The sequence below is a fragment of the Triturus cristatus genome, chromosome 11, assembly GCF_964204655.1.
Source record: "Triturus cristatus chromosome 11, aTriCri1.1, whole genome shotgun sequence".
NCBI classification, from domain to species: Eukaryota; Metazoa; Chordata; class Amphibia; order Caudata; family Salamandridae; genus Triturus; species Triturus cristatus.
In genome coordinates this window covers 1116024308-1116278565 of record NC_140594.1, presented here as the reverse complement: position 1 = coordinate 1116278565, position 254258 = coordinate 1116024308, and the positions used below count along the sequence as shown (strand labels likewise).

The 254258-nt window shown below is 46.5% G+C and overlaps 1 protein-coding gene across 1 annotated transcript; it reads left to right on the top strand.

The window, feature by feature from the left end:
• The first annotated feature begins 13977 nt into the window (after positions 1–13977).
• LOC146786133 (cytochrome P450 2J4-like) lies at positions 13978–188457 on the top strand. Its single transcript, XM_085635637.1, has 12 exons — positions 13978–14039; positions 52446–52580; positions 94807–94941; positions 124090–124194; positions 127234–127396; positions 128864–129013; positions 160321–160481; positions 164800–164976; positions 170068–170209; positions 176003–176190; positions 177558–177699; positions 180575–188457. The coding sequence occupies exons 2-12, from the start codon at positions 52491–52493 to the stop codon at positions 180751–180753; spliced, it is 1632 nt and encodes a 543-aa protein (XP_085491763.1). The 5' UTR covers positions 13978–14039; positions 52446–52490; the 3' UTR covers positions 180754–188457.
• Positions 188458–254258: the final 65801 nt, after the last annotated feature.

Below are 254258 nucleotides of genomic sequence, written 5' to 3'. Positions count from 1 at the left end.
CAATCTCATGGCTACATCTACCAAAAACTGCCTGCACCACACAAACTAAGCCCAAACCAAAGTCACTGGACAACCACGCAGCCCACAAGGATGCCACCCGCAGACATCACCACCTCATCAGTAGAAGCAGGCCCCCCGCACCACCCGATGCTCAAGAACGCCATCACAGCCCATTTTGAGTCATTTGCAAACACAGATTACAAAAGATTCCTCCTTCAGCAAGCATGACGAAAGCACGAGGAGACTGTGGATATCTTTTACACTAGGCTGTAGGAACTAGCCAGCATGCGTACCCTGCCAGACGAGGATGCAATTCATACCAGGGTGTGCCTAAGTGAAGCTGCAGGACTAGATATGTCAATGAGGAACATTCTAGCCCTGAGGCCATCAAAGGAGCTGTCCAAGATGCAGCCTTACAACATCCTATCAAGGTTGAGCCCGGCAATGTTGTCAGGAAGAGCCTCACAAAGACCAAGGCCAAGGCTCCCAAGCTGCATAATCAACCATGCAGGGCCATCACCTTGACAAAAATACTACTCTGTGAGAGGTATAACGTGTAGTTCCTGTGGCCAACTGAATCATTTCACCAAAGTGTGCCAGTCGACTCGAAATCATCCAATCCCAGAACAACACAAACGGTGTGCACCGTGAACACTCACTCCAAATCTGCAGAGGGGAGTGACATGGATGATGATGGACAAGAGACAATCCATGTGATATATACCATTGAGCCTCACAGGATCGCAGCCTGCACCTTGCCCATGTGTGATACCACGCCAAACAATGACAGCTCTGATTGATAGAGGAGTCTCCATCAATCTCATGGCTACATCTACCAAAAACTGCCTGCACCACACAAACTAAGCCCAAACCAAAGTCACTGGACAACCACGCAGCCCACAAGGATGCCACCCGCAGACATCACCACCTCATCAGATTAGCCAAGAGATCCTCCTTCAAAGACCGCCTGGATAACAACGCACACGACAGCAAACAGCTCTTCAGCATCATAAATGAACCCTCCAACCCCAGCGCCAACACCAACGACATCCCGTCCTCACAAGAACTGTGCGACTCACTAGCCATCTTCTTCCACCGCAAGATGGCTGACATCCACGACAGCTTCAACACCACGACCACCCCGACTACACCAGACTCCACCTCCCCTGTGAACACCACCAGCGCCAACCGCCTGACCTCCTGTTCCAACGCCAATGACAACGAGACACGCAAGGTCATAAACTCAATCCACTCAGGATCTCCGTCAGACCTGTGCCCACACCACGTATTCAACAAAGCAGACGCAGCCATCGCACCCCAACTACGGAAAGTCATCAACGTCTCCTTCGAAATAGCAACATTCCTGGAAAACTGGAAGCACGCCGAAATCAACGCCCTCCTCAAGAACCCCAAGGCGGACCCCAAGAACTTCCGGCCCATCTTCCTGCGAAGGTCATCGAGAAAATCGTCAACATACAATTGGCCCGCCACCTGGAAGACAACAACATTTTGGACCCGTCCCAGTCCAGATTCAGACGAAACCACAGCACCGAGACAGCCCTCATCGCCGCCACAGACGACATCAGGCGCCAACTAGACAACGGCGAAACATCAGCCCTCATCCTCCTGGACCTGTCAGCCGCCTTCGACACGGTCTGCCATCGCACTCTAAAAACACGCCTCCTAGAAGCCGGAATCCAAGAGAAGGCCCTTGACTGGACCACGTCCTTCCTCTCCGGCAGAACCCAGAGCGTCCGCCTCCCACCCTTCCGATCTGAAGCCACTGACATCATCTGCGGTGTCCCCCAGGGCTCATCCCTCAGCTCGACACTGTTCAACGTCTACATGGCCCCCCTCGCACAAGTGGCCCACCATCACGACCTCAACATCATCTCCTACGCCGACGACACCCAGCTCATCCTCTCCCTCACCAAGGACCCACACACCGCCAAAACCAACCTCCACAAGGGAATGAAGGCCGTCGCCGACTGGATGAGGAGCAGCCGTCTGGAGCTGAACTCGGACAAAACTGAGGTCCTCATCCTCGGACCCACCCCCTCAGCCTGGGACGACTCCTGGTGGGCGACCACACTGGGAACAGCACCGACACCCACCGACCATGCACGCAACCTAGGATTCATCCTCGACTCCTCCATGTCTAAACAGGTCAACGCTGTCTCCTCCTCCTGCTACAACACCCTCCGCATGCTCCGCAGAATCTACAAGTGGATCCCGACCGAAACAAGGAGAATGGTGACACAGGCCCTCGTCAGCAGCAGACTGGACTACGGCAACGCACTCTACGCAGGAATCCCAGCCAAACACCTACGACTACAACGCATCCAAAATTCCTCCGCCCGACTGATCGTCAACGTCCCCCGCCGCAGCCACATCACCCCCCACCTGAGAGACCTACACTGGCTCCCCGTCGACAAGAGGATCACCTTCAAGCTCCTCACCCACGCACACAAAGCACTCCACAACGCCGGACTAGCCTACCTGAACAGCAGACTCAGCTTCCACACCCACGACCCGCCAGCTCTGCTCCGCCAGCCTCGCCCTCGCCGCCGTCCCCCACATCCAACAAACGACCTCCAGTGGCAGATCCTTCTCCTACCTCGCCGCCAAGACCTGGAACACCCTCCCTACCCACCTACGGCAGACCCAAGACCCACTCGCCTTCAGAAGACTCCATAAGACATGGCTCTTCGAGCAGTAGCGGCACCCCCCCTCCCCTCAGCGCCTTGAGACCCTCACGGGTAAGCAGCGCGCTTTACAAGTACTCTGATTGATTGATTGATTGAAAACATAGAGCAGGCTTCGGAGCAAAGTATGGTTCCCGGGTTTGGACTAGAGTGTGAATGTCATTGTGAGAGAATGCACCACCTGCCAAGTGAGCAATCCCCCAGACACCCCTGCTCTCGTCATCATGGATGAAGGACCGACAGCCCTAAGACAACAGGCAAGTGTAGATTTCAGGAGCCCACCAAATGGAACATACATGCTCATTGTTATTGATGACTTCTCACTCTTTCAGAAGGAGAGATTGTGATGTCAACAACTGCATCTGAAGTAGTGCAGAAAATGGAAAAATCATAGCCAACCGTGGCCTGATTGGGGAACTTCTCACAGGCAACGGTCCCCCATTCAACAGCCTTGAATGTGTCAATGACTTCAGTACCACAACACCGAACACCGGCCCATTACACCCCGGTAGCCCCCCAGGTAAGTAGAAAGGTGGAACGATTCATATGAACTGTGACAAAAGTCCTTGGATGGCCGGGAGAAGGAAGGAATGTGGGTGGAGCTACCTACTCTTTCCAGTGGGAACACCGAGTGATACCCCGCTCCACCACAGGGATAGCTCCTAGCAAACTCTACCTAGGCTGCACTATCACAGACATGATTCCTCCCCACCCAGCGTGGGTCGAACACCCTGACCCACTCAATCAATTAGACATTCGTCGGCCAACAACAATGAATCTTCCTCAAGGAAGAGGCGGGCCAAACAGCACCAAATCCATCCAGGAGATTCTGTACCAGTGAGAGATAGACATCCAACTGGGAAGTTCCCTCTGCTTGCTGAGCCATCCCGGGTGGTCACTGCTGTGGAAGTGGACCATGGTCACTGCTAGCAGAGGGGCTGAGTCTATCACCTGGATTTCTCACTTTAGGAAAATGGCTGGGGCTATGAGAGATAGCACGGGCAGGTCATCAAGGGGACCAACAAGCAGAAGAAGAGGACGCCATGTCAGAAAGGTCAGAGCACGGACGGTCACCCAGACCAGGCTTGCACAGGGCGGATCCGTAATCCACCAGTTTGGGTCTTGACTCTCACGCCGATTCCTTAAGTGCCAGCGGCAGAGCACCGCCCTGCAAGCGCAATGAGCAGGGGCCAGGCGATACCATCTTCGGGCCAATCCGTCAGCACCCTACATTTTCTATTGAGACAGAACTTATGTTTTCATAACTAGTTAATGGTTGTATTGAAGTTCGATCATTTTATGGTCCCAAAAGAAGAGATGGATGTAGTGTTATGGTGTTACATAGGTGTGTATGTGGGCCAGGCTCGTAGGGGTGGTCATTTGGGGGCATATCAACAACAACCGGCGATAATTATCTCTAAGCGCACTTAGCGCTAGGATAATTATCGCCGGCTAGCGTGAATTTTTATCGCTGAGATAGCGTGCTATTAGCAACGCTTATCTCAATAGCGATAAAAATCCTCACGCTAACAGGCTAACGTGAGATTATCGCTGGAAACCCAGCGATAATCTCACGTTACCTTGTTGATAGGGACAGGCAAACTTAGCCATGATATCCTCCTTCCATAGGATATCATGGCTAAGTCAGAAAAATACCAGATCTAAAAAAGCAGAGTTAACCGCGGTTAGCGCAACTTTTTTTGTCTCTAACAGGGTTGGCGACATTCTTGATAATAGGAGAAATGTAGCTTAGCGACATTTCTCCTATTATTTTACTCTGGAACGCCCCCTTTGCATCTCATTAGAGATGCAAGGGGAAGCGTAGAGTAAAAGGGTGCTAACATGCAAATTTGCATGTTAGCACCCTGTTGTTGATAGGGCGCTAGTTTTATCTCTCCTTTTTTGGCTTTTAAAGCCAAAAAAGCAGAGATAAAGCCCTTGTTGATATGCCCCTTAGTTATTTACACCCTGCAGGCCTCCAGACGTTAGAATCGTCTGGCGTCCCTACGTTTGCTCTCAAATAAAGATGCTGGCGACGCTCTAGGCGTGGCCAATAGACGAACGCAGTAAACAGTCTTTGGTGTATTTTGTACTGAGGGACCCCGCAGGGCCAGCCCACGACAGCAGCTCAGCAGCCTCATGTGCACCAAACACCTGAAAAGTATCCATGCGTATTGATAACAAGCCATGAACAAACATTCACAGGCCAATCTTGTAAAACTAAAAGCATTATCAGTGAAAGTAATTTCGGATCCCCGTGCCAAAATGAAAGGGTCCCTTGAGGAGATTCTTCCTCAACAAATTAAACATAATTTTTCTGGCTGATTTATAAAATGCTGGCGCCCCCTGCTGGTCGTTTTTTTTGTTGCTGCTGTAAACCACCTGGCATTAACGTGCATTGGCCCTAAACATTACTTCATTTTTTTAGGCATTTCCAGACTTTATTGCCTGCTTTGGGTGCCGGACTTCCCTCCCGCGCTCATTTTACTGCCAAAAGTTGGTGTTTTGGGTATAATTCACAAAAGCGTGTAAGAGTAAGTAAAAGAGTATGACAGGCGTATTGTTTGAGGTCCTTGTACATGCCTTTGTGAATCTGCACCATAATCTTTCATAACCACCAAGAAAACGAGAAGTGCTGGTGACAGGCCTGTTGTAGAGATGAAAGTACAAAGCAAAGACTCACACCTGACTTCAAACATTTAGGATTCACGTGCAACCTCTTACAACAGACACCCAAAACAATGTATCAAGACGTTCACAAAGGTAACTTTATTCTAGAGTAAATCTATCTACGCATGTAAAGTTACTCTTACACTTTTTAATAACTTCCCTACTTTTGGCTATTCAGTTTTGAGTTGTGTTACTGCTTTTGGCTAACAATGATTTACGTGGATAGAAATATTCAAAAGTGTGGACTTGCATGTCTCCACACTTTATGACTGTATTTTACATTGTGCACAATGGGCGGAGACCTCCATAATCAGAGATCTCCCTACGGTGAGGCATAGAAAAATGTATTGATGCTTATTAAAATTTTAAAAATATTTTAATAATTTTGTATGTTATGTAAGTTTATATTTGCATTTAAAACATAGAGTTTTATGTCTAAAATATTACTGCACTAATAACTACATTTTGCATGACCTTTTTAATAAATTTACGTATGATAAATTCAAATATTTTATTGAATATTTTTTTGTAAAAATAAACCCACCTAAAATAAAATATTTGTCCATATTAATTATGTATGCAAGTTTACTGAACCCTATGTATAACATTAAATTAATGTTAGTATTTTTTTTATTAAAATTACATACATTTTTAAATTCATAAAACTGACAATAATTTTTTGTAAAATAGACTATAATTTATATTATATTTTTTTATTTATTTTGAAATAAAATATTTTAAAAATGTTTATATGATTTATATATTATCTACTGGCGGTCGCCAGTAGATAGTTATAGTTAGGATCGTGTTTCCATAGGAAATCCGCAACATTCTATTTGGAATAACTTTGGCGCCGATTGACGAATCCTCGCGAAATTTTCAAAATAGGTGGGGCGCTCCGCTCCTTCCCTGAAAGTCTCGGGGGGATTCGTCAAGCGGGGGCTGAGAAAGAGGGGGGGCCCAAAACGCGTTTTCCCCATGCATTTTTCCATAGGACCTTTAGTCCAAGCTACAGCCCAAACGGCTGAACAGAAATACTTGAAATTTGGCAGAGAGGTAGTCCTCAGGTCAGGGATGTGCCTTTTGCAGGTCTGGTGTAAATCTGTTCAGTATTTCCTGAGAAAATAGCATTTAAAAGCATATATATATCTATAAGCGCGCTCCGTGCGCGTACGGTAAAACTTACCGTACGCGCACGCTGCCGTGCGCGAGCGCGATTCTGATTGGTTGTTAGATCTTAGTAAACATTCGAATCGGTCGAAACCAGGAAGTGTCGGCCGCCATTTTGTCTCTCGCAGTCTGAGGGGGTGAAAAACAAAGGTGGAGAACGTGAAAAGGGGGCAGGGTGGACAGTTCCTGACCCCCTAGCCTTTGTCAGGGGGTCCCAGAAGGACCCCCAAGGGCCAAAATTTCCTTTAATTCTTTGGCGAAAAATCGCGGAGTACGCGCAGCGTGCGCGTACGGTAGAAACGGAAAAATTCCGCGAACTGCGTAGCGTGGGCGCGCGGTCCGCGAAGCGCACCGTGCGCCCACAGCGCACCGTGCGCGTACGGTACGCGCACGGTGAAAAACCTTAAAAAATAAAATAAAATAAATACATAACTTAGCATTTAAAAAAACGTACAAATTCACTGAAAAAACCATAGGTTTCACACACATTATAGTTAGGAATTGGCATTTAAAAAACCTTGCAAATTCACTTAAAAAAACATAGGTTTCACACGTTATAGTTAGCTGGACATTTCACTCGTGAAAAACCATTGAAATTCCCCCGTTATAGTTAGTGCTGATGACGTCAGATATTACATCACTGATGACATATGTGTCTTTCTGAAAAAAAATATTTGTAATATATGTATAGCTAAAAATTAATGGAAGAAGACATGGGTAAATAAGTGTCTAAATACAGTGATGTAATATCTGACGTCATCAGCAGAGGATTGCGGTCGCGTGAGTTATAGTTGCCTGCACTAACTATAACGGGGGAATTTCAATGGTTTCACAAATTATAATTTTTAAATGTTATTTTAAATTAGTTCCCAATCGGATTATATTCTAGGTTTCTATCTTCATTATTTTCTATGGGACAGCATTGCAGTACAAATGAGTAGCCATTTGTCATACTGAACTAGCTCCATCTGAGGTTTTGGGTCATTGTTTGGCCATAGTAACTATAGAACAGTCAATGTGAATACCAATGGGCTTACTCTTTTGTGGGTGGGTGCAGGTCCCTTTCTAAACCCCTTTGTGGCCCTCCCTTAACCCCTCCTTACTACCTTCATAACCCCTTATTTTTCACCATTTTCCGGCCACTTGTCTGTCCCATCCATTTACAACCAAAATGCGTACTTACGTGGGCAGAGATCTTTTGTCGGAGCGGAGATTTCTGCACGTAAAAGACAGGTGTCCCTAAGAAAGGAAGGTGCTTGACCTTGGACAGCTGTTGTGTGCTTTATTGTTGTATATAAAAGACAGGTGAGATGGAGCAGGTAAGAGTGGTGGGGCGGTGGGGCTCAATGGGGAGGGGGGATTTTGACGAAAGATGACAAGGGAAAATTAAATAAATAATTCATTTTTCCTCATCATCGTCTGTCTAAATCCCCCCCCCCCATGAGTGCGTGGGCCGCGGCTAAGATGAAGGTGAAGAAGTTATGCAGGTATCACTTTGTAGTATTTGAGTAATACTATTGCAGTACTACCTAACATACTACAAAATGCAGTTTGTCAGTAGGGCCTATTGTATCCTAGCACTTCCCGTTCAGCAATGTCAGAAGCACAACACAACCAACTATACTTGTTACATATACTCTATATCATTATAAACATATACGCACAAAAGTACAGATCACTGAATCAGATCTATTTAACTATTTATTTTTAAAACTACCTTTTTAACAGCCCTCAATTAGAGGTAAAACAAGGGCTGTTGCATTTTAAAAATATACTGCCTCAGTTCTCAAATTGGATATTAAATTATAGCCCGAACAGAAAGCCAGAATTGTTTGATAGACCAGAGGCCATATCAACTTTGCATTGGTGCACACAAAAAAACAAGGCAATCTGTTTGCTTCCTTCTTCTGATTGTGCATCACTAAACTTGGCTGATAAAATTAGCTCCAGCCCATATCAAGGAATGATTTGTGCGCTTGAGAAAAAAAGCTTGAGAGAAAAAGAGAAAAGAAATTGTGGAACCATATGCAACACATGATTTGCTTCTACATGATTGTATGTTAGTCTAGATATTTTGAGAAATATTCCATTAATAATCCCTTTTAAAAGAAAATTAAGAAACCTGATAGTCCCTATCTTTCCTAAATAGGCCATACAAGTAGAACAACCTGAGTTGGACTCAAATGCAGTCCCTTGTTTTTTTGAGGGGTAGAGGAAATGTATTTCATCCACTTTAAAAAAAATAAAAATCCCCAAATTTGTGAAAAATGTTTGATACATGTTTGCCATTTGCTTGGTTTTGTACCACACATGCAGCAAAAATGGTGCACATGCATTTGCCCTGTTTTGCACGTGCATCAAGTTTCCATGATATGGTTCAATGCATAGATACATATGTCACAAATGAAAGAATCATAATTAATGCCAGATTGTTAAGGAATGTAAAACTACCAACTGGCTTTTAAACATCAGAAACTCCAGGACTGCCACTAACATTTGGAACAGCATCTTACAAGAAGAAAGTATAGATGTTTGACTTTGCAAATCTTTAAGAAGCAAAATCAATGTATGACTCTTTAATGTGGTCTGCAAATAAATTGATAAGCCTCCATTACACTGGGGATAATCTACATAGAGGGGAAAGTGTGGTCAGGGTAGGACCCTTAGATTGAAATTCCTAAATCCAATTTTTTACCATAAGAATGGGGTCCATGTCTCTCCTGACATATCTACTTCAGAAGGGTTTAAGATCAAAATATGGCTTTCCACTCATAAGTTACTCAGTAGTCTTTCATCACGTAGGAAATGAAAGTAGACACAATGGCGGCCCAATCACAAAACTCCAGTCAGTTACATTTAGCCCACCCTAAGCAATATGATTACAAGCAGTGATTAAGAAAATATTTATATTTACATTGATACTGACCTTTCTCAAACCTGCAACGATACATCTGCCGAACATCTGCTGCACCATCGACATATTAAGTAATCTAAGATTGACTGGATGGATTCCTACCTTCAGCGATTTCTTCATGACTATTGGAATGCGCTAGTGGCATCTGCAAACTGGGAATGGAACTGAGAACTTTGCTGTAGCCGTTATGAGTATCAGAAGGGATATTCATTTACTTACTATCCCTATGGCTGGCATTGTCACAAGCTAATTTGAGAGGTCAATAAATAAGGTCACAAGAAAGGCAATAAAGTTCTACTTGTTTGTATGAGATGGAAAGATCCACCTGCAATATTCTGTCCTGCACTCTTCTTGATATCACAATATTTCTGGCATTCTATTTGAGTTCCAGAATATTTTTCTAACAATATTAAGGTTGTGCACCTTACAACAGTAGGTAAATGTTGTCGCCAAACAGCAGCACAAAATGTTTAGACCTCAAACAAATTACCATTCACAAACGTATAATAAAAAGTGAAAAAATGTACCACTCAATTCAATTCAATTCAATAATTCTTTATTCGGTGGTTAAAAACCATCATAAAAGATTACACATATATACAATTAAAACAGTATTAAATCATTATACAAGAACATTGACTGAATCTATGTACATAAAATAATTCATTGTTCACAATAAAAACCACCATGAGAGCTTAATCGAGATAACAAATGGGGGATCCTGCAGGATTCACGAATAATTCTATCCTCTGGTTACCCTTAATCTTAGAGCAAATTTCAAGAAACTAATAACAGAACACAATGTTAACGGGTCACTAGCCCTTTGTAGATAGGTCAGTGCCTCTTTGGCTCGAGTAAACCTGGCCTTTTTTAAAATTTCCTTTAAAAATCTACGTCTTGGAATTGCATATAGAGGACATAGAAGTACAAAATGAAGGGTGTCCTGCGGAGACTTATTGTCGCAGCCGCAGGCACCCTTCTGCTCAATTGAGTGGCTAAAACCAGCTGGGTCAGCTAACAGGTATGGTAAAAAATTGAGCCTAAAACGTGACATTAAAAACCTTTCTTGAGCATTATACACGACACAAAGATACGGTTCCATCCCATCAGTGGTTTCAAGCTTACTGTGAACACTCACTGAGGGTTTGGCCCCTTCCACTGTAAATCTAACAAGAGATCTTTGGTCCATAAAACTTCTCTTAAGATTAAGCTTATCCTGTGAAGTGATCCCTGAGGGGTTTGAGTACAACTCCTTGCAGCCCATATTTTCCAAAATAGTTTTAACATACATGAGCCATGGTATATTCAAGCTTTTATCTCTCCCAAGGCAATCTTTTAAGATCTGCCTACTCAACACGGCTTCCGGGTTAGTCCAGATTTTCAACAAGGCCAGGATTGGTCTAAATTTAATCAGATCCTCTAAGTAGGGTCTTCCTAGTTCTCTATGGGCTATAACGGCTGGGTTGCAATTAGGGACTTTCAATATTGAACGAAAGATTTTGTTTTCCTCCTTTTGCAATAAGTCAAGATTAATAAAACCCCACACTTCTGAGCCGTACATGGCTTTGGGACAGCACGTTGAGCCATAAAGGTTCATTGATTGTTCCAGGCACCATCGACCAACTCTCCTCGCAAAGCCTGCTATGGCCCCCGTTGATGCCACCAATTTGCCACACCTTTCCTGTACCAAAGGGGCAAATTTGAAAGACTCGTCAAAGAGCACACCTAAGTACGAAAAAGAATGCACCCTTTCTAATGTATGTTTCCCAATTCTATATAGGAAGCTAGTCCGTGGTTTGTGACCTGCTGTCATTACATACGATTTTTTTAAATTGACAGACAGATCTAGCACCTCCATGAATTTAACGAACCCGTCAATTAGAGTCTGCAAACTTTTTGGGGTACGCGCCAAGAGGACCGCATCATCTGCGTACAGCAGCACCGGGATGTTACGTGTTCCGACCCTTGGGCAGTCTGTTTTTAGATTGATCAGGCACTGTTCTAAGTTGTTAATATATAACGAGAATAAAAAAGGGGCCAATATGCAGCCTTGCCTCACACCGCTAGTACATCTAAAAGACTCGGTCAGCCCCCCTTCCGTGTTATAACGTACTCTGGCAGATGTCTCTCTGTGCAATTCCCTCAGGGTACAGATTATACCTGGGTCAATTCCCAAATGATTCATCATTGCCCACAGCTTGTCCCTGTTAACATGGTCAAATGCAGCGGCCAAGTCCATAAACCCCAGGTAAATGGCTTCGTTACTGGTTTTGGTGTACTTGGCGACCAACATGTAGAGGTTCAAGCATTGGTCACTAGTGGACCTGCCGGTCCGGAAACCGTACTGAACGTCCGAGATGATGTTATTATCCTCGGCCCATTCAGTCAAACGATTCAAAATAACTCTTCCTAGAATTTTAGCTGTGACATCTATCAGGGATATTGGGCGATAGCATTGGGGGTTATCTCTGTTACCCTTTTTAAAAATCGGTACTATGATGGCCAGCGACCAAGACCGAGGCAGGCCAACCAAAATGGCCGCATTTATTACTCTAGTTAAGATGGGGGCCGATAATTCCACCTTACTCAAAAACAGGTCCGGGGGGGTCCCATCTGGGCCCGGGGCTTTATTTTTAGTTACTCCCTCGATGCCCAAAACAATTTCTTCCAGGGTGAATTCCAGTACCTGTCCCTGCATGACCACCCTCCTCTCCTCTATCCTGTCTCCCTCCCCGTGGTTATAAACGCCCTCAAAGTGGGCTGTCCACTGTTCCGGTAGGATGTTTGTGGCAACCTCTGGAGCGTTTTTATCCTGAAAACACGGAGTGTTTATTATTCTCCAAAATTCCGTTATATCCCTTTTTTCTGAGGCCTCCCTCAAGTCCGCCCACGCTTCCCCCTGCAGAGCTACTTTCCTTCTTTTTAGCTCCTTCCTATAATTTAGTCTGCTCGTGTGGACTTTTGTTGGGTCCCTGGGTTTACTGCTAAGGGCTTTTTTTAGCTCCCTCACAAACACAATACATCAAATATTCATAGATATAAATCAATGCAGATATTGTTTTCAAAATCAAATAACTTAATAGTAAAATAAATAATTACAGTATATACATTTATAAATAAATGGACACAACATGACAATTGGTTTTATAATTAAAAAGGCATATATGAAAAATGTACACAAATTATGAAAGAAAAAATATAAACAAATGTAGGTAAAGTTAATATTAAAAAAATTAAACACCGAATTTACTTATTCTTTTTTCAATAATTAATTTTTATTAGCATTTTGAAGAAACAAGCAAACAAATGTTCAGCACACCTCATACATGATAAAGCATGACAAAGCCTCCAAAAAGCAGTGAAAACCTCAACCTAAACGGGCGAGAAATCAGTATATTGTTACATGGAAGAGCCATTGGAAGGAGTTCAAAACAGTAGGTGCAACCATTTACCCCACACCTTGTGGAATTTTGCTGGGCAGCCACGTGCCTCATAGAAGGGTTCTTCCTGGGTCGCGCACCAGTCCACTCCCCGGTGCCATTTTCTCAGGGTAGGAGGGTTGGCCCCAGAAAACATTAATCCACTCTAGAACCATCCAAGCCATCAAACACGCCCAGGAGAAGTCATAGGGGGTCATGGGGAACCTGCCACCCCAAGGTCTGTGTAAGCTCAGGTTCCACCCCCGACCAGAACTGGGTGAGGCCCAGACACAACCATACCATGTGGTAAAAGTCAGCCGGAGCTCGGTCTCAACGTGTGCAGTCTGATGAAGGGCGCAGCCCTGCCCTGTGTAGGTGCGCGGGAGTAAGGTAGGCCATGTGGTGGTAGTAGAGTTGCACGAGACGGAGTTTAGAGGAGGTTGTGAGGGTTTTGGGAGCCAGTCCACCTCTTCTAATGGGCCAAGCCAGCCCTCCAAGCCAGCCGGCAGAGTCTAACGTGGTGGGACCATTGTTCACCAGGGAGCAGTATATCTGACAGGGGCGGCTGGTGTTAATGGGCGAGATGGGCGCCGCCCTGCCACTCTTGGGTGATTAAAAAAATGCGAGCTGGAACACCGAGCAGCTAGCAATAAATTGTGCTGGCTGCTCGGTGAACAAACATGGGCAAATCTGGGTTTTTCCCTGAGGGGGTGGGGGGGTGATGGCTCTTGGCTCTGCCTCTGCTGTGCATGCTTTTGGCTGGGCGAAGATTTCTTCAACCTGGAGCCAGAAAGCAGAGCAGTGACGACACAGGTGGGCAAGATCTGTGTATCACTGCCGGAATACAACTTTTAATTTGGGCGAATTTTGTAGAGCCCAGGGAGGAGTCAGAAGCTCCCCATTAATTCCAATGGCTGGGGGCAGGCCAGTTCAGCTTCGGGAAAGTAGTGGGCGTGTGGCAGTGGCCTCTACCTCTTCCTCAAGAGAGGCCCAGTAACAGTTGTTGTTTAGGAAGTGATTTGTGTGTTGGGGTTTGGGGGAGGGGTCAACCTAGAATATTACAGTTTGTTTGGGATCTGCGTCATTGCCACTCAGAGCCCGGCACGAGAGAACATGAGCTCGTCGCAGGATTCCTGGAGGTAGAGGCGAGCCACTGACTAAGTAAGTACAGCCGAGTGACCTGACCCACTAATAATGATTGATGGCTGCAGCTTGCTTCAGAAGCTTGAATTAAAGCGTGCGTTAGTCATGAACAATTTAGAAATAACACCGGTCGGTCCTTTCACAGGCAGACTCTGCCAGTGAAAGGCCCGGCCGGTGTACTTCCCTCTAAATAATTAGTCCCGCACCGTGTACCTTCATTGAGGCAGCCAGCAGGCAGAAGAAGCGACTCATGTACTTTTGATCTGCCTGTCGTTAAGTCACATTTTTGGTGGCTCGCCTCTATTACACAACATGTTTCTGCAGGCGCTCCCTTGGTGGCTTAGCAGTGCCTGTGAGTCTCAATGACCCCAGTCTTTGATCACCAACAGTAGTCTAGTCTGTATATTTGCATTTCTTCTGCCCGTATTTATTTCAAATCATGTAAAAGAGAAAATATAACTCTAGGGGTCTTTTAGCTGGAAATCGAATCTGGCTTGCACAAACACACATCACATATGGCACCTGCAACATTCAGGGAGAGGCTCAACGGCCATAGCTGACGTGACGACCATCGAGCTGGGGAACCAGGTTTGAGTCTCGGTGTCGGCTCAACAACATCCTGTGATTGTGGGCAAATCACGATCTCCCTGGGCCTACCAAAATTAAAACAAATGTGTCCATGACTGTGTAACATACCTGGTGCTCATGTAAAGCGGTCGAGTTCGCCTATATAAAACTGTAAAAAAGAAAATAAATTCGCCCAGGGTCACGCTCTTTGGTCACGTCGGAATGGAATTTCAAATTTAAGTCACTTAGGACAAAGCCACTAGACTACATCTATCTACTTTTTTAACCCTTTTTCGTTCAATATACTCAAATGCAGGCTCAAAAACACATCTTCAAACTTAGCATGGAATAGACGACCGGTGTATTTATTTGAACAGTTCCCTTCCTTTTGCACTGCGTTGAAAGCACCTCTAACGCCGTAGCCAGCGCGACCCATCATCCTCCTGCCAGTGCCAAGTAAACAAACCCAACAACAAAGGCACGCACTAATTATTTAAATATGAAACACGAACGAAGTGCTAATGAATTATTATTTTTAAAAAGTAATGTGAATCCTCCACGCGCAAGATTTGTTTGCATGCAGGTTCATTTTACGCTACCTGTCCTTTTTTTCTTCGACAAATTAATGAACACGCGCACTGACAAACAAACAGGCATTCCTACAAGGACACATGCTCGCTCTCTCTTGCAGATAGCAGCCCACTCTCTCGCACACATACAACACCCGTATAGGCACACACACACGCACTTCCTACAGAGACCCGCACACGTCAGCTTTTAAATGCCCCTCAGGAGGCACCTGGCATATACAGTTTTATTTCTGAGTCCTACTCCCACGATGCATTACTCCAATTTCATTTTGTGATACTCCTACAATCTTCCATACCTCTATTACACAATATATAACTCATTCCACACTCTCCACCTCATTCTTCTCCCAAAAACGTACTAATGTCTAAGAGTCTGATCTCAATCACGTGGTACTCTTCGCTTAGGCCCTCATTGTAAGGCATCTTAATATCGATGAAGCTGGTACACTAGTTCCTGACCCCATCAGAATTATGAGATTTATAGAAACATAGTTAACCTGCTTTCATCCAGTGAGGTTTGCTTCGTTCACCCAGAGAATCTGTCTGCTGAATGTCCTCTGGGTGAAAAGCGAGAGCAAAATGAGGAAATACTGGGAGAATTGGCCCTTAATAATTCCCAGTATATATCCACACTATTGTATGCAATATTGCTATCTTACTCAGAAAACCATAATGCCAATCGCAAATTAACACGGTGGCACATTCAACTCTAATGGCATTTTGCAACGTGAGGATCTCTCCTCATCTGCCCATGATGTCAACCCAACTACAGTCATCAAAAGCATCTTTAATGTGCAGCTGTCATTCTTTATCTCCCAAAACAATAATTAGTGCACGTTTTCCTGAACGACCAGGGCAGATGTGTTTTTTTTAATATTAGTTTGCCACTCATACTATTGATCCTGAAATGAAGGAACCGTCTGTACAGCGCTCCAGACTTTGCCTGTCTGCATGTGGCATTTCTACAGCGCTAGCCTGGCCAAAGGAAGAGCACTGTTCATGGTCCAAGACAAGCTTCTGTCTCGAGATTTAAAGCGCAGCAAAGCACCTGCTGTGTGAACATAGAGCGAGCAGCAGAGCATGTTACACGTGTTTTAGCCTTCAGTAATTTCATATCAGACAGACTTCTTAGCACTCGGTGCTTTCGGCCACAGACTTCTGGAATTACAAAAAAAGGACCTAAAATAACTTCTCTTATATAGAGTTGTCGTTTACACCTTCTGCCTGTGTAGGCTTTACAGCATGTTATGCATCTATGTACTCACCAGCGGCATACACCAAAGCATATCCTAGCACTAGCAGACCACACTGGTCTGCTAGTAAGCGCCTCTGTGCACGACACCATGAATTCTCACCTCTGTGCTACATCTCACGCTTACATGGAGCAACATTAGGCGGCCATGCTTGCACAAACCAGCCAACCTATGAACAGCGCCGTACCAACCATTCAATCTGTAGGGCATCCAGAAACCCAATACAAATCAGAGCGCTGCATGACTGCACCATGTATAAGAAGCGCTATGTAATAATACAGTTGTTCCACCCAGAAAGCACTTTAGCTTTAGGCCTACAAGGGGCATGAGAAGGGCTGTATAAATAGCAGTGCAATAGCTGCTGAGCCCTCCTAGCCCTTGTGTGTGAATCCAACCCACTGGTGCCGATATGCCCGGCGTGGTGGATACTGAGAGCTTGTGGTACTAGTCTGGATACATCTCTCCCTCAAGAAAGCAGTCGTATCCCCAGCCCCTGTAATATACAGTGAGGAATTTCAGGCACCCAGTCCCACTGTCCCAGACCTTACCTAATGTTGCACTGTGAAGTCAGATATTTCCATTACAAACCCCACTCCTACACAGTGAAAACAATGCCAAGCCCATCTTATATATGCTGGACCCTACAAAGGAATCATCAATGACTGCAGCATTGTTTGGATTTTCACTCTCTCAGTATATAGCGTTCGTTATATAAAGGTCTTCCCCATCGAACAGTTACACATATCGCACACTAGGAAAAAAGAAATAGAACCTTGGAGAAGACCACCCCTCTCACCCCCCTCCACCCTCCTCGAGCCTGTGAGCTGACTGGCAAATGGTGAGCACTGATCTTAGTAAAGATAACGACGATGGCTGTAGCTACAGCAGCTTGAATGAAAGCGTGCATGACTAATTTAGAAGGAACACCGGCCTTTCACAGGCAGGCTGCCTGGAGCCGGGAACAGGAAATGGGTCTCCCAGGCTGTGCTGGGTGTTTCTTGCTGGCGGGCATTTCAAGAGTGCTGAGGGAGGTGCGCAGTCAGAAACGGATGTCATGATAGTCGCATCACACCAGGTCCCGTAGTCACTGGAACTGGGTACTTTAAGGCATTGCTATTAACTTTGTGTCCTCTTCTACAACACTAGCACATACACTCAACCTATCCGCATATATGGAGGGATCAGTATAATTACAGCACCCTAAACCCTTTGTTAGTGAGTCAAAAACAAAAGGAACACAATCTGTGAAGAAACTGGGACCATTGAATGCTCATTTATTGTATGGTATCGGGTCTCAGACTCTAAATGAAATAATCACGGATGTAGCCATTGAATGACAGTCTTCTGTCTTTTATGTCTACTCTCCCTGGTTCTTTTATGTGATCTCTGTTTTAAATGATGATTGTATGAAATTTGTGTTTCTTGATAATGTTTTGATGTAACAAAGATACTGTATACCTATGCACTGCTAAGCTTATGCTTTTTTAACTTCATTCTGAAACAAGTATAGTAATAAACGGATATATATATTTTTTAAACTATTGTTTTTGACTCACTAGCAAAGGGTTTAGGGTGTGTAATTATACTGCTCCCTCCATGTATGCGGATAGGTTGAGTGTATGTGCGAGTGCTGTAGAAGAGGACACAAAGTTAATAGCACTTTAATAGCAATCTTTCCAAAGGAAACACGTTCTAGTAACATGACTGTCTAGTACCCTATTCCTTTGGTATAAGGGGTCCCGGTCTATTTCTTACAGTTCCCAAATGAAGCAGCACGAGCAAAAATGTTTACGAGAACCAAGGCATGTAGTGTTGTGTGCAAAAGCGGCTAAATGGCGGTGATGGAAAGCACTAACTAATGCTAACTTAGCAACGCCCGCTGGCACCCCTAAACCCTCACAACACCCTCCCCTTTGGCAGTGCTATTCACAGTGACCGGAATAGAACAGAGTCCAAAAAGTCTGAGCAATAAGAGCATATATCCAGGATAGGAACGACCTGTATGCGAAGAATGTCAACAGGGTGAGAAAGAGGAAAGTAAAAAAATATACACCCTGGTGGTATAAATGTGTGGCACGGCCAAATCAATCCATCAGTGGGTAAGCGCAGTAAATTGCAACAGCCTCCAACAGGAAATCATTTTTATCGTCTCAACAAGTAGACGCCATCCAGTTCAGCAATTCAAAGAAGCAGACATTAATTATGGGTGCTTCCAGCACTATCGTTGGGCAACTTGTGTGGTACTCGATGTAACTCTGTTGAAAGAAATCATGTGCAGCCGCACAGGTATCCCACTGAGCTAGCACTCCGAGCACAGCTGCACAGGCCATCAAACCCATACCAGAACATTCCTGCTCATGAGACATCAGAGGGCTCATCAGTAAGGCAAAATCCGGGTCAGGAGACGCTGTGTTTGTGAGGCATAGATCCAAAGCCCATTAAAAAGGACATTCCAAGCACGAGAAAATTGGTTGCACGCAAGTATACCATGGAAAGCGGAAAGACAGACTATAAGCCACGGTTAGAACGGCCAGTGGCAAGGTAACGTAGCATTCAAGCATGCGGTTACGAAGCATCTGTAGTAGGGCCGGGCTGTGAATGACCACAAGAGGAGCAGCCATTACTGAGCACACAAACCAACAGGTATACCCCGGCAGCTAAATCGAGTGCCAACCCACCGAAGACGCTGGAAAAAATAGAATGAATAAAAGGCTGGGATCACACCAAAAATAGTTTGAAAAGAGGTTACAAGGCCGGAGCCCACAACTTTAAAAAAATGCACCAGCCCTGTTGTATGCGAAGCATTAAAAATAGAATGAATTAGCTCACCAAAATGTTGTGGGAGGTCTGTGTTTAAAAGTGCTTGAACTTCTGTTCTTGTGTTAGCCACCTGCAGGACATAGGTCTCAAGGGCAGAAGTGAGTGAAACTTCTTTCTAGGACAATAAAGCTCTTATTCGGCTCAGATTGTCGAACTCAGCCTTCAAGGTCGGAATGGAAGGCCAAATTGAGGTATCGAGACTCCCATGTGGGGGAGGAAACAGCAAATTTTTACAGCAAACTACACGTTGTGACAGTCACAATGTACGGGATGTCTTTTAACATGCCGCAGCATTTTTCATTATTCAGAAGAAAATAACTGTAGCTAGCCAACAGTGTGAAAGTTGGTTTAATATAGGGGACGGGTCTTCCTTTTAAAATGCACGCCTAATTTGGCGCCCCCAAATTACAAGCACCATGCAACTGTATATTTTTGCAGACGAGGGAGTGTCTAATTGAAGAATCACAAGATTCACCAGTCAAATACACCTCTGTGTCATCCCGCAAAACTCTAAACGTGAAAGGGAGTGACCAAACTCCGTGAATGAAAGAGTTTCCTAATGGTTCAAAGTGGCCTAGGGGAAAATGTTTCATGCATGATGTAAATTTAAATAATGAGAACGGCAGTCGTATTACCCCATGAACGAGTCAAACAGCAGAGTTTGTTTCAGCTACTGAGAATAGCCAAGGGTCTAATTTCTCGATTTGTAAAAGGGTGTAAGTGGCATCTTTCATGGACATAGATTGTTGTCTTTTAGATAAATTAAAAGGCAAAAACAATGAGGACGAGTTCACATAGTCCCATGGCACTCAACCCATTTTAAGTGTCTGCAAAGTCCATGCTAACTGCATATTAGAGCGCAATTGGTTCTGACCATGATATAACACAGATACATCATCCTGTACAATATCAACCACAGACAAAACAATATTGTCCAATATGTGTATCCTGGAAGAAAGGGTATTAATACTGCTATCCACCACAGCAAGAAAGTTTTCAAGATTAGCTTGGCCTATTGCCCTTAAACGTGAAGCTGCTTCAATTTGAGACAATTTCCAAATTTCATTGTCAGTAGCATATATAAATCGTTTAGGCCTAGGGCCAATCGGGCCTTTTATAAAATCTGATAAATCCACATCATTTGATAACAGTGGCAAATGTTGTTTAACAGAAGCTAGGGTAGAGTGTTGTAACCAATTTTGACATAATTTACCAACAGAATACGTTGTTAACTGAATGTGTGTTTGAAAATCCCGGATCTGGCCTATCCTGTGTGTAACCAGGAGCCCTGTCATGGAAACGCATTTGACATGCATCTGCACTATCCTGCCAAACCAACCATCCCAGAGAGTCAAGATTCGAGATATTAAATGTCACATTTGTAAACAAAAACTGCAACTCCTCAACGGTGTAATTGGTAGTTATATTCCAGTTTGAATATTCAGTTAGTGTTGGAAAGGCAGGAGCATTCAGTTGTTTAGGTGTAGCTAAGCCCAAGCATGTAGTTTGATAGATTGGATCATTTAAAAACAATATTTGTGTGGGTATAAGACATTCACGATACAAAGCTTCTCTGCCCTGCACCTGCCAGGTTTTGGAACCCCAAACTGATTTTAAATCAACTGTATTTTTCCAATGATCATAGCCACCCACTGCCAATTTAAGGATGAAAGAATCCGAGTATACCAATTTAGTGTGGGTAAGCATAACTTTCGCAATCAATTTAGAATTTAATTTAAAATAGAAAGAATCAGGGTTTGATTTATCAAAACTTGTAAAATATGTACATTTATTCAACAGGGATGTTGATCTTCTTATTGATGAGGCGGGGCAATGTTCTCATTGAGTGTAATTAAAAACAGCTCTAAATGTACTAGCTTTATGTAAATAGTGGTGGTCATAATGCTGGTAGCAAAATAAGTCTGCATAATTTGCAGAATTCAAATACAAGTCTTCAGCGTCGAATGCAGCATAGTATTTTAAATCTGAAAATAGAGATTGTATTGCTCACACATCCCAGTCATGAGAGCGTATGTTATATTTAACCACATCACCCATTGAAACACAAAGTACATTTGGGAACATTAATAATCTTGGTGGGACAATGAATTTGAAATGGGACTGTATCTCAAACTATGCCATCCGCAACTGGCCAGGCAGTAATGTTGACAAAAGTCTGGTCCCTTTTCATGATGTGTGATGGAGTGTGGAGCCAAAGTTCCATCTACCAGTTCAACAGCAGAGCGTTCTTTAAGGTGATCAAAAGAAAAAACGCTGTCACGAATCCAATGGACATGAAAAAAAATATAAAGATGAGCACCAGCCAAATATATATCCAAGGGGGAACCAAACAAGTGCGTTTAAACCAGGAGATAAAACTTGCAAATGTTGAAGGGGTCAACATTGATGTTGAATGAGAGTCAAAGGAAAAACGTGACTGGTTCCTGGTTGTTGTATTTAAACCAGGCAACGACTCACTTGCATGGTAAGCATATTATGTTTCTTCATCAGCAGCTGAGGACTGTGGGAGCAGGGAAGGATTAGCAACAGAGTCCATCCCAATGGCAGTGTCCGGCAGTGTGTTGTCTAATGAGCACAACACAGGATTACCAGGAACAGAGGCATACGATAATGCAGGGGGCAAACTATTTAGAATCGGCCAGATGTTGTAGCTTGACATTGTCAATTGAGACGTATCTGTTGTCTTTGCGACCAGGAAGTGGTGGTAAAATGACTGTACGAGTTCCCTGCACTGGAACCGGAGCTCGATAAGATAGAACCAAATTATTTTTTGTTCTCCACCTTCTCTCTGACCAGGACTCCGACTTTAGGTAGCCAGACGACTACCGGAATCTGCAGTGCACCATTAGCAGCGGGTGGTAATTTTTTTTTGCAAGACTTTCTTGTAGGTTCTGTAATAAAGCAGAATGTTTATCTACTTCAAAAGGGACAGCTTGAGCAGTCAAGTCTAGACCATCAAGGTCTGGCACAAACCTTTTCATGCCAAAGAGCAATTCGTAAGGGATCCGCCCACCCAGAGGTCTTCCAGGGAGATTATTAAGTGCACACTGAAAGCTATACAACTGGGCTAACCAGTTCCTACCGGTACCTAGGACTCTAGCTGTTAAGGATTGCTTTAAGTCACGGTTCATTCGCTCCACAACTGAGTTGCCCTCAGGCCTGTATGGAGACGAAAATTTGACTTGCACCCCCTTAGACCACATGGATTCTTTGTACGCCTTAGAGGCGAATGCTGGACCCTGGTCTGAATGTAAGGTGCCCACAGCAAAAATTCCCACAAAGACACGCAAATCCCCGATTACAGTTCGAGCGTCAGCGCTGCGGCCAAACCCATAGAAAACGTGCGCACGAATCAACTGCAACTAAGATGAATTTATAGGCAGTAGCTGAGGAAAATGGACCGCAGTGATCCAAATAAACACAAGCAAATGGTCTAGTGGATATGCATAATGGTGTTTGTGGTGGGCGGGCCACAGTAGATGACTTAATTTGCTGACAAATGTCACAAGAAAGAACATAAGTACGTGTTTGTTTCTATAAGTCACGCCACCAGTAACATTGTTGCAAGATACAGACTGCCCGCGTGTGCTGCGATTATCAGTGTAAGCCTGCGGTCCGCGTTGGGAATCAACCTCTCACCAAAGTTGTTCATTTTCACATAAGTGATGTTATCGGGACTTAAATAAGAGTATTTGAAAGGGAATCCTTGTGGATAATTACCTCCCTTCTCTGTAGCAGCTCTAGCTGCCAAAATATCATCATCAATCTTGCTCATGGATCTTGTAACTGCTGCTACCAAGCACGTGGCTACTGCTGACTTAGCTGCTTCATCAGCCAAGCTGTTACCAACCGCGTGTACTCTTACATGTTGGTTGCCAAGAGTATGAATTACATGTGTGAGTAGCAGGTGGTCTTTAAGCTCTGCCACTCAAACCCATAGCATTTTATGCTTAATCGTCTTGCCTTTGGAATCACGGTAGTCATTCTGAGACCAAAAGAATAAGTTGTCGTTAAAGGACTACACAGTAAGAAGAATTGCTTATGATCAAAGTAGTCACATTTGGGTCTGCAAATTCCAGTGCGAGTACCAAAGCACGCAGCTCTGCCAATTGGGCTGCAGGCACCAAGCACTTGTGTGTGTATTACACTCGACTTAAATTCGTCATTGACCATAGAACCAGCCATAATTGCACTGGCTGCAGAATAAGAATGTTTAGATCCAATCACCTGTGCGCCGAATCGTCAGTGTAAATGATACAATGGTACTCCTCGAGTGGGCACATAGAAAGAGGAGCTGGATGAACGAATTCATATTGTAGGGACTCCTGAGTCTGAAACGAGGAATCATAGATAAATGTGACATCCGGGGAAGTCAACGATGTTGCCCATTGTATCCACTGTGGATGTAAAGCTTTGGAATTTGGAACACTCGCCTTTGTCACAGCTTCTAGAGCAGGATATGGTGTCACAACCAAAATTCGTTTTCCTTGTGCCAGGGTGCGTTCTTTCAGGATCGCCATCTGGACTGCAGTCAAGACTTTTTCGACAGAGGAAAACCGCAGTTCAGCTGAAGTGTACAAGTGTGACTTATAAGCAATGGGAACTGTGACACCTTCATTAAAAGTCAAGTAAGTGAAACTCACCACACCCGGAATTAACACGTTTTTAGAGTCAAGTAGATCAGACTGCAAAGACTGCAGTATATTCATATGTTCTGGAAGCCAGCATGCTTTCGCAAATGTGGGTTGTATCAAAGCATAAAGAGGCTTGATACGCTGGGCGTACTCTGGTTTGTAAGTATGACCAAAGTTCAAAAAACCCAGCAAGGATTGACATTTTTTCAGGGTTGTAGGAGGACACAAGCGTGCGCACTTCTCCAGGAAATGAGTTGCTAAACGTCATCCTTCATTATTGAGCTCGTAGTCCAAGAACAACTCTGTGAACTCTGCAATGTGTGATTTTGCAAAATTAAATTTTTAACCATAGTCCGTAAACAATACTATGATGCGGTCCACGTGAGAAAGATGCAGCCATAACTCATCGACCCGTATGAATAAGCATAAGGGTCGATTGTGTCCAACAATGAGACCTCACGTGCGGCAAAACACCCGGGCTGTTTTTATAGCCCATCGCTAATCTTTAATTGTTTGTTTGCCGCCGTGGGTAAATGCTGTCCACTGACTTGAAATTGGGGACAGATTGTGACTAGAAAGGCCATTGGATATATCCAGCGTTGTTTTATATTTTTTATGAACCAGACTGTCCACTAGGGCTGAACAAAATTGGTATTCTGGACCGCATTCGTCCGACAATGAGAGTTCAAATGTCGGTAATCCAAAACTATGCGGTACGACCCATCGGGCTTGGTCACGGTAAAATAACCCTTATTCATAGATGACAAACATGTCTCAATTACTCCCTGATACTCTAATTGGTTGAGTATTTCCGCTACGGGATTCTTTGCCTCCCGTCGGAGGGGATATTGTGGTTGTGCCTGTGGCATAGACTGCAACGGTATCTCGTGGTGGGGAGAAGTTTTATCCTAGCCCACTTGAGTACAGTACAAAGCCGGTGCAAGCACCAACGCCCACTGTTCTGCAAAAGTTTGTGCATGCTCCTTTGAGACACCGTGTGAAAAACTAGGGAGGATTACCTCCTCCCCTCTTGGAACTGCCAGAACAAAGGCGGGGACCAGTCTGCCTCTGCTAACAGAATGTCATAAGAAGTCAGATTTTCCCCAAAAACCCCTTTGATAATGCATTTTTGTCACCTTCAATGAGAACACTAATGTCATATAGTCTGTCAGGGGGAGCCACTCGGGTGTCAGCCGTTTAAACTGTAATGAAAGTGTCAGTTGCTCTTGCCTCCAGAAATAGACGCAGCACTTGTCGCACTACTGTAACCTCCGTTGCGCTGTCTAGCAGCGTTACCAACCATGTAAGATTCCGAAGCTGTGTTTGCACCGTTCGTGGCATATCTCGCAGTTAAAGCAGCCACATTCTTCTTCTGAAAAGGAGGGCGCTGATGAGGAAAGTCGTCTTGTTTTCCCTTTCCGTCACTTGCACGTGGCTGTTCACGTTCCTGCAGGGCACCTCGACCTCTTTCGCGCTCCTGGCGATCACCTCCACCAGCTTATGAGGCTGATACTTCCTGTAAAGAACAAGGAAAACGCGTATCAGGAACCTGAAATCAATTAGGAGATCTAATTCTTGCGCGGTCATGCAATTCATAAGTGCGTTCCGAGACTGAAGGCGCAGGGGACGCTGCATGCCCCCCTTGCTTTTGTTGTGACCGCCCCTGTTTTTTATTCTTCCAATTCTTTTTAGGGAATACCGGGCGTTCCCCTTGATCGGATTGAGACGTCTGTTGAGCCTGCGGTTGTGCAGGTACTCCAGCCAAAGGTTTAACACCCAAACTATTATACCCAACTGTTTTATAAGCCTGGGCTATAATCTTAGCTAATTTGCGTGGCCTATCTACGGCCGGGACAAGAGACAAAGCATTCTACACCTTAAAGTTGACTGCATCACCCTTAACATTAGCAAGGATTAGATCAGCAACTATGTCATACGCTCCAACTAACCTCATTCCTAATTCTACTGCCGCCTCTTGTGCGTGCTCATCCTGAACACGCTTGATCACAGAGGCGAGTACTGTCATGTATGGTGTGCCGAAACACTTCGCATGAACAGCCGCGAATATTTTACCCCAACTCTCACAATCAGGGATTTCAGGTACTAAGTTTTTCTGAAAACAAATTATTAAAATCCGGTGTTTCTTCACAGGAGTGGTACGAGGAAACACTGCTTCCAGCTGGTCAAATTTCTCAGCAAGCCAATAAGGTAAATCTTCCTTCTTTTGAGGAGGCTTGCTCATGACCGAATTAACCATGATGGGGCTAATAGTAACACCGCCAAAGTTCCAGCTGGTTGGTGTGCAACCCCAGGTGCTCCCACCTTGACGTTGCAGTTAAATTGAACCAGCGCTCTATACACACGGACTATCGAAGTGCGCAGAGGATGGGTCTTATCGACCCTTAAAATTGTTGGTTATTACTGGCATTTGTGACTGTTGCATGCCCCCCCTGCAGCACGCTTTTATATAAAAGTGTTTAAGACTGTGAAAAGTTTTTGTTGATTAAGCTAATATAGTGTGTGCCTCTCCAAAAATATTGTTTTCTCTGTTTAAGCAGTCCTAGGTAGAGAGTACCCAAACATGTCATTTGACGCAATCACGAGCTTAACAGATAATAGAGCTAGTACTCTTGCTTACACACCCGAACAAGCCTCAGAAATTTACGCATTAATACAGGATGTAAAAGCATCAGACCTACAAGGCAGCACAATCCCCCAACAACTAAAACAACTAGAATTTCTAGTTAAGAGAGAAATGAATCAGCGTCTTCATGCGTCCACCCTAGTACAGTATCATCGAGCCAAAAGGATTCCGCGTGGATTGAGGTTGTCTATTAAACCAATGTTATTCAGGTTTCATCAGACTTCATGGAGAGATGGTATTCGATCTTAATAAATGCTCACTGACCTGATCTTACTACTAGTAGAGGAACTATCAAAAGCCATTAATGAACTCACTAATGAAATTGAAGAGATCAAACAAAACTTATCTACACGGATGGAAGAAGGAGGATTAAAATAGTCCTTGGAAGATATTAACTTTAGACTAGAAAAATATACCAAAGAATTACAAGAAGGAAAATTACGGAAATACTAGAGAGACACTTTGGATTATAAGTTGAACGAAGTGTATACTTGGGCAGAAGTCTACGCACAGCGACGTTCATATTTCAAAAAATCTACAACCACCACTTCATCTGAAGAAAGTGTAGCTACTGAGACTGACACAACTAGGACTAGACCACCAGCGCAGAGCCAAATGAAAAGCACAGCAACTCTTAAGGATAACATTGAAAGTGCAACAACTTCAAGCTCCACTCATTTTTTATCCAAGGATCCAGATCCCAGTCAACCACCAGGAACGTTAAAAACCGGAAAACCAGGAGAAGTCACCGGAAAGTCAGGACAAACACGGAGCCAGAAACAAACTTACTGGTTAATATTTCGTCCAAGGAGTTCACTCCATCACAGATTCAAATTCTAAATAAAGGACTGGGCTTTGTCCCCACATATGACACTAACATTCTTGAATGTGAAATAGCCCTTTTTAAGTTTCTGAGAAATCTGCATCTTAGACATTTCTTCACGAACGTGCTACCACCTAAAAAAGAAGAAGAAGTCTCAGAATTTCTGGAATTTCGCCCAAAATCCAAATTCCAAGCACCTATTTCCCACAAAATACTGGATTCCTTTGAGAACCTAGTAAGAAAAGATTTCCATCAGTTGCATTTTAAAAGAACTAAGAAGACCAATCTAACCAAACATGAAACCTACACGCTTCGTTCTATCCAGAACAATGCTGAAGTGCAGGTGCAAAGAGTGGATAAAGGCGGCGCTATTGTCATAATGGACAGTTCATTTTACTTTAACGCTGTTCAAGATCATGTAGCAGATCTACAGACATACTTGCTGTTAAACAAAGATCCTATCAATGAACTTAAAACTACTCTCAAGAGCATCTTGGAACATGCCCTTGAGATGGGTTGGATTACCACTGCCACTAAACAATTTCTCACTGTGGATTACCCTCGCAACCTCTATTATATATGTTACCAAAAATCCACAAAGACCTGTACAACCCTCCCATGCGTCCGATAGTCACCGGATGTGGTACTATCTTTGAACCTCTTGGCCATTATATTGATTACTTTTTGCAACCTTTTGTCCAAGAATGGAGTTCCTATATAAAAGATACCAAGGACTTTCTACAAAAATTGGAGACTGTAGTTCTCACAGAAGAGATTTTACTTTGCACGATTGATGTTAAGTCACTGTACACTTCCATACCACACACTGCTGGTATGGAAGCTGTAGAGTGGGCCCTGCTGCGTCAACCTTCACTGCGAGCTGATAAAGTGTTTATACTTGAAATCCTACACTTCTGTCTGTACCATAGCTATTTTCATTGAAACAATAATTTTTTTCTTCAACAGCAAGGTACTTCGATGGGCTTTGCAGGGGCCCCTGCATACGCCAATACCTTTATGGCAAAATTTGAATCTGACCATATATAGAACGATGTTGATTGGACAAGGAATTCCCAGCTTTATTGCAGGTTCATAGACGACATTTTTATGCTATGGACAAACACCCAGGAACTACTAGAAGAAAAAATTCAAAATTTAAATTTAGTAGATGATCATATTCAATTCACTTATACCATTAGTGATACTACTATTTCATATCTAGATGTGACTCTTGCCATCAGCGGGAGGATTATTCAGACCGAAGTACACAGGAAACCGACTGATGTCAATAGTGCTTTGCACTTCCAGAGTTTTCACCCCATCAGTCTCTAGCATAATTTACCATTTTCACAATTTCTACGGATTAAAAGAATTTGTTCTGAACCCAATGATACAGAAAAACATTCTCTACAACAACAACAAATGTATCTTCAAAGAGGATACCCCTGTGAAGTGATCGAACAAGCTAAACAACGCACCTCTAAATATACGAGAAAGAGCCTGTTACAATCTCAACCTCGAAGACAAACATTTAGACAAGTTTTTGTCTCGAAGTACTCAACAAGCTCAATAAAGCTTAAAAAGATCATCAACAAAAGGTGGGAAATGTTACAGAATGAACCTGATTTCAATGATATCTTTAAGGATCCGCCCATGTATGCTTACACGCGATCTAAAAACTTGAAAGAACTTATCAACACTCCTAAAAAGTCACTTGGCATTAATTTCAAAGGCATGAGTAAATGTCATAACTGTGTTTAATGCAATAATGTCATAGTGGGGAATGTGTTACACCATCCTACCACTGGAGAAATGATCAAACTCTATCATGATTCTGATTGTAATTCTAACAAACGTATCTATTACATAAAGTGCCCATGTGGAAAACTCTACGTGGGTAAGACAGAACGAAAAATAAAAATGCGAATATCTGAACACAAAAGCACTATAAGAACACAGAATAAAAACAGTAGCTTAGCTACTCATTGGCTGGAGGAGAGACATAGTATAGCCCAATTAAAATTTTCAGTATTAGAAAGGGTTGTACACCATTCAGACATGGATCTTACCAGAGGTCTTTTGCAAAGAGAAACATTCTGGATAAAACGATTAGATACCCTGATAGACAGGGGAATTAATGATTACAGGCCTGTTCTGCATTATAACTATGCGCTGAATTCAGATGTATTTTAAACTCACGACATTTCACTTGGGTTTTTTTATTTGTTCTCTGCACTTCTTTTTTATATTTCTATAGCTCACTGATCAGTTCCACTTATTCTTCAGACGAACGTCAGTTGTATTAGCTACTTGGACTCTAGTCTCGCTTATGTTAATTATAGCGTTAAGATGGCAGCTGAATTTTCTCTCTACACTCTAAGATAAGCACTTTAGCGTTCGTCTTCAGTTTCCATGAAAGTTTCTTTCAGTGTATGATCAGTCCGTCTTTTATCTCTAAACTGTTCGCGTATTACCGTGTAATGGACAGCTGTTTCCAAAACCAAGCGGACCTGTGGCAGAACACTCCCAAGTCCGCCACGCCGACTTCGAGGGTCTTGGCATCTAGACTTTGAATTTCCCCGCACGGTATGATATGTTCATTTATCGTCTCCCACGAAATGAGATTACTACAGAGCAGTTTCTCAGAGTGATACATTAACCACGGTATAGATCTTTATTTAATCCGTAATCGTTTCAGGCATCTACTTAAACTGCTTGGCCACTAGCGTATATACGCATGAGAGCGAAGGTATTCCCTAATTACGCTTCAATAATCACGTTGGTGGACACCACTTGGATTGTTTTAAACAGTGTCTTTAAACTCGAGATATGCCTTTGACCTCTATAGATTACATAGCAGTCTCTTTGATTTTGGACTAAGCACACACCCTGACAAGCGTCACTCTTTGGTGGAGGGCTTTCTGTTAACTTACATGTTGTTTACAAATAATGTATCATGTAAATGCTGCTTTGATATTGATGATGTTAGTACTATTCCTGTATAGTATCATATTTTGCCGTTTATATTTTAGAATTTGATCCCCTGAAGAAGGGCCAACTTTGGCTCGAAATGCATTGGGCAGCAAGATAATTCTTTGAATTTACTATTCATTTTCGGAGTTGGAATGAATTTGATGAACTTATGGACATTTTTTGAATAAAGACTGAATGTATTTATGCAAATACTTTGGATTATTTTCTGAAGCTGCTGTGGAATTTACATCCAGGATTTCAGCCATGTCTCCACAAAGGTGTCCGTCTGGCCCTGCTCGACCCCCTCCGGAAAACCCACCAGGCGCAGGTTGGTGCGACGCACGCGGTTTTCAGCGTCTTCGGTTCTACGATGCAGCTCCACGGTTAGAGTTTGGAGGTGGGTCACCTCGGTCTTCAGCTGCCCGAGCTTGTCCTCAACCGTGGATATACTGGACTCTGCCTCAGAGATCCGTGCTGTAGCGTTACGCAGATCCTGGTATAAGAGGGCGACATCCACACGTACCTCGCCAATCCTGCTTTCAACCGAGGCCCGTGAGTTGCTAATGGCTTGAGGGATAGTTGAGAGATCGGTCCCTAGAAGGGGGGAGCTCCAAGGGTTTCCGTCAGCTGGGTTACGTTCAGCTGTAGCAAATTGGTCTATTTTGGTTTTAGTGTGGGTTGCAGGCGTCTTGGGGATGCGGTCCTTCCCTCTCCCTGCTCCAAAGTAAGGGGGGCCTCAACCACCAGGAGAGACAAGGCCCATGCAGGCGCGGGGCACAGGCGATCCTCTGTGAGATATACCTATGCGCAGATTGTCAGCTCTCAGGCCCCACGATAGAGGGGAGGGGGGACAAGGGAGAAAAGGGAGAAAAGGATTGGGTGGCAGGGCCCCCTCTCCCGGCCCCTGCTGCTCGATCAACGAAGCCGAAGTTCCCCACCGCAACCTCTCCAGAGCGGAATCCCAGGAGGATGCCAACCAGGGCTCTGGTTTAAATCAGCTCTCTTCCGCCCTGTGCCGCCGCTCTCCACATCCACCAGGGTCCCTGGGGAGTCGCCCCAATGTAGGTCAGATGGTAGAGGGCAGTCCCACCATGCCTGGGGGGACCGCGGAGACTGCAGAGACCCCTCCACACCCAGCACAGCAGGTCAGGCTCGTGTCAATCAGCTATGCCCACAGACTTCCAAGGTGGCCCTAGCAGTGGGAACAAGGGAGTCCCAAGAAGCTGCAAACTGCAGGGGGGCGAGTGTTGTAGCCGCCGAGTCGGGCAGTGTAGCAATCCAGGTGTATGGAGAGCCAGGGGGCAATCCATGCGGGGTGCATTAATACAGGAGGTCAGAATGGGCCAGGGCAGGCCGAGCCTCAATGGAAGGTCTCCACAGTGGTGGGCTGCAAGACAGGATGAAGCATCTCAGGCATAGACCCCATGGGCGGGGGGACAAGGCAAGGAATCACCCCTCATGCATCCCGGCTACGAGTGCACCGCAGTCACCCACCTCCACTCAGGTCCGCCAGACTGCAACCGGGAATCCACCACCAGCAAAAGGCAGGAAACCGGCCGGACAGGCCCAGCAGACCACGATGTCCGTTCACGTCCACGGTGCAGCTGAAGGGTGCAACAGTCCCAGGATTTCTGCTGTGGTGGTGCAAATCAGGAGCGCAGAAGCAGCGGACCCACCAGCAGCCAGGATAGGCCACGCTCACTCACACCCCAGAATCCTCAGGGTGAGGCAAAGGCAGACCTCACTCCCACGGCCCCAACAGCAGCCTGCCCCGTGAGTGTATGCCGGGAGGGGTCCTCCCGTCAGAGCGGTCGGCAGAGGGCCAGGCATAGACTGAGGCCAGACCTGGAGAGAGAGGGGGGGTCCAAACCTCAAGGACACGCCACCCGATATAGCGGCCGATCACCCGGTCGCAGGGTCTCTCGACCACCAGCCGCCACTCACCACCCCGGAGGCCACGTCGGCATGGGCAGAGATGCGGCCAGGCAAGGGGGGAGGGGCACCACCTTGGTCCCAGCAAGAGATGCCCCAGCCCGATCCCAACCAGGGCAGTACACAGCAGGTCCAGAAGGGCGCCGCACCGGAGGACCTTTGATGGCCAGCCGGGTGAGTCGGAGCAGCAGGCTCAGGCTAGGGCAGCAACGCCCTGAAAGAAGACAACGCCATTTTGGGCGCTGGGAGGCCGGAGATCAGGGCGGATTGTGCCCGCAGCAGACCACACCGTGAATTGTTTTGGCCCCGCTGGGTAGTCACCGCCACAGTAGGTACAGCAGATACTCTGTAGGGGTATGTAGAGGCACTGATGGTGGCGGATTTTGACAGATGACGGAGGGCCCGGAGCACTCTTAGAGTTCAACCGCCATCTTGATGCGTCAAGCCACACCCCTGAATTTACTTATTACACAATTTTAACAATAAGCAATAAAAAATACTAAAGAAGTATATTTGAAAAGACTTCTATTCTACCTCCCTACAAATCAAATGACCCACAAAAAATAATACAGAATGTATGAAAAAAATCCAAATAACTATAACAATTATTATAATAACCAAATTATGAATAATAATGGGATATTAAAATGTATAGTTAATCAATTTACAAAGTGACAACCTACCTATAGAATTTACCTAAAACATAGTTTTATTAACTTGCATATTTAACAAATGAATGAATGAATAATGTGATAAGAAATATAAAACATGTAAAATATATATTTTAAAATACCATCCCCTACAAACCCACTAACTCACCCAAACATTTTTATTAAAACCTCTTAACTTTTTAAAAATATTAAAAAGTCACTAATTAGTATACGCTAAAATCGATGCTAAATATATTATTAAAACATGGTAAATTTCATACACAACAAATGTATAAAACTTACATATATCATTAATTATTCAAATTATATTCACATTTATCAATCAAAGTTAATTAATTATTAAAACATTTATAAAATATTATGAGATAACATTTTACAACACTTCACACCACATTTTCCCACAACGAAGCTGCCAATAAATAAACTTTAAGTACAGTATATTCCCAATCCTAAAAATGTAATGTTACTACAAAATAATCAACAAAAAAATAATAACTTATATTTATAAAAATGATACAAATATTACAAAAAATACAGGTATACTATTTAATAATAATACATAGTACAATAAATGCTTTGATATTTTAAACAAGGTAAAAAAAAAAGATATTCTTATCTGCTATATTATATCTCAAAATATTATTGTCATACTATTGTTCAGTCATAGTACAGTCTCCTGATTATGGGTTCAATAGTTTAAATGAGGTTATGTCCCTTATGTCAAGTATTATTTGTTCCCTTTGTTCATCTGACAGGCCTTGATAACACATGTATGTGGGAGAGCTAAGAATAGTTTTACTGTTGTTTCCCTGTCACAAGAATGAAAACAGGAAGGATGAGCATTGGACACTACTTCTCTTTTCTGTCAACGTGTTTAAGCATTCCAAAATTGCCCTTGCAGTTTTTTGGCCGCTAAGGTGCGCCTCCCACTGGATCAAGTGGTGTTTGCTCAGATGGGTTGTTTGGCCTCCGTTACCATAGTTTGTACCACGCTTACCCCGACTAACACCTACTCCACAAATGGAGCATATAGCAATGTTCAACTCCTTCCTGATAATCAAAAAGAAGTACCAAACTGGGGAGGTCAACTTTCTGACACTGCTGGTGCCACTTGCAATGTCGGAGCAACTGGTAGGTGGGCGTGACGTTTGACTCTCTGCAGTGCCTACTTGTACTGAGGCGGTTGTGGTAGATGGAGGTCTCTGCCAGGACTTTGTAAATATGGCAGCTGGAGATGGTGTTGGTGGTATCTGTGTTGGTGGTATCCGTGCCACATCCCTCACAGCAATTTGGGATGGGGTTATGTCGGTCTCCACTGGGGTGGGGCTAATGTCCATGATGACTGGCTTGTCATCATCCTCCTCTTCTACATCTACCTCCATAACTAAGGCTTTCTGGAACCTTCCTTTTCCCTAGCCTTGTCTCGTGGCATGTCTCACTCTCAGACTGAGGTGGGATCCAAGTGGCGTCTAGATCATCAGAAGGGGGGCTTGCAGAAGAAGTTGATGGGCTAACCCTCCTTTTACTTGCTGGGGATCTGGAAGACAATGGATGTTCTGAAAGAGTGACTTGCTCTTCTTCCTCGGCAGGAAGCTCGATCTCCTGAACTGCCCCTACTTCAGGAGGTACAACTACTATTGGGGTGGTTGCGGCTGTTGTTGCCCACTTATCTGAGTTTCCTGCTTTGATTGGGTACTACTTTGCGATAGCGATAAGTCAATTTCAACATCACTGCTTGTCGGCATTGTCATGATTAGACTGGCTGCCTCTGTGAGACATGGGCATGGGCCTAGGTTGGTGGGGTGGGTCCATTGATGCGGGGGTGCTGCTCCCAGCTTGCTCCCCAGACACCTTCTGCTGCTGGTGCATATTTTGGTTTCCTAAAAGAGGTCTTGGGCGACATACCAATGGAGGTAAGTGGCAGTGCCTTCTTCTCACTGGCAACTTTCTTGGTGCTGTACCTGGTACCTTTCTTTGGAGCCATCTTGAAGATGTCAGTTAGCATGCAGTAGCACAAGTTGAAGAGATGTCTGTGGTCGCACGTCATGTGACAACGTGCGCAGGCCTTCTGTCTGGCAGTACAATGGGTGATGTGGTCTCCTCTTTTGTGAACCTAAAAGCAAAGAAGCAAGAAGAACATCAGTGAAATGAGGCATTGTTGTGGTTTAATTTCCAATATAAACAAATATATTATGATTTAGTGTGGGGTCACACTTGTCAGTGCTATTAATATTATTATTACCTCAGTTATTCAAATAATTAATACAGTGTAGCCATTTGTGAGACTTCTTTGACAACAACAAGGGCTTTCATGGTGTACTGTACAGTACACTCAGGAAGGATAGGAAAGAAGAAGAACAACAAAATACAAATGTAACGGTTTAGCATTGTGCCTTACTTGGGATGCAGCATTCAGGGAGCTGCAGCTGCCAAATGACAATGGATGGAAGCAATAAGCCAAGGGGAACAAAGTGAAGGCTGACATGCAGGACTATGGCAAAAGCACACTAACTGCCTCTACAAAATGGCTGCCAGTCACATGGTCACAACAACAACAAACAGGAGGCCTGGAAAACAATGAACTCAATCAGGCCTATATGGACACAGACTTTAGAAAATGGCCCCTGGCCACATGGGGAGGCTCAGCCAAGAATAATGCCGGCCCACTATTACAAACACACTCACACACTGGTCATACAAAGGAGGCATGCTAAACAATACATCTTTAAGGCGACAAAGCCAAAAAACGAAAATCCACAGGGCTAAAAAGGTTTGAAAGTTACAACCTCACACACATCCAACAAAGGCATTTAATTTAACACATGAAAAAAAGGTGAAATTCCACACAAAAAAAAACGCATTTGGTGTTTTTAATCCAATGCCATCCATCGTCAAAATGATGTTAATTCAACAGGAACAGTTGTTTCATGCACCCACAAAGAAGGCATGCAGGCCTATGGCAGAAGCACACTGGCTGCCTTCACAAAATGGCAGCCAGCCACATGGCCAGGCCATGACAACAAGCACTAAGCCTAGAAATGGAAGACAAAGCAGGCCTATGGCAAAAGCACACTGGCTGCCTTCACAAATTGGCCACCAGCCACATGGCCAGGCCACAACTACAAGCAATAATCCTACAAAGGGAAGACAATGCAGGCCTATGGCAAAAGCACATTGGCTGCCTTAACAATATGGCCAGGCCACCCCAACAAGTAGTAATAACCCAAGAGGAACAAAGGGAAGACATGCAGGCCTATGGCAAAAGCACACTAACAGCCTCCATAAAATGGCGGCAGCCACATGATCACAACAACAAGTAGGAGGCCTGGAAAACAATAAACTCAAGCAGGCCTATATGGACAGACTTTACAAAATGGCCCCTCGCCATGTGGGGAGGCTCAGCCAAGGAAAACGCTGGCCCACTATTACAAACTCACACACACACTGGCCAGGCAAAGGAGGCATGCTAAACACCACATCTTTAATGCAACAATGCCAAAAAAACAAAAATCCACAGGACTAAAAAGATTTGCAAGTTGCAACCACACACACATCCAAAGGCATTTAATTTAATACATGAAAAAAGGTGAAATACCACAAAAAACACATTTTGTATTTTTAATCCAATGTCATCCATGGCCAAAACTGTTTAAATTCAACAGAGACAGTTGTTTCGTGCACCCATGATGAGTAGCTCTGGGCCTACTGGCTGAGAAATGCTTATTTTTGGCAGACTACCTGCCTACATAGTGAACTAAATAAATATTGCAAATAGATTTAAAAACATGGAGAAAAATGTAGTGAACTGTGCAACATGTTTCTTATATAAAAGAAGAGATATTACTTACAAAGAAACTAGGCCCCTACTGAAACAACAGGACACTCACCACAATACATTTTTAAAAAGCAATGAAAAGTACAAACAAATCTAGGAGCATGGCCCCAATCGAACAAACACAACTTTACTTGTGAAATTTCAAAGGCCTCAAATTCAATGATATATATCATGCAGCAGACACAAAGAGTGATCCTTCCAGCTCCAAATCCAAATGAAAAGTGACCAGGAGATGAAAAATTTACTGGGAGGAGCCTGCTGAACAGGAACAGAAAATTGGAGACTGAGGCACTTCCTATCTCTGAAAAATAAAAAAGGAAAAAGGACTCCTTGAACAAAAACTTATAGCCAAATGTTATTTTGAGGAGTTTTTTAACTCCAAACCGTCATTTTGAAAAGGTTTTCATGCTGCTTGGTGAGAGAACCTTCTCCAGATTGTAGTCTGGATCAATCCTGCGCATTCGGGATTGCCTTCTTCAAAAAGAAACCACCGGCACTCTGCTGGCACGCTAGAATTACATGTTCGCAATCGCAAACACTTGCGGGACCATGCAGCCGACTAGTAAATCTCGTGGGGCTCACGAACGGCTCGTAAAATCTTGTCGCCAATCGCAGGCACTTGGTAAGTCGCTCCCATTTGCGCAAAAACGCATTTCGGGTACGCCAACGCAAATAAACTCCAGCCTGTTGTGGAGTGCGGAGTTTTTGGGCAACTCCCCCCCTCTAATAGGACAGCATGCCATTCCATATTTTTGTTATTTTATAAAAAAAATTGCCTGATCGTTTTTTGACTTCCAAGCAAGTAACTTTCCACAACCTTCCCCATAATTAAAATGGGCCAGTTTATTTGCTTGCCACCTTTCTTGTAGTCGTCCTTCCACTACCGCCAAAAGGTCCATTTTAAGAGTCTGAATAGATGTTTGACCCACCCCATATTTTACCTCATTACTTTGTAGTTGTTGCTCTAACCTTTGAATTCTGTTTTCAATATTCGCTATCTCAACCCTTCGTTGTTTATTTTTATAAGACTGAATTGATGAAATGTTACCCCTTATGAAGGCCTTATAAGTATCCCACACTATCCCAGTCAGTGCACTTTCCAAATTGTTTTCAAAGAATTCTCAAGATTCCAACCCTAGTTTATCTATCATTTCTTCATCAGACAATATGGTACGGTCCATAGTCCATCTCCTTTGTATTACAGTACTCGGAGGGACCAAGAGCATGGTTATGGCTAATCTTTATCGAATTTATTATCAGAGATCTTGATTTGTTATATACAATTCCTCTACTTTTAGTGGAACGATCTAAACTTCCATCCAAAACCACAACAAAGTCCCCTGCCATTATAACAGGATCGGGGAAATCCAAAAGTTCTGAAAGTAGATTGCCAAATGGGATAGAATCATCGAGGCTGGGCCCATAATATCCAACTACAGAATACAGTTGATCCTAGCATCTTACTTTACCAATCACACACCTACTAGCCTTGTCCACCCTACTTTCCACTATTATGATCTGAGGGTTAATTTTTACAAGAATCGCCACTCCTCTTAGTGAGTTGCTGCTCTGTACATACCACTTTCTGTAGCCATTTTCTGGTTTTGAACACCTCACTCATTTCCTTACTGGTTAGATGAGCCTCTTGGAGGATTATCATTTGAGCCGGGGCGTCTTTTTGATACTGCAAGATCCTTTCCCTTCTAGGTCTCACCCTGAGGCCATTAACATTCCACAATAGGAGTTCTATCTGTGGCTTCTGACTAGTTGTCATTTTTTTTATTCTTAACCTCATAACTCTATTAAATCCTAAGTTTCGACTTAGTTTGAGGACAATTTTTGGGGGGATTTTCTTCCATTGCTCCCCCACCCGTGCGCAGAATGCTACCCGTGACACCTCCCGCCCCCCCTTCCTTGGAAAACCCTCCACTTTCTTGATGGTCTAAGCCTAAGGAGGCCCTACGAATCTTCGAAGATCTATTTCCAAATTTTGGCACTTCATTTCCCCCTACAATTTATTTATGGCTTAAACCGTTCTCTCATTTAGTTTTTAAATCTAAACTGGAACAGCCTGTAGGCCCCGTGTTCACCTTCTTCAATAACCAAAGCAAGAAAAAAGGAAGCAGAAACCACAGAAAAAAATTGAGAGGTAGGATATAAAAGGATGAAGAGAAAGTAAATTCGGCCCTCCTCATCTTGTGCCTGCCCCTGATATTGATTTAAGAAATTACTCCGCTTCCTCTATTTTGCGAAAGGTTTGCATCCTGATGTTGTGCATTACATGTGCGCTGGCCGGGTATTTTAACTGTGCTGTCACACCCAGTTTCTTAAAAGGCTCAGATTGCCAAAGTCCCATTGCTTGTTTGCCGTGAATTGGGCGATATCTGATCTAATTTCAAAGTTAATTCCATCCACTGTCAGTGTTTTTTGTTTCAATGCTTTGGAGAGAATTTCTTTCTTGATTTTATAGGTGTGGACATTAACCAAGATTTTCTTCCGTTTAGCTTTGTTTGTACTCAGGCTATATGGACCTCTGTGGAGCCTCTGTTTATCTTTAATTAATTCCTCTTCTGTCCACTCTACATGCACTTCCTTGATCAGACGTACCACAAATACCTTTATCTTCCCCCTATGCTCCTTCTGGTATTTTTAAGACACGGAGGTTACTTCTTTGGTTGTTCTGCAATGACTATTTTTTCTTTCAATACCATCTCATTTCCCATAAGGACTCTGATCTCTTTCGTGTTAACCCCTGATTGAAGTGTTAAGTCTTTCACTGCGTTTCCAACTGTGATGACATAACAGCTATGTCGTCCAGCTTCTTTTCTAGACTACCACAGGCAAATCTAATCTTTTTGGTTAGACTCAGATATTTCAAATATATTTCTAACTTCAGAGGTTAGTAGTTGAATTAGATCAGTGACTGAGGCTGTAACTAAAGCTGAGGCTGAGATTGGTTGTGGGGTTGCTTTGTTTCTGTTAAACTCATTCCTCCCCCATCTTTAAGAAATATAGGTGAGTCTTCAAAAGGAGTTGACTGTGTCTCAAACTGGGACTGAGACTGTACCTGAGACTGAGACTGAAGTTGAGCGGAATGTGACTCCATATTTCCAAAGATAGAAGGCACCTCAATCCCTGCTTGGTCCTTCCCTTCTTTCTAAAAGATCAATTTCCTGGGGCTCGGAAATATTTGCCAACACCTGGAATTTGTTGGGACTTATTATATCCTGTCCTCCTAATGGCCTACTCAGGATTTACTAAAGCAGGGTTCTTTAACAACAGCATCTTAGGTACTACCTTGAAAAAAGTCCTCAATGAGGGGGTAATCTTAAGACTTGTTTCTTGTTTCTCTCCTCTCTTCCCCTTCGACCTCCTCTTTTTTGGGGTCACCCACTCTCCTGTATCCGTAGCCACTTGCTTCAAAGGGGCGGATTCTTTACCTGCACTATTCATTTGAGACTTGCTTTGTATACCCTTCATACAAATTTTCCCCCTTCCACTTCTCAATTTGTATCTGCTTTGCTGGGCCTTCTCTACTGCCCCTTCCGCCCTTCCTAGGAGTTGAGGTGCCCCTATGTTTAACTGCTCTACTCCTTTTTTATCTGGAAGAGCACTCTGTTTCTTCTTTAGTGCACTTGAATGGCTTCTGCTTTTAACCGCAATGCGGTCTCTCCCTGTCAACTGTCTCTCAGCATCTCCCCTCACATCCTCTTCTCTTTCGACTTTGCTCTGACCAGTACCTGTACAGCGTGATGTCTTCCATGGCCTCCCCTCTGCATCCAAGTTGTCCCGTAATGCGCGACCTGCATCGGGTACTGGCTCTTGCTGCATGCCTGCTCCGTATCTGCCTTTAACCTGGGAGTCTCCCGCGCTTGTGCTGACTCTGCCCAGATATCCATGGCTGGAGCGCTGAGCCACCACCCTCCGGCCCCTGCCAAGTCCCCGAGCAGCTCGAGCCCAGCAGGGGTTCTGGATTGGCAGCCCTGCGAACTCCACCCAGGGCTTCCACCACCCCCAGCCAGTCAAGCCAGCCCCTGCCTGTGAGCCCGAAAACACCAAGGGCGCGGAAAAAAGCCAAAAGACACTGAGGCACAACTCCACAAGGTAAAGCTTATTCAGTTGCTTCCTATTCATCTCGAAGCCAGAACACGGTTTCCGCACTTCTCACATTCAGCATTTTATCTTATTCTTTTATTTGGGCATTACCTCGCGTTTGATCTCCATGTATAGGGAGCCTCCGCGACCACGTCCTAAGAGGCCGCCATGTTTTCCCTCCTGAACCCCCTCCCTATTTTGGGGAAGTGTACTACGACGATCTAAGTTCGACAAGAGGGGAGGTGGAAGATTGGCTAGGCCAAGAAGTTACCCGTAGAGTCTGAGCTCCAAAAAGAAGCTATTAACAGTCCAATAACCGAGCAGGAAATTGGGAATGCCATCAAAGCAGGGCAACGTAATAAGGCAGCAGGCCCAGATGGCCTTCCGATTGAGATATACAAAAAGTTAGGAAAATATCTAGTGCCGGTTTTTGTTAGGCTTTTTTCAGAGGTTTTTGAAAATGGAAAGAGACTGCCCCCTCATGGAATGAAGCCACTGTCACTTTGATACCTAAACCTTTTAAACCGCCAGACTGTTGTGAGTCCTATAGGCTTATCTCACTACTAAATTCGGGTTATAAGATCTTAACAAACATATTAGCAGACAGATTGAATGGGGTACTGGGAGTGTTCCTTCATGAAGATCGGAAAGGCTTTGTGCAGGGTAGAGGTATTAAAGACCTAACCTATAGTCTAATTGGAGCCATAGATATAGCATCCGCATACAAACAACCACTAGCAGTCATTACAGTGGACGTGACCAAGGCTTTTGATCACGTAAACTGGACTTACTTGCAGGAAAACCTAAGACTGTCCAATCTAGGGGAGAACTTTTGTAGGGTGTTAGATCTGGGGATCTCTAGTTGGCTAGAGTTAGACCAAATAGGGACTCTTGCTTCTAGTCAGGGTACAGGGACACACACGGTAGATAACCCCTGCTCACCCTCTAGGTAGCTTGGCTCGAGCAGACAGGCTTATCCCCAAGGCAATGTGTAAGGTATTTGCACGTAGACACCACAATGATCCCCCCTCCGCACACCACAAACTTAGACCACACAGGTGAGTTATATCAAAAATAATATATCTTTATCTAGTTTCCGCAGTTGAAATCAAGCATCACAGGTTTACACAATAGTCGCTTTCTTAGTTGGTCGGAATCGTCAGACGATAGTCTCTAGTCTCTTGAGTGATTCGATACTCACTGAGAATGAATCAAATTGTAGGCTCTCGATGTTTTAGGCAGCTACGTTGCTCCGGCGGTGTCACTGCGCTCGTTATACAAGCGCTCCTCGGGCTGTTCGGTGCAAGGATTCCACAACTCCCTCGACGAGTTCCCTAGTGACGATGTCGACGTCACCGGAGTCAGCCACTCACAGCGCGGCTTCGTAGAGCAGGGAAATACGACTCTCGATCTGCTTCAGGCTTCCGGGTCGCGGCAAGGCACGTGCCGATGAGCACGTCGATCTTCTTGATGCGGCAACCGGTGTCGGGCCCGGCTCGGTGCGGTACTCTCTAGCAAGACAGAGAGCAGCCAGCCCACCTCACAGGCAGATGTTGAGAAGCTTGGTAGAACAGTCCACGGTCCCTGCGGCACACAGCAGCGCAGGTGGGACACAGCAGAGTCTTGAGTTCTTGGCAACCTTTCTATCCCTGGGTTGCGAAACAGGAGGCCAGCTCTTCTCAGGCCCTTGGAGATTCAGTTGAAGACACAGCACACAGCAAAGTCTTGTTTGGTCAAGTGGATAGGGTCAGCACACAGCAGGACCCCTTCTTCTCCTTAGCTTCAGTTGTACGCCAGAACAGGTCAGCCTTTAGAGCACACAGCACGGCAATCTTCCTTTAGTTCTTCAGCGGTCCGTCTTTCAGCAGAGGTTCCTCTCGATGGTCGAATCTAAAAATCTGTTGTCAGGGGTCTTGTACTTATACCCCTAGAAGTCTTTGTGCAAGTGGGTCCTGAGCCCGGTCTGATCCAGTTCTGGGTGTTGCTGGAGCACTTTGTTTTCCTGGCTCCTACATTCTTTTCAGAGCGAGGGGCAAGGTCGTCAGCCGCCCAGCAGGAGGTGGAGCCAGCAGAGTGGCAGGCAGGCACAGCCCTATTCAATCCCAGGTGCTATCTCCTCCCTCCACTCTCCTTGCGATTGTCGCCATTCAGCAGAGGGCTGACTCAGCCAACCTCCCGGGGGATCCCCAGCCCCTGTCACTCTCAAACCAGACAGTCAATCCACAAGCGCGCCCAGGCACACAGAAGGGTCAGACAAGAGAACAGCTACTCTCTAAAAAGTACTGTTCTCCAACTCAGGATTCAAAAACAATCTCTCCTAAAAGATGTGTTATTAAATGCTGAGCTCAGGGATATCAAACACTCATGTCTTATCTTGTTCGTATGAGAAGATAGGCGGATAGCCATTGGCACCCGCCTCCCTCATGTTAGCCTATGGAACAAGATAGCCTTGCAGTAGTGAACACACAAAATGGCCGGTGTTCACTACCAGAACATGTTACCTGCACTAGTACATGCTCTACCTTCTACATACACTGCACCCTGCCCAGGGGGGTACCTTGGGCCTTCCATAGGGATGACTGACGTGTATGAAAAGGGAAGGGTTAGGCCCGGCCAGTGTGGACACTGGCCAGGGGGACATGGCAGTCCGGGGACTGCAGGCAGGCCTGCGGCGGCAGGCCTGAGACACTGTTTTAGGGCCACACAGGTGGGTGGCGCAATCAGCGCTGCAGACCCACTAGTAGCATCCGTCATCACCAGCCCTGTCACACACAGTGCACTTTACTAGGGACTTCATGGTGATACAGATATGCCAATCAGGTATATCCAATCAATACGATATTTTACACAGGGAGCACTTACACTCTGGCACTGATTAGCAGTGACAGAGTGTCCAAAGCATCTAAACCAGCAAATCGAAATCCAGCACAGCATCAAAAATCCAGGTAGCAGAGGCAAAGATAGGGGAAAAACCCACGCCAAGGATGTCAGGTCTAACACGTGTCCCCTCCAGCTGAAAGCGGGGAGAACTACCCACCCTCTTGGGAGTTCTCATCGCTAAGGCGGAAAAACCTGGACAGACCATCAGCATTGGCGTGCTCTGTACCGGGACGGTGTTCCACCGTAAAGTCCATTCCCTGTAGGGAGATGGACCACCTCAACAGTTTTGGATTCTCACCCCTCATCTGCATTAACCATCTGAGGGGCCTGTGGTCGGTCTGAACACGGAAGTGAGTCCCAAACAGGTAGGGCCTCAGCTTCTTCAGGGCCCAGACCACAGCAAATGCTTCCCTTTCAATAGCGCTCCACCTCTGTTCCCTGGGAAGTAGCCTTCTACTAATGAAAGCTACGGGTTGGTCCCCGCCCTCGTCGTCCATCTGTGAGAGTACTGCTCCCACGCCTTGCTCTGAAGCGTCTGTCTGCACTACGAACTCACTCGAAAAGTCGGGCGCCTTAAGCACCGGTGCTGTGCACATTGCAGTTTTCAGGGCATCAAAAGCAGTTTGACAGGCCTCGGTCCAATTCACTTTCCTGGGCTGATTTCTAGAGGTTAGCTCCGTCAAGGGGGCAACAATGGTGCCGTATCCCTTGATGAACCGTCTGTAATACCCGGTGAGTCCTAGAAAGGCTCTCACCTCTGTCTGCGTCTTGGGGGGTTCCCAAGCCAGAATGGTATCGATCTTCGCCTGTAGGTTGCGCCACCTGGCCGCTCCCCACCTGGTGTCCCAAATACACCACTGATCCCTGCCCTATCTGGCACTTACTAGCCTTGATAGTGAGGCCTGCCTTCTGCAGCGCCCTCAACACTTCACAGAGGTGTTGCAAGTGTTCTTCCCAAGTGGAGCTGAACACAGCAATGTCATCCAGGTACGCGGCGCTGAATTGCTCCAGCCCGGTCAGTACCCGGTTGACCAGTCTCTGGAAGGTGGCAGGGGCATTTTTCAATCCAAAGAGCATGACTCGAAATTGGAAGTGCCCCTCTGGCGTTGAAAATGCCGACCTCTCCTTTGCCCCGTCAGTTAAGGCAATCTGCCAGTACCCCGAAGTCAAATCGAAGGTGCTGAGGTACCGGGCAGCTCCTAACCGATCCACGAGCTCATCAGCTCTGGGGATGGGGTGCGCGTCAGTCTTGGTGACCGCATTGAGCCCGCGGTAGTCCACGCAAAACCGAAGTTCTGACGGGCCACCGGGTGTAGCAGATTTCTTGGGAACGAGGACCACTGGGCTAGCCCAGGGACTGCTAGAGGGCTCAATTACCCCTAACGCCAACATCTTGGAAACTTCTTCCTTGATGCTGGCCCTGACCTTGTCAGCTACTCTGTAAAACTTCTGTTTCACAGGCAGGCTATCTCCAGTGTCCACATCATGGACGCACCAATTGGTGACACCTGGTGTCAGGGAGAACAGGGAGGCAAACTGACCCAACACCTGGCGACAGTCTCTCTGCTGCTCTGGGGTCAGGGTGGGCGAGAGGACCACACCATCCACTGACCCGTCTTGCTCCTTGGTAGCCAGGAGGTCAGGGAGAGGATCACTATCCTCTTCCCCACCGTCGTCTGTAGCCATGAGCATCGTCACTTCAGACCTCTCGAAGTGGGGTTTGAGGCGGTTTACATGCAAGACTCTAAGGGGCTGCCTAGGAGTCTTCATGTTGATCAGGTAGGTCACCTCACTCTTGCGCTCTACCACCTCATATGGCCCGGTCCACTTGTCACGGAGCGCACAAGGCTCCACCGGCGCCATTACCCACACTTTCTGCCCGGGATGAAACTCTACCAGAGTGGTATTCTGGTCGTACCATCTTTTCATCTCCTCCTGGCTGTCTTCTAGGTTCTCCTGAGCGAGCTTCCTGAAGTGCTGTGTTTGGTTGCGGATGGCCAGCACATAGCTGAACACATCCTGGGGGGTTCTCCCACGGGATTTCTCCCACCCCTCCTTCACCAGTGTGAGAGGTCCTCTAACAGGGTGGCCATACAGCAGTTCAAAGGGGCTGAACCCTAAGGACTTCTGAGGCACCTCCCTGTAGGCAAACAACAGGCATGGTAACAAGACGTCCCACTTCCGTCTCATGGGCTCCGCTAGACCCATAATCATACCTTTCAGGGTGCGGTTGAACCTTTCAACCAACCCATTTCCTTGAGGGTGGTAAGGAGTGGTGAACTTATAAGTTACTCCACACTCCTCCCACAGAGACTTCATATACCTAGAGATGAAGTTGGTATCCCGGTCGGAGACCACCTCTCGAGGGAACCCCACACGGGAAAAGATCCCCATCAATGCACGGCCCACCACGGGTGCTGTGATTGTCCTGAGAGGGACTGCTTCCGGGTACCGAGTGGCGTGATCCACCAAGACCAGGATAAACCTGTTGCCTAAGGCGGTCTTGGGATCCAGGGGCCCTACGATATCAATGCCCACCCGCTCGAAAGGGGTGCTCACTACAGGAAACGGCTGGAGGGGCGCCACGCACTTCCCTCCGCTCTTACCACTGGCTTGACAGGTTTGGCAAGACTTACAAAAGGTACCGACGTGCTTCTTCATCTGAGGCCAGTAGAAGTGGGTGACAAGCCTGTGATAGGTCTTGTCTTGCCCCAGATGTCCTGCGAGAGGCACGTCGTGAGCCAGACCCAGTAAGAAGCTCCTGAAGCGCTCGGGTACCACCAGCACACGGGCTGCACCGGGCTCAGCGAACTTAGGCTCACTATAAAGTAAGTCATCCTCCCAGTAAATCAAATGTTCCTTGGACCCTAGGCCCGCTGCCTGGTCTGCAGCCTGCTGCCGCACACCAATGAGAGAAGGGCACTCCTTCTGAGCCTGGCAGAATTCCTCCCTGGAGGGGCCACCCTCTTGCTGCCAATGGGTCAGCTCCGGCAACTCCCCCAGTTCGGCCACCTGCTCCCCCGTAGGTTCCAGGGCATCCCCCTCAGGTTCTGCTTCCTCCTGGACCGTGGGAACAGTGGGGGCTGGTTTCCCGCGCCCTCTGCCCCTTCCTCTCCTGGCAGGTTCCTGGGCCATTGTTCCAGGCTCCAGTTCTACTAATCCACCCTTACTGGCTGTCATGGCACGGGTGGATACACAGATCCACGCTGGCAGTCCTAACATTTCCAAGTGAGTTCTGTGCTCTACGTCCTTCCATGGAGAACTCTCCAGGTCGTTACCCAACAGACAATCTACCGGCAAGGCATCACTGACACAGACTTCCAAGGTACCAGAGACTCCCCCCCATGTAAAGGGAACACGTGCCATCTTGCAGAGGCGAACTGAAGTGTCAGCTGCCACTACTGGGCGGAGCACATTGGGAATTACTTGCTCTTCAGACACCCACTGACACCTGACAGATGTCACACTAGCCCCGGTGTCTCTCAGAGCCTCTATCTCCCTCCCATTGATGGTCACCTTTTGCCCGTATTTCTTAGTGTTAGCGGGTATCAAGGTATCCTGGACCATCTCTTGGTCTCCTAACGAGACAAGGGTCATCATAGCTAATCCCTCTTCCCCACTGGAAATCAAATCCCCTCCCAAAGCTACACTAGCTAACCCTGGGACTGGAGCAGCAGCTGGTGCTGGGGGTTTCGTGGGACATTTAGGGGCGATGTGCCCCACTTCCCTACAAGCATAGCAAGTAGGCGGTGGTCTGTTGCCCTTAGGGGGCCAAGACCTCTTCGGCTTGGGGGCTTGGGACTCCTTCTCCTGGGAACTGTTTTGGGGCCCTTTAGAGAACTCCTTACTGTTACCCTTGTCCTCCCCACCTTTCTGCTGGGGACCCTGTCCACCCTTGGCTGGCATACTTACCACCCCTTTGTTGACCCTGGTGCTAGTCCAGCGGTCTGCCTCTTTAGCAAGCTCACTGGGATCAGTTAACTTGCTGTCTAAAAGATGCTGGCGCAGCTCTGGAACACATAGACTACTCAAGTGCTCCCAACTAATCAAGTGACACAACCCCACATAATCAGTAACTTTGCTGCCCTTTATCCAACCTTCCAGTGCACGCGTGTACATACTCACACACTCCACCCACGTACTCGAATCAAGTTTCTTGAAGTTCCTAAACTTCTGGCGGTACTGTTCTGGTGTAAGCCCATACCTGAGGCATAAGGCCTCCTTCATCGTGGGGTAGGTTAAGGTCCCTGCTGCTTCTAAGGGTGCTAAGACATCCCTCCCAGAGGCCTCAAAATGCTTCCACAAACCCGCTCCCCAACTTTTCTCAGGCACTTCATTCATCTTCAAGGCAAGCTCATAGGATCTAAACCACGCATAGATATCCTCACCCCTCTGATAATTCTGCACCAAATCTTTCGGTATGTATACTTTACCCGCCTGTACTGGTTGTGCGCTGCCACCATTCGGACTGGACGCCACCTGTTTGGCTTTAATGTCCAGCTCCCTCATGCTCAACTCATGAGCCAACTGGAGTTTCTTCTCTTCTAAAGCAAGAGCATTCCTCCTCTCCTCCGCCTCTTTCTCACTGTCAAGGCGCAGTTTCCTTTCTTCCGCTTGAGCTTTGAGCTTAAAAAGTTCAATCTCATGGGCTCTAACCCTTTGGTTTTCCTCCAGCTCCTCTGGAGAGAGGCTCCTACTGGAATGGGCGCTGCCAGCCCTAGACGCTGGCCTATTCACTGGCAGATCATCGGATCCAAATCCGTTCTCCGGTGTGCCATCCCCTTCAGTAGTTTCCTCGGTTGCGCCATTCTTGGCCTCCCACCAGGCCCTTAGAGCTTTCTGTAGCTCCGTCTTGTTGGCGCTGCCCTTCGCTGGGCATCCAAGCTGCTTGCAGAATTGCTTTAGTTGCTCCTTCTTATACTCGAGCAACTTTTTCACTTCAAATTGCAATTCCGACTCCTCACCTACTCCATTCAGAGACATGATGCTTCGTCGATCCTCCAAGAATAGTCTTCGCAAAAACTTCGAGCGATGCAACTGCTCACTAGATTAGTGATGTACAAAGAATCACTGCAGGTCAAGTGCAAATACTGGTTCTAATCCGCACCGCTGACCACCAATGTTAGATCTGGGGATCTCTAGTTGGCAGAGGTATTCACCTTAGACCAAATAGGGACCCTTGCTTCTAGTCAGGGTACAGGGACACACACGGTAGATAACCCCTGCTCACCCTCTAGGTAGCTTGGCTCGAGCAGACAGGCTTATCCCCAAGGCAATGTGTAAGGTATTTGCACGTAGACACCACAATGATCCCCCCTCCGCACACCACAAACTTAGACCACACAGGTGAGTTATATCAAAAATAATATATCTTTATCTAGTTTCCGCAGTTGAAATCAAGCATCACAGGTTTACACAATAGTCGCTTTCTTAGTTGGTCGGAATCGTCAGACGATAGTCTCTAGTCTCTTGAGTGATTCGATACTCACTGAGAATGAATCAAATTGTAGGCTCTCGATGTTTTAGGCAGCTATGTTGCTCCGGCGGTGTCACTGCGCTCGTTATACAAGCGCTCCTCGGGCTGTTCGGTGCAAGGATTCCACAACTCCCTCGACGAGTTCCCTAGTGACGATGTCGACGTCACCGGAGTCAGCCACTCACAGCGCGGCTTCGTAGAGCAGGGAAATACGACTCTCGATCTGCTTCAGGCCTCCGGGTCGCGGCAAGGCACGTGCCGATGAGCACGTCGATCTTCTTGATGCGGCAACCGGTGTCGGGCCCGGCTCGGTGCGGTACTCTCTAGCAAGACAGAGAGCAGCCAGCCCACCTCACAGGCAGATGTTGAGAAGCTTGGTAGAACAGTCCACGGTCCCTGCGGCACACAGCAGCGCAGGTGGGACACAGCAGAGTCTTGAGTTCTTGGCAACCTTTCTATCCCTGGGTTGCGAAACAGGAGGCCAGCTCTTCTCAGGCCCTTGGAGATTCAGTTGAAGACACAGCACACAGCAAAGTCTTGTTTGGTCAAGTGGATAGGGTCAGCACACAGCAGGACCCCTTCTTCTCCTTAGCTTCAGTTGTACGCCAGAACAGGTCAGCCTTTAGAGCACACAGCACGGCAATCTTCCTTTAGTTCTTCAGCGGTCCGTCTTTCAGCAGAGGTTCCTCTCGATGGTCGAATCTAAAAATCTGTTGTCAGGGGTCTTGTACTTATACCCCTAGAAGTCTTTGTGCAAGTGGGTCCTGAGCCCGGTCTTATCCAGTTCTGGGTGTTGCTGGAGCACTTTGTTTTCCTGGCTCCTACATTCTTTTCAGAGCGAGGGGCAAGGTCGTCAGCCGCCCAGCAGGAGGTGGAGCCAGCAGAGTGGCAGGCAGGCACAGCCCTATTCAATCCCAGGTGCTATCTCCTCCCTCCACTCTCCTTGCGATTGTCGCCATTCAGCAGAGGGCTGACTCAGCCAACCTCCCGGGGGATCCCCAGCCCCTGTCACTCTCAAACCAGACAGTCAATCCACAAGCGCGCCCAGGCACACAGAAGGGTCAGACAAGAGAACAGCTACTCTCTAAAAAGTACTGTTCTCCAACTCAGGATTCAAAAACAATCTCTCCTAAAAGATGTGTTATTAAATGCTGAGCTCAGGGATATCAAACACTCATGTCTTATCTTGTTCGTATGAGAAGATAGGCGGATAGCCATTGGCACCCGCCTCCCTCATGTTAGCCTATGGAACAAGATAGCCTTGCAGTAGTGAACACACAAAATGGCCGGTGTTCACTACCAGAACATGTTACCTGCACTAGTACATGCTCTACCTTCTACATACACTGCACCCTGCCCAGGGGGGTACCTTGGGCCTTCCATAGAGATGACTGACGTGTATGAAAAGGGAAGGGTTAGGCCCGGCCAGTGTGGACACTGGCCAGGGGGACATGGCAGTCCGGGGACTGCAGGCAGGCCTGCGGCGGCAGGCCTGAGACCCTGTTTTAGGGCCACACAGGTGGGTGGCGCAATCAGCGCTGCAGACCCACTAGTAGCATCCGTCATCACCAGCCCTGTCACACACAGTGCACTTTACTAGGGACTTCATGGTGATACAGATATGCCAATCAGGTATATCCAATCAATACGATATTTTACACAGGGAGCACTTACACTCTGGCACTGATTAGCAGTGACAGAGTGTCCAAAGCATCTAAACCAGCAAATCGAAATCCAGCACAGCATCAAAAATCCAGGTAGCAGAGGCAAAGATAGGGGAAAAACCCACGCCAAGGATGTCAGGTCTAACATAGGGCAATAAACCGGTTATATAAAGACCCACAGCCAAAATATTAATAAATGGGGACATATAAAAAGCCTTCAATATCTACAGGGGGACAAGACAGGGGTGTCTGCTATCCCGCCCTATTTTTTAACCTTTATATTGAACCTTTAGCAGAGAAAATAAGAAAACACGAGAGTATGATACCCTTCAAAACTCGAGGGTGGGAGAAAAAAGTGTGATTATATGCGGATGATCCGATGATATATACATCAGATCTTATTCCTGCATTACCAGTAGTATATGATCTGACAGCATGTTTTGGGCAGATCTCAGGTTATGAGATAAATGAAAGCAAAACGGTCATAATGGCATGGAATATCGTCACACAGTTGAGCTGTGTTAAAGAGGAAATGAGGTACCTAGGTATTAGAATTGTTAAAAAAATTGAACAAATACCTGAAACCGACTTTCAGAAGATCAATAAGGATGTGGGGAACTTACTTGGAGGGTCTCATTTGCCTCTGTCTATTTACAGAAGAGTTAATCTTGTTAAGAAGTCAATACTTCCAAAGATTACCTTTCTATTTCAGAATATGCCCATGGCCTTTAAGGAAGATTGGCTTAAATAGATCCAGTCAAAAATCACTAGTTTTATTTGGGCCTCTAACGGTGTAAGAATATCATGGAAAAAGTTAGACGACAATATGCTAAAGTGGGCTTAAGGTTGCCTGACTAATCCTACTATGCCTGGGTCTTCCTATTAAGGAGGGAAATGTTTATTTAATGCACCAGATTGCTCAGAAGTTGGGAAGATGTTTACAGCAATGCTTAGTGATGTAAAAGGGGGAGTGTATGGCATTGTATATAAATATGGAGACCTGCGATATTTTAAAAAGGTGTGCCTGAAAACCCTATAAGGCTTTGCAACAACATGGTATAAAGTCAGGAGAGAACTATAACTTCATTACTATAGTGGAATGGCTCCTATTTTTGACTCTCCGGAGTGGTCTAAGGACAGCTTGGCCCTTCCATTAAAAGAAGCAGGATTAAATCTGGAGACAACTGATGGAGAACGGAGCTTTAATTTCTTGGGAAGAGGGTCAAGAGTTAGCCAGCGGCCGACTGTCAAGATTTAAGTATCTTCAAATAAAGAGTTGGAGCCTTAAGGATGGTCTTGGTGCGGGACTGTCTAATAACCTGGAAGCTCTGCTGACAAGTGGTTTAATACGGAAAAAAGAGGTGGCAAATTGGTACTGGCTGTTAATGGAGATATCAGACTCAGATTTTAATTTGCCAACAGTACTGTGGGAAAAGAACTTGCCAGGAGAGCAGATGGAAGACTTATTGCAAGTATCTTGCGACTTCTCATCCTCCACGGTACATGCTGCAAATTTAAGGCGGAACCACCTTTTTTGTCTCTACAGCGTTTACTGGACGCCACACAAATTATCAAAATTGGGAAAGGAGATATGCAAAGATGTCCCAAATGTAGTAAAGAAAAAGGTGACGATGTACACATGTTCTTGGAATGCCCGGTGATTCAAGGGTTCTGGCTGGATGTGAGTAATACGTTACTTTTAATACTTTGAGAAACGCTCCAGGTAAGCAAAACTTTTGTTTTCTTTGGGATCCCGAAAGATCATGAATTCTTGTTATAAATACTTAAAAATTTATATTTTATCTAATATTGCTTGCTCGTAGGAAAATATGTAAAAATTGGGTAAAAACTCCTCCAACTAAAATAGAATGGTTGGCCTCAATAAAATATATTAATCGGTTAGATAGAGGATACAAATACGAGTGAAATTAGTTTTGGCTTCCCTATGAGAACTGGAAACAATCATTCATATAATAGTCCAATGATTAGGCCTCTATACCGTATTGCTCAATTACTCTGGTGGTGGCTTTATAGACAGTCTGGAGAAACTAGCCACCTACAGTTGGGTAAAGAAAGCGAGGTGTAGAGTGAACCACCCCGGGTCTAAAAAAACAAAAGATCACCAGATGGGGGGGCGTGGCCAGGCGCCGAACGTAATGGCCGCCTGATTCCTGAGCTCCGCCGGGACCGTTGGTGTCCTTTACCATCTGCCATCTATTCGAGCTGCGGGGCTGGTCAGTGAATGCCCCCCGGCTCCCCCACGGCCCAGTGATCCAGCGGAGCGCTTTTGCGGACCCCGAGGACCCTCGGACGGCTCGACGCGGCTGCCGCGGCTGACGACGGCGGCCGAGTGCCTCGCTCCGGAGCTGCGGGGCCGCCTCCTTTCTACTTGGAGCCCCGGCTTCGGCCTGACGCGCGCGCGGAGGGGCGCCGCCGAGGACGGCGCTGTTCCCCTGCGGAGCCTAGGGGCCGTTGGCTTCCTGCAGCCTGCCATCGTTGACTGAAGGCCCCCCACAGCCTCTGGGGGCCGAAAAGAGAGGAGCGGAGTGCGGCGGCAGGGGCCCTGCTTTTCCGGCGCTGAGACAGGAGGCGCCGTGATCTCGGAGGTGGGCCGGCGGACCTCCGGATTGCTTCGGCAGGGGCAAGGACGGGAGACCAGCCGGGGCAGCTGCTGTGGTGTGACCTGTGTGGCCCGCCGGCTTGGGCCCTTGTTTCACTACCGTTGGTGCGGCCTGGGCGGACCATCTTCGGCGGCGGGAGGCGACTGAGGCTCCGGACCATACAGCGGACGCGCGAGGTTCGTCTGGGGGCCCCCCTACCCGGCAATTCGACCAGGGGAGTGCCGGCGGTGCCAGGGTTGTGCCCGACTACACTTGGGTGACCGGAGCTGGCGCGGCCCCCTGCGGGCGCCTCCGAGCGAAGGGGGCAGAAGGGACGCTGTCCCCGGAGGTACCGGCGGCGCCATGCGGCCTAAAGGAGGAGCCGCGACCCAGTCAAACAAACTGGACAACTACACAGTGGCCAAACCGGCGACGCAACCTGGAGGGACGGCGAAGGAGGCGGCAGGCCAGGCGGAACCCTCCCTGGCGTCCATTATGGCCGCGATTCAAACCCTGGGCACCAACCTGGAGACGAAAATGGACAAGATCACAATAGAAGTTAACTTGCTCCGGGCTGACTTGGGGACCACCACCGACCGCTCTAAAACCAATGCAGCTGACATCGTCACCCTGCAGGAATCCGAGAAGCGGCTCGCCGGGAGGGTTAACGAACTCATCCGCGGCTCGACGAGCAGGAAGGCCGGGCCCGGAGAAGTAACATCCGTGTGGTAGGTGTGGCGGAAGGACTTGAAGGGGACTGTATGGAACTCTTTATCGAGGATTTGATCCTTCAACACCTCAAACCCAAGAGACTGTCTAAACTGTTCACGGTCGAGCGGGCGCACAGGGCCCCGATCCCGAAACCTAAACCAGGGGCCTTCCCGCGAACGATCATCGCCAAAATCCTAAACTATCGAGACCGCGATGCAATTCTCCAGGCTGCTAGGCAACACGGTGATTTGAAGTACGAGGGCGCCACTGTTCGCTTCTTCCCAGACTTCACGCTCCAGGTTCAGCAGGAGAGGCGCTCCTTTCAAGGGGTGAAGGCGGCGCTCCGTAACCGCGGGATTCGGTACATGATGTTCTTTCCTGCCAAATTGAAGGTCATAGCTGGTGGCAAATCCCATTTCTTCACATCGCCTGCGGCGGTGCAGGAGTGGCTGGACTCAGAGGATACGTCGGGGGACCCACGGCGAGATGGTGAACAGTGGAGAAGCGTGGGGAACTCCTCCCCGGGGTTAGCGACGGGGCGAGTGGACAGGGGAGAGCAGAGCCAGAGGTCTTGGCGGTCAAGATCGAATAGTCCCCGTTGGGACACGCCAAGAGACGACGCAGTGAGATGAGCCACGGACGCTCGACATAGAAGCCATCGGACAGTAAAGTATTAAAGTTGTTAACTGTGAGACTGGTTTGCTCCATGAGGGGCTTAGACTTTATGCCCGCGGTTGCTTAGCCGGGCTCCTTATGTAGCAGATGTTTTGTGGACCTGGGGGCTGCGTTACCTGGGCACCACGGGCGGGCGGTCAGGATGGGGCTGGCCCACGAACTTCCCACGTAAGTTCCTCGGTGGGCTCTCACCGGGGTAGGGTTGGGTGACAGGCGCTCTGCTAATTGGGGCGGTGGGTAGTTTTGAGCCCACGGAGCAGGGGGCAGGGAGGGGGGGTCTGTTGGGCAAGGGGTGGCGGGGATGTTTGGGGTTGTTGAGTTTGGGGGGGAGGAGGGGGGAGTTTATGGTCACACGAACTAGGTCATCACTGCGTCAGCCGGAACATTGGGGTGGTGGGACGAGGCACCCTGCAGAGCAAGGGCAATGGATAGCCGATGGGAGAAGAGCCTAAAAGTCCTAAGCTGGAATGTCAATGGGTTGGGGGACAGGCTTAAGCGCACTATAGTCCTGCAATTCCTCAAACGGCACCAGCCGGACGTGGTGCTGCTGCAAGAGACTCATTTGATGGGTAATGTCTGTCAGGCCCTTAATAGGTATGGCTTCACGCTGGCGGCGCACTCTGGCTTTACATCTGGTTCCCGGGGAGTGGGGATCCTCCTGCGGCGCTCACTGCCCTTCCATATAGACCTTGTCAAAACTGATCCGCAGGGCCGTTTCACGGCTGTTTCTGGACGGTGGGAGGGACGTACACTTACCCTGCTTTCTATATACATCCCGCCTGGCCTCCAGGCCCGGGCCTTCGCGGATCTGGGTGCGCTGCTCCTTTCCCTTCCCGGGGGTCAGTTGATGCTAGGTGGGGACTTTAACGCCGTGGTGTCAGGAACCCGTGATAGGCAGCCTCCCCGCGACCTCCCTCGAGGGCAGGGGTGGTTGGCGGAATTTATTGACAACTTCGGACTCACAGACGTTTGGCGACTGCTTCACCCTACAGACACCCACTTTACCTTCTTCTCGGGGTCGCATCACTCATTCTCACGACTAGATTATATCCTTACCCTCCTGAACCCCGATATGACAGTCCGGGAGACGGAGCTACTGCCTAGGGGTATCTCCGACCATTCACCTGTCCGTACACACATCGTATTTGGCACTCACCGGGAGGGAGGTATAGTGCCCGTGAACGCTTGGCAATTGAAACATGAGGACACCAGGAAACATGTGTCCGACTCAATCTGCCAGTACTTTGATGACAATTTGGGCTCCGTAGACTCCCCGGTCACCCTATGGGAGGCATTTAAACCCGTGATTAGAGGGGAGGCGCTCTCGGTCATAGCGGCACGGCGTCGGGAGCGGCGCCTGCAGGTTACTACGATTGAGGCGGAATTGGAGGTTCTGGAGGGGGAGGCGACTGAGGGGGGGGATCGTGAAGCTAGGCACAAATTGCAGCTGAAGGCGGCGGAATATAGGGCTCTGGTTACCCAGGAGGCTCAGACAGTGGCTCAACACAAGCTTGGCACGATCTATGACCAGGGAGATAAAGCTGGGAAATTGATAGCCTGGCTGGAGAAAAAACAACAAGCCAGCAAGGTGGTGCCTGAAATACGCACCGATTCTGGGACTGTAGTGACAGAAACCAGGGAAATAGTTAGCCAATTCACGAGACACTTCCAGCGGGTCTATCGGAGTGAGTCTGACAGGCCGGAGGAGGACTCCAGGGTCCTCTTAACTGATATTCGCTTGCCCTCCCTCTCGGAAGAAGATCGTGAAGCTATGGATAGCCCGATCACCGAGGCCGAACTGCAGCGTGCAATGGGGGAACTTCGCCCGGGAAAGGCTCTCGGACCCAATGGCCTCCCGATAGAGCTTTACAAACTCTGTCCGGACGTCACTAGCAAATACTTGAAACTCATGTTCGATCGAAGCAAGGAGAGGGGGGTCCTACCCCGCGACCAGCGCATCGCGACTCTAGTGGCACTCCCTAAGGAAGGGAGACCCAAGGACTCCTGTGCCTCCTACAGGCCAATCTCGCTCCTCAATGCGGAGCCCAAAATACTGGCAAAGACGCTTGCCAACAGGCTTAAGGCAGTGCTTCCCTCGTTGGTCCATCCGGACCAATCAGGATTCATGCCTCATCGTAACACAGCCCTTAACATCAGACGGTTGCACGGTGTTCTGGGGCAGCGCCACAGACTGCAGGAAGACGCAGTGGTGGTCTCCCTAGACGCCACGATGGCCTTCGACACCTTAGAGTGGCCATACATGTTTGCAGTCCTGCATAAATTCGGATTTGGACCTCAATTTATAGCCTGGGTGCGTCTCTTATACACCGAACCCCTAGCGCAGGTACTGGTTAACAACAAATTGTCCGAGGTGTTCCCGCTTGCAAGAGGGACTAGGCAGGGCTGCCCCCTCTCTCCACTTCTCTTTGCCCTCTCCCTTGAGCCGCTCGCGGCCTGGATAAGGCAGGACATAGATCTCAGGGGTATAGCGTAGACGGAGGGGTGGGAGGACAGAATATCCCTCTACGCCGACGACATTCTCTTATACCTTTGCAGGCCGCGCAGGTCACTCATCGTGGCACTCGACATATTTGCGAGTTTCGGGCGTAATTCTGGCTTCCGGATCAATTGGGCCAAATCACATCTGTACGTCTTGCGGGGCGACCCCCCGAGGCTCCCTGACGCATGCCCTATCAGGGTGGCGGACGACGGTTTCCGGTACTTGGGAATATTCATCACGACTGACAAGACCCTGTTGTACGAGCGCAACCTCAAGCCACCGTTGGTTCGGCTGCAGAGGGAGGCCAAGGCCTGGCAGCGCCTGCCACTGTCGTTGTTGGGTCGGGCAGCCTTATTCAAGATGCTGGGGTTGCCACGGTTCCTTTATGCGTTACAAAACTATCCCGACTTAGTCCCTAACACCTACTTTGCGGCGATAGAGGCAGCGCTGCGGGACCTCCTATGGGCAGGGTCGCCCCAAATCTCGTTGAATAAACTCACGTTGGGGTGGTACGACGGCGGTATAGCCCTTCCCGATATTCGCAAATATTACTGGGCGGCCCATCTCACAGCGATCAATCACGGGACATATGGTGACGGGAACGACCCAGCCTTCGGTATGGATCGGTGGCTGCTTCCCGGTGCGAACTATGAGAGAGCACTCTACTCCAAACGAGGTACACATAACCTCACGGGTCCTACCCTTCACTCGGTACAAGTCTGGCGCATGGCCCAGAGGAAGCTCGGATGGGCGGGAGTCCTAACGCTAGCCACGCCGCTCTGGGCGTCTGAACAATTGGGCAATCTTGGACGCACTAAGGGCTTCCGCAACTGGGACCTGATAGGCATCTCCCAAATCAGAGACATCTGGGGCCCCACGGGGATCCGTACGTTTGCCCAACTGCAGGACACATATGAGCTTGCACACACTGAATACTTCAGATACCTGCAGGTGCGGCACTCCTTACAGGCCAATATTCCACCCGACACTAAGCCGCCGCAAGCCTCCCCGCTGGAAGATAGGTTACTGGATAGGTACCTCCCAGAACACGCCATCTCCCTCACATACAAAAAACTAATTAACAACCCCCCTGATCTGCTGCTGCCCCTTAGAGACAAGTGGGTCGCTGACGGGCTTGAGATAGACGACGAGGAATGGCTCTATGCGTTAGCCTCCCCTAGGGAGGTCGCGATATCTGCCCGGCTGTGCCTGATCCAACTCAAGCTGTTACACAGAATCTATTTCTCCTGTACTAGGTTGCACACCATGGGTAGGGTGGACACAGTTCTTTGTAGGAGGGGATGTGGGGGGACGGGTACCTTCTTCCACGTGTTGTGGGACTGCCCCCAGATTCAACGTTATTGGAGAAGGGTGGTAAAGTGTATGGAGGAGGTATGGGAGGTGGAAATTGGCCCGGAGGCCAAGAGGTGTCTCCTTAACATATGGGAGCCAACGGACCTGCCACCGAAGGGAAGGCTCTGGGTGACGCTTGGTCAAATGGTGGCTAAACGGAACATTGCCAGACTCTGGGGAAGCCCTACTCCACCAAAACTCTCGGACTGGCACGGCGACATGGACTGGTGCATGCTGCGAGAAAAGACTGTATATATTGCAAGAGGGTGCCCCAGGAAATGGGGGGAAGTATGGTCCAAATGGAATGACTTTAGGGGTGGCATTTGTGAGCCGCCTGCCGTCGAGCAGGATGATGCAGGGGCTATATAGGACATCCACGTTTTAGTGGCTCCCGGGGCTGAATTGGGTGCCGCAGCCGCCCATGGGTACGGAGTGTCTCTACGCTTAGAGTGGTGACTGGTTTTAGGGAAGTTTGGGGGGGAGGGGGGGGGGGAGTAGTTGCTCGTTCGGCGCCGTTGGGAGTTCTCCGTTTGTTTATGGTTGTACATAGAGAAAATGAGGCCTGCATTATCCTTCTTTAACTGGTGATACGAATGCACTTTCTAGCGCCGCCGTACCCCCGGGTTGACGGCACTGGGCTGTGTTAGATAAGACAAAGTGCATGAATGCAATATGCGGCCGGCCCGAGGGGTTGTAGGCCAAAGCTGTGTATCGTAAACATAACAATAGAGGTCTTTAAAAAAAAAAAAAAAAAAAAAAAAGAATGATACCCTCCCCTCATAATCCAGACCCCCGAAAAGTACTCTTGGATTCTTTATAGTAGTTGTTCTAGACACATCTAGTCAACTACACAAGGCAGTGGTTTAAGGGGTCCTATCTTCGGCACACTATCATGAATTCCTCTCAAGAACACTTTCTTCTAAGCACCAGATGGTTCATTGCTTTAGTTAACTATGCTGATAGTTAAAGCAGCTTTACCAGGGCAGGGTGGTGGGGAGGGACAGTTTATAATGGGTCAGTTTGTTATACAGAAAAATGTGTATGCTAACTCTTCATAAATGGCTCAGCACTGTTCTTCTGTAACTGTGCGATGGAATCTGTTGCTACGTACCTGGCTACTGCCATGCAATGTAACCTCTTTTGTCATACAACAATAAAATCTTTTAAAAAAGAAAAAAAAAAAAAAAAAAGATCACCAGATGGTGTCATCTCGAGGGATACCACAGTGTTTGGATTATTACCTTTTGTAAACCTGGGCAATGAGGACAAAAAAGACAACTCGTTCAAATTGATTGTACTTTGAGACAGTCATCAGACCCGCTTCTGTAACTGTGCTCCCGGCCGAAGTGTTCAATTAAACAAACTGTTCCGGTTTTGCCAAATGCCTCTTGTGTTTGTTTTTTCAAGGTAATTTCATATTCAAGCAACACCTTAAAGGCAGATCTCCACACAAATGTCCACCTTCCTCACCCAACCTAGTAGGATCCTTTTGCGTCTGTTCTTATTCAACACACTTGCCATTTTCAGGCCCTACTTGTCTGAGTTAATTCCTGCAGAAGAGGTCTTATCCTGCCCCAGAATACCAATGCAAGATGCCCTTCATAAATTGTTTAGGTTGTTCACAGCTGAACTTCAAGTCTACACCCTTGGCACACATGAAAATAAGAATTGTGTACTTGTTGGGGCCCAGCTTTCATCATATGTTATTTGGACTCTGAATACAATCTCATGCACAATACACATAATTCTCAATTTGAAACATAACCCACAAAAACTCATCAAGTTGTCAGGTTACTCTGAAATGAAGTACTGGGTATTTTAGACCCAGCGGTGCAGGGGCACACACCCTATGACTTCTGGGTTCACCCTGTTCCAGACCTACAGAAACACAGAGTCTTCTGGGTGAAGTCAAAGATTCATTTATTGGCTGCAGACCAATTACAGGTATCCTAGAAGTACAACAGCGTGTATGTTCTCAGGAGACTGCTGAAAATCATAGAAACGGACTTCATCTTAAATACGCTTTTTCCTGCCTCAAGCATACATTCCTAGGTTTTATAATACGGTAATAAACAAGTGTGCATTTCAAAAGAAAAGGCAGAGTCATGATGACCATCCCACATTCCAGTTCGGCCAGCCCACAATGATTTAGACAGTAAGGTTCAGATCCCACATCGGATATCAATAGACCCCCCCAATAAACATGAGCATCTCCTGTTTTGGGAAACAAGTCATAAAGCAGGAACAGTCAGGTGTGAAAGAGATTAGCCGGAGGCTCGTGTAGAATGAAAGGGTTTTATGACGGGTCAAGCCCTGATGCTAATCACAGGTGGACGGAGGAAGGGGAGCTCGTGAGACCAGTTTGACCCGGGGCAGCAGAGCCAGCTGCCCAGGTCACAGAGAAGTAAAAGGAAAAGCCCATGTACTGTGAGGCCTGTATTTGCTCCATTATAGCCTATGTGAGGGCAATGACAAGATGGCCACCGCTTCCAAAATGGAACCCGCGAAGTAACGTAAAACAACGTGTACACAGTGCATTCATAGCTAGAACGATATATAAAGCACTCGTACATACCGTATTAACCATTTGCGGTTTGCTAATACCAGGATAGACAGGGGTAGGGCTCTGTCCCCTATGCGGTGACAGAGATTAAAGTACGACAGACCCTCCTTTTGCCCTTACATAGGCAATCACTATACTCATCTTAATCCGAGTCTAGGTCAATGTTCACAAAGTCATGGAGATGTTGCTGTAGCATCATCCTATTACTTAGCTCGTCCCTCGATACAGGTTTCCTTACACATAAGGTAGCACAGAGGCCACATATCGCAGGAGCACACTGTATGCACAGACAGAACAGGAAAAGAATGGCTAAGATCATTCCAATGACCATCAGAACTTTCCAACCCCAGGCAGATATCAATTCCCAGAACCACCCCACCAGTGACCAATCTCCTTTATCCACGTGTATGGATTCAGATATTTTATGGAGTTTGGAGATGGCTTGATAGACTGTTGGAGCGTTATCTGGTATGAAAATGCAACAACTGGATTGGATAACCTTACATACCCCACCGCGGTCTGCAAGAATAACGTCTAGAACCATGCGGTTCTGCAAAGTCATAAGGCGATCCACTTGGAGCTCAGCTGTCAGATTACCAAGGGCACCAGCCGTTACATTAACAGTGGATTCAACCACACGTGTCAGTTGTCTCAGGTTCCTACTATTCACCATAGGTCCCCAAAACGGCAGGAAACCCAAAAAGAAGTCTCCCGCTTCTTGACCGGCAGTATCCTCCTTACTTATCACACCTCTCACAACTCTGGTCTTGTGATAATCAGAGGCAGCAGTAAATGTTGGCGGTAGCAAGCTCGCAATATAACATGTGCCCGAGAAATCAGGGGGCAGCCATGTATATGCTCGGTCATTGCAGATGAAATATGTGCCCTTGGCAGCCAAAAACGCAGGGGAAAACTGTGACGGGAAAGTGTACGTTTCAGTACAGTCACTTCTCCCCAGTTGAGCTCTAGGATTCTGACCATTACCCTGTAAGCAGAACCGACCTATGTGGGGTACGACCCAGATTGGGGATGAGATTTTCCGCTGTCTTTCACCCAGACTAATACTATACCCCGTCGCGTTCCACCCTACATAAGCTCTCAGCTCTTCTTTGGGAATGGATGAGTATGCATCAATATCCCTACTCATATCGGCAATACCTCTCACTAAGGCTTTATTATTTGTACCAGGTCTGATGGAACGCGGTTGTCGCGGGGAGTAAGCATCTAGAGCATAGAGGAACATGGTCTGGAATGCCCATGACGATCCATTGTAACTAAATGGCAGCACCAAATAAGGAATACCCTTGTTAATGGTATGTGGCATTAACCCACACACCCAGCAATTGGTCGTATTCATTACTAGTTGGTGCTGGTGCAAAAGCTGGATAAACGAGTTATTTACAAGCTCTGATCGTCTGGTCTGTTCGTGCTCAGGCAGAGGGTGAAAAGAGTGAGAGGAGGCAGTAGAAAGAGGTATAGGCTGTACAGTGGGCGCAATGGTCTTTTGAGAGGAGAAAAACACAAATCCTACGATGAACATTATTGTACTACACAGTGTAAATAGGCACAAAAATACAAAACATTTACTTTTTACAATTCTACACATCCTTGCTTTAAAGTTCATTTCCTCAATCGGTCTCTCCATCTTAAAAAACTCCATCCTCTAAACGGGCCGCTCGCGGCGGATGAGTTTCTTCTGCTAAGGAGTACGCCTGTCAGTCCAGGGAAATGCCCTAGACCAACCAGAATCGTTGACCTAACGTCTTCGGCCTGTACCCCAAAGTCTTGGCACCGCGACCCTGCGGCTGAACCCGGATGGTGGTTCGAAAAACAAAAAATCAAGAAAGTCCTTCAGATGGGAGAGCTAAAATGTCAAAAAGGAAATAGTAAGGAAATCTTTATTTGTCCATGGGCCTTGGTCTCAAATTATAGCGGAGACGGCCAGGTGCTGTTTGGTCTTGGAACAAAAGTTCAGGCTCAGTGGTGTCCAGTCGATTTGATGGTGGCACAGCTTCTTGCAGAATATTGTCACTCTCTTGGTCTGAAACTGTGCCTCTTATGCGTGCGTCACTGAATGGTACAAAACGAGGTACAGTGTCTGCCTCAGAGTCGGCAATACCCTCCTGGACCCACCGGTCATATGGCAGAGGCAAGGGGACTACTTTGCAGTGGGTGCCATGGATCCAGTGCTTCTTCCCTTTTACTCGCACCACTGATCTTGTCGATAAAAGCACAAGGTGAGGGCCGATCCAGCGAGGCTCGTCGTTGCTCTTGCGCTGGAAATTTCGGACCAGAACCCACGTACCAGGGTTGATAGGGTGTCCAGGAGTTTCAGAAGCTTGAGGAAGAGTATCATGTACCTGTTGGTGCAAAACACGCAGTTTAACAGTCAAATCATACAGGTAATCGAGTAGTACTGGATGCTCAATCTCACTAAATTTCGTAGGCCTCGGTACACCCCATACGTTGGCCGGGCGGCCAAAAACAACCTCGTAAGGACTAAGTCCCACTCGTGAGTGTACGGTCATTCTGGTGGACAGGAGTGCTAAAGGCAGAGCGTCAGGCCATTTAAGACCGGTGCTCGCCTGAATTTTGGCCAGCTTGAGCTTTAAGGCTCCATTGTAGCGCTCTACTAGTCCAGCTGATTGGCGGTGATTTGCAGCGTGGAACTTTTGCTTTATGCCTAAACCTTCACATACATTCTTCATCACTTTACCCACGAACTCACTTCCATTATCACACCACACCATTCTTGGCATCCCAAACCTAGGGAAAAATTATTTCACAAGGGCTTTGGCTGTGGATAGGGCAGTGTTATCTTTCAGAGGATAAGCCTCTATCCATTTTGAGAAAGCACAAACAACCACCAATACATATTTCAGGTTGTTGCATCTTTCCATGTGAATAAAGTCCAGCTGCAAAACTTCGAATGGACATGATGGGGGTGCAAAGTGACCAGCTGGAGTTGGGGTTCCCCTACCAGGGTTGTACTTCAAGCATACCATGCAATTCTTGACCACATTCTCTGCACACTTGGGAATTCCAGCATTCTGCCATACTGGAGCCAACAACTTGCAGATACCTTTCGTACTGATATGTGCCATTCCATGTGCCATAGTAACCACTGGGAGTACATATGCGTCAGGTAACAACCATCGCCTATGTTCTGTCAGATCAATCCAACAACCATTCTCATCCAACTTACCCATACTTTCTCTCCACTTGCTTAACTCTTTCTCTGTGGCTTCAGCTTGAAGCGACTTCACACTCTCTATTGTGTTCTCACACATTCCAACACTATCTACCCATCTTGCGGGGCCTGCAACATACATTCTAGTCTTTACATTCTGTGCTGTTTCCTTTGCGGTCTCATCAGCAAACGCATTCCCACGTCCAACATCATCTGTAACTTTCCTGTGCGCACTGCATTTCATGATCGCAACTTGCAACGGTAGGGTCAGTGACTCAAGGAGATCATTCACCAACTTGCCATTCTGAATTTTAGCTCATTGTGACGTCAGGAACCCACGCTCTTTCCACAAACGCCCAAAATTATGAGCCACGCCAAAGGCGTACTGGCTATCTGTATAAATATTCACTCTCATTCCTTCAGACAACACGCATGCTCTTGTGAGGGCGATTAATTCCGCTGCTTGGGCCGAATTATGTGGTACTCGTGCAGTTTCCACAACTGTGTGCAAAGTCGTGATAACATATGCAGCAGTCGTGTCACCATTAGGGAGCTTGAAACACGAACCATCCACCCACAGAGTACCATCACACTCAGTCAGGGGAGTATCTTTTAGATCCACTCTCCCTTTCGTCTCTTCCTCTGTTCTGAATAGACAGTCATGTTGCTCAATCTCATCTGAGTCTGCTGGAATTGGCAATAACGTAGCTGGATTCAGCGTATTGCATCTCTTTATGTGTATGTGATTTGCTAACAGTGTAAGCTCATAGCCCGATAATCGTGCACTAGTCAAGTGTTGTGTCTTGGTCCTATTTAATAATGTGTCTACAGCATGTGGAACCATAACGATCAATGTGTTGTCCATTACCAAACCAGCAGATTGTCGGATAGACATAGCTGCAGCAGTTGTCGCTCTCAGACAGCTTGGCAATGCCCTCGCTACAGGGTCCAAGGTTGATGAAAAATATGCGCATGGGCGCGGTCTGTCGCCAAAAGGCTGTGTTAACACTGCCAACGCACATCCATCTTTCTCGTGAACATACAATGTAAAAGGCTTACTGTAGTCAGGGGTACCCAACACAGGAGCTGAACACAATGCATTGCGCAATTCCAGAAAACTTTTCTGACACTCCTCTGACCATGGGATAGGATTTGGTGTGTCCTTGCATGTTAAGGCTAACAAAGGTTTTGCCAACAAGGAGAAATTAGGGATCCAGTGCCTACAGTATGAAGTGATGCCCAAGAAAGCACGCACTTCTCTCTGTGTTTTTGGCACACTCAACTGTGCAATGGCTTGAATTCTTTCTGGGGTCAGTTTCCTTCCCTCCTTCGACAAGAGATGACCTAAGTAGGTCACTTCTTGTCGACAATATTGCAGCTTAGAGAGAGACACCTTATGATTGAAAACAGATAAATGGCGCAACAATAACAATGTGGCTTCTTTACAGATCTGTTCAGTATCTGCGGCGATTAGTAAATCGTCCACGTATTGAATCAGAATAGCGCCACTAGGTAAAACAAGTGCATCAAGCTGCTCTTTCAAAGCTTGACTATATATGGATGGACTCTCACAGTAGCCCTGGGGAGCGCGTTTGAAGCGGAAGCTTCGGCCTCCCAGACTAAAGCCAAAAATGTCTCTGCTCTCTTCTGCAATTGGGATGCTAAAGAAAGCATTCTTTAAATCGATCACTGAAAACCATGCAGCAGAGGCTGGAATCATCGTTAACAAGGCAGTTATATCAGGGACAACCGGAAACTGTGGCACAACAATCTTATTAACCTCTCTAAGATCAATCACAAATCTGTAAACAGGTGGCTGTGAAGGGTCCGTTCGTTTTAAGACAGGTAAAATCGGACTATTGCAAACGTTGCCTCTTGTCTCTTCAATTACACCCTTATTAATCAAATCGCTGACAATGTCTAACAGTGCCTTCTGACCTTCATTAGAGATCTTATACTGGGGAATACGTGGCAGTCTGACGTTAGCCTTTAAAGTCACCACGTATGGCGGTATCTCCAAGAGGCCCACATCATTGGGTCCAGTAGCCCAAAGGGCATCCGGAAGGGATGACAATTCAGGCGGCATTGTATTTTTAGACAAGTACATTGGGGAAATCACTTTCCTACCTAATGTAAGTTGTACTCCTGAAGGAGAACAATACAGTGTAGCGTGCAATCTTTTCAACAAATCTAATCCTAGCAAATTCTCACCACAACCTGTTGTTAGGATCAGAGGTGCTTTCAGCTCGCAAGGTCCAATAGAAAGTGACATGGGACTAGAAATCGGATTCCTAACTGGGGCGCCAGAAAAACCTACTGAAACATTTATATCGCCAGACAAAGGTGCGCCAGGGAGTTTTGAATGCATGATTGAACTCTTTGCAGCACCAGTGTCTAGCAGAAAGGGCTCCGTTACATTTGCTGTAGTCACCTTAACATACGGTCCGCTCTGATCCACTGGCACTGAAACAACTCCCTCTCTCTGTCTACGGCTGTCCTAGTAATCATTATTTTCTGCATCGCCGTCCTCTGCATAATAATCATTATTGTAATACTGAGCTGTATTACTAGTTGTGTTAACTTGCTGATCAAAACTATTGATGGTATTTTGAGGCGGCAGAGGACGCGTGTTCTGGGGAGGATTTCCATGCCCTCTGCCTCTAGGAGCTTGCTGACCACCCCTACCTCTTGCGCCATACGCATTACCGTTCCGCTGCATTAATTTAGGGCAACTATATTTGAAATGACCTTCCTCTTTGCAGTATGAACATTGATTGGGACCTACAGGGACACGTGGTTGATAATACCCATTCATTTGCTGATTGCTCTGAAATTGTTGGGGTTGATGATAGACACCTTGGGGTTGCCTATAACTATTCTGACCTCCACGTGGCGGATAGGCCTGCTGTAAAAGGACCTTTGACTTTAATTCCTTCGTTTTCTTTTCTGTCCTATCTTTCTCGTCTTTATCTCTATTTTCATAATACTGTGCAGTAGCCAGTATTTGCGCTGAAGAGGAGACAGCCCAAGAACTCTCTGAATCTTTTAACTTTTTACACAGGTCAGGAAGTAGATTCTGCACAAACTTATCCACAAATAACCGTTGGCCACCCTCAGTACTCATATCTTGCCCACTGTTGTCAACAAACGTTTCTTCAAACCTGGTAAAGAAGTCTGACACTGTCTCATCTTTCTTCTGCTTACATGCAGATAGCTTGTCCCAATTTACGCGCATCGCGGGCATTATTGTCTTCATATACGTGATGATTCTACCAGGCAGTTCTGCTATTAAAGGCTCAGGTTTAGCACCACCAGTTTGTCTAGCATCAGCAGCGATGATATTAGCCCATGTGTCTCCTAGTTCTGCAGCATGATCCGTATTACGTATGGATACCCACAAAGGCTGTGGAACCACATTCCCAAACAGCATATCTACATCAGCCAGATTCATTACACAAGATTCTGCAGTCTGTGTCAACTCCTTATAATAACCAGTAGGGTTTTTACGGGGATCAGGCAATGACTGCTTGAGTGCTAACACCTCAGATCTTTTCCATGGGACATGTACCCAAATACGCTGAAAATGTGCTACGACAGGTGGAACGGCGTTTGCATCAGCGGGTCTCCAAACTGGGGGAACCTCACGCATCGGGTATTGGCGTGCTTTTACCCTCTTTCCCACAGGGACATCAGGTTCAAACAACGACTGTTGACAATCATCATTCCTGAAGGACAATACAACCGCAACTGCTTTATCCACCTCACGATCCACAATTATACCAGTTCCAAAATCAAACCTCACTCTACACAACTCCTGCTGGCTTGGGTCTTTACCACTATCCTCCAATTCTTCACAGAGAATTTCGCACATTTTCTCAAAAACATATCTCTGTTTTGGGGCATCCCACTGATGGAAAACGTTGACAACTGATTCCACATCATACAGTGAAGGGAAAACAATCCATCTACGCGCCATGCTATCTATTACCTTTTTCTCATCAGGGTTAGGCAACTGACTACGCAATTGCTTACGCTGTAAACCAGGAGTCGCACTGGATGACTCAAAGAGAGGCGACATTAACGTAGTAACCACATTAGCTAAGCGCTGTCGCGCTGAAGGAGAAGCTGAGGCGAAAACAGGGGGAAAAACAGAGGGGAGAAAAGAGGATGCAGAAACAGGTACTGGAGTGGTACAAGGAAGAGTGTCAGGGGAAGCAGCTGCTGAATTAGACAAAGTCGCCGGAAGTGCGGGGGCAGTTGGAAACACAACTGGCGGCCCTTGAGAGGGCTGCGCTATGTGGATTAGAGCCGGCTGTGCAGCAGCAGGCGGTAGCGGCAAGGCTTGCAGTATATTAACTGGAGGTGGCATATTCACAAGCTGGGGAGGTGCCGTGGCATTTTGAGCATACGGGGGTGGCGAACTCAATAAATGCGACATCAGGGGATCTTTCTCCTTTTCTTTGGACTCATTCTGCTTAGAGTGTGGTAAAGCTGGGTAACATTTGTCGATCCCTAACTTACGCTGCCTGTGTAATTGCTCATTCATCTGCTCCTCCTCATTGTCTTTGAATTGTACAGCTGCTTGCATTACTGTCATACCTCTCTCTTTTTTATTCTTTTTCGCTAGCTTAATTTCCTTCTGTTTGGCTTCCTTTCGCCATAGGCGGAAAGAATCAAACATCGCCGGCCGGGCTTTCTTTTTAAACAATTTAATTTCCAAATTATCTAAAATATCGGTATCGAAACTACCATTTTGGGGCCATTTTAAAACACCGTCTTTTCTGGTGTAGTGGATCCATACTTCGTTATATGCAATGGGGCCTACGCCATGTTTTACATAGAGCTCATAAGTTGGAGTTCCAACCGGAGGAACCGGACATGGTTCCTCCAGCTGGAAATCTTTTCCACAACCCAAACAAAACAATCTACCAAATATTCTAGAACCAGGCATCTTTGCTCACTAGTCTAGATCCAAACGTCAAAGGATTATCAATTACGATAGTCTCGTGAATACACGAGTCCTCTGGCTTTGGCGTTTGCAAACTCCAAATTCCCAAAATCAAAACGATCCCGAGGGATACCAAAACAAATGGGAGACGCTCCACTTATACTTAACTGAATATTGTTGATCGATGGCGTCACCAGAAGACTCTCTCGATTATTTCGCTCTCTCAAAACTCGTCAAGGGTCCAAAACAGGTCGATTAATCAGGGCAGCAGTCCTTCGTAGCCGTCGGGACGCGGAGAACCTCGCAGAAAAGACTTTCGGACCACGTCGACATGCAGGGGTCGATGAAGTGGCGGCCTTCCTCCGGAATTTCCACACGAAGCTCCTCACGAACCTCTGGCTTGGACTGGTACCGCTGAAATCGTCCCGAGTTGGGCGCCAAACTGAAGTACTGGGTATTTTAGACCCAGCGGTGCAGGGGCACACACCCTATGACTTCTGGGTTCACCCTGTTCCAGACCTACAGAAACACAGAGTCTTCTGGGTGAAGTCAAAGATTCATTTATTGGCTGCAGACCAATTACAGGTATCCTAGAAGTACAACAGCGTGTATGTTCTCAGGAGACTGCTGAAAATCATAGAAACGGACTTCATCTTAAATACGCTTTTTCCTGCCTCAAGCATACATTCCTAGGTTTTATAATACGGTAATAAACAAGTGTGCATTTCAAAAGAAAAGGCAGAGTCATGATGACCCTCCCACATTCCAGTTCGGCCAGCCCATAATGATTTACACAGTAAGGTTCAGATCCCACATCGGATATCAATAGACCCCCCCAATAAACATGAGCATCTCCTGTTTTGGGAAACAAGTCATAAAGCAGGAACAGTCAGGTGTGAAAGAGATTAGCCGGAGGCTCGTGTAGAATGAAAGGGTTTTATGACGGGTCAAGCCCTGATGCTAATCACAGGTGGACGGAGGAAGGGGAGCTCGTGAGACCAGTTTGACCCGGGGCAGCAGAGCCAGCTGCCCAGGTCACAGAGAAGTAAAAGGAAAAGCCCATGTACTGTGAGGCCTGTATTTGCTCCATTATAGCCTATGTGAGGGCAATGACAAGATGGCCACCGCTTCCAAAATGGAACCCGCGAAGTAACGTAAAACAACGTGTACACAGTGCATTCATAGCTAGAACGATATATAAAGCACTCGTACATACCGTATTAACCATTTGCGGTTTGCTAATACCAGGAAATACAGGGGTAGGGCTCTGTCCCCTATGCGGTGACAGAGATTAAAGTACGACAGAAATTGTCACACCTCGTAGAACTGATGTAAAACACAACACCATGTGATAGGTATCATCTCCAAACTTGCCAATAATTCCGGGTGATTAGTCAAGCACTCTCGCAGCTCTTTATATGTTAGAAATAATAATTTATGTCACTTCATTACACACTGCTATCATTTCATAGTTCCGAAAATAACTGATGTTGCTAATACCCACTCTAATACTACTCAATTTACCAAGCTCGGAAGGATGAAGCTGTTTTGTCAGGATTAGATATTGGGAATCACTTCTTTATCAGAGGTGGACACCTGGTCTTCTTTTTGTATGCATTTTTGTGGAAATATGTGTGCAATTGAGCTGATGTAGCAATCTACTAGAAACATTTGTGATTGGCCACAACAACCAGAACACCCAGGGATAGGCTGTTAGCTGAGCAGCAAACTCTACAATGTGTGCAAAGAGTGATGTATTCAGGGGAGCATAGCAGGCATGCTCAAGAGGGTATTGAAAAGCAGCGATTCAGAGGAGTTTAGCAAACAAATTATACAGGACACTTTACAGTTCAGAAGAGTTTGTAGAGATTAATAGTTTCAATAACCAGTAACTATTTACATTTTATAGATGGCTTCATTACATAACAAGAATAATAATTTCTCCAAGTCCTAGTCATTCTCATCACAGTCCACATGAGTTATTGTGGTACTGGAAGAATGGTATGGACCACAGAGCAAACTTTATAATGGTACCCATGCATACAGATTTGGTGGCAAAAGGCAGCCATAATTGAGGGCAGGGAGGCTTGACATTACTGGTCTTTGGTGCCATTGCACCTGTGAGGTGAACCCTGGCCCAAGACAAATAATATATTGTTTCAGAACTGGAAACTCACATTTTCCCAGATCTATTTTATGTACTTACTTAGTCCTTCCTATTCTAAATTTCATTCGTACTGTTCCCATCACTCAAAAAACACCTGTGGCCTGGCAATCATACTTACCAAGCACCAAAAGAGCCCTCCAAACACTGCCATGAAGATGGGAGAGATTAACAACAAAGGACACTGTGGGGTGGAGGGCTGGTGTCCTGGTCTGTGATAATGTAGATTAGGTCTTAAAGTCAGTAATGCTGGAACACTTTTCAGAGTAGGGTGCTGGTCAGCCTTTTCAGGTCTTCAAAATTATGGGGACCTAGGAAAATAGGAGATATTGAATGAGCAAGTCCAGAGAATGGGTAAAAGTTTCAAATGGAAGCATCAGGGCTTGTGAATCACAGGAAGGGATTGATAAGGCAGTTACCATAAGACATTTTTTATACAAATGGGATTAACTGATGCACTTTGAGAATCCTATTGCTAAATGTATTAATACAATGCAGTGTGGGATTCTATAGTCAAATCACTGAATCACCTTACCCTACACCCAGGAGGTGTTCCATGGACATGCCGTGGGTTTTCCCATGCAATATCTATGTAATTTGACGCTGCCCCAGATTTACTAAGTGATGTAAACCTGAGGAAACTTTCAAACCTGTATGCCTCCCGACGAGAGGTGTATCGAGGAGAAATATGCTAATTTCGCCCAATTGTTTACTCTTTACATGTGTGCTGCATTCTGCAGCACTAAAAGAAAGGGAGAACACCTTGTAGGGTGTTTTTATGCAGGAAGGTGTCCCTTCCGCCACAGAAACAATCCACCCTGCAACAGAGGCACCCTTGCACCATGTTGCAAGGGCACCCATGTTGGCGGTAGGCTGCCAAAACGGCACCAGCGCAGGCAGAAATGACAGGAATGCACCATATTGCTTAATTACGGTGCATTTCTGGACTTTCACTTTGGGGCAGGGCAACAAGGTGCCATCGTGAGCTGCCCTATGTCAAAATGCCAAAAAGGTGTTCCTGTGTACATAGTATGTAAGGGAGTATGTGACAATATTTCTTGCTTCATTTCTCAGGATAGTTGTCAACTGCAGTGGCAGCTAGCAGGACTAAAACATGGTACAGTGTGGTGGTGTTAAATTCGCTACATATGTTGCTCCCTGGTGCTGCACTTTTCCCTCAGCGTCCATGAGCAGGAATGGAAGGACTTCCATCCTGCTCATTGGAACACAAATCTAACCAATCCTGGAGCAACTCCACAACTGGTGCGAGCATGCTAACCCAGCACTTATTTGCCCCTGATCCCAGATGTTATTTGCTCTACATATTAATCCTTTAGTGGTTAAACTCCTACAGAGTCGGAATATTAAGCCAATAACTACGGGCGGGTATGAGACCAAAGTATTGGCATATGCTGATGATGTTGCGGTGTTAACCCCGAACCCAGCTGAAGCAATTATAGAGATACATAAAATTGCTGAGAACTATGGGCTTCTCTCCGGATATGCATTAAATAAGGGGAAAACTATTGTGTTATGCACAGATAACAGATTTTAATGACCCAAGGAAAGCAGATACAGCGGTCTATCTTGGGGTTCGAATAAGTGCTAAGGTGGATGAAATTAATAAATGCAATTTCGATCCTTTGATTAAAACCATAGGGAATGATCTAAGGAGAGTCAATGGGTTACATTTGTCCATAATAGGGAGGGGAAACTTTTTAAATGACCATGCTACCGAAGATATTGTATCTGTTTCGTGCTATACCGCTGGCCGTGAAAGATAGCATACTGAGGGCATTAGAGTCAACTTTCTCCAGTTTTATATGGCAACATGGGAAGGTCAGGAGGGCGATGAAATACCTAGCTCTACCACAAGACAGGGGTGGCCTTGCAATCCCTAACATCACCCTATAATACTGGGCGGCTCTTCTCCATCAAATGGTTACTCTGTCAAGGATAATGATACTAGAACAGAGCAAGGCCCAAAAATACCCACTATTTACGAACTCTCTATTGGGACGAAAGCTCCAGGGCTCTTACTGAGGCAACTGGAACCGAGTTATTACAAGAAGGTACGGTTTAAAGTGATCTTTAGTGCATGGAAAGTATGGAAGCATGTCTCCAAACTTATGGCAATCCCGAAAGTTTGTAGATATACTCCCCTTTGGCACTCATCTCTATTTCCATCCCAGGTTAACGATGCCATGGGGAAGGAGTGGGAAAGATATGGGGTAAGAACAATCGGGGACTTGTGGGGGAGAGCAAAACTTTCAATTTCCCATGTTACAGCGGGTTTTTGATATACCGGATAACCAATACTTTAAATTTGTTCAGATCAGGAGCATCCTCACCCTGTGCAGCCCTAAGATTAAGCTCGACAGGATTCCAATTTTGGATGCCATAACCAGGAAGTCCAGCAGAATTAGGAACTTCTATAGTTTACTTCTTGATAAGATCCCAGACGACCTAGAAAAAACAGAATCATATTGGGCAGTGAATTTGGGAAACCCCGATGTGGATATTTATATGAGTCTCTCCTTAACAGCCAAAATACTCTTATCCTCAAATTTAAAAGCTCAATTGTACAAACCTATTTTTAATCTCTTTTTTACACCTGCCAAACTGTACACATGGGGGAAAAGGATAGACGGTAAGTGTCCCAGATGTGGGCTAGGACCATCCACCTTGGTCCATATGCTGTATGACTGTAACAAACTAGCTATGTTAAAAAACAGGGCCGCTAGGGTATTGGAGGGAATTATTAGGCCATATATCAGAACTACCCCCTACTCTGTTGATCCTTGGTTATGATAGCACTATGGGTCTTAGCACTGAGCAGGAATACTGTTTTTTGGGGGACAGCGGTATATAGGATATTACTAGCGGCTAGATGGAAGATGCTGAACCACCAACCTTTCATATGTGGCTTTGCTAGGCTTCTCGGAATCTATAACCAAGAGAGGGCTATCTACACCTGTAGGGGCAAACAGCCGAGAATTCGGGGGCAGAAGGTCTGGGCATACATCGCCGATTGGAGCAGAGATGTAAGGGTGGCATAAGAGGAAGCTAACAGAGGTGGCATATAGAGTCATTAGGGTTAGGCTGTAATGAATTGCTTTACTCTTTAGATATTGCCAAAGTACTCTACAGATGTGGTTAATTGTCTTTTTAATGGAGCAAGCCGCTCTCTATCTGATGTAACATAACGTTTTTCAAGACTGCTTCTTCTGTATTAACTGCTTTTTATAATATTTCTATTGTACTGTATTAACTGGTTTCTTATGTTATCATTGATTGATATTTGATTTATTTGTGTTTTCTGGAAATGCTTAATAAAAATAAAAAATAAAAAAATAAAAATTAAGGCTGGCAACCTGTGCCAGCAATCCCTCAGCTGTTTCCCAGTGCTGGAATTGCTGGGTCTATAGTATGCATGTCAGACCGGCCATAGCAAGACAGCTTGCTAACCCAACATGCTCACTGAAAGGGACAGCAGTCATCCTGCAACCGCATGATTCAGTCCCACCCCCTGCCCTTGTGCTGTACAGAGCACGAGGGGTGGCGAAATAAAATGGAATCAAGCCATTTTATTTATTTATTATGCACTTGCAGCAGGTGGTGCAAGACTCCTCCACTCTAAAAGAGGAGCCACCACTGGTCACCTGTTTCCACTTGTTCTCCACCACTGGGCATGTCAGCATATACATAAATGCCTGACTAATTCTGTTGGTGTTTCTGCCTGGAGTACTGTGACCCTTAAAGGTTTGTTTTATTGGCTGATACCCAATTTGCATAAGTTAGCTTAGTCATAGGTCCCTAGGACATAGAACCTGGGGTACCCACACCTTGGAAGATAAAGGGACCCTCATGGGATGCATCACATATTGTGCCACCATGAGTGTGACAAAGCAAAACATGTCTCCCAACCTTCCACTGTGGCCTGGAGGAGCTGTTGTGAACTGCCAACTCATTTCTGTTATTTAAACTAATGACAAAGTCCAGAACTCCCTTTCTAATATATATGTTACTCCCAAGATAGGCCTGTCGAGCCCTAAGGCATGGAGTGTATATTAAAAAGATGGATGTGTGTTTTAATATGTTCTAACAATAAAGGCCCCATTTTTACTTTGAAACGGCTAGTATCCTCATTGGCTAACACACTGACAAATTAACTGTTCTAACTTCTGAATGAGACCACTTAAGTTGGTACTTAAACGCATTAGAAGAATAATTACATTAAACCTGACTTGATGCCCTAATCACATTTATTGCAACTTTTCTATAACACATTTTATTATTGCTTTTTCAACAAAACTGCAGATTACAGTAAACAAACATGTGCCAGCCATCCTCCCGTCCCTCCATTGGTTTACAAATTAATTAGAAAACAATGCATCTTGGTATACTATCATGTACTCTACCATCTTTTGACTCTAAATTTGGGTTCAACCTGTCCCAGTCATCGATTGGGTCTATCATCAGGTGGGAGGGGACCTGTTAGCCCATTGGCATGTAGTCGCCACATCCCCTGAGGCAAGTTGTGGGCATGAGTGTGGCACCCCTATCAGCTAGACCTCAGATCACGTCTCCACTGGAGAGAGGACTGAAAAAGAACTGCTCTGCTGTTCCTTGAACCCAGACTGGACTTGGGCTAGCAAAGAGAAGACTGTGCTTGTGGTGCCCATGAACCACAGACAGAAAAGGTCAGCTCTGAAAGTCAGTTGGCTGACTTCCTGTTACAGCCCCTGGGACTCAAAAGCTGAAGACGCTGCCTTGGCGAGTTAGTAGCTACAATTGCTTGATCTCCACTGACAGCTGGAGCACAGCCATGAGACCGAGACCTGACACTCAAAAGATGTACCCAATCCTGCTGGACCCAGGATACTCAAATGTGCAGTTTGGTCACCCAAGACTGACATTAGCCTTAGTTAAAGGAACGGCTGGTTTTGCTGTGACCGGAGACCAGTAGACCAGTGGCAACTGGCTCTTTGACTGTATTTCACCTAGACTTCGAGGGACATCAACCTTTGTGGCCAAAGTCACCCCACTGTGTTTGTAGAAGAAGGGATGGCCCCAGGAAGACCCTTGTTGACTTGATTGGCATCCAAAGCATTCTCAGCATCTTCAGCATCCCATATGTCTTGCATGAGAACCACTTCATTGATGACTTTGGCTTGAGGTAACTATCCTGCTACATCTTACTGGCCCATGTGACTTGCTTAATCCCAGAGATGGCCACCAAAAGTGGGCTGGACTAATCGAACACAACTTTACAAACGTTTTTCAAGATTTTTAAAGTAACAGTTAACTGCATTAGTTGCCATTGCTTGTTTGTAATTGGAGTGAAAACACAGTGATTTACAATTTTCATAATAATTGATATCTCCAAAACCCTGCAGTGGATTTTCTTCATTTTGGTGTCTAAAAAGTGATAAAAATAAGATATTATTTTATAAATTTATGATGGATTTTCACACAAGTTGAGGAGCACAAAATTCATAAACATGAGAGTTTAACTTCCAAAACTTGTATGATATTCAAAACATGCATGTGACAGCAAAACCAATACCTTAAAATAAAATGAAAGAATTATTTTTTCACATTGACTTTTTTTCTGTTTTCTTTATTCAAAAAAGTCTTTAAAGTGATTGGATTAGAACGGAGGGCTATCAAACAAAGAAAAAACGTATATATGGACATAACATTAAAACACAAACCAAACAGGCTACATTTAACAAACAAATGTTCATTCATGAAAAGGTAGTCATTTCTTACATGATTTATATACTATAAGTTAATTTTGTTCATTCTTCAAATCTCAATAGGCAAGAATGATTTTTTTACAGACAGTAGAAATACATTTTCTAATATATATAAACATTGTACACAAAAACATGTATACAAAAAGTGCAAAACAGCAATTTAATTTACATTTTGGTTTCAAAGGACCTTTTACCCTTACACCCGTTTGTATACAGGTTTAGTAAACTTGTATTACAGTGTTCTCAAGTGTAATGACTCAAGAATACCCTAGTATTTTTTACTACACTCCATCCTAAACTATAGATTCATTCCTTTACACCCTGTCTATAGTTTTGCTATCTCCGATTCCAATGTTCATGAACGGCAATATGACCATGCCTATAACTCATATTCTAGTGGCTAAGTAAACTAACACAACTACAGCTTCATGTATGTAGTGATGAGATGCACCAAATTCCAAAACCAGAGTACCATCTCTCCTCAAGCATAAACATAGCAATTTACCAATAATTCATACTGAGGTAATCCTAACTTCTAAGACAACATATGTATTAAGTTCTCCACGTAGAGCCTCTGTCAAATATTATATTCTAAAATTGAAAACTAGGAAAATAGCCTTGAATTCCAACCAGAAATCCTAGTGAACCTAATCAAAATTAACACCAGTTTAGACAGCCACCAAGAACATTGTTACCTCACATGTTTCCACTGTGAGTTCTTTGCATGCTTAAAATACCAGAGTAGCCATCTATTCTGGTCGCAGTGTCCTGTTACCTCTCACGCTGTCGGCAGAGTACAAAAGTATTAACATTGAATACCTCAATAACATGATTGCACACACTTCTTAAAACAGAAAATGGGCAAGTCATATATGCTCACCTTTCATTATAGTTCCACACTCAAGAAGTCCATAAAATTCATATATTACTTTCCATCAGGCCTAAATTTTAATGGCCCCTGCCTGTGCAAATACGCGCTTAAAGAAGTGTGCAATACCTCCTGAAAAAAAAAATGTACCTGAAGTCAGTACCGGCAGCGCAACATCACAAATTCAAACCGCGTTCTCTGATAAACCTATTTTTCAAACACCAAGTAAAGGTAAAGAAAGTCACAAGCGGATGTGACAAACGCGCCCTCCATTATAACAGGAGAGCTCACTTCTACGAGTTTAAAATCTCTCAAACGACGCAACAGTTGACAAAATGTGTCACATTCTAAGCTCCCAAACACACATACCCCCCACAGGTCAAAGCGTGAGTATCGCAAAACGTATGCCAACGCTCAAGTCCCCACATGTTCAATTGAGTGTAGTTATGCGCCAACCCGGCTCTAAAGAGGCTCGTAGCAAAACAGCGTGCTATGGCTCTATGCTGCTAGCTAGCCTTACATGCAACAGTTCAAATTACCACGTGTTCACTCTAGTATGTTACAGTCCCAACCACGCACTCAAAGATGCATGTAGGAAAACAGCGCGCCATTGCACAACGCTGCCAGCCAGTCTTACATACAACACGCTCTAATTGCCAAGTGTCACTCGAGTGTGTTCAAATGCCAATGCACCTCTCAACAAAACACTTAGCAAAAACAATGCGCCATTGCCTAACGCTGCCAGCCTGTCTCACCTATTTTTCACGGAGAGTAGCCATCAGTAACAACTTGGCCCAAACCAGACGACTGTTCTGCCAGTCTTTAAAAGTGCCTTCCCTACAGCTGATTGGTCCACATTGATTACATGTGAATAGAGAAAGGACCATAACTCCATTCAAAAAAGGTCGGCCATCTTGGAACTTGTACTTAATCAATATAGCCAATTATGCTACAGTTAACGTTGTCCCACACAGAACCTATTCGCATGACTTTATTCGACCAGAACCACAATTATATCAATTTTGTTTAATCCCAATGTCAACACTTTCATTTGATGCAAAAGGAAAACGGAAAGAAAGTTTTTTACCAGAAGCAGTCGGCCATCTTATAACATGTTCACAGTTTATAGAACCAATTTTACTACTATTCGCCTTGTCCTTCAAGGACCCCATTCACATAACTATGTTCAACAACAAGCCCAATTTAATCATCCTTACTCTATCCCTTGTCCTCACTTTTATTGGTCTCCGGACTTACTCCAAATCAAAATGACAAACACCGCATGATGAGAATAATAAGACTACAGCAGTGGCTGAACAGATAATAAGTTACTTTAGTGTATCCTTTCATCTAAACGGTGAGTGGAAAAACAACAACAGGGTAGCACTATACCCATTCCTCTAACCCAATCTCATGCAAGGCTCCTGCAGGAATTATTGTATTCATTCCTTTTACCCATTTCCAGCATTCTCACCTAAAGGAAATGGTGAAATTCATGTTCCACATTCAAGGCTGATTTCACAGTTCATAAACGCGTAATCCACTTGGATTCTGCTTGCCTCAATACATGCTCTCTGTTACCACCCTTTTCATTTGCTTTTATCACATCTATCCCATGAAACCCAGATGGAGACTCCTTCTTTCTGCCACAGTCGTGGGCTCATAATCAATATGATGTGTCCTTTTTTTATCGCTCTCCAATGTTCTGCAATCCTGTACCTCAATTCTCTAGTGGTACTCCCAATATATACTTTCCCACACGCACAGATGATTGCATACACAACAAAAGTTATACGACAATTGATAAAACTATTAATTGTGTATTCATGCTTAGTGTTAAACCTGAACTTAGTAGTCTTATTCATGCCCAGGGAACACATGCTGCAATTTGTACATGTGTAAAAGCCCTTTGGTTTTGGAGGTAACCAATTCTGCATGATAGTCTCATTTACATCTCGTGTATAGTTATAGGTGGTTATCAAGGCCAAGGGTTGCTCTTTTTTGCCTCTAGTTTTAATCTTCAACAAGTCCCCTCTATTGGTGTTAGTGACTTTTTTCCTAGCATCATTCAGTAGTCTTTCATCATATTCCCGTAAGGACAGCCTATTGGTAAGGCTACTCAGATTCCTCTCACACTCGCTCTCCTCACTGCAGTTGCAGTTGCGTTTCACCCATAGCATTTGGCCAAAGGGAATTGCTTTGATTGTGCTAGTGGGATGCACACTGTCTGCTTTTAAAATGCTGTTACATGCAGTCGGCCTACGAAAGAGAGTACTCTGAATCTTGTTGACTTTTATATACAATTTGACATCCGAAAAGGATATTCTCATTTTCCTGGAATTCATAGTGAATCTAACATTCAGGTCGTTGTCATTTAGGTATCTGAAATATTCTTCCATTTGGCCCAGGGTCCCTGTCCATATCATTATGATGTCATATATAAAGCCCCCCCAATAATGGACATATTGAGTCCATCTGTTGGATTTTCTTTGTGTTGTGTTTTCTTCTTGTTTGATTGTTTTGGTACTTCTACATGCTTTGCTCTTGTTCCTTGATAAATCCGAACTGCTCAAAGTCACAGTTAGCCAGGAATGAGCTAAGGTTTTACAAACAAGCCTCATTGGACCCAAAATCAGTTTGTGTGTTTAACTGGCATGTATATTTTACACAGTAATTATGGATATCTTTGTGCAAATTCTTAACCTGGGTAAAATGTAATCTTGCATTACTTGTCACAGTTGTATGGTAAATTAGCGTTTCACCCAATTCATCATAAACTGAAAATAAATCAAGGTAATTTCCCACTTATGGAAGATCTTTAGGGCAGTACCTTGGTGTTTTGTATATACCAGAAATCAATGTGCTCCCCTTTGTGAGATCATAAATGAATGCCAGTGTAGCCAATTCCGGTGGTTTTGCAAGGAATCCCTCCCATCTCCAGTGTGCAGCCCATGTAATGCTAGCATAGAACAGGATTTGATCACACCCTATTGCGAAATGAGTCTAGTTTCTTCAAATGTCACAAATCTGTCCCCATTATCTTGGTCACCTAATACACAACACCCACCCTGATACCATCCTGCTTCTTTAGCCTCACCCCACTGTTTGTGATAATGGGAAAGACCCAAATCTTGGCTGTTACCGGAAATGGGACACTTCGATTTACCTGAGGCAGTCTGAAATGGTATCTATGCCATTGTGAGTGAATGTTACCGGGACTGTTGAGCAATATTTGGCAGCCATCTTGACAATGTGGGATCCCTTGGAAATGCCTCTGCCGAATTTCTTATAGACAGCGCATTTTTGCATAATGTATATGTAGGCTTACAACAATGTAGATAAAAACATTTAATTGGTGCATTTGAAGGAAGCGTTTCACATGCTCACTAGTTATTCTATAGAACTCTATCCATGCCAGTTTGGGTATTTGTGATGAAATAGATAGCATGTCACAGAGGTGATATGCACACGAGATAGACTTGAATGACCTTTGTTGGCATCCACACCAATATAGAAATACTCGTGCATGTGTTTGTGATCTATTAATGTTGAGTGCTGAATCAGATTTGTTTTGATGATTGACAAACCATTACACTTGTGATCTATCAATATTGTCTACTTTCTTGGAGCCAAGATATTAGAGGCACTATTTCAAGTATAATCATCTGTCCCACAAGCAGCTTGGGCGGTCGAGGCACCACCTATGCCAACTCAGTGGTGTCTGGCCTCAAGGGTTTAGATTTTGCTGCTATTGTCATTACACTAATTTCCTCTGCCAAAAATGTGTGAGCATTATCATTGACGAATTACAATGCCAGTCTGCCTGTCATATCAATGCGCATTACAGACCGGCTGATATTTTTTTTTCAGTTTCAAAAGGCCACCCCAAGATGTCAAAGGATGTCAGAGAGGTATTTAGGGGTCATGGCAATGGTTTTGACAGACAGCAAACACTTGGTGATAAAATTATGATCGGAGCATGCCAATGGAGACTGTACAAAGTTCTGGTGTCCAAATGTAGGATCTTATTGAGTGGAGTGAAATAATATTGGGGGGGTCCACTCATAGACGATTAGATTAGCCATGTTTGCTGTGTACTAATCAGTTACATGTTTTACCTTAACTCAATTTTTAAATCTGGTCAAACACACAGCATGTAAGGCTCCTGCAGGAATTAATGTATTCATTATTTTTACCCATTTCCAGCATTCTCATCTAAAAAAAAAAAATGGTGAAATTCATGTTCCACATTCAAGGCTGATTCCACAGTTCGTAAACGCGTAATCCACTTGGATTCTGCTTGCCTCAATACATGCTCTCTGTTACCACCCCTTTCATTTGCTTTTATCACATGAAATAATATTGGGGAGGTCCACTCATAGCCGATTAGATTAGCCATGTTTGCTGTGTACTAATCAGTTACATGTTTTACCTCAACTCAATTTTTAAATCTGGTCAAACACACAGCATGTGCTGTCTCTTGCAAGCCAAATTGCTAAATGTTTTCTAACATCGGGCTTAGAGGCCTCCCATTGCTTAATATTGGTTGGCTTCATAGTCAGTCACATTTGATTACTTCGTATTGGTCAGCTGCCATGGGCTATCCTCCTCTTTGTGTGTTTGCCCGTCCCTTTGAGCATGGATACATTACTTGTGTCCTTCCACTGCTCCTTTATTAAATTCTATTTTTTCTTTGTGTTTTTGGGCTCTACTTGAGTGTGTGTGTTTCAGTTGCTCATGTGCTTCTCCCACCACCATGTTCGTGGGCTAGCCGACCTTTTGGTATCGGGATGTCTGCCCCGACCCCCCCCTCCATCCCTCCTGCCGTTGTTCATTTGGAGAGGTACTTGACCTGCTTTTAATTACATTTGGCAGTCCACGCGGCACCCCTTTACATTGACCTGCTCCCTGCTGACGAGAGGCAACTACCTCGAAACACGTGTCCAGGGATGGCTAACGCATACACATACTGTTCTATTTACACTTTGTGGCATAGGCGTACCCGCCGTCGCCACTACATTTCCCACAGTCCTTTGGGGCAACTTGCTGGTGTGACGAGCGGTGTGCGACCTACTTTTCCTCAATTTAAACGGCTTCCTTAAGCTAACGGGCTGACGAGCCTTGAGTCTGCACCTGCGCGCCAGGAGAGGTACTTGACCTGCTTTTAATTACATTTGGCAGTCCACGCGGCACCCCTTTACATTGACCTGCTCCCTGCTGACGAGAGGCAACTACCTCGAAACACGTGTCCAGGGATGGCTAACGCATACACATACTGTTCTATTTACACTTTGTGGCATAGGCGTACCCGCCGTCGCCACTACATTTCCCACAGTCCTTTGGGGCAACTTGCTGGTGTGACGAGCGGTGTGCGACCTACTTTTCCTCAATTTAAACGGCTTCCTTAAGCTAACGGGCTGACGAGCCTTGAGTCTGCACCTGCGCGCCAGGAGAGGTACTTGACCTGCTTTTAATTACATTTGGCAGTCCACGCGGCACCCCTTTACATTGACCTGCTCCCTGCTGACGAGAGGCAACTACCTCGAAACACGTGTCCAGGGATGGCTAACGCATACACATACTGTTCTATTTACACTTTGTGGCATAGGCGTACCCGCCGTCGCCACTACATTTCCCACAGTCCTTTGGGGCAACTTGCTGGTGTGACGAGCGGTGTGCGACCTACTTTTCCTCAATTTAAACGGCTTCCTTAAGCTAACGGGCTGACGAGCCTTGAGTCTGCACCTGCGCGCCAGGAGAGGTACTTGACCTGCTTTTAATTACATTTGGCAGTCCACGCGGCACCCCTTTACATTGACCTGCTCCCTGCTGACGAGAGGCAACTACCTCGAAACACGTGTCCAGGGATGGCTAACGCATACACATACTGTTCTATTTACACTTTGTGGCATAGGCGTACCCGCCGTCGCCACTACATTTCCCACAGTCCTTTGGGGCAACTTGCTGGTGTGACGAGCGGTGTGCGACCTACTTTTCCTCAATTTAAACGGCTTCCTTAAGCTAACGGGCTGACGAGCCTTGAGTCTGCACCTGCGCGCCAGGAGAGGTACTTGACCTGCTTTTAATTACATTTGGCAGTCCACGCGGCACCCCTTTACATTGACCTGCTCCCTGCTGACGAGAGGCAACTACCTCGAAACACATGTCCAGGGATGGCTAACGCATACACATACTGTTCTATTTACACTTTGTGGCATAGGCGTACCCGCCGTCGCCACTACATTTCCCACAGTCCTTTGGGGCAACTTGCTGGTGTGACGAGCGGTGTGCGACCTACTTTTCCTCAATTTAAACGGCTTCCTTAAGCTAACGGGCTGACGAGCCTTGATTCTGCACCTGCGCGCCAGGAGAGGTACTTGACCTGCTTTTAATTACATTTGGCAGTCCACGCGGCACCCCTTTACATTGACCTGCTCCCTGCTGACGAGAGGCAACTACCTCGAAACACGTGTCCAGGGATGGCTAACGCATACACATACTGTTCTATTTACACTTTGTGGCATAGGCGTACCCGCCGTCGCCACTACATTTCCCACAGTCCTTTGGGGCAACTTGCTGGTGTGACGAGCGGTGTGCGACCTACTTTTCCTCAATTTAAACGGCTTCCTTAAGCTAACGGGCTGACGAGCCTTGAGTCTGCACCTGCGCGCCAGGAGAGGTACTTGACCTGCTTTTAATTACATTTGGCAGTCCACGCGGCACCCCTTTACATTGACCTGCTCCCTGCTGACGAGAGGCAACTACCTCGAAACACGTGTCCAGGGATGGCTAACGCATACACATACTGTTCTATTTACACTTTGTGGCATAGGCGTACCCGCCGTCGCCACTACATTTCCCACAGTCCTTTGGGGCAACTTGCTGGTGTGACGAGCGGTGTGCGACCTACTTTTCCTAAATTCTATTTTTTCTTTGTGTTTTTGGGCTCTACTTGAGTGTGTGTGTTTCAGTTGCTCATGTGCTTCTCCCACCACCATGTTCGTGGGCTAGCCGACCTTTTGGTATCGGGATGTCTGCCCCGACCCCCCCCCCCCCTCCATCCCTCCTGCCGTTGTTCATTTGGCTCAGGTAATATTGAGTAGAAGTTTGGATATGCAATGTACATGGAAGCTCTTGACACAAGAAGTGGGTATGTTCACAAACAATAAAAAGAGATAAGGGGAGATCTGTGTCTCTGGAGGGGGGCTTCCCTCGTGCATTGCAAGGACTGTGATACAATAGCAAAACGTGGAGGGGTGGCGAATAGCAGTTGGTTGTATTGCCATCACTGTGGTACTGGGAAGCCCCATGATGTAATTCAGCCATGATGGTATTCTGTCACCGTTTATTTATAATCATGGTCCTAGTCATACAAATATATTTTAAAGCAAACATGGTGGGATAGGGAGCAGTGTTTTATGCACCAAAAAGTTTTCTTTGTAACAGTTTTCGGCTGAGCGCCACTGTATTAGCACATATTTTGCCACTTTTTCTGCAGCAGAAGATATTCAGAGCAGCTTGCATTTGTGGTATTCCTCTTGTCTCACTTCAATTGTGGTAGTTTGTGAATATGACTTATTTTGCTTTATGCTTACCATTTCTTTCAATATCATGCACATTGCGGTACCTGAGATAGCTGTGAAATGCTGTAAGTGTCTGTGTGTACAGAATGTGCCATTAGCAGCTCCTTAAAACCTGGCTAGAAGTCAGCTCCATAATCTGAAATTCAACAGACCTTGCATCAATGACGCAAAGTTGACAAGTTGACCAGAGGTTGCAGAGGGGAAACATTCAGGAGAGTTCAAACAAGGAAAAGTTCAGCAGAGTTTGAAGAGCAACGAGTTCACTGGAGTTCTACAAGGTTCAAGTTCAGCAGAGTTTGAAGAGACAGGAGTTCACTGGAGTTCTACAAGGTTCAAGTTCAGCTGAGTTTGTTCCCTTGAGATAATATTGGAGAGGAAGGAGTGCAGCAGAGTTTATACTATCAGAAAAGGTTGGAGAAAAACGAGTTCAGCAGGGTTTTTGAGCAGGAAATATTAGAGTTCAGCAGAATGTGTAAGGAGACATGGTCAGCAGAGTTCAGAAATATTAAACTTCAGTAGTGTAACTAAGGAAAAAAAGAACAGCTTTGTGAAACTGGCGAGCTTGGAGAAACCTTTAGGTGCAATTCAGAAGCGTGTGAAACTTTGTAGTCATAGTGAAGATGTGTAGCAATCAGTGAGTGTGCTGTGGTGAATTTGTTGGTGAGTTTGTAGGTGTAGATTTATGAAGTGATTAACTACCCGCTTGCATCTTGTCGCCATGTAAACAGGGATGGACCACCTTGCTATAATATCAATATGCGCCTTTTGGGAAGTAGCAGGGACAGGGCCATGAATCTAAAAAAAAATGATTTCCCTTATTTGACCTAGAATGCAAATTCAGTAAACAGTTCTTAGAGGAGTATGTGACAATATGTATTGCATCACTTCTCAGAATAGTTGTCACCTGTTTCCAGTTCCACCACTGGGCATGTCCGCATGTAAAGGAATGCCTCTCTTTGCATGATCACCCCAAAGGTTTGCACTGATGCCGTTGGTGTTTCGGCTCTGAGAGTGCACCGAGACCTGCTAACTAGTCCTCTATGCCAGTGCTCAGACCCTTAAAAGTATATGTTTGATTGGGTGATAGCCAATTGCAATAAGTTAACTTACTTATAAGCTCCTAGTATATGGAACATGGGGCAACCAGGGCCTGGAAGTTAAAGTGCCCCTCATGGGCTGCAGCACTTATTGTGACACCAAGAGTATGACATAATTAAACATGTCTCCCAGTTTTAGACCTGCCAACTTTTCTCCTTTTGCCTCCCCCTTTTTGCTGGACTTTTTGTGTTGGACTCTGGGCACTTTATCACGCCTAACCAGTGTTAAAGTGCAAGTGCTTCTCCCCTAAAACATGGTGACATTGGCGTGTACCTGATTTACATATTTACTTAGCTATAGGTCCCTTGTAAAGTGGTACGCCTTGTATTCAGGTCCTTTACTCTAAATGCTACTAGTGGGCCTGCAGTACTGGTTTTGCCACCCACTCAAGTAGCCTTTCAAACCTATCTCAGACCTGCCATAGCAAGGCCAGTGCTTACAGTTTACTGCTACTGCGACTTGGCATTTAAAACCTCTTGCCAAGCCTTAACCTCCCTTTTTACTTACACCCAAGTCACCCCTAAAGTAGGCCCTAAGTGACACTAGCTGCAGGGTGATGTGTGACTAAAAGGTAGGACACGTACTTTCAAGTTTTACATGTCCTGGCAGTGACAAACAGCTAAATATGTTCTTTACTGCAGTGAGGCCTTATAATTCCCTTATATACATTTTAAAGTGGCAATTCCTCATCAGAAAGGAGTAGCTCTATGATGTTTGGCATGGTTGGAATAGTAATGATAAACCTTTAATGGTAGAGCTGGATTTATCACTACTATTTAAAAAAATGAAACTTTTAGAAAATGGACATTTTTTCTCTTAGCTTGCTCTGTGTGCCTGCAGCCTGTTTCCAATCCACGTCTGGCCAGGGTGACAACTACACTTTTCTGCGTACTCTCTAGACAGCCACAAACACAGGAAGGATTGGGTGCCAGGGAACACATCTGCTTTCATCTACATACTGATAGTATTTATGGGCTGGGAGATGGAGAGGTGTTTCACACTTATAGCTGAATGGGCTGTGTCCTGCTCGCCCACAAAGGGCTAATCTACCCTCTACTAGTAGTCTCGAGGGGGAAGTCCAACACCTCCTGCAGAGCAGGCCGAACCTCTCTTCTCTGATGATGAAGGGGACCACTACACCTTCGACTCCGACACCCTCCAACAGCTCGTGGATATCCTTCGCAGCCCACTTCCAAGAGCAGGGCAGCCCAGCTGCTACGAGGAGAACCAAACCCCTGCACAGAACACACAGCAGGCAGCACCCACCACAAGGGCTACCCCCCAGGAACCTCACGACGAACACATGGCCTTCCAACACCGTGTGTTGGGGTGCCAGGAGAAGCTGGCTGAACAGGTGCAGGTGGGGTTCGATCGCATGGCAGCCAAACTCAAAGCCATCAGGGAGCACTCACAGTCCATAATGGACACCCACAGTCCGCTCCATGCTCTCCAACGAACCATGGCTGACATTGCTAGAGTCCTGACTCAGCGACAAGAACGACTGTCTGGTCCTAGTGCCTCCAGCGAGCTCGCCCGGGGGTTGGGACACATGCGGAGGATCATGGAGAGCATGGAGAGGACTCAGGTGGAAAGAGCGGCTGCCACGGCTGCACACCAGTGAGAGGCAGCTGGGTCCCTCAATGCCCTAAAGACCTTCCTCATGGCATTGCTGCCACAAGTCCTGGTGCTGATGCATGCTGCTACTGATGTGTCAGTGCCACACAGTTCAGCAGACCTAACACTACCACCCACATGTGAGGCACATGCCACAGCAGAGGACGAAGATGCAGATGAATCTGCCTCCGTGGTCAGAAGGACGCAGTAGCATTCATCTCCGCCATGTTGCCTGTTTCTGCCTTGTTCTGCCTTCTGCATCATCACCTTCCACTGTCCCCCGATGCACTCTGCGACACTCACCTTCGACCTCGACATGAACTGCCATATTCTGTTTTGTCACCACTGACGAAGCTATCACACTGTGGACTGAACTCTTCCTCTCCCAATGTTCCTGTCCTTCCCTGAAGGACACTGGCTGGTCCTCCACAGGCCGAGAATGTAAAGTGGGGTTTGCATGGCCTTGTACTGCTCCAGCTGCAACACTCCAATGAATGTGCAATAAACATTCATATTCACACAGCTGTGGCAAGTCTATGATCTTTCAAGTGTGGAAGTATGGCTGAACGTAGGGTCAGTGATTCCCCCCTACGTCCATGTTGCTCATGTTGTGGGACTACGGTCACAGGGTGACACACTGCCGATTGCGTGCCGGGTGGTGTCGACACTGGAACGGAGACACACGCGCTAGTTACTTCCTTGTCCAGCCATGGACGGAAACATGCCCAGAGCCCCGGGGTCAATGTTCACACCCCTATGCTGGACTGGCATGCGTCAGACCAGCCCACTCTGCTTATACTCACAAGGGGGGGGGAACAATGCTACATGTCCCAGGTCTTCCCTGTCGGGAGCTGCTGCTCTCAGGTCTAGTTGTCAGCATGCCACAGCCACTCCCTCACTGCTGGTTCACACCCCCACCACACCCATTCTGCACCGGCGTCATGGGACATGTGTCTCTGCCAATAAAAAGGGCCTGGCGCACGTGCTGGATGCCATTTCCACTCTGTAACTGGGTGTCTCCGTGTAGGTATCATTCATGCATGATGGCCTAGGGCTCTGCCACCTCGCATTGCCCAGTGCCAAAGGGTGACATGATGGCGTCCACACCACGGGACCCACTCATAAAGGGTCCATGGCTAGCGGGGCACAGACTTGGTGGCACAGGATACACTGCGGCAGGCACAGGCACACCGCCACGGGACGGTGTATTGTGGTGCAGTGAGATGGGGCACCTAAAGTGCTGAGCGGGTGTGCAGCCTGTGTTGATGCGCCGTCCTGGCGGTCAGGACTGGCAAGGATTGGTGTGAGCCCTGCTTGTCCGCAGTGTAGGCCTGGGCCAATGGGCAGTGCGAGCCCACCGACATGTGGTGCCGTCTCGCAGTTCACAGAGTTAGTGGCACCCCTAGGGCTGAGCGGGTGTGCAGCCTGCGATGAGGCCGTATACTGTGATATGTTCTCTGCCATGTCAAAATCAAGACCCAGGATCATGTGTGTGACCTGGTGACCCGCGGTGCATGGCTGCATGATGTGGAGGGTGCCATGGTCATGGGCCATGGGCTTGGAGCTCCCGCTGGCACGTGGTGGGCCCTCTTGGAGTTAAGACGGTGTTGCAAGGTGAGCAGTGAGGCCTGGTCACGCAGGGGCAAGCAGTCTCCGCTGGGCGGCAGGAGTGGCTGGGGTGCAGCAGCCTGTGTGCGCAGGGGCGGGAAAGCGATGATGGTGTGTGCTACTGTATGACTATGGACTCTGCCATTCATGTCTCTGGCAACTGTTTCAGATGAGTGACCTGGGGGACCGCAGTGTGTACCAGCACGTAGTTGGAGACACACCGGTGGCTGCAGGTGAGCAGTGGGACCTGGGTCCGCAGTGTCAGCACTCTCTCTCTCTCTCTCTCTCTCTCTCTCTCTCTCTGCATTTCTCCCTCTCTCCCTCTCTGTCTCTCTCTCCCTCTCTTAGGATTTAATAGAGTTATGAGGTTAAGAATTAAAAAAATGACAACTAGTCAGAACAGCCTGTAGGCCCCGTGTTCACCTTCTACAATAACCAAAGCAAGAAAAAAGGAAGCAGAAACGACAGAAAAAAATTGAGAGGTAGGATATAAAAGGATGAAGGGAAAGTAAATTCGGCCCTCCTCATCTTGTGCCTGCCCCTGATATTGATTTAAGAAATTACTCCGCTACCTCTATTTTGCGAAAGGTTTGCATCCTGATGTTGTGCATTACATGTGTGCTGGCCGGGTATTTTAACTGTGCTGTCACACCCAGTTTCTTAAAAGGCTCAGATTGCCAAAGTCCCATTGCTTGTTTGCCGTGAATTGGGCGATATCTGATCTAATTTCAAAGTTAATTCCATCCACTGTCAGTGTTTTCTGTTTCAATGCTTTGGAGAGAATTTCTTTCTTGATTTTATAGGTGTGGACATTAACCAAGATTTTCTTCGGTTTAGCTTTGTTTGTACTCAGGCTATATGGACCTCTGTGGAGCCTCTGTTTATCTTTAATTAATTCCTCTTCTGTCCACTCTACATGCATTTCCTTGATCAGACGTACCACAAATACCTTTATCTTCCCCCTATGCTCCTTCTGGTATTTTTAAGACATGGAGGTTACTTCTTTGGTTGTTCTGCAATGACTATTTTTTCTTTCAATACCATCTCATTTCCCATAAGGACTCTGATCTCTTTCGTGTTAACCCCTGATTGAAGTGTTAAGTCTTTCACTGCGTTTCCAACTGTGATGACATAACAGCTATGTCGTCCAGCTTCTTTTCTAGACTACCACAGGCAAATCTAATATTTTTCGTTAGACTCAGATATTTCAAATCTATTTCTAACTTCAGAGGTTAGTAGTTGAATTAGATCAGTGACTGAGGCTGTAACTAAAGCTGAGGCTGAGATTGGTTGTGGGGTTGCTTTGTTTCTGTTAAACTCATTCCTCCCCCATCTTTAAAAAATATAGGTGAGTCTTCAAAAGGAGTTGACTGTGCCTCAGACTGGGACTGAGACTGTACCTGAGACTGAGACTGAAGTTGAGCGGAATGTGACTCCATATTTCCAAAGATAGAAGGCACCTCAATCCCTGCTTGGTCCTTCCCTTCTTTCTAAAAGATCAATTTCCTGGGGCTCGGAAATATTTGCCAACACCTGGAATTTGTTGGGACTTATTATATCCTGTCCTCCTAATGGCCTACTCAGGATTTACTAAAGCAGGGTTCTTTAACAACAGCATCTTAGGTACTACCTTGAAAAAAGTCCTCAATGAGGGGGTAATCTTAAGACTTGTTTCTTGTTTCTCTCCTCTCTTCCCCTTCGACCTCCTCTTTTTTGGGGTCACCCACTCTCCTGTATCCGTAGCCACTTGCTTCAAAGGGGCGGATTCTTTACCTGCACTATTCATTTGAGACTTGCTTTGTATACCCTTCATACAAATTTTCCCCCTTCCACTTCTCAATTTGTATCTGCTTTGCTGGGCCTTCTCTACTGCCCCTTCCGCCCTTCCTAGGAGTTGAGGTGCCCCTATGTTTAACTGCTCTACTCCTTTTTTATCTGGAAGAGCACTCTGTTTCTTCTTTAGTGCACTTGAATGGCTTCTGCTTTTAACCGCAATGCGGTCTCTCCCTGCTAACTGTCTCTCAGCATCTCCCCTCACATCCTCTTCTCTTTCGACTTTGCTCTGACCAGTACCTGTACAGCGTGATGTCTTCCATGGCCTCCCCTCTGCATCCAAGTTGTCCCGTAAGGCGCGACCTGCATCGGGTACTGGCTCTTGCTGCATGCCTGCTCCGTATGTGCCTTTAACCTGGGAGTCTCCCGCGCTTGTGCTGACTCTGCCCAGATATCCATGGCTGGAGCGCTGAGCCACCACCCTCCGGCCCCTGCCAAGTCCCCGAGCAGCTCGAGCCCAGCAGGGGTCCTGGATTGGCAGTCCTGCGAACTCCACCCAGGGCTTCCACCACCCCCAGCCAGTCAAGCCAGCCCCTGCCTGTGAGCCCGAAAACACCAAGGGCGCGGAAAAAAGCCAAAAGACACTGAGGCACAACTCCACAAGCTAAGCTTATTCAGTTGCTTCCTATTCTCCTCGAAGCCAGAACACGGTTTCCGCACTTCTCACATTCAGCATTTTATCTTATTCTTTTATTTGGGCATTACCTCGCGTTTGATCTCCATGTATAGGGAGCCTCCGCGACCACGTCCTAAGAGGCCGCCATGTTTTCCCTCCTGTACCCCCTCCCTATTTTGGGGAAGTGTACTACGACGATCTAAGTTCGACAAGAGGGGAGGTGGAAGATTGGCTAGGCCAAGAAGTTACCCGTAGAGACTGAGCTCCAAAAAGAAGCTATTAACAGTCCAATAACCGAGCAGGAAATTGGGAATGCCATCAAAGCAGGGCAACGTAATAAGGCAGCAGGCCCAGATGGCCTTCCGATTGAGATATACAAAAAGTTAGGAAAATATCTAGTGCCGGTTTTTGTTAGGCTTTTTTCAGAGGTTTTTGAAAATGGAAAGAGACTGCCCCCTCATGGAATGAAGCCACTGTCACTTTGATACCTAAACCTTTTAAACCGCCAGACTGTTGTGAGTCCTATAGGCTTATCTCACTACTAAATTCGGGTTATAAGATCTTAACGAACATATTAGCAGACAGATTGAATGGGGTACTGGGAGTGTTCCTTCATGAAGATCGGAAAGGCTTTGTGCAGGGTAGAGGTATTAAAGACCTAACCTATAGTCTAATTGGAGCCATAGATATAGCATCCACATACAAACAACCACTAGCAGTCATTACAGTGGACGTGACCAAGGCTTTTGATCACGTAAACTGGACTTACTTGCAGGAAAATCTAAGACTGTCCAATCTAGGGGAGAACTTTTGTAGGGCAATAAACTGGTTATATAAAGACCCACAGCCAAAATATTAATAAATGGGGACATATAAAAAGCCTTCAATATCTACAGGGGGACAAGACAGGGGTGTCTGCTATCCCGCCCTATTTTTTAACCTTTATATTGAACCTTTAGCAGAGAAAATAAGAAAACACGAGAGTATGATACCCTTCAAAACTCGAGGGTGGGAGAAAAAAGTGTGATTATATGCGGATGATCCGATGATATATACATCAGATCTTATTCCTGCATTACCAGTAGTATATGATCTGACAGCATGTTTTGGGCAGATCTCAGGTTATGAGATAAATGAAAGCAAAACGGTCATAATGGCATGGAATATCGTCACACAGTTGAGTTGTGTTAAAGAGGAAATGAGGTACCTAGGTATTAGAATTGTTAAAAAAATAGAACAAATACCTGAAACCGACTTTCAGAAGATCAATAAGGATGTGGGGAACTTACTTGGAGGGTCTCATTTGCCTCTGTCTATTTACAGAAGAGTTAATCTTGTTAAGAAGTCAATACTTCCAAAGATGACCTTTCTATTTCAGAATATGCCCATGGCCTTTAAGGAAGATTGGCTTAAATAGATCCAGTCAAAAATCACTAGTTTTATTTGGGCCTCTAACGGTGTAAGAATATCATGGAAAAAGTTAGACGACAATATGATAAAGTGGGCTTAAGGTTGCCTGACTAATCCTACTATGCCTGGGTCTTCCTATTAAGGAGGGAAATGTTTATTTAATGCACCAGATTGCTCAGAAGTTGGGAAGATGTTTACAGCAATGCTTAGTGATGTAAAAGGGGGAGTGTATGGCATTGTATATAAATATGGAGACCCGCAATATTTTAAAAAGGTGCGTCTGAAAACCCTACAAGGCTTTGCAACTACATGGTATAAAGTCAGGAGAAAACTATAATTTCATTACTATAGTGGAATGGCTCCTATTTTTGACTCTCCGGGATCTCCAGAGTGGTCTAAGGACAGCTTGGCCCTTCCATTAAAAGAAGCAGGAATAAATCTGGAGACAACTGATGGAGAACGGAGCTTTAATTTCTTGGGAAGAGGGTCAAGAGTTAGCCAGCGGTCAACTGTCAAGATTTAAGTATTTTCAAATAAAGAGTTGGAGCCTTAGGGTTGGTCTTGGTGCGGGACTGTCTAATAACCTGGAAGCTCTGCTGACAAGTGGTGTAATACGGAAAAAAGAGGTGGCAAATTGGTACTGGCTGTTAATGGAGATATCAGACTCAGATTTTAATTTGCCAGCAGTACTGTGGGAAAAGAACTTGCCAGGAGAGCAGATGGAAGACTTATTGCCAGTATCTTGCGACTTCTCATCCTCCACGGTACATGCTGCAAATTTAAGGCGGAACCACCTTTTTTGTCTCTACAGGGTTTACTGGACGCCACACAAATTATCAAAATTGGGAAAGGAGATATGCAAAGATGTCCCAAATGTAGTAAAGAAAAAGGTGACGATGTACACATGTTCTTGGAATGCCCGGCGATTCAAGGGTTCTGGCTGGATGTGAGTAATACGTTACTTTTAATACTTTGAGAAACGCTCCAGGTAAGCAAAACTTTTGTTTTCTTTGGGATCCCGAAAGATCATGAATTCTTGTTATAAATACTTAAAAATTGACATTTTATCTAATATTGCTTGCTCGTAGGAAAATATGTAAAAATTGGGTAAAAACTCCTCCAGCTAAAATAGAATGGTTGGCCTCAATAAAATATATTAATCGGTTAGATAGAGGATACAAATACGAGTGAAATTAGTTTTGGCTTCCCTATGAGAACTGGGAACAATCATTCATATAATAGTCCAATGATTAGGCCTCTATACCGCATTGCTCAATTACTCTGGTGGTGGCTTTATAGACAGTCTGGAGAAACTAGCCACCTACGGTTGGATAAAGAAAGCGAGGTGTAGAGTGAACCACCCCGGGTCTAAAAAAACAAAAGATCACCAGATGGTGTCATCTCGAGGGATACCACAGTGTTTGGATTATTACCTTTTGTAGACCTGGGCAATAAGGACAAAAAAGAAAACTCGTTCAAATTGATTGTACTTTGAGACAGTCATCAGACCCGCTTCTGTAACTGTGCTCCCGGCCGAAGTGTTCAATTAAACAAACTGTTCCGGTTTTGCCAAATGCCTCTTGTGTTTGTTTTTTCAAGGTAATTTCATATTCAAGCAACACCTTAAAGGCAGATCTCCACACAAATGTCCACCTTCCTCACCCAACCTAGTAGGATCCTTTTGCATCTGTTCTTATTCAAAACACTTGCCATTTTCAAGCCCTACTTGTCTGAGTTAATTCCTGCAGAAGAGGTCTTATCCTGCCCCAGAATACCAATGCAAGACGCCCTTCATAAATTGTTTAGGTTGTTCACAGCTGAACTTTAAGTCTATACCCTTGGCACACCTGAAAATAAGAATTGTGTACTTGTTGGGGCCCAGCTTCCATTATGTGTTATTTGGACTCTGAATATAATCTCATGCACAATACACATAATTCTCAATTTGAAACATAACCCACAAAAACTCATCAAGTTATCAGGTTACTCTGAAATTGTCACACCTCGTAGAACTGATGTAAAACACAACACCATGTGGTAGGTATCATCTCCAAACTTGCCAATAATTCCGGATGATTAGTCAAGCACTCTCGCAGCTCTTTATATGTTAGAAATAATAATTTATGTCACTTCATTACACACTTCTATCATTTCATAGTTCTGAAAATAACTGATGTTACTAATACCCACTCTAATACTACTCAATTTACCAAGCTCGGAAGGATGAAGCTGTTTTGTCAGGATTATATGTTGGGAATCACTTCTTTATCAGAGGTGGACACCTGGTCTTTGTTTTGTATGCATTTTTGTGGAAATATGTGTGCAATTGAGCTGATATAGCAATACACTAGAAACATTTGTGATTGGACACAACAACCAGAACACCCCGGGATAGGTTGTTAGCTGAGCAACAAACTCTACAATGGGTGCAAAGAGTGAGGTATTTAGGGGAGCATAGCAGGAATGCTCAAGAGGGTATTGAAAAGCAGCATTTCAGAGGAGTTTAGGAAACAAATTATACAGGACACTTTACAGTTCAGAAGAGTTTGTAGAGATTGATAGTTTCAAAAACCAGGAACTATTTACATTTTATAGATGGCTTAATTACATAACAAGAATAATAATTTCTCCGAGTCCTAGTCATTCTCATCACAGTCCACATGAGTTATTGTGGTACTGGAAGAATGGTATGACCACAGAGCAAACTTTATAATGGTACCCATGCATACAGATTTGGTGGAAAAAGGCAGCCATAATTGAGGGCTGGGAGGCTTGAAATTCCTGGTCTTTGGTGCCATTACACCTGTGAGGTGAACCCTGGCCCAAGACAAATAATATATTGTTTCAGAACTGGAAACTGACATTTTCCCATATCTATTTTATGTACTTACTTAGTCCTTCTTATTCTAAATTTAATTTGTCCTGTTCCCATCACTCATAAAACACCTGTGGCCTGGCAATCATACTTACGAAGCACCAAAAGAGCCCTCCAAACACTGCCATGAAGATGGGAGAGATTAACAACAACAAAGGACACTGTGGGGTGGAGGGCTGGTGTCCTGGTCTGGTGATAATGTAGATTAGGTTTCAAAGTCAGTAATGCTGGAACACTTTTCAGAGTAGGGTGCTGGTCAGCGTTTTCAGGTCTTCAAAATTATGGGGACCTAGGATAATAAGAGATATTGAATGATTGAATGAGCAAGTCCAGAAAATGGGTAAAAGTTTCAAATGGAAGCATCAGGGCTTGTGAGTCACAGGAAGGGATTGATAAGGCAGTTACCATAAGATATTTTTTGTACAAATGGGATTAACTGATGCACTTTGAGAATCCTATTGCTAAATGTATTAATACAATGCAGTGTGGATTCTATAGTCAAATCACTGAATCACCTTACCCTGCACCCAGGAGGTGTTCCATGGACATGCCGTGAAGGTTTTCCCATGCAACATCTATGTAATTTGACGCTGCCCCAGATTTACTAAGTGATGTAAACCTGAGGAAACTTTTAAACCTGTATGCCTCCCAAAGGGAGGTGTAACGAGGAGAAATATGTTAATTTCACCCAATTGTTTACTCTTTACATGTGTGCTGCATCCTGCAGCACTAAAAGAAAGGGAGAACACCTTGTAGGGTGTTTTTATGCAGGAAGGTGTCCCTTCCACCACAGACAACAATCCAGCCTGCAACAGAGGCACCCTTGCACCATGGTGCAAGGGCACCCATGTTGGCGGTATGCTGCCAAAACGGCACCAGCGCAGGCAGAAATGACAGGAATGCACCAGATTGTTTAATTACAGTGCATTCCTGGACTTTCACTTTGGGGCAGGGCAACAAGGTGCCATGCTGAGCTGCCCTATGTCAAAATGCCATAAAGGAGTCCCTGTGTATACAGTATGTAAGGGAGTATGTGACAATATTTCGTGCTTCATTTCTCAGGATAGTTGTAAACTGCAGTGGCAGCTAGCAGGACTAAAACATGATAGAGTGCGATGGTGTCAAATTCACTATATATGTTGCTCCCTGGTGCTGCACTTTTCCCTCAGCGTCCATGAGCAGGAATGGAAGGACTTCCATCCTACTCATTGGAACACAAATCTTACCAATCCTGGAGCAACTCCACAACTGGTGCGAGCATGCTAACCCAGCACTCATTTCCCCCTGCTCCCAGATTTTATTTGCTCTACACATTAATCCTTTAGTGGTTAAACTCCTACAGAGTCGGAATATTAAGCCAATAACTACGGGCGGGTATGAGACCAAAGTATTGGCATATGCTGATGATGTTGCGGTGTTAACCCCGAACCCAGCTGAGGCAATTATAGAGATAAATAAAATTGCTGAGAACTATGGGCTTCTCTCCAGATATGCATTAAATAAGGGGAAAACTATTGTGTTATGCACAGATAACAGATTTTGATGACCCAAGGAAAGCAGATACAGCGGTCTATCTTGGGGTTAGAATAAGTGCTAAGGTGGATGAAATTAATAAATGGAATTTCGAACCTTTGATTAAAACCATAGGGAATGATCTAAGGAGAGTTAATGGGTTACATTTGTCCATTATAGGGAGGGGATTTTTTTTTTTTAAATGACCATGCTACTGAAGATATTGTGTCTGTTTAGTGCAATGCCGCTGGCTGTGGAAGATAGCATACTGAGGGCATTCAAGTCAACTTTCTCCAGTTTTATATGGCAATATAGGAAGGTCAGGAGGGCGATGAAATACCTAGCTCTACCGCAAGACAGGGGTGGCCTTGCAATCCCTAACATCACCCTATAATACCGGGCGGCTCTTCTCCATCAAATGGTTACTCTGTTGTGGATAATGATACTGGAACAGAGCAAGGCCCAAAAATACCCACTATTTACGAACTCTCTATTGGGAAGAAAGCTTCAGGGCTCCTACTGAGGCAACTGGAACCGAGTTATTACAAGAAGGTACGGTTTAAAGTGACCTTTAGTGCATGGAAAATATGGAAGCATGTCTCCAAACTTATGGCAATCCCGAAAGTTTGTAGATATACTCCCCTTTGGCGCTCATCTCTATTTCCATCCCAGGTTAACAATGCCATGGGGAAGGAGTGGGAAAGATATGGGGTAAGAACAATCAGGGACTTGTGAGGGAGAGCAAAACTTTCAATTTCCCATGTTACAGCGGGTTTTTGATATACCGGATAACCAATAATTTAAATTTGTTCAGATCAGGAGCATCCTCACCCTTTGCAGCCCTAAGATTAAGCTCAACAGGATACCAATTTTGGATGCCATAACCAGGAAGTCCAGCAGAATTAGGAACTTCTATAGTTTACTTCTTGATCAGATCCCAGACGACCTAGAAAAAACTGAATCATATTGGGCAGTGAATTTGGGAAACCCCAATGTGGATATTTATATGAGTCTCTCCTTAACGGCCAAAATACTCTTATCCTCGAATTTAAAAGCTGAATTGTACAAAACTATTTTTAATCTCTATTTTACACCTGCCAAACTGTACACATGGGGGAAAAAGATAGACGATAAGTGTCCCAAATGTGAGCTAGGACCATCCACCTTGGTCCATATGCTGTATGACTGTAACAAACTAGCTATGTTAAAAAACAGGGCCGCTAGGGTATTGGAGGGAATTATTAAGCCATAGATTAGAACTATCCCCTACTCTTTTGATCCTTGGTTATGAAAGCACTATGGGTCTTAGCACTGAGCAGGAATACTGTTTTTTGGGGACAGCGGTATATAGGATATTGCTAGCGGCTAGATGGAAAGATGCTGAACCACCAACCCTTCATATGTGTTTTGCTAGGCTTCTCGGAATCTATAATCAAGAGAGGGCTATCTACGCCTGTAGGGGCAAACAGGCTAGAATTCGGCGGAAGAAGGTCTGGGCATACATCGCCGATTGGAGCAGAGATGTAAGGGTGGCATAGGAGGAAGCTAACAGAGGTGGCCTATAGATTCATTAGGGTTAGGCTGTAATGAATTGCTTTACTCTTTAGATATTGCCAAAGTACTCTACAGATGTGGTTAATTGTCTTTTTAATGGACCAAGGAGTAAGAGGAACGGCCCTGAAGTGGCTAAAATCTTTCCTAGATGACCGCTCCTTTCAAGTCTGGGAGAACGGCAGCCACTCACCCGCAATCCCCCTCCGCTGTTGAGTACCGCAGGGCTCATCTCTTAGCCCGACGTTGTTCAACGTGTATATGTCCCCGCTGGAGAAACTGGTCATTCCGTTCGGCGTATCAATCATCAACTATGCCGACGATACCCAACTGGTGGTAACCCTCTCACAGCCGCACCAATCTCCCTCCTACCTTCACAGCTGTCTCACGGAAATCCACAGCTGGATGAACTCCTCAGCATTAAAATTAAACGGGTCCAAGACCGAGATCTTATTGCTCGGACATAAAGGGCCCTCCCTGCCGCCTCACCTCTGGCCCGACTGCTTGGGTGACCCCCCTGCACCCAAGGAAGAGGTCAAGAGCCTGGGTGTATGGCTCAAAAAAGACCTGAGCTTTAGAACACAGGCAAAAAAGACGGCAGGAATCTGCCACGGACTTCTCAGGGCCTGCAGAAAGATCTTCCCCCTGGTCCCCGCGACCGCCAGGAAACTTTTGATTCAGGGCCTTATTCTGGCAAGGCTTGACTACTGCAACGCACTCTATCTAGGAGCCCCCGAAGCCACTCTCAACACCCTGCAGAAAATTCAAAACGCCGCGGCCCGCCTACTCACTGACACCCCCGCCAGATCATCGGCAAAGCCAGCCCTCAAGCTTCTCCATTGGCTCCCAGTCAGAGAAAGGGTTGCTTTCAAGGCCCTCTGTCTGGCCCACAAGACTCTCTATAACATCGGCCCTCCCCTCCTCAAGGAATTCATCACCCCCTACAAAACGGAAAGGGCCCTCCGTTCCAGCGGAGAGAACTTCATCACAGTCCCCAGAGTTAATAAAGCCAGGTCCGGAGGCCGCCGCTTTTCGGTCCACACGGCCAAACACTGGAACAACCTCCCCCGGAGACTGAGAACTGAACCCAATCTCCTTCATTTTAGGAAGGCTCTGAAGACTCTTCTCTTCCCTGACCCTTAACCCCGCCACTGCTGACCCCCCCTTGAGTTCAGGTTCTAGCGCTGGGATGCTCTAGGGTTACTACGCGCTTTACAAAACCTTAAATAAATAAATAAATAAATAAGCCGCTCTCTATCTGATGTAACGTAACGTTTTTCAAGACTGCTTTTTCTGTCTTAACTGCTTTTTATAATTATTCTATTGTACTGTATTAACTGGTTTCTTATGTTATCATTCAGCCTCATGCGTCAAGCCAAAATCCAGTCGGTAAAATACCGATTCGCTAATAGCTCCCGGTATTGAGTTAAAAATACCCAATCCCAATGCATCAACCCAAAAGCAAAAATCGCTATTTAAGGAATCCTTAAATAGCGATTCCTTAAATAGCGATAGCATTTAAGGAATCCCAAATTGAGATTCCTTAATTTAAGGAATCTCAATTTGGGATTCCTTAAATGCAATGCATGAAAGTTAAAAAATTAGCGAATTCGCTAATAGGGGGAGCAAATTACCATGAAGATGAACTGCATGGTAATTTGCTAAAAGTTTGAAAAATGCACTTTTGTGCATTTTTCAAAGTTTCATGTTGCGCACACACATGCCCTTAGAGTGTGTGTGCAACATATGTGCACATATCAATTTCAGGGGTGCAATAGGGTGTCATTTTGACACCCTTGCACCCTTGAAATTGCATGAGCAATTTGCGAGAACCTACTGGTACTCGCTATTTGCTCATGCAATCTCAAATTCATTCCTATGGGCCTGGAGGCCCATAGGAATGATTGGGATGGCATTCCTTAATTGCTACTCGCAATTTGCTAGTAGCAATTAAGGAAAGTTAAGGAATCGCTATTTGAATAGCGATTCCTACATGCATAGCCTTTTGCTATTCCTTATTAGCGATTCCTTATTTTTCGCTAATAAGGAATCGCAAATGGCATTGTTGATGCATGTGCCCCATTGATTGATATTTGATTTATTTGTATTTTCTGGAAATGCTTAATAAAAAAAAATAAAAAATGTAAGGCTGGCAACCTGTGCCAGCAATCCCTCAGCTGTTTCCCAGTGCTGGAATTGCTGGGTCTATAGTGTGCATGTCAGACCGGCCATAGCAAGACAGCTTGCTAACCCAACATGCTCACTGAAAGGGACAGCAGTCATCCTGCAACCACATGATTCAGTCCCACCCCCTGCCCTTGCGCTGTATAGAGCACGAGGGGTGGCAAAATAAAATGGAATCAAGCCATTTTATTTATTTATTATGCACTTGCAGCAGGTGGTGCAAGACTCCTCCACTCTAAAAGAGGAGACACCCCTGGTCACCTGTTTCCACTTGTTCTCCACCACTGGGCATGTCAGCATGTAAATAAATGCCTTTTGCATGATCACCCCAACGTTTTGGACTAATTCTGTTGGTGTTTCTGCCTTGAGTACTCTGACCCTTAAAAGTTTATGTTTAATTGGCTGATACCCAATTTGCATAAGTTAGCTTATTCATAGGTCCCTAGGACATAGAACCTGGGGTACCCACAGCTTGGAAGTTAAAGGAACCCTCATGGGATGCATCGCATATTGTGCCACCATGAGTGTGACAAAGCAAAACATGTCTCCCAACCTTCCACTGTGGCCTGGGGGAGCTGTTGTGAACTGCCAACTCATTTCTGTTATTTACACTAATGACAAAGTCCAGAACTCCCTTTCTAATATATATGTTACCCCTAAGATAGGCCTGTCGAGCCCTAAGGCATGGAGTGTATATTAAAAAGATGGATGTGTGTTTTAATATGTTCTAACAATAAAGGCCCCATTTTTACTTTGGAAAGGCTAGTATCCTCATTGGCAAGTACAGGGTTACACACTGACAAATTAACTGTTCTAACTTCTGAATGAGACTACTTAAGTTAGTACTTAAAGGCATTAGAAGAATAATTACATTAAACCTGACTTGATGCCCTAATCACATTTATTTCAACTTTTCTATAACACATTTTATTGTTGCTTTTTCAACAAAACTGCAGATTACAGTAAACAAACATGTGCCAGCCATCCTGCCGTCCCTCCATTGGTTTACAGATTAATTAGAAAACAATGCATCTTGGTATACTAGCATGTACTCTACCATTTTTTGACTCTAAATTTGGGTTCAACCTGTCCCAGTCATCGGTTGGGTCTATCATCAAGTGGGAGGGGACCTGTTAGCCCATTGGCATGTAGTGACCACATCCCCTGAGGCAAGTTGTGGGCATGAGTGTGGCACCCCTATCAGCTAGACCTCAGATCACGTCTCCACTGGAGAGAGGACTGAAAAAGAACTGCTCTGCTGTTCCTTGAACCCAGACTGGACTGCACCTACCGATCCTTGGGCTAGCAAAGAGAAGACTGTGCTTGTGGTGCCCATGAACCACAGACAGAAAAGGTCAGCTCTGAAAGTCAGTTGGCTGACTCCCTGTTACAGCACCTGGGCCTCAAAAGCTGAAGAAGCTGCCTTGGCGAGTTAGTAGCTACAATTGCTTGATCTCCACTGACAGCTGGAGCACAGCCAAGAGACCGAGACCTGACACTCAAAAGATGTACCCAATCCTGCTGGACCCAGGATACTCAAATGTGCAGTTTGGTCACCCAAGACTGACATTAGCCTTAGTTAAAGGAACGGCTGGTTTTGCTGTGACCGGAGACCAGTAGACCAGTGGCAACTGGCTCTTTGACTGTATTTCACCTAGACTTCGAGGGACATCAAGATTTGGGTCTTTCTCATTATCACAAACAGTGGGGTGAGGCTAAAGAAGCAGGATGGTATCAGGGTGGGTGTTGTGTATTAGGTGACCAAGATAATGGGGACAGATTTGTGACATTTGAAGAAATTAGACTCATTTCGCATTAGGGTGTGATCAAATCCTGTTCTATGCTAGCATTACATGGGCTGCACACTGGAGATGGGAGGGATTCCTTGCAAAACCACCGGAATTGGCTACACTGGCATTAATTTATGATCTCACAAAGGGGAGCACATTGATTTCTGGTACATACAAAACACCAAGGTACTGCCCTAAAGATCTTCCATAAGTGGGAAATCACCTTGATTTTCAGTTTATGATGAATTGGGTGAAACGCTAATTTACCATACAACGGTGACAAGTAATGCAAGATTACATTTTACCCAGGTTAAGAATTTGCACAAAGATATCCATAATAGCTGGGTAAAATATACATGCCAGTTAAACACACAAACTGGTTTTGGGTCCAATGAGGCTTGTTTGTAAAACCTTAGCTCATCCCTGGCTAGCTGTGACTTTGAGCAGTTCGGGTTTATCAAGGAACAAGAGCAAAGCATATAGAAGTACCAAAACAATCAAACAAGAAGAAAACACAACACAAAGAAAATCCAACAGATGGACTCAATATGTCCATTATTGGGGGGGGCTTTATAGATGACATCATAATGACATCATAATGATATGGACAGGGACCCTTGGCCAAATGGAAGAATATTTCAGATACCCAAATGACAACGACCTGAATGTTAGATTCACTATGAATTCCAGGAAAATGAGAATATCCTTTTTGGATGTCGAATTGTATATAAAAGTCAACAAGATTCAGAGTACTCTCTTTCGTAGGCCGACTGCATGTAACAGCATTTTAAAAGCAGACAGTGTGCATCCCACTAGCACAATCAAAGCGATTCCCTTTGGCCAAATGCTATGGGTGAAACGCAACTGCAGTGAGGAGAGCGAGTGTGAGAGGAATCTGAGCAGCCTTACCAATAGGCTGTCCTTACGGGAATATGATGAAAGACTACTGAATGATGCTAGGAAAAAAGTCACTAACACCAATAGAAGGGACTTGTTGAAGATTAAAACTAGAGGCAAAAAAGAGCAACCCTTGGCCTTGATAACCACCTATAACTATACACGAGATGTAAATGAGACTATCATGCAGAATTGGTTACCTTCAAAACCAAAGGGCTTTTACACATGTACAAATTGCAGCATGTGTTCCCTGGGCATGAATAAGACTACTAAGTTCAGGTTTAACACTAAGCATGAATACACAATTAATAGTTTTATCAATTGTCGTATAACTTTTGTTGTGTATACAATCATCTGTGCGTGTGGGAAAGTATATATTGGGAGTACCACTAGAGAATTGAGGTACAGGATTGCAGAACATTGGAGAGCGATAAAAAAAAGGACACATCATATTGATTATCAGCCCACGACTGTGGCAGAAAGAAGGAGTCTCCATCTGGGTTTCATGGGATAGATGTGATAAAAGCAAATGAAAGGGGTGGTAACAGAGAGCATGTATTGAGGCAAGCAGAATCCAAGTGGATTACGCGTTTACGAACTGTAAAATCAGCCTTGAATGTGGAACATGAATTTCACCATTTCCTTTAGATGAGAATGCTGGAAATGGGTAAAAGGAATGAATACACTAATTCCTGCAGGTGCCTTGCATGAGATTGGGTTAGAGGAATGGGTATAGTGCTACCCTGTTGTTGTTTTTCCACTCACCGTTTAGATGAAAGGATACACTAAAGTAACTTATTATCTGTTCAGCCACTGCTGTAGTCTTATTATTCTCATCATGCGGTGTTTGTCATTTTGATTTGGAGTAAGTCCGGAGACCAATTAAAGTGAGGACAAGGGATAGAGTAAGGATGATTAAATTGGGCTTGTTGTTGAACATAGTTATGTGAATGGGGTCCTTGAAGGACAAGGCGAATAGTAGTAAAATTGGTTCTATAAACTGTGAACATGTTATAAGATGGCCGACTGCTTCTGGTAAAAAACTTTCTTTCCGTTTTCCTTTTACATCAAATGAAAGTGTTGACATTGGGATTAAACAAAATTGATATAATTGTGGTTCTGGTTGAATAAAGTCATGCGAATAGGTTCTGTGTGGGACAACGTTAACTGTAGCATAATTGGCTATATTGATTAAGTACAAGTTCCAAGATGGCCGACCTTTTTTGAATGGAGTTATGGTCCTTTCTCTATTCACATGTAATCAATGTGGACCAATCAGCTGTAGGGAAGGCACTTTTAAAGAATGGCAGAACAGTCGTCTGGTTTGGGCCAAGTTGTTACTGATGGCTACTCTCCGTGAAAAATAGGTGAGACAGGCTGGCAGCGTTAGGCAATGGCGCATTGTTTTTGCTAAGTGTTTTGTTGAGAGGTGCATTGGCATTTGAACAAACTCGAGTGGCACTTGGCAATTAGAGCGTGTTGTATGTAAGACTGGCTGGCAGCGTTGTGCAATGGCGCGCTGTTTTCCTACAAGCATCTTTGAGTGCGTGGTTGGGACTGTAACATACTAGAGTGAACACGTGGTAATTTGAACTGTTGCATGTAAGGCTGGCTAGCAGCATAGAGCCATAGCACGCTGTTTTGCTACGAGCCTCTTTAGAGCCGGGTTGGCGCATAACTACACTCAATTGAACATGTGGGGACTTGAGCGTTGGCATACGTTTTGCGATACTCACGCTTTGACCTGTGGGGGGTATGTGTGTTTGGGAGCTTAGAATGTGACACATTTTGCCAACTGTTGCGTCGTTTGAGAGATTTTAAACTCGTAGAAGTGAGCTCTCCTGTTATAATGGAGGGCGCGTTTGTCACATCAGCTTGTGACTTTCTTTACCTTTACTTGGTGTTTGAAAAATAGGTTTATCAGAGAACGCGGTTTGAATTTGTGATGTTGCACTGCCGGTACTGACTTCAGGTACATTTTTTTTTTTCAGGAGGTATTGCACACTTCTTTAAGCGCGTATTTGCACAGGAAGGGGCCATTAAAATTTAGGCCTGATGGAAAGTAATATATACATTTTATGGACTTCTTGAGTGTGGAACTATAATGAAAGGTGAGCATATATGACTTGCCCGTTTTCTGTTTTAAGAAGTGTGTGCAATCATGTTATTGAGGGATTCAATGTTAATACTTTTGTACTCTGCCGACAGCGTGAGAGGTAACAGGACACTGCGACCAGAATAGATGGCTACTCTGGTATTTTAAGCATGCAAAGAACTCACAGTGGAAACATGTGACGTAACAATGTTCTTGGTGGCTGTCTAAACTGGTGTTAATTTTGATTAGGTTCACTAGGATTTCTGGTTGGAATTCAAGGCTATTTTCCTTGTTTTCAATTTTAGAATATAATATTTGACAGAGGCTCTACGTGGAGAACTTAATACATATGTTGTCTTAGAAGTTAGGATTACCTCAGTATGAATTATTGGTAAATTACTATGTTTATGCTTGAGGAGAGATGGTACTCTGGTTTTGGAATTTGGTGCATCTCATCACTACATAAATGAAGCTGTAGTTGTGTTAGTTTACTTAGCCACTAGAATATGAGTTATAGGCATGGTCATATTGCCGTTCATGAACATTGGAATCGGAGATAGCAAAACTATAGACAGGGTGGAAAGGAATGAATCTATAGTTTAGGATGGAGTGTAGTAAAAAATACTAGGGTATTCTTGAGTCATTACACTTGAGAACACTGTAATACAAGTTTACTAACCTGTATACAAATGGGTGTAAGGGTAAAAGGTCCTTTGAAACCAAAATGTAAATTAAATTGCTGTTTTGCACTTTTTGTATACATGTTTTTGTGTACAATGTTTATATATATTAGAAAATGTATTTCTACTGTCTGTAAAAAAATCATTCTTGCCTATTGAGATTTGAAGAATGAACAAAATTAACTTATAGTATATAAATCATGTAAGAAATGACTACCTTTTCATGAATGAATATTTGTTTGTTAAATGTAGCCTGTTTGGTTTGTGTTTTAATGTTATGTCCAAATATACGTTTTTCCTTTGTTTGATAGCCCTCCGTTCTAATCCAATCACTTTAAAGACTTTTTTGAATAAAGAAAACAGAAAAAAAGTCAATGTGAAAAAATAATTCTTTCATTTTATTTTAAGGTATTGGTTTTGCTGTCACATGCATGTTTTGAATATCATACAAGTTTCGGAAGTTAAACGCTCATGTTTATGAATATTGTGCTCCTCAACTTGTGTGAAAATCCATCATAAATTTATAAAATAATATCTTATTTTTATCACTTTTTAGACACCAAAATGAAGAAAATCCACTGCAGGGTTTTGGAGATATCAATTATTATGAAAATTGTAAATCACTGTTTTTTCACTCCAATTACAAACAAGCAATGGCAACTAATGCAGTTAACTGTTACTTTAAAAATCTTGAAAAACGTTTGTAAAGTTGTGTTCGATTAGTCCAGCCCACTTTTGGTGGCCATCTCTGGGATTAAGCAAGTCACATGGGCCAGTAAGATGTAGCAGGATAGTTACCTCAAGCCAAAGTCATCAATGAAGTGGTTCTCATGCAAGACATATGGGATGCTGAAGATGCTGAGAATGCTTTGGATGCCAATCAAGTCAACAAGGGTCTTCCTGGGGCCATCCCTTCTTCTACAAACACAGTGGGGTGACTTGCGCCCCTCTCTTGTTAAGACTGCCTCTCTGAGCACCGCATTCAATAAATCTGATCCACCTGTCAAGTTGATAAATACTGCTAGCGATAACATTAACATTAAAGCCCCTCAACAGAAAGGGGAGATTTTGTCGGTGTCTTCACTGGAGGACCTGTCGGGGGGTAGCTTGAGGAGCGGTCGTTTGGGCCCAGGTGAGGACCCGCCTGTCACCTTTCCAGTACCCCCTGCTGCGCTGCTGGACTCCGCACCCGCTGTTTCTGCTGTTTCTGCTGATTTTCCAACTACAGAAGCTAATCAGGATATCGAATCTGTTGATTCAGCTGGCAATTTTTATTCAATGTCTGACCTCTCCAATGCACTGGAGTTAGGGAGTTTTGATGCAGAGGTGCAGGATTGGGGAGACGATACTAGTTTGAATACCTCACTCCAAGATGAGGATCAGGATTTATCTATTGAAGAGGAGGCTGGTAACGAAACCCCTTGTCAGATAGAATGGAGTGGGATGAGGGAGAGAACACAGTACGAAGGGCTCCAGTATCTTCAACAACAAAGCTCCCCCCCCTGCTCCTCGAGACCTGGTAATACCTTCAGCAGGAATATTGGATGATCAAACTAACCCACCAGAGGTCACACTTAATATGCTATACCAGCTCATGCTTCAACATCGAGAGGAGTCTAAGACAGAGAATCTGCGGATACAAGGTGAAGTCCGCCGTCTTCAAAATAATTTTAGGAGAGTGGTGAAAACTTGTAACGAAACATCTGCAAGAGTCCTGGAAGCGGAAGGAAGAATTTCGGCAATTGAGGACGTTATAGTAGAACAGAAATCTCAACTTTCTTCTTTTGATACATTGAAGGATGACATTAATTGGAAACTGATCGACTTAGAAAATAGGTCTGGGCGCAACAATTTGCGAATTCTTGGAATTCCTGAATCTAGTGAAGGGGCAAATGTGCGTCAGTTTGTAATCGACCTCTTTGCAGAAGCATTTCCTGAACTCTCTCAGTGGCAGTGGGAAGTTGAGATACAAAGAGCACATAGGTTCCCTTTTTCGCAGAGGAAGTCTAGAGATGCCTCAAAAGTGATGCCTAGAGCCATTCTAATAACTCTCAACGATTTTTTGGCACATGAAGCTTTATAATCTGGCTCGTCCAGATCGGAAACGTAGGGGAAAAAATCTGGATTTTTTTGTTCGACCTGATTACTGCCATGCCACGGTTCAACTACGTTGGCAACTATGCCAACTAATTCCCCTTTTTCAAGCCAAGGGTGCCCAGGCTTTTTTACTTAATCCTTCAAAGCTTAAAGTGGTCAATAAGGAGAAAATATATTTTTTGACTACCGAGAAAGCTGCTAAAGACTGCCTACATTCGCTCTGATGTTATTGTAAAGTTTTCATTACAATAGTTAATTATCTGGCTTATTAGGGGCATTATGGTATCATGAGTATCATGGGTATCATGCTTTATTTTGAGACGAAAAGGATAGATATTTGAAAAGATACAAGGGTGAAGTAGAAGGGAGGTAGACGGAAGGAGAAGGACAGGGAAAGCAAGTTTCTGCCTTTTCTCCTTTTACCCATGTAGAGATGAGGATTCCATCTCAAGTTATATATAGACTATCCTTTATTTTTTTTTTCTGTTGTTTTTTTGTTGTTTTTTTGTTGTTTTTTTTGAGATACCCAATGCAGATGGAAGCATACGGTGAGCTACATCTAGCTTCTCTTTTCATCATCATTATAGTGACCTCTCAGTCCATATGCCCTTTGTGGGTGGGTGTTGGGAAGGGTGGGGGGTGGGGTTCCAGTGGGTGGTGGGTGGCTGTGGTGTCAGGTGGGGGGGCAAGCAAGGACAGCTTTAGTAATTCTAAGAATTATTGTGATCATGATTTTGAAGGACTTTCAGGTCTATGCCTGTATCTATTTTTATTTTTTGATTGTTCAATACTTTCAGTACTCAATCTATATTATATGTTAATAGGCGATCTATTGTTTAGAGATAGATTAATTTGTCGTGATGACTAGTATCAGGGTATGTTCTTGGAACGTCTGTGGCCTTAACAATAAAAAGAAAAGGGGAATATGCGCACAAATAATTCAGAGTATGAGACTAGATTTTCTTTGCATACAGGAAACTCATCTTAAATGGGATAACAGAGCTTGGTTGGCTGACCTGGGCATGCATGTACTCGGCTGTACTAATCAAGGTACTACTACCAAGGGGGTAGCTATTCTCAGTAGAAGAAATCAGGCTGTTCTGAAACGAATCAAGACTGATCAATATGGTCGTTGGATAATAGCTGAAATTTTAATAGATTGTACTTCGTGGACTCTTTGCTCCATGTACGGCCCAAACACAGATGATCCTGATTTGCTTAATTTTCTAAGTGTAGAACTTGCAGACTGGCCCTCCACTCTTCTTTTTTGTGGGGATTTAAATATTCATTTGGAACCTGATTTTGATATTATTCATGATTTAGTGTACACAGGCTCAAAAAGGCAGATGTTTAAAGCATTACATTGCTTGGTTTCTGAATTTGGTCTTCGGGATGTAGGCTTTGTAAAAAGAAATACTCTTCCTGGCTATACTTTCTTCTCGGCACCCCATAAAAAATGTGTCCGCTTGGATTATTTTTTCATATCCTCTATTTTAATATTCAACTGCAAGTATGAGATATTTCCAAAAATAATTTCGGATCACAATCCCATAGTAACAGAGTTTAAAATAGACTCTATATTACCTGGTAAAGCAACAACATGGTCATTTGAGCGGAGGCTTTTAGTAGATCCATCTTACATTGCACATATGGAAAAATGGATTAAGGATTTTTTCGAACTCAATATGGGCTCAACGACTGTTCAGATGGTATGGGATGCCTTTAAACAGGGGTGAGAGGGGAGACTCTCTCCTATTCAATTAACAAGCAAAGAAAATATCAGCGCAAGTTAACAACTTATTATAATGCAATACAGGATTGTGAGGTAGCACTAGTTGAAGCCATCAAGAATTCCCTAGATACCGAGAAGATTAAAGCCACTTTAGCTATATCTAAGTCCCGGTTATATGAGAATTTTGCTTCTAAACTCGCAGAACAACTTGCTGTTTTCAATACACAGGTATATGAGCTGGGCGAGAGGTCTGGACATATTTTGGCAAAAAAAATTCGGCAAAAAGCAAGTTTAAATACTATAAATAAAATACAGGATGAATCTGGCCAGGTGCACGAGCAGCCTGATAAAATTCTGGAGGTGTTTCGTCTGTTTTATAAAAATTTGTATACGGACGAGGTGATCGCGTATTCACCGGATTCGTTTTCAAACTTCATTGTTAACAATGACATCTTCAGGTTGTCACCTATGCAGATAGCTTTATTAGACAAAGATATAACATGGGAGGAGATAGAAGCAGCCATTCTTTCTCTACCTGCAGGTAAGGCCATGGGACCAGACAGAATTCCTCTCGAATTCTATAAATTTTTTAGACATGTGTTAAAGCAGGCATTAATTTTAACATGTTTGGAAGCACAGAAAGGGATAACACCCCCTTCTTGGAGTGAATCAATCATTATGGCCTTCCTTAAAAAGGAGAAGCCACCCTTACAACCGGCTTCTTATAGACCTATATCTCTTTTAAATGCCGATAGTAAAATTTACTCTAAAATATTAGCAACACGTCTTTCTGGGGTTATCTCTACAATAGTCTCGCACTTACAGCATGGGTTTATTCCTAACAGAGACACCACTGACCATGTCAGATGAGTGATTGCTTTGATGGACTGGGCCCACGGCTCAAGCGTAGATTTGGGTATCACCCTGTTGGATGCCGAAAAGGCATTCGACAGGGTGGCGTGGCCATATCTCTGGGATCTTCTCATCCGAAAAGGCTTTGGCCCTAAAATGGTCACAGCCCTAAAAGCACTCTATGTTGCCCCTTTCTCTTGCATTAGTATTGGTGGGAAGAAATCTCTTCCCTTTAGTATACATCGTGGGACTCGGCAGGGTTGCCCCGTTTCACCTCTTCTCTTTGCCTTATATATTGATATCTTTTTAAACAGACTTAATAATACAGATGACATAAAACCAGTTCAAGTGGCTGCTACAATATATAGAGCTCTCGCTTATGCAGATGACATAGTTGTATTGACAACAGATATTAAGGGGGCAATACCAATAATACAAGACCTTGCATCTCAATTCGGTAACTTCTCTGGCTATAGATTAAATATACAAAAAACACAAATTTTGTTTGTAGGTCCGAATCCCCCAGAACAATTAAATATAGTCTCAGTAGCCACTTATTTGGGTATAAAAATTACATCAGCAGTTGCCGTTATTCCAGTACTTAACTTTACACCTATGCTTAAAAAAGTGCAGTCATCTTTAGAACGCATTGATCATTTTCACTTATCTTTCTTCGGCAGATGTAGCGTTCTAAAAATGATGATTTTACCCAAATTCCTATATATGTTTAGAACAATCCCATTAGCGTTCCCCCTGACTTTTTTTCAACAGCTGGAAAGAATGTCTGCAAGATTTCTTTGGGGGTATAGAGGTCACCGCAGGTCATACAAAAAAATGATCCTTCCCAAATTAAGAGGAGGCTGGGGAATCCCTCATTTTCTTTTTTACTATTTGGCTGCAGTGTTACAGTTTATTTCACCTTTGATAATTGGGCCTAGATTACGCATTCCAGCTAGCCATACACCATCTATCTATGAATTTGCAATGGGTACAGATTGTCACGGAAGTTTTTTGAGAATTATAGAGCCTAGTTATTTAAAAAAAACTAAGTTTAAGGTTTTGAGTGCTGCGTTCGGTACTTGGCGGCTAATTAAAAGGCAGATGGGTATTGACAAAATCTTGGTGTATACCCCATTCAAATTATCCAATATCTTTCCAGTAACTTTTCAGGATACAGTAATGATGCGATGGCGCAACTTAGGTATTAATTGTATAGGTGATCTTTGGCAGGACGGCCAGTTAATCCCCTTCTCACTGTTAGAGAGCAAATACAACTTAACCCGCAATGATTATTTTAAATATGTGCAGATACATAGCTTTTTTAATACTCTACGTCCGCAAGTTCGATCACGGCTGACAAGGATTCCTCTTATAGACAGTCTTTTCATCAAAAAAAAGATCGGCACATATTATAATTTACTTTTGGCTTCACTTCCTGATGATATTTTGCTATGTCAAAAAAAATGGAATGAAAAATTCGGGATCACTAATACTAAAATTCAAGAATCAATAGTTTTGGCCAACACTATACTAATAACAGGGAGAGCACGTACACAGCACTATATGGCTTTATTCGATTTATACTACTCACCCGCTAAAATTAGTAAATGGACAACTACTGCAGGTACATTATGTAGCCGATGCGGACTCTATGCAGCAGATGCTCTTCACATGTTTTTTGCATGCCCTCGTTTGTCTTTTGTATTGTCTGAAATCCAAACTTTTCTAAAAATACTGATGGGTCAGACAATTACTTTGTCAGGAGAATTAGTACTAATAGGTGTGCCATCACTTGATTTATCCGCAGGTCAGACAAATTTTCTTTTCATTTCTATGTCCACTTGGAGGGCATGCATTACTCAAGCCTGGCTGAGTCCAGACCCTCCCTCTTTCCCCACTTGGAGAGCATGTTTACTAGCTAAGTATAATTTGGAAAAGGCTATATATAGGGTTAAAGGCAGGAAAAGGAGAAGGTTGGGTGAACAACTTTGGAGCCCTTTATAGAATTGGATTAATGATACTATGAACTAAGAAGTTCTTCTTTTTTATGTATCTGGACGCCCTTCATTTTTCTTTTTTTAAATTTATTTATTTATTTATTTATCTTTTTTTTCTCACTATTAAGTATATCATGTGTACTGTATTTTTTTTTTACTTTCTACATTGCTGTACCTTGCTTGCATTAAATGAAAAATCTCAATAAAAAAATTAAAAAAAAAAAAGGGATGGCGAATAGCAGTTGGTTGTATTGCCATCACTGTGGTACTAGGAAGCCCCATGATGTAATTCAGCCAAGATGGTATTCTGTCACCGTTTATTTATAATCACGGTCCTAGTCATACAAATATATTTTAAAGCAAACCTGGTGGGATAGGGAGCAGTGTTTTATGCACCAAAAAGGCTTCTTTGTAACAGTTTTCTGCTGAGCGCCACTGTATTAGCACATATTTTGCCACTTTTTCTGCAGCAGAAGATATTCAGAGCAGCTTGCATTTGTGGTGTTCCTCTTGTCTCACTTCAATTGTGGTACTTTGTGAATATGACTTATTTTGCTTTATGCATACCATTTCTTTTAATATCATGCCCATTGTGGTACCTGAGAGAGCTGTGAAATGCTGTAAGTGTCTGTGTGTACAGAATGTGCCATTAGCAGCTCCTTAAAACCTGGCTAGAAGTCAGCTCCATAATCTGAAATTCAACAGTCCTTGCATCAATGACGCAAAGTTGACAAGTTCACCAGAGGTTGCAGAGGGGAAACATTCAGGAGAGTTCAAACAGGGAGAGGTTCAGCAGAGTTTGAAGAGACAGGAGTTCACTGGAGTTCTACAACGTTCAAGTTCAGCAGAGTTTGAAGAGACAGGAGTTCACTGGAGTTCTACAAGGTTCAAGTTCAGCTGAGTTTGTTCCCTTGAGATAATGTTGGAGAGGAAGGAGTGCAGCAGGGTTTTTGAGCAGGAAATGTTACAATAATATAGTTCAGCAGAATTTGAAAGGAGACATGGTCAGCAGAGTTCAGGAATATTAAACTTCAGTAGTGTAACTAAGGAAAAAAAGAACAGCTTTGTGAAACTGGCGAGCTTGGAGAAACCTTTAGGTGCAATTCAGAAGTGTGTGAACCTTTGGAGTCATAGTGAAGATGTGTAGCAATCAGTGAGTGTGCTGTGGTGAATTTGTTGGTGAGTTTGTAGGTGTAGATTTATGAAGTGATGAACTACCCGCTTGCATCTTGTCGCCATGTAAACAGGGATGGACCACCTTGCTATATAATATCAATATGCACCTTTTGGGAAGTAGTAGGGACAGGGCCATGAATCTAAAAAAAAGGATTTCCCTTATTTGACCTAGAATGCAAATTCAGTAAACAGTTCTTAGGGGAGTATGTGACAATATGTATTGCATCATTTCTCAGGATAGTTGTCACCTGTTTCCAGTTCCACTACTGGGCATGTCCGCATGTAAAGGAATGCCTCTCTTTGCATGATCACCCCAAAGGTTTGCACTGATGCCGTTGGTGTTTCGGCTCTGAGAGTGTACCGAGACTTGCTAACTAGTCCTCTATGCCAGTGCTCAGACCCTTAAAAGTATATTTTTGATTGGGTGATAGACAATTGCAATAAGTTAACTTACTTATAAGCTCCTAGTATATGGAACATGGGGCAACCAGGGCCTGGAAGTTACCGTGCCCCTCATGGGCTGCAGCACTTATTGTGACACCAAGAGTATGACATAATTAAACATGTCTCCCAGTTTTAGACCTGCCAACTTTTCTCCTTTTGCCTCCCCCTTTTTGCTGGACTTTTTGTGTTGGACTCTGGGCACTTTACCACGCCTAACCAGTGTTGAAGTGCAAGTGCTTCTCCCCATAAACATGGTGACATTGGCGTGTACCTGATTTACATATCTACTTAGCTATAGGTCCCTTGTAAAGTGGTGCCCCTTGTATTCAGGTCCTTTACTCTAAATGCTATTATTGGGCCTGCAGTACTGGTTTTGCCACCCACTCAAGTAGCCTTTCAAACCTATCTCAGACCTGCCATAGCAAGGCCAGTGCATACAGTTTACTGCTACTGCGACTTTGTATTTAAAACCTCTTGCCAAGCCTTAACCTCCCTTTTTACTTACACCCAAGTCACCCCTAAAGTAGGCCCTAAGTGACACTAGCTGCAGGGTGATGTGTAACTAAAAGGTAGGACACGTACTTTCAAGTTTTACATGTCCTGGCAGTGACAAACAGCTAAATATGTTCTTTACTGCAGTGAGGCCTTATAATTCCCTTATATACATTTTAAAGTGGTAATTCCTGATCAGAAAGGAGTAGCTCTATGATGTTTGGCATGGTTGGAATAGTAATGATAAACCTTCTTTAATGGTAGAGTTGGATTTATCACTGCTATTTTAAAAAATGAAACTTTTAGAAAATGGACATTTCTTCTCTTAGCTTGCTCTGTGTGCCTGCAGCCTGTTTCCAATCCACGTCTGGCCAGGGTGACAATTACACTTTTCTGCGTACTCTCTAGACAGCCACAAACACAGGAAGGATTGGGTGCCAGGTAACACATCTGCATTCATCTACATACTGATAGTATTTATGGGCTGGGAGATGGAGTGGTGTTTCACACTTATAGCTGAATGGGCTGTGTCCTGCTCGCCCACAAAGGGCTAATCTACCCCCTACTGGTAGTCTCGAGGGGGAGGTCCAACACCTCCTGCAGAGCAGGCCGAACCTCTCTTCTCTGATGATGAAGGGGACCACTACACCTTCGACTCCGACGTCCTCCAACAGCTCGTGGATAGCCTCCGCAGCCCACTTCCAGGAGCGGGGCAGCCCAGCTGCTACGAGGAGAACCAAACCCCTGCACAGAACACACAGCAGGCAGCACCCACCATAAGGGCTACCACCCAGGAACCTCACAACGAACACATGGCCTTCCAACGCCGTGTGTTGGGGTGCCAGGAGAAACTGGCTGAACAGGTGCAGGTGGGGTTCGACCGCATGGCAGCCAAACTCAATGCCATCAGGGACCACTCACAGTCCATAATGGACATCCACAGTCCGCTCCATACTCTCCAACGAACCATGGCTGACATTGCTTGAGTCCTGACTCAACGACAAGAACAACTGTCTGGTCCTAGTGACTCCAGCGAGCTCGCCCGGGAGTTGGGACACATGCGGAGGATCATGGAGAGCATGGAGAGGACGCAGGTGGAAAGAGCGGCTGCCACGGCTGCACACCAGTGAGAAGTAGCTGGGTCCCTCAATGCCCTAAAGACCTTCCTCATGGCATTGCTGCCACAAGTCCTGGCGCTGATGCATGCTGCTACTGCTTTGACATCCACATCTACGGCCCCTGATGTGTCAGTGCAACACAGTTCGGCAGACCTAACACTACCACCCACATGTGAGGCACATGCCACAGCAGAGGACGAAGATGCAGATGAATCTGCCTCCGTGGTTAGAGGGACGCAGTAGCATTCGTCCCCGCCATGTTGCCTGTTTCGGCTTTGTTCTGCCTTCTGCATCATCACCTTCCACTGTCCCCTGATGCACTCTGCGACACTCACCTTCGACCTCGACATGGACTGCCATATTCTGTTTTGTCACCACTGACACAGCTATCACACTGTGGACTGAACTCTTCCTCTCCCAATGTCCCTGTCCTTCCCTGAAGGACACTGGCTGGCCCTCCACTGGCCGAGAATGTAAAGTGGGGTTTGCATGGCCCTGTACTGCTCCAGCTGCAACACTCCAATGAATGTGCAATAAACATTCATATTCACACATCTGGGTCAAGTCTATGATCTTTCAAGTGTGTAAGTATGGCTGAATGTAGGGTCAGTGATTCCCCCCTACGTCCATGTTGCTCATGTTGTGGACCTAGGGTCACAGGGTGACACACTGCCGATTGTGTGCCGGGTGGTGCTGACACTGGAACGGAGACACACGCACTAGTTACTTCCTTGTCCAGCCATGGACCGAAACATGCCCAGAGCCCCGGGGTCAATGTTCACACCCCTATGCTGGACTGGCATGCGTCAGGTCAGGCCAGCCCACTCTGCTTATGCTCACAAGGGGGGACGACAACGCTACATGTCCCAGGTCTTCCCTGTCGGGAGCTGCTGCTCACAGGTCTAGTTGTCAGCATGCCACAGCCACTCCCTCACGGCTGGTTCACACCCACACCACACCCATTCTGCACCGGCGTCATGGGACATGTGTCTCTGCCAATAAAAAGGGCTTGGTGCACGTGCTGGACGCCATTTCCACTCTGTAACTGGGTGTCTCTGTGTGGGTATCATTCATGCATGAGGGCCTAGGGCCCTGCCACCTCGCATTGCCCAGTGCTGCAGGGTGACATGATGGCGTCCACACCACGGGACCCACTCACAAAGGGTCCATGGCTAGCGGGGCACAGACTTGGTGGCACAGGATACACTGCGGCAGGCACAGGCACACCGCCACTGGATGGTGTCTTGTGGTGCAGTGAGATAGGGGCACCTAAAGTGCTGAGCGGGTGTGCAGCCTGTGTTGATGCGCCGTCCTGGCGGTCAGGACTAGCACTAGCAAGGATTGGTGCGAGCCCTGCTTGTCTGCAGTGTAGGCCTGGGCCAATGGGCAGTGCGGGCCCACCGACACGTGGCGTAGCCTCGCAGTTCACAGAGTTAGTGGCACCCCTAGGGCTGAGCGGGTGTGCAGCCTGCGATGAGGCCCTATACTGTGATATGTTCTCTGCCATGTCAAAATCAAGTCCCAGGATCATGTGTGTGACCTATTGACCCGCGGTGCGTGGCTGCATGATGTGGAGGTTGCCATGGTCACGGGCCAAGGGCTTGGAGCTCCCGCTGGCACGTGGTGGGCCCTCTTGGAGTTAAGACGGTGTTGCAAGGTGAGCAGTGAGGCCTGGTCATGCAGGGGCAAGCAGTCTCCGCTGGGCGGCGGGAGGGGTTGGGGCGCAGCAGCCTGTGTGCGCAGGGGCGGGCAAGCGATGATGGTGTGTGCTACTGTATGACTACGGACTCTGCCATTCATGTCTCTGGCAACTGTTTCAGATGAGTGACCTGGGGAACCGCAGTGTGTACCGGCACGTGCTTGGAGACACACTGGTGGCTGCAGGTGAGCAGTGGGACCTGGATCTGCAGTGTCCACACTCTCTCTCTCTCTCTCTCTCTCTCTCTCTCTCTTTCTCTCTCTCTCTCTCTCTGTTTCTGCTTCTCTCCCTCTCTCTCTCTCCCTCTCTTCTTCTCTCCCACTCTCCCTCTCTTTCTCTCTCCCTCTCTCCTTCTCTCTCCCTCTCTTTCTCTCTCTCTCTCCCTCTCTCCTTCTCTCCCTCTCTTTTTCTCTCCACCTCTCTCTCTGTCTCTCGCTCTCTCTCTCTCTGTCCTTTAATGGGCACATGACACACCTTCTTATCCATATTTGTGTCTTGCAGGCTGTGACATACGGAATGCCCAGGGAAGACCCGCCATGCCTCTTCATGATTGTTGTTTTTTGTTTGGTGTTTATTGTTTAATTTGCAATTAAAGGTTTTATTTTGTTTATATGATATGAATGTATGTTTCCATTTTTCTGGCCACACCTGTATGTTAGGTGTTGTGATTGTGCGACTACAGGCGATTTGTTTGGTTAATGGTTTTGTGGAGTTGTTGTGCTTTCTCTTTGTCCATAGGGGGGGGTTGTGGGGTCCAGGGGGGGCGGCGTGTGATGTTGCCCTCTTGGGGCTCCGGGCTGTATGTTTAGTTGCTGTGGGGCATCTGTTGTTCCTCATGTTTGGCTATGGGCTGTGCTCCCTTGTCTGGTGCTGGTTGTCGTCCGACTTTACACCAGGTCAGCGCAGATGTTAGTTTCCTGCTTCAAACCCACTTTACCGCCTGTTTTGTTTTCCTATCTCAAATCTGACTGGTCGTTGAGAATGTTGTGGTGTGGTGTTTTCACTGCTTCTTACACAGGAATACCTACTCTGCATATCATTAGTGTTAGTTGCCGGGGTCCTCCGTGGCGATGTTTATTGCGTCTGCTTTCGCAGGTAAACTGGTGATATGGGCTGTTAGCACCAGCTTGTGAATAGTGTGATAAATGTATCGCAACTTTGGCTGTGATAAAGTGCTGTTAACTCGGCGATAGCTCCTTGAGAATATGGCTCTTTGTTTTTCTATGTCTGTGTAGAGTCTTTTTGGTGGTGCTTCACTGTTTGATGGGTTTGCATGTTACCCAGATACTGCAGGGGTAAACCTGCCTCCTTTGTACCAAGCTACCAGGGGGTGGACACAGGTTATCCTAGTGTATTTTTGACTTGCCCTGACTAGAGTGTTGGTCCCTACTTGGACAGGTTGTATACCTCTGCCAACTAGATACTCCATTTCTAACATTGGTGATCCACAGTGAGGAACACCCCTTTGGCTACTGCAGACTGGAGGATGTGTGAGGCCAAATGGAGTACATATGAGGTTTAGGAATTAACCACATCCCTCTCATTTTCTGTTTACAGAACCCAGTCATAGCCCTGAGGAGAACCCCGTGAATAAGATTGGGGCACGAAACGCATCAGCAATTTTTACTTCCTAGGGAACATCCACATAGGATTAGGATCCGCTTAGGGGATTAGTTAAAAAAACATACAACCCTAGCAATTTGAATATTAGTTCCCAGTAGTTAGCAGCACTTTAATAGATCTATCTTTGATAAAACAAATTATGGTAATTGCTGCTGCACTCTACAAATTGATGACTGGTTTGGTTTAGTAATTTATTATAGCAATGTATTTGTTATATATATTGTGGAATTTTATGTTTTAATGGGTTTTTTTTGCGTTTGATATTTGTTGATATTTGTCATTTTAGAAGTATTGTCACAATTGTTTACCAAGTTTGTATGTAAACCTAGAAACAATAGACAGTATTTTCCTTTTCTCTGACACAAAAGAGGATGCTAAATGTTCTAATAAAGTATAAAATCATGGTCAATAAATACAAAGGCCAATGTAATTAGCAATTGGTCTGAGTCTGTTTAAGTAGAGAACAGCATTAAGAGTGGCAGCCAGAGATAATTATTTCTCTCTACTTTTAGAAAGTTGGCATTTCCCTTCCTTAGCCATTTAGTGCCAGCAGCCTGTCTCTGTGTCACATGACTGGGTGTAGCTGACAGTTGGGATTTGTGTTTTCCTTTAAGTCAGTCACGTGCAACAGAGAGTTTAGGTGTGTCTGGATGGGCCATCACTGACAGGAGGGGATGGTTAAACTGGGCATAGTCCTACTTACGTTTGAATAGGCTGCATCCTGCCTCCACACAAAGGGCTGAATACGCCCTGTAGTCAATCTAGAGCAAGGGCAGAGAATGCAGGACGCCTGTGCACTTCAAAGGGAAACCTCTAGAAGCTTCTTCCACTTCAAAGGAAGGCCAGGTATAAATATTGGATCCCAAATGCCAACTCTTCAGTACCCTTCTGAACCTGAGGATACTCTGCCAGGAAGAAGGACAGCTGTGCAGCTAAAAGGACTGCCACTCTGCTGGACTGTTGCTCTGAATGACTGCTGCCCTGCTGACCTGCTGCCCTCATTTCTGGGTGAGAAGGACTGACCTGCATTTGTTGAACCCAGGACACCAGTATTTCGTCTAAACTGTAAGGAAGAGGGGTTAAGTGATGAAATTTGGCTAAAAGATGAGGTAACTTTGTGTGAAGTATTAATGACATAAAAGATCGGAGCGTTTTGGAGGTAAGGTAACATTCAGGTGAGAAAGCACCGGCACATATTAGTGCTTTGAAGGGTGTGAAGTAAAAGGGAAATAGAAAGAGTGCTAAAAGGATTAGAGGAACATCCTATAGCTGTGTCAAGCACAACCATATGGCCAGTTTCGAAGGTTGCCCAAAAGGGTATTTGAAACAAATGTAAAAAACATATACTTGTGTGTGCTGCAGGTCATTCATACAGGTAACAAAAATGTATTAAGTCTATGAAAGTTGCAGTCAAGTTATTTACATTTGTGTTGCAGCGTATTTGGCAACCTGTGTGAAGCCGTAAGTGTGAATGTGTGAAGATAAGAATGTTCTTCAACTCATGTTGATGATTGACAGCACTGTCTGAGAAAAACTATTAATGTTTGTATAGAGAATGTAATAAACCAAGAGGTTATGGTGGATGGAAAATCTCTATGTGGGGTTACTTTTAAGGTAAAGTAGAGTTTAGAGATAGGTTAGCTATTACAAAAATGTATGTTTTTGAAAGGGTGATAATGTACTTGGATTATCGATTGTCGATGATGGGAAACTTGAATAATGAGAATCATCAAGAATGCAATGGAAGAAGCAGTAATGGTAGAAAAACTCTGAAGCCCAACTTTCTGAAAGCATGTGATTAAAAAAAAGAGTTTTTGTTGGACGTATTATATTGCTTTATTTAATTTAGTAGTGTAGTGGTATCTCAGTTTAAAAAAGGGGAAGAAGAGTAATGTCCTGGAATGTTTATGTTCAAGAAAGTGATGTAATGGAATGTGGAGGCAATTCTCGACAGGTAGTCAGTCGGTTGATGAGGAAAGCTGGTGGATGAGGTCTGTTTGGAATAAAGCTCTGACATATTCATCCATATGCTGTCATTTGGGCTTATTTCACATTCTACTTTCAAGGACAATGTTCCTTGCACAATTTAAGTAATCTATCTTACAACATCCACAATCAATCCTCCATATTTGTGTCTAAAGAGTCATTCAAACTTAAAATGCATTTAACAAGGAAAATGGATACCCTTCAGCAGCCAGGTTCTCTGCAACAGCCAACAAGCACTGGGCCACAGCCCAGAGAGACTATTCTGTGGACAGACCTTTGCACTCCCTTTAGAGAGGTCTAATGATAAAAGAATAATGACAAACAGAAAATGATCCACAATGGAGGTGATTAACCGGTGTGTTATATAAAAGACTAACTGGAGAATATTCTGATTATCTTATTAGCAAGACTGTGGTCACCTTTTCCTGAGATACCCACAGTAATTATTCCTTATTAGTATTTGATGAGGCCATTTAAATGCGCTTGGCCCTATACAATATCGCAAAGTCATCAGGTGCTGTGACATAGATTCTAAGCACTGAACAGGAACCCAGGAATAGAGCTGTGTTTATTGGAAGCACATCTGCATGCACTTACAAGAGGTCAAACAGCAGGGCAGTGATGAAAGAGCAAATATTGCAACTTACAGGAGATAAGCATGCGTGTTACACAAACACAAATCTCTTATCTTTTACACTCCGAGGATATACGCCTCCTCTAGGGTTCTTAGACAAAGTATAAAAGGAGAGAGAACGTGAGAATGAATGAGATAGGAAAGGTGGCCTTTATTGAAATAGAAAGGGACAGAGGGGCACAGGCTAAGCTTATATACATGAAGATAGACATTGAGGCTGGACATAAAGGAGGAAAGGCTAAAAAAAAGAGGAACTGAAAGCAGGCAAAGGAAGAGAAAGGAGGTGAAATTGGGTAAAATAAAGGGTTAGCAGAAAAAGGGAAGGAAGAAGAAAAGACATTCAGGGCAGAGAAAGACATGCTATAGAATCAGTGTAAATAGGGAGATAAATAGAGGGATAGAAAGAGATAGATAGAGAGAGAAAGAGATATAGGGAGAGAAAAGAGGACAGGAAACAGCGAAGAGAAATAGATATAGGATTCTTAAAGAACGAGGAATAAATTAAAATAAGACAAGAGGGAAGAATAGTGCGTAGAGTAAATTGCAAATTCCACTGTTTAGGAGATCTGCTAGAAGCAGAGACAGGCGTCCACCATGCTGTCAATCACTGAGCTGTTGATTGCTCTGTTTCTTACTCTCTTCATTGCACATTACTTCAAGCTTCAGTGGTTGAGGAGAAGACACCCTCCTGGACCAATGCCGCTACCCATCATCGGCAACCTTTGGACCCTGAAATTTGTGCTTCACCACGAGGTCCTCATGCAGGTACTGTACACCTGGTTACAAGGTGGTTGCTACTTCCCTTGAGTTTGCAAGTGTTTTCCAGCTGAATGTATAGCTTATAGTGCTCTTGATACTTGGGCCTAAGAAAAAGTTGAAGGTGGGCAACTGGTCATAGATTCTTTGTTGCCCTATCACAGTGGCTCATGCCAGGCTGGAGTTTGTCTTTGACCACAGACACACACAGACACACACACACACATTCCTACATTTCAATCAGAATGTTTCTTCAACTACTCTTCCATCCGCCATAATAATGTTGCTCAATTATAATGATACCCTTAATGCTATGGGTGCCATTTTAGGTCTTCTGTGTACCAAGCATAATCTTTCCTGAACTAGTCTATGCCCAGTTTTACTGCAAAGTCACCTCAACAAAACTCCTAAAGGTGTTTTCAACTTGTCATTGCTCTGTGTTGCTTTATTTTGCTCCCCTTTTCACTTCCATTTAACAATAAACCAACTTATTACAAGAGCCAGAGGAGTTCTGCATTGGCCTGATTCTGTGGGCTTCACTCTGCCCACGGAGAGTAGTAAGTGAGCCCTCAGACGAGTTAGTAAGTTGATAGTACTTCCGGGTATGAGCTCATCAGGTGTAAAGGTTCAGAAACGGTTCCTGTGGTGCAGTTTTTAGTGAAACAAGTAAAAACATTTCTTAAACTGAACTACATTCACTTTTCCTACAAAGTTATCTCAGAGAAACTCTCAAGGATTGGTTCTGACAGGCTCTGTTCAAGGAAACCGAGGGCCTTGTTTGTTAGCCAGTGGTTGTTAGCCAGTGCTCTCTGATGCTGAATGTTGCTCCCCTTGTAGGTCAAAAGTGAGTCAGTTCATCAGCAGAGTGAGATGAGGCCTCATCCAGCATTGAACTGAGGTGCAAAGGATCAGCCAGGTTATTTCTTAGGAGATTCATTAGCATATGGTTTCCTATTGATGTTGGTTCAACACAAGCAGCTGCCTATTCCAGTATATGTGCTTGTTTGCATGACCTTGATTCTTTTGCCATGTGATTCTTTAACACCAACACTGTAGGGGTGTATATTCCATTAGGCCTGACTCCTTTTACCAGTAAAACTGTCCAAGTGTGAAGTGCTCGTGATTTTAACATAAGCAAAGAGGGCTGAGGCAAATAGATGGGCCTTAGCCCTCAGGGGCAGTCAGATTCAGGATGCAATCTGTGCATCCTTACAGCCAGGTCTCCCTCAGTGCCATGCTGCAGCAGATCATGTTTGTACGTGTCAGCAAATGACATACACAAGCAAAACACTAAATACTAAAAACACAAACACCTCTGCCAGAGGAAACGTGATGCCTGATGCATGGAATATTATTGCTGATCTGGCACTTATTAACCCATATAAATTGGTTGTTTTTTTCTGGAACACCACATTCTATGCCTTGTGCTGCCATCAAATGTCTGGGTAACTACATTATGCATCTGTTGCTCAGATAGTACACTGTGCTTCTTACATATTGCTGGGCTCTGGTGGGTGATATTCAGTGTCAGTCAACTTGTAAATGCCAGGGCTCAAATGGGCCACAGATGCTCAAAGTGCAGTGATGCTTCTCAGACAGGAGAGGTGCCATAGATTATAGGTTTTGGATGCTCAGGCAGGAGATTTACCCTCAAACTACTCAACATGTGCAATAAGTTAGTTGTAAAGTACGCCCCAGAGATCACGCATTATCAGACCAGCTTCCACATTGCCACAGTAAAGCTCATCTTGCTATGCCAGTTTCTATGTTGCCTATCAAATGACCATGGCGATGTCCACATTGGTCGAGTAAAACACAGTGCACATTGCCCCGCCACGCGAACAGAAAGATATGCATACCAATGGGGTGGACAAAATAGTGTTCTTTTTTCTGCAGGCAATTTCTCCAATGTTGCGTATTGCTCGTGAGTGGCCATCTCCATGAAAATGTTCTTTAACATCAAAAGACATGGTGTGAATGTTGCTAGAGCAGAGCATTTAGCTGCGGCACAGGTCTAACTTCATAGTTCCTACAAGACATTGTGTTTGTAACAAGTCCCTGGAAATTGTCTACTGTGTTTTTATGTAGCACTTAAACCTTCATTAAACCCAGGGTTCACCCAGGGAAGTAAGTGATATTGTAAGTATGTGGCATTGTCATTCATTTAGGAATTCAAGGACACTTTATGTGAGAAGGCCATCACTCTAATAAACTCCTGTATTCTATTTCCAGAGTAAAATCTTGAATAGGTGTATGAGAACATTCACAAAAGAGTCTGAACCATGTGAGGGAAATTCATGTGTGTGTCTAGCTGCCATTAAGACCAAAGTTTAATGCAGGCTAGAGAATTTGTGATTTACACAGCTTCTTCCATAGGTATGCATGTTTTACTCCTGCAAAATACATGGATACAAAATGCCTAGGCCTGGAGTAAGACACAACTACTCACAGAAAACTCTTTGGCCATTGGACACCAAAAGATATTTCTAAAATAACATTATTGTTGATAGATGTACGATCCATTATTAATGATGCAGATAATTCCATCCTTGAAAGGTGGATGACACTGATTTTGATCTGCAGTGTGTAATGGGAGATTTGCAATGTGCAAAGTAAAAAAGAGAAGGGAGTTCAGTTTAGGACAGTCATTTGGATCCTATCATGCCCCCATGTATGCATGAACTGTAAGCTGTGCACCTTTAAACTTGGTAGTTTTACACTTAATCATTTATACTACTTAGTTAAGACAATTTCAAATATGATAATTGGCTAACAGTGCCTTAATTTCTCAGAAGCTAAATAATACCTAGGAAGGGGCAAGGTTTGCGTGAGCCTCTATCTTCCTGGATGGTAGGCCAGTTTTACTACCCTTCATAAAGTAACATAAGTAGTACATGGGTAACATGGCTTGCCCAGGCTGCCCAGAGTCTGAAATGCATAATAGCTACCCTCCCCCAAGAGATCAGATATGTATTTGTTAAGGTAAGTACTTGCTTTCCTCTGTTTGCTGTTCCATTAAATCGCTCCATGATTACTTTCCACCCCCAGCTGGCCAAGACCTATGGGAACGTGTTCACTGTGTGGCTGGGGCCGAAGCCAGTGGTTGTGTTGAATGGATACCAGGCTTTAAGAGATGGTCTAATCAACCACTCCGAAGAGCTTGTTGGACGCCCTGCAATCCCAACGTTTCAGGAGCTGGCAAGGGGAAAGGGTAGGTAGCTCTCGCTTCACAACAGCATAGTTAAGCAGCAAATAACTTGTTTTTATATAGTGCTTCATGCCGCACTTCAATCATTTCTAAGCTCTGTGAATATTAGAAGTTTTGAGGTTAAGTTTAATGGCGCTCAATTTACCAACCTTGAAGAACATGAAAGTATTTGAATGTGTGATCTGCACAGCCTTTTCCAGCCTCAAAGGTGTACTCAAGAAGCCATTCATCCAGCTTTTCAGAGTATTAAAAAGCAGACAGGGGTCAGACATCAGGAGGTGCTATTGATTGGATTATGAATGGATGAAATACAAGCTGTGTGTAGATATTCATGACTGCTGTAACGCATCAGTTAGCGGAAGTAAACAGATTTCTTTGTGAGTTTGTGCGACTTACTCTTGACCTATTTCTACTCATGGAGTAAAGCTTTGTGAATTAGGTATACATTGTGTAAGTGGATGGATGGATGGATGGATGGATGGATGGACGGACAGACAAACGGATGGACAGTGGAGCAATAGTACCACAGACGAAGAAGAACTAGGGCTTTCAGGGTGGGCAGCTGGTGAACGCTGTGCATTAGTCACACAATACAGTGTTGCCGCCACAGGGGCACAGTGTGTATAGTGACCTGGCTGTCAGAAGCCTTCTCAGCAGCTTTTATCTCTCAAGTGGGATACAGATCTGTGCTCTCTCTGTCTAGGCCCTGAAGTGTGTGCTACTGACAGAAGGCTGCAGAGGTGTTACCCTGCAAATCTACCTATGTACACTGGTATGTTATGCAGATTTGTAGAGGGCACTATCACACAAGAGGGTGTCCTGGCACTGAGCTAGCTTTCGAAAGAGAATGGGCCCTGCGCAGTGGTGTGGGAACACATGTGCAGCAATCCGATTCTGAGAGCTGGCATTCTATAAGCAAACAAAAACAGAGTGAATCCACTGTGTATCCTGTGCTGCAGATACAGGGCTCCTGGATGTGCAGGGGAGGAAGACAACTGTGGATCCCACAGTGTGTGAGCGACTCTGTCTTCAAATTGTATTTTCTGCATAAAGACAGCAACAGGAGCTGAATGAGTGCCAGAGAAAGAGAAAGAGAGAGAGAGAATTATATTTGTAGCTCAAAAATGAAAAAGTCATTGACAAACCAGTCTCTCTTGCAGCCTTTTGTATACTGTACCTCTACCTGTACATGCCTTACATCAGCAGAGAGGACCAGAGCATTCTTCAGCCAGACCTAAAATAATAGCAAAGGCAGCAGCAAGAGTTGAATGAGTTGCAGGGAGAGCCTGATAATTGAAGCTCAAAAACATAAATCACTCTTGCAGCCTTTTGCACAGAACACTTCTACTTGTACAGGCTTCACGTTAGCAGCGAGGACCAACGCATTATTTAGCCAGACAAAAAAACTAAATGCATATGTTACGTTGAAGATATAATTAATTAAAATCTAACACGCAATTGTTTAATTAGGAGTTCTCTTTTCCTCTGGACACACCTGGAAGCAGCAGAGACGCTTCGGCCTCACGACTCTGAGGAATCTCGGACTCGGGAAGAAAAGTCTGGAAGCGCGAATCCAGGAGGAGGCCCACAGCTTGGTGGAGTTCTTTGCAACAAAGAAAGGTAAATGGTTTCAGGCCCAGGTGCCACTTCCATGATATTAAACATCTGACCCCATATTGGGCTCATTCAGTTTCAGCAATCAGCATTTATTTATTTTATATAGCACAAGCCAGACCTGAAGAGATCTCTAAGCGCTTTAAATAAACAGTATCTGCTGCGTACAAGCAGCATGCAAATCAACATGTATGGATTAGGATACGCGTGAACATTTTGCGTAGTTACATACATTTAAAGCACCAATTATCCACATTAACGTATTGCAACAGAAAGTTTAGCTGTGAGTATACATGGAGATTATCAAACCAAAGGCAAGAACTAAAGAAAAGCAATAGCACGCGGGCACCATTTATCTTCCAACATGGCCGTTGCAATCAGAACAACATGCAATGGCCAAGGAAACCAGACTGTCATCAGTCCAGTTGAAATTCACAATGGAACAAGTCACAACGTGGCAGTCACATAGCATCCCCAGGGCCAATATTTGCATGAAAGGGGAGGGGGACCATGCGGCCCTTCTCCGCAAGCCTCCAGAGTTCCCAAGGAGCCCATCCCCTGTGTCCAATTTTCATGATGAAGAGGAGAGAGCTGTGTGCCCCCTCCCTGAACCTCTAAACGCATCAGGGACCCCAACCCCGGGGCTACTAAAATACTTAAAAGGGAGGGGGCCACACAGCACCCCTCTCTATGCCATTAATGGACCTAGGGAACCCATCCCCTGGGGCCAGCTCACTGGCTGTGTCCTGGGAGACCACCCGCGGGACATAGCTGTTTCCCTGCCTAAACCGGCGTGGCAAGGTAAAACCTGTGAATGCTATGGCTTAGCAGGAGCATTTTTTAATCTCCCGCCAAGCGGGCGCAAACACAAAGTCTGCTTCCAGCTGGCAGGAACTTTAAAATGATGTGATGCGGGCAAGGAGACAGATCAAGCTATTGCTCCCACCAGGAGGGAGGAGCATCAGTAACTGCTCCCTCCGAGTAGGAGCCGTGCCGGCTCCTGCTGCATTTGGGTAGCCAACTGGGGCTCTGGGTGCCCTGGGGATCTCCCTGCGGCCTCCAACAAATATATGGTGGTTGCCCTGAGTGGGCATGGGGACACCCACCTTTCATAGTGCTGGCCCCAGGGATTGGGGTCCCATGGGTCTATAAAAGCTTGGGAGGGCGTGACCCCCTCCCCTTTATTTTCACTAGTGGCCCTAAGGGATGGGGTCCCCAGGCCCTACCAAGGCTCGGAGAGGGTCGTTGCCCAGTCCCCATTCCCTCTATTTGTGTTAGTGGCCGTGGGGAATGGGGTCCTCTGGGATTAAAAGGCTCATGGAGGGGGCCATACCTCCCTGTGAATTAAAAAAAAGGTCATGAGGGATGGGGTTTCCAGGACCTCCCAAGGTTTGGGTGGGGGGCACGTGGCCCCCTTCCCTTTAATTAAATGTAATATAATTGACTTTAATTTTTGTAAAACCTATACATTTACTGAAAAAAACAAAGTTTAAAGTAACCTTATAGTTAGGTGTGATAAAAAGATCTGTTTTTTTTTCTTTTTTAAACGTAGAAATTCACACAAAAAAAAGGATAAACTAATGTTATAATGTGATAGTGACAGCATTAACGCTCTGAGCTTAAAAAAAACGCAGAAATTCCCCAGCTATAGTTAGCAGAGCTAACTATAACTTACTCCAATGCCATTTACAGATTGGCCCAAGGAGGGGGCCATGTGTGCCCACTCCCCTTTATTTAAATTAGTGGCCCAGGGGATGGGGTCCACGGGGCTGATAACAACTCAGTGAGGTAAGCCCCACCGCCCCTCTGCCCTTTAATTTAAAAAAAGGCCCTAGAGGACGGGGTCCCCAGGCCCTATGGCCAACCCCTGCTGCTCACGGCCAAAGACGTGGGGTTGGCAGTATGGAGGTGTTGGCTGCAGGGCCTGGTGGGGGTTGCATTAACGTATGGTAATTAAGTATTACTATAAAACCCTGGAAATGCAATGAAAAAAACAAAGGTTAAAGTATCATTATAGGTAGGTGTGATAGAAGGATCTGTTTAAAAAAAAAATATTAGAAATGTACTGAAAAAAAATAAAGGTTAACGTAGCGTTATAGTTAGGTGAATTTGTCAGTGACGACATTAACGTTTTGAAGTAGAAAAAACACAGAAATTCACACCTGCCATGCACTGCTTATGACCTCACATATGACATAACTCATTACATGCTCTATGGCATCATTTATGACATCACTGATGGCCTCTCAAATAAAATCATTGATGACATCCATGATAACCTCACTGATGACATAATCCAAGTATTGTTTTCCTGCATATTGTTGTAACCATCACTATAGCATTAGAGGTCAGACAATAAATACAAAATAGTTCAGGAGAAGATGAGGCATCATTACTACCAACACAAAAACAACTACCGTAGGTGTTGATAACAAGCATTATGTGCAACATTGACCATATAGCATACACTTTACTGGTAGCATAGTTCACATTACCAGTCATCTACATATATATGGTCAACTCTCAATGAGTATGATGTTCAATCTGCATACAACTGTTCAGAGGAAGCCAAAATAGCAAATATTAATTTCAAAACGGATGCCCTAATACAGACAGCTTTTATTTGCATCAAAATCCTGACACTCACCGAACCTACAATAAGAAATGAAGTTGATATCTGTGGAGAACTGAGTACTGTAAACAGTATTTACTCTGTGGAGAGAGTTTATTCTATACCCCATTCTTTGCAAACAGTGAAAGTCTCATGAGAAATACACCACAGAGTTTTCAAAAGAATCTACTAAGAACAGTGTACATTCTATGCAACAGTTCTAAAGGCGATAAAGATCATACTACCTGCACCCTGCTTACTGTGGTGAAAACTGTACAAATAGCCTATCTTCTAAAGCAAAACAAGCACATGTGCATAACTTAGTATTCGGTGCACAAACTCTTCTATGTTAAGTATAAATGATCATGCTGACACGATTCTTTCTAATAACTCTTGGCTTTTTACAAAAGTTAGTATCTACTATGTAGAATCTTTCTCCTGTTGGAAAACATTTTCTACAGAACCAAAAAGTTGGGTGGAGCATAATGAATACAAGTCAACCAAGACTTGCAAACCAAGTTAGTCTTGAATGCAAACATTTATAATGTGTTCAATACCTCTACACAGCTATGGTGCATTAGGAGCACATGCGTTTTGTAAACACTTCACCTATTAGCTGGACCCAAGCAGTACAAAATTACGTAGAAAAGTAATATGGTAGTTACACACCACTATCTAAATTGTGAAACAAGATTGCAAACTCATTGTAAGTTGTCATCAGTGATGTCATCAATTACGTCATTTGAGATCTCAGTAGTGATGTCATTAACAATGTTATAGAACGTCATGAGAGATGTGACGTGAGGTCATAAACAGTGCATGGTGGGGGTGCAAGTTAAGGCTAGCGCTGGTTACTATAATTGGTGAATTTCTGTGTTTTTTATAGTCTGGAATGTTAGCATTGTCACGGACAAATTCAGCAAACTATAATGTTGCTTTAACCTTTGTTTGTTACAGTTAATATATATATATATATATATTCACTGAAAAAACCGTAGGTTTCAGGGGCGTTATAGTTAGCTGGACATTTCCCTCGTACAAAACCCTAGAAATTCCCCCGTTATAGTTAGTTCAGCTAACTATAACTCACGCCCCCGCAATGCACTGCTGATGACGTCGCATATTACATCACTCATGACATGGTCAATGACATCACTGATGACATCACTGATGACATCTGAAATGACATCACTGATGACATCACTGATGACGTCATCCATGTGATAAATTAGTGCATCTTCTCACACCCTTTGATATCAAAATTTCAGACGTCCATTCTCAAAACCATAGATACTCCAATACCAATAACTACATACCCACTCATTGACTCTTAGATCTACACACACATCCACTCACTCACCTGTACAGTCACTCATACTTACAGTCACTCAGCACAGGACTATCATATGCATTTATACACCTACATAGACACTCACACACCACCAATCATCCATAGAGGTACTCTCACACCTAGTCAGTCATGCAAATAATTAATCACACTCCCATTTACTCACCTATGCAGTTATACACACACAAGTTCACTTACTCATAAAAATAGTACCACATTCTTACGCTCTTATACAATCACTGATACAAGCACACACTCATCCATACAGCCTCTCTAACAATCACACACTCTCACATATACCCACTTATACACTCTTACACACATATATCCTGCCTTTCACATATGTAGTTACTCACACATGTACCACTGAGATATACATTCAATCACTAACACACCCATACATACACTCACCCAACCTTACACTCCATCACAGATGCACTCTTAAAACCATGCACCCAGAGAATCACCCACTCACACATGTATGCACAGAGTCACACACATCCCACCCACACAAACACTCAGGCACCCAAACAGATACTCAGACAACCAATCAATAACCCATAGAAACTCTCATATAGCTATTCACAAAACCATGCAGCCGCTTATACAGATACAGAAATTCACAAAGTTTAGTCACTAGTCTGGAGTAAGATACGTTTAATGACTCACTGAAAGAGTCAGTCACGCACCTACTAAATCATCCATTCACACACTTATACACCCACTCATTCTTCCATAGGTTTTTCCCTATATATATATTAAACATATTTAAAATTTACAGAAACACACACTCACTGGATGACGTCATCAGTAATGTCATCAGTGATGTCATTTCAGATGTCATCAGTGATGTCATCAGTGATGTCACTGACCATGTCATGAGTGATGTAATATGTGACGTCATCAGCAGTACATTACGGGGGCGCGAGTTATAGTTAGCTAAACTAACTATAACAGGGGAATTTCTAGGGTTTTGTACGAGGGAAATGTCCAGCTAACTATAACGCCCCTGACACCTATGGTTTTTTCAGTGAATTTCTAAGGTTTTTTAAATGCCAATTCCTAACTATAACGCCCCTGAAACCTATGGTTTTTTCAGTGAATTTCAAAGGTTTTTTAAATGCTAATTCCTAACTATATCAGGCCTGAAACCTATGGCTTTTTCAGTGAATTTCAAAGGTTTTGTAAATGACAATGTTGAATGTATTAATTATTATACAGATTTTTTTGATACTGATTTACTATATTTTTTAAACTATTTATTTTTAGATATATTTTTTTAACTACATTATAATTACATTATACATTACAATACAAAATATACTTTCTCAGAATGAATTACTTTAGTTTAAATACTTGGCAAATAGGCAACAGACTTTTAAGTACAGTAGTTACAGTTGTTGCAATGGGCAACACAATTTCAAACACAAAGCAACATTGAGCTCAATGTGAATTTCTAGTGAAATGCAATTATTTACTTTATGGATTACTTTTCTAACCACAGGACTGGATCCTAGATTCAGTCCTTGGACATCTCCTGTAAACAGTTGAGTAAAAGCGCTTTGGTTACAGTAGTTATTTTTAAGGAATATTATTGTATTTTAAAAGTTGACACTTAGAAATTTTTTCACATAGAATCACCAATGTTATCCTATGGCAGAAAATTCACTTAGCAGGTAAGTAGTGTTATCATTACTTGTTTTTTACTCAGTGGTGGATCCTGGATCCAGCACTGGCCAACCTCATGTAAACAGTTGAAAGAATGTGTTTAAGTCATACAGATGATTTTTTAGGAATATTTTTAGTTTGTGAAAATAGACACTTAGAAACTTTTCTGGTGAAAACCACACAATGGATTCCTTTGGAAGGAAATACAAGTTACTGGTAAGTACGCTTAGAATTACTCTTACGGGTCATTGCTGGGCTAAAAGATGCAGCCCTGGGTTCTCTCCTGATAACAGGTGAGTAAATCGGAATTCGTACTTCGGCTGATTTTAGAGAAATATTTGTACGTTTCAAAAATGGACAATGAAAATTTTCTGGTGAAAACCACACAATGGATTCCTATGGAAGGAAATACAAGTTACTGGTAAGTACGCTTAGAATTACTTTTCAGGGTCTGTGCTGGGCTAAAAGATGCAGCACTGGGTCCTCTCCTGATAACAGGTGAGTAAATCGGAATTCGTAGTTTCGGGGCTGATTTTAGAGGAATATTTGTACGTTTTAAAAATGGACACTTAGAACATTTTCTGCTGAAAACCACACAATGGATTCCTATGGAAGGAAATACAAGTTACTGGTAAGTACGCTTAGAATTACTTTTCAGGGTCAGGGCTGGGCTAAAAGATGCAGCACTGGGTTCTCTCCTGATTACAGGTGAGTAAATCGGAATTCGTAGTTCGGCTGATTTTAGAGGAATATTTGTTTGTTTCAAAAATGGACACAGAAACTTTTCTGCTGAAAACCACACAATGGATTGCTATGGAAGGAAATACAAGTTACTGGTAAGTACGCTTAGAATTACTTTTGAGGGTCAGTGCTGGGCTAAAAGATGCAGCACTGGGTTCTCTCCTGATTACAGGTGAGTACATCGGAATTCGTAGTTCGGCTGATTTTAGAGTAATATTTGAACGTTTTAAAAATGGACACTTAGCAAATTTTCTGCTGAAAACCACACAATGGATTCCTATGGAAGGAAATACAAGTTACTGGTAAGTACGCTTAGAATTATTTTTCAGGGTCAGTGCTGGGCTAAAAGATGCAGCCCTGGGTTCTCTCCTGATAACAGGTGAGTAAATCGGAATTCGTAGTTTGGCTGATTTTAGAGGAATATTTGTACAATGGTAAAGGAAGGGGGCGGGGCCTGAGGTGACATGTGGAAACACGCCCTGTGGCACGTTTTAAGTTGGGGAATTAATTCCTCTTCAATCCTGCGGTCCCCTGGGGGCCAACTAGCCCACCAGGTACCTCCAGTATGCGTCAGGGAGCTGCGTTGCAGAGCGGTGTTCAGAGGCCACACCCCTTTTTACACCTCTCTGCAACGCAGCTCCGTGGCGCTTCCTGGAGGTACCTGGTGGGCTAGTTGGCCCCTAGGGGACCTCTGGATTGAAGAGGAATTAATTCCCTAAATTAAAACGCGCCACAGGGCGTGTTTGCACACATATCACCTCAGGCCCCACCCCCTACCTTCACCACTGTGCAAACGCGCCCTGTGGCGTGTTTTAAGTTGGGGGATTAAGTCCCCTTGAATCCTGAGGTCCCCTGGCGGCCAATTTGCCCACCAGATACCTCCAGTATGCTCCAGGGAGCTGCATTGCAGAGAGGTGTTCAGAGGCCACGCCCCTTTTTACAACACTCTGCAACGCAGCTCCGTGGCGCTTACTGGAGGTACCTGTTGGGCTAGTTGACCCCTAGGGGACCTCTCGATTGAAGAGGAATGAATTCCCCAACTTAAAACGCGCCACAGGGCGTGTTTGCACAGTATCACCTCAGGCCCGCCCCCTACCTTCACCACTGTGCAAACGCACCCCGTGGCGCATTTTAAGTTGGGGGATTAAGTCCCCTTGAATCCTGAGGTCCCCTAGCGGCCAACTAGGCCACCAGGTACCTCCAGTAAGTGCCACGGAGCTGCGTTGCAGAGAGGTGTAAAAAGGGGTGTGGCCTCATTACACCTCTCTGCAACGCAGCCCCCTGGCGCATACTGGAGGTTCCTGGTGGGCTAGTTGGCCCCCAGGGACCCCCAGTATTCAAGGGGAATTAGTTTCCCCTCTGCAAACGTGCCAGGGGGCGCGCTTGCCGAGTGGTGTAAGGAGGGGGCGTGGCCTCCGGCCCGATCCCGATCTTTTTTGCCGGCATTGCTTTTCGACATGGGGAGCAGCTAACATGCTGCTCCCCATGTGGAAAAACAATCAGCTTTGCTTCATTGAAGCAAGAGCAGTTTTCCCTGCTCTCGCTTCAATGAAGCAAAGCAGTTTGCAATGTCAGGGTGGGAGACGCGAGGCTCCCGCCCTGTCATTGCAAACAGCAGTGTCCCGGGGTGGGCATCCCGGGACACTGCAGGAGCCGGCCCTGGGGGGTGGCGGTCCCCAGGGCCATCATTGGCTCCAGGAGGGGGGCCGCGTGGCCCCCCTCCCACATGGACAAGTTGCCCCGGGGGGTGGCGGTCCCCGGGGCTGGGGTGGCCTGAGAGCCCCCCCACCCATTTTTTATAAGCCCCGGGGGGTTGTGGTCCCCGGGGCTGGGGGTGGCTGTGAGCCCCCTCATACAGTATCGCTGAGCCCCAGAGGGGGTGGCGGTCCCTGGGGCAGTGTGGGGGGGATTGGGACCCCCCACACTTTTTTATTTCTGCCCCCGGGATTTGGCCGCCCCGGGGGCCAATTACCAAAGAATTTCGGGAGCCCCGCGCTTCTTTTTTAAAATTTTCGGCGGAAATTCGCGCTGGGTGCGCGAATCTCGCCGATTTTTAAAAAAATATATATACTTTTTTTGGCCCTGGGGGTCCTTGTGGGACACCCTGAGCAGGCCTAGGGGGTCAGGGTGTTTCTACCCTGCCCCCTTGTTGCGTTTTGCGCCTTTGTTTTTGTGCTTTCTTGTGCCTCAGTTCTACCGAGCCACAAGATGGCTGCCAACACTTCCTGATTCAGAGTGTTGGCAGCCAATTAGCATTCAGCTCATGCTCGGGAGGGTTCGGGGAGGGTGCGGGGAGGATCCGCGGATCCTCCCCGGCCATAGATATCACTAACTTTTAACTCTAATTTTCTCAGGAACTACTGAACTGATTTACACCATTTAAGCAAAAGGCACGAGTCTGAACTGAGGACTACCTCCTTGCCAAATATGGTGTAATTCCGTTCAGCAGTTCGGGCTGTAGCTGCGACAACAGGTCCTATGGGAAATTGCATGGGGAAAATGCGTTTTGGGACCCCCCTTTTTTCTCGGCCCCCGCTTGACGAATCACTACGAAACTTTCAGGGTAGGAGCGGAGCGGAGCTGGCCAAAAGTTTGGAAAATGTCGTGAAGATTCATCAACCGGCGCCAAAGATATTCCCAATAGAATGTTGCGGATTTCCTATGGAAAATAGGTCCTAACTATAACTATCTACTGGCGACCGCCAGTAGATAATATATATATAAATAAATATAAATATAAATATAAATATAAATATATATATATATATATATATATATATATATATATATATATATATATATTCAATGAAAAAACCATAGGTTTCACACATGTTATAGTTAGCTGTACATTTCACTCGTAAAAAACCAATGAAATTCCACGTTATAGTTAGTGCAGGCAACTATAACTCACGCGACCGCAATCCTCTGCTGATGATGTCAGATATTACATCACTGATGACATATGTGTCTTTATGAAAAATAAATATTTGTAATATATGTATAGCTAAAGATACAGTATTAGCATCAACAGAGGATTGCGGTCGCGTGAGTTATAGTTGCCTGCACTAACTATAACGTGGAATTTCATTGGTTTTTTACGAGTGAAATGTACAGCTAACTATAACATGTGTGAAACCTATGGTTTTTTCATTGAATTTGCAAGGTTTTTTAAATGCTATTTCCTAACTATAACGTGTGTGAAACCTATGGTTTTTTCAGTGAATTTGTACGTTTTTTTAAATGCTAAGTTATGTATTTATTTGTAATTTTTGCGCGCACGGTGCGCTTCACGCACCGTGTGGGCGCTGTGGGCGCCCGGTGCGCTTCGCGCACCGAGCGCCCACGTTGCGCATTTCGTACCGTGCACGCCTCGCCATTTTTTTCAAAATATCAATTGTTTTTTTCTCCTTTGGGGGTCCTTAGATTTATATATTAAATGTGATTGTTAATTTTTTTTATTTTTTTTTATTTTTTTTTACCGTACGCGTACGGTAAGCTTACCGTACGCGCACCCCGCAATTTTTAAAAAAAATTATTAAATTTATTTTTCTTACTTTTGGGTCCTTCGTGAACCCCCTGACGAACGCTAGGGGGTCTGCAACTCTCTTCGTTGCCCCCTTTTCATGTTATCAACCTTTTTTTTCCAGTGCGACAGACAGAAAATGGCGGCCGATACTTCCTGGTTTCGACCGATTCGAATGTTTACTTTGATCTAACAACCAATCAGAATCGCGCTCGCGCACGGCACCGTACGCGTACGTAAGCTTACCGTAAGCGCACGGTAAGCGCACGGAGCGCGCTTACAGATATATATATTGATTTAAATGCTATTTTCTCAGGAACTACTGAACAGATTTACACCAGACATACAAAAGGCACTTCCTTGACCTGCGGACTACCTCTCTGCCAAATTACAAGTAATTCTGTTCAGCCGTTCGGGCTGTAGCTGTGTCTAAAGGTCCTATGGAAAAATGCATGGGGAAAACGCGTTTTGGGACCCCCCTTTTTTCTCAGCCCCCGCTTGACGAATCACCCCGAGACTTTCAGGGTAGGAGCGGAGCGTAGCGCCCCATTAGTTTTGAAAATTTCGCGAGGATTCGTCAACCGGCGCCAAAGTTATTTAAAATAGAATTTTGAGATTTCCTATGGAAACATGGTCCTAACTATAACTATCTACTGGCGACCGCCAGTAGATAATATATATATATATATGTGTGTGTATATTACCTACTGGCGGTCGCCAGTAGGTAGTTATAGTTAGGACCACGTTTCCATAGGAAAACCTCAACATTCTATTTTGAATAACTTTGGCGCCGGTCGACGAATCCTCGCGAATTTCTCAAAATAGGTGGGGCGCTACGCTCCGCTCCTACCCTGAAAGTCTCGGGGGGATTCGTCAAGTGGGGGCTGAGATAAAAGGGGGGTCCCAAAACGCGTTTTCCCCATGCAATTTTCCATAGGGACCTTTAGTCCAAGGTACAGCCCGAACGGCTGAACAGAATTACTTGAAATATGGCAAAGAGGTAGTCCTCAGGTCAGGCATGTGCATTTTGCATATATGGTGTCAATCTGTTCAGTAGTTCCTGAGAAAATCAAAAGTAAAATCACATACATATCTGGGCGGAGCCTAACCACACATCTCATCGTGAGATCTGATTGGCTGTCAGTACTTCATCCAAGAAGTGTTGGCAGCCATCTTGGGACCAATATACATGATAGCACCTCATTAAAAAGCATTGCAGTTAATAGAAGGTTTTAAGACTTTAGTTACATTATAAATTATTTGTTGATGGTGCCATACTCATTTTAGGAATTGTGGTGTGTTCTAAGGTGATTTTACCATGTGAAAAAGCCTTCTGCTGTGATATCACGAACCATGTTTGAGAGAAAACTATTTTCTCATACTTTTCCCACAGAGGTTTGGAAGGTGATCTATAAGCTAAACTGAGAGCATATTTCTGTAAATTCACATTATCTTTCTCAGTCATGTAAGAATGAAGTCTGACATTCTCAGTAAAACATGTACATCCAACAAGGGCAGAGACTGTCAGTTGATTCCTTTGTGTTCTACTGCAGCTTCCCAGAGTGCTCTAAAGAACAACTAGAGCGCTAACAGTCTTACTTATGACAAAAGTATGGCACACCTGAAGCCATCTTGATTGGAATAAAGTGGTAACACTTAAAACATTTAATTTACAAAGGAACAAAATGAGGGGGTTCATTTTGCCATATAAATTATGATTAGTGCTGCAGAAAGAAAAACTATAGCACATTTTGACTTCTGAAATCCTCTTTTATTTCATAAAAACATTCTGACATGCAGACTGAAACATGCACTTTGAATACCAGCAGCAGACTTGCCTGGTGAGCAGTAGCTTTACTACAGTGATCTAATGAGCAACTAGAGTGCTAACATTCAGAATTTATGGAAAGTGTGTGACACATCTGAATGCCATCTTGATGGAATCAAAGTAAAAAACTGAAAGTATTTCCTACTGAGGAGACTGCAGTAAATGAGGAAATTAGGAAACTTCATAACAAATAAATCTCCCAAGATGGCCACTGTTAGACCCGGCCTTCGTAGCATAGTCAGACCTGACCCCTGCACCCCGCACCAGCCCCGAGCCCACGGCCTAGCCGATCCTCCCCACCCGAGCACACACACCCGACCCGGACTTCCCCCGTCCGTGGCCTTCCTCCTTCGGCCACCCGGGGCCCGCGTGCCCACTTCATGCACCAAGATGGCCGCCGGCCCCAGCGTGACTCTGGCCTAGAGGCGCCACTCCGGCTGGAGGACACCGTGCTCCCCTTGGGATGAGAAAGGGAGGAGCAGTTTCCATCACACCTCCGCGCTTCCCTGGGAAGGTGGGTTTCGATCGACCTGCAGGCCTCCCCGAGGGCTGGCTCCACGCCTGCTGGGTGTCTGGGGCTCCTCCCGACCCGGCCCTGAAAGGATCAAAGGACAATGGCAGGAACTCCCAACAAGCGACCCCCATGTGACAAGACCCCTGCCTGCACAGACTCCGGACATCAAAGAGGAGTCGCCCTATAACAAGGGGTGCTCTGGGACTGTCCGGCAGATTCGCCTTGGAACACCTGAGCCCTGCTGAGTGACTCGCGGCTCCCCGAAGATCGTAAGACCTCCGAACTTGTGCTTGAGCCCTGCTGAGTGACTCGCGGCTCCCCGAAGATCGCAAGACCGCCGAACTTGTGTTTGAGCCCTGCTGAGTGACTCGCGGCTCCCCGAAGATCGTAAGACCTCCGAACTTGTGCTTGAGCCCTGCTGAGTGACTCGCGGCTCCCCGAAGATCGCAAGACCGCCGAACTTGTGTTTGAGCCCTGCTGAGTGACACGCGGCTCCCCGAAGATCGTAAGACCTCCGAACTTATGCTTGAGCCCTGCTGAGTGACTCACGGCTCCCCGAAGATCGTAAGACCTCCGAACTTGTACTCGAGCCTGCTGAGGGACTCGCAGCTCCCACAGACTCTCATGGTCCCGCCGGACCCCACCACGACAAGCGTATCCCCCAGCTCGAGGATTGTGAGCTGTGCGCCGGGTATGCTCCTGCATTTGATTCCTATCCCCAAAGACTGTCCCACTACCTCCTAACCCTCCTCCAAGACTTTGTGAGCCCACGCTCTACTTGTATATATTGTGCCGTGCTGATCATAAAGATCCTACTACCTCGATCTGATAAAGATTTGCTCTCAAGACCTCCTCGTGTAGTGTCTCTCTGTCGTGTGGTGCCGAGTGTACGATCCTAGATACGAGGTTCCTCCCCTGAGGAATCTCCCGCCAGTGCCTGGCTACGATATCTCGAGGGTGGATCTCAGGGCAGTCAGGACCCCTTCCGGGCCCCTCTGAGGTCGCCTTCTAACATTGGTGGCAAGCGACGGGATTCGGGCCCATAATCTAGAAATCGTACCGTGAACGGCTGACGCACTACCGACAAACATGGCAGAAGGAAACGCCGTGGTTCTCAAAGAAGACGACGCCAGTACGGTGTTCCAGGTGGAACAGCTGGAAGAGTACACTCACAAAGAACTAAAGCAATTCTGTAAGGAACTCAAAATCGCTACCACTGGTCTCAACACCAAAGAAGATATGCAAAAGGCACTGAAAGCTTGGGTGGATTCGGGAGCCTCCCGCCCAGAAGGAGCGGGGGAGCCCCACAACGAAGCTGGACCCTCCCAAGGAGAACGCAGCAGCAACCAGGTGCGAGGCTTCATACCAGACGGGGGCCTATCCCCGGAGGAACTCGCAGACAGAGAAAAAAGTCGCCATCACAAGCTCGAATTAGCCAAACTCAAAATTGAGGGCGAGTTGAAATTGGCCGAGAAAAAGCTAGCAGTGGAACAGTTGCGAGTACAAGGAGAACTGGAAGAGAAGAAACTCCAACGAGAACACGAGGGAAGGAGACTTCAACTGGAACATGAACGCAGCTTGAAGAAAATAGAACTGAAAGCAAGAAGCGAAGAAGCGCGGCCCCCGGGGAACCGAGAGGCGGCCGCCCCTACGGAGCAGAAGGTCCACATCCCCAAGGATGTGGTCAAAGAATATTACAAAAATGATGACATTCAGCAGTGGTTCCGGGCCTACGAGGTCGCCATGACCTCCCATCGGGTCCCGCAGAAGGATTGGGGGGCTGGGTTATGGGGACGATTCCTGAGCGAAGGGAGAGACACCCTGCTCGACCTACCCACCTCCATGCAGACCTCCTATGAACACATGAAAGCGGCCCTCCTCACAAGATACGGCCTCACCCCGGAGATGTACCGCCAGCGGTTCCGGGACTGCAGGAAGATCCCGGGTACCACCTGGGTGGAATATGTGAATTTCTTCAGCCGCGCCTTCGATGGGTGGATCAAGGGCAGCAAGGTGACCACCCTGGAAGAACTAACCGACCTAATGTTGTGGGAACACCTGGCTGCCAACTGCTTTGTGGAACTACGCCAGCATCTGCTCGACAGCAAGCTCACGGACCCAAGAAAGCTGGCTGTCGAGGCGGATCGCTGGAACAACACCCGGGTCTCCCGGGGCCCTGTAGGAGAGTACCCCCGAGCCTGTCAGGGACCACCCCGCCAGAGAGGGGGGGGAAACCAGGGAGGGCAGAGAGAGTCCCAGGCCAGTCCCCCGAAGTCCCAACCTCCACCTTTCCCGGCACCCCCACCAGCTGTATCCGGCCCCCCCTGAGACGGGGGCACCGGGTAACCATCACTTGTTTCCGTTGCCAGAAGCCCGGGCACTACGCCAACGACCCTGAATGCCCCATGGCCCCACGCACCACCCAGGCAGCACCCCCCGTTAGACAGATAGCCAATGTAGCCCTGGGGGAGGAGGTTGAGGAAGCCGAGGAGTGGGAGCCCGCCGCTATGGCCCTAGTATCCTTAGGAGATAGAGAGATGGTCCCTGGGAGCCTCCTGCCCTCGAACACAAAGAAATATGGGCAGCTCGTAAAGATCAATGGCCACCAAGTAGAAGCCCTCCGTGACACCGGGGCCAGCATCACCGGTGTCCTTAGCCATTTAGTCCACGAAGACCAGGTCCTCCCCAACGTATTTTGCCCGGTCATTTCAGCCGACAACACGGAAAGCCTATGTAAAGTAGCCCTGGTGCCCTTTGAGTGGGGAGGGGTGGTCGGTAAACTGAAAGTCGCAGTGAGAACCTCCCAGCCCGTCGATTGTCTCCTGGGGAACGACCTGGAAAGTTCCCCCTGGGGACAAGTTGAGCGCAAGACCCACTTAGGGATGATGGGCCTCCCTGAGTGGGTATGCGCCACCACTCGATCCATGGCGGCTCGACTGACCCCCCTGAGGGAAGTCGACGACGCCCCGACCCCTGAAGATGGGATGGTCCCGGCCGAGGGTCCCCACATCACCCCACCAGTAGAATCGATCGTCAGTGACGAACCCCAGCCTTCCGACTCCACCCCAGACACCGAGTTAGGCGATCTGCCCGAATTAGCCCAGTGGCGCCACGAGGGGGGCCCCTCCCGAGAGGAGTTCTGCCGAGAGCAAGCTACCTGTCCCTCCCTGGTCGGGCCCCGGCAACAGGCAGAGGCCCAGGCCGCGGGCGACCAGACGGGGACGCACCGGGTGTATTGGGAGAATGACCTGTTGTACAGCGAACAGAAGGCGGTGGAGCTAGGGTCCGGCCGGATGCTGGTGGTACCCCTATGCTTCCGAAACCTCCTCCTGGGCTTGGTCCACGACGTTCCCCTCGCAGGCCACTTAGGTCAGGACAAAACATACAGTCGCCTCGTGACTCACTTCTACTGGCCCAGAATGAAAGCGGATGTGGAAGCCCACTGCAAGTCCTGTCATAAGTGCCAGGCCAGTGGGAAGAGTGGAGGGAAGCGCAAGGCTCCCCTCCAACCCTTCCCGGTCGTCAGTACCCCTTTTGAGCGGGTCGGGATCGACATCGTAGGACCTCTGGACCCCCCCACTTCCCAGGGGCACCGGTTCATCCTCGTCCTGGTGGACCATGCCACCCGTTACCCTGAGGCCATTCCCCTGCGCACCGTCACAGCCCCCGTGGTGGGCAGGGCGTTGATGGGGATCTTCTCCCGCATGGGTTTTCCCCGCGAGGTCGTGAGCAATCGCGGTACCAACTTTATCTCCCGATACATGAGGTCCTTATGGCAACAGTGCGGGGTGTCCTATAAGTTCACCACCCCATACCACCCCCTAGGGAACGGCCTGGTAGAGCGGTTTAACCGGTGTTGTAGGGATTCTGCGTATGCACAGAACTATGCGCAGGAAACCAGAACCTTAGAGAATTGTGTTGTACCAGAAACTCCCCTCAGAACTAAGAACCCCTTATCCGACTAGCTTAGTGTCACATTCGTTATCCGAGATTTAGCTCGGCGGTCCCAATGTATAGACAACCCAGAACAAGCAACTTAGTTATTCTCAGGAATGGTGGGAACCCGAAATACCCGTTTGCACATATATATCAGTCCACAACAGAATAACTAAGACACAGTAAAGTTTAAAGAATTTATTCATAAACCTCGAGTCCTGTTATACAATACTTTGGCTAACATAAGTAGACAAATGGTTAAGATCATTACCATTAACATTGTTACAATACCATAGAATATAAAAGGAGCGATCATATTATAATGACAGTGGAAAATAACCACCCTCCTTTCTCTAGTAACTAATAAAATATTATTAGACTATTGGAAGGTCTCATAGGCTTGCATAGGGGACCCCATACCGTATAGATCAGCTCAGGTGTATCACATCACAGGATCAGCTCAGTGTTCTCTGCAACAGCTCTTCTATCGAATGCCCCAACAATATGCTGCGCTGTGTTATTAAAGCCCTCGACTTTCTGGTATTTGCAGCTGCGTGCATGTTGTGACTAAACAGTGGTACGATCACCCTGAACATAATCAGCCGGCACCGTCTAGTGTCCTAGAACAGTTCTTTACTCGATGTACAGACCAAGGGCACTAGCAACTGTTAAGGATGTATAAATAACATTCACTTGAGACAAGAGCAAGTCTGCATTTCTCAAAGTAATAACATGTAACAACAGTGTCGGGTGCAAAGGCAGCAAAAGCAACAAGATGGTTTTCCAACAGCTAACGTGATTAAGCTAACTTAGCACTGTAAATAGGGAGTTGCCTAAAACCACGTGACACCGGACTCTGAAGGGGATGATCGCAAGCCTGGAAGAGCCCCTCCGGCGTAAGTGGGACCTCCTGCTCCCCTGCCTCTTATTCGCCTACCGAGAAGTTCCGCAGAAATCCTTGGGTTTCAGCCCCTTTGAGCTACTCTACGGGCACCCCGTCAGGGGGCCCCTCAGCCTGGTCAAGGAAGAGTGGGAGGCGGCGCCCCGGGGCCATCCCCGAGATGTGTTCCGTTACGTCCTGACCCTCCGCAATCAGACTAGGAGGTTCCGGGAGATGGCAGAGGCCAACCTGGAGGCGAGTCAGGAGGAGATGAAGCGCTGGTACGACCAGAACGCCGCGCTGGTCGAGTTTCAGCCGGGCCAGCTGGTGTGGGTCATGGCCCCCGTGAAACCCTGCGCTCTCCAGGATAAATGGACCGGGCCCTTCAAAGTAGTTGAGCGGAAGAGCCCGGTCACGTACTTGGTAGACGTCCAGTCGCCCCGGGACCACCTCCGGGTCCTCCACGTGAACCGCCTCAAGCCCCACTTTGTGCGGACGGAGCTGAGCCTCCTACTGGCCACTGATGACGGGTCCGTAGAAGAGTCAGATCCTCTCCCTGATCTTCTGCGCACCACGGAGAAGGACGGCTCCGTAGAGGGAGTGAACCTCTCCCCGTCTCTCACTCCCCAGCAACGTGAGGATTGCCGCCAGCTCCTCTGGCAGTTTCCGGACCTTTTCTCCCTGGTCCCCAAGGTCACCGACTGGTGTGTCCATGATGTGGATACCGGGGACAGCCCGCCAGTGAGGCACCGAGCCTACCGAGTCCCTGATCGGGTCCGGTCCTGTATCCAAGCCGAAGTCTCGAAAATGTTAACCCTAGGCGTGATCAAACCCTCAGACAACCCCTGGGCCAGCCCCGTGGTCCTGGTCCCAAAAGCAGCTGCCCCCGGGGTCGCCCCGGAGCTCCGCTTCTGCGTGGACTACCGGGGACTCAATGAAGTCACACGAGCCGATGCCCACCCCATTCCCCGAGCCGACGAGCTCATTGACCGGCTCGGGGCTGCTCGGTTCCTCAGCACCTTCGACCTCACCTGCGGCTACTGGCAAATTGCGCTCACAGAGGGAGCCAAGGAGCGGTCCACCTTCTCCACCCCGGATGGGCACTATCGCTTTCGCGTGATGCCCTTCGGGATGAAAAATGCCCCGGCCACCTTCCAGCGACTGGTAAATAGAGTCCTGGCCGGGCTGGAAAAATTCAGCGCTGCATATCTCGACGATATTGCAGTTTTTAGTTCCGAATGGAGTGAGCACCTCCAGCACCTCCGGAGGGTGCTAACCGCCCTACGCCAGGCAGGCCTCACCGTGAAAGCCAGCAAATGCCAGATTGGGCAAGGTTCGGTAACCTACCTGGGGCACCAGGTCGGAAGCGGGCGGGTCGCCCCTCTACAGCCCAAAATCGACGCCATCCTAGCCTGGGAACCCCCCACTACCCAAACAAAGGTCCGAGCCTTCCTGGGCCTCACGGGATACTACCGGAGATTCATCCGGAATTACGGCAGCCTGGTCGGTCCCCTCACGGGACTCACGTCCAAGAAACAGCCCAAGAAGGTGCAGTGGTCCCCTGCCTGCCAAGAGGCGTTCACTGCCATGAAAACGGCCATGTGTATGGCCCCCGTCCTCCAGGCCCCCAACTACTCCAGAGAGTTTGTGGTACAGACTGATGCCTCCGAGCATGGCATCGGGGCAGTCCTCTCCCAGGTAAATTACCAGGGTCGAGACCAGCCCGTGGCCTTCCTCAGCCGAAGGCTGTTGCCCCGGGAACAGAGATGGAGTACCATCGAGCGCGAGGCGTTCGCCGTAGTCTGGGCCCTCAAGAAACTACGCCCTTACCTGTTCGGCACCCATTTCAGGGTCCAAACCGACCATCGCCCCTTGCGATGGCTCATGCAGATGCGAGGAGAAAACCCCAAGCTTCTGCGGTGGTCAATCTCCCTCCAGGGGATGGATTTCACCGTGGAACATCGCCCTGGTACAGACCACGCCAACGCTGATGGCCTCTCCCGGTTCTTCCGCCTCAGCGAAGAGAACCCCCAAGAAGATGGGTAGTTCTCTCCGGCTTTCAGCTGGGGGGGACGCGTGTTAGACCCGGCCCTCGTAGCATAGTCAGACCTGACCCATGCACCCCGCACCAGCCCTGAGCCCACGGCCTAGCCGATCCTCCCCACCCGAGCACACACACCCGACCCGGACTTCCCCCGTCCGTGGCCTTCCTCCCTCGGCCACCCGGGGCCCGCGTGCCCACTTCATGCACCAAGATGGCCGCCGGCCCCAGCGCGACCCTGGCCTAGAGGCGCCACTCCGGCTGGAGGACACCGCGCTCCCCTTGGGATGAGAAAGGGAGGAGCAGTTTCCATCACACCTCCGCGCTTCCCTGGGAAGGTGGGTTTTGATCGACCCGCCGGCCTCCCCGAGGGCTGGCTCCACGCCTGCTGGGTGTCTGGGGCTCCTCCCGACCCGGCCCTGAAAGTGTCAAAGGACAATGGCAGGAACCCCCAACAAGCGACCCCCAGGTGACAAGACCCCTGCCTGCACAGACTCCGGACATCAAAGAGGAGTCGCCCTATAACAAGGGGTGCTCTGGGACTGTCCGGCAGATTCGCCTTGGAACACCTGAGCCCTGCTGAGTGACTCGCGGCTCCCTGAAGATCGTAAGACCTCCGAACTTGCGCTTAAGCCCTGCTGAGTGACTCGCGGCTCCCCGAAGATCGTAAGACCTCCGAACTTGTGCTTGAGCCCTGCTGAGTGACTCGCGGCTCCCCGAAGATCGTAAGACCTCCGAACTTGTGTTTGAGCCCTGCTGAATGACTCGCGGCTCCCCGAAGATCGTAAGACCTCCGAACTTATGCTTGAGCCCTGCTGAGTGACTCGCGGCTCCCCGAAGATCGTAAGACCTCCGAACTTGTACTCGAGCCTGCTGAGGGACTCGCAGCTCCCACAGACTCTCTTGGTCCCGCCGGACCCCACGACGACAAGCGTATCCCCCAGCTCGAGGATTGTGAGCTGTGCGCCGGGTACGCTCCTGCATTTGATTCCCATCCCCAAAGACTGTCCCGCTACCTCCTAACCCTCCTCCAAGACTTTGTGAGCCCACGCTCTACTTGTATATATTGTGCCGTGCTGATCATAAAGATCCTACTACCTCGATCTGATAAAGATTTGCTCTCAAGACCTCCTCGTGTAGTGTCTCTCTGTCGTGTGGTGCCGAGTGTACGATCCTAGATACGAGGTTCCTCCCCTGAGGAATCTCCCGCCAGTGCCCGGCTACGATATCTCGAGGGTGGGTCTCAGGGCAGTCAGGGCCCCTTCCGGGCCCCTCTGAGGTCGCCTTCTAACAGCCACCAGAGACAAAAGAGCCCAAATGTAGCCCAAATATCACCCAGATGTAGCCCAAGTATAGCCCAATGACAGAATGTCCCAGAGTGTTCTTAAGAACAACTAGAGCGCTTACTGTCTTACTTATGACAAAAGTATGGCACACCTGAAGCCATCTTGATTGGAATAAACTGGTAACACTTAAAAGATTTAATTTAAAAAGGAACACAATGAGGGGGTTCATTTTGCCATAGAAATTATGATTAGTGCTGAAGAAAGAAAAATTAGGGCACATTTTGAGTGACTTCTCAAATCCTCTTCTATTTCATTGAAAAATTCTGATACGCAGACTGAAACATGCACTTCTAATACTAGCAGCAGACTTCCGTGGTGAGCAGTAGCTTTACTACAGTGATCTAATGAGCAACTAGAGTGCTAACATTCAGAATTTATGGCAAATGTGTGACATATCTGAATACCTTCTTGATGGAATCAAAGTAAAAAACTGAAAGCATTTCCTACTGAGGAGACTGCAGTAAATGAGGAAATTAGGAAACTTCATAACAAATAAATCTCCTAAAATGGCCACCAGAGACAAAAGAGCCCAAATGTAGCCCAAATATCACCCAGATGTAGCCCAAATGTAGCCCAATGACAGAAGTGTGCCAAACACTTATTTTTTGTGTATTAGCAGTTTTATATAGTGCAGACTTGTCAGGTATTGGAGTGCTTTACATGAACATTGGTTACATCACACAAGATCAAATTCATTTTGGTTGTAGACATGGGGAGATTAAGTGATTTGACCAGAATCACAGAATGTTGAGCTGAAGCAGAAACTCCAACCTGGTTCCCCAGTTGCAAAGTCTGCAGCTCTGGAAGTAACACCACACACTCTCCCCTTGGATGCAACATTTAATCAAGTGGTCAACTGGATAAAAAAAACTAAGATTACAAATAATTTAAAAGTTCTTTGTCGCTATTTGAAAACTCAGAAAATATGTCCTCATTTTAGTTTTTTAGAGCACTAACCATCATTTTGATGCAAATAAGACCCTATATGTAATTTCTAAAGGAACTGCTCTAGGCATTACAGTTTTGATTACATCAAGATGACGTCAGGCATTCCACACTTTTGTAATAAATATAGAATGTTAGCAATCTAGTTGTTCATTGGGATACTGTTGAGAGGCAGAGGCCAGGGGTACGGACTCTGAAAATTGAAGGCAGGTAGGAGAGTGCAGAGGCAACAATTTGACCACACTAGGCAGGCAGGAAGGGCAGTGGCAGCACAACAGACTATGGAGGGCAGTGGAAAGGGGGGCAGGGGCAACAAACTAACAATACAGGACTGGCAAGAGAGGCTGTGGCAAAATAATAGACCATTGTGGGCAGAAGGAAGAGGCAGTGGTCATACAACCATAAATGCCAACAGACCCATTTCAGCCTGGAAACGTCCAATGTTTTTAAGCTCAAATGGGCTTTACTTGATCTGTTTCCTGTCTACAATCTTCTCTTTTTCAATGTAACTCAAAGGGGAAAATCAATACCCCAGTTTTATTTCAAAATCTCCCTCTTACCAAGTTCAAAATGTTCGCAAGTATGGTACATTGGATTATGGTAGGAAGGAGGAATTGGGGTAGGGACATGGACTCGGATAACAGAGGACAGGAGGGACATTGAGAGGTGCACCAAACTGACCCTACAGGGCAGGCATCAGGGTTTGCAGCAGCACAATACACCACACAGGGCATGCGGGACGGGAGTGCAGCACAACAATCCATAGAAAGCAATAGGGAGGGGACAGGACCATGCACATGGACAACAGACAACAGAGGAGAAAGAGGCAATGGTAGCTAGCTGACCATAATGGACAGACAGGAGAGAAAGCTGCAGCATAACAGACCATTAAGGGCAGGAGGGACGGATCAGGGGCATTACAATGGAACCGACAAGCCAGGAGGGAGGGAATAGGGGTCTGCACATGGAAACAGAGGGCTGGGGGCAAGGGGGCAGGGCTGGAGCAGCAAGATGACCATGGAGGTCAGGCAGGATGGGCACTAGAAACAAGACACACCATGGAGAGCAACAGTGAGACTACGATGGCATACACACAGACCATGGAGGGAAGGTGGGAGGGGGTCAGGAGCAGCTAGCTGACCACACAGAGAAGGTGGGAGGGGCCATGGCAGCACATAAGACCATGCATGGCAAGCGGGAGGGTTAGTGGCAGCACAATGGCTATGATGGGCAAGAAGGAGGGTGCAGGGGCATGCACAAAGGACCATGGAGGATAGAAGGGAGGGTCAGGACCTGGGCACAGACAAGAGGGTTCAGGGGAAGGGGCCTCACAACAGACCGCACGGGGCAGGCAGGAGGAGCAGTTGCAGCACAACAGACCAGGGAGGGCAGAAGGGTGTGGCAGTAAAATGGACCATGGAGGACAGGAGGAAGGGGATAGGGGCATGGCATGTGGACAGGCAGGGTGGAGGTGGCAGGGACAGGTTACAGTCATCTGACAATGCTAGGCAGGTGGTAGGGGAGTGGCAGCTTAACAGAACACTCAGAGTAGATAGGAGTGGCAGGTCCATGGAACATGGTGGTCAAAAAGGATGGAGCAGGGGCATGCACAAAGACATCGGAGGGCAGGGGGAAGGAGAATAGGGGCAGCAAGCAAAGCACAGAGGCTAAGCAGGAGGTCAATGATGGGCCATAGAATTGGGCAATGGAGGGCAGGATGAGTGGACTGGTACATCATGCTAAATGCAGGGCAGTGGCAGCACATCAGACCATGCATGGCAGGAGGGAGGAGGCTAGTCCATGGATTCAGACAACAGAGGATAGGGAGGAGGTGGATGGGGCAGCAAGCTAACTGTTCATAGAAGGTGGGTATTAGGAACTTTATTGTTTTTAAAATGTGTGTCTGTGCGAACTACTTAAAATATGAACAAGTATGCAGAATAATCTCACTTTTATTCAGGAAGAAGAGGACGTTTGGGACTGTGACTCTGGGCTCACTTGGCAGAAACATCCCCTGACCCTCCACCCCCCATCGCAAAATGTAATGCCCGTGAAAAGGGTAGGTGGACGCAGTGTTATATAGAACATAGTCCTGAGAGCACGATTGAAAATGAAAACTAGATATAGTATATGGTATAAACTATGCACCAAAAAGTGTGATATAAGATGAACCGGGGCGTGAAATATAATATGCAATACATTGTGCGCAATGACAGATTCATTGGAGAGCGCGAGATAGCACAGGCACTAGCGCTTGCTATGTGATATGCGCCTTGGAGTGTAAAATGCACAGGGCAGTGTTGTGTAACCTAAGTAGTCTCTAAAGTTGTAATATAAAATATGTGCTGGGTAGTGTAACATTGCATATGCACTGTGACAAAGATATGGATCCCAGATTGTAATATGTATGGCATAGCGCTGTGCTTTATAACATAGGCATCGAGGAAGGCACGTTAGATGGGGCAATATAACCCGTGCGAAGGCAAGTGTGGCATGACATATTCACGGGGTGGTGTTACAGTGCACATGGGCTAGAGAGTGTCATAGCATACGCACTAGCTGGTGGAATACAACACAGAGGTTTGTGGCACTCGGCGGGCACTGGTGGGTGTAACACAGCATCGGGCTCAGCCAGGAGCACGCTGTGACTCTCAAGTGAGGTTTGTCTCCTTTCCAGAGAGTAAAGTAAAAAGTATTACACATCCGGCGGTGGATGTGTGTTTTATTAACCGTGAGGGGGTTTCTTGCATGGTTTGGTTGAATTTTTGTCGAATCCCCTTTGAATGGCTTGGTGTGCATGTGTATTAAATGTGCCCGTCAATAGCTACCCATGTTTGTATAAATAAACGACAAGGGTGTCTACTTGGAGAGTACCCACCAGCGGGGGCGCCGGGATTAGGCACGGTAGGGTGTCAGACATGTCAGAGCTTCACTAGCGGTGTGAATACATTCTACGTGGATTCATTGTATGCATAGTCGCCTTTTAATGAATATCACGCAAATCGTCATGGTGATAGGTACATACGGTTTGTCCAGCATGTCCTAGGTGTTTCTATAAATATATACTTTTTTTTTTTAAATAAAAAACAAAGGCCGGCCCCGGGGGATGGGGTCCCCGGGGCCATAAGTGGCCTGAGGAGGGGGGCAACACAGCCCCCTCCTAAAGAATAAAAATTTAAAAAAAGGCCATGACCTGGGGGTTGGGGTCCCCGGGGCCGATTAAGGCCTTGGGAGGGCCAAATTAATTTTTTTCAACAAAAAAAATTAGGTTGCAGGCCCTGGGGGATGGGGTCCCCAGGGCTAATAAATTAGAAAAAGAAAGGGGGCCACACAGCCCTCCTTCTTAAAAATAAATAAATAAAAGACCGGCATCGCGCCGGAGGCCACGCCCCCTCCTTGCAGCACTATGCAAACACGCCCCCTGGCCAGTTGTAAGTTGAGGAATGAATTCCCCTGTAATACTGAGGGTCCCTGAAGGCCAACTAGCCCAACAGGTATCTCCAGTATGCGCCAGGGAGCTGCGTTGCAGACAGGTGTTCTGAGGCCATGCCCCTTTTTACACCTCCATGCAACGCAGCTCTGTGGCGCTTACTGGAGGTACCGAGTGGGCTACTTTGACCCTAGGGACCCTTAGGATTCAAGGGGACTTAATCTCTCAACTCAGAACGCCCACAGGCCCTGTGGCGCGTTTTTAAGTTGGGGAAATAATTCCCTTTCAATCCTGAGGGACCCTGGGGTCCAACTAGCCCACCAGGTGCTTCCAGTAAGCACCACTGCTCTGCGTTGCAGAGAGGTGGTGCAGGCCGTGCCACTTTTTACACCTCTCTGCAACGCAGCTCTGTGGCGCTTACTGGAGGTACCTAGTGTTCTAGTTGGACCCTAGGGACCCTCAGGATTTAAGGGGACTTAATCTCCCAACTTAAAACGGCTACAGGGCGTGTTTACACAGTGGGGAAGGGAGGGGACGGGGCATGAGGTGACGTGTTCAAACACGCCCTGTGGTGCGTTTTAAGAGGTAGTTTTGATCCCCTGCCCTATTATATACTAGGGGCTTACAGAGAAGGTCATGCTAATCACAGGGGGACCCCAACACATAGTGTGCCCTAGTGTATGTAGGTGTTTTCACTGTATTCTGAGTGTCTTTTAACATAGCACTGGCTCTAGGACTGGTTAGTCAGACTCAGTTACCACCAGTATCCATCTGAAAAAGTTGAGGGTACAGGATGATTTTGCAACAAGGCTTGTTTCTGCTCTTCTGTTTGTTCTTTCTGCACGTTATACTTCTTCCTGCACTTTTCTTCGTCTTTGAGGACTTCTGTTGCTTCTTTCTGCATTTCTTTTTTTTCTTTCTGTGCGTTTTTTCTTCTTTCTTCACATGTCCTATCTCTGTAAGCATAGCTAGAAATTAGCATTTAAAAAACCTTTGAAATTCACTGAAAAAAACATAGGTTTCAGGCACGTTATAGCTAGGAATTAGCATTTAAAAAACCTTAGAAATTCACTGAAAAAACCATAGGTTTCAGGGGCGTTATAGTTAGCTGGACTTTTCACTCGTACAAAACCATAGAAATTCCCCCGTTATAGTTAGTTCAGCTAACTATAATTCGCGCGCCCGCAATGCACTGCTGATGACGTCACATATTACATCACTCATGACATGGTCAGTGACATCACTCATGACATCACTCATGACATCACTGATGACATCATCCTTGTGATAGAGTGGCAGACCTCCTCTCCCCCTAATATAACCTTTGATACACACATTCAAAATTAGAAATTAAAATTTTCAAAACAATGGACACACCAATACCAGTTACAACAACCTATTCAGTAATTGTAAGATCCACATCCACATCCACTCATTCACCAACAGTCCTATACAGTCACTCATACATGTACTCACTCATCATATGTACTCATACACCTATACATCCTGTTACACAACGCCACTCATCCATAAAGTTACTCACACACATAGTCACTCATGCTAATAAAGAATCAAACATCCGTTTACCTGCATATACAGTTATACACACACCACCACACTTACTTCTACAGAAACTTACACATACTTAGTCTTTTTAACAATCACTTATAGAAACACATACTTATTCATACAGGAACTCTTTCAATCTCTCACTCTCACATATACTCACTTATATACACCAATAGTCACATATACTAGTTTAAAACATATGTAGTTACTCATAGAGACACTATTGAGACATTCATTCACTCACTAACACACCCATGCACACACTCATCCACCCATACAGTCCTGCACACATGCTGTCTTCAACACATACAAACAGTGAGTCACTCATTCATGCACCTATGCACTACGTAATACCCCCCACCGAACCATACAGACATCAGACACTTATACTGATACTCAAAAAACCAACTAATAACCTATATAGACACTCATGTAGCTACTCACCAACCCATGCAGCCACTTATACACAAAGTGAGAGACTGATACAGATATTTACATATTTAAACATTACTCACTAAGCCATGTATTCACTAAGATACACTTAATCAGTCAGTTATACAATCAATTTTTCAAAAACAAATCATCCATTTAGACACATATATACCCATTTATTCTTCCAGCGACCTTGAGATATACATATATAAAACATATGTAATTTTCAGAAAAACACACATTCACTGGATGATGTCATCAGTGATGTCATCATTGATGTCATTTGAGATGTCATCAGTGATGTCATGAGTGATGTCACTGACCATGTCATGAGTGATGTAATATGTGACGTCATCAGCAGTGCATTGCGGGCGCGCGAGTTATAGTTAGCTGAACTAACTATAACGGGGGAATTTCTATGGTTTTGTACGAGTGAAAAGTCCAGCTAACTATAATGCCCCTGAAACCTATGGTTTTTCAGTGAATATATATATATATACATACTTTAACCTTTGTTTTTTTCAGTGAATATAAAATATATATATATTTTACTTATATATATGTATTATATAGATATAGATGTGAAGTTGCCTGTTTATTTGAATAAAAAGGTTGTTCCTACCTGCTACGGAGTGCGTCCTCAATTCTGAGCAAACTTGTGAAGGTATGTATGTATATATATATATATATATATATATATATATATATATATATATGTATATGTATATATATATATATATATATCTAGTCCGTAAATCTTCGTGGCAGGGAGCCCGAGACCCTGGCAGGGCGGGTCAGCGTAAGGGGCACGAAGAACCCACTTTAAATCCAGCACGATCTTCTTACACAAGAAGACGCCGACAACCAAATTGGAGGATAAGGGTGCTTTAATTCTTACATGGAGTATGCAGCAGTTGCAATATTCATCCCTTACGCGTTTCAACTCACTCTGGAGTTTTGATCACAGGTGTGCTTTTCCTTTTCAAGCTGGCCATGTGATAATGCGTCATCAAAACACCTTTTTAGTCAGTAGGTTTGCGTTGTATTGCTTGTATGGAATGTGCACTGCAAAGTTTTAAAAGTCATTATTTCATCCAGCAGCTTAAGCATGTGGGACATTCCCTATTATGTTCTTATTGGCTAAGGAAGTGTCAACTTGAACGTGGGCACTCCCATGGACTGCTGGAGTTTAATTGTTCCATCAGCCCAGCAGCTCAATTTAAAGCTCTCTACAAGGTGACAGTCTGAGCAGCAGTGACAGGAATTTGCTCTTTCCCCCAAAAGCGGCCTTTCCATCATATTTGCTAAAGTTAGACTCTTAGAAGACTGCCATGGAAGAGATGCTGAAAAAGCTGTATTGTCTCCCATACAAGTTAAAAAACACACCAGGCTTGGTAAATAGACAAGGTATGTGGGCACTCACAACTGGACATCACTTTACGGGTATATATACAGTATCCACATCAGATGGAGGAAGTTCAAGCTTCTTACACTGGCACCAGTTGAATATCAGCCAATATATTCCCTTCTTCCTACAATGGAGGCTGAATCTATGGTGGTTAAACCTGCACTGCAAGGACCATTAACTCAATTCATGGCAGCTTTCTCACCATCAGAGTGGCACAGAAATTCCACCAGCAACATTCTAAATCAGCACCGCATTGATAAGTTAGGTGGGCCCTACTTCTGCCTTCATCATTCTATGTTTCATAACATTTGCACAACTGAGCTGGAAATAATATTCTTTTGGATACCCTTACATTGGGTATGAATATTCTGTAGAATTTAACTTGAGAAGATATCTAGTTATTCCCAATAACAACATATTGTCCTACTTTAGATGACTGTGACCTTGACTGAAGTTTTCTTTGTAACATTTGTCCCAAGACCTGGACGATTGAGTCATTAGCTCTGAAGAACTGCTGTCACACATGTATTGGCTGCTTGTTTTTTCACAACTGTGAGCAGAGTTATTGTATTTGGCATGTAGGGCATAGTTTTCATTTGTTTACAAATGGTTTAATGTTCAAAAACACTTAGTAACCGAAAACAATATATAGTGTTTGTAACTTCTGTGCTCAGTGTTGAAGCTGCAATTCTGTGTGTTATTTTATTGCTTGAATTGATGTTAATTTTTTGGTTACTATCATTATTGCACAAAAACATACATACATATATATAAACACATATATATATATACACATATATATGTACCTATATATATATATATCTTGGGACACTGAAAATAGCTGCCATATAACAGAGTCAGGTAGCCTGAGACTCCGCATTCCCCACCTGCTGCGACCACTGCACGCTGAGGGAACCCGTCCTAACGTTTCCAGAAGTTAGTGGCATCAGTGCAATTTTTTCGAGGGATCGAATCTTTCTGGAAATGCTGCGGCCACGAGAGGACTGTGTTTGACCAGCATGGGGCCATGATTACATGGCGAGCCGCTGAGTATTTACCGGCTCCTCACAAACTGGTCCGCATCGGCAGGCTGCAGAAGACGTTGGTCGCAGCAGGTGGGGAATGCGGAGTCTCAGGCTACCTGACTCCGTTGTATGGCAGCTATTTTCAGTGTCCCAAGATGGGGGATGCTGGGACTTGCAGTTTCTACGGGCCATCGGGCCTCCACCAATGGGGGGAATGCAGGCAGCATTCAAAAGAGGAACTGTCAATCAGCGCCAGTAATGTTTGTTTGGCATCTGATGAAGGCACAAAGCTGAAACGCGTCATGCCAAGGAATAAATAAAGCTACCTAACTGCATGCTGACCGCTGTTGTTCCCTGTTGTTCTTCATTGTGGCAACTTTTTGGGATATTTTGCGTGCGGCCACTGCACGCTGAGGGAACCCGTTCTAACATTTCCAGAAGTTAGTGGCATCAGTGCAATTTTTTCGAGGGATCGAATCTTTCTGGAAATGCTGCGGCCACGAGAGGACTGTGTTTGACCAGCATGGGGCCATGATTACATGGCGAGCCGCTGAGTATTTACCGGCGCCTCACAAACTGGTCCGCATCAGCAGGCTGCAGAAGACGTTGGTCGCAGCAGGTGGGGAATGCGGAGTCTCAGGCTACCTGACTCCGTTGTATGGCAGTTATTTTCAGTGTCCCAAGATGGGGGATGCTGGGACTTGCAGTTTCTACGGGCCATCGGGCCTCCACCAATGGGGGGAATGCAGGCAGCATTCAAAAGAGGAACTGTCAGTCAGCGCCAGTAATGTTTGTTTGGCATCTGATGAAGGCACAAAGCTGAAACGCGTCATGCCAAGGAATAAATAAAGCTACCTAACTGCATGCTGACCGCTGTTGTTCCCTGTTGTTCTTCATTGTGGCAACTTTTTTGGATATGTTGCGTGCGGCCACTGCACGCTGAGGGAACCCGTCCTAACGTTTCCAGAAGTTAGTGGCATCAGTGCAATATATATATATATATATATATATATATATATATATATCCAAATACAAGGCACTCCTGTCGGAGAACGTAGAGTATGCCGATAGTTCATTTTTTTCAAAAAAACAGAATCCCATTCGTGCACTTAGGTCATTGAAAGGCCTTCACCAATACACCAAGGATACTTCAAAGGGGGTTTATTATCGTCATAAACCCAATGTGACGTGTTTCACCCTCCTGGGGCTTGCTCACACCTGGGCTTTAGGAGGCCTTTCTCAGGGGAGCCTTGCATATATTGAAAATAGAGCAATTGACTTTGCCACACATGGTGAGGGCTAAGTTGAGTTCAAGCAGTCTGCACTGCTCCTGCAGTCTGCATTGGCAGGCCTGCTGTAAGTATTTTACTTGGATCACTCAGGGTAGCACAAACAGTGTTCAAGCCCTAGTGCCCCTTTTAAAACCCATGCCCTGGGTGCCACTGATACCATATATTTGGGACTTATAAGCGGGTTAAAGTCCTTTGCCAATTGACACATATCATTTTTGGGGAAAGAGTTGTGGTACTGGGGCCTGGTTAGCAGGCTCTAGGGCACTGTCAGAGTTGAAAACAACAATCTAGTAGTCTAACTGGGGCAAAAAGTGGGGGGCATCTGCAAAAACGCCTGTTTTCTTGCAATCTTAAATTCAGCTGCATCCGATTTTTACTGTATCTAAACTCTAGCCTCACGCTGTATCCTTTGAGACAGACCTTGACTGATCAAAGCAAGCTACCGTCAAAGTCAAGGAGGCTTGAGAAACAAACCTTTCATTACAAAAATTGTAATCAATGTCTTTGTTAGTGCTGGACACTTGGAATCTCACAATCCATTAGTAGGTTGTCCTTGCACATGAGAGAACGTGAGAATAACGCTGATAGCTAAATATTGAGAAATAAAGGGGAGTGGATCGAATTCTTGAAATAACCTATTAAATTACTCTGAAAAGGATTCCTGTCCACTATTGTTTTCCTCAGTTTGTCAAGTATGATCAGTCTTGGGCCTCACAGCTCTCTGGTTCACTATAACTTACTTGAGTGAGTTATGGTTCTTCTTTTTGTTGTTGCAGGGAAAAGCCTGGATCCATCTCCGGGAATCGTCCATTCTGTCACTAATGTAATCTCTGCTGTGGTTTTTGGACACCGCTTCTCCAGAGACGATAAAGAATTCCATCAGCTCATTGAAGCAAATGATGTCATTCTTAGCAAACTAGTCAGCTCATGGGGCAGGGTGAGTGTTAAGATGACTTCATATTGTAAGTGAGTGGGTACTCAGAGGGAGCAACTTGTGCACGGAAACTTGAATGTGTGACCTGAGACATATTACAAGTTAGCTTGTGAAAGAAAAGCTGATGAATAAGACATGTAAGCTTTGTGTTACAGACAGAGAGAGAAAATTAGGAAGAATATTAATGCCCACATAGAGAGAAACTGATTTTATAAAATGAGAAAGTATTTGAAGGAGAAAGAGCACTTAAAAAGGAAAGGGAGAAGGACAGGAAAGTGCAACAGGAATGAAAAATGTAGGGGAGCGAGTAAGAAAAAACAGAGAGAAAGTATGCTAAAAAGCGAAAGCACAGATGTATAATAAAATCTGCAGCAGGAGACAATAGAGTATTATTATTATTCTTATCAAAGTTTGTAGAGCACATAGCTACCAAAATGGGGTATGCCAACGTTAATATTATTATTACATGTGTGTTGCTCGGATATGAATTTACAATGAAAATTTTAAAATACAAGGGGCATTTGGCAAAACAGGAACAGGTTGGTTTAATTAAACGCAGCGGCTGGAGGAGCATCAACAGAGTCGTGTCTGACCACAGTCTCAAAGTACAGAAGTTTTGGCCGGTAATATACAGTTCCTGAGGTACAATTGAATAATTACATATTCTTGTCAAGCATATAGATCCAGGCCTAGTCATGAACCATAATTACAACCATATGATAAGGGGGGGCACAGGTGGTTCTCGACCTCATGGATAGCTAGACTGGGTCAGTGTGTATTTGTCCAGATAGCTGTCATAGGGAGCGTTTGATCACTGCGTGTGGTGTGCATGCTGTTGTTCGATTAGCTGAGTGTTCCTAACTACATGTATCTATAAAAATAGGTAACTGTGCTTACAAGGGATTTCATTAAAAAAAACTGTATTAAAATGTTTTAACAATGTCCGTAAGTCCCCGCCGGTGACTTACAGTTGGACAATCAATACATTAATTTGTTCATTTAGATCATGATAAATTAACAAACAGATATTCTCAGAAACAAGTGTGAGTTTTTTCAAAATAAAGACTTATTTAATATAGAGAAAAAGGGGTACAGAAAACTATAACAAAACACAATGACCGAGGTTGATAAATGATGTACAGAAATTGATGCCTCTGGGTCATTAGTGTAAACATCTATTCCAAAGTAAATAGAAGGGTCATATAAGTTTCTCAACTTTTCATCCTGAAGATGGTCTGAAGAATTCATACACCATAAAGACCGAAACATCGACACTTCCATCTATTTCCCCAGTGATTCATTGCCTTAAGGAAATGTTTTCTGTTTTCATCAGATTCAATTTCCGTTAATTTACTTTGGAATGGATGTTTACACTAATGACCCAGAGGCATCAATTTCTGTACATCATTTATTAACCTCGGTCATTGTGTTTTGTTATAGTTTTCTGTACCCCTTTTTGTCTATATTAAATAAGTCTGTATTTTGTTAAACTTACACCCGTTTCTGAGAATATCTGTTCTGATTTATCATGATCTAAATGAACAAATGAATGTATTGATTGTCCAACTGTAAGTCACCGGTGGGGACTTACCGACATTGTTAAAATTGTTTAAGCCCGTTTTCTAAATTGAAAGCCCTTGTAGGCACAGTTACCTATTTATAGATACATTTCCCAAGCCTCCAAGGGTTTATTGGGTGCCCCACTTTCTCTTACCCTAACTACATGTGGCATCTGACTTTGTGGTATTTTGGGAACGCACGCTTTAGGCCAAACATGTTTTATTGGGGTCAATGTCCTCGGACCTGTTTGTGGTGTTACTGCCTATCCATGGGATCGATCAGGGTATACCCTGTTTGCACATTTTTCTTCAGGCTAAGTGTAACCCCGCCTGTGACCTATCAATCGGTAGGCTTGGGTTTGGGTCACAGCGCCTGTCAGATCACATATTTATGACTTGGAGTTGATGGGTAGGTCATCTGGTGTGAATTTGACAGCAATGATATGAGCTAGTTACTACGTGCACATATAACATGGCGGTCATTGATATCATATTTACCGACATTCTCATTATTATGCATACATTTGTCATAGCATACATTGACATCGTTTTTACTGGTATTGACATTGCTATGCATGCATACATCATGGCGTGCATTGAAATCGCATTCAGTGAGATTAACATGTGCAAGACCAAAAATAGGCCAAAGGCTATGATAAATAAAGTAAAAGAGAGGGAGCACACCACCAAAGACAGAGAAAATAGAAAGATAAAAATAATAGAAGTTAAATGAGAAAGTGGGATATAATATACGTTTTACGAAAAAGAGAGATTAATACAGCAGTCAAAAGATGATATTACATTTTTCTCAATTTTACACAATTTAACACCAACACCTTTCCGAAATATTGACTGGTTTATTTTATACTCAGAGAGAGGGCAGTTTACACTTGTCAGAGAAGCTGATGTTCCCAGAGATAGAAAAATCTCACAGTAGCTGACATCATATTAATGTTCTCATGATCAGGGATAATTTTAGCACAATTCTCTATCACAGTGTTATGTATTGAATTCACATAGGTGCTTTTATGTTTTGCATTTTCCCTCCATTAATCCACTTCAAAGCACTTTAAAATATTGCAGAGGTGGCAACAGAGCTTGTATCATACATTAAGACTAGACACAGGACAGTGAGTGAACACTATAGTATGATGTGTTTCTGGATTTCATATGTAGGTTTAGGGTAAAGGACAGATCGCCATTGAAATTGAATTCACATTGACTCTGTTTAGTTTCCCTTCTGACATGTGCTACAGTTTTTCTCCATCACTTCTGAACTCTTACATCGTCACATTTTTATTACGATTGAATTTTTTGGTGCCCTGGACTTTTTCCACATTCTGTATTTCTCATTTGGCATGTCGGCCTCAGGACTGATTCTAAGTCACTTAGGGGCATATCAACAAGGGCTTTATCTCTGCTTTTTTGGCTTTAAAAGCCAAAAAAGCAGAGATAAAACTAGCACCCTATCAACAACAGGGTGCTAACATGCAAATTTGCATGTTAGCACCCTTTTACTCTACGCTTCCCCTTGCATCTCTAATGAGATGCAGAGGGGGCGTTCCAGAGTAAAATAATAGGAGAAATGTCGCTAAGCGACATTTCTCCTATTATCAAGAATATCGCTAACCCTGTTAGAGACAAAAAAAGCAGCGCTAACCGTGGTTAACGCTGCTTTTTTACGTCTGGTATTTTTCTGCCTTAGCCATGATATCCTATGGAAGGAGGATATCATGGCTAAATTTGTTTGTCCCTATCAACAAGCTAACGTGAGATTATCGCTGGGTTTCCAGCGATAATCTCACGTTAGCCACTTAGCGTGAGGATTTTTATCGCTATTGAGATAAGCGTTGCTAATAGCACGCTATCTCAGCGATAAAAATCAACGCTAGCCGGCGATAATTATCCTAGCGCTAAGTGCGCTTAGCGATAATTATCGCCGGTTGTTGTTGATATGCCCCCAAGTACTTGGATGTTCTGTCACTTGCTTTTGGTGCCCTACATTTTTCACTGGAGTTCTGGAAACTGCCTCAGAGACAAGTCCACTTTCAAAGCAACAAGATGTAGGAAATGCTTTTGGACACAAGTAGAAAAGATCTGTTGTTGTTGTGGGACCCGTCTGTGGGTGGTGGGCACAAAAGGATTTAGAAGAATGGGTGAGCAGGGACCATTTGAACAAGAGGTAGAGTAAGGAGGGTTGATGGACAAGGAGACTTTGAAGGTGTGGGAGAGAAGCCTCAAAAGTGATGTGAGCTGTGGCTGAGTTTTAACACAGTTAGAATATGGCACCTAGAAATAAATGCTAGACACTGTAGGGAATCTGAGCTCAACCATAACAGCTCGACACAAACATCAAGGCTTTCCTTCGAGAATACACAGAAGAATCAGAACTTGTATAGATTGGGTTTGATCAAAGTTCTCGTGCCTAGACCTTACATACTGTTACTGTAATTGTACAGTTCATTTCATACCACAACAGATTCTTTCTGATGTTCTAGGTTTTCTGACAATGCAGTTTCTAATTTCATTTTGTCTTAGACATGCAGACAATCAAAAACTTGTTCCACATACCTACTCACATAAATAAAAGTGTGACGCTTCATGATTGTCTACCAATAATCCAGAATACATCTGTATTAGAGGTAGATTGCACCAAACAAGAACATTCAGGGAGCATCCTGCTAAGTTCCTACAATAATTGTGTTGAATGTTTGATCAGAAAAGGGCACTCTGCTTAATCAATGCAATTTCTTTCACTCAAGCTCTTTGATGCGTTCCCCTGGCTGTTGCGGTATATTCCAGGACCTCATCAGGATGTCTTCAAGAGCAATGCTTTTGTGGAAGAATTTGTAAAGAAGGAAATCCAGAGTCACAAAGAGAATGGAGTGCCTGAGGAACCCCAGGATGTGATTGATTTCTACCAAGCTAAAATATCAAGAGTAAGTGTTTGCTTCTGCCATGCTGGCTGCTCTAGTAATGCTCCCAGGCAGTGCTTTGTAACTGATAAAACCCATGCGATAATAAGAAAAAATGTCACACAACAGGAATCTTTATGACTGGTTTCTCATGCAAATTGGTATTTAATTCAAATTAACTGAAGAATAAAGTGTGCGAGTAAAAAATGTAAAGTTCTGTATTCCCATACTTTGATTAACTTCAGCTCTAAACTAACAAACCAACCGAGCCTTTGAAAGTCATGCCGTTTTAGGTCTTAATTCAGCACCAATAGCTGTATTATACAAAGTGTCCTGGGGCGCAACGGACATGTCCTCCCGCTTTGTGCACCCTCAGGGCACTTTGGTATTACAGAAAAGGCCGCTGACGCTTGTGCTACTCTTTCTGTAATACAAATAGTGCTGGCGCACATATAGAGACAGCACTATCACTAGTGGGTGTTCCCTTGTTTTCATGGGGGCTTGGCTTCACGCAAATTAGGGAATCCCATTGCCTCTGCGCCGTATTATAGATATGTGCGCAGAGGCAAAGAAGCTGTCAGGAGGAGCACTGACATTCAATCAATCAATTAATCAATCAATCAGTCATTTGTAAAGCGCACTACTCACCCGTGAGGGTCTCAAGGCGCTGAGGGGAGGGGGTGCTGCTACTGCTCGAAGAGCCAGGTCTTGAGGAGTCTCCTGAGGTTTGAGCAGGTCCTGGGTCTGCCGCAGGTGGGCAGAGAGGGTGTTCCAAGTCTTGGCAGTGAGGAAGGAGAAGGACCTGCCGCCGGAGGTTGCTCGTTGGATGCAGGGGATGGCAGCGAGGGCGAGGCTGGCAGAGCGGAGCTGGCGGGTGGGGGTGTAGAAGCTGAGTCTGCTGTTCAGGTAGGCTGGTCCGGTGTTGTGGAGTGCTTTGTGTGTGTGGGTGAGGAGCTTGAAAGTGATCCTCTTCTTGATGGGGAGCCAGTGTAGGTCTCTCAAGTGGGGGGTGATGTGGCTGTGGCGTGGGATGTTGAGGATCAGTCGGGCGAAGGCGTTTTGGATGCGTTGCAGTCGTTGTAGGTGTTTGGCCGGGATTCGTGCATAGAGTGAGTTGCCGTAGTCCAGCCTGCTGCTGACGAGGGCTTGGGACCGTTCTTCTGGTTTCGGTCAGGATCCATTTGGCGATCCTCCGGAGCATGCGGAGGGTGTTGTAGCAGGAGGAGGAGACGGCGTTGACCTGCTTCGACATGGAGAGAGAGGAGTCGAGTATGAATCCTAGGTTGGGTGCGTGGTCCGTGGGTGTCGGTGCTGTTCCCAGTGTGGTCGGCCACCATGAGTCGTCCCAGGCAGAGGGGGTGGGGCCGAGGATGAGGACCTCCGTTTTGTCCGAGTTCAGTTTCAGACGGCTGCTCCTCATCCATTCGGCCAAAGCCTTCATTCCCTCGTGGAGGTTGGTCTTGGCGGTGTGCGGTTCCTTGGTGAGGGAGAGGATGAGCTGGGTGTCGTCGGCATAGGAGATGATGTTCAGGTCGTGCTAGCGGACTAGTTGTGCGAGGGGGGCCATGTAGATGTTGAACAGGGTAGGGCTGAGGGATGAGCCCTGGGGTACGCCGCAGCTTATTTCGGTGGCTTCGGATAGGAAAGGTGGGAGGCGGACTCTCTGGGTTCTGCCGGTGAGGAAGGACATTGTCCAGTCCAGGGCCTTCTCCTGGATTCCGGCTTCTTGGAGGCGTGTCTTTAGTGTGTGGTGGCAGACCGTGTCGAAGGCGGCTGATAGGTCCAGGAGGATCAGGGATGATGTTTCGCCGTTGTCAAGTTGGTGTCTGATGTCGTCTGTGGCGGCAATGAGGGCTGTCTCGGTGCTGTGGTATCGTCTGAATCCGGACTGGGAGGGGTCTAAGATGTTGTTGTCCTCGAGGTGGCGGGTGAGTTGCATGTTGACGGTTTTCTCGATGACCTTTGCCGGGAAAGGGAGCAGAGAGATGGGCCGGAAGTTCTTGAGGTCCTTGGGGTCCGCCTTGGGTTTTTTGAGGAGGGCATTGATTTCGGCGTTCTTTCAGCTTTCCGGGAATGTCGCTGTCTTGAAGGAGGTGTTGATGACCTTCCGTACTTGGGGTGCGATGGATGTGTCAGCTTTGTTGAATATGTGGTGAGGGCAGGGGTCTGACGGGGATCCTGAGTAGATGGAGTTCATGATCTTGCGTGTCTCGTCGTTGTTGACGTAGGACCAGGAGGTCAGGAGGTTGGTGCAGGTGGTGTTTGCAGGGTGGGTGGAGTCTGTCGTAGTCGGGGCGGTCGTGGTGTTGAAGCTGTTGTGGATGTCAACGATCTTGCGGTGGAAGAAGGTGGCCAGTGATTCTCACAGGTCTTGTGAGGGCGGGATGTCGTTGGTGATGGCGCTGGGGTTGGAGAGTTCCTTCACTATGTTGAAAAGTTCTTTGCTGTTGTGTGCGTTGTTGTCCAGGCGGGCTTTGAAGGAAGATCTCTTGGCTGCTCTGATAAATTGGTGATGTCTGCGGGAGGCGTCCTTGTGGGTTGCGTGACTGTCTGGTGTACGATCGTGGAGCCATTTCTTCTCCAGTTTCCGGCATGTACATTTGGAGGTCTGGAGTTCTTCAGTGAACCAGGTAGCTTTCTTGCTGGTGTGGCTGTTGGAAGGTCTCTTGAGCGGGGCGAGGGTGTTGGCGCAGTCGTCAATCCACTGTCTGAAGTTGTGGGCGGCGGTGTCTGGGTTGGTGGGGTCGGCGGGTGGGTTCTGGGTGACGGTGGATGTCACTTGGTCTTCGGTGACTTTGCTCCAGCAGCGTCGAGGCCGCTGTTGGGTGCGGTGGTGCGTGGTTGGTTTCTTGAAGGTGAAATGGATGCAGCGGTGGTCGGTCCAGTGGAGTTTGGTGGTGCGGATGAAGGCAACGTGGGTGCTAGTGGTGAAGACGGGGTCGAGCGTGTGGCCGGCGGCGTGGGTGGGTTAGTTGACGAGCTGTTTGAGGCCGATGTTGGCGAGGTTGTCGATCAGGGTGGTGGAGTTGGCGTCGTTGTTGTTCTCGAGGTGGTAGTTCAGGTCTCCGAGGAGGATGTAGTCCTTGGAGGTGAGTGCGTGGGTGCTGGCGAGGTCGGCGATGGAGTCGCTAATGTGAGCACTGGGTCCGGGGGGTCTGTAGATGAGGGTTCCTCTGAGTGTGGTGTTGGGGTCGGTGTGGATCCGGAAGTGCAGGTGTTCGGCAGTGTTGAGGGTGTCGTCTGCGTGGGTGTAGACCTTGGGAGTGGACTACTGGATGATGGCTAACCCTCCTCCGATTCCGTTGTCGCGATCCCTGCGGGTGATCTTGTCTCCGTCTGCGATGGCTATGGTGATGTCGGACGCTGAAGAGTCATTCCACCAGGTCTCGGTCAGGAAGGCAACGTCTGGGTCGGAGGTGTCAAGCAGGTCCCAGAGCTCGACGGCATGTTTGCGTGCGGAGCGGGTGTTGAGGAGTATGCAGCGGAGTTGGTTGTTTCCGGTCCTTGGAGGTTTGGTGGATCTGTTGCAGGTGAAGTTGCAGGTGCGGCAGGAAAAAGGTTCGTGTGTGCGGCGGGAGGAGTGGGAACGGCGGGAAAAGGCGGGCAGCAGCCGGTGTGTACCAGCGAAGGAAACCTGAAAAAAGAAAATAGAACAGTGACACAGTTAGGGTGTAGGGGAACAAGGAGCAGAAGTGAACGGCACAGGAATCAGGCACGAGGCAGCTGGCAGCCGTGTGGTGGCGTGGGGAGCGACTTGCCTGCGAGCAGGATCAGAGGTCGCTCCTTCACCACTGCGCGGCCTCCATAAGAGGGGGAGAGGGAGGGAGGAGCAGCTGGGAGGCGGGAGCGGGGTGGCCAATGGGAAAGCAGGGGGGCGGGCTGCAGGGACGCAGCGGTAGGAGGAGTGGGAACGGCGGGAAAAGGCGGGCAGCAGCCTGTGTGTACCGGCAAAGGAAACCTGAAAAAAGGAAATAGAACAGTGACACAGTTAGGGTGTAGGGGAAAAAGGAGCAGAAGTGAACGGCACAGGAATCAGGCATGAGGCAGCTGGCAGCCGTGTGGTGGCGTGGGGAGAGACCTGCCTGCGAGCAGGGTCAGAGGTCGCCACCTAAAAGGTGGTGCACTGTCAGTGCACCCCCTGATGGCAGCCCTCTAGAGGGGGGAAATGGGGGTGCAGTCACCCACTGCTGCTGCCTGCAAGGGGATCTCTATAGCTGCTCCATATTTCAGATAATTGCCCTGCTACCAGGGCAGCCCTACTTTGTGGCTGCCCAGGGGGCTGCACATTCAAAATAATACGGTGAACTCTCCTTGTTAGCATCAAGTGCATCTTTTGATAGGTGCCCTCCACACTAACAAGGAGAGTGACCCATATTCTATATTACGGCCCCTGGTCAATTCTGTGACTAACCGGTCTTCCTCTGTATCATGGGAGTGGGCCCCAAACATCAGCAAGCTTAGAACCTCACTTCAGTTCTTACAGGATAAAACTGCAAACACAGCCCCAGCAAGTCAACCAAACCCTATTGACAGAGATAGTTTCACAACTGTCCAAAGAAAGTGAAAGGCCCTAAATGTGGCAATTTACAGAAAAAAAAGCTGAATAAATACATCATCCGTCACTGATTCTTTCATCCTTTCTTCCTTTTCTAAATTCTTATCTGCTACTAATTTGTTCCATTCCTCTTTTCAAAGGTAAACACTGCTCTTTCCGATCACTCCTTATTGTAGGGTTATTAAATCTGCCCATCCATCAGATTTCTTAAGTCTTTCTTCACTGCCATTCTTCTGGATAATCAAATAATCTCACCTTAACTACTGCAAGCATGATCACTCATCCACATTCATTATGCTTCCAGATCAGAGTTTATAATAAAACCTTGCCCTAATTTATCTAACCCATAGGTATCCGTACCTATACCTATGATAAAATTAAATCTGCAATTTGTGTAATTTAATTATGCAATTCAACATACTAATTTCCGTCAATTTGATTTTATGACCAAGACTAGACTGCTTTACATCATCAATCAGTTCCCCAAGATATGATGTCCTCACAATAGGCTGTTTCAATATTTCACATTTGCTAAATTTGCATATTAATATTCCATTCAGGACTCTCATGATGTTGCCTCTACATTTGATGAGCATAACTTGGTCCGCCTTGCAGCTGATTTGTTTGGAGCTGGGACAGAGACCACCACCACCACCCTACGCTGGGCACTCCTTTACATGGTGAAATACCCAGAAATCCAAGGTGAGGGCTAGGATGGGTACTACACAAAGTATTTTATATCCTATGTGATATTAATTCAGAAGTCAAAGGAATGGGCATGTTCAGTACATTAGCAAATGCAATTAAAGAATTATATTTGGGGTGCATTATATTCCAATGCAAGATGAATGTTTATTTACAGCTTCAATGCAATGTATGACATCTGTCAAACCAGCTCAAAACAAGCACCATCTGCAGAATGTCCTTTAGGGCTTGTATAGGTGAACAGTCAATGACAGTAATTCACCAAAATTCCATGGGTAGTAGAATTGAAGTCACACAGGAGAGTATTTACAAGCCCCTTTCGCCATCACAACATCACTTTCAGTGACGTTGTGATGGCGATAGGGGACTCGCCTTATCTACAAGGCAGTGTAGGCATAACTCTGCCTTGTAAATAAGGCACTCTCCCACACTGTGCTTAAGCGTGAAAGGGGAGGGCAATGGGTGTTGCTGTGGGTGTTCAACTGCAAAACCCATTGATTTTGTCGCTACTCCCTATTTTCAAGGGTGGTGTAAATAGGAGGCAGTGCCAAAATTAAGAAAACAGGCGAAATGAGGAGAAATGCTTTATTTCTCCTAGTTTTTGCTGATTCCATGTGTGCTGCCTTGTGCAGCACACATAAAAACAGTAAATTGTCTATGACTGTTTATGTGCAGGAAGGTTCCTCTTCCTGCACATAAACAATCATTTAAAAAAAAAGACGTTTTGCAACTACTTTATGTGCAGCATTAAGCAGCACACACAGACGTTACAAAACGACATTTCAAGATTGTTTATGAGCAGGAAAGGGAACCTTCCCGTACATAAGCAATCTTCCCCTCAAGACAGGCACCCTTGCACTATGGAGCAAGGGTGCCTGCGTTGGCGCTATGCAGCTTAATTTAGCACCAGTGCAGGGGGAAACCCAGGCATGTACCATATTCTATTAAATATGGTACAGCTCTGCATTTCCAAAGTGACAAAGCGTGTCGTTAGCCTTCTTGGCTTAACGACACGCTTCACCACTTTATTGTAAATATGCCCCATAACCTTAAAAAAGCCTCTATTCTTCTCACAATTTGCAATATCACATTACCTTTGACCACCATAACACCCCAGGGAGAGATGTTAAGTGATCTGTGACACTGGTGGAATCATAAAAAGTGCCACTGGAATCAAGCTATCCTGGCTGAAGAGGGGTGAAACCCCGAAACCGGTCCTAGGATGCTTGTTTCCAGTCCAGGAAGGACCTGGCCTGGCAGTTCGGGCTGGACTGTTCCCATTGAGCACAGGGTCAAGACTGATTTGCATATGGCTGGGTCCAAACTGGAATGGCATGGTGAGCAAAAAAACGATGTGTTTAGGCCCAGATCTCTGTACTGGGGAGAATGTAGGACATTGTTCTGCATTCTGTTCATCAATAGTTCTTTTTGCAGGAATCATAAAAATGCCATGCTAGCAGTAAACAAAGTAAAAAAAAAGTGCACAATTAATAGATCAAAAAAAGTTTATAACACTAACATTTGTTAAACAGTTATATTTGATTTCATAACAAAATATAACCAGGGTGTAGCCTCCATATGTCAGGTTACTTACCATCAGCCTGACAAACCAACAGTTGTTGCTTCATAAATAAATAGAGACTTTTCTCTTTTGGCTCACTGTTTCATACACTGTCAACTGTCTCTACAAACCGATGCATGGACTGTTTTAAGAGGACAATTGTTGTATGTATTAAAAAAACTTTAATGACAGTGTGAGTTAGTATTGAAAAACTATGCTTAAATAAATTGTTTTAGGTATTGCTTACACCTGACTTTAAATAAAGTTCAGACTAATCTTTCAAACAACTGATGTAATGAGTGAAAATTATTCCTTCAGGATTTTCTCTTTATATTCTAACTATACGCCAGATGCAGTGCACCCATAGGTCAGCTGCATATTAACACTTTTTAAACATCCAAACTTCAGGCCTGATTTACAAACTGCACTTTGAGTAGTACTACTACAAAACTTACTACAATGTTCTATTCACAAACCTTTGTAGTAACCAACCCTTGTCACTTACTCTTTTGTAGTAAATTACAACAGTATAGTAAGGCCAGCACTACAAAGGACCAGCCACAGGTATAGCAACACCTTCTCAAAATAATGGAGGTAGGAACTTCAAATAAAACCCAATCGGGAAGGATGTTAAAGTAAATCAGATTATTTAAAATACATCGAAATATAAATTACTTCTAAACATATTTTGTAAAAATAGTACATATTTATTATTGTTGAAAAAAAGCAAAAATTGTAATATCTCTTAAATAAGTATAATATAATTCAACATAATGTAACATAAATCTTTATTAAAACTAATTACATGAATTATAATTTATTCTCTACATCACTTGTAACAATTATTGATTATTTATTTTTTCACTGTACATTACCATACTGAGGCCTCTGCCCTGAACATGGCAGTCAGTGTGGTGATATTTTAATAATGTGCATCAATAATTATTAAAAGTGATGTACAGATTGAATGAAAGCTATTTTAATGATTTTTCATAAAAATGTATAATAACATTATTTTTCAAATTCACAACAAGGTCTTAAAATATTTTACAATCAAATATTAAATATACACTATTTAATTTATCTATTTAACTATTTTAAGTATTTAAAATAGTTTGACTTCATGTAACGTTATTTCCTATGGGGGTTACTACAAAAGCACCATTTTTGAATACCCCAAAAAATAGTAACCTAATTCAAAAGCATAAACTTACTCAAATGTGTGAGTTACGTTAGTGCCTCAGGTCCAATATATTTAATATCATCATTCCTCCATTCTTTATGATGTGGTACCACCAAGATCGGGGGAAGGTTTTCAGTATTTATCACGCATAAATAATGCGCAACACAGATTTATCCTTTTGCGTTTCCGCATGAACACGATCCCGCTACTCCGGGGATACCCCCAAAATAAATATAAATCAGCAGACCTCTTACCCTGTCCCTGTAACAACTATGCAGTACAGTCAGATCTACACATTGTATTATTTTGCAAGTCCTATACAGAGGAAAGGAAAACATTCATACTCTCAATCCTGAGGTACCACAATTTTAGGCAGTGCCGGGTGGCCATGTACTTTTTTAAAACTCTACTGGATCCATTTGCATGCTGTTCTGTTGCCTTATTTTGTGGGCTTGTCTTAGGCAGAGGCAAAAGGTGGGACGAAATGTTAGTAGCAACAACTAATTAATTCATTTTAAATACTGAACAGCTTTTTTCATAAATGTTTTTTATATGAATTTACTCGGATCACTGAAACTGTTTAATTCTTATTTTAAATGCGTATATATGTGTATATATTATGTTGGAATTTTTAGATAACTTGTGCTTTTATGATCCGTTTTAAAGAGATCGAATAAAGCTGTGTAAAAAAAAAAAAATTCACCCTAAACTAGGATAATTATGCACTTTATTCAGGGCTTTCTTTATCTATGCTCTGTGTAGTCTGAATAGCAGGGGTGCCAATATCCCCCTGATTTTAACACTTGATTGGTAGATCTATGTGGCAAAGGGTAAATATCACTTCTTACAAGTCCCCAATGCACGGTATTTAGGTGCAATTCAATAAGTAGATGATGAAAATGCTTCACAGGAACATGGTTGAGTTTATCAAGAAAGAAAATCAGAGATTTCTATCTTCTGTTTATGGAAACAATGGTCCTCCCACTAATGGAAGACAAAAACCTCATAAATGCATTGACACTTCTGCCTCCAATCACACCACGGCCTGGCTGGTGTGAGCAGGTAAAACACATGTACTCGTCCCAGGTTTGTAGGAGATTGATTGCCTCTTCTTCCAGTGGCCCTGGTGGCAGATGGAAGAGCAAGTGTGATGTTCACTCAAGTGGCTGAATAGTGAGACAGCTTGACCACTGTAAAAGGAGTCCTGTGCCAAGGGACCCTTACTCTAAGGACATGGTCACAGTTTTACATCTTGATTGTTATTTATAAATTAAGAGAAACCTGAAAATGGTTGTGCCACATAATTAAAACACAAAGCTAAAACATACCCACTTTAAAATTTTAGTCCCATTGTAAAGTTTATAAATGTATTCTTCTCATTTAACAACGAAAAAGAGTATGTCTTTAGCCGAATATGAGGTCCATTCAATTAAATGCCAAAATGTATAGGTATCTAGATTTCCAAGAGGATACTGTAAATACACCTTTGTCATTATAGTGTTCTCAATAGCTATTATTTGTGCTAAGATATTACTGGGTCTCCTTCTCATGAATGTTTCTTATAAGCATAAATTAGCACTTTTCACAATTTTCGAATGGTATTGAAAACCTCAAACTATTTGCTAAATCATACACTGAAAGCATAGATTTTTTGCTAATAAAGTGAATACTTCCATCACAGACTGCTATCTCTCATGGCATACCGCTGCAACTACCAATTTCAAGAGCTGACAATAACTCTCCAGTAAAACCATACCAATTCTTGACCAGTTTATACTTCTCTTATTGATTTTTTTATCTCAAACTCTTTTTTCTTATGTTTCATAAAGTAAAAGAAAAAAAATAGCAGTAGGTTATAAAGATAGAAGAGTAAAGAGAGTACTAAATCATATATTATTAGCACAATATGCACATATATGTATAAAACTGTACGAGATTGTTGGTAACATTTTCGATGAAGGGGGAGCCATGCTAGGGCAAAAGATGGTTGGTGGTTGTCCACCGATCCACGTAAACCCACCAATTTTTTTCTTAAAGAAGGTCTTGCACCCGCGGGGGTTGGATAAAGGGCCTAGTCTACTAAATAAAAAAAATTAATTGGTCAATAAACAAAATATGGTCAACAAAAAATACTATGTTCCACTTATTACGGTAATATAAGTGAATAACTTAATTATATTTCTTTGAACTCCTGATCAGACCTCCTGCCCCAGTGAGCTTCCACTGTACATCAGAGATTGCCTGTGGTAGTCCACTGGGACATGTGGGCAGTTAAGGAGATAAAAGGAATATAATTAACTTTGTTAATTTATTATACCTTATTGTTTATTTTATTTAGTTTGGCAAGAGGCATACCCTATGTGAATATTAGGATATATGTCTGATAAATACTGTTGAGTTTGGTGGGTCACTTTATTTAAAAGTTAACCCACTTGGCTTTGATGAATTAATACAGGTGAATACAGATGGTTTATTAAGTTATTCTGAGTTTGAAAGGAGATGATTTTAGAGTTGTTGCTTATTTCAGAAAATTGAGTGTGTAAATTGATTATGAATTATATTGTGCTCAAACGATTTCTTAGGATCATGTAAATATGTTTAGTTTTCAATGTTTGTATGATGGTCTGTTTTCACTTTTTTTTACAATTGATAGAAAACACCATCAAAGATGGCGATGCACAATGTGACCAATGCTTGTGTATGGCTATACGCATTGATGTGATTAATCCATGCGGCATTGTAATAAACACATTTGTGAAATCACTCCCAGAGTGCCAGTCTCTTCATTAATTCAAATGAAAGAGCATAATATTGGTATTTGGATGGTGGTTTTTATCATATGTAATTAGGTTTTGGTGGTTTGATATGAACTGAGCATAGCTGAGTTCCAATGATTTAGTTTGAGCTCAGTTGTTCTGAATTAGGATGGGTTGAGGGACTGGATGGGCTTACATTGTCAACTATCTTGCAAAAACAGTCTTACTTGTAGACATTAGTGGGTAAGAATGTCACTAGTTCCCTGATCTGTGTAAATATCTCTCTCTAGAGAATGTTCAGAAGGAGCTGGATGCTGTCCTTGGAGAGTTCCAGATCCTTCACTATGAGGACCGAAAGAGGCTTCCCTACACCAATGCCGTGATCCATGAGATACAGCGCATGAGCAACATTGTACCCGTCAGTGGTCTTAGGTTTAATGTAAAAGAGATCTCATTACAGGGATTCATCATTAAGAAGGTACTTATGCACCAGCATTGAGAAACCTACTGACCAGCACTGAGAGACAAAATACGAAGCAGACAGAGCAGGGTTATAATCAGGCAGTGTATAGGTAATGCATTATTGTCAGGAAAAAAATTAACATTGAGTATAAAGTTTACCATCAGGCACGGTGCAAATGCACTAACATTGTGGCTGACACTTAGGGCACCTATCAACAAGCAAGGTAAATGCACTAGCATTGTGAGGCAGGATAGGAAGAAAAAAGTGCAAGCTTTATCCCAAGAAAATGAACTAATCAACAGCATTACCGGGTGGTGCAGTGGCAGAGATTACAAGTTTTGCCATAAAGTAACATTTAAGACACACCTCACACATGAAGTCGAGTATGAAATGGACATTTAAATTGTTTTGTTAGAAGTTACTCATCATAATTAAGGCCAGAGAGGTAGGCAACTATAGACCTGTGGGTTGGAGAAATCATCAATGCTGTGTCCCAAAATATTACTTAAGTGGTGAAACAATTTAACATTCTTATCCTCCATCTCAACAGGTGGGGTCACCCTAGTTTCAAGAGACTGCTATTTGAACATCTAAACTAGCTGTGATCTATTCTCCAAAGTAGTTGCTTTACAATCTTAATTACCTTCTAGTACTCTATGTGTATGCTCCTTAATGAATGTCATACCACATCATTCTTGTTATGCTACGTCTTTTTCATTTAGCATTTCTGGTGGGACCTTGAAGACCCCATATGTTTCTTAGGAATACCATCACATCAAATGAATTTCTAGTGTTGAGTTCAACTTTCCCACATTTTGTATGAACTGAACACCACATAATCCAAATAATCCTGCCAGAGAGTATCTGGCCATAACTTTCCTAAATCAACTCTAACCCATCTCCACACTTGCTCTGTGAGAGGAATTCTGATAAGGGTATTCTTTAAAAAATATTGTCCAACAAGCCACCTGGAGCTGGAGCTGTCAAGGGACAAAATCCATCAAGCAGATTACCTTTAAAAAGAAGATCATAGTGGACATATTGGTCTATTGGACCACTATCTGTTTTGATGTGCCTTCCCAATGTTCACATTAATCATGTATTACCTCTAAGAATTCTCCATTATCTTTCCCCAGAGATTGTATGACTCCATATTCATCTTCCCACCAAACTCTCAATGAACATTTTTAAACTCACTTAGATTACTGCATGAGATGTGGAGTCTGGAAAGATTAGAGACCTCTCCAACTCCCACCTCCTCAGAACAGAGCTTAGAACACTGACACCTACCTTGGGGAAAGTTGTGCTGTATGAAATCATTTATAAAATAGGAACATCTTTTGCCTGTCATTCTAATCCAATAACCTAATTTTTCCTCATAGGGTTCTCTCATCATACCTAATCTTTCCTCTGCTCTGTGTGACCCTGAGCACTGGAAGACACCTCGACAGTTCAATCCAGGACATTTCCTTGACAAAGAAGGGGTGTTCATGAACAAGGAGGCCTTCTTACCCTTTTCTGCAGGTACGCCTTGTCAGGGTTTAAGAGATTTAATGCCTGATTCAGAGTTTCGTCAGGGTATTGGAGGACATTACCTCCTTCATCTTAATAGTACTTCATCCGCCAACTTTCGAGATGACCACTGGCCAAGCAGTCATCTCTGTACCTTGGAGGCAACTGCTGTCATAGTGGTTCCTTTTAATGCATTAAAACGTTGGTGGACGGCTGCTGTCAGTTTTAACAGCTGTCCACCAAACTTTACACATTTTTAAGTTTTTCAGAAACAAACTACCAGGCAACAGCTTGTTTCTAAAAAACAAAAATATAATCTCCACCACACCATGGAAGTTTTCTCCTTGGTTGTGGGAGTCATTATTGTTTCTTTTCCTGTCCTTGTGATGGACAGGAAAAAAAGGAATTACACCATCCTCCTGACATATGGCAAACGGTGTAATGTTCTTCCTCGGTGACCCCTACTCCGTTGGGTAAGAGAAGAAGTTTTCAATCAAAGTAGGAAACGGGGCTCTGTAGATGGAATATTTAAGGTCCAACAGTTTCTAAATGAGCTGTGCAAACTGAGGGTTTGGCAGGCGTTGTATGCCATTGCCTTTGCCATTTGGTATCCTGTTGCAAAACTCTAAATCAGGTCCCTCAGATATATATTTTGATCAAGAAATCTCATTCTCCTCCTCCTTTCACCTAACTGAGGTCTCTCTGCCTTTTGTTTAAGTTGATACATACTGGCAATTTTGATTTTAAACAAATACTTCTCTCTGACTAGTTTGAGGTTTTAGTTTTTCTTCTAAATTAAATAAGGTCAGAGGTGAGTGATACATGTGATGTCTTAGGAAAAACCTCCACATCTTGTCCTAGCAAAGTACATAAAAACTTGCAGGATAAGTAAAACATACCGAAAGTGACTACTCCACTTGTCTTTTGGGGTCTTGATCTGAGGAGCTATTCATGGTTTGGGTCTGACTTATGCAGGAGCAGATTTGAGTACTGGTCCAAGGTGCAAAGTGCATGCATTCCTTTTAAAAGGGTATATTAAATGCATTGCTCCTCAGTAGTTAAGGTTGTCATCACACGTCTTAAGAAGTCTGCAGAGTCCTTTTCTCCCCAGATAGACTACTGCAATATAAGTTCTACATACATACAAACATGCAACTTTCTCAACTGCCAGCTTCACCTGTGAGGGAGAGATCACACCAAAAAAGACCTTCATCCTCAGACTACCCTGGGGCAGGTACATTCATTCTCTACCTTCAGCAGTGGTGGTGGAGGAATATGTGCCCTACGAGTTGAAGAGTTTGACCAATGTCCCACCCACTCTCTGATTTAGATTGAGGTGGGGCTGGGGGAGGTCCAAATGTATACATAGGGGCAGCTTAAAGCTATGCCCTCTGATTGGTCCAAATGCGGGTAGGGGTGAGGATTGGTACACAATCCCTTGCCTTTCTCAAGGAGTGGGAATACTGCTGAGGGAATGCAGATACTGCAGGTCCAGGTTTCCAGTGTGCAATATTATTCTTGTATTCTGAGTTGTAGAGGCTGGAATGAGGGGTAACTGGTAGTCCCAATGTTCCCAACTGAGAATTTGCAATATCGCTATTTTTCACAACTCAAATTTCACCAGCTTTTACAAAGTGCAAAGAAAATTGCCTTGTACACAGTAATTGTTATATGAAGTACTCTTCCTGTCCTCCCAGCCTTCCACAGCTCTGAAGTTTTGCTTGCAACAATTCTCAAGGACACTTCTAACCCACAACTAAAAAAAATACTTATTATTTATGGTAACTACTTTGCTTTCAGCCTGTTTCCCCTTTTTCCCAATATTCACTCAAGATTCAGGCTGTCTGAGTCGTTTCTGAAGATCTGAACATGTAACTTAAAGATGTTTGAAAAGTTTAAAAAAGGTAGAGGGTTAAAATATATTGCTGCAAGAAGTGTTTTTTTTTTGCTGGAGAAAAGAACGGCAAGGCATATTCTTAAAAGGACCATTTCCCCATTAAAATGTTTTTGAGAAAAGACCTGAGAGGGTCAAGCAAGGAAACCATAGCACAAATGGGCATATTTATTAAATGTTCATGCAGTGTAGAATGGCAAGCAAAGTTGCCATGCTGCGTTGCAAGAAGGGGAGAGCGCTCATCAGTGCCATATCTTCTACCACATGGAGCACTTCAGCTCTCTCTCTGCACTGGCGCCCTTGAGGCTGCCTAGAGAAAAAGCAAAGGGTGGTTGTGTTAAAATCAGGATTGTTTTTGCGCAGGAAGGAATACCTTCCTGTACAAACACAATCCTTACATGCATATTCATCTTTATATGTGTGCTGCAGAATGCAACACACATGGAAAGAGGATGAAACAAGGAGAAATAAAGATATTTCTCCTGGGTTTGCCTCTCTCAGTTAGGCACACCCTTTTGATGCGAACCCAGGTTTTCAAATATTTGGAAATTTGGGTTTGCATCAAAATACATGGGTGGATGCATGGTAAAGCCCATGCTCCACCCATGTAACACCTATCCAATACAAAGTAACACAAGATTGCTGTCACTTTTTATTTATTAAACAATTCAAAGCCACTAAAATAAACGTTGCATTGCTTAGTAAATACCAAATAGGATTTTGCATCTGGGCTGTGCCATGAACGGACACAACCCGACACAAAATCATAGTAAATCTGTACCAAAATCTGGATGTCGAGAGATGCCTCCCTGCATTCCAGGCTGTTTAGAGTTACCGCACTGCAGTCTCCCCCCTCTACGCTCCCATACACCTTGCCCACACCCACATCAGGGGTATGCCTTCTCCCATGTTATTGCAGATTATGTATATTAAACATTGCATGTGACTGCTATAAGAGAAGTGACTTTAATGTTCTTGTTCTTCATCATGCAGGACACCGTGTGTGTTTGGGAGAGACGCTGGCCAGGATTGAGCTCTTCATCTTCTTCACAAGCCTCCTCCGGTCCTTCACCTTCCGGCTTCCCGAAGGGGTGAAGAATGTTAACATGGACCCTATGTTCGGTGCAACACTGCAGCCTCACCCATATCAGATCTGTGCTGTACCCCGCTAGGCAGAGAGGGCCCCTGGGCAGAAGAAAGGGCCCATGATTCAGAATTGTTTTAGGTACAGTATTGATGTCCTCCTGGCACAATCTTATAACTACCTTCAATAGCTGTATATCAAGTGAAGCACTTTCACTCCAACACCAGCTATTTTAGTCTGCTAAAGTACTCAAACCTTGTAACACATTTTCAGGGTACCTTCCATGTGTTAGAATCTTTAACTTTGTCAGGTCTTCTGACAAACTGCTAGAGAATCTCTCATTCTTAAAGCGTGTGCACCTGTGACTGCTCCTCCCCTGACTTTGTGACATCATTGGGGCTATAATCTAAAATTGGTACCTGGAAGTGATATGGAATAGAATCCTCAGTATAATGTCTCTGCTAGGGGCATAGCAGGCCCTATCCCAATTAATGTTGTCTTTTTAAAACTCAACTAGGGAAAGTTGGCTCATATGCTTGCTAGATCTCTAACAGGTATTCAGGTTTGTGGGATTATGACGAGTAGAGAACAGACCTTGGGCAATTACCCACCCATCAAGCCAAAAATATGCTACCTGATGGTCTTCAAAGGGACCACTGGTGTAGGGAACCACACAAGGCAATAGGTATTCATCCACTGAACCACAGGACCTGATTTTAAAAGGAAGGTGACTGAAATCCCAAATAAATCAACATATGCGAGAGCTGCATGAGGAGACAACATGATCCGTAAGAAGTCTTTAACAAGGGGCGTGGTTACGCGGCGGAGCGCAATGGCCGCTGATCGTTAGAGCTCCGTAGTCTCCTGCTCTATCCCACCTATCCGGCCACTTATCCGGTACGTCCGAGGAGGGAATCGGACATCGGAGGGTGTGCGGAGTGCGAGGCTATGAGAGCAAAGCCTGAATGTGCACTCCGCACTGACAGATCCTTATCGCCGATATCAGGCCTGCAGCACACTGAACAGCGGGACCTTGAGTACAGCGAGGTGTGGAGAGCATGGCAACGTCGACGGCGGGAGCCGGAGCCCAACTCCGAATGCATCACCCCTAATCACCTCCTGACAGAACCGATCCACCACACCTACAACAGTGAGGAGGGGCTACTGGCGGAGCTGCGGGTCAGTGACACGTTACCTGTGCAAGCGACATCAGAGCTAAAGATCAGTGAACCTGCGCAGAGGGGGTAAGAACACGACGCTAAGGGCGGTGGCGGCTATGGGGAGTGCAGTGACCCCGGGCCCGATGCGGTGGGAGCTTCTCTCCCTTTCCCCTCCCCCTCCCGCATCCTCTGGTACTATCCCAGGAGCGGTGGTGTCCTCTGGAGAAGACACGATGTGGACACTCCTCTAGCTAGAACTCGCCCGTGGGAGTACTTTCAGAATTTGTGGAATTGCTAAGAGCTCCACAGGACACTCCATAATGCAATCGTTGGGGGGCGGTGCTGCGCGAGTACTGCCTGCGCTATCACCATCCAGACAGTGGGGTAGTCAGACGCTCAGGGACCCCACCAACTTTACCTGGAGATTAGTGCTCCCGACAGCAGTGCTTAACCTATAGGGCCATGTCACTGGGTGCCTACGTCCTCGGACCCCATAAAGAACCCCGCTGGGCGGGACAGTGTGGCACAGAGAGAATAAACATGGCGTCCACACCGGGCCTCAAGGCAGTGCAGTCCAATAGACTGGACAAATATGCGTATTCAAAGGAGAGCATACCGGAACCCTCACCCAAACAGAAGAATACTGGGTAGCAAGGGAGTCCCAGCAAAGAACCTACCCTTAAGGCTGCGATAGCTGAGATCAAAAAGTCTGTTGAACACAAAATGGACACTATGACTCTTGAGGTGAACCTCAGCCGTACAGATCTCAATAAAAACAACGAACGTTTGAAACAGGTGGAACTCAAGAGAAATAGCTTAGTGGAAGACACCTCCCAAATCCAAACTGACATTAATGAACTGCAATCATTCCGGAAATTCGCAGAGTCTAAACTCGACGATTATGAAGGGTAACTTCGGCGCAATAATGTGCGCATACTAGGGGTTCCCAAGAAAATGGAAGGAGACACTGTAGACCTATTTGTGGAAGATCTCATTCTTCAACATCTAAAACCAAAAGAACTCAGCAATCTCTTTGTCATTGAAAGAGCTCACAGATTCCCGGGGGGCCGCCCGAAACCGGGGGCCCGCCCACGCCCGATCCTCACCAGGGTCCTCAACTACCGGGATCGGGACACAATCCTCCAGCGAGCTAGAGCGGGTCCTCCGCTTAGGCTTGACAACGCTGAGATCACCTTTTTCCCTGACTTCACCCAGATGGTCCAGAAGCAGCGACGATCCTTTCTAGGTGTCAAGAAGATGCTTAAAGATATAGACCTCAAGTATGCTATGCTCTTCCCGGCAAAACTCTGTGTTGAAGCAGAAGGAAGGGCCTGGTTCTTCGATCACCCAGAGATAGCGGCGAACTGGTTAGAGACCCGCAAGACCTGACAGGATCATGGCGTCAAGAGTGGTAGTCCCTTCACTATGGCAGTGACGGGCGAAGGCTCGTAACGTTCTGGACCCCCACGTGAGACACGATCGACTGGGGTAGAGCCATCTCTGGAACCGACAAGACATATTATGAGACTGGTAACAAGGGTGCATTTTGGCTGCAGGCCGGGACACCTATTGAACCCTTCTCTCCTCTCAGAGACGTATAACTTGTTTATTCCTAGGTGGGGAAGGGTGGGGGGAGACGGGGCACCACACACCCCACTTTTCTTCGATTAGTACTAAAGTTGGGCGACAGGCACTCTCCCAGTTTGTTATGGGCAGTTTCAAGTCCAGAGGTCAGGGAAGCAGGGAGGAGGGTTGTTGGGAAGGGAATTTTAGTTTGTTTTTGTTGTAGTTTTTACATCGGCAAGCAATATGAAAGCATGACTGAGGCTTTGTAGATTGCCTACAATTTTAATGCATACACAGTGGGATAAAAGTGCCAAGATTCTGAGTTGGAACACCAATGGTCTCGGAGATAAGGTTAAGCGTAGTATCGTTCTTCAATATATTAGGAAACAGGCCCCAGACGTCGTCCTTCTTCAGGATAAACATTTGATAGGTCACTCCTGTAGGGCGATGAGCAGGTGGGGAAATAAACAGGTCGCACACGCAGGATTCACAACAAGTTCTAGAGGTGTAGGTATTATGGTAAGAAATGCATTCCCCCTCAGTGTGGATTCCATTTGGGCCGACGATAGGGGACAATATGTAGGCATTACTGGGTCCTGGGAAGAGCGCACACTTACATTTGTGTCTATTTATGTCCCACCCGGTCTCCAGACTACCACGTTTCAGGACTTACACACTACACTTCTCTCACTACCGGAGGGGCTACTGTTACTGGGGGGGGGGACTTTAACTCAGTGTGCTCGGGTAGCATGGATTGTCACCCCCCGCGTGAACTCGGGCCCACCAATAGGTGGCTGCCTGACTTCCTCAAAGCCATGGGACTGGTGGACAGCTGGCGTACATACAACCCGGACAAAAAGCAACACACTTTCCACTCCGGGGCCCACCACAGTCTGTCTAGACTTGACTACATCCTAGTTCCCAGCTCCCAGATCTCACATATTCACGAGATCAGACACCTAGCCAGAGTCATATCCGATCACTCACCACTATGGGTACATCTGCTCCTAGATCACGTACGGGTGGGCAGAGTTGTCCCGATTACCCCTGGTATCTCCGCAATCCCAAAATCCGTAAGAATCTTCTTATTGCAATGGACAACTATTTTAATGAAAATGCGGGCACAGTTGACTCTTTCCAGGCTCTCTGGGAGGCCTTTAAAACAGTAATTAGGGGGGAAGCTATGTCCCTAATATCAGGTCATAAGAGGGAGCCACAGATTGAGGTGTCTAACATAGAGGATGAAATTTAGCAACTAGAGAGGGAAATGCAAAGGCAGACTACTCCTGAATCACTCCATCTGCTACATCTTAAACAGGATGAATATAGGGCACTAGTGACTGACAGGGCCAGGGCATTGGGGAGGGAGAAACTCAGGAAACTTTACGATCTGGGAGATAAAGCCGGGAAATTGATAGCCTGGCTTGATAAACGGGAATGGGCAAGTAGGTAGGTCCCGGTTCTCCAGGACACTAACAAGACCAACATAACATACCCTCAGGAAATTGCAAATCAATTCGCTGCACATTTCACAGTGGTGTATGCGGCGATAGCGCCCTACCCCGAAGAAGACTCCGCAGAATTATTGAGGGACATAACATTGCCCGCCCTCTCCTTGACTGACAGACAACTGTTGGACAGCTCCTTGACCACAGACGAGGTGGCGCACGCAATTAGATTACTCAACTCAGGGAAGGCCTCTGGCCCTAACAGGATCCCCATCGAATTATATAAACTTAACCCTGATAAATTGGCTGCCCACCATAAAGTCATGTTTGAAGAGAGCAGGGAGAGAGGGTAGTTACCGATAGATCAACGAATAGCTAATATTGTAACTATCCATAAGACAGACAAACCCAAAATGGACTGTACCTCGTATAGGCCTATCTCCCTTCTTAATGCTGAACCTAAAATTCTCACAAAAGTACTGGCTAATCGTCTCATAAAAGTCATTTCCAATCTCGTACACCCTGACCAGTCTGGTTTTATTCCACATCGAACACAGCTCTGAACCTGCGCCTAGCCCATGGGGCTTTAGGTAGGGCGAGCACTATAATGGAACCGGCTATTCTGGTCTCCTTAGACGCCACTATGGCGTTCGATACGATCGAATGACCTTATCTTTTTGCGGTACTTCAGAAACTGGGGTTTGGCCTGGAATTCATTCGGTGGGTACGCCTCCTATACTCGGCGCCACTGGTACGTGTAGTGGTAAATAATAAAAAGTCAGACATGTTCGCCCTAAGCCGCGGCACGCGTCAGGGATGCCCGCTCTCCCCCCTTCTATTTGCCTTGGCGTTGGAACCACTGACAGCCTGGATCCGACGAGACCCGGTGATCCACAGGTTTCGCTGGTCACCAGATTGGGAGGACTGCATCTCGCTCTACGCGGATGACATACTGCTCTACCTGACCGATCCCAAAAAATCTCTGATCGCCGTACTGGACATATTGGCAGTATTTGGGAGGTATTCAGGGTTCACAATTAACTGGACCAAGTCCCACTTATATGCCCTCCATGGGGACGCAGCAGCCCTACCCCATAATTGTCCGCTTCAAGTCAACACCACGGGATTAAAATATTTAGGGATATTCATCTCCTTAGACTCCACACTGCGTTACGATAACAACCTGCTTCCCCCTCTACTACGACTAAAACGAGATATAGCCAGTTGGAAATCTCTCCCTCTCTCGCCTGGGTAAGGCGTCCCTCCCCCATTTCCTTTACGCCCTACAAAATTCGCTTGAACCTGTCCCGCTGACTTATTTCAAGGAATTCTAACGCCTTCAGAGAGAGTTATTATGGAATGGAACGCCACACATAGCCCTGCGGAAACTTACCTTAAAATGGTACGATGGAGGCATTAGCCTCCCCGACATTAAAAAATACTATTGGGCGGCTCATCTAGCTGCAATCAATCACAGGACTTACGGTAACCCTGACGATCCAGGCTACTGAATGGACAAGTGGCTTCTTCCGGGGGGGAACTATAATAGGGCTCTTTATTCGAAGCCTAGCCGGCCTCCCCTGACAGGCCCCACTGGACATTTGATAAGTATATGGCATGCTGCACACAGGTCCCTTGGTTGGGAGTGTAAACTGACTTTGGCCACCCCCCTATAGGACTCGGTGCAATTAGGTAACTTGTGGACGACAGAGGGGTTTGACAGGTGGGACATGATTGGCACCTCGCAGATTAAAGACCTCTGTGAGAAGGGAGAAATTAAAACATTCGCTACCCTTCAAAGCCAACACGAACTGGCTGACTCGGAGCGTTTTCGTTACACACAGGTACGCCATGCCTTACACTTAGTCCTCCCAACTGGTACCTCCCCTCCGGAGTCCTCCCTATTGGAGGATAGAATATTAGATGGCTACCTCTCAGAGAAGCAAAATCAAGTATCTCAACTTGACCTCCGTGCACTATACCCTTGAAGCTATTGCTATGTATCACTTTAAACAATATTATAAGTGCATTAATAAACTTCACAAATATCTGTTTCAATCAGCTCATTGGTGACTTAAACATCATAAAACACAAACAATATATGATAATTGCATCAGTTCGCTGATTTTAATCTGTTAGAATCACAGATAACTCTTGAAAACAATTTCTTTTCATTAATTCATTGTGTCCATAAAATCCTTTTCTTCAATAAACAGCCCAATGCTTTTCGGACCCCACTGGCCCTTCTTCAGGGGCTATAATCAAACTTCTTCATAAATAAACTGACATGCTAATTTTGTGTCCTCGTGTACCGTTTACACAATTAAAACTCAGCTCGTCTTCAACCTTCCAACGCGCCTGAACCCGACATGGCTAGAACGCGGAAACATGATTCTGTAGATTAATGACCTGTTTAGACAGCACGTCAGCCTCTGTAGCACGCCACACCAGAAAAAGTTAATAAGGCGTTTAATATCGGAGTGCTCCTCCTTTTTATTAATACCTTCCGGAGAAGACCATTTCACTGGTCTATAACAAACTAATATTTAACATAGAGGACCCCCTTTCCCTGTTACGGCAAAATTGGTGGCGGACAGGATTGAGATGGATGATGAGGAGTGGCAGGAGGCAGTGCCCCCCCCCCCCCCCGGGTTGTCGCGATTCCAGCATGACTACGACTAGTGCAGCTCAAAATCCTGCATAGGGTATATATGACCGGGCCGCGAATGGTACATATAGGAGGAGCAGAAACAGGGGACTGTCGTAGGCGATGAGGGCACACGGGTACCTTTATGCACATCATCTGGGAGTGCACATACATTCAGTCCTACTGGAAGGAGATACATGAAGTAGTGGGGGCGGTCCTTGCAGTTCCTATCCACCCGGAAGCACGTAGATGTTTGCTGAACATATGGGAACCGGCCGATCTAAACACACACCAGACACAATGGGCCACCCTGGGGTTCATGCTGGCAAAAAGGAACATCGCCCAGGCTTGGGGGGCGGCAGCACCACCTACACTGGCAGACTGGAAGTCAAGTATGGACTGGTCCATGTTCCGTGAAAAGACGGTATATGTTGCTCGTGGCTGCCCGAAAAAGTGGTCTCGACTATGGGGACCTTGGAACTCGTACCGAGGAGACATTTGTGTCCCCCCTCAGCAACTTGCCTTAGACGACCTGCTTTCACACTGATCTGTCCTAACTGTGTAATGTAAATGATTATCGCTGTCTCCTGTCATGCCTAGACTAAATATTGAACTGTTGCTATTATCGCTTGTATGCCGATGACTGTTAATAAAAAGTTATTTAAAAAAAAAAAGAAGTCTTCAAGACGATATGAGGTGCATTCATGACCCTCAGAGGATTTATCTTGCTGAAGAGAATGGAAGAGAGGCATGGGGTTAATGCAGTGTCTCTCTTCTGCAGATCTAAGAATTTATGAGAGATGGGCTACGTGGTCAGAATGAGGACTTTAAGACATTGCCCACACCTACACCACGGCTCAGTTGTATCTTAATTTATACATTAGGGCTGGTTAGAGTTAGGGCTGTGTTTTTTATTGTATGTTCATGTAATTCTTCTTCTGAACAGACTTTTTTAAATAAAATTCAGTGATATATAATTCCACTTTTCTGTCATTGATTTGACGAGTGTTGCTGTGTGGCATCACTAAGATTGTGGCTGGAAACTATAGAAATTCACTCAGACCATGGAAGGTGCAGGGTGGAGGGGTTTGGGGTAAAGAGCTGCTTCAGGTAAAGATGGAAAAGTTGGGGTGGAGGTGCTAATTTATCAGATAAGCGAGGCATTCAAGTGTGGTATATTTTTACCACTGATACACAACAAATCTAACAACCTGCTGTAGGAAATTTGCATTAATAACTAACAGCAATATTACCCAAACGGCATGCAATGTGGGCACCTACTTTCCCACATTGTCCTTAGTATGGAGCTTGCACAACCTGTATGAAGTTTGTCCCTTATTTCCTTATCACACTGAGTTATTACATTTCTCGTCGTCTGTAAAAGAATGACGAAGTGTAATAAGTTATTACAGTTGAGTTGTGACATTATAATGCCTGTTGCCAGAGCCAGCAGGGATGATGGAAGGCAGATCTCGGAGCATAATTACAGCTGCAGTTCAGTACAAGGAAAACATTTGTTTTTTCTTCTACTGAATTGATTTTCGAAGGAATAGTGATCAGCTGAAGATAGATATATTTAAAACAACAAGTTTCCTTTTTGCATGCTACAGGACATTACAGGAAAGTCCATTTCTGCACATTCCGTGGCAACATTGAGATGTTAAATACTTTGGGCCTCATTGATGAGGTTTTACCATATGGCAGCACCGTAGACCTTCCTGCTGCGTTGCCGAACGGTAAAAGAAAAGGGCAGGAATGCACCATATCTATGAGATACGACGCATTCCTGTCCTTTTCCCCTGCGCTGGCGCACAATGGGCTGCCGTGCGCCAACGCAGACGCCTTTATATATATATATATATATATATATATATATATATATATATATATACATATATATTATCTACTGGCGGTCGCCAGTAGATAGTTATAGTTAGGACCGTGTTTCCATAGGAAATCCGCAACATTCTATTTGGAATAACTTTGGCGCCGGTTGACGAATCCTCGCGAAATTTTCAAAATAGGTGGGGCGCTCCGCTCCTACCCTGAAAGTCTCGGGGTGATTCGTCAAGCGGGGGCTGAGAAAAAAGGGGGGTCCCAAAACGCGTTTTCCCCATGCAATTTTCCATAGGGACCTTTAGTCCAAGGTACAGCCCGAACGGCTGAACAGAATTACTTGAAATTTGGCAAAGAGGTAGTCCTCAGGTCAGGCATGTGCCTTTTGCATATATGGTGTCAATCTGTTCAGTAGTTCCTGAGAAAATCAAAAGTAAAATCACATACATATCTGGGCGGAGCCTAACCACACATCTCATCGTGAGATCTGATTGGCTGTCAGTACTTCATCCAAGAAGTGTTGGCAGCCATCTTGGGACCAATATACATGATAGCACCTCATTAAAAAGCAATGCAGTTAATAGAAGATTTTAAGACTTTAGTTACATTATAAATCATTTGTTGATGGTACCATACTCATTTTAGGAATTGTGGTGTGTTCTAAGGTGATTTTACCATGTGAAAAAGCCTTCTGCTGTGATATCACGAACCATGTTTGAGAGAAAACTATTTTCTCATACTTTTCCCACAGAGGTATGGAAGGTGATCTATAAGCTAAACTGAGAGCATATTTTCTGTAAATTCACATTATCTTTCTCAGTCATGTAAGAATGAAGTCTGACATTCTCAGTAAAACATGTACATCCAACAAGGGCAGAGACTGTCAGTTGATTCCTTTGTGTTCTGCTGCAGCTTCCCAGAGTGCTCTAAAGAACAACTAGAGCGCTAACAGTCTTACTTATGACATAAATATGGCACACCTGAAGCCATCTTGATTGGAATAAAGTGGTAACACTTAAAACATTTAATTTACAAAGGAACAAAATGAGGGGGTTCATTTTGCCATATAAATTATGATTAGTGCTGCAGAAAGAAAAACTAGGGCACATTTTAACTTCTGAAATCCTCTTTTATTTCATAAAAACATTCTGACATGCAGACTGAAACACGCACTTTGAATACCAGCAGCAGACTTGCCTGGTGAGCAGTGGCTTTACTACAGTGATCTAATGAGCAACTAGAGTGCTAACATTCAGAATTTATGGAAAATGTGTGACACATCTGAATGCCTTCTTGATGGAATCAAAGTAAAAAACTGAAAGTATTTTCTACTGAGGAGACTGCAGTAAATGAGGAAATTAGGAAACTTCATAACAAATAAATCTCCCAAGATGGCCACCAGAGACAAAAGAGCCCAAATGTAGCCCAAATATCACCCAGATGTAGCCCGAGTATAGCCCAATGACAGAATGTCCCAGAGTGTTCTTAAGAACAACTAGAGCGCTAACAGTCTTACTTATGACAAAAGTATGGCACACCTGAAGCCATCTTGATTGGAATAAAGTGGTAACACTTAAAACATTTAATTTACAAAGGAACAAAATGAGGGGGTTCATTTTGCCATAGAAATTATGATTAGGTGCTGAAGAAAAAAAAATTAGGGCACATTTTGAGTGACTTCTCAAATCCTCTTCTATTTCATTAAAAAATTCTGATATGCAGACTGAAACATGCACTTCTAATACTAGCAGCAGACTTCCGTGGTAAGCAGTAGCTTTACTACAGTGATCTAATGAGCAACTAGAGTGCTAACATTCAGAATTTATGGCAAATGTGTGACATATCTGAATACCTTCTTGATGGAATTAAAGTAAAAAACTGAAAGCATTTCCTACTGAGGAGACTGCAGTAAATGAGGAAATTAGGAAACTTCATAACAAATAAATCTCCTAAAATGGCCACCAGAAACAAAAGAGCCCAAATGTAGCCCAAATATCACCCAGATGTAGCCCAAATGTAGCCCAATGACAGAAGTGTGCAAAACACTTATTTTTTGTGTATTTGCAGTTTTATATAGTGCAAACTTGTCAGGTATTGGAGTGCTTTACATGAACATTGGTTACATCACACAAGATCAAATTCATTTTGGTTGTAGACATGGGGAGATTAAGTGATTCGACCAGAATCACAGAATGTTGAGCTGAAGCAGAAACTCCAACCTGGTTCCCCAGTTGCAAAGTCTGCAGCTCTGGAAGTAACACCACACCCTCTCCCCTTGGATGCAACATTTAATCAAGTGGTCAACTGGATAAAAAAACTAAGATTACAAATAATTTAAAAGTTCTTTGTCGCTATTTGAAAACTCAGAAAATATGTCCTCATTTTAGTTTTTTAGAGCACTAACCATAATTTTGATGCAAATAAGACCCTCTCATATATGTAATTTCTAAAGGAAATGCTCTAGGCATTACAGTTTTGATTACATCAAGATGACGTCAGGCATTCCACACTTTTGTAATAAATATAGAATGTTAGCAATCTAGTTGTTCATTGGGATACTGTTGAGAGGCAGAGGCCAGGGGTACGGACTCTGAAAATTGAAGGCAGGTAGGAGAGTGCAGAGGCAACAATTTGACCACACTAGGCAGGCAGGAAGGGCAGTGGCAGCACAACAGACTATGGAGGGCAGTGGAAAGGGGGGCAGGGGCAACAAACCAACAATACAGGACTGGCAAGAGAGGCTGTGGCAATATAATAGACCATTGTGGACAGAAGGAAGAGGCAGTGGTCATACAACCATACATGCCAACAGACCTGTTTCAGCCAGGAAACGTCCAATGTTTTTAAGCTCAAATGGGCTTTACTTGATCTGTTTCCTGTCTACAATCTTCTCTTTTTCAATGTAACTCAAAGGGGAAAATCAATACCCCAGTTTTATTTCAAAATCTCCCTCTTACCAAGTTCAAAATGTTCGCAAGTATGGCACATTGGATCATGGTAGGCAGGAGGAATTGGGGTAGGGACATGGACTCGGATAACAGAGGACAGGAGGGACATTGAGAGGTGCACCAAACTGACCCTACAGGGCAGGCATCAGGGTTTGCAGCAGCAAAATACACCACACAGGGCATGTGGGACGGGAGTGCAGCACAACAATCCATAGAAAGCAATAGGGAGGGGACAGGACCATGCACATGGACAACAGACAACAGAGGGGAAAGAGGCAATGGTAGCTAGCTGACCATAATGGACAGACAGGAGAGAAAGCTGCAGCATAACAGACCATAAAGGGCAGGAGGGACGGATCAGGGGCATTACAATGGAACCGACAAGCCAGGAGGGAGGGAATAGGGGTCTGCACATGGAAACAGAGGGCTGGAGGGAAAGGGGGCAGGGCAGGAGCAGCAAGATGACCATGGAGGTCAGGCAGGATGGGCACTAGAAACAAGACACACCATGGAGAGTAACAGTGAGACTATGATGGCATACACACAGACCAGGGAGGGCAGAAGGGTGTGGCAGTAAAATGGACCATGGAGGACAGGAGGAAGGGGATAGGGGCATGGCATGTGGACAGGCAGGGTGGAGGTGGCAGGGACAGGTTACAGTCATCTGACAATGCTAGGCAGGTGGTAGGGGAGTGACAGCTCAACAGAACACTCAGAGTAGATAGGAGTGGCAGGTCCATGGAACATGGTGGTCAAACAGGATGGAGCAGGGGCATGCACAAAGACATCGGAGGGCAGGGGGAAGGAGAATAGGGGCAGCAAGCAAAGCACAGAGGCTAAGCAGGAGGTCAATGATGGGCCATAGAATTGGGCAATGGAGGGCAGGATGAGTGGACTGGTACATCATGCTAAATGCAGGGCAGTGGCAGCACATCAGACCATGCATGGCAGGAGGGAGGAGGCTAGTCCATGGATTCAGACAACAGAGGATAGGGAGGAGGTGGATGGGGCAGCAAGCTAACTGTTCATAGAAGGTGGGTATTAGGAACTTTGTTGTTTTTAAAATGTGTGTCTGTGCGAACTACTTAAAATATGAACAAGTATGCAGCATAATCTCACTTTTATTCAGGAAGAAGAGGACGTTTGGGACTGTGACTCCGGGCTCACTTGGCAGAAACATCCCCTGATCCTCCACCCCCCATCGCAAAATGTAATGCCGTGAAAAGGGTAGGTGGACGCAGTGTTATATAGAACATAGTCCTGAGAGCACGAATGAAAATGAAAACTAGATATAGTATATGGTATAAATTATGCACCAAAAAGTGTGATATAAGATGAACCGGGGCGTGAAATATAATATGCAATACATTGTGTGCAATGACAGATTCATTGGAGAGCGCGAGATAGCACAGGCACTAGCGCTTGCTATGTGATATGCGCCTTGGTGTGTAATATGCACAGGGCAGTGTTGTGTAACCTAAGTAGTCTCTAAAGTTGTAATATAAAATATGTGCTGGGTAGTGTAACATTGCATATGCACTGTGACAAAGATATGGATCCCAGATTGTAATATGTATGGCATAGCGCTGTGCTTTATAACATAGGCATCGAGGAAGGCACGTTAGATGGGGCAATATAACCCGTGCGAAGGCAAGTGTGGCATGACATATTCACGGGGTGGTGTTACAGTGCACATGGGCTAGAGAGTGTCATAGCATACGCACTAGCTGGTGGAATGCAACACAGAGGTGTGTGGCACTCGGCGGGCACTGGTGGGTGTAACACAGCATTGGGGTCAGCCAGGAGCATGCTGTGACTCTCAAGTGAGGTTTGTCTCCTTTCCAGAGAGTAAAATAAAAAGTATTACACATCCGGCGGTGGATGTGTGTTTTATTAACCGTGAGGGGGATTCTTGCATAGTTTGGTCGAATTTTTGTCGAATCCAATTTGAATGGCTTGGTGTGCATGTGTATTAAATGTGCCCGTCAATAGCTACCCATGTTTGTATAAATAAACGACAAGGGTGTCTACTTGGAGAGTACCCACCAGCGGGGGCGCCGGGATTAGGCACGGTAGGGTGTCAGACATGTCAGAGCTTCACTAGCGGTGTGAATACATTCTACGTGGATTTATTGTATGCATAGTCGCCTTTTAATGAATATCACGCAAATCGTCATGGTGATAGGTACATACGGTTTGTTCAGTATGTCCTAGGTGTTTCTATAAATATATATATTTTTTTTTAAAATAAAAAACAAAGGCCGGCCCCGGGGGATGGGGTCCCCGGGGCCATAAGTGGCCTGAGGAGGGGGGCAACACAGCCCCCTCCTAAAGAATAAAAAAATTTTAAAAAAAGGCCATGGCCTGGGGGTTGGGGTCCCCGGGGCCGATTAAGGCCTTGGGAGGGCCAAATTAATTTTTTTCAACAAAAACAATTAGGGTGCAGGCCCTGGGGGATGGGGTCCCCAGGACTAATAAATTAGAAAAAGAAAGGGGGCCACACAGCCCTCCTTCTTAAAGATAAATAAATAAAAGACCGGCATCGCGCCGGAGGCCACGCCCCCTCCTTGCAGCACTCTGCAAACGCGCCCCCTGGCCAGTTGTAAGTTGAGGAATTAATTCCCCTTCAATACTGAGGGTCCCTGAGGGCCAACTAGCCCAACAGGTATCTCCAGTATGCGCCAGGGAGCTGTGTTGCAGACAGGTGTTCTGAGGCCACGCCCCTTTTTACACCTCCATGCAACGCAGCTCTGTGGCGCTTACTGGAGGTACCTAGTGGGCTAGTTTGAACCTAGGGACCCTTAGGATTCAAGGGGACTTAATCTCTCAACTCAGAACGCCCACAGGCCCTGTGGCGCGTTTTTAAGTTGGGGAAATAATTCCCTTTCAATCCTGAGGGACCCTGGGGTCCAACTAGCCCACCAGGTGCTTCCAGTAAGCACCACTGCTCTGCGTTGCAGAGAGGTGGTGCAGGCCGTGCCACTTTTTACACCTCTCTGGAACGCAGCTCTGTGGCGCTTACTGGAGGTACCTAGTGGTCTAGTTGGACCCTAGGGACCCTCAGGATTCAAGGGGACTTAACCTCCCAACTTAAAATGGCTACAGGGCGTGTTTACACAGTGGGGAAGGGAGGGGACGGGGCATGAGGGGACGTGTTCAAACACGCCCTGTGGTGCGTTTTAAGAGGTAGTTTTAATCCCCTGCTGTTAGAAATGGGGGTCTCTAGTTGGCAATGGCTGGCCACTGTCCAAGTAGGGACCCTTCTTCCTAAGTCAGAGTAAGCAGCCCACACCCTTTGACAACCCCTGCTCAACCCTGTGGTAACGTAGCACGAGCAGCTAGGCTTATCTCAGAGGCAGTGTGTGAAGCATTTATGACCATACACAGTAATATAATGAGGAACACTACAAATGGACACCACTCAAGTAGTTATGAAAAATAGGTATTTTTATATAGACTTAATCACAAGACCAAAAACAGTAAAAAATCCACAATACTATAAAAATATAATTACTTTAGAAATGCTGCAAGGAAAAATAGTTCAGGATGCACAAAATGATGTCGAGTTCAAGGCAGGGGTCTCTGCGACCCTTTTACTCACAAAGTATCTGGTTCCTGGAGCAAAGCAACAAAAATGTCGCTAAGGAGTTGTGGCGAGAAATTTCCTCACGCTAACCAGCGATGCGTTGAATCCTTACCGCAAGGGAGGATGATGCGCTGGGTTGCGGGCTGGACAAAATCGACAAACTTCCTCACGCTAAGCCGGTGATGCGATAAAATCCTTGCCGCGAAGGGAGGATGACGTTACAACAAACAAATGATGGACGGAATGCTGACAATGCAGACATTCTCCCCCAGTCAAGAGATCTGGGTTAAATCCATTGTTCTTTTGCCCACTACACCACCCCAGTTCAGACATGGCCATATGCAAATCAGTCTTGACCCTGTGCCTCATGGGAACAGCCCAGCCCGAGCTGCCAAGCCATGTCTTCCCTGGACCGGAATCAAGCATCCTAGGACCGGTTTCTGGCTATCAGCCGTCATCAGCCAGGATAGCTTGACTCCAGTGGCGTAGTGAGCACGGGTCCCACGTCCCACTCCATCTGCTACATCTTAAACAGGATGAATATAGGGCACTAGTGACTGACAGGGCCAGGGCATTGGGGAGGGAGAAACTCAGGAAACTTTACGATCTGGGAGATAAAGCCGGGAAATTGATAGCCTGGCTTGATAAACGGGAATGGGCAAGTAGGTTGGTCCCGGTTCTCCCTGACACTAACAAGACCAACATAACATACCCTCAGGAAATTGCAAATCAATTCGCTGCACATTTCACAGTGGTGTATGCGGCGATAGCGCCCTACCCCGAAGAAGACTCCGCAGAATTATTGAGGGACATAACATTGCCCGCCCTCTCCTTGACTGACAGACAACTGTTGGACAGCTCCTTGACCACAGACGAGGTGGCGCACGCAATTAGATTACTCAACTCAGGGAAGGCCTCTGGCCCTAACAGGATCCCCATCGAATTATATAAACTTAACCCTGATAAATTGGCTGCCCACCATAAAGTCATGTTTGAAGAGAGCAGGGAGAGAGGGTAGTTACCGATAGATCAACGAATAGCTAATATTGTAACTATCCATAAGACAGACAAACCCAAAATGGACTGTACCTCGTATAGGCCTATCTCCCTTCTTAATGCTGAACCTAAAATTCTCACAAAAGTACTGGCTAATCGTCTCATAAAAGTCATTTCCAATCTCGTACACCCTGACCAGTCTGGTTTTATTCCACATCGAACACAGCTCTGAACCTGCGCCTAGCCCATGGGGCTTTAGGTAGGGCGAGCACTATAATGGAACCGGCTATTCTGGTCTCCTTAGACGCCACTATGGCGTTCGATACGATCGAATGACCTTATCTTTTTGCGGTACTTCAGAAACTGGGGTTTGGCCTGGAATTCATTCGGTGGGTACGCCTCCTATACTCGGCGCCACTGGTACGTGTAGTGGTAAATAATAAAAAGTCAGACATGTTCGCCCTAAGCCGCGGCACGCGTCAGGGATGCCCGCTCTCCCCCCTTCTATTTGCCTTGGCGTTGGAACCACTGACAGCCTGGATCCGACGAGACCCGGTGATCCACAGGTTTCGCTGGTCACCAGATTGGGAGGACTGCATCTCGCTCTACGCGGATGACATACTGCTCTACCTGACCGATCCCAAAAAATCTCTGATCGCCGTACTGGACATATTGGCAGTATTTGGGAGGTATTCAGGGTTCACAATTAACTGGACCAAGTCCCACTTATATGCCCTCCATGGGGACGCAGCAGCACTACCCCATAATTGTCCGCTTCAAGTCAACACCACGGGATTAAAATATTTAGGGATATTCATATCCTTAGACTCCACACTGCGTTACGATAACAACCTGCTTCCCCCTCTACTACGACTAAAACGAGATATAGCCAGTTGGAAATCTCTCCCTCTCTCGCCTGGGTAAGGCGTCCCTCCCCCATTTCCTTTACGCCCTACAAAATTCGCTTGAACCTGTCCCGCTGACTTATTTTAAGGAATTTTAACGCCTTCAGAGAGAGTTATTATGGAATGGAACGCCACACATAGCCCTGCGGAAACTTACCTTAAAATGGTACGATGGAGGCATTAGCCTCCCCGACATTAAAAAATACTATTGGGCGGCTCATCTAGCTGCAATCAATCACAGGACTTATGGTAACCCTGACGATCCAGGCTACTGAATGGACAAGTGGCTTCTTCCGGGGGGGAACTATAATAGGGCTCTTTATTCGAAGCCTAGCCGGCCTCCCCTGACAGGCCCCACTGGACATTTGATAAGTATATGGCATGCTGCACACAGGTCACTTGGTTGGGAGTGTAAACTGACTTTGGCCACCCCCCTATAGGACTCGGCGCAATTAGGTAACTTGTGGACGACAGAGGGGTTTGACAGGTGGGACATGATTGGCACCTCGCAGATTAAAGACCTCTGTGAGAAGGGAGAATTTAAAACATTCGCTACCCTTCAAAGCCAACACGAACTGGCTGACTCGGAGCGTTTTCGTTACACACAGCTACGCCATGCCTTACACTCAGTCCTCCCAACTGGTACCTCCCCTCCGGAGTCCTCCCTATTGGAGGATAGAATATTAGATGGCTACCTCTCAGAGAAGCAAAATCAAGTATCTCAACTTGACCTCCGTGCACTATACCCTTGAAGCTATTGCTATGTATCACTTTAAACAATATTATAAGTGCATTAATAAACTTCACAAATATCTGTTTTAATCAGCTCATTGGTGACTTAAACATCATAAAACACAAACAATATATGATAATTGCATCAGTTCGCTGATTTTAATCTGTTAGAATCACAGATAACTCTTGAAAACAATTTCTTTTCATTAATTCATTGTGTCCATAAAATCCTTTTCTTCAATAAACAGCCCAATGCTTTTCGGACCCCACTGGCCCTTCTTCAGGGGCTATAATCAAACTTCTTCATAAATGAACTGACATGCTAATTTTGTGTCCTCGTGTACCGTTTACACAATTAAAACTCAGCTCGTCTTCAACCATCCAACGCGCCTGAACCCGACATGGCTAGAACGCGGAAACATGATTCTGTAGATTAATGACCTGTTTAGACAGCAAGTCAGCCTCTGTAGCACGCCACACCAGAAAAAGTTAATAAGGCGTTTAATATCGGAGTGCTCCTCCTTTTTATTAATACCTTCCGGAGAAGACCATTTCACTGGTCTATAACAAACTAATATTTAACATAGAGGACCCCCTTGCCCTGTTACGGCAAAATTGGTGGCGGACAGGATTGAGATGGATGATGAGGAGTGGCAGGAGGCAGTGTCCCCCCCCCCCCGGGTTGTCGCGATTCCAGCATGACTACGACTAGTGCAGCTCAAAATCCTGCATAGGGTATATATGACCGGGCCGCGAATGGTACATATAGGAGGAGCAGAAACAGGGGACTGTCGTAGGCGATGTGGGCACACGGGTACCTTTATGTACATCATCTGGGAGTGCACATACATTCAGTCCTACTGGAAGGAGATACATGAAGTAGTGGGGGCGGTCCTTGCAGTTCCTATCCACCCGGAAGCACGTAGATGTTTGCTGGACATATGGGAACCGACCGATCTAAACACACACCAGACACAATGGGCCACCCTGGGGTTCATGCTGGCAAAAAGGAACATCGCCCAGGCTTGGGGGGCGGCAGCACCACCTACACTGGCAGACTGGAAGTCAAGTATGGACTGGTCCATGTTCCGTGAAAAGACGGTATATGTTGCTCGTGGCTGCCCGAAAAAGTGGTCTCGACTATGGGGACCTTGGAACTCGTACCGAGGAGACATTTGTGTCTCCCCTCAGCAACTTGCCTTAGACGACCTGCTTTCACCCTGATCTGTCCTAACTGTGTAATGTAAATGATTATCGCTGTCTCCTGTCATGCCTAGACTAAATATTGAACTGTTGCTATTATCGCTTGTATGCCGATGACTGTTAATAAAAAGTTATTTAAAAAAAAAAAGAAGTCTTCAAGACGATATGAGGTGCATTCATGACCCTCAGAGGATTTATCTTGCTGAAGAGAATGGAAGAGAGGCATGGGGTTAATGCAGTGTCTCTCTTCTGCAGATCTAAGAATTTATGAAAGATGGGCTACGTGGTCAGAATGAGGACTTTAAGACATTGCCCACACCTAGACCACGGCTCAGTTGTATCTTAATTTATACATTAGGGCTGGTTAGAGTTAGGGCTGTGTTTTTTATTGTATGTTCATGTAATTCTTCTTCTGAACAGACTTTTTTAAATAAAATTCAGTGATATATAATTCCACTTTTCTGTCATTGATTTGACGAGTGTTGCTGTGTGGCATCACTAAGATTGTGGCTGGAAACTATAGAAATGCACTCAGAACATGGAAGGTGCAGGGTGGAGGGGTTTGGGGTAAAGAGCTGCTTCAGGTAAAGATGGAAAAGTTGGGGTGGAGGTGCTAATTTATCAGATAAGCGAGGCATTCAAGTGTGGTATATTTTTACCACTGATACACAACAAATCTAACAACCTGCTGTAGGAAATTTGCATTAATAACTAACAGCAATATTACCCAAACGGCATGCAATGTGGGCACCTACTTTCCCACATTGTCCTTAGTATGGAGCTTGCACAACCTGTATGAAGTTTGTCCCTTATTTCCTTATCACACTGAGTTATTACATTTCTCGTCGTCTGTAAAAGAATGACAAAGTGTAATAAGTTATTACAGTTGAGTTGTGACATTATAATGCCTGTTGCCAGAGCCAGCAGGGATGATGGAAGGCAGATCTCGGAGCATAATTACAGCTGCAGTTCAGTACAAGGAAAACATTTGTTTTTTCTTCTACTGAATTGTTTTTCGAAGGAATAGTGATCAGCTGAAGATAGATATATTTAAAACAACAAGTTTCCTTTTTGCATGCTACAGGACATTACAGGAAAGTCCATTTCTGCACATTCCGTGGCAACATTGAGATGTTAAATACTTTGGGCCTCATTGATGAGGTTTTACCATATGGCAGCACCGTAGACCTTCCTGCTGCGTTGCCGAACGGTAAAAGAAAAGGGCAGGAATGCACCATATCTATGAGATACGACGCATTCCTGTCCTTTTCCCCTGCGCTGGCGCACAATGGGCTGCCGTGCGCCAACGCAGACGCCTTTATATATATATATATATATATATATACATATATATTATCTACTGGCGGTCGCCAGTAGATAGTTATAGTTAGGACCGTGTTTCCATAGGAAATCCGCAACATTCTATTTGGAATAACTTTGGCGCCGGTTGACGAATCCTCGCAAAATTTTCAAAATAGGTGGGGCGCTCCGCTCCTACCCTGAAAGTCTCGGGGTGATTCGTCAAGCGGGGGCTGAGAAAAAAGGGGGGTCCCAAAATGCGTTTTCCCCATGCAATTTTCCATAGGGACCTTTAGTCCAAGGTACAGCCCGAACGGCTGAACAGAATTACTTGAAATTTGGCAAAGAGGTAGTCCTCAGGTCAGGCATGTGCCTTTTGCATATATGGTGTCAATCTGTTCAGTAGTTCCTGAGAAAATCAAAAGTAAAATCACATACATATCTGGGCGGAGCCTAACCACACATCTCATCGTGAGATCTGATTGGCTGTCAGTACTTCATCCAAGAAGTGTTGGCAGCCATCTTGGGACCAATATACATGATAGCACCTCATTAAAAAGCAATGCAGTTAATAGAAGATTTTAAGACTTTAGTTACATTATAAATCATTCGTTGATGGTACCATACTCATTTTAGGAATTGTGGTGTGTTCTAAGGTGATTTTACCATGTGAAAAAGCCTTCTGCTGTGATATCACGAACCATGTTTGAGAGAAAACTATTTTCTCATACTTTTCCCACAGTGGTATGGAAGGTGATCTATAAGCTAAACTGAGAGCATATTTTCTGGAAATTCACATTATCTTTCTCAGTCATGTAAGAATGAAGTCTGACATTCTCAGTAAAACATGTACATCCAACAAGGGCAGAGACTGTCAGTTGATTCCTTTGTGTTCTACTGCAGCTTCCCAGAGTGCTCTAAAGAACAACTAGAGCGCTAACAGTCTTACTTATGACATAAATATGGCACACCTGAAGCCATCTTGATTGGAATAAAGTGGTAACACTTAAAACATTTAATTTACAAAGGAACAAAATGAGGGGGTTCATTTTGCCATATAAATTATGATTAGTGCTGCAGAAAGAAAAACTAGGGCACATTTTGACTTCTGAAATCCTCTTTTATTTCATAAAAACATTCTGACATGCAGACTGAAACAAGCACTTTGAATACCAGCAGCAGACTTGCCTGGTGAGCAGTGGCTTTACTACAGTGATCTAATAAGCAACTAGAGTGCTAACATTCAGAATTTATGGAAAATGTGTGACACATCTGAATGCCTTCTTGATGGAATCAAAGTAAAAAACTGAAAGTATTTTCTACTGAGGAGACTGCAGTAAATGAGGAAATTAGGAAACTTCATAACAAATAAATCTTCCAAGATAGCCACCAGAGACAAAAGAGCCCAAATGTAGCCCAAATATCACCCAGATGTAGCCCGAGTATAGCCCAATGACAGAATGTCCCAGAGTGTTCTTAAGAACAACTAGAGCGCTAACAGTCTTACTTATGACAAAAGTATGGCACACCTGAAGCCATCTTGATTGGAATAAAGTGGTAACACTTAAAACATTTAATTTACAAAGGAACAAAATGAGGGGGTTCATTTTGCCATAGAAATTATGGTTAGTGCTGAAGAAAGAAAAATTAGGGCACATTTTGAGTGACTTCTCAAATCCTCTTCTATTTCATTAAAAAATTCTGATATGCAGACTGAAACATGCACTTCTAATACTAGCAGCAGACTTCCGTGGTAAGCAGTAGCTTTACTACAGTGATCTAATGAGCAACTAGAGTGCTAACATTCAGAATTTATGGCAAATGTGTGACATATCTGAATACCTTCTTGATGGAATCAAAGTAAAAAACTGAAAGCATTTCCTACTGAGGAGACTGCAGTAAATGGGGAAATTAGGAAACTTCATAACAAATAAATCTCCTAAATTGGCCACCAGAGACAAATATCACCCAGATGTAGCCCAAATGTAGCCCAATGACAGAAGTGTGCAAAACACTTATTTTTTGTGTATTTGCAGTTTTATATAGTGCAGACTTGTCAGGTATTGGAGTGCTTTACATGAACATTGGTTACATCACACAAGATCAAATTCATTTTGGTTGTAGACATGGGGAGATTAAGTGATTTGACCAGAATCACAGAATGTTGAGCTGAAGCAGAAACTCCAACCTGGTTCCCCAGTTGCAAAGTCTGCAGCTCTGGAAGTAACACCACACCCTCTCCCCTTGGATGCAACATTTAATCAAGTGGTCAACTGGATAAAAAAACTAAGATTACAAATAATTTAAAAGTTCTTTGTCGCTATTTGAAAACTCAGAAAATATGTCCTCATTTTAGTTTTTTAGAGCACTAACCATAATTTTGATGCAAATAAGACCCTCTCATATATGTAATTTCTAAAGGAAATGCTCTAGGCATTACAGTTTTGATTACATCAAGATGACGTCAGGCATTCCACACTTTTGTAATAAATATAGAATGTTAGCAATCTAGTTGTTCATTGGGATACTGTTGAGAGGCAGAGGCCAGGGGTACGGACTCTGAAAATTGAAGGCAGGTAGGAGAGTGCAGAGGCAACAATTTGACCACACTAGGCAGGCAGGAAGGGCAGTGGCAGCACAACAGACTATGGAGGGCAGTGGAAAGGGGGGCAGGGGCAACAAACCAACAATACAGGACTGGCAAGAGAGGCTGTGGCAATATAATAGACCATTGTGGACAGAAGGAAGAGGCAGTGGTCATACAACCATACATGCCAACAGACCTGTTTCAGCCAGGAAACGTCCAATGTTTTTAAGCTCAAAAGGGCTTTACTTGATCTGTTTCCTGTCTACAATCTTCTCTTTTTCAATGTAACTCAAAGGGGAAAATCAATACCCCAGTTTTATTTCAAAATCTCCCTCTTACCAAGTTCAAAATGTTCGCAAGTATGGCACATTGGATCATGGTAGGCAGGAGGAATTGGGGTAGGGACATGGACTCGGATAACAGAGGACAGGAGGGACATTGAGAGGTGCACCAAACTGACCCTACAGGGCAGGCATCAGGGTTTGCAGCAGCACAATACACCACACAGGGCATGTGGGACGGGAGTGCAGCACAACAATCCGTAGAAAGCAATAGGGAGGGGACAGGACCATGCACATGGACAACAGACAACAGAGGGGAAAGAGGCAATGGTAGCTAGCTGACCATAATGGACAGACAAGAGAGAAAGCTGCAGCATAACAGACCATAAAGGGCAGGAGGGACGGATCAGGGGCATTACAATGGAACCGACAAGCCAGGAGGGAGGGAATAGGGGTCTGCACATGGAAACAGAGGGCTGGGGGAAAGGGGGCAGGGCAGGAGCAGCAAGATGACCATGGAGGTCAGGCAGGATGGGCACTAGAAACAAGACACACCATGGAGAGTAACAGTGAGACTATGATGGCATACACACAGACCAGGGAGGGCAGAAGGGAGTGGCAGTAAAATGGACCATGGAGGACAGGAGGAAGGGGATAGGGGCATGGCATGTGGACAGGCAGGGTGGAGGTGGCAGGGACAGGTTACAGTCATCTGACAATGCTAGGCAGGTGGTAGGGGAGTGACAGCTCAACAGAACACTCAGAGTAGATAGGAGTGGCAGGTCCATGGAACATGGTGGTCAAACAGGATGGAGCAGGGGCATGCACAAAGACATCGGAGGGCAGGGGGAAGGAGAATAGGGGCAGCAAGCAAAGCACAGAGGCTAAGCAGGAGGTCAATGATGGGCCATAGAATTGGGCAATGGAGGGCAGGATGAGTGGACTGGTACATCATGCTAAATGCAGGGCAGTGGCAGCACATCAGACCATGCATGGCAGGAGGGAGGAGGCTAGTCCATGGATTCAGACAACAGAGGATAGGGAGGAGGTGGATGGGGCAGCAAGCTAACTGTTCATAGAAGGTGGGTATTAGGAACTTTATTGTTTTTAAAATGTGGGTCTGTGCGAACTACTTAAAATAGGAACAAGTATGCAGCATAATCTCACTTTTATTCAGGAAGAAGAGGACGTTTGGGACTGTGACTCCGGGCTCACTTGGCAGAAACATCCCCTGACCCTCCACCCCCATCGCAAAATGTAATGCCGTGAAAAGGGTAGGTGGACGCAGTGTTATATAGAACATAGTCTTGAGAGCACGAATGAAAATGAAAACTAGATATAGTATATGGTATAAACTATGCACCAAAAAGTGTGATATAAGATGAACCGGGGCATGAAATATAATATGCAATACATTGTGTGCAATGACAGATTCATTGGAGAGCGCGAGATAGCACAGGCACTAGCGCTTGCTATGTGATATGCGCCTTGGTGTGTAATATGCACAGGGCAGTGTTGTGTAACCTAAGTAGTCTCTAAAGTTGTAATATAAAATATGTGCTGGGTAGTGTAACATTGCATATGCACTGTGACAAAGATATGGATCCCAGATTGTAATATGTATGGCATAGCGCTGTGCTTTAAAACATAGGCATCGAGGAAGGCACGTTAGATGGGGCAATATAACCCGTGCGAAGGCAAGTGTGGCATGACATATTCACGGGGTGGTGTTACAGTGCACATGGGCTAGAGAGTGTCATAGCATACGCACTAGCTGGTGGAATACAACACAGAGGTGTGTGGCACTCGGCAGGCACTGGTGGGTGTAACACAGCATTGGGGTCAGCCAGGAGCATGCTGTGACTCTCAAGTGAGGTTTGTCTCCTTTCCAGAGAGTAAAATAAAAAGTATTACACATCTGGCGGTGGATGTGTGTTTTATTAACCGTGAGGGGGATTCTTGCATAGTTTGGTCGAATTTTTGTCGAATCCCCTTTGAATGGCTTGGTGTGCATGTGTATTAAATGTGCCCGTAATAGCTACCCATGTTTCTATAAATAAACGACAAGGGTGTCTACTTGGAGAGTACCCACCAGCGGGGGCGCCGGGATTAGGCACGGTAGGGTGTCAGACATGTCAGAGCTTCACTAGCGGTGTGAATACATTCTACGTGGATTTATTGTATGCATAGTCGCCTTTTAATGAATATCAAGCAAATCGTCATGGTGATAGGTACATACGGTTTGTTCAGCATGTCCTAGGTGTGTCTATAAATATATATATTTTTTTAAAAAATAAAAAACAAAGGCCGGCCCCGGGGGATGGGGTCCCCGGGGCCATAAGTGGCCTGAGGAGGGGGGCAACACAGCCCCCTCCTAAAGAATAAAAAAATAAAAAAAAGGCCATGGCCTGGGGGTTGGGGTCCCCGGGGCCGATTAAGCCCTTGGGAGGGCCAAATTAATTTTTTTCAACAAAAACAATTAGGGTGCAGGCCCTGGGGGATGGGGTCCCCAGGGCTAATAAATTAGAAAAAGAAAGGGGGCCACACAGCCCTCCTTCTTAAAGATAAATAAATAAAAGACCGGCATCGCGCCGGAGGCCACGCCCCCTCCTTGCAGCACTCTGCAAACGCGCCCCCTGGCCAGTTGTAAGTTGAGGAATTAATTCCCCTTCAATACTGAGGGTCCCTGAGGGCCAACTAGCCCAACAGGTATCTCCAGTATGCGCCAGGGAGCTGTGTTGCAGACAGGTGTTCTGAGGCCACGCCCTTTTTTACACCTCCATGCAACGCAGCTCTGTGGCGCTTACTGGAGGTACTTAGTGGGCTAGTTTGAACCTAGGGACCCTTAGGATTCAAGGGGACTTAATCTCTCAACTCAGAACGCCCACAGGCCCTGTGGCGCGTTTTTAAGTTGGGGAAATAATTCCCTTTCAATCCTGAGGGACCCTGGGGTCCAACTAGCCCACCAGGTGCTTCCAGTAAGCACCACTGCTCTGCATTGCAGAGAGGTGGTGCAGGCCGTGCCACTTTTTACACCTCTCTGCAACGCAGCTCTGTGGCGCTTACTGGAGGTACCTAGTGGTCTAGTTGGACCCTAGGGACCCTCAGGACTCAAGGGGACTTAACCTCCCAACTTAAAATGGCTACAGGGCGTGTTTACACAGTGGGGAAGGGAGGGGACGGGGCATGAGGGGACGTGTTCAAACACGCCCTGTGGTGCGTTTTAAGAGGTAGTTTTAATCCCCTGCTGTTAGAAATGGGGGTCTCTAGTTGGCAATGGCTGGCCACTGTCCAAGTAGGGACCCTTCTTCCTAAGTCAGAGTAAGCAGCCTACACCCTTTGACAACCCCTGCTCAACCCTGTGGTAACGTAGCACGAGCAGCTAGGCTTATCTCAGAGGCAGTGTGTGAAGCATTTATGACCATACACAGTAATATAATGAGGAACACTACAAATGGACACCACTCAAGTAGTTATGAAAAATAGGTATTTTTATATAGACTTAATCACAAGACCAAAAACAGTAAAAAATCCACAATACTATAAAAATATAATTACTTTAGAAATGCTGCAAGGAAAAATAGTTCAGGATGCACAAAATGATGTCGAGTTCAAGGCAGGGGTCTCTGCGACCCTTTTACTCACAAAGTATCTGGTTCCTGCAGCAAAGCAACAAAAATGTCGCTAAGGAGTTGTGGCGAGAAATTTCCTCACGCTAACCAGCGATGCGTTGAATCCTTACCGCAAGGGAGGATGATGCGCTGGGTTGCGGGCTGGACAAAATCGACAAACTTCCTCACGCTAAGCCGGTGATGCGATAAAATCCTTGCCGCGAAGGGAGGATGACGTTACAACAAACAAATGATGGACGGAATGCTGACAATGCAGACATTCTCCCCCAGTCAAGAGATCTGGGTTAAATCCATCGTTCTTTTGCCCACTACACCACCCCAGTTCAGACATGGCCATATGCAAATCAGTCTTGACCCTGTGCCTCATGGGAACAGCCCAGCCCGAACTGCCAAGCCATGTCTTCCCTGGACCGGAATCAAGCATCCTAGGACCGGTTTCTGGCTATCAGCCGTCATCAGCCAGGATAGCTTGACTCCAGTGGCGTAGTGAGCACGGGTCCCACGTCTGGGAATACCCATCCCACTTAGAGCGAAAAGCGTTACAACAAACAAATGATGGACGGAATGCTGACAATGCATACATTCTCCCCCAGTCAAGAGATCTGGGTTAAATCCATCGTTCTTTTGCCCACTACGCCACCCCAGTTCAGACATGGCCATATGCAAATCAGTCTTGACCCTGTGCCTCATGGGAACAGTCCAGCCTGAACTGCCAGGCCATGTCTTCCCTGGACCGGAATCAAGCATCCTAGGACCGGTTTCTGGCTATCAGCCGTCATCAGCCAGGATAGCTTGACTCCAGTGGCGTACTGAGCACGGGTCCCACGTCTGGGAATACCCATCCCACTTAGGGCGAAAAGCGTTACAACAAACAAGTGATGGACGGAATGCTGACAATGCAGACATTCTCCCCCAGTCAAGAGATCTGGGTTAAATCCATCGTTCTTTTGCCCACTACGCCACCCCAGTTCAGACATGGCCATATGCAAATCAGTCTTGACCCTGTGCCTCATGGGAACAGTCCAGCCCGAACTGCCAAGCCATGTCTTCCCTGGACCGGAATCAAGCATCCTAGGACCGGTTTCTGGCTATCAGACGTGGGACCCGTGCTCACTACGCCACTGGAGTCAAGCTATCCTGGCTGATGACGGCTGATAGGCACCCACCCCTCCTGTGTCTGGGCACTGCTGGGAGGACTCTGCACCCACCCCTCCTGTGTGTGGGGATGTCTGCACCTCAGCAGGTGGACTGCGTGCATGTAGACAAGGGTGGCCAGTGCCAGAACCCCCCTCTTCTCCATGGCAAAACACAGGGCCATGTCACAACCTGTGCACGAGCACAACGACAGCTACCTGCATCATATAAGTGTGTGGAACCACTCCATGTGCACACGTACAGTGCTACACGGAAGGCGCCAATGCATGGCTCGCCACACCTGCCCACTCCACTGCTGACTGCTGTCACAATTGACGCAGCAAGTAAGACTGTGCCACACATAGGTAAAGTCGCAAAAGCTGTGGCCAAGGGACATACCCATGCACAAGTGCACTGTGAGTGGAATGCAAGACATATCCAAATTCCCCAAGGAAATGTGCCAACTTTGAAAACAATGAAACATGGATGTTGCATGGAACAAAATTAACATTGTCTCTCTCACACACAGGTCAACATCGTGGATCACCCCCCAACACTGGGGGGGAAGACTCACAGGACCCGGCTCGGGGGGATGACGGAGCCACCGGCAGCGACGACTCTCACCACTCTGTGGACGAACCCGACCCCGACCAACCTGGCCCCTCTGGTGTCTAACGACCTGCAGCACCTGCGTCAGGTACAACTGGGCCAACCACCACCCCCACTCCTGCCACATCCCAGGAGACAACCAGGATCCCTGCCCCACTACCACAATGCAGCCAGGCTGGCCAGGTGCAAGTGGGCAGGGGTGGTGGGAGTGGAGGACGGCGGAGGCACCAGCCTGACCAGTTGGCTGGGGAACCGGTATATTCCCATGTCCGAAACATCCTGGACACATACCGGCAGGACACCATGGGCATTACCCAGGTTGTGTCCATCCTCGAGGGGATCAAGACCCAGCAGGCCCAGCAACATGCGGAGCAACATGCCTGTCTACTGCAACACCAACGGAGGATGGAGGACAGACAGGCTGAGCTCGTGACGGTGTTCACGGGAATTCACAGTACACTCCGTCGGATGGCCGACAATATGGGCAACCCTACCTGTGCCAGCAGGCGTAGAACATCACGACCCACAGGGAGGGATGAGGAGGAGGAGGAGACATCTGACGGAGCATCCCAAACATCGTCATGGCCTGCTTCTGAAGGTCCCCGCAGGAGGGCGGCTCGTCCACGGAAAAGACCGTGAGGGTCGGCGCAACAGCACCATCTCCCAGGACACCTGGCCTGGCACCTGGCCCACTGGAGCAACAGCAGCACAGCAGCAAAAGACATTCTCTGCCACATGGACTTGCTGGTCACTGTCTGACCAATGTTGACAAAGACTGTGGCATGGACTCTGAGGATTTCCAATGGCAAGGACACCAACTCCATGTCCTGCAAGCTTGAGTCAGGTGGATGCAGTGAATGGTGGCCTGGCCAACGTTGGATGTATGGGGATGGCACATGTCACAATACCCACACAGTCATTGACTACATGCACAATACACAGTCTAATCCCACACAAACTGCTTGCATCTTGCTACTCTACACATAGACACATAGCCACTATCACGGAAAACCATGCCAGACATGCCGGATGCACCGTGGCAACACACCAGCATTGACTGAGAAGAGGCACCTTGGAGGCATAGGGACACCATTATTAGTCATGTATTCCGGAATGCAGAGGCAACTCGGAGTCCACATACACAGGTCAGGTGGAGTAACATGTGGGTCCAACACTGGAACCCCCCTTCTGCAGCACAAATGCGTGATAGCCATGGAACTGGCACACAAGTGTCGGCTAACAGCTAAACACGCCCTGCTGCCCACGGAGAGACTGCCATACACCATTGATCCGCTGATGTGGAAGTCCCACAGCATGTCAAGCCAAGGCAAACCGTATGTGTCCGAGGGCAGTGTAACACACATTGATGCCATCATCACATTCCACAATCCCATCACTGATGACTGTCAACAAGTCTGACCATCTATTCAGGTGTACCCAGCTGCATGTAATGTGTTCCACGGTGATGCGACATGTCTGCAGAGGAACCAAACATCGACAGGGGCAGTGTGCATACATCGTGAACAACTGCCACACCCAATACACCCCTGATGCATCCCTTACCCTAAGGAGACTTCCAAACTTGTCCGAGCGTGTAACGCTGAGTCAGCACACGATGACGTGTCCATGAGGAATAGCAGTGCCACAACAATGCAACCAGCAGAAGGCATGCGCAAGTACCTGGGGATGAGAGACAAACAAGAAGTCAGCCACAAAAAGCACAGCCACTTGCATGTGCATGTACTCGACACATGTAAGGATGACAACATGCCAGGTCACAATCATGACTGGGGAAATACACATCACTGCCACCATCACTCCAGTGACACATCCACACACACCTCTGACTCACGTGCCATACATGCAGATGGACACACACAGCTCAACACATGCCACACGGGGACCAATGCGTGCACACACAGACACTGGTACTCACCACTAAGCAAAGAAGTCGCGTATGAGCCGAGTCCGGATGTCCTCTTGCGGAACCACGTCCTCCACATCACTAGCCCCATTGCCAAGCCCTTCGTCCTCCACGGGTGGATGGTCCTGATCATCTTGATCCAGGATGAGTGGCACAGCTTTCTCAACTGCCATGTTGTGCAGCATGCAGCAGACCATGAAGATTTTGCAGACCTTCAACGGGGCATATGGGAGGGCGCCGCCGGTCTTGTGGAGGCATCGGAATTGGCTCTTCAGGAGGACAAACGTCCTCTCTATCACTCGCCTTGTCCGGCCATGGGCGGTAATGTAGCGGAGCTGGGCCGGTGTGATGGGGTTGCGGAGAGGTGTGATCAGCCATGGCATGTTGGGATAGCCAGCGTCCCCTACATGGAAACCACATGGACATAAGTAGGACAGGAGAAGCGGTCGTGCTGGAAGTCTACGCAAAATACAGGACAGACAGACTGTACCCACCAACAACACATGCTCGTTCGTTGCGCAGCTGCGTCATCATTTCAGGCATCCTGCTACGCCTCATGATGTAGGCATCATGTGCTGATCCTGGAAAACGAGCACACACATGTGAAATCACCATGTTGGACAGACACACCACAAGGGCATTGATGGAGTGGTAGTGCTTGCGATTCCTGTACGCTACCTCCTGTGCCTGTGGTGGTACCAAAGCCACATGTGTCCCATCTATGGACCCAATGACATGGGGCATCCCTCCCAGGGCATAGAATCCACGCTTGACCCCAGTCAACATTGCAGGGGTTGGGAAATGGATGAAGTCATCCAGGTGAATCAACATGGCCTCTAAGAAATCATGCAGCACACGGCAGAACATGCTCTGGGACATGCCACCAACATGAGCTATGGTATTTTGAAAGGTACCCGTGGCAAGAAAATCTAGGGCTGCCATTACCTTCAGCTTGGGTGTCAGTGCCGTAGGATACCTGTGCAGCGGTTGCAGGTGTGGTGCCAGTCTCGCCGTCAACTCCAGAATCAACCGTTGGGGGAAGCGGTAGCACCGGATACAGTCATTCTCCCGCATGGCAGCCAAGTCCGGAATTGGTCGGGGAAGAGGCGGCGCTCTGCAGTAATTTGGAAGTGACAAGGAAGAGTGAGTGCACCACAACAACAATTTATTTGTACTGAGCACATGCTAATCTGTCAATACACATATGCTACATACGGAGTCAGGTATGTGCCACATGCCCTGGACACGTATGGCTGCCAGGTGACACCCCTACCAAGACCCAGCTACACACGGAGATTGTGAACCTCCACATGCCATGGCATGGGATTAGCTGTGTCCCAGTGTAAGTGAACAGCCAGACGCAACACAGGAGTGACATACATCCACACATCAGCAGAAGTAGGATGTCGATAGCAGAGACTGGTAGCGGAACACTAGAGCCACAGGTCACATGACATTACACTAGGACAGCCCACACACCTTGCCATGAAGGTGTACATGTGATGACTCACCACACATTCATAGAGAGGATGCAGACATGTCCTTGTTACGCTACTCCGTGTCCCATGCATACATACGCACCTCACATCCAATACCACATGTGGCATGGTGTGCGGAACAGTATGCCATGTCAATCTACACACAGACACATGTTGGTTGCTGCAACAGCTGCTGCTTTTGAGGGAGCTCCAACATCAACCTAATGGGAAGCCCCCACACATACATGACATAGTCACATCGTGCACCGTGGGTAGTGACATGTCAGGTGTGGTAACCCCTGTACCGGGCCTCAGGGGACACTTGCGTGTGTTGTTGTCCATGCCATGCCAGTGACGCTCATCCCAAGTGTGCAGTACGACATGCACACATGTCAAAGGAGTCAAGGGCATGCCTGGCACACATTGCACCGTCACACATTACATGTGTACACATCTCATCATACATCTGGTGCGTTCTCGACTCAGGAGTAATGTGCCACATCACAGCCTTTCACACCTGTGCCCCACACATGTAGTACTGCCCAGACAATGCCTTGATGTCCATCCATGGACAAGTATGTCAGCCGTATTCCTTCCTGTGTGCTGCCTGTCACCACTGTGATGTGTGAAATGCACCGTACTTTCGCAAAAAGGGCCTGTGTACGTTCCCGTATCACTATGGGAGTGCTGCCGTATGTGTACCCCTAGGGATAGTGAGCGTACGCACGCGTGTACGCTCCGTCTCACTATGGGTGTTCTCGCGTATGCGTACTCATAGTGATAGTGAGCGTACAGGCGTGGGTACGGTCCGTACCACCATGAGTACGCATACGTGAGAACACCCATAGTGAGACAGGCCGTACACGCGTGTGTACGCTCTGTACCACTATGGGTGTTCTCGCGTATGCGTACTCATAGTGATAGTGAGCGTACAAGCGTGGGTACGGTCCGTACCACCATGAGTACGCATACGCGAGAACACCCATAGTGAGACGGGCCGTACACGCCTGTGTACGCTCCGTACCCCTATGGGTGTTCTCGCGTATGCGTACTCATAGTTATAGTGAGCGTACAAGCGTGGGTACGGTCCGTACCACCATGAGTACGCATACGCGAGAACACCCATAGTGAGACGGGCCGTACACGCGTATGTATGCTCCGTACCACTATGGGTGTTCTCGCGTATGCGTACTCATAGTGATAGTGAGCGTACAGGCATGGGTACGGTCCGTAACACCATGAGTACGCATACGCGAGAACACCCATAGTGAGACGGAGCGTACACACGCCTGTACGCTCACTATCACTATGAGTACGCATACGCGAGAACACCCATAGTGGTACGGAGCATACACACGCCTGTACGGCCCGTTGCTATGCATTTGGGGTGCCCTAGGGCCCCGGAACGCACCGTACCTGTGTGTGAAGCTCCAAATTACATAGGGGACACATGAGGGACAAGTATAAAGGCCTACATGCATGCCGGTTGTCATGGAGACCAAGTTTACAGTTTGAATTTTTTCCGGAAGGTGCACAGCAGAAGTCAGTTGGAATGAATCTACTTTGTTGCAATGTGTTTGTGGAGTTGACATCATGCTCAAGAAAAAAACACAATAAGAACCCACTGACTGCTAGGTTTGAAGGGATTGGAGGAAACATAGGATGCAAATGTGAGTGACCAATCACTCTGTACTCCTGTGCATGAAACAGGCCAGCAAGGCAGATATAAGGCAGCCAGGTCCCATGAGGGAGCACTTGCCTGCACATCTTTGTATTCCACGACCCAGCTGCTGCTACTGATTCCCTGGAACCATGTCAAGGGCTGTGGAGAGGTCACAGCCATTCACCCTGGAGGAGAACCTGGCTTTGCTGGATGTGATCCTCCCACAGTACCCCATGCTGTATGGGCGATCAGGGTATCAGGTGAGTGCAGACTCCACTGGCACAGACTGTGTCCCTTTTTTGTGACTGTGACTTATGGCATTGTGTCCAGGTGTGGCACACATGCTATGTACTGTAGGGGGGGGTCCCAGGGGGGGGAATGCCTGATGTCTCCCAGCCAGTGCATGCTGTGGTGCATGTCTGCCGTCCTCACTTGCATTGTGTTTACTGTGACAATCACTGCATGGTGCATGCCACATTCTGCCTGTCTTGTCCTCCTGGGAATGTAGCCTCTACAGTCCTCATTTTATTATGTGGTCAGCCCAGTGTGACAGGTGACTGTACCCACAGATGTGTGTTAGTTCTGTGTACCTGTGCTGAGAGTGTCCACATGATGTGTTCGTACCCTGGACATCGGTGTGTGTGTAAGTCCCCAGTCATGTGGGTGGGTGCATATGTGGAGTGTAGCACCCCAGCTGCATGAGGGATGGATATACCCTGGCCATGTGATGTGAGCAGGGAGCAGTGCTGTGTGTCTGACGTGCAGAGCCAGCCCCACACCTGTGAGCCCCCCCGTCTAGTGGCACATGTGCAGAGTGAGGTATGTCGCTGCATTTGGCGATGGCAGGTGAATGTCCTGTGCCTGTGTGTGTCTGTGTACTCTGCTGCGGTGGCATCAGTGGCCTGTGGCATGTGACTGCTTAGAGGTGCTGCACATTATCCTGGTGTAGCTTGTGATGCACAGTGTGAGCCAGGATCATTGATTGTGTAGTTGCCCTCATCCCACCTGTGTACTTTCAATGGCACATACTGCTTTTGCTCTTCCCCAGAGGATCATGTCCCTATGACAAAGGTGAAATGCGTTGGATGCATACTATGCCTTGTTGTAAACAGCAAATGTGTTCTAATATGTGTCTCTGTGACATGTGCCAGGTGTATTGATGTAGTGTCACTTGTTCATCCTCACAGGTAGGCGCCTCTGCCAAGGAGCAGATATGGCTGACCGCCGTCAGCGCCGTGAGGAGTGCGGATGGTCGGAAGCGGCGCCTGTCCCAGGTGAAGAAACGCTGGCAGGATATCCGGTGCTGGACGCGGAGGATCGCACGGGTCCTGCTGGGGGACTCACCTGAGACCCATAAGAACCGCGGGCACCGCCGACTGACCCACATCCACAAGCGTGTGCTGCCGGTGGTATTTCCAGACTTGGAGAGGCGCTTACAGGAGAAGCAGCAGCAGGAAGGGGGTAGGTACATGTGTGTTTGTTGTGTTTCACCAGCATTTGTAAGTGCACAGTTGCATGGATACACTGCCAGGGTTTAAAGGTGCTGTGCAGATCCTGTTATCCACAGTATAGCTGTGCTCTCCTGCCTCCCTTCCCCTCCTTGCAATGTGTTCCCTGGTCTGTGTGTAGTCACTCCTTCACAAGGTAATGTAGGCTGGCGCTTTCTCCACATGAACTATGCCTGTAGCATCATGTGCGGGGGTGGTGTGTAACAGGTTTGGGGACCTTGGCTGTGCCCTGTCCAGTTCAGTACATGTGGGTTCCATGTCAGTTGGCACTGATGCAGAGTCCAGACATGGGAGTTAGTCTCACAAGTGTCATGCCTTACAGCGCGCATGTCCTATGTTGTGGCCTGTGACATGATGTGCATGAGTGTGCGATACGCATAGTGCAGGGATGTTGGGGTGTGTTGCAGTCATTCCCATTCAGGACCATGGAGTTGTGTTGCCACTACTGTCCCCTGGGGCATATTTTCCTAGGTGTCATGTGTGTCATCACAAAACGTGGACACTCTCAGTGTCTACAGCATAGGTTGGGCTCTGTGCCATTGTCCCCTGGCACCATGTATATTGACGTGAAATGTAGTACAAGTGTCCACTGTACAGCCTGACCTGATTTTCCTTGTTCATAGTCACAGTGGCCAGTGCCTGTGTGTCTTGTTACAATCATCTGATGATGGCCATTTGTACATGATTATTTGGACAGGCGCACCTTGGGTATTTGGCGTCCAATCTTGCATTTCTGCAGCCCCTGTGTATTTCACCCAGACTAAGAGATGTAAGTGCCACCTGTGTCTCAACAAATTGTCTCATGTAGGGGGTGGTTGGTGCGGGCCAAGCCTACATGTCAAAACCAGAATTCTCCTTGCTCGGTCTGGCCAGTGTGTGATGTTTGTCTGGACATACACTCAAGGTGCAGTGAGCCAGTCATGGTGGGCATGTTTTCAGTATTACCTATGCAGCATGTGCCTCAAGTTCATGGATATGGTCCCTCCTCATCCCTATTGTCGGCAACGCTGTGTGGTGCAGATGCAGTGCAGGATTGTCCCCAGGGCCTGTCTCCTATGTCAAACTCCATTTCATGTCAGTTGCTATTGTGTCATGCTCTCCATGGGTTTTCATTGGCATGGTGGGTGAACCAACTGTGTGTTGCATGCCCTACATCTGTACCTTGTTTTGTAGATGTTACTGATCTTTCTTTGCAGGCTATGCACTGTAACCTATGTAGATTGGACTCATGTGACATATGTATACAGGTGTGTGAATAATTGCTGTCTCTTCACCTTGCCCACAGCATCGTCGGGGGACACGGAGGGAGACATGAGAACAGACGGTGCAGAGGGACCGAGCACCTGTGCCAGCGTTGACATCGTGGCTGGCACATTGAGTGGTACTGAGGCGGAGGAGAGTGAGGCCGAGGACCTGTCCACTGGCACCACCGAATATGAAGTGGACGGGTCCGAGGATGATCTCACCGAGTGGGCGGAGGCTGCACCACCAGCTGACAGCGGCACAACATCGCACCCCGCCCCCTCCATTGCCATCAGCTGCCTCCCACTTGCTCGTGTACCTTCCCAACGTGCCCGGTCACCACATGTCTCCTTCCTGCCAGGCACCGCACCCCCTGCCCCTGTCTCCACTGCTGCCGCCAATGCCGAGTCTGTGGACATCCAGCGGCAGTTGCAGATTGGTCAGGCTGCGATCCTTAATGTCCTCCATGGCAACAGCCAGGTCCTCAACAACATGGAGGCATACTTGGAGGGCATTCACTCATCGCAGGCTGACCAACGCAGCTTGCTGAGGTCGATAGACTCGACACTGACTGCAGCAGTGGGTCTCCTGCAGCGCTTCATCCAAACCCCTACCCCTGCCCCATCCACACTTCCCACTCCCATGCCTGTCCAAAGCACACCCAGACGTCCCCATGCACGCACACCACCAGATACAGGCACCACACCACCAGGGAAGGCAAAGCGCACGCCTCCTGGCACGCACACTCAGGGTGAAGTAGGCACACCCACTGGGTCGGGGGGCAAACGTAAGACACGCAGCCAGAGTGGGAGTCCGCATTCCACCCAATCCACTCCCTCCAAATCCCCTCTCCTCAGCTCTCCTGGCCACATATCCGGAAAGGACTCCTTCATGGCCGCTCTGTCCCTGAGCCCCACAGTGACATCACCCCGCAAGCGGCCAAGGGAGTCCCCGGTCAGGGTGGTTGAGTCCCCCCCCCTGTCTACACCCCCCCCCCTGTGGCGCTGCGACCCATCCCTCTGACCCCCCCCCCTCCTTGGGGCCTGTGGTTCCTTCGGGTGCAGGGGATTCCCTGGAGGACCTTGCTAAGGTGTGCAGCGAGATCCTGGCCTCCGCCTTTGGCCCTGCCCCACCCCCTGTGGTGGAGTCCTCCATCCCTGCAGCCACAACGCCTACCCTTCGCCCTCCTGTCCCGGCGGTGCCTGGTCCTTCCCCCCCACATGATGCCCTCACCCCTGTGGAAGACGACGGAATCTAACTGTGCAGGCAAGCTAGGGGACACGCATCCCACTGTGTCCCCCATCCAGCTGTGACTTCTGGACTGCCCTATGGGCTTTGTAACTATTGAACTTCCTACAAACAAGATTTTTTGGATCATGCTGAATAAAGCAATTTATTTTTTTCCCTTGGAACACTACTGCTTTGCTGGTATTGCTGTTGGTGGGGCTGCTACATGGTTTTGGGTGGTGTTCATGTGTTGGGTGTGTGGGAAATGTAGTAGTGTGCTGCTCATAGGGGGGACCCTGGGATCTTTGTGCCATCACACGGTGTTAGCTAGGTTTCTCTGTTCATGTAAGCAGTTGCTGCATGGTGAAATTGTCCCAAGGTGTATTCCTTCCTCTGTGTACCCTGACATCTTCCCTGCAGGGTGTTGCCAATATTTAGCGCTGAGCTGTGTGTACATTAGCTGGGTGTGTGACGGACTCCTTCAACTTTGCACATGCATGCTGAGCGATGTCTCCACCTGCATCATTCGTGGCATCCTTGGTAGTCATTGTACTTGTGTATGTGGACTATTGACATGACTTCATGTGGACATGTATTCTTTTCGGCGCTATGCATGCGTATACTCCCAGCCTCGCACACATGTGGTACATGTACTGCAGGGTCTTTGTGCACCTGACTGACATTTGTGGGCCTGGTATCTGTGGCTACTCCACCCTTTGCGTTCCATGGGCACTGCTGGGAGTGTTAGACACCCACCCCTCCTGTGTCTGGGCACTGCTGGGAGTGTTAGGCACCCACCCCTCCTGCGTCTGGGCACTGCTGGGAGGACTCTGCACACACCCCTCCTGTCTCTGGGCATTGCTGGGAGGACTCTGCACACACCCCTCCTGTCTCTGGGCACTGCTGGGAGTGAAAGGCACCCACCCCTCCTGTGTCTGGGCACTGCTGGGAGGACTCTGCACCCACCCCTATTATGTCTGGGCACTGCCGGGAGTGATAGTCACCCACCCCTCCTGTGTCTGGGCACTGCTGGGAGGACTCTGCACCCACCCCTCCTGTCTCTGGGCACTGCTGGGAGTGTTAGGCACACACCCCTCCTGTCTCTGGGCACTGCTGGGAGTGTTAGGCACCCACCCCTCCTGTCTCTGGGTACTGCTGGGAGGACTCTGCACACACCCCTCCTGTCTCTGGGCACTGCTGGGAGTGTTAGGCACCCACCCCTCCTGTCTCTGGGCACTGCTGGGAGGACTCTGCACCCACCCCTTCAGTCTCTGGGCACTGCTGGGAGGACTCTGCACACACCCCTCCTGTCTCTGGGCAATGCTGGGAGGACTCTGCACACACCCCTCATGTGTCTGAGCACTGCTGGGAGGACTCTGCACACACCCCTCCTGTCTCTGGGCACTGCTGGGAGAATCTGCACACACCCCTCCTATCTCTGGGCACTGCTGGGAGTGTTAGGCACACACCCCTCCTGTCTCTGGGCACTTCTGGGAGTGTTAGGCACACACCCCTCCTGTCTCTGGGCACTGCTGGGAGTGTTAGGCACACACCCCTCCTGTCTCTGGGCACTGCTGGGAGGACTCTGCACACACCCCTCCTATGTCTGGGCACTGCTGGGAGGACTCTGCACACACCCCTCCTGTCTCTGGGCACTGCTGGGAGGACTCTGCACACACCCCTCAAGTGTCTGGGCACTGCTGGGAGGACTCTGCACACACCCCTCCTGTCTCTGGGCCCTGCTGGGAGGACTCTGCACACAGCCCTCCTGTCTCTGGGCACTGCTGGGAGTGTTAGGCACACACCCCTCCTGTCTCTGGGCACTGCTGGGAGTGTTAGGCACACACCCCTCCTGTCTCTGGGCACTGCTGGGAGGACTCTGCACACACCCCTCCTGTCTCTGGGCACTGCTGGGAGTGTTAGGCACACACCACTCCTGTCTCTGGGCACTGCTGGGAGTGTTAGGCACCCACTCCTCCTGTCTCTGGGCACTGCTGGGAGGACTCTGCACACACCCCTCCTATTTCACAATATGTACGCTTAGAACATACACGTGTGTGGGTTCGCTCCATGCATACGAGGTGGGGGTACGGGTCGTACTTACACTGTTGGGGTGGGGGTACGCTCCATGCATACGCGGGTGGGGTTACGGTCCGTACGTACACTGTTGGCATGGGGGGTACACTCCATGCGTACGCGGGTGAGGGTACGGGTCGTACTTACACTGTTGGGGTGGGGGTACGCTCCATGCATACGCGGGTGGGGTTACGGTCCGTACGTACACTGTTGGCATGGGGGGTATGCTCCATGCATACGCGGGTGAGGGTACGGGTCGTACTTACACTGTTGGGGTGGGGGGTACGCTCCATGCATACGCGGGTGAGGGTACGGGTCGTACTTACACTGTTGGGGTGGGGGGTACGCTCCATACGTACGCGGGTGAGGGTACGGGTCGTACTTACACTGTTGGCATGGGGGGTACGCTCCATGCATACGCAGGTGAGGGTACGGGTCGTACTTACACTGTTGGGGTGGGGGGTATGCTCCATGCGTACGCGGGTGAGGGTACGTGTCGTACTTACACTGTTGGGGTGGGGGGTACGCTCCATACGTATGCGGGGGGAGTACAGGTCGTACTTACACTGTTGGGGTGGGGGTACGCTCCATGCATACGCGGGTGGGGTTACGGTCCGTACGTACACTGTTGGCATGGGGGGTACGCTCCATGCGTATGCGGGTGAGGGTACGAGTCGTACTTTCACTGTTGGGGTGGGGGGTACGCTCCATGCATACGCGGGTGAGGGTACGGGTCGTACTTACACTGTTGGGGTGGGGGGTACGCTCCATACGTACGCGGGGGGGTATGGGTCGTACTTACACTGTTGGGGTGGGGGTACGCTCCATGCATACGTGGGTGGGGTTACGGTCCGTACGTACACTGTTGGCATGGGGGGTACGCTCCATGCATACGCGGGTGAGGGTACGGGTCGTACTTACACTGTTGGGGTGGGGGGTACGCTCCATGCATACGTGGGTGGGGGTATGGTCCGTACATATCCGTACCCACGCTGTGGAATGCTTGTGCGGGCCGTACTCAGGCCTTTGCCACGTGGGTACGAGCCGTCCCGCCATTGTTGGGGTGACGTAGGTGTGGGCATGGTACGACTCGTACCCACGCTCTTAAGGCGTGGGTACGGGACGTACCTGTATTGTTGTGTTGCCGGTTCGCGCCGTCAAGAACTTCCGTTGTGGCGGTCGCTGGCTTAGCTGGACACGCCCCCACCCGCTCGTAGTGACCAGGGCCTGAGGGTCAGGTATGTCCAGGGCATGTGTGCTGTGTGACTTTGGTGGGGGTTTTGTGGCCTGCCCCTGGTCCTGCCCCCCCTTTCCCCCCTCCCTTTGTTGTTCTGACCTTCTGCGGCGTCTGCGTCCGAACGTGTAGAGGAGGTCGACTGCTATGAGGGCCGGGATGACACGTAGGTTCGGGTCCATGTCTGTCCGTCGCGTACAGGTACTCCTTGTTCGCGTCGTCCTGTCTGTTCGTCGCGTACAGGTCCTCCTTGTTCGCGTCGTCCTGATTTCCCGGCAGTTTTTGGCAGCCGGAAAATATTCACCGTGCGGGATGACGTCGGTGCGAATCGTGATTCCTGGTTCGTGAATGGCAGGCTGCGTGCGTCCCGACGTCACGTCGGCGCTTTCCCGGATCGCATTTGTACGTTTATTTTCGTCGGTCGGGGTTTTGTACGATTCGTACGGAAATGGTGTTTCCGTGCGAATCGTAATTCCATGTTTGTATATTTTGACGACCGGGTACGCGTCGGACGGAGAATATGCTCCGTCCGACGGTTCGTACCCGGTTTTTACAGGATCGTAATTGGCACCCAAGACTCTAGAACGAAAAGACCATATACAACCTTCTCTCCATAATAAACGACTACTCATGGAATTGCGGGGTCAGCTGTGACTGCATCGTACTAATAAGGCGGAGAGACACTTGCTTGCAAAGGCTATTTCCGAGCCAAATAAGTGCCTGACTCTGTCGAATTTTTATAAGGAACTTTATGCGGATGCACCTTGGTCCCATGAGGCTGTTATGGGATTTCTCGACTCCTGTTTTTGGGACTCAATTGATTTTCATTATAGGGAACTGATGGAGGAACCCATTTCGCAGGTAGAAATAGCTAAGGCCCTGAAAGAACTCCAAATGGGGAAGACGCCTGGTCCTGATGGTCTTCCGGTAAGGTTTTATCAGATTTTTTACCACAGCTTCGCGATCACTTGCAGCTTTTCAATAGCTTCTCCCACGTCTCAGATCCTAGCGAATCGACTGGAACTTGATCTTCCGGGCCTTGTTGACCCTGCCAGGTGGGGTTTATCCACAACTGCCAAGGGGCAGATAATATTTGCCAGATTGCCCACCTCGTGGAAAAAGCAAAGCATAGGAGCATACCTGGCCGCTTGGTGTCCCTTGACGCAGAGAAAGCCTTTGATCAGGTGGATTGGGGCTTTCTAAGGAAGGTGCTACGGAGGGTAGGCTTGGGCCCATGATGGTTTCCAGATTGATGGCTTCCTATACACACCCCACTACTCACATTCGTCTTAATGGATGTCTTACTGCCCCATCCCAATTTATCGCGGCCCTCGACAGGGATGCCCACTATCCCGTTGTTATTCGCCCTAGTAGTGGAACCCTTGGCTATCGCCATTCGTTGCGATCCTGCAATTCAGGGCATTCCTTTGGGGGGGTACTATCATAAAATGTCCCTCTTCACAGACAACCTTCTTCTCTCTCTCTCTCCTCTTCGTCCACTTCTCTCCCAGTTCTAGCTACGCTCCTGCGATCCTTTGAGAGAGCATCGGGTTTCCAAATCAATTTTACTAAATCACATGCCCTTAATCTTACACTTCCGGCTTCAGAGGTCCAGGAAATGCAAAATCTTATCCCGCTGTTTTTGTCCGAGAAGTCGATACGATACTTAGGTTTAGACTTTACTCCCACGCTTTCATCCTGGACTTCAGCCAACTAGCCTAGGTATAGAGGCAACATTCAGGAGGAATTGCGTAGATGGAGGGGCCTACCCCTTGCATGGTTAGGACGTATTAACACAATAAAAATGACTCTTCTCCCAATTATATTTATTCCAATCCCTCCCCACTCCTATGGTTGTATGACATAATTTCGAAAGACAAAAATTCGACCGACAAAAATATCGCAACAAAAATATCGTGGTCAAGAATATCGACATCCTATCTACAACATGGTAAGTACAAAAATATCGATAATTTAATATCGATGTCAAAAATATCGTAGTTCAAAAATATCGTTTTGTTTTTACTTTAAAAATCTATGTAAAATAAACCAAATAATACTTATAAATCAAAGAAACATAATTAAATATATTTTATAATATGTAAAATTTATAATAAATATATATAATTAAATAAAACTTTAATTAAACATATATATATAATATATAATATATACACTTACTTAATAATTACTTTTAATAATAATTTCTGTAACATATAAATTATTAAATATTTATTTAAATTACCAATACATCTATACACATAAAACAATAACATTAATAAATATTAAATAATTACATATAGCAAATAATAATCAATATTTTTAATTTGAATACTTTTTATTATTAATTATATATTATAATAGCTAAAATATTACAAAACATATTAAATATCAGACACAATAAAACTACTAGTCCAACTGCAACAAAAACAACATTAAGGAAAATGCTGGATAGCGTAGGGGTAAAAATAACTATTCCAACTCCCGAGAGTGCAACAGTAGGGAAAACATTGGATAGCGTAGGGGTAAAAATTACTATTCCAACTCCAAAGAGTGCAACAGTAGGGAAAGCGTTGGATAGCGTAGGTGTAAAAATTACTATTCCAACTCCAGAAAGTGCAATAGTAGGGAAAGTGTTGGATAGCGTAAGGATAAAAATTACTATTCCCACTCCAGAGAGTGCAATAGTAGGCAAAGTGTTGGATAGCGTAAGGGTAAAAATTACTATTCCCACTCCAGACAGTGCAACAGTAGGGAAAACGTTGGATAGCGTAGGGGTACAAATAACTATTCCAACTCCAAAGAGTGCAACAGTAGGGAAAACGTTGGATAGCGTAGGGGTAAAAATTACTATTCCAACTCCAGAGAGTGCAATAGTAGGGAAAGTGTTGGATAGCGTAAGGGTAAAATTTACTATTCCCACTCCAGAGAGTGCAATAGTAGGAAAGTGTTGGATAGCGTAAGGGTAAAAATTACTATTCCCACTCCAGACAGTGCAACAGTAGGGAAAACGTTGGATAGCGTAGGGGTACAAATAACTATTCCAACTCCAAAGAGTGCAACAGTAGGGAAAACTTTAGATAGCGTAGGGGTAAAAATTACTATTCCAACTCCAGAGAGTGCAATAGTAGGGAAAGTGTTGGATAGCGTAAGGGTAAAATTTACTATTCCCACTCCAGAGAGTGCAATAGTAGGAAAGTGTTGGATAGCGTAAGGGTAAAAATTATTATTCCCACTCCAGACAGTGCAACAGTAGAGAAAACGTTGGATAGCGTAGGGGTAAAAATAACTATTCCAACTCCAAAGAGTGCAACAGTAGGGAAAACGTTGGATAGCGTAGGGGTAAAAATTACTATTCCAACTCCAGAGAGTGCAATAGTAGGGAAAGTGTTGGATAGCGTAAGGGTAAAATTTACTATTCCCACTCCAGAGAATGCAATAGTAGGGAAAGTGTTGGATAGCGTAAGGGTAAAAATTACTCTTCCCACTCCAGACAGTGCAACAGTAGAGAAAAGGTTGGATAGCGTAGGGGTAAAAATTACTATTCCAACTCCAAAGAGTGCAACAGTAGGGAAAGCGCTGGATAGCGTAGGGGTAAAAATTACTATTCCAACTCCAGAGAGTGCAACAGTAGGGAAAGCGCTGGATAGCATAGGGGTATAAATTACTATTCCCACTCCAGATAGTAAAACAGTTGAAAGAGCACTAGATAGCACAGTGATTCTATGAACATTATAACCAATTCAATAATTTCTTATAAAAAAATTGCATATTAACAATGTATTTTAAAAATAATTATTATTAAATACCAATTATGTAAAATAAATATTTAAATAAATAACTTTAAATTACATCCCACACTATTTCCCCTCTAACACACAACACACTACACATACAAAATACACAATAGATTTAAATATCAATTTCTCTTATTTACAATTAATAATACATTCTTTATAATTAATATAGTTATTAATTGACTAATTAATACATATTAACTACGAAATTAAAAATATTCACCTATCAATTATTAATTAACAATACATTAATTAGCAATAACAACAAATAAAATAAAATAATACATTATTTATATTTACTATATTTAACTAACTAATAACAATTAATTAATAATAATTACAAATAAATAAAAAATATCATTATTTATTTTATTTTAATTACATCCCACCCTATTCCCCTTTAAACCCACAACCCACTACACATAAAAATTCACATAATTAATTTAATTATCAATTAATCACTTAATAAAATTAAATCACCAATTAATTACTAATTAACAATTAATAAATTAACAATAACAATAAATACATATTAATAATAAACTAATTATAATGTATATAATTAACCAATTAATAAAACAATTTTACAATTAATAATTAATTAACAATTAATTAATCAATTATTATTATTAATTACCAATTAATAATGTATTACCAATTAATTAATCATAAATACCAATTAAACAATACATATTAATTCATTCATTATAATTAAATTACTTCCCACCCTATTCCCCTATACACCCACAACCCGCTCTGATACTAAAACGCTAAATTAAATTTAAAATAATTATTAATCTCTAAACATTTATTTTTAAATGTATTAAAATACATTACAATAATCTTTAACATACAAATAAAATACATATTAAATTACATTACACTAAATAAATATCGATATTATTGATATCGAAATTTTTGCTTACGATATTTCTTAAATCGAGATTAATTACTTCGATATTATTAACTTCGATATTACTTACCTTGGGATCGATATTCTGTCCATCGATATTCTTGACTTCGATATGCTGTACCTACGATATTAAAAACACGATATTATTGTAGGTCGAAATTTAAAACTCGATATTTTGGCTAAACACCACTCCTATACCGCAAACTGACATCCTGTCTCTACAACGAGATTTTACTGATATTATATGGGGAAAGTCCTGTCCCTGCTTTTTTAACAAGATTCTGATGCTACCGCGGGACCGAGAAGGACTTGCATGCCCTAATCTTTTGGAGTACTCTTGGGTCTCTCACCTCCGGTACATATCGGAATAAGTTGTTGGGGAGAGCGAGAAGCATTGGTTCCACATGCATCGAGTGGTTTCATGCAGACCCTTGTGGGATCTGGCTTGGCTCTCTTGCAGGGCTCGCACCCGTAGTGCATACATAGCTACCCCCATAAAAATGGTTCTGATGATAAATTAGATGTCTCTCGTGGTTTGACTACGTTTCCTTCTCCGAACACACCTAAAATCCATAATCCCATGTTCCCCCTTGCACTGCAACCTCAAGCATTTAGAGCGTGGTCTGATGGTGAATGTCGAGTTATACAAGCTCTGTTTCAGGGCGGTAAACTTCTTACTTTCGATCAATGCAAAACAGCTTTTCATCTACCTGAGGGGGCTCGGATGCAATATTACCAGATTTGTCACTGGCTGCTTTCTCAAAAATATATCCATGGTGCAACTAGAAAACTCACTTCCTTTGAATCCTTAGTTTGCAGTTATGGAGGGTCGAAGGGCCTGATCTCTCACACTTACACCGTTTTGCAACACGCGCAACAACCCTCGTCCTACACATATCAAACGTAATGGAACTTGGACTTGGGTGGGGAGATCCTCCCGTAGGATTGGGATCGACTGTAGCGGAACATCCCAAAAGTGTATCATAGCATTCTGCAACGCGAGTCGGCATATAAACTCATGAAGCGATGGTAATATACCCCAGCCCGCTTACAACAAATGCTACCAAACTTTGCCCCGACGTGTTGGAGATGTCAGGGCGACAAAGGTGATTTTATTAATATCTGGTGGTCTTGCCCGAGTCTCATTGTCTTCTGGAAGGAGATCCTTATCCACATTAAGGGTGAGGTGGGGTTCCCTTTTCCCTCCTTCCCGACGGTTACGCTACTAGGCATTAGACCCCTGACATTGACTGCTATGACACATACAGATTGGCGCTTGATTTTACAAATGTTGGGAGCTGCCTGGCAGGCCATAGCCCTATTTTGGAAGAAGTCTTGCCCTCCCCCTGTAGCCACATGGTTTCTTCGCCTTTGGCATATTTTCACCCTTGAACTACTTACTGTCCGTATCAACCACACAGACACTAAGTTCACCCGCAATTGGCTGGCACTAATACACTTCTTTTCCAGGATCAAACACTCTAGACTAGTTCCCCCTCAGGTGCGAGCTCTACAACTATTTGCCGATCCTACTGAACCTTATTTTAGGGGTTGACAGCCGGAATCCCCAGGGTCACTGTCCTAGCAGAAGAGACTCTCCCTGTCTTGCCCTCACAAGGCCTTGTATCCCCCCTCACACCTAGGCATTCACAACGCATCTTCTCTTTCTTCTTTCCCTTTCCCTATGGGAATTTGATTTTTTCTTTTTCTACCCAAAGTTGTTGTTATACCCTTGATAATACCAGGTCCAGAACAAGGCCAATGGTTAGAGAAGAGTACACTGTATGAGACCACATAACCATAGCCGGATACTTACTTCCCAATCGCTGTGATAAGACCAGCTCGCCAAATACCTCTCGTATTACTGTATATTCTGCTCTGGCCCTTCCTGTCAAGAGAAGTGTTCCACAATAGCTTTGGTGAAGATCATTCCATATTGCTTTTACTGCCAGTGCAGCTTTTCTTTCATTTGCAGTTTTGGATTAGCGATGTATGGTACTGACTCTGTCTCACAGGTTATGGCTGATGTACTGTGCTGTCCATAATAGATTGTGGATTTAATTTTATGTGCCTTGACAAGAATGTATATCTTCAACCTGGTTGATTTTCTTTGGTTGTCATATTTTTTATTGAACTGATTTAAAACAAATGCCCTCTCCCTAATTATAGCTCAGGGACAGGGCCTTTAACAACCGGTATAGCCCTCTGCTACAGACAATAAGGCTATTGTTAGTAATTGGGTTTCTGGTTAGGAAAGGTCTGCACCTTGCCCAAGAAGGAACCACAATCCTAGTCAGGGTAAGTCACAACACACCCTAAATTATCCTGTGCTCACCCTCTGGTAGCTTGGCACAGAGCAGTTACCTTAAGAGGTAATGGGTAAATATTTGTGCAGAACTTCAAACAGCAACACAGTGAAAACACCACAAAAAGACCCCACACCAGGGTGCCAATTACGATCCTGTAAAAAAATTCCCCGTCCGACTCGTATCCGGTCTTTTTACCGTACGAATCGTACAAGTGCCGTACAAACTGCCAAGTACGATTCGCACGGGAAAAAGTCCATACGAATCGTATTGGGAATTATTCCCCACACGTCCTCGGGTCGGAAAATGTGTCCGACACATCCTCGGACGATTTACCGTACAAATGTGAAAAGTGAAGTCCGACCGCGCTAGTACGATCCATCCCGTGCGTTCGATGTTACAACCGGATGGAAAAAACACCGTCCGCACCGAACTCCCATAGCAACCATGGAGACATGTGCCCGCATACGCGCCCAACACTCCCCCCAGCCCTCCGATGTACGAGTCGAATCCCCACCCGTGTATGTACACCCGTGTATGTACGAGACATACCCCCACCCGTGAATGTACACCCGTGTATGTACACCCGTGTATGTACGAGACGTACCCCCACCTGTGTATGTACACCCCCGTACGTACGGCCCATACCCCCACCCCCGTACGCATGGAGCGTACCCCCACCCCAACCGTGTATGTACGGCCCGTACCCTCACCCGCATATGTATGGAGCGTACCCCCACCCCAACCGTGTATGTACGGCCCGTACCCTCACCTGTGTATGTATGGAGCGTACCCCCACCCCAACCGTGTATGTACGACCCGTACCCTCACCCGCGTATGTATGGAGCGTACCCCCACCCCAACCGTGTATGTACGGACCGTATCCCCACCCCAACCGTGTATGTACGACCCGTACCCTCACCCGCGTATGCATGGAGCGTACCCCCAACCCAACCGTGTATGTACGGACCGTACCCCCACCCCAACCGTGTATGTACGACCCGTACCCTCAACCGCGTATGCATGGAGCGTACCCCCACCCCAACCATGTATGTACGGACCGTACCCCCACCCCAACCGTGTATGTACGACCTGTACCCTCACCCGCGTATGCATGGAGCGTACCCCCACCCCAACCGTGTATGTACGGACCGTACCCCCACCACAACCGTGTATGTACGACCCGTACCCTCACCCGCGTATGCATGGAGCATACCCCCACCCCAACAGTGTATGTACGGACCGTACCCCCACCCGTGTATGCATGGAGCGTACCCACACCCGCGTACGTATGGAGCGTACCCCCACCCCAACCGTGTATGTACGGCCCGTACCCTCACCCGCGTATGTATGGAGCGTACCCCCACCCCAACCGTGTATGTACGGACCGTACCCCCACCCGTGTATGCATGGAGCGTACCCACACCCCAACCGTGTATGTACGACCCGTACCCTCACCCGCGTATGCATGGAGCATACCCCCACCCCAACCGTGTATGTACGGACCGTACCCCCACCCCAACCGTGTATGTACGACCCGTACCCTCACCCGCGTATGCATGGAGCATACCCCCACCCCAACCGTGTATGTACGGACCGTACCCCCACCCCAACCGTGTATGTACGGTCCGTACATACACGGTTGGGTTGGGGGTACGCTCCATGCATACGCGGGTGAGGGTACGGGTCGTACATACACGGTTGGGGTGGGGGTACGGTCCGTACATACACGGTTGGGGTGGGGGTACGCTCCATACATACGCGGGTGAGGGTACGGGTCGTACATACACGGTTGGGGTGGGGGTACGCTCCATACATACGCAGGTGAGGGTACGGGCCGTACATACACGGTTGGGGTGGGGGTACGCTCCATACATATGCGGGTGTACCCCCACCCCAACCATGTATGTACGGACCGTACCCCCACCCCAACCGTGTATGTACGACCTGTACCCTCACCCGCGTATGCATGGAGCGTACCCCCACCCCAACAGTGTATGTACGGACCGTACCCCCACCACAACCGTGTATGTACGACCCGTACCCTCACCCGCGTATGCATGGAGCATACCCCCACCCCAACAGTGTATGTACGGACCGTACCCCCACCCGTGTATGCATGGAGCGTACCCACACCCGCGTACGTATGGAGCGTACCCCCACCCCAACCGTGTATGTACGGCCCGTACCCTCACCCGCGTATGTATGGAGCGTACCCCCACCCCAACCGTGTATGTACGGGCCGTACCCCCACCCGTGTATGCATGGAGCGTACCCACACCCCAACCGTGTATGTACGACCCGTACCCTCACCCGCGTATGCATGGAGCGTACCCCCACCCCAACCGTGTATGTACGGACCGTACCCCCACCCCAACCGTGTATGTACGACCCGTACCCTCACCCGCGTATGCATGGAGCGTACCCCCACCCCAACCGTGTATGTACGGACCGTACCCCCACCCCAACCGTGTATGTACGACCCATACCCTCACCCGCGTACGTATGGAGCGTACCCCCACCCCAACATTCTAAGTACGGAGCACACCCCAGGCCCCAACACCAGCACCTTCACCCAACATCGCGCATGTACGAGTCGTACCAAGCCAGACACAAGGACAGCACTGTACAACAAAATTGCCGAAGTACACACCGTACACACGCTAAAAACGCATGTACACAACCAGGACAAAGCACAACAACACAAGAATACACTATTCGAATGGCACAAAGCCACAAAACATGTCCAACAAGCACAAATACAACACATTCACTGACCTGCAACTACCAAAATCCCAAACAGAGGCCCAAAACACAACCACTCCTTATAACACACCCACCCAAACTTCAAACACAGCCACACCCACCAATGGACCAATAAAAAGGGCCCACAGACACAAACCATGAGCCTTTGCAACAGACTCACTGCTGCCAGACCCCACAGACAACCTACAGCACCATACTTGAACCTGTACTACACCTTACACTTGCACACCTTCACACACACACCTTCACAAACACCCCCTCATCACATTCACACACACAACTGCACACCCACACCCACACACCCACAACCATCCACACCCACACCCCTCACAACCATCCACACCCACGCCCCTCACCATGCCCACTAACAAGAATCCAAAGTTCACTAGCCAAGAGTTGGAGGTCCTTGTCGACGAAATCCTCAGAGTCGAGCCACACCTCTTTGGAACATTGGTCAGGCAGACCAGCATTTCCGAAAAAACAGCCATGTGGCAGAGGATTGTCGATGCTGTGAATGCTGTTGCGTCCACCAGAAGGACCAGGCATGAATGCCAAGCCAGGTGGTACGATCTGCGGAGGAGGGTCCGAGCCAAAATGACCGACGACCACAACCAGGCCAACATCACTGGAGGAGGGCCGCCCCGCAGACCCGTACAATACCATCCCTGGGAGGAGAGGGTGATGGCCATATTGCCGGTGGTGGCAGTGGACGGATTAGAAGGACTCCGAGACCCGGATGAGTACACAAACAACTCACCTCACATGGAGGGTACGTCCTCCACAACCAAACTCACAATCAGTCACGCAACCACCCCAAGCTATCGCATGACTCAACCACACTCCATGAACACGCACATGCCACTAGCACCACCATGCCCCATGCACCCAGCTGGACAATGCCAAGTCACAGGCCACAGAAAACACCAACACAAGACATGGTATGCCGGATGGCGGGAGTGTGGGCCCCAAAAATCACATAGTGCAACTCAGAAGCAGACAACAATGCCCTCTGCCCATATGGCCTAGGTCACAGCCAGACAAACAGTGTGTCCCCACACAGGAAAGACTTGCCAGCAAATGGCGGACGCCTTGCATTAAGACATGGGGGTGAAGGCACGTTTTTGCACATGACAGCAGCTAATAAACAGCCAACACTGTGAAAGAGTGGCAGCACACACCACCACAGCAGCAGCGCAGACACAGACACTACACCCAATGGGTGCCTGGAGATCAGAAACAAACTCACATCAACAAGCCAAGGGACATTCAAAGATCTGCTAAAAGTGTGTGCCTAGGAAGCTGGGCTGAGGTGACAGAGGGTGACACACAGAGGGAGGGAGAGGGGGAGAGAGAAGGAGGGAGACACAGGGAGACGGACAGAGGGAGGAGGCTGACACAGGGAGGGAGGGAGAGGGGGACAGAGAGGGAGTGAGAAAGGGACACACAGGGAGACCAATTCAGCCTTGTGGGGTGTGGGAATGTCTGCTCGTCAGCAGGTGGACTGCGTGCATGTAGACAAGTGTGGCCAGTGCCTGAATCCCCCTCTCTTCTCCATGGCAAAACACAGGGCCATGTCTCAACCTGTGCACGAGCACAACGCCAGCTACCTGCATTATATAAGTGTGTGGAACAATTCCATGTGCCCACGTACAGTGCAACACGGAAGGCGCCAATGCATGGCTCGCCACACCTGCTCACTCCACTGCTGACTGCAGTCACAATTGACGCAGCAAGTAAGACTGTGCCACACATAGGTAAAGTCTCAAAAGCTGTGGCCAAGGGACATACCCATGCACAAGTGCACTGTGAGTGGAATGCAAGACATATCCAAATTCCCAGAGGAAATGTGCCAACTTTGAAACGAATGAAACATGGATGTTGCATGGAACAAAAATAACATTGTCTCTCTCACACACAGGTCAACGTCGTGGATCACCCCCCAACACTGGGGGGGAAGACTCACAGGACCCGGCTCTGCGGGATGACGATCCCACCAGCAGCGACGACTCTCACCACTCTGTGGACGACCCCGACCGACCTGGCCCCTCTGGTGTCCAACCACCTGCAGCACCTGCGTCAGGTACAACTGGGCCAACCACCACCCCCACTCCTGCCACATCCCAGGAGACACCCAGGATCCCTGCCCCACCACCACATTGCAGCCAGGCTCACCAGGAGGGACACGGTGTACCGGGCACCCAGGAGGAGGAAGGCGACAACGCTAATGCCACCCCTCAGGGGTCCCGGAGACCCGATGTGCCCACAAGGGCAGGCCAGGTGCAAGTGGGCAGGGGTGGTGGGAGTGGAGGACGGCGGAGGTGCGAGCCTGACCAGTTGGCTGCGGAACCGGTATATTCCCATGTCAGAAACATCCTGGACATATACCGGCAGGACACCACGGGCATGGCCCAGGTTGTGTCCATCCTCGAGGAGATCAAGACCCAGCAGGCCCAGCAACATGCGGAGCAACATGCCTGTCTACTGCGACACCAAGGGCGGATGGAGGACAGACAGGCTGAGCTCGTGACGGTGTTCACGGGAATTCACAGTACACTCCGTCGGATAGCCGACAACATGGGCAACCCTCCCTGTGCCACCAGGCGTAGAACATCACCACCCACAGGGAGGGATCAGGAGGAGGAGGAGACATCCGACAGCATCCCAACATCATCACGGCCTGCTTCTGAGGGTTCCCGCAGGAGGGCGGGTCGTCCACGGAAAAGACCGTGAGGGTCGGCGCAACAGCACCATCTCCCAGGACACCTGGCCTGGCACCTGGCCCACTGGACCAAAAGCAGCACATCAGCAAAAGACATTCTCTGCCACATGGACTTGCTGGTCACTGTCTGACCAATGTTGACAAAGACTGTGGCATGGACTCTAAGGATTTCCAATGGCAAGGACTCCATCTCTCCTAGTGAACTTTGGATTCCACACACCCGGAAAGCCCCTCATGTCATACCCCCCCCCCCCCCACGTACCCCAACAAAAATTAAAAGTTACACGATAAAGAGATGATGCCTACATTTTGCATTATTACCTTAGATGTGTCTTGTTAAGTCTAACCATGCCTGAGTTCTCATATGACTTCAACCATCCACACCCTGGGGCCTGAGTCTGGCACACGACACACATGGGTCACAATGTATTAGGCAAGACAGACATGGAGCACCATACACACCCGGGATGGGCCCAACCAGCTGAGGGGGTGGCCGCACAACCATGCCGACAGACATATTGAGTACAGCGACAGCCATGCGCAGAGGTCAGGGATCATGTGGAGTGTCCTGGGGGGCACCCAGGTATGTGTGGACAGGTGGCAGAACCATGTCCTGCAAGCTTGAGTCAGGTGGATGCAGAGAATGGTGGCCTGGCCAACGTTGGATGCATGGGGATGGCACATGTCACAATACTCACACAGTCATGGACATCATGCACAATACACAGTCTAATCCCACACAAACAGCTTGCATCTTGCTACTCGACACATAGACACATAGCCACTATCAAGGAAAACCATGCCAGACATGCCATATGCACCGTGGCAACACACCAGCATTGACTGAGAATAGGCACCTTGGAGGCATAGGGACACCTTTATTATTCATGTATTCGGGAATGCAGAGGCAACTCGGAGTACACATAAACAGGTCATGTGGAGTAACATGTGGGTCCAACACTGGAACCCCCCTTCTGCAGCACAATTGCGTGATAGCCATGGAACTGGCACACAAGTGTCGGCTAACAGCTAAACACCCCCTGCTGCTCACGGAGAGGCTGCCATACACCATTGATCCTCTGATGTGGAAGTCCCACACCATGTCAAGCCAATGCAAACCGTATGTGTCCGAGGGCAGTGTTACACACATTGATGCCATCATCACAAATCACTTTCCCATCACAGATGACTGTCAACAAGTCTGACCATCTATTCAGGTGTACCCAGCTACATGTCATGTGTCCCATGGTGATGCGACATGTCTGCAGAGGAACCAAACATCGACAGGGGCAGTGTGCACACATCGGAAACAACAGCCACACCCAATACACCCCTGATGCATCCCTTACCCTAAGGAGACTTCCAAACTTGTCCGTGCGTGTAACGCTGAGTCAGCACCCGATGACGTGTCCATGAGGAATAGCAGTGCCACAACAATGCAACCAGCAGACGGCATGCGCAAGTACCTGGGGATGAGAGACACACAAGAAGTCAGCCACAAAAAGCACAGCCACTTGCATGTGCATGTACTCGACACATGTAAGGATGACAACATGCTAGGTCACAATTATGACTGGGGAAATACACTCATCACTGGCACCATCACTCCAGTGACACATCCACACACACCTCTGACTCACGTGGCATACATGCAGATGGACTCACACATCGCAACACATGCCACACGGGGACCAATGCGTGCACACTCAGACAATGGTACTCACCACTAAGCAAAGAAGTCGCGTATGAGCCGACTCCAGATGTCCTCTTTCGGAACCACATCCTCCACATCACTATCCCCATTGCCAAGCCCTTCGTCCTCCACGGGTGGATGGTCCTGATCATCTTGATCCAGGATGAGTGGCACAGCTTTCTCAACTGCCATGTTGTGCAGCATGCAGCAGACCATGAAGATTTTGCAGACCTTCGCCGGGGCATATGGGAGGGCGCCGCCGGTCTTGTGGAGGCATCTGAATCGGCTCTTCAGGAGGCCAAATGTCCTCTCTATCACTCGCCTTGTCCGGCCATGGGCGGTGTTGTAGCGGAGCTGGGCCGGCGTGATGGGGTTGTGGAGAGGTGTGATCAGCCATGGCATGTTGGGATAGCCAGCGTCCCCTACATGGAAAACACATGGACATAAGTAGGACAGGAGAAGCGGTCGTGTTGGAAGTCTACGCAAAATACAGGACAGCCAGAGTGTACCCACCAACAACACATGCTCGTTCGTTGCGCAGCTGCGTCATCATTTCAGGCACCCTGCTACACCTCATGATGTAGGCATCGCGTGCTGATCCTGGAAAACGAGCACAGACATGTGAAATCACCATGTTGGACAGACACACCACAAGGGCATTGATGGAGTGGTAGTGTTTGTGATTCCTGTACGCTACCTCTTGTGCCTGTGGTGGTACCAAAGCCACATGTGTCCCATCTATGGACCCAATGACATGGGGCATCCCTCCCAGGGAATAGAATCCACGCTTGACCCCAGTCAACAGTTCAGGAGTTGGGAAATGGATGAACTCATCCAGGTGAAGCAACATGGCCTCTAAGAAATCATGCAGCACACGGCTGAACATGCTCTGGGACATGCCACCAACATGAGCTATGGTATATTGAAAGGTACCCGTGGCAAGAAAATGTAGGGCTGCCATTACCTTCAGCTTGGGTGTCAGTGCCGTAGGATACCTGTGCAGCGGTTGCAGGTGTGGTGCCAGCCTTGCCGTCAACTCCTCAATCAACGGTTGGGGGAAGTGGTAGCACCGTATACAGTCATTCTCCCGCATGTCAGCCAAGTCCGGAATTGGTCGGGGAAGAGGCGGCGCTCTGCAGTAATTTGGAAGTGACAAGGAAGAGTGAGTTCACTACAACAACAATGTATTTGTACTGAGCACATGTTAATCTGTCAATACACATATGCTACATATGGAGTCAGGTATGTGCCACATGCCCTGGACACGTATGGCTGCCAGGTGACACTCCTACCAAGACCCAGCTACACACGGAGATTGTGAACCTCCACATGCCATGGCATGGGATTAGCTGTGTCCCAGTGTAAGTGAACAGCCAGACGCAACACAGGAGTGACATACATCAACACATCAGCAGAAGTAGGATGTTGATTTCAGAGACAGGTAGCGGAACACTAGATCCACAGGTCACATGACATTACACTAGGACAGCCCACACACCTTGCCAATAAGGTGTACATGTAATGACTCACCACACATACATTGAGAGGATGCAGACATGTCCTTGTTACGCTACTCCGTGTCCCATGCATACATACGCACCACACATCCGATACCACATGTGGCCTGGTGTGCGTAACAATGTGCCATGTCCATCTACACACAGACACATGTTGGTTGCTGCAACAGCTGATGCTTTTGAGGGAGCACCAACATCAAGGTAATGGGAACACCACACATACATGACATAGATACATGGTGCACCGTGGGTAGTCACATGTCTGGTGTGGTAACCCCTGTAGCGGGCATCAGGGGACACTTGCGTGTGTTGTTGACTGTGCCATGCCAGTGACGCTCATCCCAAGTGTGCAGTACGACATGCACACATGTCAAAGGAGTTAAGGGCATGCCTGGCACACATTGCACCGTCACACATTACATCTGTACACATCTCATCATACATCTGTTGCCTTCTCGACTCAGGAGTAATGTGCCACATCACAGCCTTTCACACCTGTGCCCCACACATGTAGTACTGCCCAGACAATGCCTTGATGTCCATCCATGGACAAGTATGTCAGCTCTATTCCTTCCTGTGTGCTGCCTGTCGCCACTGTGATGTGTGAAAGGCACCATACATTCGCTCCGAGGGCCTGTGTACGTTCCCTATCACTATGGGAGTGCTGCCGTATGCGTACCCATAGTGATAGTGAGTGTACGCATGCGTGTACGGTCCGTATCACTATGGGTACGCATACGCGAGCACACCCATAGTGATACGGACCGTACACACGCCTGTACGCTCACTATCACTATGGGTGTGCTGGCGTATGCGTACCCATAGTGATACGGACCGTACAGGCGCCTGTACACTCACTATCACTATGGGTGTGCTGGCGTATGCGTACCCATAGTGATACGGACCGTACACGCGCCTGTACGCTCACTATCACTATGGGTGTGCTGGCGTATGCGTACCCATAGTGATACGGACCGTACACACGCCTGTACGCTCACTATCACTATGAGTGTGCTGGCATATGCGTACCCATAGTGATACGGACCGTACAGGCGCCTGACGCTCACTATCACTATGGGTACGCATACGCGAGCACACGCATAGTGATAGTGAGCGTACAGGCGCGTGTACGGTCCGTATCACTATGGGTACGCATACGCCAGCACACCCATAGTGATAGTGAGCGTACAGGCGCCTGTACGGTCCGTATCACTATGTGTACGCATACGCCAGCACACCCATAGTGATAGTGAGCGTACAGGCGCGTGTACGGTCCGAATCACTATGGGTACGCATACGCCAGCACACCCATAGTGATAGTGAGCGTACAGGCGCCTGTGCGGTCCGTATCTCTATGGGTACGCATACGCCAGCACACCCATAGTGATAGTGAGCGTACAGGCGCCTGTACGGTCCGTATCACTATGGGTACGCATATGCAAGCACACCCATAGTGATACGGACCGTACACATGCGCGTACGCTCACTATCACTATGGGTGTGCCCGCGTATGCGTACCCATAGTGATACGGACCGTACACAAGCCTGTACGGGCCGTTGCTATGCATTTGGGGTGCCCTAGGGCCCCGGAACGCACCGTACCTGTGTGTGAATCTCCAAATTACATAGGGGACACATGAGGGACAAGTATAAAGGCCTACATGCATGCTGGTTGTCATGGAGACCAAGTTTAAAGTATGAATTTTTTTCTGCAGGTGCACAGCAAAAGACAGTTTGAATGAATCTACTTTGTTGCAATGTGGTTCTGGAGATGACATCATGCTCAAGACAAAAAACAATTAAAACCCACTGACTGTGCTATGTTTGAAGGGATTGGAGGAAACATAGGATGCAAATGTGAGTGACCAATCATTCTGTACTCCTGTGCATGAAACAGGCCAGCAAGGCAGATATAAGGCAGCCAGGTCCCATGAGAGAGCACTTGCCTGCACATCTTTGGATTCTACGACCCAGCTGCTGCTCCTGATTCCCTGGAACCATGTCAAGGTCTGTGGAGAGGGCACAGCCTTTCACCCTGGAGGAGAACCTGGCATTGCTGGATGTGATCCTCCCACAGTACCCCCTGCTGTATGGGCGACCAGGGTATCAGGTGAGTGCAGAGTCCACTAGCACAGACTGTGTCCCTTTTTTGTGACTGTGACTTCTGCCATTGTGTCCAGGTGTGACACACATGCAATGTACTGTAGGGGGGGCCCCAGGGGGGGGAATGCCTGATGTCTCCCAGCCAGAGCATGCTGTGGTGCATGTCTGCCGTCCTCACTTGCATTGTGTTTACTGTGACAATCACTGCATGGTGCATGCTACATTCTGCCTGTCTTATCCTCCTGGGAATGTAGCCTCTACAGTCCTCATGTGATTATGTGGTCAGCCCAGTGTGACAGGTGACTGTACCCACAGATGTGTGTTAGTTCTGTGTACCTGTGCTGAGAGTGTCCACATGATGTGTTCGTACCCTGGACATCAGTGTGTGTGTAAGTCCCCTGTCATGTGGGTGGGTGCATATGTGGAGTGTAGCACCCAAGCTGCATGAGGGATGGATATACCCTGCCCATGTGATGTGAGCAGGGAGTAGTGCTGTGTGTCTGACGTGCAGAGCCAGCCCCACACCTGTGAGCCCCCCCCCGTCTAGTGGCACATGTGCAGAGTGAGGTTTGTAGCTGCATTTGGCAATGGCAGGTGAATGTCCTGTGCCTGTGTGTGTCTGTGTACTCTGCTGAGGTAGCGTCAGTGGCATGTGGCATGTGACTGCTTTGAGGTGCTGCACATGATCCTGGTGTAGCTTGTGATGCACAGTGTGAGCCTGGATCATTGATTGTGTCGTTGCCCTCATTCCACCTGTGTACTTTCAATGGCACGTACTGCTTTTGCCCTTCCCCAGAGGATCATGTCCCTATGACAAAGGTGCAATGCGTTGGATGCATACTATGCCTTGTTGTAAACAGCAAATTTGTTCTAATATGTGTCTCTGTGACATGTGCCAGGTGTATTGATGTGGTGTCACTTGTTCATCCTCACAGGTAGGCGCCTCTGCCAAGAAGCAGATCTGGATGAACGCCGTCAGTGCCGTGAGGAGGACAGAGGGTCGCAAGCGGCGCCTGGCCCAGGTGAGAAAACGCTGGCAGGATATCCGGTGCTGGACGCGGAGGATCGCACGGGTCCTGCCCGGGGGACTCACCTGAGACCCATAAGAACCGCGGGCGCCGCCGTCTGACCCACATCCACAAGCGTGTGCTGGCGGTGGTCTTTCCAGACTTGGACAGGCGCTTACAGGAGAAGCAGCAGCAGGAAGGGGGTAGGTACATGTGTGTTTGTTGTGTGTCACCAGCATTTGTAAGTGCGCAGTTGCATGGATTCACTGCCAGGGTTTAAAAGTGCTGTGCAGATCCTGTTACCCACAGTATTGCGGTGCTCTCCTGCCTCCCTTCCCCTCCTTGCAATGTGTTCCCTGGTCTGTGTGTAGTCACTCCTTCACAAGGTTATGTAGGCTTGCACTTTATCCACGTGAACAATGCCTGTAGCATCATGTGTGGGGGTGGTGTGTAACAGGTTTTGGGACCTTGCCTGTGCCCTGTCCAGTTCAGTACTTGTGGGTTCCATGTCAGTTGGCACTGATGCTGAGTCCAGACATGGGAGTTAGTCTCTCAAGTGTCATGCCTTACAGCACGCATGTCCTATGTTGTGGCCTGTGACATGATGTGCATGAGTGTGCGATACGCATAGTGCAGGGATGGTGGCGTGTGTTGCAGTCATTCCCATTCAGGACCATGGAGTTGTATGGCCACTACTGTCCCCTGGGGCATATTTTCCGAGGTGTCATGTGTGTCATCACAAAATGTGGCCACTCTCAGTGTCTACAGCATGGGTTGTGCTCTGTGCCATTGTCCCCTAGCACCATGTATATTGACGTAAAATGTAGTACAAGTGTCCACTGTACAGCCTGACCTGATTTTCCTTGTTCATACTCACGGTGGCCAGTGCCTGTGTGTCTTGTGACAATCATCTGATGATGACCATTTGTACATGATTATTTGGACAGGCGCACCTTGGGTATTTTGTGTCAAATCTTGCATTTATCCAGCCCATGTGTATTTCACCCAGACTAAGAGATGTAAGTGCTTCCTGTGTTTCAACAAATTGTCTCATGTAGGGGGTGGTTGGTGCGGGCAAAGCCTACATGTCAAAACCTGATATCTCCTTGCTAGGTCTGGCCAGTGTGTGATGTTTGTCTGGACATACACTCAAGGTGCAGTGAGCCAGTCATGGTGGGCATGTTTTCAGTATTACCTATGCAGCATGTGCCTCAAGTTCATGGATATGGTCCCTGCTCATCCCTATTTTCGGCAACGCTGTGTGGTGCAGATGCAGTGCTGGATTGTCCCCAGGGCCTGGCTCCTCTGTCAAAATCCATTTCATGTCATTTGCTATTGTGTCATGCTCTCCATAGTTTTTCAGTGGCATGGTGGGTCAACCAACTGTGTGTTGCATGCCCTACATCTGTACCTTGTTTTGTAGATGTTACTCATCTTTCTTTTCAGGCTATGCACTGTAACCGATGTAGATTGGACTCATGTGACATATGTATACAGGTGTATGATTAATTTCTGTCTCTTCACCTTGCCCACAGCATCGTCGGGGGACACGGAGGGAGACATCAGCACAGACGGAGCGGAGGGACCGAGCACCAGTGCCAGCGGTGACATCGTGGCTGGCACATCGAGTGGTACTGAGGCGGAGGAGAGTGAGGCCGAGGACCTGTCCACTGGCACCACAGAATATGAAGCTGACGGGTCCGAGGATGATCTCTCCGAGTGGGCGGAGGCTGCACCAGCAGCTGACAGCGGCCCAACATCACTCCCCGCCCCCTCCATTGCCATCAGCCGCCTCCCACTTGCTCGTGTCCCTTCCCAGCGTGCCCAGTCACCACATGTCTCCTTCCTGACAGGCACCGCACCCCCTGCCCCTGTCTCCACTGCTGCCGCCAATGCCGAGTCTGTGGACATCCAGCGGCAGTTGCAGGTTGGTCAGGCTGCGATGCTTAATGTCCTCCATGGCCACAGCCAAGTGCTGAACAACATGGAGGCATACTTGGAGGGCATTTTCTCATCGCAGGCTGACCAACGCAACTTGCTGCGGTCTATTGACTCGACACTGACTGCAGCAGTGGGTCTCCTGCAGTGCTTCGTCCAACCCCCTACCCCTGACCCATCCACACTTCCCACTCCCATGCCTGTCCCATGTACACCCAGACGTCAGCATGCACCCACCACAACAGACACAGGCACCACACCAGCAGGGAAGGTCAAACGCACACCTCCTGGCACGCACACCCAGGGTGAAGTAGGCACACCCACTGGGTCGGGGGGCAAACGTAAGACACGCAGCCAGAGTGGGAGTCCACATTCCACCAAATACACTCCCTCCAAATCCCCTCCCCTCAGCTCTCCTGGCCACATATCCGGCAAAGACTCCTTCATGGCCGCTCTGTCCCTGAGCCCCACAGTGACACCACCCCGCAAGCAGTCAAGGGAGTCCCCAGTCAGGGTGGTTGAGTCCCCCCCCTGTCCACACCCTCCCCCAGTGGCGCTGCGACCCATCCCTCTGACCCCCCCCCCTCCTTGGGGCCTGTGGTTCCTTCGGGTGCAGGGGAGTCGCTGGAGGACCTTGCAAAGGTGTGCAGCGCCATCCTGGCCTCCGCCTTTGGCCCTGCCCCACCCCCTGTGGTGGAGTCCTCCATCCCTGCACCCACGACGCCTACCCTTTGCCCTCATGTCCCAGCGGTGCCTGGTCCTTCCCCCCCACATGATGCCCTCCCCCCTCTGGAAGACGAAGGAGTCTGACTGTGCAGGCAAGCTAGGGGACACGCGTCCCACTGTGTCCCCCACCTGGATTTGAACTTTGGATTGCCCTATGGGCATTGTACATTTTGAACTTTCAAGTGACAAACAGATTTTTGGATGCTGAATAAAGCAATTTATTTTTCCTTAGTACACTGCTGTCTGTCTGGTATTGCTGTTGGTGGACCTGCCCCATTGTTTTGGGTGGTGATTATGTGTTGGGTGTGTGGGAATTGTAGTCTTGTGCTGGTCATGGGTGGATCCTGGTATCTGTGTGCCATCACAAGCTGTTGGCTACATAACTTTGTTCATGTACGCAGTTACTGCATGGTGACATCGTCCCAAGGTGTGTTCCTTCCTCTGTGTAACCTGACATCTTCCCTGCAGGGTCTTTCCAATATGTGGTGCTGAGCTGTGTCTACATTGGCTGGGTGTGTGACGGACTCGTTAGACTTGGGCCATGCATGCTGAGCGATGTCTCCACCTGCATCATTCGTGGCGTCCTTGGTGGTCACTGTACTTGTGTATGTAGACTGTTGTCATGACTTCATGTGGACATGTTTTCTTTTCGGCGCAATGCATGTGTATACTCCCAGCCTCGCACACATGTGGTACATGTACTGCAGGATCTTTGAGCACCTGACTGACATTTGTGGGCATTGGATCTCTGGGTACTCCACCCTTTTCTTTGCAGGGGCACTGCTGTGAGTGTTAGGCACCCACCCCTCCTGAGTCTGGGCACTGCTGGGAGGACTCTGCACACACCCCTCCTGTGTCTGGGCACTGCTGGGAGGACTCTGCACACACCCCTCCTGTGTCTGGGCACTGCTGGGAGTGTTAGGCACCCACCCCTCCTGTGTCTGGGCACTGCTGGGAGGACTCTGCACACACCCATCCTGTGTCTGGGCACTGCTGGGAGTGTTAGGCACCCACCCCTCCTGTGTCTGGGCACTGCTGGGAGGACTCTGCACACACCCCTCCTGTGTCTGGGCACTGCTGGGAGGACTCTGCACACACCCCTCCTGTGTCTGGGCACTGCTGGGAGTGTTAGGCACCCACCCCTCCTGTGTCTGGGCACTGCTGGGAGGACTCCGCACACACCCCTCCTGTGTCTGGGCACTGCTGGGAGGACTCTGCACCCACCCCTCCTGTGTCTGGGCACTGCTGGGAGGACTCTGCACCCACCCCTCCTGTGTCTGGGCACTGCTGGGAGTGTTAGGCACCCACCCCTCCTGTGTCTGGGCACTGCTGGGAGGACTCTGCACCCACCCCTCCTGTGTCTGGGCACTGCTGGGAGGACTCTGCACACACCCCTCTTGTGACTGGGCACTGCTGGGAGGCCTCTGCACACACCCCTCCTGTGTCTGGGCACTGCTGGGAGTGTTAGGCATCCACCCCTCCTGTGTCTGGGCACTGCTGGGAGGACTCTGCACACGCCCCTCCTGTGTCTGGGCACTGCTGGGAGGACTCTGCACCCACCCCTCCTGTGTCTGGGCACTGCTGGGAGGACTCTGCACCCACCCCTCCTGTGTCTGGGCACTGCTGGGAGTGTTAGGCACCCACCCCTCCTGTGTCTGGGCACTGCTGGGAGGACTCTGCACACACCCCTCCTGTGTCTGGGCACTGCTGGGAGGACTCTGCACACACCCTTCCTGTGTCTGGGCACTGCTGGGAGTGTTAGGCACCCACCCCTTCTGTGTCTTGGCACTGCTGGGAGGACTCTGCACACACCCCTCCTGTGTCTGGGCACTGCTGGGAGTGTTAGGCACCCACCCCTCCTGTGTCTGGGCACTGCTGGGAGGACTCTGCACACACCCCTCCTGTGTCTGGGCACTGCTGGGAGGACTCTGCACCCACCCCTCCTGTGTCTGGGCACTGCTGGGAGGACTCTGCACCCACCCCTCCTGTGTCTGGGCACTGCTGGGAGTGTTAGGCACCCACCCCTCCTGTGTCTGGGCACTGCTGGGAGGACTCTGCACCCACCCCTCCTGTGTCTGGGCACTGCTGGGAGGACTCTGAACACACCCCTCTTGTGACTGGGCACTGCTGGGAGGCCTCTGCACACACCCCTCCTGTGTCTGGGCACTGCTGGGAGTGTTAGGCACCCACCCCTCCTGTGTCTGGGCACTGCTGGGAGTGTTAGGCACCCACCCCTCCTGTGTCTGGGCACCCCTGGGAGGACTCTGCACACACCCCTCCTGTGTCTGGGCACTGCTGGGAGGACTCTGCACACACCCCTCCTGTGTCTGTGCACTGCTGGGAGTGTTAGGCACCCACCCCTCCTGTGTCTGGGCACTGCTGGGAGGACTCTGCACACACCCCTCCTGTGTCTGGGCACTGCTGGGAGGACTTTGCACCCACCTGGGCACTGCTGGGAGGACTCTGCACCCACCCCTCCTGTGTCTGGGCACTGCTGGGAGTGTTAGGCACCCACCCCTCATGTGTCTGGGCACTGCTGGGAGGACTCTGCACACACCCCTCTTATGACTGGGCACTGCTGGGAGGACTCTGCACCCAACCCTCCTATTTCAGGATATGTACGCTTAGAACATACACGTGTGTGGGTTCGCTCCATGCATACGCGGGTTGGGGTACGGGTCGTACATACACGGTTGAGGTGGGGGTATGCTCCATGCATACGCGGGTGAGGGTACGGGTCGTACATACATGGTTGAGGTGGGGGTACGCTCCATGCATATGCGGGTGAGGGTACGGGTCGTACATACATGGTTGGGGTAGGGGTACGGTCCGTACATACACGGTTGGCATGGGGGGTACGCTCCATACATACACGGGTGAGGGTACGGGTCGTACATACACGGTTGGGGTGGGGGGTACGCTCCATACGTACGCGGGTGAGGGTACGGGTCATACATACACGGTTGAGGTGGGGGTACGCTCCATGCATACGGGGTGGAGGTACGGTCCGTACGTACACTGTTGGCATGGGGGGTATGCTCCATACGTACGCGGGTGAGGGTACGGTCCGTACATACACGGTTGGGGTGGGGGTACGCTCCATGCATACGCGGGTGAGGGTACGGGTCGTACATACACGGTTGGGGTGGGGGTACAGTCCGTACATACACTGTTGGCATGGGGGGTATGCTCCATACATACGCGGGTGAGGGTACGGGTCGTACATACACGGTTGGGGTGGGGGGTACGCTCCATGCGTACACGGGTGAGGGTACGGGTCGTACATACACGGTTGAGGTGGGGGTACGCTCCATGCATACGGGGTGGGGGTACGGTCCATACGTACACTGTTGGCATGGGGGGTACGCTCCATACTTACGCGGGTGAGGGTACGGGTCGTACATACACGGTTGGGGTGGGGGGTACGCTCCATACGTACACGGGTGAGGGTACGGGTCGTACATACACGGTTGAGGTGGGGATACGCTCCATGCATACGGGGTGGGGGTACGGTCTGTACGTACACTGTTGGCATGGGGGTATGCTCCATACGTACGCGGGTGAGGGTACGGTTCGTACTTAAACTGTTGGGGTGGGGGGTATGCTCCATACATACGGGGGTGGGGGTACGGTCTGTACATATCCATACCCACGCTGTGGAATGCTTGTGCGGGCCGTACCCAGGCCTTTGCCACGTGGGTACAGCCGTCCCGCCATTGTTGTGGTGACGTAGGTGTGGGCGTGGTACGACTCGTACCCACGCTCTTAAGGCGTGGGTACGGGACGTACCTGTATTGTTGTGTTGCCGTTCGCGTCGTCAACTACTTCCGCTGTTGTGGACGCTGGCTTTGCTGGACACGCCCCCACCCCCTCGTAGTGACCAGGGCCTGGGGGTCAGGTATGTCCAGGGCATGTGTGCTGTGTGACTTTGGTGGGGGTTTTGTGGCCTGCCCCTGCTCCTGCCCCCCCCTTTCCCCCCTCCCTTTGTTGTTCTGACCTTCTGCGGCATCTGCGTCGTAACCTGTAGAGGAGGTCGACTGCTATGAGGGCCGGGATGACACGTAGGTTCGGGTCCATGTCTGTCCGTCGCGTGCAGGTACTCCTTGTTCGCGTCGTCCTGATTTCCCGGCAGTTTTTGGCTGCCGGAAAATATTCTCCATGCGGGATGACGTCGGTGCGAATCGTACTTCCTGGTTCGTGAATGGCAGGCTGCGTGCGTCCCGACGTCACATCGGCGCTTTCCCGGATCACATTTGTATGTTTATTTTCGTCGGTCGGGGTTTTGTACGATTCGTACGGAAATAGTGTTTCCGTGCGAATCGTACTTCCATGTTTGTATATTGTTACGACCGGGTACGCGTCGGACGGAGAATATGCTCCGTCCGACGGCTCGTACCCGGTTTTTACAGGATCATAATCGGCACCCAGGTTGGGGAAATAGAGCTTAATGTTATAAATATATCAAAACAAAAATCCAACAAGTAGAAGTTGAGATATGAATTTTTGAAAAATAAAGGTAAAATAGCGCACCTGACACCAAACATTTGGGTATCATGTGCAACTTCTTACAACAGACACCCAAAATAATACAAGTATCAAGACTAAGGGGCTCATTACGATGGCAGACAGAAGCCAATCCGTAGTGATGGCAGTGGCGGAAAACGTTGTTTTTCCCACTCCTAATGCAGTCATTGCGACCACCATATTACAATGGGCCAACAGAGGTCATTTTCCGTCCACCGCGGTGTTTCAGGCTCCACACGTTTTTCGTTACGCAAGAGTGGCGGACGGAGCCTATAGAGCAAGACTGGCGTGCAGAATCACGTTCCGTTCACCAACAGGATTACAATGAATCAAACAGCCAATCCCACTGCGGCGGTAAAACCAACTCATCGCGGATGGTGGAAGCACAACTACGGAGAGGAAAAGTTGAACCAGAGCACCTGCATACGACCAGAGCCGCCATGAATCCTGCTCTACAGGCCTTTCCGCTGCTCTACCTGATGCATTACCAGCAGATAAGACGCCGCTGCGTTCTACAGCAGAGGTATGTCCAAAACATCTCCAGACATGCAACCCCGGTACAACAACAACTCCCAGCAAGCGTGCCGGCAGGGCTGGTTCTATGATGTTTGGGGAAACATGCCAACTGCAGTGTGCTAGGCCCACCCACTTTACATGAGTGACACACTCAGGGCTCCTGATGGCAATTGGGGTTAACGCTGGGTCCTGCAGTTGCAGAGTACGCACACCATGACAATCAAAAATGAAAATTAAAGCCCCTGGCGGCTCCCATTGGCTAATGTCTCATTCGCATAGGCGGTGCCACATGGGCTGAAATGAGTCAAAAAGGACAAAAGCCTCTCGCACAGTACCAATGTTGGGCACAGAAACATTCAACCTATGAACACTGCTTATATATCCGTTGCTATTTGATTGGCAATTTCTTGGCCATAGGATGTCTTTTGAAGGCCCCGTGATGTAGGCTGACAATTATAGGTGTCCATTGTCTGCAAATCAGACATACTCGTAATCTCTAGCACTTTAAACACACGTTCTGAAGTGGCATGCAGTGTGCCTAGCTGCCATTGCCTGTAAATGTTTTCTCACACGCCATAGGAGTGCACATGTGTAACTAAAATACATCGCTCTGACCGACATCATTGGTCATTTTCAGCCATGTGTGCAAGTATCTACAATCCATGTGTATTTGTGCCTCATTTAGGTGAACATGGTAATGTCTGCCACTCTAAATCTTCACACAGTCACGATGGACTGACCTCATATTGTTTCGATCTGTCTGTCCATCGTGATGTATATCCAGGTTTCGTTGTCCAGCTGACACTCACTGCCCTCATTCCGTAATGTTGTTGTATATTGTGAGAGTGAAGCTTAATGTCATGTAGTGACAGCAGCTACATTTAACTCAGCATTGATGCTGGTAAACACAAGTGCTCTGCCATCTACCCACAGGGCAGCTCAACCTTGATGTAGCAGTGTACTATTTGATATACACATCGACTTTTTGGGATGTTGTAGTGAGTATGTCGAGTGAGTGAAGAAAAGCAACGTCTGTATGCATGTCACATGTACATTTCACGTGTCCAAGAGTCCTGCCAATGTTGTGGTTATGTGAGTCTTTGGTTAAGCTGGTTACCACATCTCACCTTTAACTCATCTCATGCATGTGTACCCTGACAGAGTACGCAGGAGGAGACCACCTATCTTTCGACCTGTCCCAGACCTGGCGATGATGGAGAAAATCGAAATCATCAGAAAATTCCGTTTGGATCGCCTCACACTACGAGACCTAAGTGCTCAGTTGGAGTCTCATTTGAAGCCAAACAGAGCATATCCGTCTGCATTGTCTGCTACAGGGAAAGTGATGGCTGCACTGCATTTCTTTGCCACTGAGTCTTTCCAGTACACTGTGGCCAGTGCCGGTGGGATGTCACAACATATGTTCAGCATGGTGTTGCGTGACGTCCTGTCAGAATTGATGCTTTACAAGGACAGCCATGTCCACTTTCGGAGGAGGAATGAATTGCCAGCTGTGAAGAGGATTTCTATAATGTGGGAGGCATCCCAAATGTTGTGGGAGCCATTGACTGTACCCACATTTGCCTCGTTCCACCACAGGGACGTGAACACATTTATTGGAATCGAAAACACCACCAATCCACTAATGTTCAAGTGGTATGCCAGGCGGATCAGTTAATCACACACGTGTGTGCAAAGTATCCTGGTTCGGCCTGTGACTCCTCCATCTTGCGGAACAGCAGAATACCACAATTGATGGGTAATCTGCACGCTGAGCGGGCCTGGTTTGTTGGTGAGTGGCCTGTGTCAATGACTGTGATGGATGTGCGACATGCTACTCTCCTCACATATTTAGATTGCATTGTTTGTCTGTGTTTCTCACAACTAGGTGACTCAGGGTATCCCAATTGTTTGTGGCTGATGACCCCACTGAGAAATCCAACCACGCCTGGGGAAGTCCACTACAATGATGCCCATGGGAGGATACGATGTGTGGTGGAGGACACTTTTGGACTGCTAAAGTCTAGATTTAGGTGCCTGGACAAGAGTGGTGATGCACTACTCTACTCACCACAGAAGGTGTGCCAGATGGTAGTCGCCTACTGCATGCTACACAACCTGGCCTTGCGCAAAAATATCCCCCTGATTCTGGACGATGATGAGCAGCAGCAGCCACCTGCTCCAAACCCACACATGCCCAGTGACGATGACAGTGGTGAGGAAGAAGGCCTTGACGTGCGTCAACATCTCCTCGCCAACTACTTCCGTTGAGTGGAAGTTAGCAATGAGCGACTATGACTGTGTCTATGTGCTTTGCTGTTGTCTACCAACATTTGAGGATTTTTGCAGGTTCTGACCACATACAGAACTATGCACAGGACCAGAGGACTTGGGCAGGCAGGGACTGAGTCTTCCTACCACCTGAGCATCCTGAAGCACTGGACCTAATAGCTATAGTGGACATAATAGCTATAGTGCCTCACTAGCTCTCCTACTCACTGACAGTGAAACAAGCGCTTAGACACCCCAGAACACAACACTCTCAGATCTCTCAGGAATCACGGTAACAAGACACACCCTGTCGCCCTCACTCCTATACTTGTCCACAATAAGATCAGTTGAAGACAAGAAACGGTGTAAAATGTTTAATTTAACTACCGTGTCAGAACATGCAGTGTAAGTTGAAAAATGCATTAGTACAAAATTAGTCAGCATAGTAACATGTCCCTATATCATGAAGTAAGATGTCATATCAATAAGCCCTCAGGAGCAATCCCACGAGGTCATCCATCCTCCCCTTGCTAGAAGAAGTTGTATTATATATCCCAAGATCTATGGGCTTTGTCAGCAGACCCCATTCCTCAGCCTATAGATGGTGAAATGTACATCACATATGCTGTGTCGCTCTTCTCTCTGGATAGATCCCTCTCCAAATGCTGGGCACCTTACCCGCCTCCCCATAATGTCTAAAAGGCACCCGTGGTCTCTAGCCGCTGTGACAGTTTGTTGAGTCGGGGTACTAGGGCCTCACCAGAACAGAATGACAAGGGACATTGTTTTTTGAACAAGGACATGATGTTCCGAAAGTACTCCAGGACCGCGCAGAGAACAAGCTGTGCGGACAGTTCTCAGGTGAAGGACATAAACAAAGCTACTTGCAAAACAAAAAGCCATGAGTCTTTGTGTCAAGAGCATTTTATCACAGTAAGTAGCATGTTAACTCACATTGCAATGTATCATAACATGTGAATGCGACAATCCATTGAGGGGGTGGAGCAACCTGGAACGACACAAGAAAATAACAGTGCGTTGACATAGGATAGCATAACAGCGAAAGCACACCACTAGTAAACACTGTACAAGATGCATTCCAGATAACACCGGCCAACACCATCAACATGGACAGAAGGGGAACGGGAGTATATGACTTCACCACCCAGCACAGTTCACCCCTTAGCATCCTGGTAAATACAGTTCCGTTGAAGTGTTTCACCAAGGTTGGTGCAGGTCAGTGCTGTGATTCTCTAGACACATGTGTTTCTGGAAATTATCCTACATCAGCATAGGTAAGATATATTGAGATCGGTGTCTGCTGAGAAAGCTGCCACAATCCACTCAGATCTCTGTACCTCTCCCTGCCCAACTAAGGTGAAACACTTCAGCTACATTACAAGTCAGCATTTGAACTGAACTGCATTTACCAGAATGCTAAGGGGTGAACTGTGCTGGGAGGTGAATCAGTGTGCTCCCATCCCCCTACTAACATCACCATGGATATGACGGAATTTTTTACAAATCACACAGCGCTGAACAATGAAATCCTTAGCAGTGTGCCCACAAGAGGGAGCATCAAAACACATCCTGTCATGTGGACGATGGTGACATTGTCGACTTCACAAACTCAAGTACTGTTACACGGGGCTTTTAATGTTACATGGCCGATTTTTGCATGTTTTCCCACATGAACACCGTTCCCCGACAACATACCCACACCAAATTTCCTTTTTAGTGGAAGTTATCTTATCCTGCATGACCACAACTGCTGCGGTTTACGGGCAGGCATCCCGTATATAGGAACAGTTGCACGACGTGTGCCTTGCTGTACCAATGTTCTCTTTACTCACTCATATGTGATTGTAGATAGTTATATGTGGCCTCACATTCCCACAAAGACAGCAGACTTCAATAAGGGAAGCAGACTTCAATAAGGGGTGCAGGCTTAATGGGCTTTTGTTTCAAAAAGTAGTCGCTCTCACATCAGCCCATGAGACCTTCGAATTCCAGGTGCCTTGACCGTCCCACGCGATTCAGTCACTGCTAAACACGACTCTCCCACTTCTTTTTGGAGAACTGACACACAAAATATTCTGATACTGAAGGCCTTGCACATTTTTTTAAACTTGTGGGCTCTGGCCTTATTACTTCGTTTCAGACTATTTTCGGAGTACTACTGGGTGTCATTCCTCCAATTTGCCTTCTGCATTTGGCGGTTTCACAGCACTCCTTTGGCTGTACTGCAGATTGTTGGTTCTCCGACTGCTCTCATGCAATGGCTGCCTGTTCTGTGGTCCAGACCAACCCTGGTCAGTTGCAATTGTACCGTGAACTAATGCAGCTTATCCTTGGATGTGTCCCATTAGCTGTGCTATGCATCAGTTATATTCTAACCTTCCGCAATGCCTATTTCACCTGCGTGCAACCTGCGTTCTACTGTTGCCGATGCCCCTTTCAATAGGCCATGGATGTCTGCCTTTCCAACACATCCATTGCAGAACTGGATCATGACCTGTGGGTGAGTCCTTTGTTGGCCCACGACCAGGATTGTTTCGGGGATAGCCGTTTATGTAATGCCAACGTGTCAGACGGGTTGCCAGCGTCGTCTGTGCGTTCGAGCAAATGGTTCTTGTGCCATGCATACATCAAACCTCGTTCGGGTTGCCATGAAATGCTCCTTTCGTCCTCGTGGTGTGAGGAGCACATCTGTTCCTTCATAATACTGGATTGGATGGCGGTCCTTATTGCTGAAGCTGATTGATTTGGATCGTCTTTTGGAACTGCTTGCCTTTGAAGCTGCAAGTGCCTTCTTGGATTCGTAACTACTTACCAGTATCCCGAACTGTTGATAACTAATTCAATATTGTTTTACCTTTTCTAGCCTCCTTCTGACAAATATGTAATTCATCTCTGAATTTGTCCCTGCCTGCATTAGCAGAACTGGTATGGCACGGTGCTTTGCCACGTGATCCTCCTGGGGTCTTTTTCGGACGCTCCCTCTGCCGTTTGGTCGGGGGTGAGCCTGCAGCATGCTCAGAGGTGTCTGAGGATTCGCTGTGATGGACTCACCCCTCCCTGTGGCCGCTGCTGAGGTGTTGTGACTATCATCCGGCTGGCCACTGTGGGGGTGGGCAGCTATTTGAGCTGCATGCATGTCCCTCAGAACACCCACAAGCTGGCCCATATACTCAGCAATTTGTCCCAAGCGAGTGTCCATGGACCTCTGCAGCAGGCGGAGTTTACACAGTTCTTCAAGGACCTGATCCATCTGTCCCTGGTTCTGCTGGGATGCACCAAGGACAGTTTACACGGTGGCCTGGGCCTCAGTCTCATTGTCCTCCTGTGATTGTGCCCCAGTTGGCCTCCCACCTGCCCTGCTGCCACGGACCTGTGGCGGTGCCTGCCGCTGCTGCCGCACACTGGCCCTAGCATTCCCAGGCTGCCTGGTGGTATTGTCATAAACTGATATGGGTACAGTGTTTGAGGCAGCTGTGGTGATTATGGAGGTGGCTGCCACACAGGTCGTTGCTGCAGGGGTCTATGTTGTATGTGCAGCTGTTTTGGGAGTTGTGTTGGTGGTGGTGGTGGTGGTGGGGGACAGTGAGTGCCGGAGACTGACCTTGCCTGGGCACGCCCGAGGGGCCAAGGTGGTTCTCCTCATCTGAAAAAAACAGGGAGTCTGTATCCGAGAGTTCACCTTCCTGGGGGGGAGACTGGCTGGCTCGTCCATGGCACGGTCACCTGCTGTTGCTAGTGAGTCACCTGTTGAACAGAGGTTAGATTGTCAGCATGTTCAGTACACAGCACAACTTTGATGTTCATGTTTAGCACATTTCATTTGAGATCACCCGACTTTTTACCTTGGCATTACAA

Excerpts from the sequence above, each read along its gene's own strand:
- LOC146786133 (XM_085635637.1), top strand. The coding sequence starts at position 52,491 with ATGCAAAGATGTCCCAAATGTAGTAAAGAAAAAGGTGACGATGTACAC. Across the intron at positions 124,195-127,233 it reads ACCACGAGGTCCTCATGCAG|CTGGCCAAGACCTATGGGAA; the intron begins GTACTGTACACC and ends TTCCACCCCCAG. Across the intron at positions 164,977-170,067 it reads ACCAAGCTAAAATATCAAGA|GACTCTCATGATGTTGCCTC; the intron begins GTAAGTGTTTGC and ends TATTCCATTCAG.